Below are 288358 nucleotides of genomic sequence, written 5' to 3' on the forward strand. Positions count from 1 at the left end.
CAAGGCAAAGCGAAGTTTACTCCTGCTATGGCTGTGAACAGGTTCCAGTGTGCCAAGACTCTCCAGAATTGGTCATCTGATGAATGGAAACAGGCAAGTCCATGACAATTACTGTAATTCCTAAATTATCATTCATTATTCCATTATAACCCAATCTAAGTGATGTAACTGTACAGCACAGTAAATGTATGAAATTCTTCTTTTAAACCTTACAGCTTATTGCATTTAATGCTAGGCTTATTTGTTTTATTTATTTCAGGTTTGCTTTAGTGACGAATTGGTATTTCCTGTCGAAGAAGAGACAAGTCAATATGTCAGAAGATAAGGAGAAGCATTCCATCCAGATTGAGTGAGGCATCCAACTTCAGTGATGGTCTGGAATGTGTTTTCTTGGTATGGCCGTGGACGATTATATATTGTAGAAGGAACTATCAGACGTGAACAGTATAGTATTAAGAACTCATTTGGTAGCTCAGGTGCAGGAGTAGTTTGGCCAAAGTGAATTTATTTTTATGCAAGATGGGCCTCCTTACCACAAAGCCTAGAAACAGTCCAGACATGAATCCCATAGAATATCCTTAGCCGATAGCAAAGAAAAGTCCAAAGAAAAATAACGACAAAAATTGGCTTGATTGAGAAGCTCGGTCAGATGTGGTGTCATGATGACGATTTAAAGAGTCAGTGTAAAATACTGTTTGAGGGTATGCCCAGTCTAATCAAGTCGCTCATGAAAGCTAAGGGGGTGCATACCAAGTACTAATGTCATCAACTTAAAAATTGGTAACATCTCATGTGTTCAATTCTCAAATTTTTTATGTTTAATAATTTGGCCATATCTTTATAGTCACCCATTTAGCCATTGTTTTATCTATCCCAAACACACTAATATTTTGTCAGTAGTTTCCCGAGATCTACCCTAAGAAAATCCTTAGATATGTCAATCGTGATACATTTGACTTCCTGAATCTAATATATCTGCTATATCCTGCTGGAATCCACAAGATGAGCTTCAGTGGAATAATATTTCCTAAACCTGAACTACCTTCTATCGAGCCAGTTGGTAATTTCTTAAATGTGTATAACATAATCAGAAAGAATGCATTCCAAGTGCTTGCATGCAACACAAGTCATGACGACTAGTGTGTAATTACTGGCTTTAAGTTTAGCACATTTTCTCTATACACAGAGTGCTACTACACTAAGTATTCATTCATCTGGTATAGCTGTTTCATACATAGTCTAATCAATATCTCAAAGAACTGACTTTCGTATATGCCCAGAAAATTTACCCATCCCAGCAGCATTTCTAGTTTAAAATTTTTGTATATTACCTTCAATGTTCCTTATAGTGGATATTGTAAAGTAATTTCAAAGGATTAGGTGAAATTGTCAACTGCGTCAGGTACTGCAAAAGGACATGATCATACCATTGGTGACATATCCTATGCATCACGAGTGATGGCTGCAATGCCCATTGACTAATGAAGTATACACATTCCCATGTTGTGTAATTGCTACTTCATACCTTTCTTAATCTGTCAACATTCAACACCGTACACAGCAACAAGCCGTAGTAACACAGCTGAAAGTAATTCCAGTATCAAGGAAGACAATGTACACTGCCGGCTGGTGCTCTCAGTGCTTTTCAATTAGCATTCTGGCAGTGAAAATTGCATGAGTTGTTCCAACACCCTTAATGAAGATGCACTGGTTAGCAGTAATGTCGGCGATTTCACCCAGTCAATAATGAAGGCTACTCTAAAAGATCTTCTCATGTACAATTGGGTGCAATTTGGATGGTAATTTGCACATTCTGCTGAATCGTCATTTTGCTCAAAAATAGGCACAAGGATGTTTACAGCCCAATGACTGGGAACAGAGCCAGAGTCAACTCTGGCACTGAATAAGCTTGTCAGCCAGTTCTTTAAACTGCCTCATCTTCCAGAAGTTTGCTGGATGGTCATCCGGTCCTGGCGCTTTTTGGTCCTTCATACTCCTAATGGCACTCTCCACTTCCTTTGATGTGATGCATAAGATGGGACTTACCATCAGGAATAGGGTGATGTGGTAATTCAATGCAGGAAATATCTACAAATGTTGTTGCCAATGATTGAGGATTTCTTGTTTGTCCTCTAATCACTGGTCATCTTAGTCTCTAATGCAGACAGTGTGCTCAATACTTGTGTCAATTTTCGTCAGATGGAAAACAGTTCTCTTCTTCTTCCCTTGAACTCAGTGGTGTACAGAGTTTATCAGGACTACACCGACAAAAATTCAAGGATGCTCTTCGTATTATGTTAAGAATAATGGTTAATCAGACTGGCGGGAAAAATTATATTTTTGAGAAAATGAGGTTAAATTGTTACTTCCTGGTGCACGATTGAAATTGAAGAGCTGCTGCCGCTTTTCAGGGAAGACAGGGTTAGGGAGGTGTTGTGGAGTGTATGAGCAGACAGAGATAATGCTTCCTCATACAACTTCGAAAGGATTCTCTCTAACAGGCAATATCCACAGTCCATTTATCTAATAGCCGTAACTGCACACACAGTTAAAGAACACACTGTATTTAAGACACACATGTTAGTCAAGGAAAGCACCAGATTGTTTCTCCTCTCGTCTGTTTGTCGCAGTAATATTCTATATTAATTAACATGCTCGAAGATTGTGTATTCCTTCCCTCATAATATTGTAAACTCAGTGAAATACTGAATGAAGGAATCAACACGCCGAGTGATTTGATTACAGTGTATGTTCAATAAGGCCCCCTCCTACTTTGGTGTATAGTTCACTATGGCGTAGTAGTGAGTGACTATGGACTATGTGGCGAACGGTTTGGAAAGCGGCCTGTATTCTTGTTACAAGATGTCTTCTCTTTCTATAGGGTTACATAGTAGTCAATTCGTGTAGAACAAACTGTACAGTGCCTACCGGAGTGTGGAAGCGACTATGCGAAAAGAACGAGAAACTTGTGCATTCGCATCGAGAATTACCTATTTCTCCAAATTTCACTTCCCCTCCCTTCTCTTTTCTGACGCACAGTGGCTGACTCTCTGACATAGCAAATAGAGCAAGTTCATCAATCTGAACTGCATGACCGGAAGTAACAAGGTCACTTTAATTTCCTCAAAAGGAAACATTACCCCGAGGATCTGACTGCACCATCATTCTCAACATTCCACGAAGAGCATCCCTGATTTCTCTGTCAGTATATTTCTGATACACCTTGTACACAGGTCATTACAGTGAGTGCATCTCGATTGAGATTTATATACAGTATGCCTTCGTCTTATCCTACAACTCTTCTTGGACTGCAATCATCCATAGGAACGTTAGATATTCAATACAATAGGAACTAGGTTATATCGTACCCAAGTTTACTGTGATGGTTGCAGTGAAAGATCTGTAGAATGTGTCTACATGTTGTCAAATGCAGTAAGATCAACAAGAGGAAAATTTATGTTGTTGCTAGGGTCTCCTTCTAGTCTTTAAGCTTCCAACACTTGATATTCTCGGGGGCATAGAGGTCCTTAAATCCGCTATGCCTACCTTATGCAGAGGTGGGATACAGTCAGATGATATGGCATTCACATCCTTTCTTCGTCGTAGATCACGGTGCTGAACAACGATCAGGTCAATTTGCTTGCTGCAGTCACCACAAGTGAAACCTCAAGTATGAGTTCCATCATCATATCAGATACCGAAGGTATTACCAACATGGCAGCTATAAAAATTCTTAGTGACCATCATGCGCATTAAGGTCATCACAGAGAAGTGGAAACTCATCTTCAGGATACGCTGCAACATGACCTCGTAGTTCCTGCCAATGCTCTTCCTTATCCAGGTCATCACAGCCTGATTGTGACATAGAAAACACGAGTTCGAGAGGATGCACTGTCGAGTGTAATTTACATAAGGCTGTCGGAATAGCGCTGAACCACAGCAACTCAATCTTGCACGTTTGCGCACACAAGGAAATCAACACCATTCCTGCTGGATGTAACCTAGCAGATGAGTTCACAGACATCTTTGATGTCATGAGCTTTCTGGCCTTTCCAAAGCGAGCAACTTGAAATCTAATTACATAGCTACACTTCAATTCTAAACCGGACTTACATTATCCAAACTACAACAAGTTAACAGGAACAATAGAATGAAAAGATTAAGTAATAATAAAGCAAGAATGATATTTACTAATAAATTAACTATTCAACAATAATTCTAAGCCACATTTAGATGTATCCTAACTACAGAAGTTTAACTGAAGCAACAAATATTCCTAAAGTATGAATCTATGGAACTTATGAGAATGTTAATATTCATTGACTATGTACATAAAATTTAGTTTCCTTGATTTATCAATGAGACAAAAAGGCGAAAAGTTTGAAAGTAATTATCAGTCAAAGAACAGTGGCCAGATATAATCATAAATTTAAGCCTTATTAATGAAAGTTAATTGAACATAACCTACGGCATATTGTTTATTTGATGGTTTCTACCATTTCTCTTTCAAACCGACACAGATAGGTCATATGGCGATGATGAGCTAAAAATGGCTAGGAATGAGAAGGAAGCAATTGTGGCCTTAATTAAGGTACATTCGCACCATTTGCTTTCTGTGAAAATGTGAAACATGCACTTCCGAGTTATTGACAGTGGGTTCGAGCCCAGCATCTTATAAATGCAGGCCTAGAGCTAGATGGCCAGTTATTCAGTACAAGGAAGCAATTGCTTGAATTCCTTCTCTTCCAATAATTATTGTGAGAGTATGTTAATATGTAATTTCAAACAATACGTTAAAAAGTAAGTTTTTATTTTAGAAATTCAGCTTTCACAGTTCCCCAGATTTACATGCACATTTGGACATAAGTTTTCATATACATGTCCAAAATTTTATGATACATGGGGTTATTTTGGAAAAGTAAACAGTAAAGTCGAATCCCAAAATTCTATGCAGAGCATGCTTTCTTCCCTGTGAAGTCAAGATGGGCTGCCTACGTATGCTCTTCGGATCTAGGTGGCCCTTACTTCTTCGCAGCTTCTCTGTATGCCCTTCACCAAGAATCCCTTTCAGAGACTTATCAAGCTTATCGGCATTGTAATTACGATAGACAATGCTTCGAAATTTATGCTTATATTCTTGCAACACATTCCGAAGTAACCCCATGAAAGAACCTTACACAGAAGAACAGCCAAAGACATGATTCTTGAGGTGATCAAGCTAATGCAATTCGAACCTAACAGCACTTCAGTTAGAGTAAAACAATTCACTTGAACTAACATTTCTTGACAATGTGAACATTTGGTAGCACACGATACAACTAGCAAAGTCTCTCACTGAGGGACAAAGAAAAAGAGACAACAATCAAGAAAAAGGTTTATCACAATAGTTCTATGAACTTTGACAGTCCTACATCAACACAGATCTATCCATATTAAGAAACAAAGTACACATTTATGTGAAGATAAACCGACGTCCAGAATTATCGCATGGAATATTTGGAAGAGAAGTGTACGAAGATACCAGTAAATTGCAGGGTATATGCTCTAAACGGGAATCATGGATCAAAGGTATCTGGGCATAGAGAAATACTCACGGGTCAATTTATCTCCAAAAGTGAGGAGACAGGGTTGGATCAAACACATTTCAATGACACATGGGTGAAATATCAATTAAGAAATAGTAAATGTTATGATTATCATTATTTTACTGTAAAACCAATTATAGTATAAACATTAACAGCTAAAAGATAGCTGGGCATCTCAGAGAAGTTAACTGTTAACAATATAGAATGACGATGCATAAGCACTGTACAAGTCTATAGATAGTTCCACCTTAAAGTTCTCACAACACTTTATAGTGCAAATGCAGTTTTCACACCACACACAGGATTTCTACAAACCAATTTTACTAATTCAACAAGGCATCAATATATCAAAATAATACACTTTTAAGACTTCTGTATAATTTATACAGCAGTATACACTGTGGAAAGAAATCCTTCATCTACAACACACTGTACCCGAAAATGGCATAATTGGAGTTAAAACTGAGACTGCCGCAAAAGCTTAATTTAATTCGGTCAGTGGGTCATTTATAACAGCTCTGGTGAAGGCCAGAATCTGATTACCTTGGAGAAATTCGCCTTTAAGCTCATAGCTGCATGGTTGTGTTGCGACCCATCCCTATTTTCTTATTGGTCAGGAGGTTAGCATGCGACAGATATGAACAGTTAACATTTCCAAGGCTAACACCACCCGGCAAGTTTTCAGAATTCCTCACAAGACCAGTTTTGAACCATGATACTTTAAGATGACGTGAAGAAATGTACGATTGGTTTCCAACTAATCACACCTTCTAGACAGACGGCTGATAAAGGCAGTGTGTAATCCACGCTCAACTTATTCAGATTTTGCTCTACTGCTTTCATACTGCTCTACTTTAGAGCACAACTTCACTTCGCTATCCCACTACAATTCTTCAAGATATTCTATGCCAAACGCCGTTTATTAGCCGTGATGCCTTACAAAGGGAACACATTATTTTGTCTTCTGCACGACATAACCACTACAATATTAATTCCAGAACACGTGTGGTGCGCAAATCATCTGAACCCACAAGTTACGTGTCGACTGACATTTAAATAGGCTACGGTATCGTAATCTATAATCTTCATTTCCGTATTGACGAATTACACAATTAAAAATAGGAAAGAATTTCCACCAATCAATTTTTATTATTGCTTATATTAAGCTACAGGACCGGTTTCCACCCCATATACAAGGTCATCTTCAGCTGAACCATGAATACATATTTATATAATGAAGCTTTGATTAAATTGCATTGTCAAAGGAATGTTATATGATGATGTGCATTTAGTCATATACAAATGGGGCATGTCTTATCGTGAATTGGCATATATGTCAGTATGTACATTATTGCAACTGTATGTCTAAAATATTATGTTGAGGTCCTAAAATTAGTGTATAAAACATATCTTCACTTAAACTAACTTATATATATATATATATATATATATATATGTACAGGATAAAATACAATATATAAAAAACATTTCGTGTACATGAACATTCATATCTTGCTTGTTGATCAGTTCATAAACTCTCGTATTTAAGTCCCATTTACATTTGTACACTCAGCTGCTGTTCTTGGAGTTTAAAAGATATGGTTGTAAAATTGCATGAGTAAAAGATTAGTCTTCATGTGAGATAAAACACTTCCCAATTTAAAAAAAGAAGAAAATGTTGCCAGATGTATGGATAAAATTCGGCTAAAATATGTTCAGCCCTGCTATGTATGTTGCCTTATGTTAGTTTTTTTTTTTGCTAGTTTTTTACGTCGCACCGACACAGATAGGTCTTACGGCGACGATGGGACAGGGAAGGGCTAGGAGTGGGAAGGAAGCGGCCGTGGCCTTAATTAAGGTACAGCCCCAGCATTTGCCTGGTGTGAAAATGGGAAACCACGGAAAACCATTTTCAGGGCTGCCGACAGTGGGGTTCGAACCTACTATCTCCCGAATACTGGATACTGGCCGCAATTAAGCGACTGCAGCTATTGAGCTCGGTGCCTTATGTTAGAATCAAATCTTGTTGTCCTGTGGCGTCCGTAAAATTGGGTTCAAAGTAATGGCTCCTTTCCCATTTGTAGCTGTGCAATAGTGTTATGTTTATCTGTGGAAGATAAGATTGAGCTATGAGAGATATTATGTTGGAGGAATGTCTAAAGGTTATGTGTGTGAATTTGTATATGTACTTACTATTGTTGGTGTAGCAGAGTTGCGTTTGACGTGCGAGCTTGCAATAATGTACATACTGACATATATGCCAATTCACCATAAGACATGCCCCATTTGTATATGACTAAATGCACGTCATCATATAACATTCTTTTGACAATGCAATTTAATCAAAGCTTCATTATATAAATATGTATTCATGGTTCAGCTGAAGATGACCTTGTATATCGGGTCGAAACCGGTCCCGTAGCTTAATATAAGCAATAATAAAAAAACAAGTATTGATTGGTGGAAATTCTTTCCTATTTTTAATTGTGTAATTCGTCAATACGGAAATGAAGATTACGATACCGTAGCCAACCAGGCAAAACGGAACGCATACAGATTGCGAAACTTAAAGATCAAACTAACGAATGCGATTAAAAGCATTGATTTTCTGAAGGAATGTCTAAAGAATGACTTAACACCTAAATTCTTGAGAAGATACAACAATAAACACAGGCACACATTACAAACTCATAATACGCAAAAAAGAACAAACAAAATCTGGCTAAAAGAAGAAATAAAGTTTTTATACCGTAAAAAACCACATCTCAACAACGAACTATACAGAATACATTTAAAGGTATCTAACGAGTTACCACACAGCTATTGGGATGATTTTCAGCAGATCACGGCAGAAAAAATAAGGAACTTAGCCATCAACAAACAGAATACACTAAATAAGAAATTAGAAGCACTTAAACAACCATCCAAACCAAACCCAAAACTCTGAACACGAACTCTCCAACTTTTCCTAACGAAATCACTGAACACAAATTCCACCCACCCGTAAAAAATCTCACAAATACGACTTTCAACGAAATGGAAACTGTTATCTTGAGCAAGGGACCCAAGCACAATTGGGGTAACACATCAACCTTCCAGAACATTACAACCACTATCACCGAAATAGAAAACGCCGTACAGAAAATCCCACACAAGCTACGAGATGAAGTCAGATATGATATTAAAAAAAGGCTCCCACAATATATCGACAAAATTCACAGTAACTCCCAAAACAATAACTCTACTAATAAAGAACACATCAATAAACTCAAAGATACAATAAAACAGAATAATCTACTGATAACGAAAGCCGACAAAGGCAATACCACAGTTATTATCGACAAAGACCAATACATATTAAAAACCAAAGAATGTTTTCAAGATAACACTTTCCTTATCAAACGCAAAGACCCTACTAATAACATACAAAGGAACCTCAAAATCTTATTAAAAAATACACACTTTCTTTTAACAGAAGTAGAATCCTCTAAACTTATAGTAATGAATCCCCAAATACACGCTGTTAAAGCTTATCCTAAGATACATAAAGAACATATTCCAAGGAGAGCTATTATTAACTACAGAGCAAGCCCAACCTATAAACTCTCGCAATTTATTCAAAGATTTCTCAAAAAGCACTACGTATTCTTAGCTAAAAAAACAGTACGGAACTCAATAGATTTTTGTAATAAAACAAAAGGATTAAAGATTTAACCATATCATAATCTCGCATCATTTGACATAGTAAACATGTACCCGAACATTCCCACAAAACAAACAATAGAAATAATTGAATCTAACCTAAAAAGCCACAGCAATCTAAGCACTTTAGAAATAGAAGAGTTAATTAAATTACTTAATTTTGCCATTAGTAACAACTACTTTAAATTTCATGATACTATCTATCAGCAACAGGGTTTACCGATGGGATCTCCTGCTTCTGGTATAATTGCCGAAATTTACATAGACTATTTAGAGCACACATACATCAACAAAATAGACAATATTTTTTTTGGTGCAGATTTGTTGATGACATTTTTGTTATCATCGATAATAGGTCCACAAATGAAATTGATATATTAGATAAACTCAACACAATAGATTCCCATATAAAATTTACCATGGAAACCGAAAACAATCGCAATCTGAACTACCTGGACATAACTACAACTAGACATGATGACCACCTTTCTTACAGAATATACAGAAAACCCACGCAAACCTCAAATACAATTAAAATGGATTCCGTTCACCCCAATACACACAAAAGAGCAGCCTACTATAGCATGATACACAGAGCATTCAATATACCGTTAACAAAAGAAGATCTAAACAAAGAATTACAACGAATTCATGACATAGCTAAGAACAATGGATACAAGAAAGAAATGGTTAACAAAATCATTCACAAAATAAAATCCCAACCCAAAACCAAACTAACAAAAGTAGACAAATCCAAGAAAGATTACGCACTATTCACCTTCAATGATGCAAACATATACCCCATAACCAACATTTAAAAAAAAAAACCTAAGAATAGCTTTCAGAACTACATACAATTGTACCAACATCATACACAACGTCAGAACAATCAATAGCAACAACAAATACAACCACTCAGGGGTATAATGTATCAAATGTAATAATTGCGAGACAAGCTATGTCGGACGCACCGGTAGAAACTTCCTAACCCGATATAACAAACACATAAATGCGGTAAAACACAATCATTTTTCCTCAATAGGACAACATGTCGCAGACTATAAACACAGTTTTTTTTTTTTTTGCTATGGGCTTTACGTCGCACCGACACAGATAGGTCTTATGGCGACGATAGAAAAACACAGTTTTACAAACATCGATAACGATATGCAAATCCTAAACGTCAACCCCAAAGGCCCCATGCTCAACATAACAGAGGAATTTTACATTACTCTAGATCAGTACACCAATCCAAATTACAACATAAATGAAACCACAGAAAAAACTAACATCATCTTCAATACAGTTATCCCCGCTCTAAAAAACTCGTACCTTAAGTTAATTGACAAACAGAACGCGACACATAACAGAAAAACATCAAACAACACACCCAGCTCCACCCCTACCCCCACAACAACAACTCTCCCTAACCCGCCTCCTTCCCTTCCCCTCACAACAGCTAGTATGAGCCCAAGAAGAACACGAAGTAGTACACTACAAGCTCACACGTCAAACGCAACTCGGCTACACCAACAATAGTAAACACATATTCAAATTCACACACATAACCTTTAGACATTCCTCCAACATAATATCTCTCATAGCTCAATCTTATCTTCCATAGATAAACATAACACCATTGCACAGCTACAAATGGGAAAGGAGCCACTACTTTGAACCCAATTTTACGGACGCCACAGGACAACAAGATTTAATTCTAACATAAGGCAACATACATAGCAGGGTGAACATATTTTAGCCGAATTTTATCCATACATCTGGCAACCTTTACTTCTTTTTTTAAATTGGAAAGTTTTTTATCCCACATGAAGACTAATCTTTTACTGATGCAATTTTACAATCATATCTTTTAAACTCCAAGAACAGCAGCTGAGTGTACAAATGTAAATGGGACTTAAATACGAGAGTTGATGAACTGATCAACAAGCAAGATATGAATGTTCATGTACATGAAATGTTTTTTATATATTGTATTTTATCCTGTACATATATATATATATATATAAGTTAGTTTAAGTGAAGATATGTTTTATACACTAATTTTAGGACCTCAACATAATATTTTAGACATACAGTTGCAATAATGTACATACTGACATATATGCCAATTCTCGATAAGACATGCCCCATTTGTATATGACTAAATGCACATCATCATATAACATTCCTTTGACAATGCAATTTAATCAAAGCTTCATTATATAAATATGTATTCATGGTTCAGCTGAAGATGACCTTGTATATGGGGTCGAAACCGGTCCTGTAGCTTAATATAAGCAATAATAAAAAAACAAGTATTGATTGGTGGAAATTCTTTCCTATTTTTAGTTGTGTAATTCGTCAATACGGAAATGAAAATTACAGATTACGATACCGTAGCCAACCAGCAAAACGGAACGCATACTGATTTCGAAACTTAAAGATCAAACTAACGAATGCGATTAAAAGCATTGATTTTCTGAAGGAATGTCTAAAGAATGACTTAACACCTAAATTCTTGAGAAGATACAACAATAAACACAGGCACACCATACAAACTCGTAATACGCAAAAAAAGAACAAACAAAATCTGGCTAAAAGAAGAAATAAAGTTTTTATACCGTAAAAAACAACATCTCAACAACGAACTATACAGAATACATTTAAAGGTATCTAACGAGTTACCACACAGCTATTGGGATGATTTTCAGCAGATCACGGCAGAAAAAATAAGGAACTTAGCCATCAACAAACAGAATACACTAAATAAGAAATTAGAAGCACTTAAACAACCATCCAAACCAAACCCAAAAACCAAAACTCCGAACACGAACTCTCCAACTTTTCCTAACGAAATCACTGAACACAAATTCCACCCACCCGTAAAAAATCTCACAAATACGACTTTCAACGAAATGGAAACTGTTATCTTGAGCAAGGGACCCAAGCACAATTGGGGTAAAACATCAACCTTCCAGAACATTACAACCACTATCACCGAAATAGAAAACGCCATACAGAAAATCCCACACGAGCTACGAGATGAAGTCAGATATGATATTAAAAAAAGGCTCCCACAATATGTTGACAAAATTCACAGTAACTCCCAAAACAATAACTCTACTAATAAAGAACACATCAATAAACTCAAAGATACAATAAAACAGAATAATCTACTGATAACGAAAACCGACAAAGGCAATACCACAGTTATTATCGACAAAGACCAATACATATTAAAAACCAAAGAATGTTTTCAAGATAACACTTTCCTTATCAAACGCAAAGACCCTACTAATAACATACAAAGGAACCTCAAAATCTTATTAAAAAATTCACACTTTCTTTTAACAGAAGTAGAATCCTCTAAACTTATAGTAATGAATCCTCAAATACCCACTGCTAATGCTTATCCTAAGATATATAAAGAACATATTCCAATGAGACCTATTATTAACTACAGAGCAAGCCCAACCTATAAACTCTCGCAATTTATTCAAAGATTTCTCAAAAAGCACTACGAATTCTTAGCTAAAAAAAAAACAGTACGGAACTCAATAGATTTTTGTAATAATACAAAAGGATTAAAGATTGAACCATATCATAACCTCGCATCATTGGACATAGTAAACATGTACCCGAACATTCCCACAAAACAAACAATAGAAATAATTGAATCTAACCTAAAAAGCCACAGCAATCTAAGCACTTTAGAAATAGAAGTGTTCATTAAATTACTTAATTTTGCCATTAGTAACAACTACTTTAAATTTCATGATACTATCTATCAGAAACAGGGTTTACCGATGGGATCTCCCGCTTCTGGTATAATCGCTGAAATTTACATAGACTATTTAGAGCACACATACATCAACAAAATAGACAATATATTTTTTTGGTGCAGATTTGTTGATGACATTTTTGTCATCATCGATAATAGGCCCACAAATGAAATTGATATATTAGATAAACTCAACACAATAGATTGCCATATAAAATTTACCATGGAAACCGAAAACAATCGCAATCTGAACTACCTGGACATAACGACAACTAGACATGATGACCACCTTTCTTGCAGAATATACAGAAAACCCACGCAAACCTCAAATACAATTAAAATGGATTCCGTTCACCCCAGTACACACAAAAGAGCAGCCTACTATAGCATGATACACAAAGCATTCAATATACCGTTAACAAAAGAAAATCTAAACAAAGAATTACAACTAATTCATGACATAGCTAAGAACAATGGATACAAGAAAGAAATGGTTAACAAAATCATTCACAAAATAAAATCCCAACCCAAAACCAAACTAACAAAAGTAGACAAATCCAAGAAAGATTACGCACTATTCACCTTCAATGATGCACACATATACCCCATAACCAACATTTTTAAAAAACATAACCTAAGAATAGCTTTCAGAACTACACACAAGACTACCAACATCATACAGAACATCAGAACAATCAATAGCAACAACAAATACAACCACTCAGGGGTACACCGTATCAAATGTAATAATTGCGAAACAAGCTATGTCGGACGCACCGGTAGAAACTTCCTAACCCGATATAACGAACACACAAATGCGGTAAAACACAATCATTTTTCCTCAATAGGACAACATGTCGCAGACTATAAACACAGTTTTACAAACATCGATAACGATATGCAAATCCTAAACATAAACCCCAAAGGCCCCCTGCTAAACATAACAGAGGAATTTTACATTACTCTAGATCAGTACACCAATCCAAATTACAACATAAATGAAATCACAGAAAAAACTAACATCATCTTCAATACAGTTATCCCCGCTCTAAAAAACTCTTACCTTAAGTTAATTGACAAACAGAACGCGACACGTAACAGAAAAACATCAAACAACACACCCAGCTCCACCCCTACCCCCACAACAACAACTCTCCCTACCCCCCTCCTTCCCTTCCCCTCACATCAGCTAGTATGAGCCCAAGAAGAACACGAAGTAGTACACTACAAGCTCGCACGTCAAACGCAACTCGGCTACACCAACAATAGTAAGTACATATACAAATTCACACACATAACCTTTAGACATTCCTCCAACATAATATCTCTCATAGCTCAATCTTATCTTCCACAGATAAACATAACACCATTGCACAGCTACAAATGGGAAAGGAGCCATTACTTTGAACCCAATTTTACGGACGCCACAGGACAACAAGATTTGATTCTAACATAAGGCAACATACATAGCAGGGCTGAACATATTTTAGCCGAATTTTATCCATACATCTGGCAACCTTTTCTTCTTTTTTAAATTGGAAAGTGTTTTATCCCAAATGAAGACTAATCGTTTACTCATGCAATTTTACAACCATATCTTTTAAACTCCAAGAACAGCAGCTGAGTGTACAAATGTAAATGGGACTTAAATACGAGACTTGATGAACTGATCAACAAGCAAGATATGAATGTTCATGTACACGAAATGTTTTTTATATATTGTATTTTATACTGTACATATATATATATAAGTTAGTTTAAGTGAAGATATGTTTTATACACTAATTTTAGGACCTCAACATAATATTTTAGACATACAGTTGCAATAATGTACATACTGACATATGCCAATTCACGATAAGACATGCCCCATTTGTATATGACTAAATGCACATCATCATATAACATTCCTTTGACAATGCAATTTAATCAAAGCTTCATTATATAAATATGTATTCACGGTTCAGCTGAAGATGACCTTGTATATGGGGTCGAAACCGGTCCTGTAGCTTAATACAAGCAATAATAAAAAAAAACAAGTATTGATTGTTGGAAATTCTTTCCTATTTTTAATTATTTAAATAGGCATCGTTGGAACACATATTAATGTGCCATTTTAGTTTCAGTATGTGTCAGTATGTGTGTATGTCTTTGAATGTGTGTGTGAGGAAGCCTACTGTTACAAGAAGCCTGCAAGACAAGGAGAAAGGGGAATAATCATGCTGCTTGTAAGAGGAATCTCTACTTTCATCATGGTGCACCTTGCAAAGGATATTCCTTCCAGAACGTGCCACTAAAAGGGAAATCCCACCATACCCTAAAGGGTGCTAAAGGGACTAATCGTGAGACGTTGCCAGCCAGGACTTAATCAACTTCCATCATAAAAGGTTAAGAACCTTTTTTAAATATTAATTTCCTTTTCAGAAGGACTTCATTCTTGAAATAATATTTTCTATTATTTTGTGTTGTTACAGATTCTTATCACTTCTCATCTACTTATTGGTGTTGGTGAACTTTGTGAATGATTGAAATACACTCATGTCCATAAAATCCAGAGCACCTTGAAAGACTAGGAATAGGAAGTTCATATTCACAGGATATGTGCATTAGTATGTTCTGAAGAAAGAATTAGCATTTGAAACATGTCGATCCTCAGGTTCAAGGTCAAATATCAATATCCCTGCGCACAACCACGGACTGGTAAATTGTGCTTGCGGCTCTCGTTGTCGCTATAAACCAAAGGTAATGGATCAGTGTGACTTGAGCAGAGGTGCATGATGCCTCGCAGACGTATGCAAGAAAAGTACTGTCAAATTAGTCACTTTGAATGAAGGCGAATTATGGGCATGAGAGAACGTGATACATCTATCTGGGAAATTGCAGCTCGTGTGAGAAGACGTGTGTCAGCAGTGCAGCGGATGTGTACAGAATGTTCATAGAAGGTCAAAGATAACTACGAGGTGGGTCCGGTCACACCAAACAGACCAACCCCGAGATGATCGACACCTCATCCGGATGGCACTGCAGCACAGATTGGCATCCTCCTCGGCTATGGCGCAACAGTGGTACAGTGTAACACATCGTACACTATCAGGAGTGAAAATCCATCCCCGCTGATTACGATCTGGGTTACCAACGCGTCGTCCAGTTCTCCGCCTACCTTTGAATAATGTGCATAAACATGCTAGACTGTAATGATGCATGGAACGACGTCACTGGGAACAGGAATGGCAGCAGACAGTTTTTTTCAGATGAATCCAGGTTCTGTTCGTTTATAAATGATGGCCGCATTCTCGTTCGCTGCAGACAGGGGGGAGGCATCACACTGACTGCATTCACACAAGACATACAGAGCCAACTCAAGGCTTTATGGTGTGGGGTGCTATAGGGTACAAACATGAAACACAGCTGGTGCATGTCCAGGTCACTGTTAAAAGTTTGACATACGTGAACGATATCCTGCGACCCGTAGCCATACCCTTTCTGCACGACACCCCAGATGGCATATTTCAACATGACAATGCGCGACCACATGTTGCTGCACGAACACGTGCCTTCTTGTTGTCACAGGATGTCAGGCTGTTGCCCTGGCCCACCTGATCATCGGACTTGTCGCTAATCAAAAATGTGTGGGATATGGTGAAAGGGCGGGTGCGGCGCTGCCAACCACCAAAGATGAACTGTAGGACCAGGTGATGGCTATACCCCAGGATGCCATTTGCGCCTTGTACGCGTTGATGCCCTCACACTTGGAACAAGTTATCAGTGCCCCTCGAGGACAAAGTGCTTACTAAGCAACAGGGCACATGCCATACCTGGGTGACTGAAATGCTAATCCTTTCTGCAGAAGATACTAATGAACATGTCATGTGAATATGAATTTCCTATCTCTAGTCTTTAAAGGTGTTCTGTTTTATGAACATGAGTGCACTTCTATCAGTTGAAATGTGTTGATAATTTAAGTCTTCAATTATTTGAATGCCACTAACAGTGTAGTGCACTAACAATCAAGTGTTAAAAATTACAGACCAATTTGTTTAACTTAGAACCTAAAAGACTAACTGGGATGGATACGGTGCATTCCTTTGTGAATTTTTTATATAATGACACCTCATCTTGCATCATTTCATCAATGAAGTATCAACTGTCACCCAAATGTTATTCATGTACATTAGGAACTAAACTTATGATATAAAAGTAAGTTATGTTAAAAGTAATGAACGTGGATTTAATGACTGAGTGTTAATAATAGGCTTTAATGCCACAGGATGCTCTATTTAAGAAGGCAGATAGTGCTCAATGGAAATAGTCTAGCCTTGTTAAGTGACAGAATGGGATGATAGCTCATATTTATGAACACTGAGGAAGTAGCAACGAATATTGCATTATGGAGAGTATATTACTGAGCACATGAGGCGACCAGCTTAGTTTAAGGTAATAATCACCCTCATGTTTAAATTTGTTCCCACATGCCGCTGTCTAATATATGGTCACTTAATGACATGTTGCCAGTGCCAATAGATCCCGATTATATTAGAGATCTATGGAAGAAGGCTAAGAGTAACTTTAAAGCTTCCCATGAAAAAGCTAGAGAGGAATATGATCGTGGACGGAGGCCTACCAATTTAAAAGTTGGAGAACAGGTTATGGTAAAAAAAATTGTGCCTGTGGGCAAGCTTGCTCCCAGACTTCGTGGGCCATGTATTGTTTTGGATTTCTTAACCCGCTGTCACCTTATTGGTCAGCAACCCAGCCAATGGGAGGATATTTAGGGTTCACCTTTCTCAGGTGAAACCAGTAAAAAATTCCTTATTTTAGTACATAGGCCACTAAATCTTGGCAGAAAGCAAAGGTTATATTCCTTACAGTAATGATCTTAAATCATAAAATTAATTAGGTAATTTATTTTGAAATATGGAGGCCTTCTGCCCCGATCGTAAGAAATTCATATCATGTATTGTAATTAGATTTATACAACCTTCCCCTCCAATAAGGGTTTCTGTTTGTCCATGGCCTAGTGGCCATAACCTAGCCCGTCTCCAAACCCCGGTAAACAGACACACACTCATCCGCTATGCCGCCCACCTCATAAAAACCTGCAAAATAATAAAGACCCTCAATCTCCAGCAAACAATCTCTGTCATAGAACAAATTACTGCTTCAGTGCCCTCTAAGCCAATGGCAGCCATGTTGCAACATCTGGCGAGCGATGCCGGTGTAGGGTAAGGGCCCACTCCACCCTGATCCAGTCTCCTTCTGAACAGTACGCCGAAGCTCCATCCTTTCCGGCAAGGACTGAGGTGCGATAACTCAACCGCCTACCCATCTTGGAGCAGCATTACTATATCTTGTCTGTGGTGGGCACCACCACGGCTAACCCTCTCAAGGTAGTGGGAGAGGCATGTCTGAGGGTACATGGGGGGTCCCGGGGGATACCACCCGGGTATAGGCAGTGTCAGTCACTATTGCAATTCAAACTTGAACTAGGCATCACGGACTTTGAAAACTTCAGGAAGACTTCAAGACTGGTTTTCAAATTTTTTTTTCTAAATTGAACATTCAGCAAGAAGTTTTCCATCCATGAAATTCCAACATTTTTTTTTTTTTTTGCAAATTTCTACAGTGTCACCCAGGGAAAGACTACTGGGGGAGGGCGTCTGTACTGGGAGGTACACCTCAACCCTATGCATTTAAATGAAGTGCCTTGAAGAATGCTATCTATCACATAAAAATTGAAACATCTAGTGCAGGAAGTTGGCATGTTGGTCAACAGATGTTACTACTAAAGTGTTAGAGTAATGTGTTATTTTTAGATTTCCTAGACTGACTGGATTTCACTTGGTTTTTTTGTGTATCACAGTTGGCAAAAGCTATTTCAAGAAGTTTGGACTTCTCCCCATAGATGTCTCTATTAAAAAACTGATGTTATGAACTCTGGTGTAAAGGGGAACAACAAGAAATTTAAAGAAATGTTGTGTTTATAGGTTTTCTGAACTGAACGGATTTCCTTTGTTTTTGATACTTCCAGGTTTTCAACACTTCTTACTCATCCCGCCAGCTTTGGACTCTGGCCAATAAAATTTTTGTGTATTTATTTTTCTACCAATCATAGGCTTCTTTTAACTTTTCGATTGTCCAATAAAAATGAGGGGGTGTGTCTGGTCTTAGCCCAGAGCCATCGCGAACCTTCCTCTCGGGAATAAAAGCTGACGCTTTTTTGAGTTAACTTGTCTTACTGATCGTCATGCTATTGAGTGTGTGTGCTAAGAGAGGGGAATGGGGCCTCATCCATCGGCAGGCAGAACATCAGATAAGGTAATGGCCACCAATTTTCTCTCTCAGTAGTTATCTCCGCAAGCTGACTCGAGCAGAAGGTTCCAATCTCTAACTATGTAACAGTCCATTTCCTAAAATGTAAACTTCTCTTTCTTCCCATGTAAAAGTTCGAGTAAATCAAGTGTACTTATCTGAAATTTGGGAATAGAGAGTGTGATACTCTCTCGTGTTCCCTATCAACTTGTTTTGAGGTGACTATGTTTTTGAAACAATATTCTATCTGTAGCCATGTAACTTAAATGTCCTCCATCTAGTCACCTCAGTAGTGTGGGACAAGCCTCTGCATCGTCGGGCCACTAGCCCAAGTAGGGTTTTAATCTTTGATTTCAGGGAGCGCATGTTTCTGCCTCCATAATTTTGATTTTTGGGCCAGTAATTGAAAATATTATTTTTCACAAAGGCCCGGCAGAAAGGGTACTCGATACCCCTGTGTAAACTTAAAAATCAATTGATAAGGTCTTGTTAAATGTAGGTTGTGCCTAGAGAGGCAATGGTTTGCTGAAGTCCAATAATACTAGAATTGTCAGTTTTTGCTCATCAATCGTCAGTCACGCTTAGTAAGGTAGTACATGTATTACGATTTCGACGAAAACATGACTGGTGTGGGTCTAGTATGTCGTGGTCATTGAGATAGTTTGCAATTTGATTATATACAATGTGTTTGAGTCCCCTGGCTATTATAGACAGTATATTAATAGGTTTGTAATCACTGTTTAGTCTAGAATATTTTGTTTTTGGGAAGGGCTGTACCAGGGCCATTTTCCAGACATTTGGAAATACAATGTTTTGAAAGGAGAGTTGTATATGAATGTCAATACTGGAATAATAGCATTGATAATTTTCTTTAGCGTTATAATGTATATATTTTCCACCCTTATGGATTTGGTTTTAATTCGCAAGAATGCCGCTTTCACTTGCCTACGGGTGGCGTGTTGTAAATTGCCTGCAACAGATTTTCTTTTGCTTCTTCGTTTAATTGAATATGAGATGCGAAGCGATTATTCAATTCATCAAGAGAAATCTCCAAATCGTCTACCTTGTCCAGTTTATTTAGTCCATAAGGTAACGGGACTTATGTCAGGTTTTATAAGGTCATGGGCATACCGTAGTCGAGCGTTTTTTACTGTCAGAGTCATTTTATTATGTATTCGTTTGCAATAGATAAAGTTTTCCTCTCTCGGGTAAAGTTTGTATTTCCTATGAGCTGCATCCTGCTTAGCCATCATTGCTCTAATATCATCATTTAGCTACGGGGAGAGTCTTCTACAGATGCATGATGTTCGTAGAGGGGCGTGTTTGTCAAAAAATTGTAGTATCATGTTATTGAAAGTGGTGACCATGTCGCCAATGATGGTTTCATGAGTTGACTTCTGCCACGGGATCGAAAATGGGTCTTCCAATAATTTTTCATTGTCAATACGGCTATAGTCTCTGTAAGTTACGTACTTAGATTTATGTATGGGACATTGCAGTGCAAAACACATAAAAATAATGTCATGGGCTGACAGTCCAGGAGGAGATGTCTAGCCGTAATGTAATACTCTGTCAGGGTTGTTCGTTACTATTAGGTCCAGTAGTGTGTGTGAAGTTTTAGTGTGGTGAGTGGGAGAAAGCGGGAGGATCCATCAGTTAATCCAACACAGAAAGGAGCCACACTCATACACGTCTCAAGTGTTCTAAGTTGAATGCTGATACCTCAGAACAATTCATGTGAAATACACAAAAGGTGCCTGTAGCCCCAACATACCAATTCCATAAAACTAGCAAAGACTATTCTGGCCCAATTCTAATAAAACATCGTGTGAAATCGAACAAGACCAGAATGCCTAGCTACCAAGGCTGTCTACATAGACATGATACCTGATCTCAACACAACAACATTTCTCTACGCACTTTATCAACTTATTTCTCATAGAGGTCAACCCTTGAACATTTACAGCAATAACTGCACAAACTTCTTCAGAGCAGCTATAAAAATCAAGGCCTTATGGCAAAACAACCCCCAGAAAACCAACTTTTCATACAACTGCAGGCATGGAAATGACATGACATTTCATCCCTTCTACAGCACCACACTTTGGTGGAATCTGGGAAGCAGCTATCAAGAGTCTGATATAATACCTCAGATGAGTGACGGATTCTTATCGCTTCACCAACAAAGAATGAACCATTCTTACAACACATCATCCTCTCACGAAAGCTAAATGATAACCCTTTTGACACTTCTTAAGTAACTACATCCCATTTCCTTATAGGAGAGCCAATTACTACACACTCTGACTATGATTATACTTCCTCTCTCATTACAACCTTGTCCACAAGGCTATATTTTCAGTAGCTAACCCAGAACTCGTGGAAGAGGTGGTGACACGAATATCTCAATAAATGGGCAATGAAATACCCCATAGCAACATAGTCATACTGAAAGAAGGTGGCATGTATACTATGAAGTGGACGATGACAGTGATCAAATATGTATCCTGGTAATGACAAATTCATTCATGTAACGCATGTTCAGGTGAGTAACAGTGAACTTACAAGACCTATTCACAAACACTATCCCTTACGAAGTATGGAAGAGAAAGGCAAGATAACTCTTGAATGGCTTATTTCTTCCATTGCATGTATAAGTAATATTATATGTCACAATGGACAAGTAACACCACAAACCACATTAGGAAGTATAAGAATATATTTTACTTGCCACGAGATGGCTACAATGTGTGTTGTATATAAGCGAATGCTCACAGTAAACAAGCATATTACCTGCAACTTGCATCACAAATTACTGTATTATCTAGATATCAATAAGTAATATAATCAATAAGATAACAAAGGCGAATCATTAGGAAGCAACTAATAAAATATCCTGTAACAGTAACAAGATGACGAATGTAATAGCTACTTTGTGTTCAAAACTATTTACAAATTCAAAAGTAAAAGTAGGAATGATACCAGCTCCCAAGTGATATAAAGTACAGGTCTTTGGAATAATCCTAACAGCTGCACAATTCATAATGCAAAATTGTGGAACAACTTGAAGGAAAAGTAAAAATTAGGTAAGTCAACAGTCAATCTCATAAAAAAATATAGTTTCTGTAGGACTATCAATCATGTACACTGATATGAAGGATCAAACCCTGGTATCTCTTGAGCAATTTTCTAACCATTTCCATTACCTGACGATGGATTATGAAATTATGTACATTACCTCTAGAGAGTTTTCCTGCGATGACCCTGGCTCCGTTAACTCTGATTTAACTTCTTCTTTCACAGCTATCACTTCTGATACATGTTCAAAATTTTCCTGTGGAAAATAAGATATATTAGGTATGCTCATAACACACATATACAAATACAGTCACAAACAAATGAGCATGTTAATTCATTAATTTCCATTATTACAGTTACTTTCAGAATTTCACTAATGTTTAAGGAAGATTTCTACCAGTAGAGGATTGTTATAACCAAAGGCTGTACTGAGAATGGTGTTACTATTCTTGCTCAATCCTTATGTCAGAGAAAGAATGAGACTGAGAACAAAACACAAAATGCGAAACATTTTCTAGCCATATCAGAAGATATACTGCCAGGGATGGAATTGGGGCCATCTCACACAGAATTTGGAAGGAAGCAGCCATAGGCATGAGCACTAAATTGTATGAACTGTTTTCATATGAACAATCATATCAATCAAATCTTAAAAGATATTTGAACCAATTAGAAGTGTTACAACTGTTTAAAATAATTATTTTGTTCTCAGCATAGAGTTTGTTTACAGACAGATTAAAATAACTTAAAATAATGGAATCAAATTCTCTACTCTGGTTTTGCTCAGATCACAGGGGCTACATAAAGCATTAAGAGAGTTCTGTTTCAAACAGCATATTTCAATGCTTCCAAGTGTAAAATAAAAAACACAAACATGAAAGAAGCAGGCTTATCAGAGTCATATAGCAGCAAAAGATGTGATGTAGCCCAAATTCAAAGCAACTAGCAATGAAATATTTTACTGCTGCAAGCATGTTATGTAGCGTTCTGTGAAGAACTGTGGGGATGAGGACACCGTCCGTGGAGAGTCAGCAGTGTTGGAGTGTACATCTGCAGTTTCAGAAGATCTTTTAAGATCTATTACGATACATTTCAATTTCTCACTTGGATTCATAAAACATTGTCAGCACTAAAAGAGTGGGGAGGGAGGGTGGACTGTGATCAAAAGCTTATGTTCTTATATAAGTTAACTTACTAATAAAAGTAAATTAAAGTAACAAGTTATAGGATATACCAACTTAAACCATTCAATACAGAACAGTAGCTGAACTACGAAATGGATGAAAAGGATGCACAAAAAGGACAGGGAAATTATGACAAAGAGGAAAGAAAAAAATCTATTTAATGTGCCCTAAGTCCTAAGGGTGTCAGAGCCCACTAAGAAGGAGCATATTAAAGAAATTATTCTCAGTAATCATGCATTCTAGAGCCCTTGCACATGGTTCTCTATATAACATACAATCTGACCTGAATTTGAGGAATAAAATGAGCTTATCACTATTCTGCCTTTCTAAATGAATTCAATGTCTGAGCAAAATACTTATTTTGAGAGAACATAATTTCAGTTTTTGAGCTATTTTATCCCTTGTATGCCATAGGCAAATCTGCTCTCTCCTTAACACACATATCTTTTAGCACATTGTGGATGTGAGGGAAACACAGAATAATCACACTTGTGCTGACATTTTGTTTAGAAGACTGGTGTATCCAGTCTAAAAAACACTAACAAAAGATTTGTGATTTAACTTCTTCTCTACTAATTATGGTAGGAGTATCAATATTTAACATGTGGTGCTAATGGTGGTGCAGTAGTGTTGGAGGATATTAGTTTAAAAAAAGTACAATGGGCCAACAGTCCTCTATTATAATCAGAGGGGAAACTAGAAGAGGTGCAACCCCTAAACGAAAGTCATTTTGATACTGAAAATAAAAATTCTACCACAACCATAAGTTCCTAAGAGTTGGCAGCTTCGTGTAGCGCTTTGTGGTGTATTCCCAGACAAAGAAACAAAACAGATTTGCACTATGCATAGATGCTCATTCAGCAATTGGTGACTCCTAGTGTTAATACTGAGGAAGCACATAGAAAATTATGCCACTGGCAAACTTATTCAGCTATTAAGGGTTAATTTCTGACCTGTATGAAGTTATCTGGAATGAGACTTACAAGTGATGCAATTGTCGTTCCTTCAAGCCAGGCTGGTTCCTCTTTGATCTTTACTTCCAGGTCCATTTCAAACTGCAACTGAGTAGTTAGAAGTTACTGGGATCGTTGATTTCTTCCAATGACCTTACACTGTATCATAACCCAGAAAAATATATTACCTTATTGATGTCATTGCTACTTATGTTGTTTGTCAACAGACTAAGCAACAATCTTGTAAATTTACATGACCATCAATATTATGATCATACCAAAAAACACAAAATTTTACATGACATTGATATTGTGACCATACCTATAGGACCTCAAGTTTTCTATGACTGATACTTTGATCAAAGCTAAGAAATTCCAGTTTTACATGACTTATAAAACAGTGATCACTTCCATAGTAAATATAAGTTAACATGTGTGTCAATATCAACATCATAGTCAAAGGACTCCTAGTTTAACATGACACCTTATATCTTATTAATAGCTACATAACATACAGTTTTATATGGAACTGAAACAGCAACAAGATGACCTTTCCTGTTAAAAATCCAACGTACGTCGCTTGTGATTGAAATGCACAAAACTTCTTGAAAAATCAGTGACAATGCCGTCTGCATATCACTCTGAACACCTGGGTCCATATCTTTGACACTTTCTACCATTTTTATACTTTACAATTAGCTTCAAAGCTAACTGAACAAGTTCACAGTTCTTTGAGATTTTCTCTATCAAAATTTTCCTACCCAGGATCAAATACTCACAAACCATTCTCCTCTCATCAAGCTGATTCACTATCTCTTCATTTGAGACACATTCTATCAATCTGATCTTCAGGGACTTCTGATAACACGGCCTTTAAAAGGCTTCAACTCTGTTTTTCCCGGCACCAGTTTTTGTCTATGATTTACTTCCACACGGTGTCTTACTCCATACTCAGTGTAAACATAATTTTTAAAATTTTCAATCTCTTGAACGTAAAGAACATGATTGAGAACAGATAGGAATTTAGGCTGGATTCAGTGATGATATATATTGATATTGAGAAGGCATATGTTCGTGTTCCATGGTAAGTGGTCTCGGATGCATTGATAAAGAAGAAGGCAGGGAGAGGTGAAGAACCAATTAAAAAAGCCATGAATGAAAAGTGAGTAAGTAGTATGAATACTATGATAGAACTAAAAAAATGGTTCAAAGTAGAAGCAGGACTTCAAAGAGGATGCGTTTTATCTCCTCCAATCTTCATTACAGTCATATACAAAAGTATACAACAAGAAATGGGAACCAAGGAGGCAAAGGCCTTACTCTTTGCAGATGACACAGTAATATGTGGAGAAGATTAAACGGAAGCACAAGAACAGGATACTGTATGGAATCAGGAGATAGAGAAATATGGAATGAAAATAAGTGTGGAAAAGTGTTGATAGTAGTGGTGACGAGGGGTAATAGAAAAGGAAGTGGGAATATTGAAGTAAATGGAAGACCATTAGAAGTTGTGGAAAGCTTCAAGTATTTGGAGAGAATAATTGCAGAAGTTGGGAAAATAAATTAAGAACTTGGAAAGAGAATTGAACAAGCCAATGAAATATACTAATGTGCGAGATGTAAAGTCGGTAAATGGGACATCCCAATGGAATGCTAGGAAATTTTGCAACCAATATACTACACACCAATTTTGACATATGCATCAGGCACATGGACAACAACAAGAAAACATGATGAAAGCAGAATGCAAGAGGCCAAAAAAAAAATTTCTCACAACAAAAATTGATAGGGAGGGCATGAATGGATCAAGTATGAAACATAGAAATCAGGGAGAGAATTGGATTCCCTACACTGAAAGGCTAGATAGAGACCTGTAAGCTGAAGTGGAATGGACACATGATAAGAATGGAAGAGAATAGAGTTCCAAAGTAAGTATTTACAGTGAAAATCATAGGAGAAAGACACTGGGGATTGCCCAGAAAGGGGTGAATGGATATAGTAAAGAGAGCACAGAGAAGGGTGGAGTAAAAGTAGAAAAAAATATTTGAGGAAGGAAGGGTGGAGAGAGAAAAACTGAGGTTTTTGATTCACATTTCAACCCAGAAGACTGGAAATGGAAAATGAAGAAAATTATGTTGAAATGAAGACAAAAATTTATACAATACTGCTATCAGCTCATTTCATCGAACAATGCCACCGACCTTTACTTAAGTGTCATTTCTTTATTTTTCTGTGCATGTCATGTCTAATGTCACAACCGAGTGGTATTTACTAGAGCGCCACTTGAAGGGAGTTCCATGACAAACAATTGGTTTAAATGTTAAGCAGTTTTTATTGTTTCGCAGGTGGTACAAAAATTGTCTATTTTGAATACCTTGAGTAGTGCCTCAGAGAATTCATTTCACCCAATAACAGTGTTCGTAAGCCACTTTGTGATATTTTACTGTAAATGTAAACACTAACAATTAATATTACAATTTCTCGTACAGGTAATACAAGCTTCGTTCCTGTGGCTAATTGTGTCGATTCTTACACATTGCCAGGGAACAGATTTCTATGTAAACACATATCTACTCAGGAAACTATGCTCAATTGTATTTTGTATATTTCAATGTAGGGGCAATACTGTGTGCCATGTTTAATTGTTCTGGCCATCACAGGTTATTCTATTAATATGTTATTGGTTTTACTTTCAAGCATACACCTTTTAGAGTTCCCACAGCCAAAATTTATTCCTGAAGATTGTTTTTCCATTTCTGCTAGCAGTTTAATGGTGCACTAACAACTCCAAGGGAAAGGAATAAGGTTAGGTACACAGCAGCACTAATTAAGGTTAATAAATGATAAAATGGGGAAACCACGGAAACGTTTTTCAGGGCTGCAGATCCTAGGATTCGACCCCATGCAAAAACACTGCCACTCACTCCTGAAAATCTTTTACACACCAATAAATCAGAGATACAGCCTAATGTTACCTAAATCATCACAAATAAATACCAGAATTAGCTGCTGTGGGGCATTGATGTGATACAGAAGAATCTCCATAACAACACTGATAGAAAAAGATACAGATATCCTAAATGGAAACCTCTCAAGAATTTGATCCCTACAACCGTATGTTGCATCATACAGTGTAAGGAACAACTCAACATTCACAGCGTCACTATAAAATTGCACACAGAGGTAAATAATACAGCAAAACAATAATTAAAATTACACACTGCATGTTGCAATTTCTTTCTGAAACTACCATCCGCTTTTCTTCATCTGCGTTGCTCTTCAGAAAAAAATCCTCATTCCACTAAAGTTAGATATACGATATATTGGTACTACATACAACTTGCAGGCACTTGTATCGCAAAGGCTGGGAGTTTTCTAAAAAGCAAGCTAGTTATATGAGTATTTATTTTTAATGCTTAATTAAATAGAAAATTTAAGATAATTAATAACATTAAATATTAAAAATATGTAAAATGCTGAATCTGGGAAATATTAGTATTAACTTCTAATATTCTCAGTTGAGATCTATACATTTAGCAAAAGTAAATTATTGAACTTGAACATTACCGACAATATGTTAGAGGTTGTGGACGCAGTGTAAAATGATCACAATTCCTCAATGAAGGATATCCGTAACTCATTTAACGGAATAAGCTGTGGAATTGGCCATTACGTGCCTTATATAACAACATATCAGCTACTTCGACACAAAACCGGATATTTGAATGTTGTTTAATCACTTAAAATTACCTCTTGAAGAACAAATTTGATTTGTAATAGTCAGTAGAATTTAGGAAAGGCTGTATTACTATAGTATGCGCACATTTTAGTGATAGATTTTTGTACTCGTTGGGGGAATAAAAAGGGAGCACTGTCGGTTTCAGTAATACTGCCAACGGAATGGAAATGAAATCTGAATTGAATCGATAATATGATCGATCGATATGAATTTTCTAAACCTTTATTATCTTAAGCACACAATTGTGTCACACACACACAACATATAATACTATATAACATTTCCCGATGCGAAACGTGTTCTTAGCATGAATTCTATAGTTTGGCTTTGCTGTGTAAACAACAACAGTGCGAGTACTTAAAGTGTACGCCAGGTGTCGCACAGCGATGGTAAGCGATTCTTAGTTTGTGTTTCAAAGGTTGCCAATACGAATCTCGAAGATAACCGAGGTCGACCGATTCAGCACTAGGGTGTTAAGTGCGCAGATAGTAGTGACAACTACCAAAGCCTACTATACTGAGGCCCGGTTTCATCAACACATGTTAAATATATACTAACAAGTAGTTAGTTAATACGGAGTTAGAAATTTAACATCTTGTTAGGTTTCTTGCGTTTCATCAAACTTTTCTTGTGAAATGTTAACTAATCGACTGTTAACTCTCCCAATATTGCGAACTGGTGCGAATCAAGGAGGCAGTGGTACGAACATGCTGTTTTACAGCGCGCTCCGATGCGCTTTTGTTTGAGCACAGTTGTAAAATATGGCGCGTGAAGTGAAACGGAATCGTAGTTCTAATTTTTCCTCCTTCGAAAAAGAGTTGTTAATTGAATTAGTTAGTAAATATATGTAAGTTATTGAGTGCAAGCGCACAGATGGCTTGACGATAAAAGAAAAGGACGAGGCGCGGAAAAAGTCCGCGAGGGTTTCAATGGGGTAAACAGATACTTTTTTTAGCGGGTATCCGCTGTCACCTAACAAAATCACTTCGTTAATTGTCCCACTTCAAACTGTGTTCCGATATGGGAGTTATTAAATATTGTATTGTTTGTGCAGAACAAGACCACCTAGCAAGTATATCCCTGATTTGGAGGTTAGGCTCACTAATCACCTGAACATGAACATTAACAGAGAAATATCCCTTTCGATTACGATATATTCCGGCCCAATTGCCTCCAGGTGATTGGATTCTTACATATGTGCAATCTATTGCACGTAGAACAAACACCAGGAAAACGGCTTATTTCATAGAAGTCGCAGATAATTTGCTGACGCTCTTCTACTGAAGGAAAGTTATATACCTCCTTCTCATGGATGCTATTGCTGCAGACACTCGACAAACAACTCTATTAACAGTGGCTTTAGAAATTCCAGCATTGTCTCCGGCCATTATGTGAAAATAACCAGTAGCAAAAACTCGTATTATTATCAGTACCTGCAACATTGGAGAAAGAGGTAAGTTTCTCTTCGTAGGATATTCTAACCTCACTTGAATTTCGTCAATAACCTTAGCAACGACTGTTTTCGATAACCTGTATCTATGAAGAAATTTCGGATCCGTCAAATTTTCAAAGTCATTACGTCGCTGAACTCTTCTTCGATCAGGATTGTTTTGTAAAAGATCTAAATAGAGCAATTCCGCCTCGAAAGCGAGATTCACAGCAGCCATTTTGGAACAGGTTGCTAAATGCTAATGTTAGCCATTTAACATTGGAAATGGCTGATGTTAACTTTAATACGCAGTTTAACATTTGTTAATGTTAACATTTGTTGATGAAACGCAAATTTTCTTAAATCGTATGTTAAAATGATTTAACACCTTGTTAAGTACTAACATGTGTTGATGAAACCGGGCCTCTCAGTGGTGTATGTAGCAAAATAATAATAATTTAATATGATATTGATATCTTATTGCACTGTGTACTTAGTAACTTTGTTCGACTTCATTCCACTGCTGATAAGTTCGCATAATATGTGTGATGTTGAAGATGGATCCAAGAAAACTGTTGGCAATACTGGCTGCAACAGCGTGTTCACTGTTCAGTATTCATAATGGCTGCCAGCTGTGAGCAAGGCGTGTGTGATGCTGTAGCGCTTGAGTCCCCTGTGAAATACTTTAAAGCTAACAAAAGTGGAGAAAAATAAAGTAGAAAATCTAAACCAAATTGTTTTAAACGTTTACAGTAGCCTACGAGATTAGAATCCACTGTGGACTGTGGAAGACGTGAAGAAGACCGCGCAGCTGATCGGCGTTTTTTTGTACAGTGTTTACGCCGCTCGCTTGGAATTTAAACTCCACGGAAAATCCAAGTCTCCAGCGAAAGATCGACGTGTCAGCTCAGCACTCGCCGTAAATAAAACAGGAAGGGCCTTAACACGGAATGGGAATAGGATCCTTGGCGAATTCGACGATGATGATGATAATAATAATAATAATAATAATAATATGTACTTCATATTCGTAACCACCCTTTACCTGCAGAAATGTTGTCATGCGAGGAACATGAGTTCGTTTTTACCTTCCGAATGACGAGACTACAATATTTACAACATTCCTGGAAGCATTGTATTCTGCAATCCCACTAAAGGGTGGGTTTTTCAGTTTTTTTAACTGTGAGAAATTGACACTGACAGTCGTTGCACGAGAGCGGAATCGTATACTTATGTTGTAAGTCCCCATGTGCCTCACACAAATTTCGTTATGAAATAAAAATAAACCTTGCTTCTCTTGCCTCGGTATTCGTCAGTAATCTGTAGATTTTACATGGTCAATAAAGGAATAAATAGGTATGCGACGTAATCAAAGGACAGCTATGTGAAAGGAAGTGATTTCGGTTGATGCTTCACTATTTCAGAATGAAGTACTGTACTTGTCAGATGGACGCACGGCGTTAATGATAACCTGGCCTAGGCGGAGATGGAGAACGGGACGAGACGGGAAGAGGGAACAGGGGACGTGCTCACATGCGGAAGGATACTTTTCCCAAGCTCTTGACTTGAATTTCAGCATAGATACTAGAAGGCCTGGACAGAAAGCCAATTTCTTGCATTAAAAGCGGGGTAATAGTTTTTCTCTTTCCCACCGCTAGGTTCGGGTTTATGTTCTATTGTTGACGCGAATTCTATGATTACGTATGTTACTGCAACATGTTTTATGAGAAGAAATAACATATTAAACTTCGTTTTATAAGGGCCTTATCTAACATGAAACATGAAGAGTTTTGTACTTTTTAATTTATTTGTTCTCACGATTTGCAATATATGGATGGTTGTTGAGATGCACTTAACATTTGTTTAGTTATGTGCTTCCAAATTACCGTCAAGGTGGTGGTGGTGGTTATTGTTTTAAGAGGAAGTACAACTAGGCAACCATCCTCTATATAACACTAATCAGCGAGAGAAATTGATGAGTGAATATCGATACTTCAATGTTTTCAGACCAAGTAGACTGTGTTTTAATGTGTATATTGTTTAAAAATTATGTGTTTGTGACTGGGCGACACAAAAAGAGTCCATACATTTCCAGAAGAAGAAGAGAGAGAAACTGGAAGGGACCAGACACTTCGAAAAATGAAAGTAAAGGCCAACGGAAGACAAGAGCCACAAAGGGCGTGAAAATGAAAGACTCCCTAACCCTCGGAAACCTAATAGCGTCGGGGTCGGCAAAGAACCAGAGTTGACCAAGGAAGGTCGGATAGGATACATGAAAGTTAGGAGCCTGGCACAAGTAAGTGGAAGAAATTCCAGGACTCACCTAAGTGCCACGTGGTCGCCAACCCACGCTCCAAATTTCAGAGCCCCTGGGTCCAATTGCCGTCAAGTTTCTCTTTCCATTCTGTAGGTTAAGGTGGTTTATTGTTGCGTGCCTAACTGCACATCTGACACAGCAAAAAAATATACACAAATATAAATTTTCACCTTTTTCCTAAAGATCCGAGTTTAGGGGACAAATGGAGGCTTGCTGTTTCTCGACAGGGCAGCAGAAAAGGATTTTCTTGGGCTCCTAATGATAACTCCAGAATGTGTAGCTTGCACTTTGTCGAATTAGATTACAGTGTAAGTACAGTGAGGTGAATTCTGCTCCCCGACAAAGTGCCGACGCAAATTCGTCTTCTTCTTAAAAATATTAATAGTTACAACGCGGGCGTTAGGATATCTCGGAAAATGTAACCTTGTCCGAAAGCTGAAATTCCGTACCGCTCTAAAGTTTAAAGAGACGTTTCAGTGCCGCGACTGCGATCAAGCACACATCACATACCGTACGTTATACTTACAACATTTTTCAGGTCTGTTCTTGATACTAATGCAAAGAAAGTGACTAAAGACTGTGATTTATTAAACAAATTCAACAGAAAGCCTCTGAGCAGAAAAGTGTTGAAATTAGGGAAAAATCGTGTGAGTACTTCTATTTAGGCCTATTTCCCTATTCTTTATTCTTGTATGATAATCAAGTGATAAATGAAAGAAATATATGAAGTGTAGTGTGTTCTAAGTTGTTTTATATATTTATATCTGATTCACACCGGGCATAATGATATTAAAATGTATTATTTCAAGTTATTGTATGAATCTTCAATATAAGGATATAGACAGAAAATCAGAACATAAACGCGATCCAAGCGGCAATTGCCTGAACTAATTTGTTCGCCCAGAAATGTGTCGGCTTGTCCAGGCCTTCTATTATAGCGTAGGCAACGCAACTACACAGCATGCGACACTTCTTCTTCTACTTGAAATGTGAATGGGCTTGTTATATCACCCAGTTCCAATACTTGTAATAAATCACACTGTAACACTCATGTATACCAAAATACACAATTGTGGGGAGAGTTGTAGTTGAACTTATCCCTAATGTCTACAATTGTAGTATGCGATTCTTACTGAAAAGGGCACTGGCAGCATTGGGTGCAATGTCCCGCTAGGTCTGGCTCAAAAAGGATATATAAGAGAGAAGGAACCTCTCCGGGTGAAAGAAAGAATACGGAAGCAGATCCGTAAGTCTTAACGTATGTGGACAGCCATGGAAGGAGGGATCAACTGACTGAACTTTACGATCCAATTCTTCGTACGCTAACGGGAAAAAAAGTAAGGTTTCTTATACATATATACATGCATTATCATTATAGTCCGTTATGCCTTTCAGCGTTCAGTCTGCAAGCCTCCGTGAATTTACCAAAACGGCACGTCGAACAATCCTCTATTTGCAACTATTGCGGTGGCCTCTTTTAGCTCTACACCTCTTATCTTTAAATCGTTAGAAACTGAATCAAACCATTGTCATCTTGGTCTCCCTCTACTTGTCTTACCCTCCATAATAGAGACTAATATTCTCCTCTAGGCAACCTATCCTCCTCCATTCGTCGCACATGTCCCCACCACCGAAGACAGTTTGCGAGTACAGCTTCATCCATCGAGTTCATTCATAACTTAGCCGTCATCTGCTTGTTCCGAGTACTCTCCTGCCATTGTTCCCACCTGTTTGTAAAAGCAATAATTCTCGCTACTTTCATGTCCGTTACTTCTAACTTATGAATAATATATCCTGAGTCCACCCAGCTTTCGTTCCCACAAAGCAAAGATGGTCTGGAAACACACCGATGTAAATACAGTATCGTGTTGTAGCTGACTTCCTCCTTACAGAACATTGTTGATCGCAACTGCCAGCTCACTGCATTTGCTTTACTACACCTTGATTCAATATCACTTACTATATTACCATCCTGGGGGAACACACAACAAAAATACTTAAAATTATCTACCTACCTGTTCCATGTTTGTATCACCAATCTGACATTCAACTCTGTTGACTTTCATACCTACCGACATCAATTTAGTCTTGGAGAGGCTAATTGTCATTCCATACTCATTAAACCTATTTTCAAGTTCCAAGATACTAGACTGCAGGCTTTCGGCACATTCTGCCATTAAGACGAAGTCGTCAGCAGGGGCCAGACTGCTTACTGAATTTCCACCCGCCTGTATAACTCCTTGCCCATGTATACCTACCCTTCAGCAGATAATCTACGTAAACTACGAAGAACACATGTGAAAGATTACAGCCTTGTCTAACCCCTGTAAGTATCCTGAACCAAGAATTCGTTCTACCATCAATTCTCACTGGAGCCCAATTGTCATCACGAATGCGTTTGATTGATTTTAATAGTCTACCCTTAATTTCATCCCCCTCCCCCTCTTCACAGTATGGTGAACATCTTATCCCTCGGTACCCTGTCATATGCTTTCTCTAGATCTACGAAACAAAAACACAGCTGTCTATTCACATCGTAACATTTTACATTTACATGGTGCGTACTGAAAATTGGATCTTGACATCATCTCCGTGCTCTGTAACCACACTGGTTTTCATGCAACTTCCTCTCAACTACTGATTGCACCCTCCCTTCCGACGTGACGGTGAATAATTTGCTTGGTATAGTAAACATACAGGGAACGGATGTATATGTACTAATAATTATTGAAATATATATATGTATATATGTATATATATGTATATATATATGTGGTAGTTATTTTTATTGACATATGGAATTATATATGGACTCAAAATTACACACATAAAATTAATTTCTATTTAATATCAAAGTTCAAAAAAGCTAAACAAAGTAGATCTACATGCAACATTATGTTACACTTCTCATTTTAATATATTTGAAGAACACACAATCTCTTATTCTCTGTTACCGAAAACAATGGATTACAAAATGTTCTTTTAAGTGCTGGAAAGTGAATCTTCTCCTATTATCTCTAAGGACAGATTTATATTGACTGAAACTACGTTCAACATCGGAAGAGGTAACGGGGGCATAATTCAACTTCACGATATATGTTGGGGTTAAATCCAATGTTAATCCTACACTTAAATCTCCACACAGCATTGCAGCAGTCTTTGTCATTTCTTCATATCTAGGATTCTTTGAAAGTACAGTGGCCGCCTTCATGTTTGCTACATCTGTAACTTTACCTGCACCACAATTTAGTTGTTCCACAGTTTTATTCACAATTTCACAACTTTCAGAAAGAGAGATATGCGAGTTTTGGTGCCTTTTGCAGTGTTTTTGTGACGCATGAAAAATTATGCTGAATGTAACGTGAGTCATTTATCACAAATGTGTCGCAGACAACTGTTCTCGCGGCTTCAATTATTGAGGCTGCATATTCAGAGTCCATGGCAAGCAGAACATTTTTAATACAGTCTATATATTCAACATAATATTCAACCGCTTGCAGCCACGTAACCCACCTACTTAGAATCGGCTTTGGCGGCAATGGAATCTCTAGGTATATTACTTTCAAAAGATGAACTCTTCTGTGGGCTTTGAGAAAAACTTTTTTCACTGAGGAAATCAATAAATCCACTTTGGGGTGCCTTTTACCACTTCTGCCACACGATGCAAGGCATGTGCTACATATGCTAAATGAGTCATCTTAGGATATACGGTAACAACAGATAATGCGTCTTCGTCTTTTATCATGTAAGGTGCGGCATCGCTAACAAAAAGTAACACTTTATTATACTTAACGCCCTGTGGCCAGAAGATACCCATAGCCTCATTGAACAGTTTTGCTATGGTTTTGTTATCGCACTCTTCTAGAACATCACAGTGTAAGAGAATACGTTTATAATAATCTTCGCATAACAAACCAATGTTACGTTGCCAATTAGCCTGCCTTCTTTGTCTGTTGTCTCATCAATGGAAACCCAAATTGGACCGTCTTTAATCTCTTGCCTTGTCTTCCCAACAGTTTCATCGTATATGGCTAGTACGTTTTGCTGATCGTTCACTCATCCGGGATGGATCGTTTAGTATATTTCTCGAGGAATTCCCTGAAGCACTGATTATAAGAGATGTACGTCAGCGGATATGAGAGCATGGCAGAGATCGGTGTTGAACTCGAACGTTACACTGGAAGTTGCTGTGTCAGAAACAACTGTCTCTGCTTGGAATCTCCTTGTTTGGTAGCCTGGTCTTAACTGGTTGAAACATGCAGTTGCACAAGGAACCTCTGAGTAGATGTCAGTATACAAAGACACAAATTACAAAATAATATCTTACTGTCAGTTGATAAACCATCTTCTTTATATTCTGATACGTAACTTTTCAATTTTAAACTTGCTGACTGAGCTACTTTAGGCATATTGTAACAACGTTAATGTCTTCAATGAATATCAATATACAACTCCACACACTGAACGTACAAGAACACTATGATCCGTCTCACTGCTAATTCAAACTGTGAATGACTGGTAGTGAACTAGATGGAGTTATGAAGCAATCAACGGGAATGTCCGAATTACGAACTAATCCGGAAACCACTAACACATCGTCGATGAATGAGATTTCCCTAGCTACGAAATTATGGCACAGACACAGTCGATGTTATATAATGCAGCTTATCAGTGCTGTAAGTGTGATATAGATAGTTACGGTACCGGTACTGACCGGCTGATATCCACCACTTCCCGGCTCAACCTCTCTCTTTCTTCGCACCACTTATCAGATTATTTTATCAGCCCAGACGTGGACAGGCGTGATAATGACCTGCACACCAGTTAAAATATTAATATTCGAATATAGATTTTTAAATTATTTCTCCATTATTGATAGGACTGCTAATTTAATATTGTGCCATGTCACTGTGTATAATGAAGTTTATCCGGAGCAAAAATGTACGAACATGGGGTTAAAACCATATACAGGCCGACGAAGAAAATCCAGGAACTGCTTATGTCTGCCAAAGACAAGCGCCATCCTCTCTCTACAGCAGTTGTCTACAAGATCCCGTGCAGCTGCGGCCAGGTATACATAGGGACTACCAAACGCAGCATCGCCACACGACTGAAGGAGCATAACAGACATAGCCGGCTGGGACAGACAGATAGATCATCAGTCGCTGAACACTCGCTGCTAGCAGGCCATGACAAACAGTACAACAACACCGAAGTACTGTCAACTACTGTGTCTTATCACGACCGGCTACAGAGGGAAGCCACTGAAATCCTAAAGCATACCAACAGCTTCAACCGTAAGGAGGAATCTGAACGGGTAAACAAAGCCTGGTTTCCAGTCTTGAAAGCTCTAACCCTGAAGGACACGATAGCCGCGGCAGACCAGAAGAAAGCAACGGGTGATCGGCTGCCTGTCTCCGCCTAGGAAGGTCAGTGTACATCCGGCTCCTTAACGCTTCAACCATTGGCCGAAGAACAGCCAATCAGCGACCGCCCGTCACCATAGCGGCCAATAGGCGAGCAGCGTACCGTATCCTGCACTATATAAGTAGGTGGAATTACACTTCATTCCACTGAGAGCTTCACTGCTATCGAAGTCAGTCGGAACTCTTGATAATGCCGAACGGAGTCTTCGGTGAAACGTCGGGACTTTCACTCGCTCCTGGACCACGGCCTACAAGCCCGGAAAACGCTGACATGAGATTATGTAATGTTGAAAAAAGGTTGTAAGCGTGATCCTGATTATATCTTTTAAAAAATGTAAATACCTTGCGTGAGACAGGCTAATATAGCATGTTTGTAAAAAGCGATGTTTCCCGTACTGCTAAGAGCTTGTATCAGCTTTAGCTTGATTGACTAAACAATTTCCAATGTTGTACTACAGAGGGCAGCACCCTCAGTTGTGAACACGGAGGGACAATATTTTCGGCGAGTCTGTAACTTTACCTCTTTGACTCGAATGTTTGTTGTTATGAGAGAGGAATATAAAATGGACTCCACGCAGATCGGAGTGGCTTTCCTGAGCTACAGATGGGTATTTAGTCGATTTAAACTCAGCCTATACTGCCATCCTTCCTTTTAATTTGACGGCTGATATTGCAGGTATGGTAATCCTTGTATTTATATTGGTCCTATGATTATCTCGTGGTTTTCTTGTGCTTTTAACCATAGCTGATTGATATGCGTCTTTCTGCTCTGCGGCGTGAATGGACCGCGTGTTTGTTGCTTTTATTGTGATCGTGAGATGTGGACAACGGGGGGTCTGATCAATTCTATTTATGCGCACTGCATTCTAATGTATTTTTCCATCAGATGAATGTATGCCCTGCGTGTCGACGCGGAGATCCATTCGTTTCGTACGGAGTGCGTATGCTGGTGGACTTATGCGTGACCAATGGGTCCCTATTATCCTGCTGATGAAATATTTGCGTCGTGCACGTTACTCTGACATATGAGACCCTTGTTTGTGACCATGAGAGTCATACTACATGAGTTTGTGGCCAACGTATTGAATGGAGCTACTGCACGCATTGTTGGCCGATATCGGCAATGTCTGAATGTTTGTGTGTGTTCGTGACTGTGGGGAGTAAAATGATTACGCATCGGTCAGTTTAATTTTTCCTTTTGATCTTGTTTCCGTACCTTGTGTTTGTTTTTCTGTACGGTGTTAATTATTTTGCCTTGGTCTCTGCACCGGAGTAGAGGAGCAGTGGGGTTCCCACAGCCACGGCGGGTCTGCCTTCGCAATGGCATCTGCATTGCTCCACTACTAGAGGTCATTGACCAGAGGTTATAGACCCCTAGTATAGTAAGTGTGCAATGTCGATTTGCGGATTTTGGATAACAGAGCGAGTCTAACCTCACAGTCGCTATCCTGAGGGGCCTAACTTTACTTTAACGGCTAGTTGCCCTTCCCGATACCTAAGAGAGCGAGCCTGACCTCACATCTGCCATCTAGAAGTTTTACGACAAGTTTCCCTTCCCGACGCAATTGCAAAAGATGGTGGCTATACACAGCTTCTTATGAGACGGTTTAGGGGTGCTTGCGCAATATGGCGGCTATACATAGGCTCTTACAAGACGGCTTAGGGGCCGCTTGCGCAAGATGGCGGCTATAGGAAGACGGCCTACGGGCGCTCGCGAAAGATGGAGGCTATAAGTAGGCTATTATGAGACGCCCTAGGGGCGCTTGCGAAAGATGGCGGCTATACATAGCCCCTTAAAGGACGGCCTAGGGGCGCTTGCGCAAGATGGTGGCTATAAACAGCATCTTATGAGACGGCCTAGGGGCGCTTGTGCAAGATGGCGGCTACACATAGACTGCTTAGGAGCGCTTGCGCAAGATGGCGGCTATACGCAAGCTCTTATGGAGAAAGCTAACTGAGGGGCCTACTGAGAAAGGTGGCGGCTATACACAGGCTCTTATGAGATGATCTAGGGGCGCTTGTGCAAGATGGCAAGTATACACAGGATCTTAAGGAGAATGATGCCGCCATGGGCGATTGCGCAATATGACGGCTATACACGGGCTGTTATGGAGAATGATGACGGCTATGGACGATCGCACAAGATAACGGCTATACATGGGCTCTTATAGAGAAAGGTACCGACCATGGGTGATTGCGAAAGATGGCGCTTATACATAGGCTCGGCTATACATGGGTTCTTATTAGAACGCCTAGTGCTATAAGAAATAGATTTGTTACATTTAAGCCTCTTAGCAGTCGAATAAATTATCGGATAAACATGTAAATTGAAATTTCAGTTCGGAAATATACTATATGAATCTGTTGGCATGGTTTATAAGCATGTAGCTCATGCGGAAAAGTGAAATTAAACAGAACGCCTAGTGCCATAAGAAATACATTGGTTACATTTAAGCCCCTAGCAGTCGAACAAATTATCGGATAAACATGTAACTTGAAATTTTGGTTCGGAAATACACCATTTGAATCTGTCGGCATTGGTTATAAGCATGTAGCTCATGCGAAAAGTGAAATTGAACAGAACGCCTTGTGCCATAAGAATTGCATTGGTTACATTTAAGCCTCTAGCAGTCGAACAAATTGTCGTATAAACATGTGACTTGGAATTTTGGTTCGGAAATATACAATTTGAATCTGTTGGCATGGGCTATAAGCACGTAGCTCTTGCGGAACGTAAAATAAACAATTCACGTAGCGCTATAAGAAATACATTGTAAATATTTAAGCCCCTGCAGTCGAACAAATTATAAATTATAAATTACGAATCTGGACATTAACTAAAGTGAATATCATACAATAGTCAGTGTATCCTACGCACAGATTTTACTTCGAGACTTGTAATAATTATTATTGTTTATACAAATGACGCCGTTGCAACTACGGTTGGATATGAACACTTCCGCTTCAATATCTCCGTGCCACCAACTGCGACTCTGCCAGGACCATTACATCAGCATGCAGATGAGGACGGTAATAATGGACCTACTTTCCACATGATTCACGACCAAGGATATGGAGGAATAACCGAGGATGTACACTGGGGAACCCCGGATTGCTACACAAGTTCATAAGTACCCCTTTAACTCATACGAGTCTTATGTAGCAGTACTTTCTTAATCTGTGTAATCTTAAGAATTAAGAAAGTTGAGCGCAGGAGCGATGATAGACACAGCCAATATTCAAAATCCCAGCTGAGGGAGTTTCAGTTCCAGAGCACACAATAATGTTGTCAACCTGCTGTCGTGCGCGGTTTCGCTCGGTTTAGTGATCAAGTCCCTGCCGTGTAAAATAGCAAGTGTCTTGTCAAATGATCTTGTACAGACTTCAACATTATATGTCACAGGGTCATATTTAAGTACTTAACAGCGAGAGGAAGGTGAAACAGCCAGAGGCAATGAACTACGAAAACACAGGTTAAACCTACTATTCATATATTAATGTGTATGATGAGTCAAAGTTAGTAAAATGAGCTGTAGGGAGCTGTCTGATAAAACACGTCTGATCGTATTATTGTAAATGGGACAACAACTGGCGTTTTCTATACAGATAATGTACAGCGAAAACATAGAATAAAGCTCCCGTATATACATCAATGTTCATTATACCTACGGAAGGAATTTATGAATTTCACTGAAGTTTCTTTGACTGGAATAATATTTGATATTACATTAAGAGGGTCAAGAGCAAGGCTCATACCAGACTTTGTTTTCTATTTCTCGGCATTGTTAGTAGCTAAAGCAACACTTTGGTGCTATTCAAATTCATTATCGCAGTAAGGTTACGGAAATACGGATCCAGTAGCCATGTGACAATCCCGGTAGACTAGCGCAGACTATGCTTTTTAATATACTTATGGCGCAAACTGTTATGCTGATAAGAGTATGGAAATTCATCAATCAATCAATCAATCAATCAATCAATCAATCAATCAATCAATCAATCAATCAATCAATCAATCAATCAATCAATCAATCAATCAATCAATCAATCAATCAATCAATCAATCAATCAATCAATCAATCAATCAATCAATCAATCAGTCAGTCAATCAATCAATCACTGCTGATCTGCATTTAGGGCAGTCGCCGAGGTGGCCTTTACTTCAATGATTTCAAAGAAAATGGAAATTTATTGAACACCTCCCTTAGTAAGTTATTCCAATCCCTATCGCTTCTTCATATAAACGAACAATTTGTCCCCTTGTATTGCAACTTTATCTTCATACTAGCTAATGTAATCGAGTTTCGCTACGGGATTCTCAGAAAGACTGAGTGTGTGGTTTCTAGAAATGAAGTCAACATACGTCATTACACAAACGGCAGTAGGAATGTAGCGATTAAAAGAACTGTTACCACATAAATACTCGATCAAATGGAAAACTGCACATTTTCTCACTTTTAACCACCAGTACTACGCTGCCGATCTAACAGGCCAAATTTCCAGGGCTGGACTGACTAGGCTTCAGACAGCGTGAACACTTCTCTGCCATTATTCCGTTAAATATGCACACTTCTCATTCCAAGCAGTGCCTCAGAGTAGGGATTGAATAGCTCGAATGCTATGATGAGCCAGTGTGTTACGTACCAGTAGTATCGGAAAAATTTATGAAACAGAGGAATGGCATGCTAAAAAATGTTATCTAACTCCCCAGCTACTTCCCGCCAATATTTAGGCAGACTGTTACACTGGTATGGCTGGGCGAGTTGGCCGTGTGGATAGGGGCGCTCAGCTTTTCAGCCAAAGCCACTTTCCTATCCCATCGTCATCATAGCACCTATTTGTGTCGGTGCGAAGTAATGTAAATTTAAAAAAATACTCGGTACGCAACAGCAATCCTATCTGTCGGAGGTGAGTGGCAACAGATGACAAAGCACATCACATCAAACAATGGTCAATGTAATGTTTTTGACGATCAATTTTATGAGTTATCTATACTGTAGGCTTTCATATTGAGTTTTCTTTCGACTCTGTGGTATTACGGTGGCTTATAAAATTACTTATAGCATAGACTGTAGTTCCTTATATTCCGACTTTTATACCGATTTCCATCAAATCCTTTTTCATCCCATTTTCTCGTAACTCGGCGCTGATAAGGAAATAGTAACAAAAATCCAAATTCATGAATATCTCTTATCATAGCCGGTATGGCAACAATGTATAAGAAATAAATGATCGGAAACATAATACTGAATAACATTAGTTATGTAGTATTTATCGATACGGCCATGAATAACATAGTTACTTGGGAATTAAATTTCACGCCTACCCCTAAACTACCATTTCATTGAGCGTGAATAAAATTGTTTATGGCCTAGATTGTAGCGACTTATTCTCCAACTTTGCATACCGATTATCATTGAGATAGGACCACTAATAACAAATATTTGAGAATTAAATTTTACGCCTTCCCCTAAATTGCCATTTCGGTCAGCGCGAATAAAATTATTTATGGCCTAAATTGTAGCGACTTATTCTCCGACTTTGCATACCGATCTTCATTAAATTCTCTTCAGGCGTTTTCTCGTGATGCGTGTATATACAGACAGACAGACAGACAGACAGACAGACAGACAGACAGACAGACGGACAGACATTATGGAAAAGTAAAATGTGCATTTCGTTATTACTGTGGGCACGACTGATACAGAAATACCATCCTTTTTAAATTCTGAGCAATGTACAGACAAAACCCTTATTTTATATGTATAGATTGTAATGTATCCTACGTTTTAAAACACCACTAAAAGTTACTCATCTACAATGTCGTTCCACGCCATCTCTCCACTGACAGTTTGGAACATACCGCTTAGTCGATCAGCTCGTCTCCTTTCCCGCAAGTCTTGACAGCGCAAACTTTGCACATTTTTGAAACGCTACTCTTTTGTCGGAAATCACCCAGAACATATCGAGCTGCTTTTCCTTGGATTTCTTCCTGTTCTCGAATCAAATAATCCTGGTGAGAGTCCCATACACTGGAATCATACTCTATTTGGGGTCTTTCCAGAGATACGCCCTCTCCTTTACATCCTTACTACGAACAATACACACCCTCAAAACTTTGTGCAGAGATCAGATCAGATTTATGTGATGCCCCAATGAGGATCTTTCCTTATATTAACACCTACGTACTCAACCACACCTTACTATCCATTATATACGAAGGTTGGAACTTCGATAGTGGCAACTATTCATTTACAACAGGTACAAAAGTGTTACATGTTAGCAACCTTACTGCCCTTCAATGTGGTCACCAGCGTTGTGTATAACCCGCTGCCAGCGATGTGGAAATCGTAGTATAGCTTTAGCAGAGCCTGTTCTGTTGATGGTGCGAATGGAGCGGTCTACTGCCTGTCGAATCTCTGCAACAGTTCTGAAGCGAATTATCACGAATCGTCTGGTTTCGATCACTGTCCAGTAACGCGGGAAGAGCGTAGGACGACCTGCCCGATGAATGTCCGCCACAGTTTGCCGACCAACCCTGAGGCTTTTACACAACGTGCTACTGTTTTGTAAGGCAATGCAAATTCTCCGCAAGCCTCTTGAGACCTCGATGACACTGTCGTGCTGTACGACCTCTGGCACGTTCATTCAATCTTGATCCAACTCCGTTGTTCCTGTTTGAAAAACATAGGGACAACGTTACGTTGGACCGCTGGCTCACACGTGACTGTGTTTCTCTCGCTTGTGCGCACGCAGGTGATGTGAGAAGAGCGAGTCCATTCGCTCTGAGGTAAGGTAGGTATGTAAACAACGTGTGCTATCAGCAACAATATTAGATTCCGTTACATAGAGTCTCCACAACAGTGTTGCCACTATTTAAATTCCAACTCTCGTATTTTCCTTCTTCGACATGTATCGCGCCTTGTATCGGCTCAATATGGCTGATCATCCAAAGAGTAGGTGTGCATTATCGAACAACTCGTCTCTATGTAGACAGATGGCGACTCTCGCTCTCAGATTCTTTTTTATTTATGCCTAGTCTTGTCCATTGCTTGTTCTTGTTCAGTTTTTAAAAGGAAATGGCAACTGAGATTTCTGACATGGCTTTTCTATCCTATAAAGGAGACTTTATCTGATTTAAATATGGTATTGTGAAACTTTCTGTTCTTTCGAGAGATTTCTTGTTCTTATTAACAATCAGGTAATTATTTTCTTTTACTTATTATTTTACTATTTCTGGTCCTCTCAAGACTTGCCATGGTTGTCTTTACGTGTTTCCTGGAGTTACGTATTTGTTCTAATTTTATTTTATTGCAGACTTGTTTCTCATTGATGTTATTTTCTCTTATGCCTGCCAATTATTACGTTCTGTTCGGAAACCAAGGGTAGTGTAGACCCATTTATGTTTGATTCGTGTTTATGTACACATGTGTGAAGACCAATTTTGTGTACGCAAGAGCATTCTATATTTTGCTTGATTCGACACCCTTCGGTGTTTTCCTGCTCGTCCACTCTGTACTATCCATGTCCACTCTTGCGTGTGTGGTATGGATGTGTACTGATAACGAGGGTTTTGACTGCGTGATAGGTTGTTATACTGGTGTGGTGCACGTTTCCCCCATTTGGCCTGGTTCTGTGTTTGTCTTACCAGACCGGATTCACGAACAAATTGATTGTTTTAATTATACTTGCGAACTATTACGACATGCATTACCGGCTTGTCTCTCCGCCCTACGTTTCTGCGTGTTGGTCTCTATGTGTGTTCGTGTGAATGAGTTTGATAAGTGGATCTATATTGGTTTATTTTTTGGGTCAGATTTCCAGTCTCCTTTGTAATTTCATTCTTGTATCTGGCTTCCTCAGCCATTCCCTCGTTTTATTTTTGGCTCTGTCATCTTTTTACTTCATTTGTGTATATTGAAGGTAAATATAGAATTTTCATACTTGTTATGTTTTCTCCATGTATGTATTCCTTGCCTCGCCCACCTGCCCTCACCTTACTTCTTACTTGATAATGTTTTCTTTGAGCCTGAAGGATAATGTATTTTTCTTTGGGAATTGTTGTCGCCATAAAAAAAGGGAAAGGGAGAGAGCCTGACGTGGCTCAACAATACATATTCCGATGTACCTGTATGTTATACGTAAGTAGCGTACCCCATTGTATTATTTTCTTCATTAAGGGGGTAAGGCAATTTTTATTATGTGTTTCCTTTTAATTTGAATAAACTCCCTTTTATTTAAGATTATCACTGTCAGAATATATGTGTATCGATTTTAGTGTTGTTTCCTATACTTGGTCTATTGATATCGGGAGCGAAGTTCAACTACTGACAGTTTCGATCACGATCTACTTTTATCGTCCCTCTGCGTCACTTTGCTCCATCTATTTATGTGGGGGTGGGGGGAAATTGAGTGATTACTTGCAATGATTCCCAAAAAAGCTTTCACCCCTTCAACGCAGAAATTAAAAATGAGAGGACTCCCTATTTGTGAAACACACAACCTGAATTTTAACCACGTTCATCAACATACCACTGCGTCCTTTCCATCTCACAAAATTATCGAAGTCATTTAGCAGTTGCTCAAAATCTTGTAACTTATTTATTACTGTATACAGAATAAAATCATCTGCAAAAAGCCTCACCTTGGATTCCATTTCTTTACTCATAAATGATTTATATATATAGGAAAACATAAAGGTCCAATAATACTGCCTTGAGAGATTCCCATCTTAATTATTACAGGGTGAGATAAAGCTTCGCCTACTCTAATTCTCTGAGATCTCTTTTCTAGAAATATAGCGACCCAATCAGTCACTACCTTGTGTAGTCCTATTGCACTCATTTTTGCAAGTAGTTTCCCATGATTCACCCCCAAATGCCTTGGACAGGTCAATCGCGATACAATCCACTTTTCCTCCTGGATCCAAGATATCTGTTAGACCTTGCTGGAATCCTACAAGTTGAGCTTCAGTGGAATAACCTTTCCTAAACCCCAACTGCCTTATATCGAACCAGTCATTAATTTCGCAAACACATCTAATATAATCAGAAAGAATGCTTTCCCAAAGCTTACATGCAATGTATGTCAAACTGACTGGCCTGTAATTTTCAGCTTTATGTCTATCACTCTTTTCTTTATACTCAGGACCTACTATAGCAACTCTCCATTCATTTGGTATAGCTCCTGCATACAAACAATAATCAAATAAGTACTTCAGATATGGTACAATATCCCAACCAACTGTCTTTAGTATATCAATTCTAGCCGCTTTTCTAGTTTTGAAATTTTGTATCTTATTGTAAATGTCATGGTTATCATATGTAAATTTTAATACTTCATTAGCATTAGTCACCGCTTCTAACTGGACATTATCCCTGTAACCAACAATCTTTACATACTGCTGAGTGAAAACTTCTGCCTTTTTAAGATCTTTGCATACACACTCCCCTTGCACATTAATGAATCCTGGAATATGCTTCTTGGTACCTCTTTCTGCCTTAAAGTACCTATACATACTCTTCCATTCATACATACATACATTACATACATTATCATTATAGACTGTTATGCCTTTCAGCGTCCAGTCTGCAAACCTTTGCGAATTAACTAAACGTCGCCAGAATCCTCGATATGTAAATAGTGTTGTGGCCTCATTTAGTTCTATAACTCTTATCTTTCAATCGTTAGAAACTGAATCTAACAATCGTAGTTTTGGTCTACCTCTACTTCTCTTACCCTCCATAACAGAATCCATTATTCTCCTAGATAACGTATCCTCCTCTATTCGCCTCACATGACCCCACCACCAAAGCCGGTTTAGGCGTACAGCTTCATCCATCGAGTTCACTCCTAAATTAGCCTTGTATCTCCTAATTCCGTGTACCCTCCTGCCATTGTTCCCACCTGTTTGTACCAGCAATCATTCTTGCTACTTTCATGTCTGTTACTTATAACTTATGAATAAGATGTCCTGAGTCCACCCAGCTTTCGCTCCCGTAAAACAAAGTTGGTCTGAATACAAACTGATGAAAAGATAGTTTCGTTTGGGAGCTGACTTCCTTCTTACAGAATACAGTTGATCGCAACTGCGAGCTCACTGCATTAGCTTTACTACACCTTGATTCAATCTCCCTTACTATATTACCATCCTGGGAGAACACACACCCTAAATACTTGAAATTATCCAGCTGTTCTATCTTTGTATCACTAATCTGACATTCAATTCTGTTGAATTTCTTACATACTGACATCAATTTAGACTTCGAGAGGCTAATTTTCATACCATACTCATTGCACCTATTTTCAAGTACCAAGATATTAGACTGCAGGCTTTCGGCACAATCTGCCATTAAGACCAAGTCGTCAGCATAGGCCAGACTGCTTACTACATTTCCACCTAACTGAATCCCTCCTTGCCATTTTATACCTTTCAGCAGATGATTCATGTAAACTACGAACAGCAAAGGTGAAAGATTACAGCCTTGTCTAACCCCTGTAAGTACCCTGAACCAAGAACTCATTCTACCATCAATTCTCACTGAAGCCCAATTGTCAACATAAATGCCTCTGATTGATTTTAATAATCTACCTTTAATTCCGTAGTCCCAGATTATAGCGAACATCTTTTCCCTCGGTACCCTGTCATATGCTTTCTCTAGATCTACGAAACACAAATGTCTATTCCTCTCGTAACATTTTTCAATTACCTGGCGCATACTGAAAATCTGATACTGACAGCCTATCTGTGGTCTGAAACCACGCTGGTTTTCATCCAACTTCCTCTCAATGACTGAACGCACCCTCCTTTCTAAGATGCCAGTGAATACTTTGCCTGGTATACTAATCAAAGAGATACCTTGGTAGTTGTTACAATCCTTCCTGTTCCCTTGCTTATAGATAGGTACAATTACGGCTTTTGTCCAACCAGAAGGTACCTTACCAATACTCCATGCTAATCTTACTACGGTACTCTATGAATCCATTTCATCACTGACTTCCCACTATACTTCACCATTTCAGGTCTAATTTCATCTATTCCTGCTGCTTTATGACAATGAAGTTTATTTACCATCCTTTCCACTTCCCCAAGCGTAATTTCACCATCATTTTCCTCCTCCCCATGAGCTTGGCTGTTCGCAACACCACCAGGATGATTAACTTTTACATTGAGAAGGTGTTCAAAATATTCCCTCCACCTCTTCAGTGATTCCCTGGGATCTATTATGAGTTCACCTGAATTACTCAAAACACTGTTCATTTCCTTTTTCCCTCCCTTCTTATGAATCTTTATTACTGTCCAGAAAGGTTTCTCTGCTGCTTGACCTAGCCTTTCCAGGTTATTACCAAAATCTTCCCACGACTTCTTTTCGGATTAAACAACTATTTGTTTCGCTCTGTTTCTTTCATCTACGTACAAAGCCCTGTCTGCCTTGGCCCTTTCTTGGAGCCATTTCTGATAAGCCTTCTTTATACGTTTACAAGCTGCTCTCACTTCATCATTCCACCCAGATGTTCGCCTTTTCCCATCTTTACACACAGTTGTTCCTAGGCATTCCCTTGCTGTTTCTACCACAGCATCCATGTATGCCACCCATTCACTTTCTATATCCTGAACCTGCTTACTTTCCACTGTTCGAAACTTCTCACTAATCAATATCCATGTACTTCTGTCTAATTTCCTCGTCCTGGAGATTTTCTACCCGTATTCGTTTGCAGCCAGATTTCACTTTCTCTACCCTAGGCCTAGAGATGCTTAGTTAACTACAGATAAGATAGTAGCTGTGTCATCGAAATATCCGCGGAAAACTCGTACATTCCTAACAGATTTCCTGAATTCGAAGTCGGTTAAGATATAGTCTATTATGGATCTGGTACCTCTAGCCTCCCATGTGTAGCAGTGAATAGCCTTATGCTTGAAGAATGTATTCGTAACTGCTAAACCCATACTAGCACAGAAGTCCAGCAAACGCTTCCCATTCCCATTAGCTTCCATATCTTCCCCACATTTACCAATCACCCTTTCGTATCCTTCAGTTCTATTCCCAACTCTCGCATTGAAATCGCCCATTAGCACTATTCTATCCTTGCTGTTGACCCCGACCACGATGTCACTCAATGCTTCATAAAACTTGTCAACTTCATCCTCATCTGCACCCTCACATGGTGAATACACGGACACAATTCTTGTCCTAATTCCTCCAACTGACAAATCTACCCACATCATTCGCTCATTTACGTGCCTAACAGAAACTATGTTGCGTGCAATGGTATTCCTGATAAAGAGCCCTACCCCAGACTCTGCCCTTCCCTTTCTAACACCCGTCAAGTACAATTTATAATCTCCTATCTCTTCCTCGTTATCTCCCCTTACCCGAACATCACTTACTCCTAGCACATCCAGATGCATCCTCTTTGCTGACTCAGCCAATTCTACTTTCTTTCTTCCATAAGCTCCATTAATATTGATAGCTCCCCAACGAATTCCATTTCTTTCGCCAAGTTGTTTCCAAGGAGTCGCTCGCCTGTCAAATAGGAGTGGGATTCCGTTACTCCCATAGGACCGAGGCTTGCTTAAAATGATCTGAGCTCGGTAAATTCATGAAGCAGGATGCTACCCTACTTACACATAGTCCAAGTGAGGATCTCTCCTCTAACGGGTTATGGACCACCGGCGAATTGTATAGTCCTAGCCGGCTGAGCACAAGGAGGGCCATGACTCAAAATATGTCTGAGAACCCATTCCCGTTCCATAGCAACTGGTATCCTGACTCTCAGGACCACTTACTAGGCCACTCAGCCGTTGCCCATGGTTCACGAACTAGGACATGACTACAGTAACCCACACCATGAACCAGTCCATTTTTCACAAAAACTTGTATGACCGCCAATTATGCTTGCAATGATGTTATCCTTAGACGGCTTCTTTGCTATATTCAATTTCCTAGTAAATTCCCTCTATTTCTCCTTACTTCCACAGCCATTTCTAACTCTATTTCTTTCCAGTCTGCACCATCTTATTAGTCTCTTTACTTCTCTTTTGTAATATAGTGGGTCTTTACCATTCCTTAGCACCTTTAAAAGTAAAAACCTATTTTCACATTCCTCAACTACTGCCTCAAACCCATCACAGAGTCTGTTTACAATTTTTTTACCGTTTTCCACTGATCTTAGTTACTTTTAAAAAACTTCCTGATGCCTTTCTTACCAGCCATATGGTACTGCCTAGTAGTCCTACTTTCAAGACCTTCCTTTCTATCACATTTATTTACAACTATGACAAAAAAAAGCATCCTGATCACTAATACCAACAATTTCTTCGCTTTCTCTATAGAACTCATCTGGTTTTACCAGCACCACGTCCAGAATATTCTTCCCTCCAGTTGGTTCCGTCACTTTCCGAATAAGCTGTCCTTCCCATATTAACTTATTTGCCACTTGTTGGTCATGCTTCCTGTCGTTCGCATTACCTTCCGAATTGACACTTGGCAAATCGAGATTTCCCGCTACAATTACATTCCTTTCCATATCGTATCCCACACAGCTAATTTTCTTATAAGATAATTCTGAATCAGCGTCAGCGCTTCCCTTACCATGTGGATCCGGTAACCACAAGTATCTCCGTAGATAAAATCTGTAATCTAGTTAGAAATCGGCCGTGTAAATAGCGGAAGCCCTTTATTGCTATTGGCGATCAAAATGCTGATAAGATTATGAAACGAGAATCAAGAAACAGTAAGGATCTTCATAGATTAAGGCTAGCTATGAGTTTAAACAGAACCTATCCTTGGCCACGTGTCTCCTTAGAACACGAGGCCTGTATTCTAGAACACTTGAGCTGACGTTGCCATGATTCGGCCGCTCATTTCTTCATCAGATTCCTACAGCTGGGTCGTATCGTGCCGATATCTGAGAAAGGGTTGGTTTAGGCCCATAAAACGTGCTTTACCGTGGTTTGTTCTTCCTCGCGTCATGAGGCTTAAAATGGTCGTTACCTCGTCCTTGCACGACAAATTCTATATTTCGTCCCTCAATTAGCCTTTGCTAATTTGCCGAAATCTAGATAATGGAAAGGGCTGTCCAAATTTCATGTAGACGGTGTTACCCGCAGTATCATAAAATATAAGTATACAAAATTTGGTTCAGATTAGTGCAACAATAGAGATTTGTATAAAGAAGAGGCAGACAGATATTCTACATTGTAATCAGAGTGATAGGTGAAGTAGTGCACACATTGTGAATAGTATTTCCATTCCTTGACCCAGAAACAAAGGTTTCGGAGGAATGAAAATCCATTTCACCAGGTCTGTCAACACTCACCTCAGTCAAAACCCCGCATAAGATCACTTCTTATTTTTAAACTAAAACATTGAGGAGCAACCATCTTATAAAGATTTCAACGTCATAGGGCGAAGAGTATTACAGAAATGAACATTTTGTCGTCAGGCTTCACCCCCTGGTCAGAACTCTTGAGAGGTGGATTTCTTTAAGACCAGATTTTATATAAAATCTAAGAAAGATTACGAGCACCAATCATGAGAAATTTTTATTTCGTAAGTCAAACTGTTTCATTCTAGTGTGTGTAGTTGGTTTCACTAGATTTTTCTGGTTATTTCCGACTAAGCTGGCAACCGCTCAGTCCACATTTCTTGTTTGAATACCATATTTGCGTCTTTTGGCCTCTGTCAATATATAGTTTTAGATAATGCTAAGGCATTCACATACAACTTATTCCGTAAATTCAGCTTTGATCTGTCTATATCACATGTAACTACGCTAACTACTTCGGCTTATTATTCTCAACCACCTTTGGCTGAACGGGTCAATCGTAATCTTAGATCTGCTCTAATCGCATTTCATCATGAAGATCATTCCACGTGGGATACGTCCCTGCATTGGTTCGCCTTTGCTTTAAATTCAGCGGTTCATGAGTCGCATAAGTTTACTCCAGCTTCTCTTATGTTTAAATTTGTTCCTAACACGCCGCTCTCTAACCTTTGGTCACTTAATGATATATTGCCAGACACAATAAATCCCGATAATATTAGACATTTATGGAAGAAGGCTAAAGCCAATCTTAAAGTTTCCCCATGAAAAGGTTAGGGAAAGATATGATCGTGGACGGAGGCCCACCAATTTAAAAGTCGGAGATCAAGTCATGGTTAGGAATTTTGTTCCCGCGGGCAAGCTTGCCCCCAGATTCCATGGGCCGTGCGTTATTTTACATTTTTTGACACCAGTTACATTATTGGTCAGTAATCCAGCCACAGAGAGGATCCTTAGGGTTCACGTCTCTCAGGTGAAACCTGTGCAATTTAATGGCCATCTACTTTAGCCATTTAAATTTGGCAGAAATCGAAGGTTATGTTTCTTTTTATTTTTTATAAGAGTAGATTTAAGACCTTCTGCCCTGTTGGGTTTATTTACTGATATGTACGATCTTATGCTCTGAATTTTCCTGTGGTCAATTCCCTGGTGGCCATTACCACGCCCCCGTCTCCTGCATCTCCGCACTTTCAACACACACTCACCTCATACGCCGCCCACCCCTCTGCCTCACCGATAAAAGTCGTACTCTCCAATCTCAAGCAACAACACTTTTCTGTCGCCTAGATCTTACTGTTTTAGTACCCTCTCAGCCGTTAGCTGCCGTGCTGCAACATCTAGCGAGAGATACAAGAGTGGAGAACGAGCCCACTCCTTCTGAACGGCACGCCGGAGTCCATCTCCCGGCAAAAGCTGAAGTGTGGTGACACTACCGCCAACTCTACTGGGGACTGCACATATACATCTAATCTGCGGCGATCATCACCATGACTACCCCTCTCATAGTAGCGGGAGAGGTGTATCTGAGGGTACTCGGGGGGGGGGGGGGGGGCGGACGACCTCACCTGAGTATCGGCAGCGGCGGCAGGTCTTGCCGTCAAACCTATCGGCATGAATCTAACTTCCACGACCACAAGGACACTTCAAATCTGGATTTACTATTTTTTCTACAAACCTACTTTCGGAAAAGACTTAGACTTTTCTTTAACTGGAAATGTTTTCTCAAATTCTTCTGTGTCACCCCAAGGAAGGACATTTGGGGGGGGGGGGAGATCTGTACCGGGAGGTACACCTCAACTCCGCTCATTCAAAATAAGCGCCTTAATAAACTCCTCTATCGATCAAAAGGTGAAACTGTTAGTACATGAACTTAGAACTTTGTACGGAAGATGTCACTACTGAAATATTAAGTAATAATAATAATAATAATCGTATGGCCTCAGCTACCGTGTACAGACATTTCAATTTGACGCCATCTGGCTGTCTGCTCGTCAGTTTCGACGTTCCGTTTTACTCTAGGCCCCCACTAGATGGCAGATCGAGTAAACCGAAACTCTCTTGGGCGTCTACGGCTGAGATTTAATGAATTTTGTCGGGTAAACACCAAATGTGTCACCACAGATCTTTTACATGCCGACATCGCACGACATGGAGTGTCGAATGGACTTTTTTCCGCCCTTCAAAAATCCGACTACCTCTGCCGGGTTTGAACCCGCTATCTTGGGATCCGGAGGCCGACACTCTACCGCCGATCCACAGAGGCAGCAAATATTAAGTAATTGTGTATTATGAAGTTTCCTAAACTGATTGAATTTCTTCTTCGTTTTGCTATACATCAAGAAGTTTGGACATTTTTCCACAGATGTCACTACAAAAAAATCTGATCATGCACTCTGTACTTTTAGATTTTCATTACTGAATCTATGTTCATTTATTTTTGGGTTGGCAACCCTTCATTTTCCTTCCGCCAGTTTTGAGTCCGGCTAACCATGAATTTTTGTAATTAATTTTCTACCAATCCCGCATTTCTTGTTCGCTTTGTATCTGGATTAGTCCAGAATCCTCTCGAACCTTACCTGAGGGTATATAAACTGCGGCTTTTCTGGTTTCCTTGTCAATTGATCGCCGTCTTTCTAAGTGTGTTAAGGCAGGAGGCGGGTCGCCTCTTTCTTCGGCCGGCAGAACATCTACACGGTAATTGCCACGTAAATTCTATCTTTCTTGCTGTCTCCGCAAATGTATCCGAGGGGAAGGTCCGACTCTTTAACTATGTAACAAACATTTCTAAAATGTAAATCTTCTTTCGGCTAATGTAAAATTTCATGTTTTTAACTGTAAATCGGGGAAAGAGAGTGAATTACCCTCTCGAGCTCCCCTTCATCTTGGTTTGAGGTGACTACGTTTTCGTAACTTTTTTCTTCCTGTAATGTATTAAAGTGATTTCCATGCGAGCCACCTTGGTAGCTTGGGTCTAGCCCCTGTTTCATCGGCCGAGAGCCCTGCAGTTTTTAATATTTCATTATCTGGGAGTGCAGTGTTCGCCTCCATTCAGTTTGTGTTCGGGCCAGTTATTTAACCTGTTCTTTCCGCAAAGAACCGGTAGGTTGGGTACTAGATACCCTGTGTAAAACTATTTCCATTTGCAATTCGTGCCTGGCGAGGCCGGAGATTGTAATATTTTGATGTAATGTTGCCTTGAGCGGGCTGCAAGAAACCGAGAGCATGTAAGCTCTTTTCAGAGTTTTGTAATAGTGAAGGGTGCCTCTGGAAGGCTGGATATTGTAATTTTGGGAGCAAGTGCTCTTGAATTAGGGGATTTCTGCGTTTGACAGAGTTATTCCTCATTTTGAATTGTAAATCTTGTAATTTGAGCTCGTAGCTCAGAAACTGTAAATCGGGGGCTTGAAACCCAAACTTGTTAAATTACCGATTCTTGGGGTGTTCCATCCTTCTTTGGCATTGTACCTGATATTTCATTGTTCTTTCAACTGATGGAAATTTGTTACGCTTGATTTTTATATTGAAAGAAATATAACCTTTGTTAACATTTTAATTCAATTCTTGATATTGTAGTTAGACCCATTCATGCGTGCACCTTCTTTCACCTCTCTGCGTTCCACGTATACCCCGGAACACAGAGAATTGGCATTGTTGTCATCAGGCCGCACCCCATCACGCACCTCATCAAAACCACTCAGGGGTGTGTTGTTGCAAGACCATTCATCTGAGATATATAGGAGCAACCATCGTGTGAAGTGTCAAACTCTTATGTCAAACAGTTTGAGAGGAATGAATATTTTGGTCGTCAAACTCCTCCACCTAGTCAAAACTACTTACGGTTGTATTGTTTTAAGGATAGTTCTTTCATAAATCTAAGTTACACAGCAGAACCATAACATGAAATGTCTATCTCGTATGCCAAATTGTTTAAGAGAATTTGATATTTACGTCGTCAGGCCTAACCCCAGTCAAACACCATTAAACCGGGAGTGGTAGCGTGGTGTCTTCTGTGACCTGGCAGAAGTGTATTTTGTTTAATTGCGCTTATTTTTAAACCTAGTGGCCTTGGCTGCCACATACCTCTCCCCACATTCGTTGCATTTTTTCCGGATGTCTGTGGCATTGTGGTGGAGGGTGAGGGAGTAATATCAAGCGGTGCAATAAAGTGTCTCCTTGAACCCAACACCACCGTTTCTGTTCGTCTTTCTCAACGGTTGTGACCATAGCAGGGATGGATTGCGTTACAAAATGGACACAAACTCCGCCCCTAAAATCTAATGTACTCGAACCCACAACGTTGTCACTCATTTAGCGGGAGTGAGAGTAACAGCAAGAAGTGAAGAAACCTGAAGAAGTTTGGAGCATTCTTTTTACGAATGATATGTTGCAACTAACTTTAAAGTGTACGAACTCGCAAACGAATTACTTATCATTGTCAGTAAGAGAATAGTAATCCATCCCCACGACCCAGGGCTATCCATAACGTAGTCAGAAGAACGTAAGCCTGTCAGCTGAATTCAGCAAGATAAGATGTTTAATAAGGATTATTTATGAGCATGTCAAGATTCATATGCTGCGAAGCTAATTAGTACTGAATATATATATTTATTTTCGATAAAATGTCATGCTATTGAGTTAATAACCATAATACATCAATATGTGATACATTGAAATTAGTAATTTTGTTATTAGAGCAAGTTCAATCATAATGGTGAGAAAGTACCTCCACGCCACCTCGCACGTTTCATCAATCTGTCCAAGGTTAAACCCCAAGACATAGAGGACCAATTCCAAGCTCTTATGCTCTGGAGGATTAAAGATGCCGTTTTCTTTTCTCTCTGTGTGGATTCTCCTCTCTATATTTTTCTTCGTATTAAATGAAGTAAATAAAGAAAAACGTGTGTTTTCGTCCACGGAAATTAGGGAACGAATTACGAAGACGCACCAACACGAGAAATCTCTCTCTTGTTTGCTTTAAGATTTAGCGAAGAAAGTGAAAGAGTCTGCAACATTTGTATTAAACGGGCTCCACATCACTTTCACACACGAGACTCCAAGAACGCTAAGACTCCAAATTACCTATATGAATTACTTCGGGGATTTATCCATCGTGCATTTACCAGTTTTGGATAGATTTGATGTAGTATAGTTAATGCTAGGTTCTTTTATTAGCGAGTGTATGTGGCCAGTATCACTGGATGAGAACAGTAGCCATGCACAGTGAGAGCCCCTGGAATCTAAGAACGTGCCACTATTGCTATAGCAACAAGAACTCCCCCTGCAGCCTCGAACTACACTCACGTTCATGAGAAACACAACACCTTGAGAGACTAGATAGGTAGTTCATACTAACAGGACATGTTCACTAGTATGTTCTGCAGAAACGATTAACATTTCAGTTACCTAAGTTCAGCAGGTGTCCTGAGTCCTCCATGGGCACTGATAACTTGTTCCATACGTGATGGCATCGACACATATAAAGCGTGAATGACGTCCTGGTGTATAGCCATCCACAATCATTCACCTAGTTCCACAGTACATCTTTCGTGGTTCGCATTGCGAAACAACGCCGCACTATCTTTTCACCATATCAGACACATTTTCGATTGGCGAAAAGTCCGGTGATCGGGCGGGCCAGGGCAACAGTCTGACATCACGTAGGTCAAACTGGTCACAGTGCCCTGGACACGCACCAACTGTGATTTGTGGTTGAACCCAATAGCACCCCACACTATAAGGCCTTGAGTTGGCACAAACAAAACAGAATCTGGATTCGACTGAAAACACTATCTGCTGCCATTCATGTCTCCAGTGACGTCGTTCCATGCACCGTTGCAATCTAGCATGTTTATGCACATTAGGCAAAGGTAGGCGGAGAAGTGGTCGACGCGCCGGTAACCCAGGCCGTAATAGACGTCGACGGACTGTCACTCCTCATAGTGTACACTGTTCCACTGTTGTGCTAGAGTCGAGGAAGACGCAGATCTGTCCTGCAATGGCTTTCAGTTGAGATGTCGATCTTCGCGGGGTGTAGTCAGAAAGAAAGAAAGAAAGAAAGAAAGAAAGAAAGAAAGAAAGAAAGAAAGAAAGAAAAATCATTGTACTCTTATGTCATGAATTAAACACTGAAGGTCTCGCCTGCACTTCAGAATGATACAGTGCCTACGTTTCACATTAAAGTACCTATATTTCCCAATGTTGCCCATGAAATGTTTACTTTCAGTATTTTCTCTACCTGTTAATTATGTATGATGATAATTTATGTAGATATCTTTATTGTGATAGGGACTGATATTTTACAAATTGTTTTAAAAGTTATTCTTATCTGTTTTTCAGGTTTATTAAACTTTGTCCTTCTAGCAGATCAACAATTTGTCTAGGAAATAGTTGATCCACTGAAGTTAATAATAAAATGAAGTGATAATGGTAAGTATTGTCATGTCGCACCATGGATTTGTACACAATTCCAACTGTTAATGGGACTGTCACTAATCGACCGCAGAAACTGCACTCAACAATAATCTCGGCCAGTTCGGTCATTTTCCTTTTCACCCCAAGTTGGCGGGTGCTGGAACTGGAGTTAACTGTGTATTCTACACTATTATCAATTATTTTTACATGCTACCTTCTCCCCTACTGTCCCTAAGATTGTTACTGATATATTCTTCCTCCTCCCGCTAAGCATGCTTTGACAGATGGTAATATGAGTCCCAGGTTTCGCTGAAATAGGACCTGCGATTTACGTGGAGATGTGTAACAACCTCCTCCCTCACACATGAATCATTTATATTAAGACGTCAATATATGAAGAGGAACCAACACTAATAACAGAAGACTCACCATGTGCTGCCATATACAAGAGAGAAGTTAATAACGTAATTTGTCGCAAGATAGTGGGGCTTCCAGAGTTGTATGTACCAACAGTACTCTTGAATTTCAGCTTTTCTTTTTCCTCTGTCAGTAATATCACAAACATTCAAATAGATTCCCAGCGGGAAAGGGGAATAGGCTACAACAGATAATGTAGCCTCTTTGGTCTAAAAATGACCTTGTACCTAATTACAACATTTGTAACAATCATTTCAGATGAAGAACACACAAACACAGATTCCTACCGAAATAGACCAGAACAGATATATCTACACTTTTTATTTCTGATGTCCTCTTTTTTTCTTTCCAAGTTCCATAAAGGCATGAGAATTGCTTTCAAGCCCCTCTATAGAGGACATATCTACGATAAAGTGTTCACTGCTGCACGTGTCTCAGCATTTTAAGGCACCACTTCACTGTGCTCTTGTTCTTCTGCTTCTTCCACTGGCAGGCAAGTGTCGGGACGATTCTTGAAGAATCCTACTATCAAGAAACAATTTGAGATCGTAGTTAGCTTCACAGCCTTCTAGGACATTGCAATGAAGTTAAGTGCACCGAAGATTGAAACTCTAAATTACGATGGAACATTTCCAGCGTCTATAAGGAATGAAATAAGCTGTACCAACTTCTCCCAATAGAATGACTTAAAGTGGTGTATAATACCGACATCCATAGCGTGCAGCATGCATGTGCAGTTATCAGGCAGAAATTCTAACAGCACATTCCTGAAATTAACATCCACAGGATCTGCAGGATAACAGTCGATGAAAAGAAGGATTTTCCTATTTTTCACACCCATTTTTGAATCGAGAGCAGCTAACTGCTGTCAAAAAAGATGTGTGGTCGTCAAGCTTTAGGGTTGGCATCATAGGCAGGTGCCAATGATCGCACATTCTTGAAGCAGGGGGCTTTTTATATTTATCCATCACAAAGGAGTGGAGCATCTCAGAGCCACCAGCATGGGCTTACATCAATGTGAGCCCAATTTACTCAGTTTCCCACCACGGCATTTATCACATTTAAATGCGAAAGGCATGCTGAGCAACACAATGGAAAACAGCCCAGCTTCATCTAGGTTTAAAATGTTCCTGCAGTCTTCCATTGATTCCCTCTTCCACAGATTCATCACTGATTGCGTTTCATTCTCAATTATATGCTCTGAAATTTTTAATGCCAAGAATATTTGCTACTTTATGTGCAATTTACGAACAGCGTCTATCTCACATTCATACGATGTACACTGGTTGCATGGTTATGGTGTCTGTTGTTTTGTCCCACACCCATGTGAAGAACACATTGAAAAATAACTTTTGGGTACGCAACCCGCTCAACAGAAATGTCCTACCTTTAGTATAAATTTGTTAAGTAGGTAACCCTTTCATCATAGTTGTTAGGCGACTTGCGTAGTTTCCCGACGTTTAAAAAAGGCTAGTTCTGCCCATGTGTTGTTGTAACATGTGTGCTGTCTGGTTCGGTCATCATGCCGTGGTTACATAGGTCAGTTGTGACACCATTGAACTTCGATTTTTCCCCATCTCGAGCAGCCTGACGTAGTGTAAATGGCGGGACATAAAAGGTCGCAAGACGATTTTAATACATTGCGAGCGCAGAGAAACTGAGGGGACCTCCAAAAATGTTTTAAATGACGTTGAAACATAAAATGCTGGAATGAAAAAGCGGGGCAATACTGTAATTACTTAAACGTTCACAAAAGGCTTTAGGAGCCAGCTGCTTTATACTGAGCTGGAGAAGGTGAAAGGAGAAGGAAGATGAGCCTTGTAAGTCAGAATGGACGGGGACAGTGGACAAGTCACGTAGAGAAACTTCACACTCAATATAAGCCGTGATGTGAAATAAATTCGGAATCCAGTCCTAGCATTATCAGTGAAGAGATTATGAGAGCAATAATACTCTATGTTCCGAGGTATCTGTGGAACAGCAGAGGTGAAAGAAGGTGCGGGAGTGAACGAGTCTCAAACTACGAAATTAAAGTTAAGGTAAAATTTAACAAGGTTATATTTTCTTTTCAAAATCAAGAATAAGAAATGACAAATTGGCAGGTACAGAGTAGCAAGGCAACAAAAGTACAATTACAGTATTTACAGGATTTGGGCTTCGAGCCCCGAACTCACAATTCTTGAGCAATTAGCCCAACCTTACCCCAAAAACAAGATACAACAGAGGGGCAGAAAACCCCAATCATGCCCCGGAGCACTGGCTCCCAATTACACAGTAAAGCCTCCTAGAGGCACGCAGAAACAAATTTCAAAAGAGCGAACCGCTCTCAAAGTTTAAGCCAATCAAAGGCCACACCAAACTCCACCTTCAAGTTGTCCTCTAAGGACATACGCACAGGGGTAAAATACCCAACCTACTGAGGCCTATTAAGTAAGGAAACATGAAAATTACATGGCCTCTAAAATACCAACTTGAGAGGAGGCGTTCTTGCACTCCTAATACATTTTGTTTAAAACCTACTTGGCACTAGGCCGTTAATGCAAGGGCTAATCCCATACTAAAGAGGTGACTTTTAGAAGGAAACGATTTACATTACGTTAAGGAAGAAACGGTTGAGAAAATAAGTTCACCTCAATGCAATATGAGTGGGAGCTCGAGAGGGTTAAGCACTCTCTATCCCAATATGTAGTTAAAACAGAAAGAATTGACACCGAGTGTCTTTACATTTTTAAAGGAAAGTTACATGGAAAAGGCTTCGGACCTGCCCCGAGAGTTAAACTGCTGAGCTAGCAAGAAAAGAAGTTATTAAAAGGCCATTACCTTGTGGATGAACTGCTGCCCGAAGAAAGAGGCGCTTCCCGCCCCCTGCTACGTACTTTACACACTGAAAGATGTTACTGAAGTGGCGCAGAGACCCTAAAATCAGCAGTTTATATACTCTCGCGGAAAGTTCGAGGCGTTTCAGGAATGAGAACACCCTCCCACAAGAATTTTATTGGTTAACCAAGAAAACCCCTACACAAAATGAAGAAGAAACACATTATTGGCGGAAAATTAATTCGAGAAATTCGGGATTGGCTAAATTCAAAACAAGGGGAAAGAAAGGGTTAATATTGCCAACTTAAACAATGACTGCAAGAAATTTAACAATGAACAAACTTATGAATTCAAATTTTCTCAAAAAACATAGTTCTTTCACTTCGCACTAGGGTGCACAATTGTAGTTCTCCAGTAGTGTCCTCTAGAAGAGAATGTTCACACTTCTTACTACAGGCAAAACAAAAATACGTCGAAAACGACCCAGTTCAGAAACTTCAAAATTTCTAAGTAGTGACATCTTCTGAGAAACTTGAAGATTAACACAGTGGATAAAGTTCAGACTTCCTCCAGCAGAGGAGTTTCCACTGGCGCAAAGTTTGAATTAGCGACGTGGAGGTGTACCACCCGGTACACTCTATAAGAAAGGAATAGACACCAGGATAAGATGGAGACCTCGTGGGAACAAATGTTCCACACAGAGTTTAGCTTTAGGAATGTTCTTCGCACAAGAGAAGAAATTACTTATGTACTGGTTTTCCGTCAAAGATTCTGAAATGTCCATTGTGATATGTTTGTTTCTCAGATTATGAGGAAGCCTTTGACATATGCAACATTCTAAGGTTATACGTATCCTCAACGAAACTGGAATTGATATTGATATACGTACCTTTTAAAAACTTACACTCGAATCGAACATTTGCTATATGATTTCGTGGAGTTAACAATCGGCAAAAATTGGCATCCAGTCTGGTAACCAAGGAGGGTGCGTTTCGTCTCCAGTACTCTTGAATTTATATTGAGGCAGGCCTTGCTAGATGTGCGCCAGGGAATACTTATTAATGGCGAGCATCACAATATCAGGTACGCAGATGATAGTTCTACTTGCCGATTCCTTGGACGCTTTATAACAACTGATGGTTAAAGTCAAAACATATAGCTTTTAGTAAACAAAAGTTTTTTTGGTGCAATTTCTAAACGATGCCGAAATTTCATAAAGTGAAATATTTAAATACCTAAGAAGCTATATTAATTGAGATTGGGACCAGTCAGTCGAAATTAAAAACTGAATAGAATGGAACGTCTTTGTAACAATCAGTTAAATACTGAACAGTAACTATTTGAACATCCGCACTAAGCTTTGATTGGTGAGATACTACACTTTCATTATCTTTCTATATGATGTAGAAATGAGGACAGCGACTGCAGCCACTGCAAGCTACAATAATAAGAAGCCTTTCAGATGTGGGTCTACGAATATCCCGTACAGATCATGTCACACATTATGAACTATAACGGACAGTCAGGAAGGATATAAAAATTACCATGACTGGTAAGAAAAGAAAACAATATCCGATACACAAAGAGAAATCCTGAGATCTTAGGTTTACTTCAGATTTTACATAGAGGAAAGGTATTTCAGTAGTGGGAGAGAAAGACCTCGAATGAACTCACAAAATTTCTTTTGAGATTTGGCTAAATACTGCAATGACAAACCTTTTCCAAACTGCATTTTTAGTAAAGTGTTACGATCATTACTAATTGTTCAGAATAGGATGAACCTGGGATCAGGAATAAGGCTTCAGCAATCCCAGAAGAAACATTGTACAGGCATCATTAGAGGACGCAAAGAATGAAGAAAACCAGACCATGATGATATTTGTTGTTTAAAATGGATCCCAAAAATGTACAGGGATCATTAGAGGATGCAAGGGAATAAAGAGAACCAGATTATAATATTTGTTGTTTATAAGTGGCCTAACAGCTAGATCACTGACGCCAATGTTAGGAGGTGCAATGATATGAACTGAAATGACAAATAAAACTTCAAAATGTATCCACTGACTAGAATCTAAAATAAATGACGAAAAAATGAACATGAATCCAAAACAATCAGTGGATCAAATTCACAGGGCCTTACTTTCTGAGATGATGTCTGTTGTCCAGAGGGTTCCAGATCCAGGCCACTGGCCGCTCATAACTTGTAATGCAGAACCGTGGTGTTCCTCCTATAGTGGTATCAATCACGGGCAACTTAGACCCATCATGATCCTCTCATGGTAGTACTAATCATGGGCAATGCACAATCCCGTGGTGTTCCTCACATAGTGGTACTACTTCCAGGCAACCTAGACCAATGGCATTTCTTACATAGTGCATACGTGCCAACTCCCCCGATTTAAGAGGAAAACTCCCTACGTTTGGTCCTTCCTCCCTCTCCCTTGATCCCAGAGACTTACTGCCCAATTTTGAGAACAGATTTAGTATCCCTGTAGTTTTTGAAAATCCCAGGATTTTCCTCGTTCTTTACGTATCTGGAGAGAAGTGATGTTCAGTGGGCACTGGCAAGACAGATGCGTGCCGAGTGCAACGTCAGGAGTCGCGTCGTTTCGACAGGAAATCAATATAACGCCAAACGCTTACTTAACACACTATTTCATTTAACACATCTACACAAGGCTCCTTTTCAACAATGAATGATAACAGTGCACGTTCCGCATTATTAATAAGTTTACGCGATGAGTCGCTTTCGGTTGAATAGAACGGAGACAGGTAACGTGAGGAGTCGCGTGCGAACGAATCGAGCGGATGGCCAGGTCGTCACTCAATGAATGAGTGGAGAGGGATAACCGTGGTGTGACAGAAGTTTGGACGAGTCCATTGAGGAGAAGGAAGTATAATAAACAGTGTTCGTGGAAGGATTGATCAAAATAAACAGAAATGGTTGATACGACAGGACGCGACCCCTCACGGGTTAAATATGACAGAATCTCTAACGTAATGCCTTTTATTTTATCATTTCCATATAGCAATGCCGACTCTGAGAGTAAATTACCATACATACGAGGACGAAAGCTCAATTCAGATCAAAGCTTCCAAAAAAAAATTCTAGAAAAGTTAAACCTTAAAACCCATTCAACAAGCCAGTGCTTTGAGCATAAATCTAGTTCAGAATTTTATGAAGACGTCAAAGGCAGTTACAGTGAAGAGGCATGTGTTCTAAAGCTCAAATTCATACAGTATTTCAGTATTTATAAAATAAACAATATATTTCAGTATTTACAAGTAAATTAATAGGAGAAATTACTTAATTGAGTAGTATAATGTGTGAAATATTCTTCATCAAAGTGTCGTAACATGTCTGGATATGCCGCAAAAACAAAGTCTCCTGATTTTTTACTTTTGAAAGTTGGCACGTCTGCATAGTGGTATTAATAACGGGCAATGCACAATCCCGTAGTGTTCCTCACATAGTGGTACTAATCACAGGCAACCTAGACCCCTGGTGTTCAGCACATAGTGGTACTAATCAGAGGCAACCATGTGCCATGGAATTCCTTATACAATCACCGGCAATACGAACCCATGGTGTTCATCACATAGTGGTACTAATCACAGGCAACCTAGATCAATGGTGTTCCTCAAATAGTGGTACAATTCACAGGCAACCTAGACCCATGATGTTCCTCACATAGTGGTACAATTCACAGGCAAACTAGATCCGTGGTGTTTCTCACAGAGTGGTGCTAATCACAGGCAACATTGACAAATGGTGTTCCTTACATAGTGGTGCTAATGACAGGCAACCTAGACCCATGGTGTTCCTCACATAGTAGTACAATTCACAGGCAACCTAGACCCATGGTGTTCCTCACATAGTAGTACAATTCACAGGCAACCTAGACCCATGGTGTTCCTCACACAGTGAACTACTTTATTTATTTATTAATACATCCATAACAGGGTATATCCCCAATTACAATGGATGGTACAAAACACATTCAATATATAAATGTTACCTATATGTACAAAATAATATATAAAAATTAAAAAGCCATGATTTCCATGACTAAATTAAGAATAATTTAAACACATTTTCAATAAAACATACAAACACATAAAATATTCAAGTTTAAGAAGATAAAACAAATTAGCAGAGAAAAAAGAAAAATATTCATAAGAATAGCAAATGCACAAACACATATACATTGTCAAAATAATAGTGGCATTACATACGTCATATTTCAGTGCTGAATTAATTTCCTCCAATAAATTATTCACTATAATATAAATAATGTTTTGATATTTTTGAAAATAAAGGAAGTGATAAAGCAAAATTTATTTGTCTCCTGTCTGAAGATCTTCTGTTACATACTTCAAACATTTTTACAACAGGTGAATTTTTATGATGTGAGGTGCTTGAGAAGGGGCAGTAAAATATTTGTCTCAAACTAAGAGTTACCCTCCTGATATTGAAGTTGATTCTTTTAAGAAACTCTTGGTTATCTAATATTCCATTAACTGTCTTGGAAAGAAATATCTCTTGAGATAATATTCTACGTGTACTGAGCTGCATTAAACCAAATTATTTTTTAAAATATAAATGTCGCAAAACTTATTTTTTTAAATTTCGTTAATTGTACACATGTACTGAGGAGCCCACACTCCACATGCATATTCAAGTTTACTTCTAACAAGATGACTGAATAAGATTTTTAAAGTATATTCATCCCTAAGTTCCTGATTATTTCTAACGAGGAACTGTAATTGTTTAAATCCATCATTTGTAATTTTGTGAATATGGCTGTTAAATGAAAGTTTTGAATCAAGCATAACACCCAGATCATTTACTAAATTACACCTCTGCAAGATCTCACAATTTATACTGTAGTTATTCACAGTCACATTCTTATTACGATAAAATGTGATCCCCAAACACTTTTTAATATTTAAAAAGCCTTTTTGCAACACACCATTTGTAACAGTTGTTCAGATCGGCTTGCAATTCCATAGCATCATCATACCCGGTAAATTGCTTATAAATCTTTAGGTCGTCAGCAAAGAGTAAGCATTTTGAATATTTTATTACTTTCGGTAAGTCATGTATAAATAATAAAAAGAACAATGGACCAAGGTTTGAGCCCCTGAAGGACTCCAGAATTAAGTTTGAACTGGAATGAAGTATTTTGTGCGTAAGATACAGACTGTTTTCTGTCTAATAGATATGAAGAAATTAAATTCAGAATCTCAGAAGATAAACCAAATAATGGTAATTTACTCAAAGTATATCATGACCAATTTTGTCAAAAGCGTTTGCAAAATCAGTATAAACTGCATTGATAGGAAGCCCTTCATTCATTGAATCAGAAATATCCTGTATAAAGTTCATAATATTAGTCGTAGTAGAACGCTTGGGATAAAACCCATGCTGAAATTCTGATACGTATGGTTTGATATGATTAAATATTCTAACAGAGTATTTCTTCCAAGAGCTTCGCTAGAGCACATATTATTGAGATAGCTCTGTAGTTCTCAATTTTCTAACTATCACCAGATTTAAGAATTGGAGTTATTTTATTTATTTTCCAAATCTCAGGAAATATTTGCGTCTTCAAGAATTAAATTATATATGGCCCATAGTGGAACCATTAGCACTTCTGCACATCCTTTAATAATTTAAGAAGGTGTGTGATCAATTCCCGCCGATTTAGATGCCTTAAGTTTTGTCACTGCATCTTTGTACTCATCTGCGCGTGGACATATCTGCAAACTGTGAGCATTAATCATTGATACTGACTCAGAAGCTATATATAAAGAAGGCTGGGGTGCATAAACAGTTTGAAAATAACATGCAAACGCGTTGGCTATTCCTTGCGCAGTTACCAAATCGTTTCCACCCTATGTCATACACTGTTTGAACAAACTATTATTTCGCTTACATTTTATGAAACCCCAAATCGTTTTCGGATCATTTTTATATTATTCTGCGACTGTAATATATACAATTTATACGCCCTTGCAATAAGTGTCTTAGACTGTTTTCTTAATTGTTTGTATATGTGAGCACTGTATTAAGAATGCTTCATGTGCTTCCTGTGAATCTCCTTTAATTTCAACATTTTAATTATATCTAATGTAAACCAACAAGGGTACATTCTTTTCTTATTCACTGATTTTCAGAAACTTATTTTGTGTAAAGTTTATTAAGGACTTCATAAAAATAGCTTACTGCATTATTAGGGTCTTCACTCAATAGTAACTGATTCCAGTCATATTTTTGTAACAATACATACAATTCATAAAAATCGGCCTTCTGGAAATTATAGTTGTTGACAGGTAATATTTTGACTCGCTCAATGTTAGCAACCAGTTCAAAATATAAAGCAGGATGATTAGAATCCTCAGGCACAAGGGGGTAATCTCTTCTGAATACATTGATATTTCCTACATAGTTGGGCAGAACTAAATCAAGTGTTTTACCACTAGCATTTTTTACGTTATTTAATGAATTCAGATTGAATAAAGCAATAAAATTAGCCAGAGGGAGGTATTTTGGTCTACAATTAAGTAAATTACAGTTACTATCATTGATGAAAGGTAAGTTAAAATCACCCGTTATAATAACATTATAATGTTGTATGAATTCGATGTTTTCAAGTACAGCAAAAAATTATTATAAGTTTCTAAATCAGAGTTCGGTGGAAAGTAAACAGTTACCACGAGATATACCTTTTCACCTAAAATAAATTTAACACAGACACATTCGATGTTCTCTACATCAAGTTCTCAAGAACAGATTTAAAAGTATTGGCAACAGTTATCAAAACACCACGGCCCTTCTTATGGACACGATTCCGCCGAAAAACATTATATCTTGAACCAAATATTTCTCCATTATATACGTCCTTCTTCAACTATGACTCTGTCACCATGATCACGTCATAATTACTAGCAAGGACACTTGTGTATACGTCACTTATTTTGGAGTTCAACCCTCTAACATTCTGATGGTAAAATGATAACAATTTATCCCTTACAGCCATGTATATCATGCCAAATTCTTAACATCATCAATCGTTCTAAGAGTCTATACAGAAGTGTCACTTGATTTCTTCCTAAGTTCAATATTTCCTGCATTATTCGCCCACAAATATGCAAAATCTGTCTCCCTTTTTACCTTTCTCGCTTCACTGAAAATAATCCATCTGTTTATAGTGAGATTTTGGTTGACATAGATAGGCCCCCCAGAGGTAAGTCCAATGTCAGCACAGCTCAAGTTACGTTTAATCTGACGCCTCTGGAGAAACATATCCATGTCAAACCTTTAGCAAATTTCACGATAAATCCTGCGTGAGGTTGACTTACTGGCTTTTTTAACCTATGACATGTGTCAATCATATTATCAGTCACAGTAACATCTTATGCCCGACCTACATTTTTCACTAAGGAGATCACATCTTCATTTGGCGTTTCAGGAATCCCATGTATTTCCAGTGTATTACGCCTTCCATATTGGTCCAGATCATCTATTTGTTGCGGTAAGTTTCTGATCTTGTTCTTTAATGCACAGTTCTCTGATTTAAGGCTCTCAATAACTTTCTTACATGATTTCAGTTCTTCTCCATGACTCATAACTAAAATAAAGTTTTCCTCCAGTTTCTCATGAACCGAGTTCAGTGATTTACCGAGCTCTACCTCAAGATTCTTACACGATTCCTTAACTTCTTTGCTAATTGAAAACAGAAGTCGATATATCTCGCTTACAGTCGATATATTTTCTACAACATTACTGCCCTCCTGATCACTCACATTACTACAGGGAGTTTTCTCACAATTACTGCATAACCACATCTCATCATTGGATCGCAAGTTTTTCCCGTACTCTTCCGCAAAATTTACACATGCACTACGAAATAGATTACTGCATAACTTGCACTGAATTTTTCCATTTACATCCTGACGTGCGACAGCTTTTGAACAATTTCCGCACACACACATTTTACAACAGGAAATACTTGTGCTCTGTACAGATGTTGGCAGTACTCGTTGCAAACGATTCAATACAATACAATTTTACTCCTTGGAAACATTGAGCATTGAAGCTGGTAGTAGTTTGTAACAATCGATACTTCACTTGACGCCACGGAAATGTCAACACTCTATGTTGGTAACAACTTTGTAAACACTGTTATATAGATTGCACTGAATCTCCCTACAGTTTAAAAATTGATTTACAGCACTTGCTACAATTGAAATGTTTTTACGTCAGATTAAACACGAGTACTTACAGTTTGAAATAATTGCATTCTTTTCAGCCAAACATCATATATCCACTATAAAATCTTGAAAGCCTAGAGCACAAGTCACTGCCTGGCTACATCGCAATTACCAACACAAATCACCGGCAAACAAGGCCCATGGTGGTCCACAAAGAGTAGTATGAATCACAGTCAACCAATACGCATGGAATTCCTTATACAATCACGGGCAATGCAGACCCATGGTGTTACTCATATAGTAGTGCAAATCACAGGCAACCTAGACCCGTGGTATTCCTCACATAGTGGTGCTAATCACAAAAAACCTAGACCCATGGTGTTCCTCATATAGTAGTACTAATCACAGGCAACCTAGATCATGATGTTCCTCACATAGAGGTACAAAACACAAGAAACCTAGACCCATGGTGTTCCTCATATAGTAGTACTAATCAAATGCAACCTAGACCCATGGTGTTCCTCATATAGGAGTACTAATCAAATGCAACCTAGACCATTTTGTTCCTCATATAGTATTACCAATCAAATGCAACCTAGACCATTTTGTTCCTCATATAGTATTACCAATCAAATGCAACCTAGACCATTTTGTTCCTCATATAGTATTACCAATCAAATGCAACCTAGACCATGTTGTTCCTCATATAGTAGTACTAATCAAATGCAACCTAGACCCATGGTGTTCCTCATATAGTATTACTAATCAAATGCAACCTAGACCCATGGTGTTCCTCATATAGTATTACTAATCAAATGCAACCTAGACCCATGGTGTTCCTCATATAGTATTACCAATCAAATGCAACCTAGACCATCTTGTTCCTCATATAGTATTACTAATCAAATGCAACCTAGACCCATGGTGTTCCTCATATAGTATTACTAATCACATGCAACCTAGACCCAATTTGTTCCTCATATAGTATTACTAATCACATGCAACCTAGACCCAATTTGTTCCTCATATAGTAGTACTAATCACATGCAACCTAGACCCATGGTGTTCCTCATATAGTATTACTAATCAAATGCAACCTAGATCCCTTGGTGTTCCTCATATAGTATTACAAATCACATGCAACCTAGACCCAATTTGATCCTCATATAGTATTACTAATCACATGCAACCTAGACCATGTTGTTCCTCATATAGTAGTACTAATCAAATGCAACCTAGACCCATGGTGTTCCTCATATAGTATTACTAATCACATGCAACCTAGACCCAATTTGTTCCTCATATAGTATTACTAATCACATGCAACCTAGACCCAATTTGTTCCTCATATAGTAGTACTAATCACATGCAACCTAGACCCATGGTGTTCCTCATATAGTATTACTAATCAAATGCAACCTAGACCCATGGTGTTCCTCATATAGTATTACAAATCACATGCAACCTAGACCCAATTTGATCCTCATATAGTATTACTAATCACATGCAACCTAGACCCAATTTGTTCCTCATATAGTATTACTAATCAAATGCAACCTAGACCCATGGTGTTCCTCATATAGTATTACTAATCACATGCAACCTAGACCCAATTTGTTCCTCATATAGTAGTACTAATCAAATGCAACCTAGACCCATGGTGTTACTCATATAGTAGTACTAATCAAATGCAACCTAGACCATGTTGTTCCTCATATAGTAGTACTAATCACATGCAACCTAGACCCATGGTGTTCCTCATATAGTAGTACTAATCAAATGCAACCTAGACCCATGGTGTTCCTCATATAGTATTACTAATCACATGCAACCTAGACCCAATTTGTTCCTCATATAGTAGTACTAATCAAATGCAACCTAGACCCATGGTGTTCCTCATATAGTAGTACTAATCAAATGCAACCTAGACCCATGTTGTTCCTCATATAGTATTACAAATCACATGCAACCTAGACCCAATTTGATCCTCATATAGTATTACTAATCACATGCAACCTAGACCATGTTGTTCCTCATATAGTAGTACTAATCAAATGCAACCTAGACCATGTTGTTCTTCATATAGTAGTACTAATCAAATGCAACCTAGACCCATGGTGTTCCTCATATAGTATTACTAATCACATGCAACCTAGACCCATGGTGTTCCTCATATAGTAGTACTAATCAAATGCAACCTAGACCCATGGTGTTCCTCATATAGTAGTACTAATCAAATGCAACCTAGACCCATGGTGTTCCTCATATAGTAGTACTAATCAAATGCAACCTAGACCCATGGTGTTCCTCATATAGTAGTACTAATCAAATGCAACCTAGACCCATGGTGTTACTCATATAGTAGTACTAATCAAATGCAACCTAGACCATGTTGTTCCTCATATAGTAGTACTAATCACATGCAACCTAGATCCATGGTGTTCCTCATATAGTATTACTAATCAAATGCAACCTAGACCCATGGTGTTCCTCATATAGTATTACTAATCACATGCAAACTAGACCCAATTTGATCCTCATATTGAACCCTTGAACTTACCATTCCATCGTTGGTCGGCCACGGCTGCTACAGTAGAACAATTTAGAACTCTTAAATCATAGGTCGTTGCGGGAATAAATTCGGTCACGATCTTAACCAAACGATGGGGTTCAGAAGAAAGCCTAACTACTTGAAATGAGGAGCAAAAATGTGCTTACTAACTTTTATTAAACTGAAATAGCACGATAACATAATTAATTTAATAGGCATTCTTGCGGGAAAAAAATATAAATTATTGGTTTTGAATGTTCCAAACACAGTCACATTACATAACGCCAATTTGTTTCTTACAAAGCCGAAGAGATTCTTCGGAGAAGCTAATATGTTAGTGGACAGCGAAACTGAAAAACTACCGGGCGAGTTGGCCGTGCGCGTAGAGGCGCGCGGCTGTGAGCTTGCATCCGGGAGATAGTAGGTTCGAATCCCACTATCGGCAGCCCTGAAAATGGTTTTCCGTGGTTTCCCATTTTCACACCAGGCAAATGTACCTTAATTAAGGCCACGGCCGCTTCCTTCCAACTCCTAAGCCTTTCCTATCCCATCGTCGCCATAAGACCTATCTGTGTCGGTGCGACGTAAAGCCCCTAGCAAAAAAAAAACTGAAAAACTAAAAAAGGAAAGACCTGAAAACCGGGCACCTATTATTCCAAACGAGAACTGAGAGTTAATCCACACGATCCGTGGAAAATCTGACTTTCAACAAGTAGAACGCCTGATTTTCTCTCAATTAAGGTTATCCAACAGTCAAATACCCTTCACGGATACGGAACATCCGCCGAATGGACCCTTAATCGAACCAAACTGACTATCAGTTGCTTTGGATAGGTTGCGAAATATTATGGGAAAGCATGGTGTTCACTACAAGTTAACAGCATCATTCACAATTGAAATAAAATTCCACCATGTATTTGTCATTCATGACACCCTTAAGTGATAAGATAATCCCGATGCTAACTGTGCATCACCCCAAACAGCTGTTCGGAAGGAACCAACAACAACAGGATCCGGGAGGATCTTACGTTAGATCGTTCTAAAGGAACAAAACTGCGAAATGCAGGAAACAATTACTAATCATGCATTTAGAAGAAATGCCAAACACTGAAGTTAATCAAAAAGTGAAAAGTCACTTGAAAATATTATTATTGAACCGATTTTCAGGTTAGAAATGGGTTTATTATGCTTAATAAATTTACCAGTCCACGCTACAATTTACTACAATTTTAAGGAATTCTTTCCTTTGAAAACAATGCTACCAGTACAGATCTCTCTATTTACTGTCTGTCCCAACACACTACTTATAAAGTGATTACTTACTTACGTTAACTATGAATAAGAATGAAAATATGACAAGATAAAAATAAAATAAAATACTGGCTGACGAATCGAAACCGCATTCGCAACTCAAGTCTCACACTAATACACTGAGTGTCAATATGCACACTATCAAACGAGAACGGACGTCAATACGAGAAAACAATAAAGTCCGTAAAAATAAATTAACATCTCGAAGTCATTAACGCTTAACACGCACGAAGAATTACAGTAAAAATATTTCATCTATATCGAGCCGATATCCAACACTTGGACAGCCCTCATTTGTCAACAGCAGTCCCGTTATTTCAAGGAGAGCTTCGCACAGACCCTCTACAATAAATCATATCGTACTGTAACTGCTACCTTCCACCAGGTCGCTTCAAGAAACAAAACAAAAGAAGAACATCTAAGCTGAGACTTGAGTGTGTACAGCTACCATCTCAGACCTATCGTCGGGCTCACTTGAAATCTGTACACCCTAACCCTAATCATTATGTACATGATGCCTTCCAAATTCTATCGTCGGGCGTGACCTAGGACGTCTCATCATCAGTGACTCCAGGAATAACACGTGACGTCCTAAATCTATCGTCGGGCGTCAAGGTGGGTCGTACTACGTCTCCCTTAACATATCAGGCGAACAGCAATTTCGAACAAACTCTGATATTCAACACTAAATTTGGTCAGACAAATACCACACGACGGAACCAACGTCTCTATTATCAAAGGAATGCAAGTCGAAATACAGTAAATATCTACCTCTCGAAAAATACAGTAAGTGTCTACCTCATTATAATATGTGAATTCAAAAATAAATAGACGTGACGAACGATTCTCCACCTCGAACACAATCTCAGCCTGTGCACTGAAGTGTTAGGAAAGCAAACGAAAATTCCCAACACACGTTTACCCTTTTAGTGGATGCCTTCAAAATAATAATCATCACCACCGCATTCGAAATTCTCAAATCGCCTATCATCAATTCCAACCATCTTATCAATGACCTCTCCAGTGAACAAATTCAATATAACCCAACCGTGTGTCCAAAGTGCTCTTCGATCCTGGAGATCGCACATTTTCTTAACAAAAGTCACTGGATGTTACTACCCAGACTTAACATTTACTAGAGTCGTTTTCACTTGGAATCGTTCTATAAATTTACAAGGCTTCACACCCTAGTCGTCTCAAATTCGGATTGATTGCGGAAAACAATACAGCCTGTCTTAACACAGCCTGTTCCCTAAATACTTCCTCTACAAAATACAGCTTATCTCAACACACTTTCTCATCGCTTTATTCCAGCGGTACCACTTCTCTCTCATCTCCACGTACATATAAATCCATCGCTCTCAATCCCTTTTCCTTCACGACCCTTTTTCATACTTCGATCCCCTGGTGAAAACGACAACCATTATTAAACACATCTCTTACTTTACTATTATTACAACTTTCGAACCTCGAGAGTCCAAGAGCACACATCGACCTTTCGCAACACTGGTATCCACGATGTCTCAAAATTTTCTTCCCATTAATAACTGTGACTCTAACAAAATTTATTGACATTATCTAAATATGCTTACGATCCTTGTAAATATAACTGGTTAAATGCAATTTAACAGAGAAGAATTTCCTTATCCCGCGGTAAACATTATTATTATTATTATTATTATTATTATTATTATTATTATTATTATTATTATTATTATTATTATTATTATCGACCAACATTTCTGAATGCAACTGACACCTGAAATTACGATATTCGCCACGACAAATTTACACTTATAACGTTCACAAATCCGCACTTTGAATGATATCTCATCTCAACACAAAATTTTAAGCGTCGCATTTTACCGTTCTTGACATGAATTTTACACACTGAAATTTTCACACGCTGACCAAAATTTACAACGCCTCTCGCCTGATAATTACGAATATCAACCCGACAAGCATCGGGAAACGTTGGTTAGGACAGACAGTAACTAACTAACTACAACATAATATAAATTAGACAGACCTGCACAATGGTGACATTCTCAGCATTCTGGTTACATCCTCACCAGCACCTCGTACTTAGCCACTCATTTTCACAGATAACATTTTCATTTTCAAAATATCACTCATCCAAACACTACCCTTCACACACACGAGATTAAAATTACCATATAAATAATGCACTTTCTCTGTAACTTGCACCACGAACTTCCCTCGTCCTGCAGTCGACTACAACTGTCTGATGCGTTTCCCAGAGTGGTTTCTCTCTCCATTGTTTCAATAAGAACAGGTGTTCAACCGATAAAGGGAGCAGAACTCCTCTGCGTAGCTTCCCCCAAACCCTCTTCACTTACAAGAGTACATGAAATGATAAAATATAAAATCTGCTGTGTATATTTCAACCAGCCTACACCTTCCTATTTCGTCTGCAAACGTTCAGAACTTCTCCAATCACTTTCTCTCTTTAACCAATTATATGGACCTTAGCCACGAACATGTATTTAATTATTGTCGGTCAATCTGGCGCGAATTTCCCAAGATGACGGGCACAAGCTCCCGCGGCTAAAAGTTCCAGATCGACACTGCAAAATCTACGGTGGGGGGTTTCTTTTATAATTTCCGGAAGGACGCTATCCCCTCTATGAGGCTTGGTTGTGTAATCTGCCAATTTTGCTTCTAATAAACCGATTTTAATAAGACTTGTCCCAGAACTCCGGACAGACTTGCACTTATGTTCGATGTTAATTTTATAATTTTTCTACACTCACAACAGGAGAAATAAATTGTTTATGCCCGTGCGTTTCGCGCGTTTTCTTCTGCCCATGACCTTGGCACGTGTAGCTGGTTCGCTGATCTCACGCTAACATGCACTTGGGCTTAACTGCATTTAAAGTTTTCCCTGGTGTCACTAACTTCACAGAGGGTGTATGAATAATTTTGCTTAGTTATTTCTTCATTTACTATATTATCAAAATCCCTCGTTGTGCAGAATTCCACGACTTTAAAGAATTGTCGGGCACTCGAGTCCCACCGAGGTGTCCCGGCAATTCACGAGCTCGCCGTGAGGAAGAACCTTACCACGCGACATCGGGGCTCGTAGGAGCGCAAAAATGGCTGCCCTCAAACATACAGTAGTTTCTGAATACCAAATAAATATTTGAGAAAAATGAAAAATTTTCTCACCGTAGAATTATGGGTTCAATATAGTATTACTAATCACATGCAACCTAGACCCAATTTGTTCCTCATATAGTATTACTAATCACATGCAAACTAGACCCAATTTGATCCTCATATAGTATTACTAATCACATGCAACCTATACCACGTATTTCCTCGCAGGGTGGTACTAATCGTAAGTAACGCCAAACCATGTTGTTCCTCGCAGGGTGGTACTAATCGTAAGTAACATCAACACATGGTGTTGCTCTCAGGGTGGTACTAATCGTAAGTAACGTCAACCCATGGTGTTCCTCGCAGGGTGGTACTAATCGTAAGTAACGCCAAACCATGGTGTTCCTCGCAGGGTAGTACTAATCGTAAGTAACGCCAAACCATGTTGTTCCTCGCAGGGTGGTACTAATCGTAAGTAACATCAACACATGGTGTTGCTCTCAGGGTGGTACTAATCGTAAGTAACGTCAACCCATGGTGTTCCTCGCAGGGTGGTACTAATCGTAAGTAACGCCAAACCATGGTGTTCCTCGCAGGGTGGTACTAATCGTAAGTAACGCCAAACCATGTTGTTCCTCGCAGGGTGGTACTAATCGTAAGTAACGTCAACCAATGGTGTTCCTCGCAGGGTGGTACTAATCGTAAGTAACGCCAAACCATGGTGTTCCTCGCAGGGTGGTACTAATCGTAAGTAACGCCAAACCATGTTGTTCCTCGCAGGGTGGTACTAATCGTAAGTAACATCAACACATGGTGTTCCTCACAGGGTGGTACTAATCGTAAGTAACGCCAAACCATGGTGTTCCTCGCAGGGTGGTACTAATCGTAAGTAACGCCAAACCATGTTGTTCCTCGCAGGGTGGTACTAATCGTAAGTAACGTCAACCAATGGTGTTCCTCGCAGGGTGGTACTAATCGTAAGTAACGCCAAACCATGGTGTTCCTCGCAGGGTGGTACTAATCGTAAGTAACGCCAAACCATGTTGTTCCTCGCAGGGTGGTACTAATCGTAAGTAACGTCAACCCATGGTGTTCCTCGCAGGGTGGTACTAATCGTAAGTAACGCCAAACCATGGTGTTCCTCGCAGGGTGGTACTAATCGTAAGTAACGCCAAACCATGTTGTTCCTCGCAGGGTGGTACTAATCGTAAGTAACATCAACACATGGTGTTGCTCTCAGGGTGGTACTAATCGTAAGTAACGTCAACCCATGGTGTTCCTCGCAGGGTGGTACTAATCGTAAGTAACGCCAAACCATGGTGTTCCTCGCAGGGTGGTACTAATCGTAAGTAACGCCAAACCATGTTGTTCCTCGCAGGGTGGTACTAATCGTAAGTAACGCCAAACCATGTTGTTCCTCGCAGGGTGGTACTAATCGTAAGTAACGTCAACCCATGGTGTTCCTCGCAGGGTGGTACTAATCGTAAGTACCGTCAACCCACGGTGTTCCTCGCAGGGTGGTACTAATCGTAAGTAACGCCAAACCATGGTGTTCCTCGCAGGGTGGTACTAATCGTAAGTAACGTCAACCCATTGTGTTCCTCACAGGGTGGTACTAATTGTAAGTAACGTCAACCCATGGTGTTCCTCGCAGGGTGGTACTAATCGTAAGTAACGTCAACCCATTGTGTTCCTCACAGGGTGGTACTAATCGTAAGTAACGTCAACCCATGGTGTTCCCCACAGGGTGGTACTAATCGTAAGTAACGTCAACCCATGGTGTTCCTCGCAGGGTAGTACTAATCGTAAGTAACGTCAACCCATGTTGTTCCTCACAGGGTGGTACTAATCGTAAGTAACGCCAACCCATGGTGTTCCTCGCAGGGTGGTACTAATCGTAAGTAACGTCAACCCATGGTGTTCCCCACAGGGTGGTACTAATCGTAAGTAACGTCAACCCATGGTGTTCCTCGCAGGGTGGTACTAATCGTAAGTAATGTCAACCCATGTTGTTCCTCACAGGGTGGTACTAATCGTAAGTAACGTCAACCCATGGTGTTCCCCACAGGGTGGTACTAATCGTAAGTAACATCAACCCTTGGTGTTCCTCTCAGAGTGGTACTAATCGTAAGTAACATCAACCCTTGGTGTTCCTCGCAGGGTGGTACTAATCGTAAGTAACGTCAACCCATGCTGTTCCTCTCAGAGTGGTACTAATCGTAAGTAACGTCAACCCATGGTGTTCCTCGCAGGGTGGTACTGATCGTAAGTAACGCCAACCCATGCTGTTCCTCGTAGGGTGGTACTAATCGTAAGTAACGCCAACCCATGTTGTTCCTCGCAGGGTGGTACTAATCGTAAGTAACGCCAACCCATGTTGTTCCTCTCAGGGTGGTACTAATCGTAAGTAACGTCAACCCATGGTGTTCCTCACAAGGTGGTACTAATCGTAAGTAACGTCAACCCATTGTGTTCCTCGCAGGGTGGCACTAATCGTAAGTAACGTCAACCCATGGTGTTCTTCGCAGGGTGGTACTAATCGTAAGTAACGTCAACCCATGGTGTTCCTCGCAGGGTGGTACTAATCGTAAGTAACGTCAACCCATGGTGTTCCTCGCAGGGTGGTACTAATCGTAAGTAACGTCAACCCATGGTGTTCCTCGCAGGGTGGTACTAATCGTAAGTAACGCCAACCCATGGTGTTCCTCGCAGGGTGGTACTAATCGTAAGTAACGCCAACCCATGTTGTTCCTCGCAGGGTGGTACTAATCGTAAGTAACGTCAACCCATGGTGTTCTTCGCAGGGTGGTACTAATCGTAAGTAACGTCAACCCATGGTGTTCCTCGCAGGGTGGTACTAATCGTAAGTAACGCCAACCCATGGTGTTCCTCGCACGGTGGTACTAATCGTAAGTAACGCCAACCCATGTTGTTCCTCGCAGGGTGGTACTAATCGTAAGTAACGTCAACCCATGGTGTTCCTCACAGGGTGGTACTAATCGTAACGTCAACCCATAGTGTTCCTCGCAGGGTGGTACTAATCGTAAGTAACGTCAACCCATGGTGTTCCTCACAAGGTGGTACTAATCGTAAGTAACGTTAACCCATTGTGTTCCTCTCAGGGTGGTACTAATCGTAAGTAACGCCAAACCATGTTGTTCCTCGCAGGGTGGTACTAATCGTAAGTAACATCAACACATGGTGTTGCTCTCAGGGTGGTACTAATCGTAAGTAGCGTCAACCCATGTTGTTCCTCGCAGGGTGGTACTAAGCGTATGTAACGCTAACCCATGGTGTTCCTCACATAATGGTACTAAGTGGTCCCATGGTTCTAAAGCCATCATCACTTGGTCGCTCCTTTTAGTCGTCTCTTATGACAGGCAGGGGATACGGTAAGTATTTTTTGTCTGCATCTTCCACCCACAGAGGATCAGAAAAGGAGACATTTCTGATTAGGCTGGTGGCAAGCAATATGATAAAAGGTCCATATAGAATATTAAGGCATTGACAGTTAACAAATACAATAGATATAACAAATTCTGAAGCTTTTCTTTGAATGCTCTTACCCCTCGAATTAAAGTTCTCTGTGTTGTCTACTACTCGTATTTGAACGCACTGACATACTTATTTTAATTAACTGATCATGCGCATTTATACCATTTCTTCATCCATAAGATACGGTTTTACGCTACTAAGATTTATACATTTAATCCACAACATGCTGAATTTTAGTCACACCCTTCTTTGATGTGATGAAATGCAGCACCCAGAAGAACCATTTGTGTGTGTTGCAATGGTGTGAAACACCCTAAAACACTCCGGAAAATATAAACCCATAGAATACTTTCAGAGTCCTATCTCATTACACTTTTCTTGCTTGTCTTGCTTTCAACATAATCAGGGCATGGTTTACGGCTATAAGCCTTGTAAAATTTTCCCAGTGTACTCATACAGGGCCAGTTAGAATTTTTCTGTGATTAATTGATCGGCAATAATGTTTCTTTCAGTAGCTGCTTCATCCCATAAAGGGTTTGAATCACATGTTGAGAAATGTGTAGACGGGAGGGATCTGGAGGGAGGGTCCTGTTTATGAAGGGTTTTATTCCAGAATTTCATATAAAATCATATTCGGATGGTTTATAATCTGCTTTATTCCATTCCCAGCTATCTTCCTTTTTTTTTGTAGGCAGGATGGATTTCAGTATCATCGTCACTTTCAAATGCGCCATCACTCACGTGAAATATTTTGTTATGCTGCTATAATTTTCACTGCTAGTAAATAACATTGATTTATTTCCAAAAACTACATCACTGATCAATTCACTCTGACTATCCCATAATATATGATCAATTTTATTCCTTGTAATACAATGTTTACTACGGCCGGCCATTTCTACCTGTTCAAGAGAGAGAGAGAGAGAGAGAGGGCAGATGCTCAACTTACAGACAGTATACTGCATGTCACGCCATCTGTGGACACAACGCTTGAACTAGTTTCAGAAAGCGCCTGCCAGGCGTCTGTGTATGAATGGTCACTGCAGGCGCGGCCGCCTGGTAGGCAGCAAAGTATGCCAATGAGTTAAATACGAATTTCTATCTTATTTGACCTGCATTCATCTTTCACGACTTGGGAGATAGCACTTGCTTTTAAATGATATAGTTAAGCTGTACACGTGTACAGAAAGCTGTAGTGGAGCAAATAAAAGCAATATGTGCAATTATAGAATATGATTTTACACTAGCAAATGTACCCGTGCATCGCTACGGTATTCTACAATGTATACGGATATCGAAGTAAATTGCTGTACATGAAGTGAATAAGAATTTTTTAATTGCATGTCTCTTGGCGTTATCCCAGAAAAAACATAGGGAAGTCCGCACATGTTGTTTCCAATGTAAAGTGCGAGTTGCAGGGTTGTGATGATAAAGACAGGTCCACTTGTCTGCCGCAAATCACTATGCGTAACGTCAGTCACATTTTGATGGGTAAATTTGTTTATAATTGGGAGTACCTATACCTAATGATGAAGAGAATCAGGTAAAAGAGGTTTTCTTTAATGCACGCTCCCTTGCGTTCAGCTAGTCAAATCAAGAAGGTAATTATACATTACAACGGTACACAGGCGCTGGAGAAGGACCCCATTATTATTGCTAGTTAAAGTCGATGTGGGGAGTACTGATTAGAACAGCAGACGCCCTCCTGCTGACAGTCACTATTGATTTGTAAAGTATTAATTACAATGTAAGACACACCTCCTTCTAGATCGCTATAAATCGACTTAATAAATGTACATCGACATACGGAAGTATATGCATGTTAACCTTCATCTACAGAATGACTGCTGCTAAACGGTGCATTCATATTGAAAAACGGATTGCATGAAAAGATGCCACTGGCCTCATTTAGCGATCTAAATGGCTGGCCCTATGATATTTCCTCGTATCTCATCTATTTAAAGGCAAGATTATTTTAGAAACTTTGAATAGGGTGAAATTTGTGTAAGGTTTTCACACAGTAAATTACTTTTTAGATACTTATGCGACAGCTTCCAACATAGAATTTGGCTGGGTGGGCCAATATTCGTGTAGAATTTGATGATCCCATATTTCCTATAAGTGAATCAAACTATCAATTATACGTGTACAAAGTGCAAAATTTAGGTAAATCCAGAGATAGAGCCAAATTTAACATAAGGGATAGAGGTACAAAAAAAAGTCATAGAATCAAAGTTGTAGATCACTCCAAATTGAACAGATATTGTGCCATCCGTTTTGTGATACGACTTACCGTTCAGCCACCAAATACCTCGAAAGGAAGGTCTGCACCGTCATTGAAATTGCCTCCAAATTTCGATATTTTCCGGGAGTAAAAAATAAAATGTTTGAACATCTCGTAAATTTTCCGTCGGTTACATGCTAAAAGCTATAATTTTGAAAATTTTCAATTTTCTAACTCGTCTGGGAGATTGTGCTGCCATCTTTATATGGGGGAGGGGGTTAAAAATTAGGACTTTCAGGAAACTTTTAAGCCCATGAAACCTATAGATTATCGTTCTGGATAAATATCACCGACTGTGTTCTTATACACATTTGAAACTCCCAGCGTGTCCCTCTCAGATAATTTTGAGAATTTTAGATTTGTCTAGGGATCCTGAAGTCATCAGGTTGTCTGGTACCAAGTTTTAAGTTTCTAGGGTGCCTAGAATGGTCTCATTAATTCACGTCTGTTTTCATTTTTATGCCCTCATATATATATATATATTACAGTATATATAGATCGCGCCAAACTGACTTCTATTTATTAATATGATTATATTTCACCCGCTTCCGTAGTGGTTCTAGGGGACGTCTTACTCACACAGTATGTTTTCCAGGTAGTAAGTCATACTTGAAAGTCATAAAGGAACATACACACGACTATTACCTTGGGCATTCTTGACAATTTATTTTTTCACCCTTTCTCACCCTCTATGCCAAAGGGGGCTGAAGTTGGACTTTAAAAATCCGGAATGTTACTATTCACTTCAGCGACCCGGAAAACTATGGATTAGGCAGTATATTCGATTATTATTATGTCTCAATCCCCCCTACCCCCTAAAAGGGGTTAAACTTTGGGTTTTAAATAATCGGGAGTGTTACTATTCATCTCAGCGACCCCTAAAACTATGGATTTGACACTACATTCGATGATTTGTGTATTCAGCCCCCTCGCCCCTCGCCCCACGCCCCTAATGTTTTCTGGGGTGTATCACCCCCGCGTGGTTTGTCTCCTGATACTAAAATTCCGGAGTGTCACTATTCACCTCAGCGACCCCGAAGACTACGTATTCGACAGTATTTTCTATTATATCTATATATCACTCCCCCATCACCCCCTCCCCAATGAAGAGGGCTGAACTTGCACATTAAAATATTTCGGAGTGTTGCTATTCATTTCAGCGAGCCCGAAAAGTATTGATTCGACACCACTTTCGATGATATTTATATCTCACGCCCTCGCCCCGTCCCCTGCCCCTAAGCGTTCCTGGGGTGTCCTACCCCCACGTGGTTTGTCTCCTGATACTAAAAATCTGAAGTGTAGAATTCACCTCGGCGACCCCGAAAACTATGTATTCGACACTATTTTCGATTAACTTTATATATCACTCCCCCCTTGCCCCCCACCCCAAAGGGGGATTAACTTAGACTTATAAAATATCGGGAGTCTCACTATTCATCTCAGTGACCCCGACAACAATGGATTCGACACTCTTTTCGATTATTTCTATATATCACTCTCCCATCGCCCCCTAGCACGAAGGGGGCTGAACTTGGACTTAAAAAAATTCCGGAGTGTGACTATTCACCTCAGCGACCACGAAAAGTATGGATTCAACACTACTTTTGATGGTTTTTGTATCTCAGCCCCCTTGCCCCGCCTGCCCCTAAGGTTTCTTGGGATGTAATACCCCACGTGGTTTGTCTCCTGATACAAAAAATCCGAACTGTACAATTCACCTCGACGACCCCGAAAACTGTGGATTCGACACTATTTTCGATTATTTTTATATATTATCCCCCATCGCCCCCCACCCCAAAGGGGGCTGAATTTGGACTTTTAAAAATCCGGAGTGTCACTATTCATCTCAGCGACCACGAAAAGTATGGATTCGACACTATTTTCGTTTAATTTTATATATCACTCTCCCATCGCCCCCCACCCCAAAGGGGGCTGAATTTGGACTTTTAAAAATCCGGAGTGTCACTATTAATCTCAGCGACCACGAAAAGTATGGATTCGACACTATTTTCGTTAATTTATAGATCTGACACCCCTTCCCCCGCCCCTAAGGTTTCCTGAGCTGTCTTACCCCCAGTGTTTTGTCTCATGATACTAAAAATCCGGAGTGTACAATTCACCTCGACGACCCCGTAAACTATGTATTCGACACTATTTTCGTTTAATTTTATATATCACTCCCCCCTCGCCCCCACCCCAATGAGGGCTGAACTTGAACTTTAAAAAATCCGGAGTGTCACTATTCATCTCAGCGACTCCGAAAAGTGAGGATTCGACACCATTTTCGTTAATTTGTATATCTGACCCCCTCCGCCCCTAAGGGTTCCTGTGCTGTCTTACCCCCACGTGGTTTATCTCCTGATACTAAAAATCCGAAGTGTACAATTCACCTCGGCGACCCCGAAAACTATGTACTCGACACTATTTTCGTGTAATTTTATGTATCACTCCCCCTCCCCCCACCCTAAGGTTTCCTGGGCTGTCTTACCCCCACGTGGTTTGTCTCCTGATACTAAAAATCCTGAGCGTACAATTCACCTCGACGACCCCGAAAACTATGGATTCAACACTATTTTCGATTATATTTTACCTGCCCCCCCCCCCAACCACCCCACCCTAAGGGGGCTAGAGGTGGCTTACCGCCACAGTGCTCATCTCCAGATAGCAGATAATAAGTGTTCAAAATTTGATTGAAATTGCCCAGTGGTTTAGGAGGAGATGTGTCATTTACACACATACATACATCCATTTTTATGTATAGTAAGACTGACTTGAGGATGGATTATTTACTGTGCGTTAGTGACTTGTGAATCCATTTATTGAGTCTTATTTTCGAGAATACATGTTGCTGAACGTAATTTCTTCAAGTGGAGCACGTGTTAATTGATAGACGTGGAGTTGAGTAATAATAATGTCGTGACTCATAAACCATGAAGGTGAATGCTTATATTTGACCTGTTCTATATGCGTTTCTGTAGTCGACAATTTCTTCAGACATCAACCGCCGATGTTATCATGAACAACGTTGTTAATTTCATCTTTTTTAATTAAGTGATTATCCAGACTTCATCACATTCCTGAGGGACGTAAAGTATTTTTTCTTTGCCCGGTACCGTCATCGAGAAATTTCAAATATTAGGATTAAAAATCAAAGATTAATATTCAAAGGCTAGAATTCGTTGCAAATAGTGTAAATAATTCTCGTGTGCCTTAGTGTGAATGCTGTGTGTGTGACTGATATTATTTCAGTGCTTTGTGATATTTTCTTTGACCATGATTTTGACCTGACCACGTGTTCGTTACGTTGAGACCTGATTGTCAGCGTCGTTGTTTGTGTTGGCATATTTTTTTGAAATTTAAACCTTTAGTGAATTGTATTTGGTATTTAAGTATAGAAAGGTTCAGAGTATCACATGGTAATGTATAAGGAAGGATCATTTCCGTGGACTCGGTTCACCAGTTAATTTTGTAAAGCCTACAACGTTAAAATTTTCCTTAGAAGTGTCAAGTATTAAAGATTGACTTCACGTTTGTCAGACGATATATTAGAGGAAGATTAAGAGGAATAATTATTGTACATGCACAATGGTGCAAAACTTAAGTCCAATGGAGTAATTTTTTAGTAATATTTTGATAAGATTTTGGTTTAATTAATTTTCAGTTTAATTGACATAACGCTTAATTCAGCACACATTAAAGAAGGAAGTATTTACTTGAGATAAATGTTGAAATGAATAAATCTGGTAATTTAACGTTCAAGATAAATAGGAATCACACAATTTTCACTTTTTTAACTTATAAAGAATAATATCATTATTGAGAGGAGGTCCTCCCACAAAAAGTGTGTATATTTCCAGAATAATGTCGACCGAGAATAATGGAGATTATGTGCAGTTAAAAGGAACTAGCGGGGAAGAAAATTAATTTTCTCATCAAGATTGTTAATTAAATTTGTTATTGTGAAATGTGTTAGTTTATAATAAATGTCGGAACCTGATGTTTTATATTTTTGTGTTATTGTCGCTATTCCTTGTCTCTTACCCTGCCTTCGAAAATAAGTAAATCCAGACAACGAACGGTCCACCCTCGGGAATCTCGTTCTCCGGCTGAGCTATGCCCGGTAAGAAGGGGGCAATACTAATCTCTGGGACCCGCACCATCCCGTGGTGTTCCTCGCATAGTTGGTACTAATGAGTGGTAAAAGCAAGACCCGCGGTGTTCCTCGCAACACAAACCCATGGTGTTCCTCACATCGTTGTACATATCTCAGGGACCCGATCTATCTCGTGGTGTTCTACACATAGTGGGTACTATTCACTGGTAAAACTCAGATCGTGATGTTCCTCGGAATGCAAACCAATGGTAATCCTCGTATAGTGGTACTAATCAGAGAGACCCGTAATATCCCGTGGTGTTCCTCGCATACCGATACTAATGACAGGTAAAACCCAATTCCGTGGTGCTCCTCGGAAGTAAACCCATGGTGTTCACCACATAGTGGTACAAATCACAGGACCCCGTACTATCCCGTGGTGTTCCAAACAGAGTTGTACAAATCTGTAGGACCTGTTCTATCCCGTTTTGTTCCTCGAAAGCAAGACCATGGTGTTTCGCACACAGTTGCACAAATCACAGGGTCCCGTACGATACCGTGATGTTCCTCGGAACGCAGACCCATGACGTCCACAAACAGTTGCTGAAACACCCGAGCGAGGTTAGCCTGTTTTTATCTCCCTGAGGTCTTCCAAACGAATCGGGGCAAAGGGTTAGCCTCCGTCAGAGTGGTGGGTACTGTAAACCCATAGTTATCCTCCAACAGAAACATGGTATTATTCAGCATGTGGCACTAATCACAAGGATAATAGAAGTAAACACGTGTAATATGGTTCAAAATTCAGCATCCCTTGGTCTCGTCCCCCACCCACAGAGGTTTGTGTGATTGGTCCTCGAGAGCTATTTTATTTCCCTCAAGTAGGCCGGCAAATCAGTTAGGACCCACCTACCCGCTACCTGGAACGCAGCACGTGGGAGTGACACCTCTCCCCCTGCTACGACAGCGTAGTAGGTTCGTGATTAATCTGCTGTAATCTGATGTCGTCTATCGCTCCTGGCTTACCGCTCTTACAACTGTCAATGGTTGCCATACAGAAGAGCTGCATAAGATGACTAGACTCTAATTCTTCCGAATGTAACATTTTTAAGTCCGACGGCGAGGTTCACCATTTCCACGAGCTGGCGTGCGATCTGTTTAGCTGTTACATTTGCATGACCCTCTCTAGCTGTTTGGTCATAACTCAGAGGCTTATGAAACCTCCAGGCTTGCTGGCTAGTTATCCTTCGATCAGTCTCCTCAATCACTGCTGTATTAGATACTGCCTTTAAGAACTCATCCCCAGATTAGACTGTATTGGAGCTCAAAAGACCGTTGTCCAGGATATCACGATAAATTTTCCTAGTTTCTGTATATATTGTGCAGCCTCAAGGAATTGAGGTACGAGAACAATGCTTCACGATATTTACATAATCATCATATGAATCAGGAAAGGCTCTACTGTATATTCAGAATGTTCTCTTCCAGTAAAATGGTATATTTCCCACAATCAGCCTTCTTAAAATGGTACCTTATTCGAAGAGGATCTCAGATTGTAACGAATTAAAGGTAAGACGTATAGAACTAAGACGAGGTCACAAAACAAGATGCAAATAGAGTATTGTGGGGGTTTATTATATTCACACAGCGTCGCAGACTGAACGCTGAAAGGCATAACAGTATGCAATGAAAATGTATATATGAAAAGGAACTGTGTGCAGTCAGACTGCAGAATATATCTGGCATATAAAAGGAAAATGAGGGATTGCTTGCCCCACTGATTTCGCTGATAACTGAGATGTGTGTTTGCTTACGCAGGTACTGTAAGTTAATATATGGATTATATCCACGCCATCTCCTTTTCGCACTGTTGAATGATGCTAGAAGTATGTTATCATCCTGTAGAATTAGTTCACACGTATCTGCCCGTTCTATCTCAGCCTCTCCACTTTTGTCGGTACCTGGGTAGCCCCATGTTGTATTATGAATGTTGAAATCACCATCCACAAAATTCACATAATGATGCTGGAAGGCTCCACAAACGTAAATACAGTACCTGGTGGGTTATTAATTGAGCTCTACTGCGAGAGTTTCAATGTCATCACGCTGGAGGTTGTTCAACCACTAAACGCATGCCCTTGATATTTGGATAGCGAAGATTCTAGTTTCGGTGAGTTTCCTGAATGCATATTATTAGCGTGTAGAGAAAATTGCGAGGGTATATATTTTGTGGGTTTTTTCAGATTCTTAGAATTAAGTCTATAATAGAAATAAAATAATCAAAATGTAAAATATTATTGTGCAAATTTACACAACCAGTAACTCCACACATACAGAGATCGACGATGAGCAGAAAATGGGAGCTGATAAGTGTTAAAAACTCAGTGTATTCCAGTAACTTCTACAGCGTAGTCCGGTGTATTTTGCTATGTGCAGGGCTGATTTGACTTTGTTTTATTTTAGGGTAAGTTTATCACAGTTTCAACTGATGATTTTTGTGCTGAGAAGACACGATGCGAAATTTACGACGCTTGCGTGTGTTAAAAGTGTCACTTTGTTATAACAGAAATGTGGTTATATTTTTCCTCAGGATGGGACTTTAAATTTATTGCATTTCTCATCGAATTTATTCAGACGTAATGAGGAACATGTTTGCAGTAGAGCAGTGAAATTTAGAGGAATTTTATGTACGTTAATTTGCGAGATTTCATGTCCACATACATCAGTTGTGTATGCAAACTGGAAAGTTTTGGTCAACGTGTAATTTGTAAATGTCAATAATTATAATAATTATTATTCATTTTTTGGCATATGGCTACATAACTATAAACAATGATTATTAAAATAATTATCTCATACTAATAACAATAATTATTCATTCCATCATGCTAGTAAATTGAAGACAGGGGAGAGTTCGATTTTAATCTATATCAGCAGTATAACTAAGGTATTTAGCACTAGAGGTTGCCTCGAGATATTTTCTGGTAAGCTAGTTAATCACAAAATTCACATCAAATGTTTGGCCTTCACAGATGGTCTAGTTATTCTATCCAACAATAGCAATGAATGAATTCGTCCCCAGAAAAACTTCAAACAAATCCAAATTTCATATAAGAAAACCCGATACATGTAAGTTTCTAATCGATACTTACACAAACAAAACATGGTAACTAAGTTTGGCAAAATTCCTCAGATAAATAATTTCAAATACTTAGGGAAATCATCGAACGATCTGCATTAAATCATGAGGCAAACGGAGAGAGATTACTAAATTAAAAATAGGCCAAAGAATCACATGGATAAGGTACAACAAAAAATCAATATCCCGGAACACTAAATTAAAATATTACATCACCGTAATTAAGCCTGAAGCCTTACACGCATCATACACCTTAACCACTGGAGAAAGATCACTATCTAAAATGATCGAAAAACAAGAAAGAGATGTCCTCAGGGAAATCTTTTGCCCAGTATGCATAGGAGTGTGGATGAATAAGAGGTCTCCGGAATTTTACCAACAGAGAAAATATCAGATACAAATGGAAAAAGGCGATTGAAATTTGATGGCCATATTCAAAGAACGGATGACGAAAGACTCACTAAAAATATATTTGTACCAGTCGTACCGGCATTTACTGGTACAAGTAAACAAGAACAACAGATAGCAAGAAACCTGGAAAAAACTTAAAAGGTAGCTGCAAAATACTTACCCAGGTTCAGAAAACAGGCCCGAAAACAGAGGTGACGAGATCGAGAACCAAAGAAATACACGGTAGTAAATAGTGGAAAACATGAAAGAGAAAAACTGTTGTTTTCTTAAAGGAGATAAATAGCTTAATTACTGCGACCAAAGTTACATTCGGTAATTAAAGAAAACCAATGAGTAAAGATTAAAAGGTGCACCTGATAAAAATCTGGAAATTCATTAATTAGCTAAGTGATAAATTGGTTAACCAAAACTCTCAAATTAATTAACATTTGATAAATTGATTGACCAAATTGAACTAGGTTCAAAGAGTACCTTGAAACGAGGGACGCCCTCTAAACTAAGAAAATTAATTAAAACCTAACAAAACCAAATCAATTACAATAATTATTTGCGTTAATGTCCCTTGACCAATTCTACTGCCCGAAAGAGGGCTACAGTGATTACCTAAACTTCACAAGAGTTTACTTGTATATCAGTAATTCAAACCAAAATCTTTCTTCAGGAATTTTGGTACCAATGTGTTAGTAGGTCAAAAAGAGACCGCCAGATTCTCTGCAGAAGCGGGACCCAATAGCCGCAACGAGGAATTAAATAACATACACCAAATGCTTTTTCCAAAACCGGAGGGGCACACAAAATTAAAATACACGAAACAGATCATCAAATGGCCCTGAAATTACACCACGCGTTGTAAAGTAAGAAACGATAACACAAAGGATAACAAGGTGCCCAGCCAAAATCACAATACGGGCATAAATTATCAGAGCAACAGCACGAGGTTAAACAGTGCGATCACACATAAAATCAAATCTCCGTGAAGGGCAGGGCAGCTCAAAGCAGAAGGGAAAGTTCACGGTTTCAAATTATAATTCAATTAAAGGGATAAATTAGGAGCCAAAACACCCAACATAATGGCACACACGTCACAAATTAGAATAATACATCCTTTCACCATCAAACAATTCATTCATATCCCCAAACCAATCAATAGTTCCTGATGGCAACGGTTGTCACAGAAGCAAGGAAAGAGACACAGGAAAGATGGCACAAAACAGAACTAGATCCCGACCCGCGGAGAAAATCTCACGGTCTCAAACCTATAAAAATTTTAATTACATAACTAATTTAACCTTCACGAAACATCTCAAACATAGTTTGCATCGGCAAAATCATTTGTAACTTTAGTCCAAAAGTATTACTCCCACTTGAAACTGTTTTATTCTTTGTAGTCATTAAACCCGAGGTTTTTTTTTTGCTATTCGTTTTACGTCGCACCGACACAGATATGTCTTATGGCGACGATGGGATGGGAAAGGCCTAGGAAGTGGAAGGAAGCGGCCGTGGCCTTAATTAAGGTACAGCCCCGGCATTTGCCTGGTGTAAAAATTGGAAACCACGGAAAACCATCTTCAGGGCTGCCGACAGTGGGGCTCGAACCCACGATCTCCCGATTACTGGATACTGGCCGCACTTAAGCGACTGCAGCTATCGAGCTCGGTAAAACCAAGGTTTTGGTTTATTAAAATTTCTACGTTCATTCGAAACGAAGGTCCTTTGGAAATGGTGATAGTAAAGCAGAAAATTTTTCACTTCAAAAATGAAGGTTATGAGACTAACGCGTGGCGTAAGTTTGGAAAGCATGTTACTTACATTTCATTAGCACACTATTTAAGCAGAAAAAAATAACGGACGTCACCTCAGAAAAGGATAATAATGAAAAAACAAAAGAAAATTAAAAGACTTCAGGGCCTTAGCCCATATTTGTAGCACATCATCCGGGCATATCTAAATAGAAAGATGCCCAAACGGAGTGTCCACGCACGAGGCTTGTAGCCATCTTGGAACTCGACAATGCACTGAGGCTACGCTACAAGGCGAGCCTGTTGCAGAAGCCAGTAGAACAGCGAGCGGACCTAAGATCAGCCTCGCTCTCAGGCTGGCCTGAGACGGACCAATAGACAACAGGAAAATTGTGACTTACATGAAGTTAAAACAGTTGAAGTACTCCGCGGACGGACGGAATACAGACATTAGTCGCACTGTACAAACAGAGTTGGAATAGGTTCCCAAAAGATACAAATTTCAAGGGGGAGTCACCAAAGGCTAAAATCGTGTCCCACCGGGGACATATTTAACAATACCTCTTCATTAAAAGTCATGAATAACTGGAGAATCGAAATTGTGAAAGACCAAGAAATCAGCATACAAGATGAAAATATATGGGAGACGCCTAGCTTTAGAACGTTGGTGAACAAACATCATTTTGCTAAAAACCCAAGATGAGAACACCACTGCACGGACGGATGAAAAGCACAGCGTGGGAAGAAGAGAACCTGGGAAGAGAAGAAAGCACACTCATCTGCAAAATTAATACAATTTAACTACTTAGTTGGTCACATTATGAAATGACAATAATAAGTAATGGAATGGATAATATTTACTATCCATATGTATGGATTGTTTTGTAAAAGGTCAGTCTGCGATAAATTTGACAGGAGGTGATAGCAGGGGGTTCGGCCTAATGAGGATTGAGGTCGATTTTTAAGTCTGTCATATGCGTCCGGAGTATTGCATTTCCAAGTGAAGTGAGAGACTTCGAAACTGTCTATAACTCTCGGTGGTAGATATGATCTAATTTTCCACGTAGTTATGACATGTGACTCAGTTAGTGAGAGATGTTCCTGGTAGATGTACGTATGTTGGGTATCCAGCCCGAAGGCTGGTTGGATCCTCAATAGGTTCACCATTAGCTGTCATAGATGGCCTAGGTGTCACTGAAGAGGCATACTAGGGAAATGAGGAGTGAGGTAGTTTCCCATTGCTTTCCTCACCTGGTAGATATTCCAGAGTTAATAGTGTAGATAATGCCGAGGTTTCTTTGTTAAAAGGCCTGAGGGAAAATCGTGAGGAGAGAATGTTTTGAAATATGGTATGTTCCATGGTTTGAACAATGAACAGGATCTCATATTAAGAGGGATGCTTTGTTCATCTATTAACTCCATTAATACCAGCGAAACACACATCATATTCCACACATCCCAACAGATTTGAGTTCATTCGTGATGGCAGTAGTGTTGACCGAGAAATTGTCTGATAATACACGGATTTTGACGTAGATTTGAGCTGTAGTAAATGGCCGTCCGTGGCGAGATTTGTTTGCTCACTTGTAAGTCAGGGGAGAGCGGCAGCTATAAACCTATTTGACGAAATAACAGGTGCTCACATTTATTTGAGGCGGACCGTGTTTGGAAATAGAAGAGCGTGTTAAAACAATATTGATGCTAAAATAAATAAGGAGTTACTTGAATTTCAATTCTATTGCATAGGCAAATGACAGAGTGGATTTTCAGTAACAGTTCCAAACATTTGAATTTGTATTACACTTTCGATATTTCCATAACACAGTCATAGCTCATATTCCGACTGGGCATTTTAATAATTATTTAAGTGTAAGAAGAATGTCCTTAGATATTTAGGTTTTCCATTTCTTGATGTTTGTAGTGCAGCTAGGTATTAAGGATTTTCGATGGGATGTCCTCCAGTGGAAATGTAAGATGGTGGTTGAGGTTTATGGAAGGGATTCCTGGGATTGCTGGGCCATACTATGATCATGAAATGATGTTGCCAGCCAACTGCTCCTAGATGATGTGTGAGAATCCCCGTTTAACACAAAGTCAGTAACACATGGTTATTTCATAAGATGTAATAGCACACATCCATTAGTCCATGGGATACCCATGATTCATGGCCATGCTGCTCATAAAAGAGTTGTCATATTTTGCACGTTTATATTTTAGCAGTGGATGTAGTTGTAGTGACAAATAATATTTAACGGTTACCCACGTGTCGAGCTTATTTTGGTGATTCGCTGAACGTCATAACAAAATCACAGCATGGGTAAAATTTTGGTAGTATAGGATTTCCTTTAACAGGTTTTCATGGATTTATTTCATCACTGACTGCAATCTGTTGTTTTGGTTTGTGAAGTAACTTCATACATTTAACATACACAATACTGTTTTATCTTGTGTAATAATACACCTGTCACTGGCACTTGAGGTCCTCTTGTTTCGGCGAGTTGCTTAGGTCATCAGGCATGTTCAATTAACTTAAGTCCAATGAGGGGTCACTTTGGTCATCAGGAACGTTTCCTTAACCTTGAACATTAATGTTATTGGATGACCGTGATAGCTCAGTACTGTGAATTGGAGGTTACACAGATTCATTTAAGGGTCCAGGTAACTTGTTCTATACCGACGGTCTGTTAGTGGACAGCCTAAATTAAAAGAGGTCTGGAGATCACTTCCTGATATATAGATGATCGAGAATCATAATGCACTCTTGCTTATGGAGCCAAGCAAATTGAATCTCATACTGTTTTCTAATTAACCACAAAGTCGTTTCCTATAAATATCCCTTGAGGCTTTCTTTTGTGGTGGTAATTAATTCCATCCCGATATTGTCCAAACGCAGCATTATATTAAGGCCACCGACCAGAGTTTATGGCCATATTTGTGAAGAAACCCACCATTATATTACACTGTTTTTGATTGTATTCACACAGTCAGATTATGTAAGCCTTTAATTTAAGTAAGTAAGCCTTCCTTCATACCCCATAGTCACGTATAGAAGTGACGAAGAGCCATTAACACCCCCTAAAACAAAACAGTTAACACTTCCTGCCAAAAACCTGGAAGAGGCAAATATTAATTTGACATGACAAAAAGGGTTCAGTACTCAGTGTGTCTCTTCAACACTTGCAACGTTGAGAAATAAGAGATTTACCGTGACTTATTTGTGGTTTCATTAGAGAAAAGCAAGTGGCCAATTCTCTGACACTAGATAAACAAAAATTGAGGAACTTTTGCACGAGTATACAGCAGCTGTCGACATACGAGTCCTTACTTACAGACGCCTCCTCGAGAACTAGGTGATCTTCATGAACAGGTACGGGCACTGAAGTTTAACTTTCAATTTGCATTCAGAACAGGTTGACAGACACAATATTATCGTACAAGAGCCGCGGGAGCAGGTACAGTTTTGAGCTACTGGCCTACCCATAATTAAAGGGACACACTTGTGACATGTAGGAAGGGGAGCACAGGTGTGCTCAGTCTTCAGCAAACACTTCTTCAATTGTGTACCTTATTATGACTTGATGCGGCACTTAGTTATCCTCTAGAATTGTTAATACGAACGTTTCAATATTTTTTCATCAGTTTCTAGTCTTACCACATCTCCTTGTCGTATGATTCTTCTGTGTTAATCCGGATTACTTCATATCCCCACATCTGGGCAGCTCCTCAATGAGTGTTACTGACCATACTGCTACTGATGTCCGAAAGCAGAATAAGTGTCGTCAACGGCTGAAAACAAGCGGGCGTCATATATCTGTGACTGATGAGGAGAAAGTCAGAAGATTTCCTCTGCTTCTTTTTCTTTCCTGATTGCTTTACGTCGCACCGACACACACCCTTGCTTCCATCGCACACGGACCTTGGATTATGTTACTTGAAAATTGTATCTCAGAAGAAATGGCACAAAGGGATGGACTGCTCTCCAGTGTACATGATGAGGTGTGCCGAGAAGGAGCCGATCTGAATTAAAAACTTATTACTTCTCTGCTGTGTGCGATGGCAAATGCCTGGTTACATCTCCCAGATTGGAGAACGCCCTGTGGAACTCCTGAACTCTCGTGCAGTAGTTAGTGGAATGTAAAGCAAAATAACGTTATTTAGCTCTTGCGGCCTTATCCCGGCGTGACGTGACCCTCGTGCGCCTTCTCGGCCGTGTGCACCGAGAGCGTTGTGTCCGTGCGAGCGATATGTCATAAACACGGAGCAGTGCGGCATCTCTCTCGCTTGTGGTTCACATGTGCTCGATTATGTTTACATGATTCTGAGAACATTTTACGGCCTTACTGAGAAAAACGTGTGCCTTACCAACTGTATACCCTCGAATGGGAACTGTTACATAGATTTTCTGACTGAAAATTTTGCGACAGACATTTCACCAGTATTGGTTCTCCTGTGTATGTATTTCGAGAAGGCAATTCTCTCAGAGATATGCATAATACAAATACTGGAAAAGTGTGGCTTCGCACCCGTGTGAATCCCCATCTGACGTGTAAGGTGTCCTTTACGGCTGGAGGATTTGCTACAGACGTTGCATTAGTATAGCTTCTCACCGGTGTGAGTAGGCATGTGATTCGAGAGTGTCCTTTTATCTGTGAACACCTTAGCACAAGTTTTGCAAATAAACTCGCGTGTGTGCATGTGCATATGACGTGTTAAAGTGTCTTTCTGGATGAAGGATTTGTCACAGACCTTACACCCGTATGGCTTCTCTCATGTGTAAGTCCGCATTTGCTTCGGGAGTGAACATTGATGAGGGAAGAGCTTACCACAAATATTACAACAGTATCACTTCACGCCTGTGTGAATCGGCATGTGTTTCGAGAGATTATTTATATAGTCGGAAAACTTAACACAGATGCATCAGAATGGCTTCTCGCCTGTGTGAGTACGCATGTGGACTGTGAAATGGCTTCTCAGACTGTAGTATTTACCACAGACATTGCAGCAGTGTTGCTTCTGGGTTCTGTGAGTCCACGTATGTTTTGAGAGTGTACTTTTATCCAAGAAGAGCTTGCCACAAGAATTGCAACACAATGGCTTCTCGTGTAAATGAGAGCGCACGTGAAGTGTTAGATGGGATGCCTGGCGGAAGGATTTGCCACAAACCGTGCAAGAGTATGGCTTCTCTCCTGTATGATTCCGCATGTGTATCGTGAATGAACCCTTAAAGGTGAAGGGCTTACTACAAATATTGCACCAGTAAGGCTTTTCGCCTGTGTGAGTCCGCATGTGGCCAGTTAGATTGCCTTTCTTGACGAATTTTTTACCACAGATATTGCATTCGCTTCCTATCATACTTGTATGTAACCGCATGTGCTCTTCGAGCTGGTTCCGATTAGTAAAGCATTTATGACAAAATTCGCAAACAAGGCGCAGGTGGATCCTCAAGTGTTTCGACAAGCTACTTCCGCTGCTGAAGACCTTTCCACAGTAATCGCAGTTGAAGGGACGATCATCTTTGTGTCTCTTCAGATGTCGCAAAAGGCCCAACTTCCCAGCCAGAAATTTTCCGCACACATTGCACTTAAAACAAGGTGCTCCGCCATCCGGTGGTAGATGATCTGCGTTCCTCACCTCGGTCCTCGATCTACAGTGACAAATAAAACCTTGTTAATAATAGTTCAACAGGCAAGTCCTCTACAACTCTCAGACAAAGAAATTGCTCCTAAGCATTCCACTCGCTGACATCCCATTCAGAGACCTCGTTACTAATGAACATCACATTCGTGAGGGTAAACATCATCTGAGGCCAAGTTCAGTGGTCTAAAATTTCAAAACCAATCACTTTTTACGAGGATGTGACGCGTCTTTTCTCCCGAACCAAAATATGTCTCGCAAGAAACTTCTGACGGTTTAGGAATGCACGAGCTCATAGACAACCTTCTAAATAAAGGTACCTTGTTGGATATTACTGAAGGTTGTTACATCCGATAAGATATATAGTTCAATTCAGGCTTCAATTTGAATGAAATTTCAGAAAAATCTTAAACACACTTTGATTTCCTGATCGCATTCTTTAGAAAAAATAAATTTCTCAATAGCAGATTAGCATTTCCAAATATGCACAATAACTTTTTCAAGCCACTCACATTCTCTGCAATAACCTCGCTAAATTCCCCGTCTTTCCATCCCTCTACACCTCTCGCGCTGCCCCTCCCTACTCCCCCGCCCATCCTCTACCACAGGGCACAGTGCATCTGCGACGCTGTGCATCATAACATTCACTTTCTTCTCTAACGCACACCACAGCACACGGCACTAGAAGTGAGTCGTACACTGTTCCGTTACTTCACGTAAAACACGTTCAAGCAAACCTGCCATCTTTTGAAAAGGGCTATCAGTAAAACTCACGCGCGACAAAAAATCTAACGATTTTCGACGTACCCCGGCTTGACGAAAATAATGATACTGCTGGGCTACTAAATATAATAATTCATGCTTTAAACAGTATACTTCAATGCAATCATATCTACTTACATCATAGGCCAATGATTTGTGGACGAAAATAACATTAAGAAGAAATCCATGTTTAACAGCAGCAGACGTGGTGAGTATTAGTTTGGAGCAAACATAAGAGGACTTCCTTGATAAATTAAGCACAGTTGCGATAACTGAAAAAGGCTTTACACAGTAAAACGCGTTTAATGTAACACGGGCAAGAAATAATATCAAACACACTGCAAGTCACACGGTAGTTCGACTTGAAAGTCACAATAATACCAATAAAAATGGTCCGTTATTGGACATTATATCATATCATTTCAAAGTCACAGTTGCGGCCTTTTTAGCTTCCTGAAAAAGACTTGAGAAAATGTTTTGTCATAACAGGGACCAGGACTCCTGGTGTTCAAAACAGAAATAGACTCCAGAGGTTCATTGGGCATCGATGATCTGAACTCTGTTATATTTTTCTTCACAAGGCTGATATCAGGTTCACATTCTGCATTGCTATGGGGTATGGTGAGAATATACATCATACATCATTACTCTAGAAATTCGGTTATACTTAAGAAGTCCTTCGGCTCCACGAATTCTTGATATTTGTGCCCAACTGGAATTGCTTGCAGCATCGTGATTTGCAACCAAAGTATCATCAACCTGAACTCATTCACCACCTCATGTGTAGTTTCATTCTCTTCTTTCATAACATGATAGGAAACCTTTCCAAGAAAAAAACAAATGGAAGAAAACTGTGTATCTTAAATTTTGTCTAACCTAGCATCCTTTAACACATCATCTTTGAGTGGAAACTTGTTGATGTAGTCACAGGCAGAGCAAAGGTAGTTTCTCACTGATGAAAAGAAAAGAGTTTTATCTGTATCCTGGAGATCATTCACAATGTTGGAAGTCTGAATGCCAATAACTAACTGAACGTCACTTAAATCGTTGCGAACACCATGTGCAATATTACTATCACACCCACATACCGTGCAAAAGGCAAATTTTACTCCCTTTCTTCATTTAGTATGCATTTAAAATGAACATAATATGATTCTTTAAATGTCTGCAAGTACTATTTCTTGCTGGATTTATTCATGATAATCTACAATCGGAATATAGAGTATGAAAATGTCCGAGAACAAACTGAAACATCACATAAAATTATAACAAACACTCAAGGCAGTCAAACACTTCTTTAAAACACGTCAAAGCACACAAAGTCTTGAACAATTAAATGAACACGACAACAACCTCGTGAACAAGGATATGCACATGGTAAAAAACGCACACGCACACACACACACACACGTGGAACTAATGTAATTATTATTATTATTATTATTATTATTATTATTATTATTATTATTATTATTATTATTATTATTATTATTATTTATAACTTAATGGGCTTCGCTAACAGCGGTATACAGGAAACTGAGAAGTTATAACACAAAAACTCAAACACTTCAAAAAAATCATAATCTTAAAAGGCCAAAACATTCTTGATTTTAGTATGCATGGAAAATCAACAGAATATGATTCTTTAAATGTCTGGAAGTACTGTTCGTAAACAAACAACAACACTCGCGTTGTCAAAGAATATAGGTTAAATCACAACAAGCGAACGGAACGGAACAAAGAATTTGCGGAGCAGAGCCTGTCGACACCTAATATTCACACGGAAGAACTGTTATCCCAGATTTAAATTCAATTCCAATAGCCACACAAACATCACAGAGTTAAAAATACCAATCATATCAAAGAATGAGTTATCGACTATCGTGGCCTTGCCTTCAACCAAGACCGAGCGTGCTTCGAATCACGCAAACAATCGATTGTACGGAAGTGGAGCGATTATCGAATGTTGTTTCAAATTTTTGTCCGCGAATTCGTAAAATGACACTGTTCATCCGTAAAACAGTAAAATGCTGCTATTTCCGTAAATTTTACGGATAAACCGTAAAAGTTGGCAGGTATGGCTCAAGTCTAAATAGTAAATTCCCCTTTTTTCTTTTCTTCTGGTCTTATATTGAACTACGAATTCCTTATAGGACATTGGCACATAATATGGCATCCATCTCACATAGAAAACTTTAACAAACTTCAAATTACCAACTACAGCACAATTCCCAAGTTTGGAAAATGAACAAAACGTCTTATACTGCAGTTTTCAGCCAGAAAGATTCAACGGATTTTTCATGTAACATAGACACACATCATACTCCTAAAATATGTGATATAAGTTCTTTCCTTATCTTAAACTATAGGCAACACAAAGTTGTACACGGAATCTCATGATCTTACTATACATGCAGAAAACTAGTATTAAAGTGTAAAATTTTGTCATAAGAACCAGTGTCATGTTTTCAACCCAAAATTGATGAATCTCATAAGTGGAAAAAACCTATTGAGCATTTTGTTACGCAAATTCAAAATGATTTCAATATGGAAAATATCTTACAACGTAACATGCTGTTATAGAATGAATGTTAACATTTTTAACTCAGTGCTGTCAATTTTTTTCTAATTCATTACCACTCATTTTTACTCTTAGTCTATCTCAATCATTTTAAACATAGAGTTAAATTGTTATAGTGCATTGCCCTCTATGTTTATTTATATATGTGTCTACGCCTGTTTTTCAATTTTTGGCTCTAAGATGACGCAGAAATTGGCGTTGAAACTAGTCCAACAACTAATTAAACGGTTGTACTTTAATAAAAAAAATTTTGCCAGGGGCTTTACGTCGCACCGACACAGATAGGTCTTATGGCGACGATGGGATAGGAAAGGCCTAGGAGTTGGAAGGAAGCGGCCGTGGCCTTAATTAAGGTACAGCCCCAGCATTTGTTTGGTGTGAAAATGGGAAACCATGGAAAAATATTTTAGGGCTGCAGACAGTGGGGTTCGAACGTACTATCTCCCGAATACTGGATACTGGCCGCACTTAAGCGACTGTAGTTATCGAGCTCGGTACATTATGAAGTCGACAAAGAATATGGGTTTGGTAGTAGTGTTTTATTACAATGTTCTGAAACCCTGAATTTGAACCGAAATGCAAGCCATCATTTCCTTGAATATTCTTACAAATGTTCCTTTAACACTACAGCTAGAAGGAGAATGAAAATCATGGCCTGAGCCAAAATTTGAGATTACAGAACATTGAATTTCATCATAGTGGATACTGCTGCTACATAAAAGAAGGAATGAGATCCCTTCTACTTCAAAAGGCCATGGACAAAGTGAATATTTATAGTGGAATAACATCATTGGGTAGCATCCAAGTCTATGCCTGTTTCCCCACCGCAGAGTGATTCTACATATTCTAGGAAAGAAGAGCGAGAAATACGAATTTCTTGGTTAAAGGTGAGATCAAGAACATGGAAAAAGCCTATCATGAAGGCCAAAATACATTGTAACACGAAGTAGCACTTCCCATTTCAGCTACATGCACTGAATTCACATGGACCAGTCGAATGCATGACTTCCTAACAAGCAAAGTAGTGGAAGGCTCGACCACGTGTTATTACTCTACTCTTAGGGGAAATTAAGCGGACAAATAATGAAAGGGGGACACTGATTCCAGATACGACAGGCTAAACCTTTTGATCATCACACAAAGTATTGATGTTGACACCACTAGACAACAGGGGGCCGAAAATACGACACTGGACTGTATGCCATACATTTTGTGGCCAAAGGTGTAAAATTCTGTAGCCAATCTTCCTTATGTGATTATGTGATTTTTGACACAAGTGATTTATGAGGTTCACAATTAGTTTTTCAGTAAAATTATATGATATTTTGCTCCTATATTCTCCACCAACCAGCTACATTGCTGTAACACGTGGCACGTCCCAGGCGATGGATACGGCTCCCCCACTGGCATGTGGGCAGACTTGAGTGAAATATAATAGCTCTCGCGAACCAAACACGCACCAAGTCTATAATGGCAATTTTGGTGGAGAGTGACACATTCCTTTCTGGAAGTTAATGCAGAAAGGAACGTAGTGTTTCTTCTCTAGAGGATCGGCTGCAAAAGGCGTCTGTTTCCCATGTACGGAGCACCGTAAATACCTGGTGTCACTAGCTCACAAATGCTTCAAGACAAGCCGGCCGTAAAATAATACCATCACATGATTACAGAAATATGTCCCATGTAATCGGTACCAAGGTTAGGGCCTCCTCTGGAAGGGACGCACGTTGGAAGCGCCCAGCCAGCATGAAAAGTAAGCAAGGGTTACTGTCACACGGGCTGTGGCAACTAAGCAAGCGAGTACCCCCATTCTGTATCGCATCACTGAACAATGTCTGGATGAAGTAGCAAATTGGCGACAGCACTTGTTAGAACGCATTTAGGCATCTGTGAGTTGCAGGAAAATGAAGGAGTGGAGACAAGTCATGCGAAATGGGGTGCAGTTACTATCTGATGAACAATAGAAGCCGAAGAACAACTAATGGTGTTGGCATTATTATAGAATCAAGGTTTGACGGTTCTGTCTCTGACGTGCAGAAGTGTGACCATCGCTTGATGTAACTCGTCTATATTGGGGAGAGAAGAAAATGATAATTTTTCAGTGGAATGCTCCAAAACTGGTCTCGGCACAGAAACCAAAGATGCCTTCTGGGCACTGCCTGACAAGAAGACTGCTATCTTATCGTTGCTGCTGATATAAATGGACATATCGGATGGATGGAAGAAGAACCCACAGTCTATGGCGGACATAGATATGCGCAGAAGAACGATGGCCAACAAATTCCTAATTAAGCAGAAACTATCATTGCGAAGACACAGTTCAAAAAGAGTGATATTCACCTAGTCACGTACTACAGTGGCTCCCATCCAACTCACACTGACTAAATCCTCGTCAGTGTTCTCCCCAGAAATTCTTGTCAGCCAGGTGGCAGGAATAAGTAGCCGGGTGGGGGAATACTACCTCAAAAATGAGTGTTAAAATTTCAATAAATAAATTGTGTATTCCCCTCTGGTTGATACAGGTGGGGCACATGCTTGGATTAACAATAACATCAGAGAGGTAAACATAAACTGAAAAATCGATTTCACTGTTATCACCAACGAGACAAAATAAGATATATCTTTTTCTACCATTAAAAATTTGAAATTTACTTTTAGCATGACATTTTATATGTTGATTCTTCTTTGAGGCCCAGTTGTCTGCAGCTCTTACATAATTGAATTCTGTTGAGTCTGGTCCCTCTAGTGAAATCAGCATCAAATTTTTGAGTGTGCTCTGCTTCATACGATTCCTCAAGGAGGTTTTAACTCTCTTCAAAGCCGAAAATCCCCTTTCACATTCAGCTGTGCTCACAGGTATGGACAGTCCAATAGCAGCTAATCTTGCTAAATTTGGAAAAGATTCCTCAAGCTCGCATATTGTTGCAAACTCCATCATTATTTGTATAGGTCTTAATCCAATGTAGGACTCTCCTTGGAACATTTTTGATGCAACAGACTATTCCAGTTTAGCGCTATTGTTATTTACTACTGGAGGGCTTCCCATTTTAGAGTAGAAATCAATAAGCAACTCAGAAGCTTCATGCTGATCTTGACTTTTTGCATCAAACACTTTTGAAAAGCAGGAAATGATGGGAATATCTGGAAATCTGTGCTCAAGATGTTGGATAACAGTATTTATGTACTTGTAATAAATTGCTGTCTTGAAGGTCACAACATCGACATCTGAATAAGTGATGTGGAAGTCTGACCATTCACCAGAAGATGGTGACTGAGACTATGAAAATGATTTCCTGGAGTGTCTTTCAATTGTAAGACGCTGAGTTTTGTGGCTTCTAAGATTGGCTCACTTTCTGTCAAGCCAATATCTTGCGTTTGCCAAGCTCTAGACAATGTGCACAGAAGAGGTAAGATATCTGAAAGCATCATAATTGCAGCCAAGAAGTATGTCTTCATGTACTTGCTTAAGCCTTCAGCTGTAATATCATTCCTTTCATGGCCTCTCTTTCAAGTGCAGCAACAACAATCACCATAGATCTCCTTAGAGACTGTACAGCAGAGTCATGAGACAACCATCTAGTATCACTAGCCAATTTTAGTTTAATTTTTTTTGCTAGGGGCTTTACGTCGCACCGACACAGATAGGTCTTATGGCGACGATGGGATACGAAAGGCCTAGGAGTTGGAAGGAAGCGGCCGTAGCCTTAATTAAGGTACAGCCCCAGTATTTGCCTGGTGTGAAAATGGGAAGCCACGGAAAACAATCTTCAGGGCTGCCGATTGTGGGATTCGAACCTACTATCTCCCGGATGCAAGCTCACAGCCGCGCGCCTCTAGGCGCACGGCCAACTCGCCCGGTTTAGTTTAATTAGAGGGCTGTCCATGATAATCTGGATTTCAGTTAAACGAGCCATCCTGACTGAGGAATTTTAAAAAAAAGAAAAAAGTTGCCTTAAAATGTCCTTAAACTTCACTAAATAAGGCACTTCAGCTGCTGCCTGGGCACTAGCAAGTGCCAATCTGTGGTTAATGCAGTGACAGTTTACCATGAGTCCATTTGATTCCTCTGTTAGCAGTGTTGCTACTCCCATTTGTTTACAAATCATGACAGCTGCCGCATCAGATCCTAGACCTACCAAATTACAAGTTTTGTTCATGGTCCACTAAACTCTCCTTTCGAAGTCTTGCACACGGTATAGTCACCCAAGTAACTTCCTCCTTTGTCGGTTTCTTCAATGAACATTTTATACATGTGGAACAAAACATACCATTTTCTTTCACAACTAACCATGCAAAATTGCTTAAACCAGTCATTGCTGATGCCCGATAAGCGGTGTTTAGAAGAATGTTTCACTTGTGGTTTTTCATTTTGAATACTTTCCACTTCACCAGATGAGCCGGCCTCAGCAATGTCCTTTTTGGAATTCTCTCCTGGTGTTGAATAATTACTTTTACTAGGTTCTTTCTTTAAAAAATTTAGAAGAGTAGATGTGTGACGAGATTTCCTGCTCATTTTGAGAACACAGATTTTGGCGTCAAAAACACGAAGAATTTAGGTAATTCCCGACAAGAGATTGAAAATAATACGAATATTCGTGATGAATTCGAAAGTAAAGCACAAATGGAAAACACTGACAACAATAGTTCAAATGTAATTAAATGGGAACTATAATTCAACTGAAGTCCATTGTTAGCAGTAGAAAATGTTAAAGAAACCAAAAGTACACCAAACAAACAGATTTGCTTCGAAAACAACTAAGTTGGTGACACTGAACACTAACACATACTCTATCGATTCGTACGTTTCATATTCGATTGTAGATCAATATTTTCCGTTAAAATGACTGCCATAGCAAATGCGCAATCTATATACATATAAATGAATGTTTGTATGTTTGTAAATGACACATCTCCTCCTAAACCACTGGAGCAATTTCAATCAAATTTTGAACACATATTATTTGCTATCTGAAGGTAAGCACCGTGGGGGTAAGCCACTACTAGCCCCCATAGGGGTGGGGGGTTAGGGGTTCAGGTAAAACATAATCGAAAATAGTGTCGAATCCATAGTTTTGGGGGTCGCTAGGTGAATACTGACACTCTCGATTTTTTAAAGGCAAATTTCTGTTCCCATTTGGGTGGGGGGCGAGGGGGGACTGATGATGGATGTATGTGTGTAAATGGCACATCTCCTCCTAAACACTGGAGCAATTTAAATCAAATTTTGAAACATTCTTTGCTATCTGGAGACGAGCACTGTGGGGGTAAGCCACCACTAGACCCTTAGGGGTGGGGGTTACGGGGGTCAGGTACAAATAATCGAAAATAGTATCGAATCCATAGTTTTTGGGGTCGCTGAGGTGAATAGTGACACTCCCGATTTTTTAAAAGTCAAATTCCTGCTCCCATTTGGGTGGAGACGAGGGGGGACTGATATATAAAATTAAACGAAAATAGTGTCGAATACATAGTTTTCGGGGCCGTCGAGATGAATTGTACACTCCGGATTTTTAGTATCAGGGGACACACCACGTGGGGGTAAGACAGCCCAGGAAAACTTAGGGGCGGGGGTGCAAGGGGGTTAGATATACAAATTAACGAAAATAGTGTCGAATCCATACTTTTCAGGGTCGTTGAGATGAATAGTGTCGAATCCATAGTTTTGGGGGTCGCTGAGGTGAATAGTGGCACTCCCGATTTTTTAAGTCAAATTACCGAGCTCAATAGCTGCAGTCGCTTAAGTGCGGCCAGTATCCAGTATTCGGGAGATAGTAGGTTCGAACCCCACTGTCGGCAGCCCTGAAAATGGTTTTCCGTGGTTTCCCATATTCACACCAGGCAAATGCTGGGGCTATACCTTAATTAAGGCCACGGCCACTTCCCTCCCACTCTTAGCCCTTTCCTGTCCTATCGTCGCCATAAGACCTATCTGTGTCGGTGCGACGTAAAGCAACTAGCAAAAAAAAAAAGGCAAATTTCTGCCCCCATTTGGGTGGGAGGCGAGGAGGGACTGATGATGGATGTATATGTGTAAATGACACATCTCCTCCCAAACCACTGGAGCAATTTCAATCAAATTTTTAAACGTATTCTTTGCTATCTGGAGACGAGCACTGTGGGGGTGAACCACCTCTAGCCCCCTTAGGGGTGAAGGTTAGGGGGATCAGGTAAAAAATAATAGAAAATAGTGTCGAATCCATAGCTTTTGGGGTCGCTGAGGTGAATAGCGACACACTCGATTTTTTAAAAGTCAAATATCTGCTCCCATTTGGGTGAGGGCGAGGGGGGCTGACATATAAAATTAAACAAAATAGTGTCGAATACATAGTTTTCGATTTCGGCGAGGTAAATTATACACTTCGAAATTTTAATATCAGGAGACAAACCACGTGGGGGTAGGACACCGCAGGAACCCTTAGGGGAGGGGGGAGGGGCTGAGATATAAAAATCATCGAAAGTAGTGTCGAATCTATACTTTTCGGGGTCGCTGTGATGAATAATGGCACTTCGGAATTTTTTAAAGTTCAGCCCCCTTCCTGGTGGGTGGCAATTGGAGAGTGATATATAAAAATAAACAAAAATAATGTTGAATAGCCAGAGTTGTCGGGGTCGCTGAGATGAATGGTGAGACCCCGAATATTTTACAAGTCCAAGTTCATCCTCCTTTCTGGTGGGGGGTGAGGGGGATTTAGATTTAAAAATAAACGAAAATAGGGTCGAAGCCATAGTTTTCGGGGTCGCTGAGATGAATAGTAACACTCCCGATTTTTAAAACAAAAGTTTAACCCCCTTTAGAAGGGAGGAGGAGCTAGATATAATAATAATCGAATATACTGCCTAATCCATAGTTTTCCGGGTCGCTGAGATGAATAGTAACATTCCGGATTTTTAAAGTACAGCATCAGCCCTCTTTAGCATACAGGTTGAGAAAGGGTAAACAAACAAATTGTCAAAAATCCCCCCTTTGGCATAGAGGGTGAGAAAGGGTGAAGAAATAAATAGTCAAGAATGCCCAAGGTAACTGACGTGTGTATGTTCCAGTATGACTTTCAAGTATGACTTACTACTTGGAAAACGTACTGTGGGAATAAGACGCCCCTAGACCCACTTCGGAAGCGGGTGAAATATATAATCCTTATATCGTGATATTGGAAGAACAGTCAAGTGAACATACTAGTCTCGTTTCTTTTCTATTTATTATTATGAAATAATCTAAAAATCTAAGATATAACACTTATGACACAATGATATTAAATAAAGATATAAAACATAGCACAGTCCAAAGAATGATCTCGAGTAGTGTCTATCAATTCCCAACATTCTCCCCACCCTGGTCAACCTCTAGGGGGATGACCAGCTGAATTGGTCGGGCTATTTTATGTCCCTGTGGGGTTCGAAGAATAACAGTCCTTATTTTCTGGTCCCTTCCTTCTAGTAACCTCCCTATTCTTGCCCTTTTCCACAACTGGCGTGGTCGTCCATCTTCTTGAATCAACGCCAGATCTCCGGGTCGAAACTCAATCGATCTCCCAGACACACCTCGAGTTTCATGAAAGCTCTTGAGTTCTAAGAGGTACTCCATGGTCCATCGTCTCCAAAAGTCGTCTGAAAGTTTTTGTCTCAGTCTGAATTATCTTGTCAAGGCAAGTCTCGTAGTCGGTTCTGGTCCTGTTGGCACGGTCATGAGTCCATCACCAACAAGAAAGTGTGCCGGCGTCAGGGGTTTAGCGTCAACTCCACGGGAGATCGGTCTTGAATTTACCGCAGCTTCAATATTGACTAGAGTGGTGTTAAGCTGTTCTTCTGTAAGTCTTGATAGTCCCAGCACCTTTCTTAGGCATCGCTTAACTGAGCCTACCATTCTCTCCCACCATCCTCCACCAAGCTGCCCGTGGGGCGATGAACTTCCAAGTTATACCGTCTTTGGCGAGGAATCGATGGGTCTCCGAAGATGACAGTGCCTTCCAGAGTTCCGACAGTTCTGCATTGGTGGCCTGAAATGTTTTTGCGTTGTCTGTATATATGGTATGTGGCAGTCCACGCCTACCAGCAAACCTTTGAAGGGCCATAAGGAATGTGTCAGTGGTCATGCTGGAGCATAACTCTAAATGCACCGCACGTGTAACAGCACAAGTGAATAGCGCTATGTAAGCCTTTTCCATCGTCAAGCCTATTTTGATATAGAGGGGACCGGCGAAGTCTATCCCGGTAATTGCAAAGGGAATCGACGGTCTCACCCTATCCGCAGGTAGTGGAGCTTCGATTTGCTGCCCTCTAGGGTTCTTCATGATTCTGCATGGGAGGGAGGCATGCAAGACCCTCTTAACAGTTTGACGAGCTCTAAGGATCCAGAACTCTTCTCGGAGCTCCGACAGTATTACCCGAACTCTAAAATGATGTAGTCTGATGTGTGTTTGCCGAATGAGTAGATACGTGAATGTATGAGAGCCGTCTAGAAGTATTGGGTGCCGTCGCTCCTTAGCGAGGTCCGCACAGTGCAATCGACCCCCGAGGCGGAGGAGTCCGCCTTCAATGAAGGGGTTGAAGGGTCCTATTTTGGATTCTGTAGGAATTGGTCGACCGTCCTGGAGTGCTTGAAGTTCTAGTGCTAAACATTCTCGTTGAACAGATCCTATCCAGTATCTACGTGCCTTTGCGAGCTCGACCGCTGTTAGTTCTGCTATAAGCTTCTCTCGATTGCGAGTGGTGTGTGTAACGCGAAGAATCCAACCAGTAATACGCATCAGTTTCCAGTAGGAACTGAACTTCGAACTGTCTATAACGCAGGAATATGTGGTCGTCGTCATTACATGTTTTATGTTTCTCTTCTTCTCCTCGGGAAGTTGCTCGCTTGGGGTTTGAGCACCAGATGGCCAACATTCCTCACGATGTGCAAGCCATGTGGGTCCATTCCACCACTTGCGCTCATTCCGTATCTGGTCACCACGAAGTCTTCGTGTAAGATGATCAGCCGGGTTCTCATGTCCAGGGCAATGCCTCCACTGACTTGGAGTTGAGTACGATTGAATCTCCGTTACTCTGTTGCAGACGAAGGTTTTCCATCTGTTTGGGTCACTGTGTATCCAACCCAAGGTGACAGTAGAATCCGTCCATAGTATTGCCTGAGTGATATCGTGGCATGTAGCTGCACAGAAATAGGACAGTAATCGTGCTCCCACTAGCGCTGCTAGTAGTTCGAGCCTTGGCAAGGTTACCTTCTTGATCGGGGTGAGCCTGTTCTTGCTGCAGGCCAGATGGACGAGTACGTTGCTTCCCTCGTTCGTGCGAATGTACAAAACCGCCCCATATGCCCTTTCTGAAGCATCACTAAATACGTGGATCTGAACCTTGCCCGCCGTTGAAGTAGCTAGCCACCGCGGAATTTGTACCCGTGAAAGAGAGGATAAGGAGGATGCCCAAGTGTTACATGATGCTCCGATATCAAGAGGTAGCAATTCGTCCCAGTCAATTCCCCTGTTCCACGTATCCTGGAATAACAGCTTACTGAGGAGGGATACGGGGAATAACAGTCCGAGTGGATCATAGAATCTAGCCGTAATCTGTAATAACTTCCTCTTGGTGACTGGTCCTTCAGGTAAAGCCTTGGTGATCTCCTCTGGGTTAATGTAAAGGTTATCCGTTTCTGTATTCCAGTAAATGCCTAGTACCAGCATCTCTACGTTGACCTCTTGACCTTCTGCTCTCCAGATGGCCTTTAGCGAGTCTGAATTAGTGGCCCATTTTGCTAGGTGGAAGTTCATCAATTTCATCAGTGCAGTAAGTTCGTAATACAGGGCAATCACACCATTGTCATTCTCTGCGCCGGATACAAAGTCGTCCATAAAGATATTGTCATCTATGAGGGGTGCTGCAATAGCAAATGTCGTCTTGTATCTGTCGGCGAGTTCCCTCAGTGTTGCTGAAAGCAAGAAAGGACTGCAAGTCAGGCCGAATGGGAGCCTAGTGAAGCGATAGGTCATTATCTCGTCCGTCGTGTGGTAACTTCCGTTACTGTCCTGGGTGACCCTGTACCACAAGAATCTGGTCAAGTCCCTGCCATCCTCGTGCAAGATCAGCTGAAGAAATGCCTGTGTAATATCAGTAATGATGGCCATGGGATGTAGCCTGAATCGTAGTAGAATAGCCAGTATCTCCGGTAACAGATTTGGACCTGCCTCTAAAGCATCGTTGAGAGACGGTGAGTTGGTTTCGTGAGAAGATGCGTCGAAAACTATTCTTCATTTTGTTTTTCCCAGTTTCTCCTTCTTTACAGCTTGGTGCGGGAGATAAAACGTGGTGTTCTTTGGATCTCCAGTAGGTGTTACTTCTATTTGTCCTTTCATGATATGATCCAGCATTTGGTTGCAGTACACCTCCTTTAGAGTGCTATTGTTTTGAAGTCTTTTGATCAAGATATCAAATCGAAGTTCCGCGTTTATCTTGTTACTTGAAGGAAGAACATCCTGCTTTCTTGGTAGGCAGACCACTCTCCGGCGACCTTCCACGCGATAGGTTGCCTTGAATTCTTGAAGAATGGCAGAGTCTTTCTCAGTTAGGTCTCGATTTTGATTTGCAACTATTCCCATTGCCTCTAGATCCCAGAATTTTCTTAGTTCATCATCCGAAGGTGAGATAGCTTGTCGAATGAAGTTCACAACAGTAGAATTCACACAAGTCCCTGATCGGCTTCAATTTAAGATCCATCCAAAAATTGTTGGAATCAGAACGATCGATTCAGATATTCGAATCGGTGAACCGTCCTTCACTATTTTCCAATATTGGTCACTGCCAATTAAGATCTCCACGGGCAGGTTTTCTTTCGAATCAGACCTAGGGTCTGCTAACTGCAATTTGCGTACGTGCGCCCAAGTTTTGATGCCTTGTGGAGCTGCTGGTTGAGGTGAGAGTGAGTGTGCACTTTCGTAAGCTTTCATGGAAACCGTAAAGTTGGTGTAAACTCCTTTCATACTGAGCCTGACAACTCTGCGCTGACATGACGGGTTAGTCTGGGACTCAAATGTGCAAACAGTCAGTTCTCTTTTGTCGGTGGTTAGTAGCTGTAGGTCGTCTATCAGTGATCTTGATATAAATGTTGCCTGACTTCCACTGTCTAGTATACATCGAGTAAGTCGGCTTATCCCTGTAGGTCAGGTGGTTCTTACTTGAGCTGCCTGAAAGAATGTGAAACCTGGTGTGGTGATATCTATTTTTCCTACAGAAGCTGTGTTGGCCTGATCTACTGAGGTCTTGTGACTCCTTCCGTTATCGCAAAGGGATTTATGGTGCGATTTCTTGCAGTTAGCACACTGTGCCTTTCCTTTCTTTCGACAATTGAACGCCGAATGCCCTCGATTGAGGCACAGGAAGCACCGGTTAGCTCTCTTCAGCCTCTCCTTTCGCTCCGTAACGTTTGTGATTTTCTTACAGTCCTAAGCCCAGTGACCTCTTGATTCACAAAAGACGCAAAATGCTTCCGGCCCCTTAACCTCTTTCCCTGCTAAGCCTTTAGGATCGGCATGGACGTGTAGAGCTTCCGCCGTACGGGGTAGCTTGATGATATGGAGGTTTCACCACGAATCTTTTGTGTAGTAAGCGCTCCATCAACTTCCTCACCGAGAAACTCCATTAGTTTGAGGATGTTACCCTCCGAAAGGTCTTTTCGCTTCGCGTGAATGATCCAGCGACGGCATATATCGTCTGGAAATGCTCGGAGGATCTTCGGTGCAAGTACTCGGCCACAGGCGTTCACATCTTCCCCGAGAGCGCGCAGAGCTTGAATGCGGCGATTGCAGTCAATAAACGTAGAATTAAGTGCGTTCGGTGTGGCAAACTGGATGGGCTTAATACATTCTATGTAGTCCAAGTGGGCCTTGTCGCCGTAGCGAGCTTCAAGAATTTTCTTAGTCTCTTCATAAGTCTCGGCCGTCACTGCGATGCCCTCAATCAAATGCTTCGGTTCCCCCTCTAAATAACCCCTCAGAAATATATGTTTATTAATAGTAGAGAGTGACGTGTCCTTATCGATTGACTGTTCGAACTGCTCCCAGAAACGTGCCCATGTTTCTATATTACCTGAGAAGGGTTCTTGTCTTATTTGGGGGAGTCTTAACGTGGTTGAGGGAACAGCTGAGGCAAGTGTTGGTACCGTCTGTGTGTTCGTGAGTCTAAGGTTCGACATCGCGCTTTCAAGTTTTTTCTCCATCCCATGTGAAATGCGAATGATAGCCCGCTTGGCGTTCTCTATATATTCCTCACATGTACTTATGTCATCAGCGTACGCGGTGTCATCCAGGAGGTCGTGAACCTCATCGTCCAGGGCTCTTAATTTATCCAAAGTCTCTTGTAACCTATCTTTACAGAACTCGTAATCCTCGGAAGAGGTAGACTCAGTAAACTCTTGTGCTTTCTCCACGAGACGTGTGATGTTTGCCCTTTCCCTAGCACGTCTTCTTTTCAATTGGTGTAGTCGTGTGTTCGCGTTACCGCCTTCCATACTGGACCTCTAGACGTGAATTTGCTATAGTAAAATAGTGTATTTGATAGGGACTTCGTAATAGCGTGGGAAATATTTCGTTACTTGATCTATTATTAATCGTACTCCGATGTATTGCGACGTAGTTCAAGGAAAGTCAGTAGATGGCAGCACTGGTCACTTAGTCGTGCGTGACGTCTTCTCCAAGTGACGTAAATAAACAATATGGCTACCCTTCCAGCTTAACCAATAAACTATGCGTTTGCACTACAAATACTACTTATACCCCCTTTTTATCGTACTATGCTTTATGCGGTATTTGGAAGTTCCTGAAGTATTTCAGATATTAACAGGAACAAAATTACACATCTGAGAAATGTTACTGTACGTTGATGGCGTGGCGTGATAGGTTTTATTTCGACGGCAGCAATTTTCCCGTAGTCTCCTTACGGAACGTGTAGTAAACCAATGATTACCTATTTAGTCTCTAGTATATTGCCCACTCGCGCTGGAGTGTAGTTCTTCCCGTGTTTCCGGCACCAAAATTATATCGTGATATTGGAAGAACAGTCAAGTAAACATACTAGTCTCGTTTCTTTTCTATATATTGTTGTTATCAAAAAATCTAAAAATCTAAGATATAACACTTATGACACAATGATATTAAATAAAGATATAAAACATAGCACAGTCCAAAGAATGATCTCGAGTAGTGTCTATCAATTCCCAACACCATATTAATAAATATAAGTCAGTTTGGCTCGATCTATATATACTGTACTATACATATATAAATTAAGGCATAAGAATGAAAACAGACGTGAATTAATGAGACCACTATAGGTATCCTAGAAACTTAAAACTTGGTACCAGACAACCTGATGACTTCAGGATCCCTAGAAAAATCTAAAATTCTCAAAATTCTCTGAGAGGAACACGTTGGGAGTTTCAAATCTGCATAAGAACACAGTCGGTGATATTTATCCTGAACGATAATCTATAGGTTTCATGGGCTTAAAAGTTTCCTGAAAGTCCTAATTTGTAATCCCTCCCCCATATCAAGATGGCAAGACAATCTTCCAAACGAGTTAGAAAATAGTAATTTGGCAAAATTATAGCTTTTTGCCTGTAACCGATGGAAAATTTACGAGATGTTTAAAAAAATTTATTTTTACCCCCCCCCAAAATATCGAAATATGGAGGCAATTTTAATGACGGTGCAGACCTTCCTTTCGAGAAATTTGGTGGCTAAACGGTAAGTCGTTTCACAAAACGGATGGCACAATCTCTGTTCAATTTGGAGTGATCTACAATTTTGGTCCTATGACTTTTTGTCGTATCTCCATCCCTTATGTTAAATTTGGCTCCATTTCTGGATTTACCTAAATTTTGCACTTTGTACACGTATAATTGATGGATTGAGTCACTTATAGGAAAGATGGGCTCATCAAATTCTACACGAATATTGGCCCACCCAGCCAAATTCTATGTTTGAAGCTGTCGCATAAGTATGTGAAAAGTAATTCACTGTGTGAAAACCTTACACAAATTTCACCCTATTCAACGTTTCTAAAATAATCTTGCCTTTAAATAGATGAGATACGAGGTAATATCATAGGGCCAGCCATTTAGATAGTAAATTAGGCCAGAATCGTCTTTTTATACAATCCGTTTTTCAATATGAATGCACCGTTTAGCAACAGTTATTCTGTAAATGAAGGTGAACATGCATATACTTCCATATGTCGATCTACATTTATTAATTTAAGTCGATTTGTAGCGATCTAGAAAGGGCTGTGTCTTACATTGTAATTAATACTTTACAAATCAATAGTGACTCTCAGCAGGAGGGCGTCTGCTGTTGTAATCAGTACTCCCCACAACGACTTTAACTAGCAATAGGAAGGGGGTAGTTCTCCAACGCCTGTGTACCATTGTAATGCATAATGCCCTTCTTGATTTGACATGCAGAAGGCAAGGGAGCGTGCATTTAAAAAATACCTCTTTTACCTGATTCTCTTTATCATTAGGTATAAACAAATTTACCCATCAAAATGTGACTGACGTTACGCATAGTGAATTGCGGCAGACAAGTGGACCTGTCATTATCATCACAACTCTGCAACTCGCACTTCACATTGGAAACAACGTCTGAGGACCTCCCTATACTTTTTTCGGATAACGCCAAGAGACATGCAATTAAAATTTTTTATTCACTTCACGTACAGCAATTTACTTCGATATCCGTATACATTGTAGAATACCGTAGCGAAGCACGGGTACATTTGCTAGTACCAAATATTGTATTGAAGTATGTGGTAAAATGTTGTGATAAGCTAGCGATGGAGTGGAGTCGAGAAAGTCTGTCTCGAGTTGAGATCTATGCCTGGAAATGGACACTGCGACGAAATCGAGTCCATGGGAACACGCATCGGTATCTCTGACCGTCGTAAAATTACTTGTAACAACGAAACTAGCGGGGATGAAATCGTGATGTAACGAAGGAAGTGTATTTAAAATAACACTTAATGACTCCAAGACAATATGGTCCAATATATGCGAAGTACAAACATTTCAAATCAGGAATAAAATAATGAACAAAACCTCAAACTAGGTTAAATCTTAACTTACGATAATCTCAAATATTAGTGCGGTATTCGCATTACCACTTCATGAAATTAAGTATGGAAGGACCGAATGTCAGTAATTTCTGTGTAGCTGCTAGTGATATTGTTGCCCGGCCGAGCGGCTCAGACTGTTGTGGAGCTGGCCTTCTGACCCCAACTTGGCAGGTTCGATCCTGGCTCAGTCCGGTATTACTTGAATGTGCTCAAATATGTCAGCCTTGGTAGACTTACTGGCACCTAAAAGAACTCCTACAGCACACAATTCCGGCACATAGGCGTCTCCGAAAACAGTCCAAAGTAGTTACTGGTACGTAAAGACAACAATATTATCAGTATAACACTGTTGACTGGGAGGTGACTGGGAGGATGCCGGTACCAAGCATCACATTGGGATGCATGACTTTAATAATGCTGCTGAAACATAATCCTCTCCAATCAATTTATAAATGTATTTCTATATTGAGAGGATGTAGGTAGAATGTTGTGTTTTAGAACACTACTAATATATCACAATCACCATCTTGTTCTTATAATGGTCTCTAACGATCCGGGCCAATATTATATGATGTATTTCTTCCATTTGTATTGCATGGAATTTGTTAAAATCGTTATTAATTCAAGTATAGACAGAGATTTTTGAACTTGTGGTGTTCTACCGTTCGTTCATAATCGTGTATCATCGTGCTTGGCCACTCCGTCGCTGTGGAGTGCCGTGCGAGTTTGTGACGTCGTGCGGAATCGAGACGAGTGCTCGCAAGCGATTCTACGCTGATCCAAGAGCCGCTCACGCACAACGATATGTTATAGTGAAGCAAAACACTTAAACTCCAATGTAATTGTGCTGACAACAATGAATTTTTATCATTTAAATAAACAGTTTCACAGTATTTATATTTTAATTCGAAACAACCAATGACTCAACTATGTGTTCAAATAATGTAACTAGCACACATCTAGGTTATGTTAGCTGGGCGGTCTGTAAAAACAGCCGGGCGGTGCGCCCATTAAAAAGGTCCTGGGGAGAACACTGCTCGTGAGATGAAGGAATCTCGAAGACGTCCTAGAGACAACAGATGTTCCTTACGAAACCGCTGCGTGAACATCGACCTGTCACCTGTAAGCTGCAGATAAAGTCACCAAAAGTCCAATACTTCGCAGGAAATGGATTACATGGGATCAAATGGTGGCGCCTGAAGGAGGCCAACGTTGTTGCAAAAGTTACAGTGCCACAAATCACCATAGTTCAAGCGAGCCCGAGTAAAGTGAAACATGCCGCATGCTCTATTCTTGGAACAACTAAGTCAGGGCAATGACAACGAAGGATTAACTACGACAAGTGGCTTCGGAATGACAATGTTAATTATGCAGTACGGTTGAAGAAGCAGCTGTACGACGAGTTTGTTGCTCGTTGGAATGCCTACAAAGCAGCCACTAGCAAAGTGAAGATAGTCATTACTGTAACAAAAGCAAACCGGTAAGCAGGTCTATATGTGAAACTTGAAACACGCGGAAACTAGCGAAACATTTAACAGCCGGTGAAATCGAGGCATCGCAATACGGACGAAGTCCAACGTTTCTATGGCATCAACGAAGAAACAGACGATTTGCTACTCGACAGGCGGGGCACTACTTGGGAAAAATTTCAATCATTTAATTTCCATATCTACCAATCCCAATCACCTCTGCTGTTGAAGGTCCAATGTAGGAAACTGACACCACCGAAGTCCATGCAATGCTGAAGGAACTGAAACCAGGGAAAGCCATCTGTCCTAATTATCTTCCGGCAGAGTTTTGTTTCTCAGTGGGGGAATGCAAGAGCAATCTTTTCAACCATATTACCAAAGAAGGTCAAAAACCAACAGATTGGCGATGGAGTTCCCATTCAAAAATAAGGACAGCCCTGCCGATTATCCTCATTACCGCCCGATCATACTTCTGAGCCACGCAATGGCGGATTTCACATCAATCTTCAACAAAAGGATTAGCAATTTAGCCAAACATACCACAAGCCAAGCTGGGTTCGTGTAAAATTATGGCACAACAGGAGCAATCCATGCTGCAGGGCTGTAACTTGAGAAACATTGTGAAAAGAATAAGAGAATTCGTCATGACTTTCTCGATCCTGAGAAAGCCTTCCATCGGGTACCTCATAACCTAATCAGTCGGCAGTACAAGAACTTGGCATTGTAGAGCACCATGTTGAGAGAGTATAATTGCTATACGAAGAACCAAGGAGTTATATTCAAGCTGCCGCAGGAGCGTGTACTGAATTCCACGGAACTGTAGAAGTCCACTCTATTACATCAGACCTGCACAATCAATCAATCAATCAATCAATCAATCAATCAATCAATACTGATCTGCATTTAGGGCAGTCGCCCAGGTGGCAGATTCCCTTCTGTTGCTTTCCTAGCCTTTTCCTAAAGGATTTCAAAGAAATTGGAAATTTATTGAATGTCTCCCTTGGTAAGTTATTCCAATCCCTAACTCCCCAACTAACCAACAAATTGTTAGTATATTATAACATACCACTTAGTCGAACAGCTCTTCTTCTTTCTCCCAGTTCTTCCCAACCCAAACTTTGGAACATTTTTGTAATGCTACTCTTTTGTCGGAAATCACTCAGAACAAATCAAGCTGCTTTTCTTTGGATTTTATCCAGTTCTTGAATCAGGTAATCCTGGTGAGGGTCCCATACAATGGAACCATATTCCAGTTGGGGGTCTTACCAGAGACTTATACGCCCTCTTCTCTACATCCTTACTACAACCCCTAAACACCCTCATAACCATGTGCAGAGATCTGTACCCTTTATTTACAATCCCATTTATGTGATTACCCCAATGAAGATCTTTCCTTATATTAACACCTAGATACTTACAATGATCCCCAAAAGGAACTTTCACCCCATCAATGCAGTAATTAAAACTGAGGGGATTTTTCCTATTTGTGAAACTCACAACCTGACTTTTAACCCCGCTTATCAACATACCATTGCCTGCTGTCCATCTCACAACATTTTCAAGGTTACGTTGCAGTTGCTCACAATCTTGTACCTTATTTATCACTCTATAGAGAATAACATCACCCCCAAAAAGCCTTACCTCCGATTCCACTCCTTTACTCATATCATTTATATATATATAAGAAAACATAAAGGTCCGATAATACTGCCTTGAGGAATTCCCCTCTTAATTATTACAGGGTCAGAAAAAGCTTCACCTACTCTAATTCCCTGAGATCTATTTTCTAGAAATATAGAACCCATTCAGTCACTCTTTTGTCTAGTCCAATTTCACTCACTTTTGCCAGTAGTCTCCCATGATCTACCCTATCAAATGCTTTAGACAGGTCAATCGTGATACAGTCCATTTGACCTCCTGAATCCAAGATATCTGCTATATCTTGCTGGAATCCTACAAGTTGAGCTTCAGTGGAATAACCATTCCTAAAACCGAACTGCCTTCTATCGAACCAGTTATTAATTTCACAAACATGTCTAATATAATCAGAAAGTATGCCTTCCCAAAGCTTACATACAATGCATGTCAAACTTACTGGCCTGTAATTTTCAGCTTTATGTCTATCACCCTTTCCTTTATACACAGGGGCTACAATAGCAACTCTCCATTCTGCTGGTATAGCTCCTCCGACCAAACAATAATCAAATAAGTACTTCAGATATGGTACTATATTCCAACCCATTGTCTTTAGTAGGTCCCCAGAAATCTTATCAATTCCAGCTGCTTTTCTAGTTTTCAACTTTCGTATCTTATTGTAAATGTCATCATTATCATATGTAAATTTTATTACTTCTTTGGCCTTAGTCTCCTCCTCTATCTCGACATTTTCCTTGTAACCAACAATCTTTACATACCGCTGACTGAATACTTCTGCCTTTTGATGAACCTCACATACACACTCCCCTTAATCATTAATTATTCCTGGAATGTCCTTCTTGGAACCTGTTTCTGCCTTTAAAACTACCTATACATACCCTTCCATTTTTCACTAAAAATTGTATGACTGCCAAATATGCTTGCCATCATGTTATCCTTAGCAGCCGTCTTGCTAGTTTCAATTCTCTAGTAATTTCCATAAATTTCTCCTTACTTCCACAGCCATTTCTAAAACTATTTCTCTCCAGTCTGCACATCCTTCTTCGTCTCTTTATTTCTCTATTATAATAAGGTGGGTCTTTACCATTCCTTACCACCCTAAAAGGTACAAACCTGTTTTGGCATTCCTCAACTATTTCTTTAAACCCATCCCAGAGTCTGTTTACATTATTATTTACCATTTTCTACCGATCATAGTTACTTTTTAGAAACTGCCTCATGCCTGATTTATCAGCCATATGGTACTGCCTAATAGTCCTACTTTTAAGACCTTCCTTTCTATCACATTTATTTTTATCTACCACAAAAACAGCTTCATGATCACTAATACCATCTATTACTTCAGTGTCCCTATAGAGCTCATCTGGTTTTATCAGCACCACATCCAAGATATTTTTCCCTCTGGTTGGTTCCATCACTTGCTGAGTCAGCTGTCCTTCCCATATTAACTTACTTGCCATTTGTTGGTCATGCTTCCTGTCGTTCGCATTTCCTTCCTAATTGACATCTGGCAAATTCACATCTCCTGCTACAATCACATTTCTCTCCATGTCATTTCGCACATAGCTGACTATCCTATCAAATAATTCCAAATCCACGTCATTGCTACCCTTTCCCGATCTGTACACTCCAAATACATCAAGTTGCCGATTATCTTTAGAAATGAGCCTTACACCTACAATTTCATGTGTCTCATCTTTAACTTTTTCGTAGCTTACAAATTCTTCTTTCACCAGAATGAACACTCCCCCTCCCACCATTCCTATCCTATCTCTATGATACACACTCCAGTGCCGTGAGAAAATTTCTGCATCCATTATATCATTTCTCAGCCGTGATTCAACTCCTATTACAATATCTGGTAAATATATATCTATTAAATTACTTAATTCTATTCCTTTCTTTACAATACTTCTACAGTTCAACACTGATAATTTTATGTCATCCCTACTTGATTTCCAGTTCCCTGTTCCCTTATCACCACTCGCTAGGCCACCCTGTTTCCCTGAATATACCTCCCTATTACCCTTCCAAACAAATTTCCTAACTTATACGTACCACTGCGGTTTAAGTGAAGGCCATCTGAGCGCAGATCCCTATCTCCTCACAGTCCAATGCCATGGATACTTCTCTTGAAAACGATGCCATTCAGGCTGAAAAAAATACGCTCGATCTCCAGCATCAAACAGAAGACTGGAACAATTGACTAGCACAATATATACTGCGCCTCAACAAAAAGAAGAGAGAATGCATGACAATATATCTCCGATGCACGATATCACCCGTTACCTAGCCGGACTGCTTCAGCCACACACAGGAAACACTGAACCCTACGTGAAGGACTCCCGACATTTCATCCAACTCCTTAAGGACCAATCAATTGAAAGTACGGACTTATTGGTAAGTTTTGACGTCACTTTTCACCAAGGTGCAGCTAACGGAAGTATTTCCACTACTAGACCAGAAACTTCCAGAAGACCTGTCAGCACTAGCTAAGGAATGCCTGAACGCCACTTATTTCTATTTCAACGGGGAGTTCTACGAACAGACAGAAGGGGCCGCGATGGGGTCGCCACTCTCTCCAGCAATAGCAAACATGTACATGGAACACTTCAAACAGAAAGCCTTAGTCACATCTATCCTGAAACCGAAATGTTTTCTCCGTTTTGTGGACGGCACATTCGTAATCTGGCCTCACGGGAGCAATAACCTACAGCTATTTCTCAACCATCTCAACTCTATTCACGCAAATATTCAGTTCACCATGGAAACTGAAGTAGACAGAAAACTAGCGTTCCTGGATGTCCTAGTAAAGCGTAACTCCAATGGGACTCTGAGTCATGCAGTATACAGGAAAACCACACACGTAGACAGGTACCTACACGCCTCGTCTCATCATCACCCATCACAAAAGCAGGCTGTCCTAACATCACTGGTACAAGGCCATAGCGATATCAGACGCAGAGCACCTCGAGGAAGAGAAAGAACACCTCACGAGAACCCTCAAGAAAAACGGCTACTCCCTCAACAACATCCGACGAGTCTTTAAAAAATCAGAAGAGAACAAAGAAAAGGTAGCCGTAGGAGAAAACAACGGGAAAGGAGAACTGACCCGCCCGAAAACAGCAATACTGATATACATTAAAAATACTACAGACAGGATAGGCAAGATACTGGACAAATACGGCATAAAAACCATCTATAAACCTCACCGGAAGCTAGCCCGTTATCTACCACCAGTAAAAGACAAAATATAATTACAGGTTCCTGGAGTATCACATTGAATGTAGCTGCGGAGCTTGTTATGTTGGGGAAACAAAACGTCTGATCTACACCCGCCTAAAAGAACATATCCGTCACACCAAGAACCAAAACACAGATATTTCAGCGGTAGCCAAGCATTCCTGCTGCTTGATGATGATGCTTATTATTTAAATGGGCCTAACATCGAGGTCATCAGCCCCTATGCCAAGCATTCCTAGGACACAAGGCACAGAATATCATCTGATAAGGCCAAGATCCTAGCAGCTCTCCCTTGGAATCTGGAAAGGAAAATCCGGAGGCTATCGAAATCAAGAAACATCCGAACAACATAAATTTAGAAGGAGGATATAGAATCAGTAATTCTTGGATGCCTACCATTCATAGTTTAAGACATACAGACCACAACATAAACCACGGGCTGAAACCCCATTACATAACAGAGCGGGCAAGCCCCCACTACCTGGATCTGATACATACCTTCCAGAACGCTCACGAGACAGCCAGGGCATACGTCAGCCAGAAAGACTAGAATATAAATGGCCAAGGTCAGGGCCACTCTAGTAGTGTAAATTGCTGCCTGGGAGACTGATTGCCTCGGATCGAGTAGGGGTATTTCAGTTGCCTTGACAAAGAATACCGCAATGTATTCGAAATGTCGGCAAACAGTACGTGATGTACAGAAAACTGCAACACGGTTCAACCTGCAAATTAAACTAAATAATTCTTCACACCGTGGAGGCTTCATCTCTAAGATACAGGGAGGATATTCTCAAAGTTAATAGGCAGTTCGACAACCTTCGAAAGAAAATGAGTAACTAGCTGGCTCGACTCGCGTTTCTGAAATGCTGCAGGGACAACAGCATTCTACAAGCATGTGTGAGACTGAAATATCATACCAAGAACCGACGGACAGACCGTATGCTTCACGAAAGCAGCATAAAACTCCTCAGGGAACGGATCAGTGACACCAGACAGACTCTGGACCACCTCAACAATAAATTATTTCATCTCCACCTGCAACTTGCCAGCACTTTGTCTCTCAATGACTGGACCACGTTAGACAGTATTAGCAACACACAATCCCAGTGTACACTGGAACTAGCCACTGCCAAACAAAACAAGAAATTCAACCTCCTCCTACTGAAACAGAAATCGAAACCACCTCCTCCACTGCAGAAGAATGTAATAGTTAACCTCACAGACAAGCCACTCAGTGAACCTAATACCTCGGTCTTGGAAAAAGGACTCAACTATGCAGTAGCTCCGAATAATATACCGATGGAAGAAATAATTAGCAAAGTTGAAATTGCAATCCGACATCTTCCTACCAAATCTGCAGAGGAGATCAGACAGGGTATATCATGTCTACTGAGAACCGCAAAGCTGCCGTCATGCAATTTGATCAAAGAAGAAATTCATGCCCTAAAAGAACTATGTCAAAATACGGATACAATCATCCTACCCGCAGATAAAGGCAACGCTATGGTGATAATGACATGCACCGACTACACTCGGAAAAAAGAACAATTACTCACCGATTCTACGCACAGAAAAATAAGAAACCCTACCAACCGCATTAAGAACAAACTCCACATACTAGTAAAAAATTCCAGTATCCCAGCCGAAATACAGAAGAAGCTGTTATCGTCGGACCTGATACCTTCTAAATTGTATGCCCTTCCTAAAATCCATAAAGAAGGCATACCTCTGCGAACTATCGTGAGCGCTATAGGATCTCTGATGCACGATATCGCCTGTTACCTAGCTGGACTGCTTTAGCCACATACAGGACACACTGAAACCTATGTGAAGGACTCCCAACATTTATCCAGCTCCTTAAGGACCAACCAATTTAAAGTACGGACTTATTAGTAAGTTTCGACGTCACGTCATTTTTCACCAAGGTGCCACTAACAGAAGTACTTCCCCTACTAGACCAGAAACTTCCAGAAGACCTGTCAACACTAGCTAAAGAATGTCTAAATGCCACTTATTGCTGTATCAATGGGGAGTTCTATGAACAGACAGAAAGGCCGTGATGGGGTCGCCCCTCTCTCCAATAATAGGAAACATGTATATGGAACACTTCGAACAGAAAGCCTTAGCCACACCTACCCTGAAATCGAAATATTTTCTCTGTTTTGTGGATGACACATTTGTAAACTAGCCTCACGGGAGCAATAACCTACAGCTATTTCTCGACCATCTCAACTCTATTCACGCAAATATTCAGTTCACCATGGAAATCGAAGTAAGTGGAAAACTACAATTCCTGGATGTCCTAGTGAAGCCCAACTCCAATGGGACTCCGAATCATGCAGTATTCAGAAAACCACACACACAGACAGGTACCTACATGCCTCAACTCATTATCACCCATCAGTAAAGCAGACTGTCCTAACATCACCGGTAAATAGGACCATAGCGATATCAGACGCAGAGCACCACGAGGAAGAGAAAGAACACCTCACGAGAACCCTCAAGAAAAACGGCTACTCACACAATAGCATACGATGAGTCTTAAAAAAACATCATATCCGTCACACGAAGAACCAAAACACAGATATTTCAGCGGAAGCCAAGCATTCCTAGGAAACAAGGCACGGAATATCATTTGATAAGACCAAGATCCTAGCAGCTACCCCTTGGAATCTGGAGTGGAAAATCCGCGAGGCAATCGAAATCAACAAACATCCGAACAACATAAATTTAGAAGAAGGATATAAAATCAGTAATACTTGGATGCCTATCATTCTTAGTTTAAGACATACAGACCACAACATAAACACACGGGCGGAAACTCCATTACATTACAGCGCGGGCAAGCCCCCAATACCTGGCTCTGACACATACCTTCCAGAACGCTCACGAGATAGTCAGGGCTTACGTCAGCCAGAAAGACTAGGATATAAAAGGCCAAGGTCAGGGCCACTGTAGTAGTGTAAATTGCTGCCTGGGAGACTGATTACCTCGGATCGAGTAGGGGTATTTCATTCACCTTGACAAAGAATACTGCAATGTACTCGAAAAGTCGGCAAACTGTACGTGATGTACACTTAGGGGCCGATGACCTTCGATGTTAGGCCCCTTAAAACAACAAGCAACATCATCATCATCATCACGCGATGTACAGAAAACTACAACATGGTTCAACCTGGGAATTAAACTAAATAATTCTTCACACTGTGGAAGCTTCACCTCTAAGATATAACCATGAAGAGGCACAACCTATTCCGTACTGTATAGGATTTGTAGTGTACGTACTTTGTTTCTTCTTTGATGTATGGCAACAGCTGATCATCAGCATGTTCTTCTATGAATATTTCCTCCTTAATATCTTCGGACGGCTATAAATAAAAAAGAACAAAAGTAGAATAAAGAAGTAAGGGAATAAAAATATATATGCCTAAACAAGAAACAGCTGAGGAAATAAATTTCATAGTGGCACAAGAAGAGTACAAATAACATATCTCCCATTTTTAAAATACAAAAAGGGAAAGGGACAATCAAATCAAAATCATTTTAAATACAAAAGAGCTGCCTACCTTGGTGGCAAATGGTACACACAAAAAATATACATTTTTATCAAGCACTAAATCTTAAATGGACAGAGAAGAAGACAGTTTCCTAAAACACAGTATTATACAATTTACACTAATTATTTTCTACAAAACACACAGCTCATCCTTAAAAGAATTGCATTATTTACAAAATTCTGCTCATAGTATCTTCTGTATTTTACAAACAATCAACTTGTATACATGTGGAATTAATTCAAATAATACTATAATACTATAATACTATGGGTATGTGTGATGGCGCCAACTGCTGCTGTTGTGTGAAACGCCTCTCCAGTAAATCTCGTTAATTAGCAAGATTAACAGCCAACAAGTGCCATTTGTGACTTTCTCAGTGTAACTGTGTAACTAAACTGTCATTGACCTGAAGCATCTTTCAGTATGTCCGCTAAAGAAGCTATTCGTCGTGTAGCGTCTATTGAAGATGTTATGAAGGACTTCCAAGGCCGCTTGGAACATGTCATAAGCTGCACCTGCCGCGCGGATGAGCTGCAGCGGCTAAAGGCTGAGTTCTCTCAGTTCCAAGAAAAGGTGTCTAGTGAGCTGAAAGACATAACAAAAAAACTGGAATTTACTGAAGAGCACCTCGAACAACAGGCCGAACTGCTTGATGAAGCTGAACAGTACAGCCGGCGGAACTGCTTAGTGCTGCATGGTATTCCAGAGGAGCCGGCAGAGAACGTTTACGATAAAGTTATCAACACGATGAAGGGCAAGTTAAATGTAGATATAACTATGTCTGATATAGATCGTTGCCATCGTTTAGGGGTGCTAAAATGAACCACAGCTCAGGTTGTTGCTTCGGGCAAGCGCCCTATAATTATAAAATTCGTACGTTATCATGACCGGGACAGAGTATGGAGGGCCAAGCAGCTGTTAAAAGGAACTGGCCTTCTACTGACTGAATCCCTGACAGGTATCAGAAAAACTATTCTAAACAGGGCACGTGATCATTTCGGACTCCGACGGGTGTGGACACAGGACGGCCGCATTGTTGTTTTGAAAGACAATGGACAGAAAATGTTTGTTAGCAGCATGGCACAATTAATAAGCCTTATGTGAGCAACGAGATTGACTAGGAAAAACAATGAGTGATATAATAGTGTATAATGTTTGTGTATTTGAATGTGGTTGTGTGTGCGAGTGATTGTGTAAATATTTCTGGAGGTGCTTATGAAACAACTAGGGTGAATAGTTTGAATTTTTCTGTTGACAATGGCTAACGTAAATGAGTCAATTATTTATACCGAACAGCATGTCCGTGATGTAATTGACCCTATCCCTCTTCATTGTCGTCCGCCTTCACCCTTAACTCCCGTATGCAGTTATCAGACTGTGCCACATAAGAGGCTTCTGATAAGTTCACCTGCATACACCCCAGCATCAGTGGGTAGGGTCTGACACATCCCACTCTGACGAGTCTAGTGTCAGACCTAAGACGAAATGCTGGTTAATAGAGCAAACGCCTGAAAAGCCAACATCTAATTTTTGATCCAAGTACTAAAGTCATAGACTTAAATATTGGTAACATCTTATGTGTTAAATTCTCGATTTCTTAATGTTTACTTTAATAATTTAGCCACGTCCTTATAGCCACCCATTTAGTCACTATTTTATCTAGCCCAACTGCATTAATTTTTGTCAATAGTCTTCCAAGGTCTACCCTATTGAAAGCCTTAGATATGTCAATCGTGATACATTTGACCTCCTGAATCTAATATACCTGCTATATCTTGCTGGAAAATACAGGGTGAGCTTCAGTGGAATGATGTTTCCTAAACCTGAACTACTTTCTATCAAACCAGTTGTTAATTTCGTAAATGTGTACAATCAGACAGAATGCATTCCGAGAACTTGCATGCAACACCAGTCAAGATGACTAGTTTGTAATTACTGGCTTATAAGTTGATCACATTTTCTTTATAAACAGGATGCAACCACACTAATTCTTCATTCATCCAGTATAGCTGCTTCATACACACACAAATCAATTAAGAACTACAGATTTGGTTCTATATCAAAACGAACTGACTTTCGTATACTCCCAGAAATTTTACCAACCCAGGAGAATTTCTAGATTTAAATTTTTGTATCTTATTTTCAATGTCTGTTTTATATTGTAGATCCATGTGAACATAAGATGTTCATTTTAAGGACACTTCCTCTAAAGCATTACTTTGTCAATTTTATATATTTTTCATCTAAACAGTGTTATGTGGCTGCAGATGTTGATAATATACGAAACATGTACCACTTTTGACCATTAAAAATTGCCTTAAGCAATCATTGTATCGACTAGGTGGAAAATAAATAAATACTTAATTGTGAATCTATTGAAGTGCGATACGGACCATGAAGGTGATTTTATGTAATATCATATGCCTCACGAGTGACGGGTGTGATGCCCACTTGCTGGTGAACGGCGTCTTTTTCACATGATACAGGACTGCAATCCCCATGGACGAGCGGAGTATACATATTCCCATGTTGTATAATTGCTACTCCATACCCTTCTCAGTCAATATTCAAGACGTACACAGAAACAAGATGTAGTACCATGCAGTATATTCTGGACTTCAGATGTAGTAACACCATTCAGTCACAGAGTGTGACTTCCCTTCATCTCATCCATGCTGTCCGACTCGTTGGCTGAATAGTCAGCATACTGGCCTTCGGTCCAGAGGGTCCCGAGTTCGATTCCTGGTCGGGTCGGGGATTTTAACCTTAATTGGTTAATTCCAATGGCCCGGGGGCTGGGTGTTTGTGCTGTCCCCAACATCCCTGCAACTCACACACCACACATAACACTATCCTCCACCACAATAACACGCAGTTACCTACACATGGCAGATGCCGCCCACCCTCATCGAAGAGTCAGCCTTACAAGGGCTGCACTCGGCTAGAAATAGCCACACGAAATTAATTATTACATCTCATCCATGCCGCCTTAATCATAATTCGCACATCAACAACTACCATAATATCAGTCTGTAGGTAAGAACAGATACCTGAATCAATTTGGATGGAGCCATTAGATGGTTTGGATGACTCCAGGTATTCACTCGTATTTTTGTTCATTCAGACATGGTATTGTAAGAAACAGGTATACCGATCTTCACCTTGATGCTGCAGTTCCATTCTGGGTCTATCAGCAAGTGCAATATCATCTTCATATAAGGGAGTCTTAGAAACACTCCTTTGTAGGTGCCATGTGGTGGTGTCCATGCTGCGGACAAAGGGCAATGGGGTCAGAGTGGTACATTGGTGTGCACACCAACTTCCAGTGAGAAGCTCTCTGAGACATTGGCAAAGCAACATACACAACCTCTGGTGTTCGTGTATAGCATCTTGATCCAAATTATAAGCATTTCTGGTACACCAGATCACATGGTTTGGAACCCGGTCAAAAGTCATTCCGAGATCAAGGAAGGCAATGTACACTGACTGATGATGCTCTCAGTGCTTTTCAATTAGCATTCTGGCAGTGAAAATTGGATGAGTTATTCCAGCACCCTTAATGAAGATGCACTGTTTAGCTATAATGCCGACAATTTCACCCAATCAATGATGAAGGATACTCCCAAAGGTCTCCTCATGTACAATTGGGGGCAAATTTGACGGTAATTTGCACATCTGCTGGATTGTCATTTTGCTTAAAAATAGTCACAAGGATGTTTGTAGCCCAATGACTGGGAACAGAGCCAGAGTCAACTCTGGCACTGAACAGGCTTGTCAGCCTGTTGATAATGTGTTCTTTAAATTGCTACAACTTCCAGAGGTTTGCTGGAAGGTCATCTAGTCCTGGCACTTTTTGGTTCTTAATACTCCTAATGGCACTGTCGACTTCCTTTGATGGGATGCATAAGATGGGACTCACCATCTGGAATAGGGTGATGGAATTTTTTTGCCAGTGGCTTTACGTCGCACCGATACAGATAGGTCTTATGGCGACGATGGGATAGGAAAGGCCTAGGATCGGGAACAAAGTGGCCATGGCCTTAATTGCCTGGTGTGAAGATGAGAAACCACGGAAAACCATCTTCAGGGCTGCCGACTGTGGGGTTCGAACCCACTATCTTCCGGATGCGAGCTCACAGCTGCGCACTCCAAACTGCATGGCCAACTCGCCCGGTATGATGGAATTCAATGCAGGAAATATCTACAAATGTTGTAGCCAATGTTTGAGGATTTCTTGTTTGTCCTGCAATTACTGGTCATATTTGCCTCTAATGCACACAGAGTGCTTAATACTTGTGTCAATTTTGGTCAGCTGGAAAAGTGTTCTTTTTTATTCCTTTGAGTTCAGTGGTGTGCAGTGTTTATCAGAACTATACTGACAAAAAGTCAAGGATGCTCTTCGTGTATGTTAAGAACAATGGTTCAATCAGGCTGACAGGGAAAATTATTCTTTTTGAGAAAATTGGGTTAAAGTGTTCCTTCCGGGTGCGCAATTCAAACTGACGAGCTGCTACCGTGTTTCAGGGAAGATAAGGGTAGACAGTTGTTGTGGAGTGCATGATGCAGACAACACCATGAAATATAACAGATTCTCTGCAATACGACAACACATACAAGACTCTAAACATAATTTCATCAAAATTGAACAGGACATGGAAATACTTAAAATTATTAAGACAACTGAAAATTATTTCATTCACCTTGACAAATACTTCAACACGAATTTCAATTTAAACACATTTCTGAATAACACAATATTCTATTAGACTTCCTCACTTTCATTTTAAAATATGCTAAATTTCTTAACTCGAATTTGATTTTCCGTGCCTTACACAGTTCCTAGCCACGTTTTCTATCTCGAACAACCCATCCACGTGACCAACCTTATTTCTCTATCACATCCTTTCCTTTCTTCTTTCTTCATTCCACTTCCCGCTCTATTAATCACCTCCCATCTAATTCAACCTCACCTGCTTTAGTCATTATTTATATTCCGATCCACACCTATTTATCTTCTATTAACATCTTTGTTTTCCTTTCTCTTTCCCGCATTGAACTGCGTATTATAATATCACTTACAGTTCAGATCATTACAACATTTAAATTTAAACCTTACGCCACCTCAAGAACTACCCAAGCTCTTAACTTCAAAGAAATCAGACGCTGTATAAATGTGTCTCTCAACTGTTCTAATACTGCGCTTTTTCTTCTTTTGACAATTGTTTCTTATGTCAACAGTTCTCCTTCTCCAAATTTCAAGAATCTGACATACAAGATTTTATAAACATTAATATATATTTTTATCGTCAAATACAATGACTTAGCAAATGTCATGGGATAGTCACCTAATAGCGTGTGGGGCCTCGTCTGGCCCCGCGAACTGCAGTGAGATACCGTGAAATTGAGTCGACAAGTCCCTGGTAGTCCTCTGGACGCAGTTGGCACCAAATCGTTTGCAGAGCAGTCGCCAATGTTGGTCTGTTCGTGGGTGGAGAATCCATGGCACGGAGCCTGCATTCCAGGACATCCCAGATATGCTCGATAGGGTTCATATCGGGGCTCCTGGGTGGCCATGGCAGTCGTTGGACCTCCGCTGCATGTTCCTGGAACCATTCCCGGGCAACGTGGGAGCGATGTGGCGGCGCGTTATCATCTTGAAATACCGCAGAACCATTTGGGCGCTGGAAGGCCAAAAATGGCTGGAGATAGTCTCCCAGCAGCTCAACATACCACGTACCATTCAAAGTCCCTTCCAGAACAATTAGGGGGCCCATTCCATACCGGGAAAATAAACTCCAGACCATAACACCAGCGCCCTGGACCACATATTCGAGTCAAGCGGGATCCATCGCTTCATGTGGTCTGCGCCATACACGGTGCCTCCCATCGGCATGGTGCATTTGAAATCATGATTCGTCCGGCAATATCACGTTATGCCATTGTTCCAGTCTCTATCCGTGGTGACAAGCGACAAATGTGCGTCGTTGTGCCCGATGATGTTGGGTTAACAGTGGCACCCGAGTGCGGCGCCGGCTCCCTTACCCCATAGGACCCATGCTCCTACGGATCCTCCAATGGGATATGTGTCCAGAACAGCCTGTTTTGAATTGAGCCATGATTTGTTGTTCGGTTGTCTGTCTGTCAGTACTGACAATCTGTCTCAGATGTTGCCGGTCACGGTTATCGAGGGTGGCTGGACGGACGGTCATTCGTCAGTTGTGGATAGTGATACACGCATTCAACCATTCACGATACACCCTGGACATGGTTGATCGTGTGAAGCCGAATTCCCGCACCACTTCCGAAATCGCACTTCCAATCTGTCGGGCACCGACCGCCATATACCGTTCGAATGGTGTCAGCTCACAACGACGTTCCATGTTACACCTGTCACATGCACAGTCACTGCTCACAAGGTCTTCTATACAACTGCCGCTGGCACAGGGGGCGTGTGGTGCGCAGACAACGCACCTGCGCATCAGTGCTCCGCTATCCTATGACATTCGCTCAGTCAGTGTATATTAAACAGTATTGTACGATTTCACGTCTAGCAGCGTTTGCAGGCTTGCTCCTTGAACCATTTATATTGTCATCAAATTTCACAATCATCCAGAGGCACAGTGCCGGTTAACACATACGTTTTTGGGCTCTCCAAGAACTTGCGTCTGGCTTCATTTGTGTGATTGATCCTCGAATTCTTCAGGTTTTTGGGAACATTCAACACACGGTGCTAATTCCTAACGTGTTATAGTGCTTCATGATCCACAACAATGAAACTATTGTTTTCCTGTGCATTGCTTTTTTATATTTTAAGTGATTGGCTGATAATGACCCAGAACAATGGTCGAAACCAATGCCGCTTGTAATCAACTAGAATTTTAACATTACATTTCTAATTCAAATTGTATTTAAAAGGATGAACCGTTATATATCTCACTTCAATTAATTGTGTTCCCACTACAATTATATAAGATATTCTACGCCAAGCGATGTTTATTAGCCGTGACATCTTACAAAGGTAACACTTTATTTCGTCTTCTGCAAAACATAACCACTAGAATATTCATTCCAGAACACATGAGGTATGCATAAATAATCTGAACGAGCAAGTTAAGTGTCAACTGACATTTAAATAGGCATGGTTGGAGCACATATTTATGTGCCGTTTTAGTTTCGGTGTGTGTGTGACGTGTGTGCATGTGTATGTATGTGAGGAAGCCCACTGTTACAAGAAGCCTGCAAGACAAAGAACAAGGGGAATTATCATGCTGCTTGCAAGAGAAATCTCTACTTTCATCATGGTTTACCTTGCAACAGATATGCCTTCCGGAATGTGCTACTAAAATGGGAGATTCCAACACAAGCTAAAGGGTGCTAAAGGGACAAATAGTGAGACACTGCCAGCCAGGACTGAATCAAATTCCATCATAAAAATGTAAGTGCCCTTTTTAAATATTAATTTCCCTTCAGGAAGACTTACTTCTCGATATAATATTTTCTATTACTTTGTGTTCTTACAGAGCCTTATCACTTCTGATCTAGGGCCGATGACCTTCGATATTAGACCCCTTAAAATAACAAGAAAGCAGCTTCTGATCTATTTATTGGTGTTAGTAAATTTTGTGAATGATTGAAATACACTCATGTCCATAAAATTTAGGACACCTTGAAAGACTAGGGATAGGAAGTTCACATTCACAGGAAATGTGCATTAGTATGTTCTGAAGAAAAGGTTAGCATTTGAACCATGTCGACCCTCAGGTTGAAAGTCCACATCGGTATCTCTGCGCACCACCACCGACAGTTAAATTGTTCCTGCGGCTATTGTATTGCTATAGATCGAAGGTAATGGATCAGTGTGACTTGAGACGACGTGCAGGATGCCTCGCAGACGTATGCAAGAAAAGTACTGTCAAATGAGTGAGTTTCAAAGAGGGCGTATTATTGGCATGAATGTGATGGATCTATCAGAGAAATTGCTGATTGTGTGCGAAGAAGTGTGTCGGCAGTGCAATGCGTGTGTAAAGAACGTTCAAAGAAGGCCGTAGAACACAACGAGATGGGTCTGGTCACACCACCCAGACCACCCCACGCCGCCACCACACCCCAAGAAGATCGCCACCTCATTAGAATGGCATTGCAGCATATATCTACGTCCTCCTCGGCTCTGGCGCAATAGTGGAACAGTGCAACATATCGTATAATATCAGGAGTGACAGTCCATCACTGTTTATTACGATCTGCTTGCCGCCGCGTTGTCCACTTCTCCGCCTACCCTTGACTAATGTGCGTGAACATGCTGGACTTTTCTTTTGCTATTGGCTTTATGTCGCACCGACACAGATATGTCTTATGGCGACGATGGGACAGGAAAAGGCTAGGAGTGGGAAGGAAGCGGCCGTGGCCTTAATTAAGGTACAGCCCCATCATTTGCCTGGTATGAAAATGGGAAACCACGGAAAACCATCTTCAGGGCTGCCAACAGTGGGGTTTGAACCTACTATCTCCCGAATACTGGATACCAGCCGCACTTAAGCGACTGCAGCTATCGAGCTAGGTAACATACTAGACTGCACTGGTGTAAGGAACGACGTCACTGGGGACAGGAATGGCAGCAGATAGTGTTTTCGGACGAATCCAGGTTCTGTTTGAAAATGATGGCCACATTTTGGTTCGCTGCAAACAGGAGGGCGGCATCACAATGACTACATTCGCACAAGACATACAGCGCCCAATCAAGGCCTTATGGTGTGGGGTGTTATTGGGTACAACCACAAATCCAAGTTGGAGCGTGTCCAGGTAACTGTTACCAGTTTGACGTACGTGAATGACATCCTGCGACCCGTAGCCATACCCCTTCTATACGACACCGCAGACGCCATATTTCAACATAACAATGCGTGTGGGTATGTTTTCCTTGTGTAATTTAGGTAAGGATATGGCCATGGGAATAATAGGGTTCATGTGGATTAGTCTTTGCTGCTCTTGTTCATTGAATAAGAAAACTGAATTCTTTATTAGTGTTTTTAAATTTCGTTATTTCTGGTTGTAGGTTCCTTGTTGACTATTGAAAATGTCGCAACTGCAAGAAAGTTTTCAGTTTTTGTAATATATTTGTTCCTGTCTAATAAAATTGTGGTCCCTCCTTTGTCCGCTTAACTTCCTATGATGTTATTGTAATTAGCTTTGGTTTTTAATCCTTGAATTAGATTTGTATGGTTGGAATCAGAAGTTTTATTTAACACCTTAGTCACTGTCTGTAATTTTGTTTTTATTTTTAACCTGGTATCGTTTTGTAAATCTAAGGGGAGTTTCAAATTATTCAACTCAACCTCCGCTATAGTAGTGTTGATCACATCCCTTTCTTTTCGTGTACTGGGCCAATTATGCTGTATTCCTTTGCTTAACAGGTAAATTTCTTTTTCTGAGAAGTTTGTTTTTGTCATATTATGACCATGGCTGTTGAGTTGTTAAAAGGTGGAATTCTTTTTATTTTTTCGACATTCTTGTTGAGTAACTGTAGCTGAGTTTCCTTTAAGTACCATAAGAAAGTTTATTATCTAAAGTCGTTTGTTTCCTGCTTACGGTGTCATTTATCTTGTAATCTACATGTAGCTGAAAGGAACTCCATTCTACTGGGGATATGGGTTGAGATACTGCTAAGTGTATCTTGTTTAAATGTAAACTTAATTGTAACTTCTTTTGAAAGAATGTTTTGATTTCGTCCTTAAGCCAGATTACATTGGTTCTATTTTGGGTTTTAGTTAAATTGGGAGCAGGTAAGCCTTTCCTCTGAACATGTCTCAAAATGTAGGGACCAAATTTAGTCGTAGACATTCTTTTAAATAAGCTGCCTTGATTTATTTTACAGACCTTTACCTTTAGTTTGAGGTATTTGTTTAACTTATAGGGAGCCTGGTTGGCTGTGACATTACATGTTGCATATCTCATGACTGGTCCGTGTTAAAATGTCACTAATTTAACAATGTTACAAAAGTTTATTGAGATCCACATATTCAATACATGTAGGGTTCGTAAAATTAAGATTTACATCTTGTCATACTAATTTAATGGGACATGTTTCGCCCATTGCATGGGCATCATCAGCCATGATCTCATGCCTAAAGAATAAAAATGAGGATCCTGAATACTCAAGTCAAAGTGTTACATAGAGAAACAAGTGTGTTATAAAAATGAGGAAACTTGATGAAAGTTCACAAACCACAATTTACACAATAAAACATGTTTTAAAAATATGAGTGAGAATAATGGTTAATGTTGGTGCAGCCTCAAATTAATATCTTAAAAACACTTTTCAAAATAGCCAATCTGTCCATATTAATATGAATGATAAGAATGCCTATAGCTAAAAATATGGTTTAAGGCAACTCAATTTGAAGTCATAGAATGGTTACTATGAACCTTAAGTAGTTAAATCATTGAAAGATGACACTGAATATTCATGCAGAAGCTTGTAGTGTTATCATAGAGTGTACAGCTGTGTGACTGATGGAGTTATTTTTGTTATTAAACCTGTATTTGTAAGGTGAGTCCACAGCTAAAAAAATCAAGGCCTTCCTGCAAACAACCCTCAGAAAACCAACTCTTCACACAACTGCAGGCATGGGACTAGGGTAACCAACTGAAAATTTCCAAAAGCAGGACATTGCTAAGCAAAAAGCACGACATTTAAGAAAAATGCCTGACAATTTCAATCAATAAAAAAATTGTAGATATATTACATACAACTTGTTACAAAAGGAAATACCTTACTTAATGAACAGTCCTTGCTGCAGTTTATATCCTTGAAGCTGTATTTTTCAACAGAACCTACTTTTGAAAGAAGACACGAGTTATTTTCTTGAAGTACATATTTATAAAATTCTTCACATGATACATCTTTGAAATTGAACTTCACAAGTAACATTCCTTTCACTGATTCTACCAACAAACGGTTCCTTTCCTTTGTCCATTGGGCATTTATGAATGAAAACACACGTTCAGTGAAAGCATTGCTGCCTCGTATGGCAAAGAAAAACTGGCAAGTATTCAAAAGTTCAGAAAATACCTCAATGTTCTGGCACTTATTAAAAAAAAGCACACCAATGTTGGTCTAGTGTTGTATCTTTATCCAAAGTTGAAGTTTTAGATTAAGCCCTTACGTTGCAGAACTGGCCGAATAATTTTGAATCATCTATTTCTACACCTTTTGACTGTGAGTACTGAATACATAGTACAATATCATCAAAGCTGAGGTCTTTAATGTTTTGAAGTTTCAACCATTTGAAACACTTGAATTCCTCTATAGGATGCATCCATTTATCCAGGTTTCATACAAACAAGATACATTCTCCATAAACACTTTGCATTCTTTATCCAAACCATCTTCTGAAAATGTATTTAACATTTGTCTAACTTTAAGGGGAATGAACTGACCTTCAAGTATGCCTTTCAATGGAGATTGGACAGATTCTAATAGTTCAAGCACTTCTACGACTGAATTATGTTCTTTCTCAAGTGACAAAATTTTATAGTGCAAAAATTTGCATGGTTGAAGAATGAATCAAAATATAGAGCTCTCAAAAGTCATTTTCAAGGAAGTTTCTAATTGATGAAGGCACTGACTTCCTACCCTGAGAAAGAAAGTAGGATTTCAGAGCTGGGAACAATTGCAGGATTCTTTCAACTGCTGGATACAATATTAACCACCTAGTCATAGAATGATTTACAAGCTGTGGATAATTTACATCAACAAATTCAAAAAAGTCTTTCAGTTGCTGAGTGTGCAACACATATACATGAAAGAAGTTGAAAATTTTCATCACCACAGACTCAATATCAACAGGAAGAGCATCTGCTCCATGTTGCAAACAGTTATGTAGAATGTGAGGAGGACATCCAACACCTACTATGTTTTCATTCAAGCCTTTTTTGAGAGCAGAGAATACATTCTTCCCTTCCCTGCATGCATGGCCTCCAAAATTGACATTGGCATTATCTCCAGAAAATTCAATGTATCTAGATGTAATTATACACTTTTTGAGATTGTCTGACATATAGGAGGAAATACATTCAGAACTTTCATATGGACATGCTTGTAAATCAAGAACTTTTATATGAATGCCATTATTTTTGCAATGAAAGAATTGGATGACAATTGGAAACAACTTTAGTGCACCATGATTGCTTGCATCTGTTCCTAGGCCAAAAAATGGAACTTTATCGTTAAGAGTTTCAATTATAATATCTGTTGAGTGAGGAGCAATAACATTATTTATTATGGCTTCTGTTCTAGTTCTTGCACAGGTCAGTTTCTGTGCTACTTCAGAACCTAAGAACATACTCTTATTCAATTTAGCTGTGCAGTCCATTGATTTGTACGACTGGTGATGGAAAACTGTATGAAATGACATTGTAGCTTCTGCGGCATGAACTTTTTTATCATCTGGTGAATATTTGGGAGCGACAAATGATGACACTGAACATGATATTGACCTAGTTCTCACCGTCTTTTTGTGTTTTTCACTGTTAATGTGTCCTTCCAAGTCACCATCACCTTTGCATCCGACATTAACATTACTATCACACACTGCACATTTCGCTTCATTTTCATTGCGTCCGTGAGTAAAGCAAGGATACTTATGTTTTAGTTTATCCGAAATCATACACTGTCTTTTTTTAGATTCACTCCTTTCAGGTTGCAGAGATGACATACCAGTACATAATAGGATGCAATGAGATTAATATTTCACTCTACTCACTGCATACTCGCACTATAATTTACAACGACAACCAGATAACCAAACATGATAGCTGCAAATCATATGGCAAGCACATGTAAACTGTACCTCTCGACACTTCCAGTTTCTCTCAACATAAACGTGGAAATGAAGCGCGTTGATTGGTTGATCAATGCCTGGACTTCGAGTTCAATATATCAAATATTAATATTACATATTTCCACCCTCGGAAGTAGCGCCCTGAGCACATGGAGTTGATATACGATACAATAACATGCTGACTTCAGTCTAAAACGTAAGTGAGCATTCTTGTAATGAAAAAAAGGACAATGTCGATAAATTAGAAATGCCGGCCGGACATAACCAAAATGACTGAAAAGTTTGCCGGATGGTTGGTAACACTACGTGGGACTGACATGGCATTTCACCAGTCCTGCAGCACCACACTTCGGTGGAATCTGGGGAGCAGCTGTCAAGAGTCTGATATCACCTCAAAAGAGTGATGGTTTCTTATCGCTTCACCAACAAAGAATGGACAACACATACATCCTCTCACCAAATATTTTACAGACATGCTTTACTTGTGTACATCGTCGTTTGTGAACTTACAACAAGTTTCCGCACTGTTATAGCACACGTTTCCCTATGTAACACTTTGACTAGAGTAATGAGGATCCTGATTTTTATCCTTTAGGCATGAGATCACGGCTGATGATGCCCATGAAATGGGCGAATCCTGTCCCATTAAATTAGTATGACAAGATGAAATCCTAATTTTAAGAACCCAACGTGTATTGAATAGGTGTATCTCAATAAAGTTTTCTAACAACACACAGAGTGAAATTAAAGTCCACTGTTTGTATTGGAGTTGAACCCTGTAGACAAATGTTAGATTAATGTTGTGTAGGAAACTATCAACTCACATTAAGACTATAAATCCAATCATAGATCAAAAAGGCAATCTTCTTGTTGGCAGAAGACTGCACAATACTCCAACACTAGTGGAGTGGAAAGATTGGAAATTCTGTATCCATATCATCCCACAAGTATAATTATGATGGCGGTACATTTCCGACTACTTCATCCTGGCACTCAACTCTCTGAGAGAGAAGTTCAGGATCTCATCAGCAACAGGGAAGGAAAGAAGCCACACCCATGCACGTCTCAAGTATTCTAAGTTGAATGCACATAGCTCAGAACAATTGATGCGAAATACACACAGGGTGCATGTAATCCCTACATACCCATTCATTAAAACTAGCAAAGACTATGCTCAATACTCATAAAAAATGGTGTGAGATTGAACAAGACAAGACTGCCTAGCTACCAAGGTTGTCTACATAGATATGATACCTGATCTCACCACAACATTTCTCTCCATACTTTACAGCGATAACTCCATGAACTTCTACGGAGCAGCTAAGGAAATCAAGGCCTTTCTGCAAAACCACCCTCAGAAAACCACTCTTCACACAACTACAGGCATGGGACTGACATGGCATTTCATCCTTCCTGCAACACCCCACTTTGGCAGAATCTGAGAAGCAGCTGTCAAGAGTCTGATATATCACCTCAGAGGAGTGATGGATTCTTATCGCTTCAACAACAAAGAATGGACCACTCTTACGACACATACTCACATCCTCTCACCAAAGCTAAATGATGACCCCTTTGACACTTCTTACATAACTACAACCCATTTCATTATAGGAGAGCCAATTACTACACTCTCTGATCATGATTATACTTCCTCTCCCATCAAAACCTTGCCCACATGGCTATATATTCAGCAGGCAACCCACAACTCCTGGAAGAGATGGTCAAATGAATTTCTCAATAAATGGACAATGAAATACCCCATAGTAACATAGTCATACTGAAAGAAGACGACACACATGCTATGAAGTGGACGATGGCAGTGATCAAATATGTACCCTGGTAGTGACAAAATCATTCATGTAACGAATGTTCAGGTGAGTAACGGTGAACTTACAAGGCCTATTCACAAACACTATCACTTACGAAGTATGAAAAAGAAAGGCAAGTTAACTCTTGAATGGCTTGTTTATTCATTTCATGTTTAAGTAACATTATAAGTCACAATGGACTAGTAACACCACAGACCACATTACGAAGAATAAGAATGTTTTTCATTTGCCATGATATGGTTACAGTGTGAGTAGTATGTAAGTGAATCCTCACAGTAAGCAACTTGTATCTACAAATAATTGTATTATCTAGAAGACAATCTATATATATAAAATAAGTTATATTAGTAAATTGCTCAGAATTTGAAAAGAATAGCATTTCTGTATTGGTCATGTCCACAGTAACAAGGAAATGCACTTTTTACTTTTCCGTAATTTCTGTCTGTCTGTCTGTCTGTCTGTATGTACACGCATCACGAGAAAACCTGTGAAGAGAATTTAATGAAAATCGGTATGTAAAGTCGGGGGATGAGCCACTAAAATCTATGCTATAAATTATTTTATTCATGCTGAGTGAACTGGTAGTTTAGGGGAAGGCCTAAAATTTAATTATCAAATATTTGTATTATTAGTGGTCCTATCGATAAATGATACAAAAGTTATATAGAATTAAATTTCTGATCATTTATGCTGAGCCACGAGAAAATGGGTTAAAAGAAATTAATGAAAAATTGGTATATAGTGTCGGGGAATAAGAAGTTACAGTCTAAGCTAAAAACAATTTTATTCAACCAGGATGAAATTGTAGTTTAAAAGAAGGTGCCTAAGATTTAATTTTTAAATACCAATGTTATTGATCCTATAGAAATGTACCACATGACAAAAGTTATAGAGAACTCAACTTCCGATCATTTATGTTTTATTCAGTTTTACCGTACTGACTATGATAAGAGTGGTATTTCAGAGTTGGAAGGAAACTAAATCTGAAGGCCTACAATATTGAAAGCGCATAACATTGATCAAGAATAACAATACATTGACCATTGTTTGTTGTGCGTACCGACTATAACAGCCTGACTGAATATTGCCGCGAAATATCAGGGAAGTTAGAAAACCTTCTTAATTAGCATGCCATTCCTCTGGTTCATAAATTTTCTGATACTGCTGGTACGTAACATACTGGTTCATCATAGAATTCCAGCTATCCGATCCCTACTCTGACGCGCTGTTTTGAATGAGCAGTGTGCACATGTAAGGCAGAGGCTGACTTAGTAGTAGCTAGAATTAGAATTTAGGCCTGTTCCAAATTATAGCACCACAATTCACTACATAACTGAAAATTTAACTCTGAAAAGAGCCGTATCTTCAGAAAAACTTCTTCCTCTTCACTTTTATTGAATTCTCCTCTGATTTGGAGAAAAATTTGCTTCCAAGTCAATATAGATTTTTCCACCGCCAGTGTAATGAATTGAGATTTTCTGACTCATCGGGCACTCCTAGGAAACAAGTTAGTAAAAGACCATAGTTTTTGCCCTGAGACTCTCCACTATTCGACACCCTCGCCGAATAAATACAAAGAGTGTTCACGGACCACACCTCTCTGCGGTTTGGTCATTTGAGCTCCAGAACTTTGGACTGTTAGATTAGCAGTGTAGAACTGTTTGTTAAAAGTGAGAAAATGTGTGGTATCTCATTTGATCGAGTGTTTCATATGAAAGCATTGCTTTTAATTGCGCCATTACTACTGACGTCATTGTAATGGCCTATGTTCATTTCAGTTGGGGAAACCATGAAGACAGTTTTTCTGATGATGTAAAAAGGCAGGTGGAGAGTGCCTACCATTATAACAAAAACTCCCCAACCTGATTGTAACTGATGGTAGGCAAGTGGGCCTACCATTACAATGAATATTACGTAACCCAGTCTTCATACGAGAAAAGATGTTTGGTAACTTCCCAGTCATGTTTCTATGGTAACGTTAAGAGCTATGCAATTTAATACAATCTTGCTCACAACGTGTACACTACCTATTCTAGAATTCTGTATACAATGTAGAATTCCGTGGCAAAGCATGGGTAAAACAGCTAGTAATTAATATAATCAATAAGATTACAAAGGTGTTTAATTTGGAAGCAACTATTAAAATATCCTGTAACAGTAACAAAAGAATGTATCTTATAGCTACTTTGTGATAGAAAACATTAATGAAGTAAAAGTATTAGTAGAAATGCTACCAGCTCCCAAATGGTATAGTTAGAGGACTTTGGAGCAATCCTAACTGCTGTGCAATTCATAACACAAGATCGTGGAACAACTTGACGGAAAAGGGAAAATTAGGTAAGTAAACAGTCAATCTCATAAAAAAAGTATGTTTACCGTAGGACTATCAATCGTGTGCACTGACATGAAGGGTCAAACACTGATATCTGTTGAGCCATTTTCAAACTATTTTCATTATCAGACAATGGCTTATCAAATTATGTACATTACCTCAAGAGAGTTTTCCTGCATTGACCCTGGATCTGTCAACTCTGATTTAACTTCTTCTTTCAGAGCTATCACTTCTGGCACATGTTCAATATTCTCCTGTGGAAAATAAGATATATTTTAGGTATGCTCATAACACACATCTACAAATATAGCCACCAAAATGAGCCTGTTAATTCATTAATTGCCAGTATTACAGTTACTTTCAGAATTTCACTAATGTTTAAGGAAGATTTCTACCAGCAGAGGATTGTAGTAACAAAAGGCTGTATTGAGAATGGTGTTACTATTCTTGCTCACTCCTGATGTCAGAGAAAGAATTAGACTGAGAACAAAATATAAAATGAGAAACATTTTCTAGCCATTTCAGAAGATATCCTACCAGGGATGGGATTGGGGCTATCTTGCAAAGAATTTGGAAGGAAGCAGCCATAGACATAAACACTAAATTGAATGAACTCTTTTGATATGCACAATCATATCAATCAAATCTTAAAGGTTGTTTGAACCACTTACAGGTGTTACAACTGTTCTAAATCATTTTTGTTCTCAGCATACATTTTGTCTCCAGGCAGATTAAAATACCTCGAATTATTGGAATCACATTCTCTACTCTGGTTTTGCCGAGCTCACAGGGGCTACATCAAGCATTACGACAGTTCTGTTTCAAACAGCATATATCATTGCTGCCAAGTGTAAAATAAAAAATAAACATAACAGAAGCAGGCTTATCACAGTCATATACCAGCAAAAGATGTGATGTAACCAAAACTGAAAGCAAATACAAATGAAATATTTTACTACTAAAATGATGTTATGCAGTGTTCTGTGGAGGACTATGGGGATGAGAACACTGTCAGTGGGGTCAGCAGCATTGTAGTGTACATCTGCAGTATCAGAAGCTCTTTCATGATATACTACAAGACATTTAAATTTATCATTTGGATTCATAAAACCTTATCGGCACTAAAGGGGGGCGGGGAGGGACTGTGAACAAAAGCTTATGTTTTAATATAAGTTAACTTGCTAATAAAAGTGAATTAAAATATGAAATTCTAGAATATACAAACTTACCCCATTCAATACCGAAGGAAGAGTACAGTAGCAGAACTAAGGAATGGATGAAAAGGATGCATAAAATGGAAAGGGAAATAATGAAAAAGAGGAAAGGAAGCTTTTTTAATGTGCCTTAAGTCCTCAAAGTGACAGAGCCCACTAAGAAGGGGCATATTAACTTTTTTCACTGCGCTATTTTTAAACAGAACAATTACAGAAGAATGCAACTCTTTTTTGTATTTTCCAAATGAACTGAAATTTTTTTTTTTTTAAGATTAGTGACTTTCAACACCACCGCACTATTTCTAACTCAACTTTGGCAAATTAGCAGTAACATTTGACCTTGAAACACACATTACTGTGATACATCTCGAAACATGGAACTGGACACATTGCAGGCTGTCTTGCACAGTCCCTTTCCTTTCTTTGAACAGTTAGCTGATAATATGGAACAAACACACAATTAGGTTCGAGACTCTTGTCCTGCTGCTTTCCAAGAGAGTGCCTCTCCGTCAGGAGCGCTTGAGGTATGTGATCAAAAGGTCTTCCTCGTTTCGCCGGCGGACTGCGCTGATACTCTTGTAGAAGTCCCATCATGACAGATTTTCTCGAGCAGTAATTGCCCTTTTTTTGAGGCTTATTGTACCATTATTCTTCCATTTATTAGTGCAGTTTCAATGAGAAAATACCACAAGACCTGATACCACTTGAGTTTTTTGTGTACAAATGCATAGTTTTCAGTAGATCAAATTTATCAACACCATACATTTCATAGCCGTAATTTACAACTAACTTGGTTTTTTCAACAGTTACGTAGCCACTTTCACCTTTTTATGACCTCTTCTGATCTTCACAATCTCAGATGTGTGAATGGTCGATAACATGTTTTACCGGCCAGTATCTTGCCATGCGCACGCTAGCATTTCTATGGATGGAAGGTGCGAGAACTTAGATTTTTTCCCTTTCTTCATTTTTAGGGTTTTCATATCTCGAGGTAGTCCTTTGCAATTAGATCTCACTGTCCCGCAGTACCTATGTTCTTCTCAGAAAGCTGGGTGGAAACCGCTGGGCTTGAAAAAAAATTGTCTTCACACACACAAATCTGCCAGTATACTCAAAACCCTCTGTCAGGCTTCTTATCACTTTCTCTCCCAATGATTTCCCACGCACTGACATTTCACTGTCCTTTCCTACATAAGTCTGAAACTTGCAAAGCTAACTACTTCTACTGTCGCTTAGTGACCACAAATTTACACCCCATTTTGTTGATGGGTTTGAAGTAAGGTATTGCTTACACAACAGCCTTCCTGTACATTTACCATAGAATTACCAACTGATAAGCATTTTCCAGGTGAAGCATGCTCCAGGTACAAATTTTCTACAATAGAAATGACAGGTCTTATTTGAATAATAGATTATAACCTGGTGACCCCTTAGCAATGTGGTTTTCATTGTTACTGAAATGTATGATGAAGCTTCGTTATATCACTTGGTGTAGCAGTAAGCCATTATTGTTTGGAAAAGTAAGTCTCTAATGCTGATTTACGGCACAATCCCATCCCAATATCAATAGCCAGCATTGCCTGAATATCTTCTATTTTGCATTCAGTCCATCGACTAAACCTCGAACACGGAGGAAAATAAAATGTTTCATCTAAACACTACTCAGCATGTTTATATGATTCCATTACTGTGTGCTCAAACACTGAACGTGACATAAATTGAAGAACTACTTTGCATGGGTCATCAAAATGCAAAACTTCGCTTTTCACTGTTATATCAAAATTAGCCCCATCACATAATTTCATTTTTATAATTCATATGTCATCTCTAATATCCTACCAGACCGATACAAAATTAAGATCTACCTCCTTGGCACTTTCTTTCCAACAACCACTTGCACATCATCACTTGTTTCACTGCCCACATTTACTGAACAGGTGGAATAGTAATCGGCCACTAAACGATTTAAGATTTCTTCACTGTCATTACTAATGTAGTTCTACCCGCTCACAGCTGCTGAGTGAAGCCCGCAACCGGCCAGACAGCTGACAGGAATGTTGACGGGTGGGCAGGTGAAAGATAAGAAATAAACATAGGTCCAGTATTGGCGGCAATGTTTTCAAACAATGCTTAGTACATAGTCAATACATGACTATAGATGTTTGTATTCTGAAATGCACCTTTATTAAAGAAGTACACGGAAACTATAGCCGGAAAGTACAAAGTCGACAAAAGTCGATTACCACAGCAAATTCTATTGTGAAGTAAGTCGACAAAAGTCGACTTCTGCAGCGAAAGAGTTAAAGAGAATTTTCTCAGAATCATTCATTCTAGAGCCCTTACATATGGTTCTCTATAAAACAGAGTCTGAGCTGTATTTGAGGAATAAAATGAGCTAATCACTATTCTGCCTTTCTAAATGAATTCAGTGTGTAAGCAAAGTACTTATTTTGAGAGAACGTACATCCAGATTTTGAGCTACTTTATCTCTCGCATCCCATAAGCAAATCTGTTCTTTCCTTAACACACATATCTTCCAGCACATTGTGGATGTGATGGTAAAACAGAGTAATCACACCTGTGTTAATATTTTGTTTAGCAGACTGGTGTATCCAGTCTCAAAGACAGTGATGATAGACTTGTGATTTAACTTCTTCTACACTAATTATGATAGGAGTAATATTTTTTAACATGTGGTGCTAATTGTAGTTCAATAGTGTTGGAAGATATTAAATTTTTTTTATAGTACAATGGGCCAACCATCCTCTATTATAATCATAGGGGAAAAATAGAAGATGTGTAACCCCTAAACCAAAGTAGAAACGATACTGACAACAAAAAGTACAGAATAATCTAACCCCAACCGTAACACACTCCCTAACAGTTTCCGATATTGGCATACATTTCCTTAACATAATTTTCATATATGTACAAGACCTCCTCTGCGAACCATGTGACCTTGATTTATGAATTTCTTGATTTATGAATTTCATTTTCCGTATTGACATTTACAAATCTTCATAAAAGGAAAGAAAAATTCCACCTAATCAATACATTTATTTTCTTGTAAAGTATTACAATCTAGGACCGGTTTCAACCCTTCATAGGTCATCCTCAGCTATATCAGAATCACATTTGCATTTCTATCTTATACCTCTGAAAGACCTTCATGATATATTGTTTCACAATTTTCAGTGAAAACTTATCTTAAAAACAAATTTCTAAGCGTTGTGTTAAAATTAAAAATTAAAATTACAAAACTTTGTCTATTATATACATGCCCTTGGGCTGACAGAATGCATCCTTGGGTTGATTAAGCATCTATCTTTGGTATTGTTGCTTATTCTGTTGAATCGAATCCCTTTTATACTTATGTACAATCGTGAATAGACTATCAGTAAAATTTGATAAATAAAGCTTGCGTGATAATTATAATAAAATATCATGTTACATCTTTATACCTTATTACTGGAGTGATATTATTTTAGGCAAAATATAAATGCGTGTTAACCTCTATACAATATTTTTACATAAACACACTAATATATTTTAAAGTCTATTCATTGTACTTTAAAGTCTAAAATACTTATTGCTTTGGATCTTGCGCTGTTATGTGGTAAAATATTATAACAATTTGTCTTATATAACATCAGACATTGATAATATTTAAATATGCCGTGTATGGTTGGCTTTTAAATCTAATGATTAAATGTCAGTTCCTTCTTGCATAAAATTACAAGTTTCATATTATGTTGATTATGTATTGTATAAAACATAAATGTCTATTAAATTGAATGCTTATCATTTACTACAGAAGTTTTAAAAACACTTGAATGTCTAGTAATATAGTCAGTGTGTTTAGTGACACTGAAACGTGTTGGCCTTGATTCTTGCGTTATATTTCCATAATTTGCCTTTTTATATGTCGAATGTTAGTCTTTATAGGTTCCATTTGTAAATAACAGCACTTTCCTATAATTGTGAAATGGATCAATATAAGCTTGATACGTGTTAAATTATGGAATATATGTGTGATTCAGTTCTGGAGTTTACTCCCATCAAATGCCGTAAGATTGTGGTGGTTCCTTTCCCTTTTTTAAGGCTGGTAAAGTCTGTAAGCCAAAATGAATGAAGTGAGTTAGATTTCAATAGAAGTGTAATATTGTGTGAATTTGTAAAGCCTGAATTAATTTACTTACTGCTGGATGTTTGAAATGCAAGTTTCTTGGCCGTTTGACGAGTAATGTACCTCGTACTGATGGTTCTAGTCTTGTCTGTTGTGAGAGGGGCGGAGGGATAAGTAGGGGAGGTTGTTACGTGTGTATGGGCGGAGTCACTGAGGTTCGCTGTCTGCACCGTAGCTTGTGTATGACGTCGTCTGTTGACTATTTTGACGTAGTCGTTTTTTAAGATAAGAACGATTTTATTGAACAAAATATTAGTTTTTTCAGATAACTCATTTATGTTATAATTAGGATTTGCATACTGACCTAGTGTTATATATAATTCTTCACTTATATTAAGCAAAGGACCTTTAGGTTCTACATTTAATATTTTTAAATCGTTATTTATGTCCGTAAAATTGTGCTTATATTCATGCATATGTTGCCCTGTTGCCGAGAAATGATTATGCCTAATTGTGTTTACGTGCTCATTATATCTAGTCGTGAAATTCCTGCCCGTACGCCCCACATAACTTGTTAAACTGTTGTTACATTCCATTCGGTAGACTCCTGATTGAAGATATTTGTTACTACTATTTACTGATTTGCTATTATATATGACGTGCCTATTATTTTGTGTAGTCTTAAATGCTATTTTAATGTTATGCTTCCTCAGAACATTGGTTAGTGAATATACGCCCGTATTATTGAAAGTGAAAGTTGCGTAATTTTTCTGGGTTGATCTGTTTTCGTCAGAGTGGTGTTGGGTCGTGATTTGAACTTACGAATGATGGAATTAACCATTTCTTTTCTATAACCATTTTTTTGAGCTATTTCGTGAATTAGTTGTAGTTCATCTTTGAGATCTGCTTTTCACATCGGTATATTAAACGCTCTATAAATCATACTTTGATATGCTGCTTTTTTATGTGGATTAGGGTGATTAGAATCTATCTTTATGGTGTTTATTGTATGTGTAGGTTTCCGGTAAATTTTGAAGGTGAGATGTTTTTCGTGTCTAGTAACCGTTAGATCTAGGTAATTTAGTTGTCCGTTACTCTCAGATTCCTTGGTGAATTGTATACATGTATCTATGGCATTTATTTTATCCAATATTGCATTTTCGTTGGTTGTTCTGTTGTCGATGATGACGAATACATCATCCACAAATCTGCACCAGAAAGATATTCCTTCAATTTTACTAAATGCAGTATGTTCTAAGTAGTCTAAGTATATATCTGCTATTATCCCGGAGGCGGGTGATCCCATAGGTAGACCTGTTTGTTGGTAAATTGTATCGTGAAATTTAAAGAAATTGTTATTGACTGCAAATTTGAGTAATATCATAAATTCCTCAATTTCCAATGTGCTTAATTTACTATATGTTTTGAGATTAGTTCTGATTATGTTTAAGGTTTTGTCAGTGGGGATATTTGCATACATGTTTGTTACATCATAGGAGGCTATGGAATGATATTTATCTAACTTAAAGTTCTTTGTTTTGTTGCAAAAATCTATGGAATTTCGTATGCTGTTATTAGCTTGAAAGGAATAGTGATTTCTTTAGAAATTTCTGAATAAATTTAGGGAGATTATATGTGGGACTAGATCTATAATTTACTATGGTTCTCATAGGGGTATTTTCTTTGTGAATTTTGGGAAGAGCTTTAGCATTCGGTAACTGGGGATTCATTATTATTAAGCTATTTGCTTCTGCTTCGGTGAGTAAAAGACGTGTGTTCTTAAGCAAGTTTTTTAGATTTATTTGTACTGTAATTGTGGGGTCTTTACGTATTGTGCGGAATGTGTTATTATTGAAACATTCTTTTGTTTTTTGAATGTACATATCTTTGTTCATAATTACCGTTGTGTTCCCTTTGTCGGCTTTTGTTATCAGGAGATTATCATGTTTGACCTTTTCTTTTAGGCTATTAACGTGTGTTTTGTCCATTTTATTGCTATTAGATATGTTTTCTTGTATTCTGTTGATGTACTGCGGGAGTTTTTTTACAATATCGTGTCTAACTTCCTCACGTATTTCATGCGGAATTCTCTGTATGGCTAATTCTGTTTCTGCTATTGCGGTAGTAACGTTCTGTAGTATTGAGGCGTTATTCCAGTTATGTTTTGGTCCTTTGCTTAAAACTTCATACTCTGCTTTACTGAATATTGTATCCGTGAGATTTTTTAATGGTGGGTAAAATTGATGCATTCTATCTCCTGTGGACTGAGCTAAGTTATTATTTTCTGTAAGGTGAGTCACCTGTTTTTCTTTCTGAGTTCGTTTCAAGGTTTCTAATTTCTTGTCTAGGGTGTTCTGTTTTTTTATGGCTAGATGTTCAATTTTCTCATTCGTAACATGTTGGAAGTGATCCCAATAGCTAGGTGGTAGCTCTTGGGATACTTTCAAATGTAAAGGGTATAGTATATTATTCAAGTGTTGTTTTTTACGATAAAAAAATTTTATTTCAGTTTTTATCCAGATTTTATTGGTTTTCTTTAAAGTGTCACGTGTCTGTCTTGTGTTTCTATGTTTGTTGTTATATTTAGTTAAAAACTTTGGAATTAGGTCATGAGCGAGGCATTCTTTCAAAAATGCGATGTTCTTAATTGTATTCATTAATTTAATTCTGATATTCCTATATTTATATGCTTGACTCTTTGCCTGGTTGGCGTTAACATCTTGATTTATGAATTTCATTTTCCGTATTGACATTTACCAATCTTCATACAAGGAAAGAAAAATTCCACCTAATCAATACATTTATTTTCTTGTAAAGTATTACAATCTAGGACCGGTTTCGACCCTTCATAGGTCATCCTCAGCTATATCAGAATCACATTTGCATTTCTATCTTATACCTCTGAAAGACCGTCATGATATATTGTTTCATAATTTTCAGTGAAAACTTACCTTAAAAACTTACAAATTTCTAAGCGTTGTGTTAAAATTAAAAATTAAAATTACAAAACTTTGTCTATTACATACATGCCCTTGGGCTGACAGAATGCATCCTTGGGTTGATTAAGCATCTATCTTAGGTATTGTTGCTTATTCTGTTGAATCGAATCCCTTTTATACTTATGTACAATCGTGAATAGACTATCAGTAAAATTTGATAAATAAAGCAATAAGTATTTTAGACTTTAAAGTACAATGAATAGACTTTAAAATATATTAGTGTGTTTATGTAAAAATATTTTATAGAGGTTAACACGCATTTATATTTTGCCTAAAATAATATCACTCCAGCAATAAGGTATAAAGATGTAACATGATATTTTATTATAATTATCACGCAAGCTTTATTTATCGAATTTTACTGATAGTCTATTCACGATTGTACATAAGTATAAAAGGGATTCGATTCAACAGAATAAGCAACAATACCTAAGATAGATGCTTAATCAACCCAAGGATGCATTCTGTCAGCCCAAGGGCATGTATATAATAGACAAAGTTTTGTAATTTTAATTTTTAATTTTAACACAACGCTTAGAAATTTGTTTTTAAGATAAGTTTTCACTGAAAATTATGAAACAATATATCATGAAGGTCTTTCAGAGGTATAAGTTAGAAATGCAAATGTGATTCTGATATGGCTGAGGATGACCTATGAAGGGTCGAAACCGGTCCTAGATTGTAATACTTTACAAGAAAATAAATGTATTGATTAGGTGGAATTTTCTTTCCTTTTATGAAGAACCATGTGACCTTGCCGCGGTGGGGAGGCTTGCGTGTCCCAATGATGCAGATAGTTGAGCCGCAGGTGCAACCATATCGGATGGGTATCTGTTGAGAGACCAGACTGACGAATGGTTCATCGAAAGGGGGGTAGCAGCCTTTCGGTAGTTGCAAGGGCGGCAGTCTAGATGATTGACTGATACGGCCTTGTAATAATACTCAACATGGGTTAGCTGTGTTGATACTGCTACACAGCTGAAAGCAATGGGAAACTACAGCCGTAACTAACTCCCGAGGACATGCAGCTCTCTCTGTATGAATGATGTACTGATGATGGCTTCCTCCCGGGTAACATATTCCAGAGGTAAACTACTCCCCCATTCGGATCTCCGGGTAGGGACTACACGAGAGGGGGCGATCATCAGGATGATGGATACTGACATTCTGCGAGTCAGAACGTGGAATGTTAGAAGTTTGAAACATTGTGGTAGGTTAGAGAATCTGAAAAGGGAGATGGATAGGCTAAAGTTAGTTGTAGTTGGTATAAGTGAAGTACGTTGGCAGGAAGAACAAGATTTTTGGTCAGGCGACTACCAAATTATCAACACAAAATCAAACAGGGGAAATGCAGGAGCTGGTTTAATAATGAATAAGAAAATAGGGCAGCGGGTAAGCTACTATGACAGCATAGTGAAAGAATTATTGTCGTCAAGATAGACACCAAACCAATGCCCTCCACAATAGTGCAGGTCTATATGCCTACTAGTTCAGCGGATGATGAAGAAATCGAAAGAATATATGAGGAGATAGAAGATTTAATACAATATGTAAAAGGTGACAAGAATCTAATTGTGATGGGAGACTGGAATGCAGTGGTAGGCCAAGGAGGAGAAGGTAGTACAGTAGGAGAATTTGGAAAGGGACAAAGGAACGAAAGAGGGAGTCGGCCGGTTGAATTCCACACTGATCATAATTTAGCCCTTGCCAATACTTGGTTCAAACACCACAAACAACGGTGTATACGTGGACGAGACCTGGAGACACTGGAAGGTATCAAATAGACTTCATTATGATTGGGCAGAGATTCAGAAACCAGGTGTTGGACTGCAAAACTTTCCCAGGAGCAGACATGGACTCTGACCACAACTTGTTGGTCATGAAATGCCATCTGAAGTTGAAGAAATTGAAGAAAGGAAAAAAATGCAAAAGGATGGGATCTAGACAAGAAGAAAGAAAAGAGTGTGAGGGATTGTTTCAAGGAACATGTTGCACAAGGACTAAATGAAAAGGCTGAAGGAAACACTATAGAGGAAGACTGGAGAGTCATAAAAAATGAAGTCAGTAGGGCTGCTGAAGAAATGTTAGGAAGGAAGAAAAGATCAACTAAGAATCAGTGGATAACTCAGGAGATACTAGACCTGATTGATGAATGACGAAAATACAAGAATGCTAGAAATAACGAGGGCAGAAAAGAATACAGGCGATTAAAGAATGAAGTGGATAGAAAGTGCAAGGTAGCTAAGGAAGAATGGCTGAAGGAGAAGTGCAAGGATGTTAAAGGCTGTATGGTCTTGGGAAAGGTAGATGCTGCATACAGGAAAATCAAGGAAACCTTTGGAGAAAGGAAATCTAGATGTATGAATATTAAGAGCTCAGATGGAAAGCCACTTCTAGGGAAAGAAGACAAAGCAGAAAGATGGCAGGAGCATATCCAACAGTTGTATGAAGGTAAAGATGTAGATCATTTGGTTCTGGAACATGAAGAGGCTGTTGATGCTGATGAAATGGGAGACCCAATTTTGAGTCAGAGTTTGACAGAGCTATGAGTGACCTCAATAGGAACAAGGCACCTGGAATTGATGACATTCCCTCTGAATTACTGACTGCCTTAGGAGAAACCAGCATGGCAAGGTTATTTCATTTAGTTTGCAAGATATATGAGACAGGAGAAGTCCCATCTGATTCAGAAGAATGTTGTTATACCTATTCCCAAGAAAGCCGGTGCTGACAGGTGTGAAAACTACCGCACCATTAGTTCAGTATCTCATGACTGCAAAATGTTAACACGTATTATTTACAGAAGAATGGAAAAACAAGTTGAAGCTGAGTTGGGAGAAGATCAATGTGGCTTCAGAAGAAATGCAGGAACATGTGAAGCAATCCTGACTTTACGTCTGATCTTAGAGGATCGAATCAAGGACAAGCCCACGTACATGGCATTCGTAGATCTAGAAAAGGCATTCGATAATGTTGAGTGGACCAAGCTATTTATGATTCTGAAGATGATAGGGATCAGATACTGAGAACGATGAATTATCTACAATCTGTATAAAAATCAGTCTGCAGTGAAAGAATCGAGGGCTTTGAAAAAGAAGCAGCAATCCAGAAAGGAGTGAGGCAAGGCTGCAGTTTGTCCCCTCTCCTTTTCAATGTTTACATAGAATAGGCAGTAAAGGAAATCAAAGAGAAATTTGGAAAGGGAATCACAGTCCAAGGAGAGGAAATCAAAACCTTGAGATTTGCCGATGATATTATTATTCTATCTGAGACTGCAGAAGATCTCGAGAAGTTGCTGAATGGTATGGATGAAGTCTTGGGTAGGGAGTACAAGATGAAAATAAATAAGTCCAAAAGAAAAGTAATGGAGTGCAGTCGAACGAAGGCAGGTGATGCAGGAAATATTAGATTAGGAAATGAAGTCTTAAAGGAAGTAGATGAATATTGTTACTTGGGTAGTAAAATAACTAACGATGGCAGAAGTAAGGAGGACATAAAATGCAGACTAGCACAAGCAAGGAAGAGTTTTCTTAAGAAAAGAAATTTGCTTACTTCAAACATTGATATCGGAATTAGAAAGATGTTTTTGAAAACTTTCGTGTGGAGCGTGGCATTGTATGGAAGTGAAACATGGACGATAACTAGCTCAGAAAGAAAGAGAATAGAAGCTTTTGAAATGTGGTGTTACAGAAGAATGCGGAAGGTGAGATGGATAGATCGAATCACGAATGAAGAGATACTGAATCGAATTGGTGAGAGGAGATCTATTTGGCTAAATTTGACGAGAAGAAGAGATAGAATGATAGGACACATCTTAAGACACCCAGGATTTGTTCAGTTGTTTTTTTTAAGGAAGTGTAGGTGGTAAGAACGGTAGGGGTAGATCAAGGTATGAATATGACAAGCAGATTAGAACAGACGTAGGATGCAATAGTTACGTAGAAATGAAAAGGTTAGCACAGGAAAGGGTGGCATGGAGGGCTGCATCAAACCAGTCTATGGACTGATGACTCAAACAACAACACATGTACAAGTTTGACACAGAAGTGTTATAAGATATTAAACCTAGAGTTCTTGATCAGGAATGTGCTCATATGCCAGGTTCAAGTCTGACACAGGATCTAACAAGAAATAACAAATGTAGAGATCTTGAACAGCAGTGCACTCGCATCATGGATATGTTCAGACACCACTCTCTTCTGTAGTGCCACTAACTCAGAACTCGGGAAGTACACATTTATTCTGAAGATGACACTCATTAATTGCAGAATTTTAGCTTGAAGCAACTATTGGGCAATATCTCATCTGTAAATCAGCAGTACACAATGTTTTCATTAGATTATTACTGTCAAGTCACAGTTCTTCCCTGAACATCCCTCTTCCAACATTCAAGGGTTTCAAAGACACTGAGGTGACAGAATGATGTGCAAGAAGAATTCACTTTCATGCCAGTAAAACTACAGACATGTGCTGGGATAATTCGGCTTCCTCAAATACCTCTAGGCCGAACCCGAATCACACTCGCCGACATGAATTTAGCATTTGTTTACCCTCTGAGCTATCAGAAGAAGAGCCACTGAACTAAAAGCCACACACTCAGAAGACTGCAATGGACTGTGATTAGAGTAGCAACAGACAGAGCAAGGAAAGAAGAGGAAAATATCTTTCATCTTCTCCACAATTTTCCACTGCATCTCCGCCTTCATCAGGGTGATTTCCTTAGACGAGTTATACTCATAGTAAGCTTCCAAGGCAGAATTTTACTACGTGCCCACCCGACATTAGTGTCATTGTAAAGAAGTTCAAATGTTTTCCATGAGAGCCAGGGACCTACTGGCCATAACCTAATTCGATCTAGCTCCTAACATTTGCCATCACTTCAACAATAACTGGCACTGCAATAGGCTGAAATGATCGGAAATTACGTCAATCCATCAAAGATTCCATTACCGAACCAAACCATGCAGACTAAATACATAACAACACACCCTCCAGAAATCCATTTCAATAGCCAACAGAGGTAATCAATTAATAACAGACAGTCAGTCAATGGGTACTTAGCACATGAAATGCCTTGAAGCCTCAATCTTGAGACAATGCTAATCACTAGCTGGACCTAAACAAGGCCCCTTGTCCGGCCCTGCAGTGTAGGGGGCAACGGGACCGCCTGTCATCTGGCGGCCCCTGGTTTGATTCCTGGCCGGGTCAGGGGTTTTTAATTGTCAATGATCAATATTCCTGGCTTGGGGCTGGGTGTTTGTGTCATCCTTAATGTTCCTTTCCTCACATTCAACACCTTACACTTCCACCATTTCCAAATACACGCAGGTTCACAACATAAATGTGCAAAGTAGGGGCAAAAGATCTTCTTAGGTCGACGCCCCAAATAAATAGCATTTTAAAAGAAATAACACCAGGGCTCCTTCAATATCAAGCCCTCAAGATTGATTCAACTTTCTGCCACTATCAACCATAGAATGCACTGCCGTCTCCCTAGTACATGCTAGAGGCCAACTGCCCACTCGGCAGCCCTTTTACCTTGTCGCACGAACAATGTTTTTGTCACTAGTTTGACCCATAGATGTACATCCTGCCAAACTTATTCAGCTACTATGAGTTAAGTTCTGATCTTTATAAAGTTATATGGAATGAGACTTACAAGTGATACATTTGTTGTTTCTTCAAGCCAGGCTGGTTCCTTTTTTACCTTAACTTCCAGGTCCATTTCACACAGCAACTGAAGTAGTTAGAAGGTACTGGGGTTGTTGATTATTTCCAATGACCTTACACTGAAACACAGGCCAGAAAAACATATTACCTTATTGCTGTCAATGCTACTTAGGTTATTTGTCAACAAACTAAGCAACAAGCTTGTAATTTTACATGACTGTCAATACTATGATCATACCGAAAAGACCCGAAATTTTACATGACTGTTGATAACATTACCATACCTATAGGTCCTCAAATTTTCTATGACTGATACTATGATCATAGCTAAGGACCTCCAGTTTTATATGACTTTTAATACAGTGATCACTTCCATAGGATATCTAATTTAGCATATCTGTCAATATCGAGATCATAGTCAAAGGATCTCTAGTTTTACATGACCCTTATATCATACTCATAGCTATATAACACACACCTTTATATGGAACTGAAAACAAAGCAAGATGACTTTTCTTTTTAGAAATCCAATGTACATTAATTGTGATCGACATGCACAAAGTTTCTTGAAAAATTCAGAGACTATTCCATTTGCATATCACTCTGATCACCAGGTCCATATCTTGGAATCCTCCTACTATGTTTATCCTCTGCACTCGCTTCAAAGCTAACTGAACAAGTTCACAGTACCTTGAGATTTGTTCTATCAAATTCTACCTTCCTAGGATCAAATTCACACAAACTGTTCTCTTCTCATCAAGCTGATTCACTATCTCTTTATTTCAGAAATGTTCTACCTATCTGATCTTCAACAACTTACAATGACACGGCATATCAAAGGCTTCAACTCTGTTTTACTCGGCACCAGTTATTTTACATGTTTCACTTCCATACCGTGCTGTACTCCACACTCAGTGCAAACATAATTTTTTAAGTTTTTCAATCTGTTGAATCTAAAAAACACACTGCAGAAGAAATATGAGTTTCGGCAAGATTTAGTGATAACATTTATAGATATTAAGGAGGCATATGACCATGTAGCTCTGCAAGTGGTCTTGGATGCAGTGATAAAAAGATAACAGGGAGAGGAAAGGATGCAATTATAAAGCCAAAAAGGAAAAGTGAATAAGTAGTGTGAAGACTACGATGAGACAAACAAACTGGTTCAGAGTAGAAGCAGGACTCAACAAGGATGTGTATTATCCCCTCTACTTTTCATTACAGTCATGGATGAAATCCACAAGAGTATACAACAAAAAATGGGAACCAAGCAGGCAAATGCCTTACTCTTTGTAGATGACATTGTAATATGGAGATAAGATGAAATGGAAGTACAAGAACATGTTACTGAATGGAATCACAAGATAGAGGAATATGGAATGAAAATAAGTGTGGAGAAGTGTACGATAGTAGTGGTGACGAAAGATAATAGAGAAGGAAGTGGGAATGTTGAAGTAAATGGAAGACCATTAGAAGTTGTGGAAAGCTTCAAGTATTTGGGGAGAGTATTTCAGAAGATGAAAACATAAATCAAGAAATTGGAAAGAGAACTGAACAAGCCAATCCTTTTTTACCACTGTGTGAGATGTATAGTCAAGAACTGGGATGTCCCTCAGGAATGCAAGAATATTCTGCACCAGGTGTATTACACAACAATTTTGACATATGCAACAGGCACATGGACAACCTAAACAAAACAACTCTCCAGATTTCAAAACCTTCTACCATGTTTCGCAGCCTACAGTGTAAAAAAATACCGAACATTCACAGCGTCACATTTAAATCGCACACAGAAGTAAACAACACATCAACATAATAATTAAAATTATACACTATATCTTGTCATTTCTTTCTGAAACTACCATCCGCATTTCTTCATCTGAGTAGCTCTTCAGAAAAAATCCACGTTTCACTATATGATAAATATTGCTACAACACACGAGGGTAAGAATTGCCGGCAATTGTAACGCAAAGGCTACGAGTTTTCAACGGGGTATATAAGTATACATTTTCTATGCTTAAGTAAAAATGAATTTAAGAAAATTAAAAATATTAAGTATAAAACATATGTAGGCTAGAATGCTGAAACTGAGAAAGATTAGTATTAGCTTATTACGGTTCTGAATTGAAATCTATAAGCTTTTCAGAAGTAAATTATTGAAACTTGAACATACCGACAATATGTTAGAGGTTTTGGACACGGCGCAAAATGATAAAAATCACAATTCCTCAATGAAGAAATTCTGTAACACAAGTAACGGGATGAGCTGTACAACCACATACCTCCTTCTTCGAAACAAAACCGGATATTTTAACGTAGTTTAATCACTTAAGACATACGCTTGAAGAACAAATTTTATTTCTATCATTTAGTAGAACAGGCTGAATTTAGAAAAGGTTTTTGTTACTACTGACAACACCGAAGAATATGCCACTAATTGAAAGAGCACAGGGTGTAATGTCATGCTATGTCTGGCCGAAAGAGGATCTATAATAGAGAAGGAACCTCTCCGGGTATAAACATACGGCAGTTCACAAATTCGACATGAGTTTCTTCAAGGGAGAAATATATCATCTTTTGTTACCCTCGTATTCGCACTTTCTGAAAGCACTGTAAAATGCTTCCGTTTCAAAAATGATCTCTTAAACTGGAAGTTTTGGTTTTGCACTTGAACTAATTTTTACACACTAAACATTTAGCTGAAATTTCGGAAGTTTTCAAAATGCTCCCAAACCAAAGATCTATTCCTTCTATTCATTTTAGAATTAAGAAAAGCATGCACAATAGAACATTTTTGGCGCAAGCGATACTTAGCACACAAGTCCCGATGGCGACAGCGAGAGAAAAAACCGCCAGACTTTTTTTGGTATGGTTGACAATATTGTGAAATTAAGAAAATATTTACTGCAGGCCGTCTAGTTCATAATCATTACCAAATGTTAACATCGCTCCTTACACATACTTTTATTGATTTTATTTCGCAAAATTTGCGCAAGCTTTCAAGTTTGTTAACTTGTGCGATGAGTGGGTTTGGGGGAATAAACAGGAACATATTCTTAGCTTTATTAGTTTTTGATTACATCATAATTAGCCAAGGACAATGGAGAATATTGTACTATCAGCTCTGACTTTACTCCATGGTGAAAGAGGAGACCCATTTCAGCGCCGACAAGTGTAACCGACTGGAATTTGCGATACGAATGAAAAACCAATGCAAATGGAAACAATTCCCTGTAACGAAAGTTGACGACTATCGAATAATACGGTAGTTTTCATTCCAGAGTCCCTTCACCACGTAGGTCTACCATTGAGGTTCAAGTACAGGCCATCTAAGCGCACCCATTAGGATAGGGCCTATCCAAATTTCACATCAAATTCCCCGCATACCATACCCATTCCACAGTCTCATTTAAATCCCTAATCATTCTACATTCATTATCCCTCCTACATGGTATCCAACCGATAACTACCTTTGTTCATTAAACTTCTTCCATTCTGCAGTAACTAGATCCCAGAAATCTCCCGCTTGCCCTACGTTACTATTACCACTTTCATATCCCCCTTCCGCATTTTTATTTTCCTCAACATCTGTTTTAAACCCCACTCTAGTTCCCTTTCCTCCACGTACCTGACCAGATCCTCAACCCCATCATCTTTAGATGCCCTCCTCTCCCGGTCACTTTCTCCTTCCTCTCCTTCCTCCTATTCGCTACTCTGTGTTTCTTCTTCTTGCCCCACCGCTCCACTGCAACACTTCCCGCCGCTGAATTTCCTCAAATACAGTAGAGATGATACGCGACACTGAGCGAGATATCGAGGGACAGCTACTGGAGCTCACTCTAGCGGATAGACCTGAACAGTACTGATTCTCTCATAAGAGCACGTGTATTTTTGTATGAAGTTTTTGGTGTTATTTATGCGTTTTCAGTGAGTTGACATAAATAAATAGTAGTGTGTGTCATTCCTTGATATCTCCTCTCAACATGAGGGGAAAGGTATGTGCTGTGTTTGGCTGCAGTAATTATGAAGTCGTTCTTCAGGTTCCCTCGTGACAAGAACATGTAAGTAATATTGTGTTTGCATATATATTCTTCCAGTGACAGAGATTTTTATAGTACTTCATAATCTTCTGACATGCTCGACCCATATTTTAACTGGCATTAAATGCAATACGCATATTTTATTGTATAGTGCAGCAGTTAACTTTCAATACCGATGTGTTGTTGTAGGTGTGATCTGTTGGTTTTGAAATGTCACAGAAGCGATTTGGATAAGGTGTACAAGAAAAAAGGGACGTTACGCTTATATAAGAATTATAACATCTGTTCAGACCATTTCCAGGCCAGCGACTTTAGAAATCCTCGACAATACAGCCAAGGGTATGTTACATGTTTGCTCTAATTGTACGTAAATATTCCTTGAAGCATCTCTATCGTCAACATTTTCATACTTTTCTTTCTTTATCCCTCTTCTCAGATTAAAGCCGGGATTTTATAGATTATCTTTCTGTTAGTAGGCTTCATGTTAGGAGGAAAATTGTCCAGCTGTTAAATGTTAAAACGCCGGACTAAGTGGCTCAGACGGTTAAGGCGCTGGCCTTTTGACCCCAACTTGGCAGGTTCGATCCTGGCTCAGTCCGGTGGTATTTGAAGGTGCTCAAATACACTGACTGACAGTGACAATGCAACACCAAGGAGGAGTGGTTCGAAAGGGATGAAAGTTGGGGAAAAAACAGAGACGGCACGGATGAATAATTGATGTTTATTTCAAACCGATATGCAGGTTACACAATGCGCACGGCATCGACTCAGTAGGATGTAGGACCACGCGAGCGGCGATGCACGCAGAAACACGTCGAGGTACAGAGTCAATAAGAGTGCGGATGGTGTCCTGAGGGATGGTTCTCCATTCCCTGTCAACCATTTGCCACAGTTGGTCGTCCGTACGAGGCTGGGGCAGAGTTTGCAAACGGCGTCCAATGAGATCCTACACGTGTTCGATTGGTGAGAGATCCGGAGAGTACGCTGGCCACGGAAGCATCTGTACACCTCGTAGAGCCTGTTGGGAGATGCGAGCAGTATGTGGGCGGGCATTATCGAGGCTGAAACAGAGCATTGGGCAGCCCCTGAAGGTACGGGAGTGCCACCGGCCGCAGCACATGCTGCACGTAGCGGTGGGCATTTAATGTGCCTTGAATACGCACTAGAGGTGACGTGGAATCATACGCAATAGCGCCCCAAACCTTGATGCCGCGTTGTCTAGCGGTAGGGCGCTCCACCGTTACTGCCGGATTTGACCTTTCTCCACGCCGACGCCACACTCTTCTGCGGTGACTATCACTGACAGAACAGAAGCGTGACTCATCGAAGAACACGACGTTCCGCCATTTCCTCATCCAAGTCGCTCTAGCCCGGCACCATGCCAGGCGTGCACGTCTATGCTGTGGAGTCAATGGTAGTCTTCTGAGCGGACGCCGGGAGTGCAGGCCTCCTTCAACCAATCGACGGGAAATTGTTCTGGTCGATATTGGAACAGCCAGGGTGTCTTGCACATGCTGAAGAATGGCGGTTGATGTGGCGTGCGGGGCTGCCACCGCTTGGCGACGGATGCGCCGATCCTCGCGTGCTGACGTCACTCGGGCTGCGCCTGGACCCCTCGCACGTGCCACATGTCCCTGCGCCAACCATCTTCGCCACAGGCGCTGCACCGTGGACACATCCCTATGGGTATCGGCTGCGATTTGACGAAGCGACCAACCTGCCCTTCTCAGCCCGATCACCATACCCCCCGTAAAGTCGTCTGTCTGCTGGAAATGCCTCCGTTGACGGCGGCCTGGCATTCTTAGCTATACACGTGTCCTGTGGCACACGACAACACGTTCTACAATGCCTGTCGGCTGAGAAATCACGGTACGAAGTGGGCCATTCGCCAACGCCGTGTCCCATTTATCGTTCGCAACGTGCGCAGCACAGCGGCGCATTTCACATCATGAGCATACCTCAGTGACGTCAGTCTACCCTGCAATTGGCATAAAGTTCTGACCACTCCTTCTTGGTGTTGCATTTGCTCTGTCAGTCAGTGTACGTCAGCCTCGTGTCGGTAGGTTTATTGGCACGTAAAAGAACTCCTGCGGGACTAAATTCAGGCACCTCGGCATCTCCGAAAACCGTAAAAGAGTAGTTAGTGGGACGTAAAACAAAAAACATTATTATTATTATTATTATTATTATCATTATTAAATGTTAATTCATTGCATCATATTTGTAAGGAATGTGCCGATATTTTTATTGACAAGTGTCTTAATGTGATGATACAATGTTTTTAAATGAGAAAAAAGACAAATCCAACTGTAAGAGTTCAGGCAGGAATGATAAAGCTAAAAAAGTAAAAAGTAATGCATAAATGAAAGATCAAGCCATTTCACACCAGTCCATTTCACTTCTGGTTTATATGTCTAATTTCAGTCTTTGAATAATAATCTACCGAGCTCGATAGCTGTAGTCGCTTAAGTGCGGCCAGTATCCAGTATTCGGGAGATAGTAGGTTCGAACCCCACTGTCGGCAGCCCTGAAGATGGTTTTCCGTGGTTTCCCATTTTCACACCAGGCAAGTGCTGGGGCTGTACTTTAATTAAGGCCACGGCCGCTTCCTGTCCACTCCTAGCCCTGTCCTGTTCCATCGTCGCCATAAGACCTATCTGTGTCGGTGCGACGTAAAAAGCAACTAGCAAAGAAAATGAATAATAACCTTTTAAATAATTCTTCATTCATTTATCCAGAATTGCTTTAGCAACTTCGAAGTTAATATCTCAATAACACTTTCTTTCTAGACGTAATTTATTTATCCATTTCCGTATATACATTTCCATTGATATTTGAATTTAGCGCGATTTGTTCAGGTCAAGTCACTAGGAGCGCCACCGTCGAATTGTCTCCCATTTTAGCAAGGCGAAATCCGTAAGTGTCGCGTATTATCTCTACTGTATTTGTTTTCCTGTATGGACACGAACCAACCTCACCTGCGCCAACTCCCTAAGGATAACCCTTAGCCGTCGTTGTCCTTGACCTTAAGACATTAGCCCACCTGTCTTCCCTACCTGCTCTCTGAGGATCAGAAGAGCCACCCAACACTGAGTGACCGTTACAGGCATATTGACTGCCAGGAAGCAAGAAGTGGCAGAAGAAGAAGAAGAAGGTACTATAGAGTAAGTGATTGAGATTTGAACATTATCGACAATATGTAATTTCTTCAGCATAACCTGACTATATTTGAGGTCGCTGGTGCCACTAAGGCGGGGGGTGGGTCAAGTTCAGGGCCGGATGTAGCATGACTTTTGAGATGAAAACATCAACCCAATATGGACGGGGATTCGATCTTCTGCTTTCCAGGTAGGAAGCCAACACCTAAGCCACTGATTTATTCACATTTCCAGTACGGGTAATAACATACATACATACATACATACATACATACATACATACATTATCATCATACACTGTTATGCCTTTCAGCGTTCAGTCTGCAAGCCTCTGAGAATTTACTAAACGTCGCCACAATCCTCGATTTGCAACTAGTGTTGTGGCCTCATTTAGTTCTATACCTCTTATCTTTAAATCGTTAGAAACCGAGTCTAACCATCGTCGTCTTGGTCTCCCTCTATTTCTCTTACCCTCCATAACAGAGTCCATTATTCTCCCAGGTAACCTATCCTCCTCCATTCGCCCCACATGACCCCACCACCGAAGCCGGTTTATGCGTACAGCTTCATCCACCGAGATCATTCCTAAATTAGCCTTTATATCTTCATTCCGAGTACCCTCCTGCTATTGTTCCCACATGTTTGTACCAACAATCATTCTTGCTACGTTCATGTCTGTTACTTCTAACTTATGAATAAGATATCCTGAGTCCACCCAGCTTTCGCTCCCGTAAAGCAAAGTTGGTCTGAAAACAGACCGATGTAAAGAGAGTTTCGTCTGGGAGCTGACTTCCTTCTTACAGAATACTGTTGATCACAACTGCGAGCTCACTCCATTAGCTTTACTACACCTTAATTCAATCTCACTTACTATATTACCATCCTGGGAGAACACACAACCTAAATACACTGACTGACAGTGACAATGCAACACCAAGGAGGAGTGGTTCGAAAGGGATGAATGTTGGGAAAAAAACAGAGACGGCACGGACAAATAATTGATGTTTATTTCAAACCGATATGCAGGTTACACAATGCGCACGGCATCGACTCAGTAGGATGTAGGACCACCGCGAGCGGCGATGCACGCAGAAACACGTCGAGGTACAGAGTCAATAAGAGTGCGAATGGTGTCCTGAGGGATGGTTCCCCATTCTCTGTCAACCATTTGCCACAGTTGGTCGTACGTACGAGGCTGGGGCAGAGTTTACAAACGGCGTCCAATGAGATCCCACACGTGTTCGATTGGTGAGAGATCCGGAGAGTACGCTGGCCACGGAAGCATCTGTACACCTCGTAGAGCCTGTTGGGAGATGCGAGCAGTGTGTGGGCGGGCATTATCCTGCTGAAACAGAGCATTGGGCAGCCCCTGAAGGTACGGGAGTGCCACCGGCCGCAGCACATGCTGCACGTAGCGGTGGGCATTTAATGTGCCTTGAATACGCACTAGAGGTGACGTGGAATCATACGCAATAGCGCCCCAAACCATGATGCCGCGTTGTCTAGCGGTAGGGCGCTCCACAGTTACTGCCGGATTTGACCTTTCTCCACGCCGACGCCACACTCGTCTGCGGTGACTATCACTGACAGAACAGAAGCGTGACTCATCGGAGAACACGACGTTCCGCCATTCCCTCATCCAAGTCGCTCTAGCCCGGCACCATGCCAGGCGTGCACGTCTATGCTGTGGAGTCAATGGTAGTCTTCTGAGCGGACGCCGGGAGTGCAGGCCTCCTTCAACCAATCGACGGGAAATTGTTCTGGTCGATATTGGAACAGCCAGGGTGTCTTGCACATGCTGAAGAATGGCGGTTGACGTGGCGTGCGGGGCTGCCACCGCTTGGCGGCGGATACGCCGATCCTCGCGTGCTGACGTCACTCGGGCTGCACCTGGACCCCTCGCACGTGCCACATGTCCCTGCGCCAACCATCTTCGCCACAGGCGCTGCACCGTGGACACATCCCTATGGGTATCGGCTGCGATTTGACGAAGCGACCAACCTGCCCTTCTCAGCCCGATCACCATACCCCTCGTAAAGTCGTCTGTCTGCTGGAAATGCCTCCGTTGACGGCGGCTTGGCATTCTTAGCTATACACGTGTCCTGTGGCACACGACAACACGTTCTACAATGACTGTCGGCTGATAAATCACGGTACGAAGTGAGCCATTCGCCAACGCCATGTCCCATTTATCGTTCGCTACGTGCGCAGCACAGCGGCGCATTTCACATCATGAGCATACCTCAGTGACGTCAGTCTACCCTGTAATTGGCATAAAGTTCTGACCACTCCTTCTTGGTGTTGCATTTGCTCTGTCAGTCAGTGTACTTGAAATTATCGACCTGTTCCAGCTTATTATCACCAATCTATCATTCAATTCTGTTGAATTTCTTACCAACTGACATCAATTTAGTCTTCGAGAGGCTAATTTTCATACCATACTCATTGCACCTATTTTCAAGTTCCAAGATATTAGACTGCAGGCTTTCGGCACAGTCTGCCATTAAGACCAAGTCGCCAGCATAGGACAAATTGCTTACTACATTTCCACCTAACTGAATCCCACCCTGCCATTTTATACCTTTCAGCAGATGATCATGTAAACTATGAACAGCAAAGGTGAAAGATTACAGCCTTGTCTAACTCCTGTAAGTACCCTGAACCAAGAACTCATCAATTCTCACTGAAGCCCAATTGTCAACATAAATGCCTTTGATTGATTTTAATAATCTACCTTTAATTCCATAGTCCCCCAGTATGGCGAACATCTTTTCCCTCGGTACCCTGTCATATGTTTTCTCTAGATGTACGAAACATAAACACAACTGCCTATTCCTCTCGTAGCATTTTTCAGTTACCTGGCGCATACTGAAAATCTGATCCTGACAGCCTCTCTGTGGTCTGAAACCACATTGGTTTTCATCCAACTTCCTCTCAACGACTGATCGCACCCTCCCTTCCAAGATGCCAGTGAATACTTTGCCTGGTATACTAATCAATGAGATACCTCGATAGTTATTGGAATCTTTCCTGTACGGGTAATAATAATAATAATAATAATAATAATAATAATAATAATAATAATAATAATAATAATAATAATAATAATAATAATAATCTGTAAGATTTAATTTCTAATATACGAATAATTAGATCGCAAAGTTCAGTCATTTGATCCCTTCTTCCATGGCTGTCCACATACGTTACTACTTATGGACCCGCTGTCGTATTACACAACCCAGAATTTTCAAACTTTTGTTTTTTGCGGCAAGAGGTGTGATAGGTGATCTTAACTAATTTTGGTTCGCTGAACACGAATCTGTTGTCCGTTTCTACGTATCACGTCATGTTTTCTCGCAATAGGCATATCAAAATAAGAGATAGACCAGAATATTGCATATAAAAAGTACTGACAAATGTTGATAATTATGGAAATATTTATTCTTTTTTGTATTATATATATATATATATATATATATATATATATATATATATATATTATATATATATTAAAATAGTTGAATATTGTATAGAATTATTATAAACAATGAATAATTGTTTAGTATAAAATTAGAATTAAATATTTAGCATTTTTGTAATATAATACTGATTTATATAAAAACACATAAACAAACAACTCTGAGGCAATGAAAGCAATTTATTTTGACAATTAAACGTGATTTACATGCAAACAATGTCACTCTTATTCAGAATCTTTATTATTTCATAAATGTGAACAAAATAAACTTTAACAGTCCCAGATGTCCCCTTGGAATGAACACTTGGCTGCCCAGCGTCTGACTGCATCAAGTTTTGTTACGGTGTAACGCAATTTGCCCTACCCTGTAAACTTATTTTGAACTGGCAATATCGCCGTAGAAAATCTTAATCTTTCTATATGTCTAAGCGGATGATTTCCCTCGTACTACTACGTGCTTTGGTGATACTCATCGAACTTATTTATGATTCTTATTGTGGACTGATGGCAACGTCTTTGGATTATCGCATTTCTGAATTGTACGGACTGTTTCTTTTCTCTTCTAATAAGTGCTGCAATCTTCCGCCAGACACCCACAATGAGTTTCCCCTCCCTAACCGCTCTTCTACCTATCAGAGCGCGGCTACTTCCTGATGCAGTAAACCTCGCCATTTTGACCCCGGTCAGTACGCTTTGGGAAGTCATGGCATGCGGATGTGTTAATTGGATTGTTAAGATGTTGGCGTCATGTTGGAGTATAGACCCCGGCTAAGGGTCTTGAGATGTGGGTTTTAAACCCAAATTACTTTGTTTCCTGCATCGTCCTATTATGATACCTTTCAACTAATTCTGACCGAGGAAACCAAACTGATCAGCTAGCATCTGTAAGTATGTGAGGAACTAGCTCAACATGCCTGAGCGTCAGCTTCACCCAAGTAAGTGGCTTCATCATTTGGCAAGTTATATCCAGTGATTATGAAACTGCAAGGAAATTCGTGTGATTTGTGTCTTGAAAATTAACTCTTTCAAGGTGGAATTTCGTGAAAATAATTATTTTGGAAATTACTAAGCGAACGGACGTGGTGGTTAATTCTAATAATATATCAAAATTATTGGCATGTAAAGACTACGAAAATAAGGAAATCCTTTTTAAATTAACTATCATTTTCACCCGTTAATGAACTTCATTGATCATGTAAATTCAAAATGTGTCGGGCACTTAGTGCCCTTTATACTGCGTGAGGTTCCGCAGAAGCATATAATTCTGGTTTCCTTGGTTTTAAAAAAAAAAACCTTGCTTCTATTTTCCTGGTATTTTAAACTTTTGTGTTTCCTGATTTTATTTTGTTTCTTGCCTTTGTTGTGCCTTGTACCATGATTGGTTTGCGGGCGTATGTTTTCGTTGCTATGGTAACGTTTGGCTTTTGGGGGCAGGACGGTGATTGTTGCCTATGGGTTTTGCGTGTTAATTGTGGAGCCTGAGTTTACTTAAGTATTTTCGATTTTTGTGGAAGATTTCTTGGTTCCTCACTTGATCTCTTACGGTTTTCTTCCTTTTCCCCTGTTTAACTGTGTGTGTTTTCCGTTCGCTAATCTTTTAACCCCTCGTAGTTTATTAATTGGGCTAGAGTTCCATGCTCCTGCGAAGCCTCCTCTTATTAAGAAAGTTCAATGAAACTCGTTAATAGAGTGGCTTTCCCTAGGTTTAATGCGTTAGTTTTAATTTAATTTTAGTAGTCTAACAAACGGGGCCCGTTTAAACCTTCTGTGAACAATTTAAGTTTTAATTCGAATCATTTTCTGTTATTATAGTAATGTTATCAAGGTGTACTGTTTCTGGTAATGATTTAGTGTCTTTAATTAGTACAACCTTCTGTTTTTAAGTTAATGATTTGCATCAGTATCATTTTCTGAAAAGGACTACGTTTTTCAGTTTCATCCGTGTATTTTCTATTATTCACTAATTGTTTTGAACTACTTAAAATACTTTTATTCCCTCAGATAGGACGATGTTCTTTTGGTTTCATGTTAAGTTTTCATTCTTTAATTAAAAGTTTATTTCATTGAAACCAGTGTCTCCTTTTATTATCTGTGTGGTTCAGCGCCGAGACAAGGAATTTTTATCCATTTCCTCTGGGAGTTTTATTTGGCCCTTGCTGGGTAAGTAACTGTTGGATGTAATTTTCCTATCCTTGTGACTGATTTCCTTGATTTGTTTAATAAACATTGTTTATTTAACACCGGTTTATAGGTAGTACCGACCGGTGCATGTTTGCTAACCGTTAGTGTAGTGTCTTACTGCGCTGGTGGCTTAGTAAAGTGGTAGCAGAAAGCTCTGGTTGTCTTTTTTCTCTTGAGGGCGCTGCTAACCATTGTCCTCCTTTCCCCTTTTTTTTTCCCCTGGTTAATTGTACTTGTGATGGCGTTGAAGCGCTGGATTATGAAGGATGACTGAGTATGGTAATTATATGCATAATTGTGAAAAGAAATGCATTCATCTTGTTTAAAGGTATTACCTTTTGTTTCATGTGATTATCTTCATGGAGTTCTGTGTCTTTCGCCTTTGTGGTGTTTTGGTGTGTTTCGGGTCATGTGTACAGTTGGTAGCTCTCCTCTACCAACTGTTTGGTTCCGGTGTAGCTGCTTCCTCGTTTCCTGCTTCTCAGGTGACCTGTATCTTTTCCTCTCTTGTTTCTTCATAAATTGGTGAGTACGGGATTATTGATTTAATTTGGAATTTGGTGTATTATTGTAAACCTTGAAACTGTTGCTAGTATTTATATTTGGACACAAATCGATTGAGCTTGGGCTTTGAGCATGCTACGGTTTGCAGTGTGCTCTCCGTGATTCGTGTGACATATCTGTTTTGATATTTTAAAAACAACGTGTGTGTTCTCTATACTACTTCGGTGTGCATTAATTGTAATTTCTACTTGGTAAGCTCGTGTGATTTTATTCTCCGTGTGAAGTGCAGTTGGTTTTTGGTTTAAAGTATGATGTGATAGTTCGTGATCTGGGAACGCTTTATTATATTATTTGTCCTAGCATTGTGTTTTGATTCCCAGATTTAGTGTGGGGATTATAATTAGTGTTGTTCCCTGGCCTGTGTATTTGTCAAGGTGTGTACCTACATTTTATATGAGAAACTACTGTTTCTTAGTGTGTTCTGCTGTACTAGTACTGGCGTGTGAACGGAAATTTTACTTAACCTAAATTTAGGCCTAAGCATCGTATGTTATTCTTTTGTGCCACTAGTATTGTACCATCATATATCGGAAATTATCTTCTCCTAGCATCGTTATTACCTGGTGCCACGTATTTTAATTGTTTCTGGTGTAGTGTGATTTCCCTGGCGGTCGTGTTTTCGGTGCCCTTTGTGCATATTGTGTATAAAATCGACCTTGGGCTTGCTTGTAAGGTTTTCATGCTAGCTCTGATTTTTCTAAATTAAGTGAAACCTAACCGGTGGTGAATTATTTATGCTGGTTTTGGATTTAATACGCTCTATTGTGTATCAGTAACCTTGGCCTGGCAACCTTATTTAACCATTATTGTTTTACGTTTTCATGCAGTGTCTTGTGGGCAGTTACGTCATTTACTGGTGTGATAGCTTGGCAAGCCTGTAATGCCTGTATTAACCTGTGTAGCATTTGTTTTGATTATTTATGGCCTGTTGATGTGATGGCTCTGCTTTTGTTGCGTGTTTGCTGATCTGTGCTAGCTGTGAGGTTGGGGTTTGCAAAATTGCATGAATGAAGTATTTCATTTTTACCCTGTCTCACGGTTGGTATGAATTGGCGAACTGCTGGGCAGAGGTTTGAGTCATTCACCCACCTCGTCCTTAATATTATGTGTTATGGGGAAAGCATTGGTTACGGTTGAATACGGTTAACTTGTGAACCTTTTACCTGCGATGTATGTGATAATGTGCTGTTGGAAACTACCTTTGGCCTAATTGATATCGTTCTTATGCTCGCCTTGCTTCCTTTGAAAATTTATTGTGATCTACGGTTGAAAATTGTTTAACTAACCTTCTATTTGCTGTGAGCTGCCATGTATTAGTAACTTTGACTTATAATTATTTCTGAATTGTTCAAAATTGGTACCTTTCTGGGCTACTTGAGGTTCGGTCATATTTTCTTGTGATGATATCTTGTCTGAGTATTGAAAATATATCTCATGTATAATTTATTCTGGTGATCTGGGGACTCTTGTTGGTGATGTGTTCTTGTGCCTCCTGGGCGGTTGCTGGCTTATACTGATTGTGGGACTGGTGTTCGCCTATGGCGTGAATATGTACTATTCTTACCCTGTCTCGCTGTTGGTGTGGGCTGGTGAGTTGGTCGGGGGTCACTCGAGTTATTTCACCAAGGATTCTGTTTGTGTGGGGTTATTGTGTAGGCGTTCGTTGTTGTTGAATTCTGTCAGGCCGTAACTGTGTGGATGCCTTGTTGACCCTGTGTCTGGACCTATTAAGGTCTTTACTAGTTCATCTGTCCTGGTTATTGGTTGCTGGTAGTCTTCAATTTCTAACGGATACTGTGCTCTCCTATTAATTTAACCTGTTCCCTTGTTGTAGTGTGGTCACTTGGTGTGTGGCTTTCCTCAAGTTTCTGGCTCATACATTTTGGTCTTGCTTTAGTTAACTTATGATTTCTGAAAAAGGTTGTCCTGTTAACCTCCTTGCGGTTAGGTCTGGTTCATGTGTGGATATTCTTAGGTGGCTAGTGGTTTCTTGTATGGTTTGTGGTACTCTGTCATGGTCATTGTGTTAATAGAATTCCTATGTCGTGAAAATTTATAACCTATTTGTATTTAATTGCATTCCATTTTGAGTTGTGGATTCCATCGGCCTCCCTACCATTTCTACTGTGTTGGATTGCTGTTGAGCTAATGTGATCTGTAGCCTGAGGATGGAAAAGCCTCTTAACCTAATAGGATTGGGTGCAGATCGGTGTTGGGTGATGATATTGGTACCAAGTATTTGTTGTTTGGGGTTTATATTTCGGGGTGGGCATGATAGTTTCGCAGCATGTCGTTGAGGGTTGTAAGTGCCCTTTTTCCCTATTGGGTCTGGCGCATGCATGTTGGAGCTAGTCATGGTTATTTTATGGTTTCTGTGTTGTGTTGTTGGCTAATTATGACATGTCAGGTATGGACTGGTTGTTGGTCTTATTATTGTACCTTGTGTCTTCGTAGATTTGGAAATATCCTTCGGTGTGGGTCTACTGCTCTGATGGAATAACTTTAACTTGTGTCATGTAACTTGTTGGTTTGGTGTGTCCTGGTTTCTTCGCTTTTGGTCTCAGTGCATTGCCTATTGATCTGACGTTATCTTGTGTTCTTTTGGTACTTCTTGTTAAAGCTCAGTTAATGTTCACCTGTCACTCTTTGACATCTTTCTCTTCAGTGGATCTAATTTGTCTTTTGACAAGGTTGTTTGGTCATCTTGCCGTTCTATGGGATTATTAATCTGGTATGGGACGGATCGTTAGTTCCTGGGCGGTACCGAAGTCGCCCAACTGTTAGATTATGGGGTCTACGTGTTGAGTTCCTTTATTCTTCATTATCATTGAGCATTTGCTAACGTCCTGCCATCTTTTCTGCCATGTATATTTTATGTTACCTTGTTTCCTGGTTGTATGGAAGGGTACCTGCTTAGCGGTAATGCGGCAGTATGAATCTGCGGATGTCATATATTATTAGTCCGGCTAGCTCCGAGGTCTTGTAAAAGACAACCGGTAGATTAGGTTGCGTAGGTCATTGCTCTAATTTCCTGATGGTCACTTGGTTTGAGGTGGATTTCATCGCCTTTTCTTACTTAATCAGGTGTCCTGCGTGAAAGCATGTTGTTGTGAATTCTATGAAGTTTGAGGTTTTGTGACTTCGGATTTATTTTCCCTACTGAATTTCTTTCATCCATTTTCTATTCCGTTATTCCTATGGTGTTATCGAAGCAACCATTATGTGTTTAATATAATCCATCCCAAAATTTATCTTGGCTTGGTATTGTTGTCGCTTGTTCGGTTGTTGATGACAAACTTTTGCGCACCTCACCATCTTATTGAATCAGAAGTCTCCTTCCGTACTGCCAACGTTATCTTGTCTCGAAGACTTTTCCTCTAACCCTAGGATATTTTCGTTTTCCTAAACTTGCCGTAGGTGTGTGATATTGTTGAGTTGAAGTTCTGTTTCCTCTCAGTTCTCTTGTTCAATCAGGTAATGTGTTGTGATTGGGAATGTTGAACCAGTAATGGTTGCAAATTTTACTTGATGTCTGTGATAATGTCTTGAGAAATTTTAAAATGCACTAATTGCTCACCGAGCGGTAGTATTGAGGTGGTTTTGGTTCTAATAATTTGAAATTAAATGTGCTTCGGAAGGTCAGCATGGGAGATGGTTCTGGTAAGCAAATTTTATCTCTTGATATACGGCGGGTTATATTATCTTCACTGTTACGTGGTTGGTCTTGAGGTGGTTTGGTAAGTACATGCGATGTATGCCTTAACTTAGTGTATTACCTAGTTAAGTGTTCTGTAAGGTACTGTTATTTAACTTGAGGTTGTGGATTTTTAATATATTGTGGTGATGTTAACGGGTAATGGACTTCCGTTATGTGGAGAATCTGAACCTGATTATTACATTGCTCATTGAAATTGGTGTCAAAGTTTCTATTTTCTAAAACTTGGACGTGTGCACGTATTTTAAGTGTCGTTCATTCTGTATTGGGTGGTATTTGTCGAATTGCTCATGTTCGTGCGGTTTACTCATGTACTGCTCCGTCGGCAAACCTATGCTCTTATGTGGTATGCTCTGGCCCTGACTCAGTTGATTGTAGTTGAGATTTTAAATTTAATTGACAGTTGGATCTTAGTATCCGTCGGAACGTAGTCACCAATTTAGCCCATCTTTCCTCTGTTTTCCTTCTTTGCTCTTTTGCGGTTATGGTAAATTTTAATTATGTTAATGAAACAAGAGGCTGCATTTCTTGATAATCTAGAGAATATTTATTTCCTAACCTGTAATAAAGTACTTAATCTTAATATTCTTTAAACGGGTGAATTGTAATATGTAACAGGCTTTACTAGAAGCGCGCTGCCTAAAGAGTGTAAATTCAGCTAAACCTAGCTGTTTTAAACGTTAGGTAAATGGAACCCTGTTTGAGGGAAGCGTGATCTCTTTACTAAACTCTTGCCACCACAAACTTGAACTGAAGTGAGGATTGTGATATTAATATGACTCAAGGTCGGTGTGTTATTGTTATGCATACAAGAAGTCGTCATTTGTGGTCTCTATCTAATGTGGACTTGATTTGAAATTTAGCTTACTTCTTGACCACTAAACTGAACTGGAAGCTATATCAGTGAATACTCTAGGCTTCGGGGGGAGAGGGCTGTTACGGTGTAACGCAATTTGCCCTACCCTGTAAACTTATTTTGAACTGGCAATATCGCCGTAGAAAATCTTAATCTTTCTATATGTCTAAGCGGATGATTTCCCTCGTACTACTACGTGCTTTGGTGATACTCATCGAACTTATTTATGATTCTTATTGTGGACTGATGGCAACGTCTTTGGATTATCGCATTTCTGAATTGTACGGACTGTTTCTTTTCTCTTCTAATAAGTGCTGCAATCTTCCGCCAGACACCCACAATGAGTTTCCCCTCCCTAACCGCTCTTCTACCTATCAGAGCGCGGCTACTTCCTGATGCAGTAAACCTCGCCATTTTGACCCCGGTCAGTACGCTTTGGGAAGTCATGGCATGCGGATGTGTTAATTGGATTGTTAAGATGTTGGCGTCATGTTGGAGTATAGACCCCGGCTAAGGGTCTTGAGATGTGGGTTTTAAACCCAAATTACTTTGTTTCCTGCATCGTCCTATTATGATACCTTTCAACTAATTCTGACCGAGGAAACCAAACTGATCAGCTAGCATCTGTAAGTATGTGAGGAACTAGCTCAACATGCCTGAGCGTCAGCTTCACCCAAGTAAGTGGCTTCATCATTTGGCAAGTTATATCCAGTGATTATGAAACTGCAAGGAAATTCGTGTGATTTGTGTCTTGAAAATTAACTCTTTCAAGGTGGAATTTCGTGAAAATAATTATTTTGGAAATTACTAAGCGAACGGACGTGGTGGTTAATTCTAATAATATATCAAAATTATTGGCATGTAAAGACTACGAAAATAAGGAAATCCTTTTTAAATTAACTATCATTTTCACCCGTTAATGAACTTCATTGATCATGTAAATTCAAAATGTGTCGGGCACTTAGTGCCCTTTATACTGCGTGAGGTTCCGCAGAAGCATATAATTCTGGTTTCCTTGGTTTTAAAAAAAAAACCTTGCTTCTATTTTCCTGGTATTTTAAACTTTTGTGTTTCCTGATTTTATTTTGTTTCTTGCCTTTGTTGTGCCTTGTACCATGATTGGTTTGCGGGCGTATGTTTTCGTTGCTATGGTAACGTTTGGCTTTTGGGGGCAGGACGGTGATTGTTGCCTATGGGTTTTGCGTGTTAATTGTGGAGCCTGAGTTTACTTAAGTATTTTCAATTTTTGTGGAAGATTTCTTGGTTCCTCACTTGATCTCTTACGGTTTTCTTCCTTTTCCCCTGTTTAACTGTGTGTGTTTTCCGTTCGCTAATCTTTTAACCCCTCGTAGTTTATTAATTGGGCTAGAGTTCCATGCTCCTGCGAAGCCTCCTCTTATTAAGAAAGTTCAATGAAACTCGTTAATAGAGTGGCTTTCCCTAGGTTTAATGCGTTAGTTTTAATTTAATTTTAGTAGTCTAACAAACGGGGCCCGTTTAAACCTTCTGTGAACAATTTAAGTTTTAATTCGAATCATTTTCTGTTATTATAGTAATGTTATCAAGGTGTACTGTTTCTGGTAATGATTTAGTGTCTTTAATTAGTACAACCTTCTGTTTTTAAGTTAATGATTTGCATCAGTATCATTTTCTGAAAAGGACTACGTTTTTCAGTTTCATCCGTGTATTTTCTATTATTCACTAATTGTTTTGAACTACTTAAAATACTTTTATTCCCTCAGATAGGACGATGTTCTTTTGGTTTCATGTTAAGTTTTCATTCTTTAATTAAAAGTTTATTTCATTGAAACCAGTGTCTCCTTTTATTATCTGTGTGGTTCAGCGCCGAGACAAGGAATTTTTATCCATTTCCTCTGGGAGTTTTATTTGGCCCTTGCTGGGTAAGTAACTGTTGGATGTAATTTTCCTATCCTTGTGACTGATTTCCTTGATTTGTTTAATAAACATTGTTTATTTAACACCGGTTTATAGGTAGTACCGACCGGTGCATGTTTGCTAACCGTTAGTGTAGTGTCTTACTGCGCTGGTGGCTTAGTTTGTCTTAGCTTTTCAAACACAAATAGTAGTCGGCCATCATTAGTTCATCCCACCTCCCCTGGTATCTTCTTTCTCAGTCACAAGCGAGACATCGGGAAGTGCGGACGTGTGAATGAGCTGAGGTGCGCAATATGGGAATAACACTACAGCAATACAGGCTGAGAATTGGAAGATGGCATGGTGCAAGGCAGTGTTGGAAGGAAGGTGGAGTTGAGAGAGGAAGAGAAATTAGTGGTTATAAAGGACTGTTGGAGATTATGTTGTGTGCGACGGTTATTGCGACGCTGCTGGTGGTAGGAGGTATAGAAAAGAATCCGGGTCCAAACCAGGGACCGTTCGGCTGGGAGGAGCTTGAAGAGATCAAGAGAGTGGTGAAGGAAGCAAGCAAAGGAGAAGAAATTAAGGAAATGATGCAGGAACACCAGGCAACCCAAATGAAGGAGATGAAGGACTTAAAAAGTTTTATAAAAGAAGAAATTGGAGGTGTAAATGACAAGTTACCGGAGATAGAAGATGAGGTAGGGAACTTGAAAAAGAAGGTGGTGGTACTGGAAGAGGAATTAACAGCAATGAAGAGAGAAGTGAGGTTAGCGAGGAACGAATCGGCAAGAAAAAATGTGTTTGTGTATGGTGTACCTGAGGAAGGAACAGAATCAAAAGTGGAATTAGTATTGAAAGTGGTGGACATAGTTTTGAACAAAATGAAGATAAACTTTTCTGAAGTTGATATAGATGATATATATAGAGTGGGAAGGAACAAGGGACATAGGCCGGTGAAGTTAAGATTAATATCAACCCTCATGGCTGATATACTTCTGAGGAATGCTGGAAATTTGAAAGGGTCGAACATTTATTTGAAGGCTGAGATAGAGAAAGAAGATAGGATGCGGTTGGATGTCTATAAGCGGCATATGTGGCGTGCTAGAGCGGAGGGATTGCGAGCCAAGATAGTGGGGAGGTGTCTGGTTACTTCAGGCAGAAATTGGTCGCGATCGTGGACACAGGAGGAATTGCTGAGGATGGAAAAATGTGAGGAGGAAATGAGTTGCAGAAATCGAGAGCAGGGCGACATCAGTACGGAGAAGGAAGAGAGAAGAGGGGACTGCGGTGTCAGCGGGCAGGTAGCCAAGACAGCAGAGTCCTTGGTGAGTCAGAACAGCCCAGGAAGGAGTGAATCAATAAGTAGGACACTAGACCGAAGTGAAGTGGATACAGGTAGTGAAGAGGTGACGGGAAGGGAAAGGAGTCAGGGTAGTGACTTAACCTCCCCAAATAGGAATAATACAGAAATAAACATGGAGAGAAAGCAGGCGTTAAATAAGGCGAGATCCTTTTTAAAAGATCTATGGGGTGGGAAAAAAGGCTCTGGCACGGAAAAGGGGAAGGATGGGGGTGAGAAGAAAGAGAGGGATGGGGTGGAGCCAAAAGCAAGAATCACGAGAAGTAAGGGGGGAAGTGGTGAAATGCAGAAGTATAGGGAGGGAGGGGGAGGAAATAAATAACTAGATATGGTGATAGGGATGCTGAATATTGAGGGGTTGATGGGGAAGTTAGGGAATAAGGAAATTGTGGATTTAGTGAAAGATTTTGAGATTATTGCTCTAGTAGAGACGTGGTTAGGGAAGGGGGTTAAAATTACATGGGACGGTTATAGAGTAGTTAACGTGTTAAAAAAAATAGGGAAGAGGGGCCGAAATCCAGGGGGCATAGTAGTTTTAATAAGAAATGAGATAGCTGAATGGGTGGAGACGTTACAGACTAGGGTAGAAGGGGTAGTGTGGTTGAGAGTAAAAATGGGGAAGGGGGCAGCGGAAGCAATTTGTCTGGCACTGCTTTATAACCATCCGAGCGATTCAGTGTATGCAAATAAACATTTTTTGACGAACTGATTGAAGAAATAAACACAATTAAAGGAATGTATGTAGAAGATGGGATGATTTTATTGGGGGATTGGAATGCGAGAGTGAGCAATAGAGTACCGGTATACGGGAAAGAAGTAAAAGTAGACGAGATACTGCAAAGGAAGAGTAAGGATAATGTTGTAAATAGTTATGGAGAAAGGTTATTAGAGTTATGTGCTCTAGAACATTTATTTATTTTAAATGGGTGGATGAAGGGGGATAGTGTGGGTGATTTGACGTATATTACAACAAATGGAGGGAGTGTGGTGGACATAGGAATAAGCTCAGAGATAGCGTTAAGGAGAATAATAAGTTTTGAGGTGTTAGAATTTGGGTTGACAGAACATATGCCTATCAAAATAAAATTGAGAACTTTGGTTGCTGATGAGAAGGGAAAGATGGAGGAAAGTAAGGAGAGGTATAGGAATGGAGGATGGAAGTGTGTATGGGATGATAATACTAAAGAGAAATTAAGACGGCATTTGAAAGAGGAGGGAGATATATTAAGGGTAGGAATTGAAAGGGCGGTAGAAGGGAATGATATGGATAACGTGTTAAAATTAATTGAACTCCCTGTATGGAGGGTGGGGAAGAAAGTGAGGAGAAGGGTAGAGGGAAAAAAGAATAAAATGAATGGATGGTTTGATGAAGACTGTAGGAGAAAACGTGAGGTTGTAATGAGAGCCCTAGCGGAGTTTAGGAAGGAGGGTATGCAAGAAAAAAGGAAGGAATATTGTAAATTGAGAAGGGAATATAAGGAGGTATTGAATGAGAAGAAAAGAGGATGGAAGGAGGCGGAAGCTGAAAAAATAAATATATATTGTAGAGAGAAGAAATTTGAGAGGATTTGGGAGTCAATAAACAAGATCAGAAGAACGAAACCGGAGGGGAAGGGGGATAAAATAGGAGAAAACGAGTGGGTTAGGCATTTTAAAAGGCTTTTAGAAGGGGAGAGGAAATTGGGTACAGAAATAGACAAGTCACAAATTGGAAGGGAACTGGAAGTAGGCATTACAATATTGGATGGGGAGATAACAAGGCAGGAGGTAATTACAGTATTAAAGAATGCTAGACCCAAGGCTGCAGGAGGTGTGAATGGTATTTCCAATAGTGTATGGAAAGAGGTAGGGGCAAATGAACCGATGTTGAGAGGGATTGTGAAATTCTTTAATAGGTTGCTGGAAACGGGGAAATTTCCTAGAGAATGGAGGATGGGGGTATTATGCCCTATTTATAAAAATAAAGGAGCTAGTAGTGATCCAAACAACTACAGAGGAATTACACTCCTAGACTCGCTGTCAAAGTTGTACACAGGGGTTTTGGCGAATAGGATAACAAATTGGGCGGAACAGTATGGTAGGATATCTGAGTTCCAAAATGGATTTAGGAAAGGATGTATTACAGTTGATAATGTTTGGATTCTGGACACTTTGATTACAAAGTATGTGAGGATAGCAGGGCGTAAATTATTTATAGCAGCGATTGACGTAGAAAAAGCCTTTGATACGGTCAGTAGGGAGGCGCTATTTTTGAGATTAGGAGAGGTTGGAATGTCGAACAAAATGAGGGTGGCAATTGAAACTATTTATGAGGAAGTGTTTGTGATGATTAAATTGCAGGATGGAAGGTTGAGTAAGTGTTTTGAATCGAAAAGCGGGGTGAGACAGGGATGTAAGCTATCCCCGATATTATTTATATTATTTATAAATAATATTTTAGAGGGTCATGGTGGAGACGCATGGCATTGCCCTTGGGTAGGGAAAATGGAGGTTCCGGGGTTGCTATTCGCGGATGACCTATTGATTTTGGCTTTGACGGCAAATGGGTTGCAAAAAGGGTTGGACAAGGTAGTTGAATATACTAGGAAATGGTCTCTCAGAGTAAATGTAAGAAAGACTCAGATATTGGTGTGTAGGAAAAGGGGTGGGAGAAAGAATAAGGAAGTTTGGAGGCTGGAGCAGGAAGAAATTAAACCAGGGGGGAAAATTGAGTACCTAGGTGTAATAATTAGAAAGAATGCTTCTTGGAAAAATCAGTGTAAGAAGGCAAAACTTAAAGGAAGAGGAGCGCTTGTGGTAGTAGGGGTATTAGAAAAGAAATTTCCAGACGTTAAATACAAAATTCAGAAAACGGTGTTTAAATCACTGGTAATGGGCAAAATGCTATTTGGGGTTGAAGTATGGGGAATGGAGGAAGACAGGAGTGAACTAAACCAGGTGGTGGCGAAATTTAGCAAGATCATGATGGACCTACCGAACTGTACAGCCAATGCCGGGGCCAGATTAGTCTGTAAAGAATCGATAGAGGTTGAAATAGCTAAGAGGGTGTTCAAGTACTGGATTAGATTGGAGGAAGGGAAGGGTGGGGCGTTAGTACAAGAAACGTTTAATTTTCAGAAAGGTATGACGAATGAAGGTTACTGGGTGAATAAGTGCAAAAAATGGTTACAAAAGATTGGATTGGGGGTATTTGGAGAGGTCTGGGGGATGGTAGGAATAAATGGGTATGGGAAAGGATAAAGGGAAGATTACTATATATTGAAAGACAGAGATTAATAGGGGAATGTAGAGAGAGAGTCTCTTTATCAGTATTAAATAAATTGGTGGAAGTAATAAACCCGAAAACGGAGTTTGAGGGTAGAAGGGATAAGAGAGGTTTGTATTGGTGGTTATTGGGTGTTCCGAGGAATAGGGGATGGGTAGGTAGTGAGAATAGGGATAGATGTGTGTTATGTGGAGAGAAGTGGGAGGACCTGCATATTTTTAATCAATGCCGACCTTTGGCGGAGATAAAGATCAAACTACTAAGTAAGAAGGAGCTGCATATGGTAGGGGAAAGCTATAAGATAACATCTTGGTTATGTAGAGAGTGGGAGAAAGGAACGAATATAACGAAATTCTTAAATGTGGCCAGAGCTATATTTATAAAGAAATTGAGGGAGTAACAGGGGTTGGCCAGATAATGTGGTTCGTGCTGAGGGAGAAAGGGGGACGGCTCAGAGGAATGGATATCCGCCCTGAGCAAATGCGGGAAGGGTATCATGGTAACCATGATATCAGAAGAGGGGGCTGTAGTGTTAGGGGAAAGGGGGAGAGCACCTTGCCCTGTGGAAAGGTGATCCGCCTGGGGCAAAGGGAAAGCCGGAGAAAATTAGGTAAGCGTTGTTGAGAAAAGGGGAGGTTGAGTAGGTTTGAGGGTAGTGTAAAGCTTAAATGGAAGTAAAAAAAAAAAAAAAAGGCGAGTTGACTGAGTGAACTATTGGACTTGGAATGGAGTACTGTCTGTTGGTGTGTAAATGAGTGAAAAAAAATGGATTGTTTGTGAGGAGGAAGTATAAAGAAGGTATATGTGATAGAATTGAGATAGATTAAGTGGGAATGTAGTGAAGGAGAAAATGTTGGCAGTATGGAAATTATGAAAGTAGGTAAAAAAAATGGTGTAGATGCCTTGATGAAGGGTGTAAAATTGAGGGATTCTTGATGTTTATGTATTAAGTTTAATGTGTAATAGTAATTTAGATAGATTAAGGGGGACAGTAGTTAAGGAGAAAATGTTGGAAGTATAAAATTTAAGTCTAACAGTTTGAGGCAAGTGTGGTGTTGTAGATTGTGAAGACTGAGTGAACTGATGGACTTGGAATGGAAACTGTCTGTCTGTGTGTAAGTGAAAAAAAAATTGTTGATGTTTAAGTCTTAAGTCCAAGAAGGTGAGATGTAGTGGGCGGGAATAGTGCGAGAGAGGAGAAGGTGGCGTATCAAGGGAAGAGGGAGGGGTTGGGGCTTGACCCAACCCAAAGAAGCTAGGCTTTAGCATGTCTGCACGGCAATAAAAGAAAAAGATGAGGGAAGAAGAGGGAAGGTAGTGAGCTGACAATGAACAGAGAAGGTGTGACGTATATAGCGGAAGTGTGTGACAAGCCATGTGATGGGTCTGGTTTCCGCCAAGCTGGCTTGTCACACATGGTAGGTAAGGAATACATTGTCAGCAGGTGTAGGTGAGAAATAAGATCAGTTCTCACGTGGCGAGGCTGGTCCCTGCGATCAACGGGTTGGTGGGCATGTATTCCATACCAGGGCTGACGCAGAGACCAGTCTACTATATTTTTTTTCTAGGTGGTTGGTAGGAATAGGGGAATAGGGAAATAGGGTAATTTTTAGTGCGGTGCTTCCTGCACGTTTGCCGGCTATCCGCGTGCGTGTGGGAGGACACTGAGTAGATTTAGAGGTAAATAATTTGGCTAAGTAGTTTTAGGAGAGATGTAGTGCCTAGTGTTTGTTTATTCTTTTTGTTTTTGGGTTTCGCTCTGTCTGTCTTTATTACCTGTAAAGCCGATGGTGTAATCTAGGGTGGGTAATAAAGATATGTATGTATGTATGTATGGTATCTTCTTTCTGCCTCCTTGATGTCCTTGTGGAACTTCTCTTCCATCTCTTCACTAACAGCCCCAAGATTTTCCGGAAAGTGATCGAGATGAAAATGAAGGATGTGCAGTATCAGCCTCATTCTACACCCCCAACTCCTTCATATGATCCAACATTGTTTTCACTATTGTTTCGTATTATTCATCCTTTATATTTCATAGGAACTTCGTTATGAGGTCTCTTATTGGATTCCATGCAGCAAGCTCCACGGCATTCATCGTCTGTTCAAAATTTCTGACTTTCAGAAGCTTTGTAATTTGTGGTCCATTAAAAATGTCTCCCTTGACTTTTGCATCGGATAAATGTGGAAATTTGCTTGCAATGTACTTGAAACAGGGGCTACTTTTGTCCAGGGCCTTACGGAACGCTTCATGATTCCCAGTTTGATGTGTAGCGGTGGCAAAATATTTTTTTGTGGGTCAACTAAGGCAGCATTTGTAACATTTTTCACACCAGATATCAAAACTTGTCTCTTTGGCCAGGAAGGTGTAGACCAGTGTTTGTCCCTAGCTTTGCTTCCCATTCACATAAATAACAAGGGAATTTAGTGTAGCCTGCTTGTTGTCCTAATAGAATGCCACACACTTTCAAGTCACTACACACATCCCGCCGGTGCTCATGATATTTTGCATTGTGATATAATTTTCCTTTAATGGAACGGATTGTGTCACAGGAATCGAAGCTAGAATGTTTCGGTCATGAAGTAGTACAGCCTTTAAGCTCGTCTAAGAGGAATCCACGAACAATCTCCATTCTTCAGGATTGTAACCCCTCCCTAACTGTTCTATCAGTTCTGGATAGTCACAGCTGTAGGTCAGATCATCTTCCTTCTTGAAATAATTCCTGAACTCCTTATCTCTATGTCTATACCAAGGAAAGGTAGTTCCAGGTCCAAGAAGGTTTCTTCTTTCAATCGTGACCCTGGCAGTTCACTTCTTTCCTTCGTGAGACTAAGGTCTCGTATCATATCACTCACTTCCGACTGCATCTGCGGCAGGTGAAAAATCCATATCAACTTGCTGTTTATCAGAATTTGAGGAACCGTCAGAGTCTGGTAAACTGTAAGGAGGAGAAGGTATTGGAATTTCCGGTCCACGAGGAACAGGTCTCATCTCCGACTTTAAATTCGGATACATAATACTGTCCTTGTTTCTCTTATTAAATCCCGCTACCTTAAACAAGCAAAAGTAACAGTCCGTGGTATGGTCCTGGGGCTCGGCCGAACCATTCCAATCCCAAATGGAAGGGCCTTACGTTTCCCAATGCTCCACTGTCGTAGGTTTCAAGGTAAGTTTTACTAATCACGTGAGGAGCCCACGACTTGTCCAAGTCTCCTATTTTACCTTACATTATGTATAATAAAAATGTTTCACAGATGCAGTTATTGGCCTACTCTGTCCCTTCATAACATAATACCCACTGGCTTATTCACACATCATCTTCTAATTCCTGACACACTTGCCATTTTCGCAACACAACACAGTATAAGAAGGTCAGATATCCACCACCCTCACGACGCAACTGACTGGCTTCACCGCATTGCCGCTACCACGAGCTAGAAATACACTCTGTTATCTGACTAATTCAATGGAGGCGACATAGTCGGTGGAGGAGGTTTGGACTGACAAACGTACGCAACATTAACAAAGCAAACCACTGCCACTCTAACAACAGCCGATTCGCTGTTATCACAAAGCAGCACTGTGCCGCAATGACATATTTTCAGACAGTAAATGGCAAATAACACGAAAACTAGATGTGATACAATAGAACCAATGACATTTCTGAAATTCATCATCATTATCTAAGGGCTTTGCCTTGTCGCTGCAACCATTGATCTCTTCTCTCTGCGATCCTTTTCATCCCATCATCTCAACTACCTCTTCAATGATCTTCTTCCGTGGTTTCCCTCTGCCTTTCTTTCCCATCGCCTTGCCTTCGAACAAGTTCTTTATGAAGTCATTATGCCGGAGAATATGACCAAAAACTGACGCTTTTCTTTTTTTATCGTTGTTATTAAATGACTCTGGGTGTTTATTTCTCTAAGCACTGCTTCATTAGTTTTCTTCCCATTCCAGCTAGTTCTTGTCATCTTCCTCTATAGCCACATTTCCACTGCCTCTAGTCGTTTTACGTCCTCTTTCAAGAGAATCCATCCTTCACAACAATATTGCAGCACACTCCAAATTAATGTTTTGATAAACAATTTCTTTTGTTCATTATCTAAGGATTTATTAATTAAGAACTGCTTCTTCTCTTCAGAGGCTTTCTTACACAGGGAAATTCTTCTTTTTATTTCCACAGTGCATCTGTTGTCATCGGTAATAACTGAGCCTAAGTAGCGGAACTTGTGCACCTGTTTTATTAAAATATTTCCAATTCTGAGATGTGCCTCTGGCTTCATTTTAGATTTGCCTACAACCATAACATTAGTTTTACTTACATTAATGTTAAGTTGGAAATCTTTTAAGATAGATGTTAATTTGTTGAGCATGATCTGCATGTTCTTCTCATTGTCAGCCAGAAGTGCAATATAGTCGGCAAATCTAATACAGTGTACAGTTGTTCCATTTATTTTAATGTCAGGTGTTTTTGATTTTAAAATGTTCATGGCCTCTTCAATGTACAGATTAAATAGAAATGGCGATAAGGAACACCCCTGTCTTACTCTTTTCCTGGTCCTCACCTTGCATACTTTTTCTTTACTTTCGATGTTTATTCTTTGATTGATGTAGAGGTCTAGTACGGTATTGCTTTTCTGTCTTTCCAGTCCAAATGAATATCCTTCACAATTTTGAACAGTCTTTTCCACTGAACATTGTCAAAAGCTTTTTCAAGGTCTACAAAAGCTATGAATGTATTTCTGCTATGTAGTTAAAATCACGTATCAGATACTTTACCGCAAAAATCATGCTCGGTAGTGTAATGATGATACTTCTGACAATCAACAGCCATCGACATCTCTATCCATTCTTCCAGTTTCATCCAGTTCCGTGTATCTGAACATCACGTCTCCCTCTGCGTCAACTTCTCCATGTGTGGCCCCTACTTATAACGCAGGTAAACGATCTTAACAGCTCACCCTAGGAAACATATACCAATTTGGCCAGCTTCCTCAAGGAAAAGGAAGGGAACTTGATAAATTAATTCCTGAAATGGTTGCGGAAGACCTACAGCCTCTCTTGCTCATCGAGAATAGAGGATTTACAAATCTCATAAAGGAGCTAGAACCAAGGTATTCATTGCCTAGCCGTCGACTACTCACCGACACTATATTACCAGGACTTAAACAGACAACGAAGGCAGCACTACAAAGGAACCTATATTCAACATCTCATGTAGCTATTAAAACAGATATATGGTCTTATGTAATGTAACCTCATTCATTACGGTAAGTGCACATCTTTTTCAACAGGGAATTTGCCATAAAATCTAATGTCCTTAATGCCCTTCAGTTGCATTCAAACAACACTGCAGCTTGCCTGTCAGACGCCCTAATAAGAACACTAGAAGAATGGCACATCAAGGAAAAGTTTGTAGCTGTTATAACTCATGGTGGAGCCAACATAAAAGCTGCTGCGCGGACCGTTTCTCTCAGTCACCTCCCTTGCTTTGCCCACATGCTCAACTTAGTTGTGTAGAGCAGTTAAGTAATGTCAATAATGTCAATCCTCCTTATCTGAGAACTTAGGTGACAGCGTTGTTTCAACCTTCAAGTTGCGCAGTAACACAACTAAATACCGTTCAATATAAATTGAAGAAGGGCGCAGTGGCAACCGTGACATCACTACCACTTACTGCTGGCAGTGATGAAACCACTAGATCTTCTGACAACTGAATTATCTGCCGAGTTGTATGCAACAATCCCGACGACAATTCCTCTCAGATCACACTCCGAAACAATACCGTCCTTTCTAAGATATAACCTTATCAAAGAAATAGACAAAAGATTTAGACAGGTGGAGAAAATAGTCATTCCTGCATCAGCTACAATTCTGGACCAACGATTCAAGAAACAATGGTTTGGGAGAGATGAAAATGCAGAAAATGCTCAAAAACTCCTTACTTTTCAGCTTGCAGAACTGTACCAATGACAGACTACTGAAAAGGAAGTTCCTCTCCCTTCTACCAGTACCAGATCACCTACATCCACTAGTGACAATATTTGGGGGGTTATAGAGGAGAATGTGGCTCATTACAAGTGTGCAGAAAACACTACAAGTAATGCAAATATCAATTTAAGGTAACATCTCGAGCAGCCTTTCATAAAATTGAGAGAGAACACAGCCGAATTTTGGAGGAAGCAAAAATCTAGTGCGGTGCTCTTGTACAGTCTTTCTCAAAATTATCTTTGTGTTCCTGCAACATAATTTCCTGCAGATAGAATGTTTTCTAAAGTGGGGCTCATCATGAGTGAAAGAAGGAACCCCGAATGAAACCAAAAAATGTTGATATGTTAATTTTCTTGAAGACAAATAATATTAACAGAGTGTAAAATTGTACCACACCTGGTCTATGCACCAAAATACCATTTATCAAAATTGTTTAATGTTCGGTATGAAAAATGTGCTCATATAGTTTTCCAATTGTTTGTGACAAAGTGCTGAGTGGGTGGATATATGTCTAAGTTTCAATATAGGCCTACATATTTCTTGTACTCTTTTCTGTTTATGGTGTGGCAGTTCACTTATGCTGATTACCTAATTAAATAAAACTTACAAATAAACTTAACCGATATTAACAGGATATAAAATAGTACCTCAGCAGTCCTATGTGTTATTTTTAATTTCGTGTGGCTATTTCTAGCCGGGTGCAGCCCTTGTAAGGTAGAACCCCCGCCGAGGGTGGGCGTCATCTCTCGTGTAGGTAACTGCGTGTTATTGTGGTGGAGGATAGTGTTAAGTGTGGTGTGTGAGTAGTCCTATGTGGTAAAACAATGCCATTTAAAAAATTGTTTAATGTATGAAGAGATGGCTAGTAGCCTATCTTTTCTCAATTGTGTGTACATTTCTAATTTAAGCATCTTGTAAAAAGGAATGATTTCAGCTAGTTATATCCTGTATTGAATAGGTTTACATTGCAATATCTTCGAAATATTAATCCATTTTATTGTTGTGCGTAAGTAACACGTAACTGGAAGACTTGGTATAGGTGAATGTTGTGAGACCAAATTCTTTGCAATGATTTAAGAAGAACCTAGGCAAACAACAGATAGGGAATCTGTCAACTGGCTGACTGTCCTAAATGCAGATCAGCAGTGATTGATTGATTGATTGAATGTTGTGAGACGTACAGTAGGCAATAGTATGATAAACAGTGTTAAAAGTCAGGTTGTGAGTATCACTAATTTGTGATATATGAAGCCGTCTATTTTCAGTTTCGACTCAGCTAATTTATAACTGTTAGTCTCTTTGTTTAAGTGCCTCCGTGACTCAGGCGGCAGCGCAGAAGCCTCTTATCGCTGGGTTCCGCGGTTCAAATCCGCTAAATCAATGTGAAATTTTTGATGAACAAAGCGGAGGCGGGACAGGTTTTTCTCCGGGTACTCCGTTTTTCCCTGTCATCTTACAATCCAGCAACACTCTCCAATCATTTCTTCTGTCAGTCATTAATCATTGTCCCAGAGGAGTGCGACAGGCTTCGGCAGCCGGCACAATTCCTGTCCTCGCCGCTAGATGGGGCTTCATTCATTCCATTCCTGACCCCGTCAAACAACTGGAAACATGTTTAGGATTTTCATTTCAGTCTCTCTTTTGCTGGTGTAATACTATTACCATATGTTTCCTCTTTCAGATAGTTTATAAGTTACTTTCAGCAAACTGAAAAGTCTAACAGTTGTAATGTTTCACTAATAGCAAAGTCCTCTCAGTCTTAATTATTGCTTTGATGGGGTGAAAGTTCTTTATGGGGATCACTGTAAGTACCTAGCTGAACTTCATTGGAGTATTCACACAAACAGGATGTTAAATGAAGGGTACAGATCTCAGCACATGGTTATGAGGGTATTTAGGGTTTGTAATAACGAGTAAAAGTAAAGGGCATATAAATCTCTGGAAAGATCCCAAATAGAGTATGATTCCAGTGAATGGGACCTTCACCAGAATTATTTGATTATCCAAAGAAAAGCAGCTCGATTTGTTCTTGGTCATTCCCGACGAAAGAGTAGTGTTACAAAAATGTTGCAAAGTTTGGGCTTGGAAGACTTGGGAGAAAGGAGACAAGCTTCTCGACTAAGCGGTATTATCCGAGCTGTCAATGGAAAGATGGCGTGGAGTGACATAAGTAGACTATTAGGTTTAAGTGGTGTTTTTTAAACTAGGAAAGTTCACAAAGTTACAATTCAAAATGACAAATTGGGGCAAATATTAGTTTATAGGAAGGGGAGTTAGGTATTGGAATAATTTACGAAGGGAGATCATCAATAAATTACCAAATCCTTTGCAATGATTAAGAATAACCTTGGTAATCAACATATAGGGAACCTGCCACCTGGGTGACTGCCCTAAGTGCAGATCAGTGGTGATTGATTGATTGATTAATTGATTGATTGATTGTGGCGAGTGGATGTATATATGCCAGTTTTAATATAAACCTACATATTTATTGTCTTTTTCTCTTTATGAGATGACATTTATTCACTTATACTGATTATCGAACTATTACTGTACATCATTATTTTAAATTGTAACTTGAGTTGGCTCAGTTCTTTTAAATGAGGAGCTATGAGACTGAAAGTTGTATAATGCCCAATGAACTTGTGTTCTTGTACCCTTGATCTCTAGGTTATATTGGATGCAGGCTATAACAGATTTCAAAGTTAAAGATTATTAGTATGCATTATTTTAAGTAGTATTTTTATATATGAGGCGTTCACAAGCCAAGCCGACTAACTCCAAAATTTTGACAAGTGCAAGTAATAACATGATTGGGTAGCATCACTGAATATTTTTCAGTGTACAAAACACCTAACTCCACAGTTAAATGTTTCGCCGCCAGAATGCGCTATCTGCTCTGGCAACGAAACATTTTGCCAGTGGTTTCAGTGGCCAAAGTGATTAACTCCACAGCTTTTCTTTTTTTGAAAAAAGAGCAAAAACTTGTAGCCACATCTATTCTCCAAGGGATTGGTATAATGCCATTCTTGGCTGCAGGAAAAGAAATAAATATATCCTCACAGAAATGAACCATGAAAACTTGTATTCAACGGAAAACTTAGAAAAGCGTATCACCAACAGGAAACAAAGTGTCGAAGGTGAGCCATTTAACTGGCTGACAATAAGATGCATAAGGATTGAGAAGGCTGAACCATTCACTATCAAATTTAAATCTACTTTCTTCACAGAAATGCCTTTTTGAAAAATTAATATCCAGAAGAAAAATGGAAACGGACGTCTTTTAGAAAGCCTAGCTAATGTTCCACAAGATCTTCTTCATAGCACATCCAGACTGATCTCCATGTAGTGGACCTCTTGATGTTTATACCTCCTTTTCATCACCACTTCTATAAAAACTTGAAGACTGCAAGAGATGAACTTGTCAGTGATGGTGACTGCATCACGTATGCATAATAGAGGCAACAAATAACGTATTTGTATTTTAAACACTGTTATGTGTATTTTAAGTACTACTTAATGACCTTACAATAATACTAGTGCATTGTTCATGCAAAAGGATTTTGTTTGTGCATATTTCTTTAATACAATGTCTAGTATACAAACCACTCAGAATACTGTGTCAAATCTTACAGTTGGCAATGTGACTAACTCCATGGAAAGTGCCTTCTTTAGAGGGGACAGAGACATTTAAATGTTTTTATATAATTATAAAGTGCTGAATATACAACCTTAATTGTAAGAATATGAATGAGTGTATTCTAAATATGCTGAAAAAAAGTTGAGTTTTTACAGATCAATAACTTCAACTGTTTGTACTGAACATTTATTTGATGGAGTTAGTCGGCTTGGCTTCTGAACGCCTCATATCGTCTTGCCATCTATTTTTCATTACTTTACTTGTTTATTTCTAATGTAAATGTGTTGTAATAATGAACGATTTCTGCCCTTGTTTTGTTTCTAATGTGAAGGAATGATTTCTGCTAGTTATATCCTGTATAGAATAGGTTTATATTGCTGTACTTTTGAAATATTACCCCATTTTATTAATGTGCATAAATAACATGTGACTGGAGCACTTGTCACTGAATGAATTTGACATTTATTCTGCAGCAGTTGACCACTCTATTATGTAGTTCCTCCTACTCTCTTACGAACAACGACTCAGTGAATGGTCAGATGCAACCATTGACGGCTCGCTATAAATGCTTGTTTGGCTGCAATTATGTATAATAATTATACACCGATGTATGAAATCTCCACTGCATGAAATCTACCAGAAATTAATGTCTAACTATAAAATTATAACTGTTATAAAGAAAGATTAAATTATGTCTCGGTAATCAGGAGATAAGTGCTTAAAGAACACGGTAGAAATATGCAGATATTTATTTTTGAATTATTATATAAATAGGATTCTCGAAGTTTCTTTCTTTCACTGTGCTAATTCTTAACCTCTTATGACTCAAATTCATCACAAGAAAAGGCTGTACACTGTTCTGTACAGAATGGTGTGGTTTGGATAAGAAATTATCAATACAGAAGATTACAAGTCCCATATGTGTCACAAATAATGTGTGTTCCAGTTGTGGATTAAAATGAATATCTTAGATAAAATTAACTTGCTTGAAGAATAGTACCTGCTATTAGTAGGCATCTTATTCCCATCAATACATCGTTAGTTAAGTTGGGTCATTTATTATAAATAAATAGATATCTGACTCAAATTTGTGTAATGATCAATGAAATGTTATCATCGTGCACTTTATGAATAGATGATCATGCTATGATTTGTACAAATACTTTCTGAGTACCTCTAACGATTGAACATTAATCTCAACTGAATGGGATGGTTGTTAATTTAATATATGCAGTAATATTTGAACTTAGGAAGATATGTTGCCTTTTCATTTAGTTTAGTTTTTTGTATTCACATTACATTAATATGGGATGTCATAACAACAAAGTGCAATCCTAGCCTAGGTCTGAAATGACCAACATTTGTTATTTCGCGAACAGACGATCTTACATTCATTAACGTGTGGCAAGGGACACAAAAATGCCTTGTATTTAAAATGGAACATAATGACCAAAATTACTTTATTTGAGACTTATAGTATAGAACAACGTATTTCAGTTTCCAATCACTTCACTCGAACATCATGTGACGTTGTGTCTCTGTATTTCCGCTTATATCACGACCAACAAAACAAACATGCCATACAAATCGGTAGTAGAATACAACAATGCACATGTCAACATTCGATCTTTATAGTTACTAGTAAATGACTTATTACTAGCATTACATAAAATAAACTCAGTCAACCACAGGCTTCCACACTGAACTAGTCGCTGTCAGACAGGCGAGAACGGCCCTCTACTGCACATTCCACATTACGTTATCACGTTCAAATTTTCCACCTAACTTCTTAACAAGAAATGTCAACACTACACCAATAAGACGGCTTTAACATCTGCTCACTGGATTTCTTATACGTCGTTATTATCCTATTGGAATGAACATTGTGCAATTCATTATCAAGCCTTCACGACATAACAGAATATTATATATTAACACATCACACAAAAAGGAAGAATTTTAACGCAAAGTTTTTACTGAATCATCGCATGTGGACAATTTTAATTTTAATGTCAACGGTATTCTTAAGTGCTGTGCTCAAAACAGTTCTGAATTCTTTACCATTTTAAATGACATATTCGGTTATCCGAATTATTTTAATGTGTTACTTTGTCCTTGTCCTTGTAGCTTTTTCTCAAAAGTTTTTATGGCTGATGATGTCTACAAGGTAGACGAAACATGTCCCGATATAATTAAAAATCATGTAAATATTTAGTTAATAAAAAATCTTGGTATTGTAAAGGTGGAACATTTGACCTAACCTTCAACGTTATTACTAGCACTCGAGAACAGTGGTACAAAACATGTGTTACTACTTTCTAACCAATTTCAAACCGAATGAAAACTATCGAATATTTGAATTCTATAGTTACGCTTCACAATTCACACTTCACCGATAGTTTAAATCGTTCGATAATCCCATCACTAGACCTAGTATAAGTTAGAGGGGTTTGTTCAGAAGAGTTATAGGGACGTGCATTTAGGGAAGCACGGTGGACTATGGAGCGTTGATCAGAGGCGGATCTAGGATTCCCTGAACGGGCGGGGAACCTTTTCTTTAAATATATACGACAACATAAACAAATGTTATATTGTGCAGTAAGGCGAGAAAGGAGAACCGCACCAACAGTTATATATCCGTACATATTCATGAATATTAAAATGTTACGACAGTTATAAGACTATCAACATTCCACTAAGAATTTAATGTTAAATATTTTCATAGATAAATAAAACGAAGGAAAACGACGTTACAGAGGCGAAGCTTACATTACTGAGGTGGCTAGACGGAGAAAAATATTTAAGTTACAGAAATTACCAGATCGAAAAGGTTACAAAATCATAGTCTTCTCAAAGTGAAATTGAGACGGAATACGAGAGGGTAACTCACTTTCTATTCCGTGATTTCGGTTCAGTTCTTTAGACATGTTTGAAATTTACATTTAGAGTTTGAAATCTACATTTTAGGAAATAAAGTTACATTACTAGAGATTTGAAGCCTTCCCCTCAAAGTAGCCTTCAAAGACTATCACCAAGGTTCCTGTATCCAGAGGGATCCTTTTTCCATCTAAAAAATAACTCCAATAATACCAGCGAAAGGCATAGCATATTCCGCAGATCCCATTAGACTTGAGTTCATTCGTGATGGCAATAATGTTGACCTATAAATTGTCTGATAATACAAGGATTTGTACGTATAATTGTGCTCTAGTAAAGGGCGGTCCATGGCGAGATTTGTTCGCTCACTTGTAAACCAGTAGTGAGCGGCAGGTACAAACTTGTTTGATGAGATAACAGGTGTCATACTTATATGAGGGGGGCCCTGTTCGGAAATAGAGGGCCGTGTTACAACATTATTGATGTTAAAATAAATGGGGAGTTATTATTTCAATTCCATTGCATAGGAAAATTCTCAGTAAGAGTTCCAAACATTTGACTTTGTATTCCAGTTTGGTGTTTCCATAATACAGTCATAGTTCATGTTCCCAATGAGCATTTAAGTAAATAACTGGGTGTCAGAAGGATCACCTTAGAAATTTAGGATTTCCACTTCTTGATATGTTCGTAGTGCAGCTAGGTGTTAAGGATGGTCGACAGCGTGTCCTCCAGTAGAATGTAGGATGGTGGTTAAAGTGCATGGAAGGGATTTTTGGAATTGCCGGGCCATGCTAGGACCGTGAAAGGATGTAGCTAGCCAACTGCCCCTCGATGAGAGGTGCGTATTCTAGTTTGACAATAAGAGTCAGTACCACATGGTATTCCATAACATGTAGAAGCATTCTGAAATTATTCCATGGGATACCCGTGATTTATGGCCATGTTGTTCATAGAGGAGTTGTAATGTGTAGTAGTATAGGATTTCCTTTCACTGCTTTTCATGGATTTAATCCAATCACCGAATTCAACCTGTTGTTTTTGTTCGTGATAAAACTTCATACATTTAATATTAATAATAGTATTTTATGGTGTGTAATATTACATCATTCATTCACTGGCACTTGAAGTCCTCTTATTTTGGAGGCCACTTTGATCAACAGGCACACTGAATTAACTTCAGTGAAGGGTCACTTTGGTCATAAGCCACGTTCAATGAAATAAATGAGGGGTCACTTTGGTCATCAGGCACATTTCCTTAACCTTAAGCATTAATTTTTTGGACGACCATGATAGTTCAGTGATGTGAATTGGAGGCTACTCAGACTCAATTGAGGGTCCAGGTAACTCGTCCTATGCTGATGGTCATTTAATGGACAGCCAAAACTAGAAAAAGGTCTGGAGGTCACTTCCTGATATTTAGGCGATCGGGAAATCGGAAGCATAAAGCGCAGTTGTTTCTGCAGCTGAGCAGACTGAGTTTCATGTAGTTGTTTTCTAGGTATCCACAAAGTGGTTTTCTGTAAACAGACCTTCAGGCTTTCTTTCGTAGTGGATATTAATTTCATCCTGAAATCGTCCAGCCGCAGTGTTATATTAATGTCACTGTCCGCAGACAACTGTTTAAGGCCGTATTTGTAAACACACCTACCATGATATGTCATTGTTTTTGATTAAATGAACGTAGATTATGCAAGCTTTTAACTTAAGTAAGTAGGCCTTCCTTGATACCCGATAGTCATGTCTGGAAGTGACCAAGAGCCATTAACACCCCCTGAGACATAAGAGTTAACAATTCATGCTGAAGACCTGAAATAGGCAAATATCAGTTTGGCATGAAAAAAGTGTTCAGTACTCACTATGAACCTTCAACACTTGCACGTTAAGATATAAGAGACATTAAGTGACTCATTTGAGGTTTGATTAGAGAAAAGCGAATGGCCAATTCTCTGCCACCTTTCGAACGAAAATGGAGAAACATTAGCACGAGTATACTGTAGTTGTCAACATACGAGTCCTTACTTACGGACGCCACCTCGAAAACTATGTAATCTGCATGAATAGTTACGGGCAATGAAGTTGAACTTTCAATTTGCATTCAGAACAGGTTGACAGACATAATATTATCGTACAAGAGCCAAGGGAGCAGGTACAGTTTTAAGCTACTTCTCTACTCATGGTTAATGGAACACAGGTGTGCTCCGCCTTCTTCAACAATTTCTTCAACTGCATACCCTATTATGACTTGATTCAGCACTGATTTATTCCCTTGAATTCTTTATTCATACGTTTTAATTTTTTATCCTGCGCTTCTAATCCGTTAACACTTAACCTTGTCATTTGATTCTTCAGTGTTCTTCCGGATTACTTCTTATCCTCGCATCTGGGTGGCTCCTCTGTGAGTGTTACTGAACACACTTCTACTGAAGTGCGAAAACAGAAAAGGGTCGTCCATGGCTGACAACAAGCGGGTGTCACAACTCTGTGATTGCTGAAGATATAACTCATGAATACCCTTTCTTCATTTCGCAAACGGTCCTGGCATTATGTCACCTGAAAATTGTATCTCAGAGAAAATGGCACAAATGGATGGACCGCCTGGAAGATGTACATCATGAGGTGTGCGGGATAGGTACCGTTCTGACTGAAGAACTTATTTCTTCCTGCTGTGCGCGATCGCATGTGCCTGCCTAAATCGCCGGAATTGGGGAAGGTTTTCGGAACTCCGAACACTCGTGCAGCAGTTAGTGCGACGTAAAGAAAAATAAAATGATTTAGTCCCGTGCCGCTTCATCCCGGCGTGACGTGACGCTCGTGCGCCGTTTCGCCCGTGAGTACCGACAGCGTGGTGCTTCGTTCGAACGATTTGCCACAAAACACGGAGCAGTGCACCATCTGTCCAGTGAGAGATTCACATATGCACGGTTAAGTTATATGATACTTTGAACATTTTATCGCATTACTGAGCATCTGTTAGCCTAGACATCTGTGTGCATTAAGATGTGAATTGTTGGGTAGACTCTCTGGCTCCTCGTCTGTATTCGTCTGGTAGTATCTGGAGAGTACAATTATCCCGGAGAAACCCTACTGTAGAAGTGTAGCCTCACGCCCGTGTGAATCCGCATGTCACCTGTTAGGTTGCTCTCCTGGATGAACGATATGCCACAGATATTGCTTCGTTCGGCTTGTCGCCTGTGTGAGCCCACATATGTGATGCTAGGGCGCATTCCTGCATGATGAATTTGTCACAGACATTGCATCAGTACGCTTGTCGCCCGTGTGATTCCGCACGTGTCGTGCTTGGCTGGATTTGCTGCTGAATGACATTCCACAGACATTGCACAAAAAGGGCCTCTCACCTGTGTGAGAGCGCATGTGACATACTAGATTGCCCTTCTGGATGAAAGATTTGTTACAGACATTGCAACAATATGGTTTGTCGCCCGTGTGAATCCGTACATGGTTCGTTAGGAGAAATTTACTGTTGAATGATTTGCCACAGAGATTGCAGGAATATAGATAATCCCCTGTATGGGTCCGCTTGTGAAGTGCTAAGTTTACACTCTGACTGAAGGACTTGCCACAGACATTGCAGCAATATGGCTTCTCACCTGTGTGTGTCCGCAAGTGAAGTGTTAAGTTTACAGACTGGCTGAAAGATTTGCCGCAAACGTTGCAGTAGTGCGGCTTATCACCCGTGTGAATCCGCACGTGACGTGCTAAGTCGGATTTTCTGCCGGACGACTTACCACAGATATTGCACAAGTACGGCTTTGCGCCAGTGTGTGTAGGCATATGATCCGTTAGGTGGTTTTTCTGGCTGAAGGATTTACCACAGACATTACAATTGTATGGCATCTCTCCCGAGTGAGTTCGCAAGTGAACAACAAGGTTGGCTTTATTGCTTAAGTATTTCCCACAGATATTGCAGCAGTGAGACATCCAGCCAGTATTGGATCGAATGTGGTTCGTTAAATACCGCGTATTCCTGAACTTTTTATGACGTACTGAGCACTCCTTTGATGACCTACATCTATGCAACCGCATATGCTCATTCAGCAAGTTCCTTTTTGTAAAGCATTTTTGACAAAATTCGCACAGTAACAGCGAATGGATCCTGAGGTGTTCCAACAAGTTGCTTCTGCTGCCGAAGAGCTTTCCACACTGATGGCACTTGAAGGGAAAATCTTCACTGTGTCTCTTCAGATGTCGCAAGAGGCTCAACTTCCCAGCCAGGGCTTTACTGCATATATGGCACCTAAAACAAGGTGCTTCGCCATCCGGAGGATGATGATCTGCGTTGCTCACGTCGGGTTTCGAACTACAGTGACAAATTAAAACCATGTGACCAATAGTTCAACAGCCAACTACACTACAACTCTCACAAAAAATAATTGCTACTGAACGTTCCACTCATTAATATCCCATTCAGAGTGTTCGTTACTCACGAACGTCACATTTCGGAGCATAAACATCATCTGAGGTCAAGTTCAGAGTGTAATTTTAAATTTCAAAAGCTCTCACTTGCTACGAGGATACACGATCACGGCGAATCACGATATCAAGCGCAAGAAACTTCTTACGATTTAGGAATGTGTGAGCTCATAGACAACCTCATTTAAAGATTGCATGAGAAGTGGTCCGGGCTATGTCTTGTAATACGAATATATCTGTCCCACTCCATAAAGGACGGCATATGCTTTGGAGTTTTGGTCTTGTTGAGCCACTCTGCGCTTTGTAGCAGGCAAGTAATAATATTTGTAAAAGGCCATGTTGTTGAAGTTGTTTGAGAGAATCAGTGTTGTAGATATTAATCAAGTTGAGAACATTGTTTGCCGAGAATCAGCAGGATCTGTTGAACCATGGCTAATCTTTTATAAATGTTATTTACTGTCACACAAACATACATATTGTATTTTTACATTGTAGTCATATCAGTGTAGCATTCTATTATGCCACAGTGTGCTTATTTCTAATTACATGGCTTTATGTGCAATGAAACAGAGCGGACCTATACATAGGATGGTAGTTTTTACAAGGAAGTTCATACTTACTAACATGTATTACATCAGTCTATGTCTTCATTGCTGTTTTAAGAGGCCCATATCCAACACACAAACCACTAATCCTGATGAATTACTGGATGAACTGGAAAATAACAAGCAGATGACGGCTCTTTCCCTAACACTGACGCTTTTTCTTCTCTTCCAGACACTGCTGTCATAGACATTACGAAGGCAACAAAGAATATGGCTCTGGTGGTAGTGTTTTATTACAATGTTCTGATATCCTGAATTTGAACCCAATTGCAGGCTGTCATGTCCTTGAATATTCTAATAATGTTCCTTTAATGCTACAGATAGAAGGAGGATGAAAATCAAGGCTTGAGCCAAAAGTTGAGATGAAACGAAATTCAAAATCATCGTAGTGAATATTGCTGGTATGTAACAGAAGGAATCAGATTCCTTTTATTTCAAAAGATCATGGACAAAGTGATTATTTTTAGTGGAACGATTACATCGTTGGAAAACATCCAAGCCTGTGCCTGTCTTCCCACCGCAGAGTGGTTCTACATATTCTAGGAAAGAGCGAGAAATACAAATTTCGTGGCTGAAGGTGAGATCAGGCACACGGGAAAATCGATCATGCAGGTCAAAATACATTGTAACACGAAGTGACACTTCCCAATTCATGCTGTATGCACTGAATTTACATGGCCCAGACGAATGCAAGACTTCCTCACAAGCAAACTAGTCTATAACTCGACCTCGTGTTGTTACTGCACACTTAGGTGGAAATAAGTGGAAAATATAAGGGGGACATTGATTCCAGATATGACAGGCTAGTCTTCTTGATCATCACACAACATATTGAAGTTGACACTACTAGACAACAGGGGGCAGAAAATACGACACTGGATTGTACGCCATACGTTTTGTGGCATTTCACGCCAAGAAAAATGTGCAAATATGTGGCCTTTCTAGTTTACGTGATTATATGATTTTTTGTCACAAATGATTTATCAGGTTAAAAATTAGTATTTCAGTAAAACGGTATTTTTTGCCCTGATAAATATTCTGCGCGAACCAGCTACATTGCTGAAACATGTGGTACATCCCAAGTGACGGATTCGGGTTCCCCACTGGCCTACTAGCAGACTTGAGCGAAATACAATAGCTCTTGCGGACCAAACACGCACAAAGTCCTTCATGGCAACTTTGGCGGAGATCGAGACTTTCGGTACGAAGCAGTTGGCAGAAGAGGTACTCTACCTTTCTGGAAGATAATGCACAAAGGAGCGTAGTGTTTCTTCTCTGGAGGAGCGGCTGCGTAAGGCGTCTGTTCCCCATGTCCGGAGCGGCCTAATTACCTGCTGTCATGAGCCATAAACGCTTGAAGACAAGCCGACCGCAAAATAATACCGCCACATGGTTACAGAAATATGTCTCATATAATCGGAAGCACGGTTAGGGCGTCCTATGGAAGGGACGCGCGTTGACATGACCCAGTCAGCATGAAAAGTATGCAAGGGTTACCGTCACACGGGCTATGTCGGTCAAGCAAGCGAGTACTCCCATTCTGTATCGCGTCACTGAACTATGTCTTTTGATACTGAACAGGAAGTGAAACCTATTTATGAACGGCTCACTGCTCCTGACATGCTTGCTAAGTGTCTGCATGGCAAGACACAAAATAATAATTATTCGTTCAACGCCACTTGGCTGCGGTGTCCGAAAAACTCCTATCTTGGTCTCACCACATTAGAACTATCAGTAATATCACTTTAATTGTGGAAGAGGAACAGAGCTTCAGGTAATGAAAAGAATGAACACAATTCCTGGAAAGTACATGGCAGACTCAGTGAAATGTTCAGACCAACTTCATATTTCAACATATGCCAGAAAGTCTACTGCAGAAGGGAAGACAATAAGTAGGTACCTCAGAGGCCGGAAAATGATGATGAAGGAAGACCATACAGCTTCCAAGGAAGGACCTGTGTATGTCCCAAAAGGTTTCTGATGTGATCAAAAGAGAATGTGAGTGAAAACATACTAAGTAAACTTTAAATGCGATTTACTCATTAACCCCTTAACTATCAGTAATGTCACTTTAATTGTGGAAGAGGAATAGAGCTTCAGGTAATGAAAAGAATGAACACAATTCCTGGAAAGTACATGGCAGACTCAGTGAAATGTTCAGACCAACTTCATATTTCAACATATACCAGAAAGTCTACTGCAGAAGGGAAGACAATAAGTAGGTACCTCAGAGGCCGGAAAATGATGATGAAGGAAGACCATACAGCTTCCAAGGAAGGACCTGTGTATGTCCCAAAAGGTTTCTGATGTGATCAAAAGAGAATGTGAGTGAAAACATACTAAGTAAACTTTAAATGCGATTTACTCATTAACCCCTTAAGCGGGGAGTTCAGTAGACACTAGCTCACTATCAGGTGGGGAGCGATTTCCCTGATAGAAGAAAATATTTAATTACTTGATTAAAAACAATCTTAGACTAAAATTAACTACTGAAGGGCCAAAAGAGAAATATTTACTTGAATATAATGTATTTAATTCTTGAAAAATTATATTATTTTAATTTTTCAATACTTTGTGCAAAAACGTACTAAGTGCTTTCACACTGTGATATCGAGATTGCTTCTTCCTAACAGCAAAGCTATGGTTTTTGTTTATACAGTAACTTTCACCTGAATATTTTAGGCAGTTTACTATCAATCTCTGTCTGGAAATAAATGTTTCTATATATGTAAACTATGGATTTACAAAGTTTACATATACGGTACTTAAAAGATGTGTAATGGAATAAATTATAATACTTACGAAATTTTCTGTTATGTTGGTTAAGGCTTTCGAGGGATCAAGTTTATATAGCCTCCCTACAATTACTAAGTCACATAAATGGACTATATTACACTACAATACAGGTAATATTTACAGTATTTACAGTCTTCACAGTGTTATCTCTTTTACAGCTGTTCATAATGATACACACGGAAGCGGGTCATGTTATATAACCTGTCTCGCCTTCGCATAATGTATATAATTCCATTCCGAAACGCGATTGTTTTTTTTTTTGTTATGTAAACTTTCCACCCTAGCCAGCCTTTCCAAAGCAAGAGGTTCTCATCAATTGACATTTTGCCACCAGGGGTATACGCTTTCGAAAATTTTGCTAACAGGTGTTCAAATACTGGATTTATGTCGTATGTTTTTGGAGAAAGTTGTGCATTATTCACCTCATTGTCAGAGATATGTATAATGCTGTGGAGGAAATAATAATAATAATAATAATAATAATAATAATAATAATAATAATGTTACTGTCTTCACGTTCCACTAACTACTTTTACGGTTTTCGGAGACACTGAGGTGGCGGAATCCAGTCCCGCAGGAGTTCTTTTGCATGCCAGTAAATCGACTTACAAGAGGCCGACGTATTTGAGCACCTTCAAATACCACCGGTCTGAGCCAGAATCGAACCTGCCAAGTTGGGGTCAGGAGGCCGGCCAGGCCACTCAAACTGGCGAGAAAAAATTCTTCTGTGTCATCAGCTCATATAAAACAGGCGTAGTGAACAAGCGACTGCGAGAAATAGTGTCCTCATTTAGGTTTCTGTACGATCCCCTGCGGCAACAGTATGGCCATAAGAAGCTTTATTTCGTCCTGATTTGTTCGGACATGGTCTTGATCTCGATTCCTTCTTTTCGTCTTACTAAACTGGGTTTTATATGCGATTTTCTGCTCGGCATCTTTTGTCTGTTCAGCTATGTACTGGCATATCTCGTCATAAAAAATAATCGAAATATTTCGCTGAGTTTTAATTCCCCTAAAACACTATCTTTACATGACGGTGGAAATTTGGATCAAAGCGGGAATTTCTTTGTCCATTTTCAGTATAAGTTGATGAAGAACTTGCAATGGTTGGATTGTAATCAGTATTATTGTCACAACTGTCACTGTCATGATCGCTACTTGAACTGGAATCGAACATGTGTTGTTTCTTTTGCGACTGCTGAACATTCGCATCAGCTAAGCCCAAACCCTGTATATTCGAGCCTGCAGTACTTATTCCAGGTAATTTCCTGTCACTTACGAATTCCCCTCCGGCATAACTTACTTCACTAACCCATTTATGCCCAGCGGGTCGTTTGCGACACACCCGAAAGAAAAAATTCTGCCGAGCGTATTTTTTGTTGTTTCGCGTTGATAGCGCATTCAGTGTGTGTAGTAAGATTGCCCGCACTGCCGTGTCCTGGTTGGAGCAGGTTTCCCGCCACAATGCAGATGCTGCGCGGCGGCTAGTTGAGTCGTGGTGGAACCTGCATCGCGCTCTCGCCGTTATTTGTAAGTAGAGTGGTTAAAAGTTTTAAAATGTAGTGTTCAGTGTGTTGATGTTGTTCGGGGATATCTGACGCATCTTTAGATGCCTTTACTATTTCAATATGTCAATTCGTTCTTACAATACACCATGAATAACATAGTGTGGGTCGCAAACGACCTGCTGGGCACAAACCACAGAACAATAGTACTTTAGCGCATATTTGCATTTAGATGGTTACAACACAAGGAATTGGCGGAAAATGTTCTAAATTAGTGTTTTTGAAACAATATCAACTATTCGGAGCACATTTAAGTCGTCCATTCATTAACTAATTAGCAAATTACAGTTTTTAAATATTTATTTAGTCTTTTTCAGGCGAAAAATTTAACTACTGCTGAAATTCTGTCAGAGCTTGAGCTATTCACTGCCAGCAATATTCTTGGAACATTAATGAATGTTTTTTATCACTCCACCGGATGATACGCCTATTCGGGCGACGAAGATGATTGCTGCAATCCAGACAAAATGAGTGGGTCACAACCAGGGACTGAAGCACAAGACTATTTATCAAGGTGCAAAAGCTAACGAAAAACGCTCTAAAGATGTTGAATTAGGCGAAAGCCTTGTTTTGAAATTCTGCGATGTTTTATCTAAGTTTTATCCCAGTGTATGCTTCTCTTTTTACTGCGATAAATTTTTTACTTGCTCAAAGTTGTTGTCGGAGTTAAAAAAGAGGAATGTGATGCACTGGCACGGTTCGGGCTAACTGGATGGAATGGCTGCCCATTGCCAGACAGGAAGACGATGAATAAAAAAGGAAGGGGATACTTTGAAAGTGCAGTTGACAAAGAAGACCAAATAGTGGTTGTAACATGGAAAGACAACAACGTTGTGAACATCCTGTCAAACGAGCATGGCGTAGAACCTGTTGAAGAAGCTGGGCGGTACTCATTCGCACAGAAAAAACCTGTGAAGATACCTCAGCCACATTTTGTTTCTAAGTAAAACAAGAACATGGGAGGATTAGAACAAACGGACAACAATGTATCTATTTTCCGCATCAGCCTAAGAGGCAAAATATGGTATATGCCAAATCTGCTCTGGCTTCTAGACGTTGTGATGAGCAACGCTTGGATTTTGTCGAAATCTCACGGCATGAAGCTTGACACCTTGGCGTTCCGACGATTCATTATGACCAGCTTGTTAGAGAAGTCTGGAACTCCTCCTCGCAATGTTAACACGAGTGCACCAGTGACTGAAGCCATGCAGGAAAGCCATGGTAGTCATCTTCTGGTGGACAATCAGCCCCGGCGACGCTGTCGCGTGTGCAAAAGTAAAACTGTCCGAGCATGCCAAAGATGTGCTGTTGCCTTACACCATTATTGTTTTGGAGAATTCCACAAGAAGTAAAGTGCACTGTGTAAATGAGAACGTGTTTTTAACTTCGTAGCTTTAGTAATTTTGACTGACTCAGTTTTTTTTTACGCAAGTCAAAATGTTTTATAATAATGATCCCAAAGCCTGTTGTGCCATTTCAGTACTGAGTATTCAAGGGAATGTGTAAGACTGACTAGGAAACTCGACTGATAGTCTGTTTTATATTCTTAATGTTAAATGTTAATGTTAAATTTTGATACTCTTTACATTTTTAGGAGAGATTTCTTCTTATGGCATTGAGTGAAGAGCGACTTTTTATTAGCATTTTCTATGTGCTTTATAATACTTGCCTTTGTAGTAGATATGTCATTTTCATTTTTCACTAATAATGAGTCATAAAATACACCAGTTGTTCTTCTTTTATCATTAAAAATATACCATGTTGAACCCATACATGGAAATAGCCACAGCCCATGTTGGAGATATGCCCCTGGGGTCCATGCCCAGTGGGTTGTTTACGACCCATGCTATAATTTTTAAACAACAACAACAAATATTTTAAAAACAATTTTCGGGGTATTTTTGGACATAAATAAACTGATTCCAGTAGTCAAAACCATAAAATTCGAAAAAAAATCTTGGGCATAAATGGGCTAATATCACAGTTCTCTCCACTAAATTCCAACATTTCGTTTATCATGGCCCGTAAATCATCTTCCTCTAACAGTGGGGGCCGGTAATTCGTTATAGATATTTTAGCGGGAAAAAATGAAAGAAAAAGGATCGAATAGAACCCTGGTCTCAGCAGTTTGGACGGAAATCATAAAATATTACGGATGCGTACGATAATAAAATGTTGTGTAACTCGCGATAAACACACACTCCAGTCGTGATGGAAGAGGATATTAAATCAGGTCACAGTTTTAAAATGTCATCAGAAAGGTCTTTTCAGTGTCATAATCTCTAGAAATCCCTTCAACAGCAATATTATTACATCCAAGGGACGATTAGGCGATGAGCTAAAGCTTCAGCGCGGAGCTATTATGCCTTAGGTCGTTCTTGCCCGGACGTCAGTTGCGTTCTTTATGTTGCAACTCATGGATGACACATTGGTATTGGGAGAATATAGTTGAAAAAATTCACATCGGAGGGCAAACTCATCCGAAATACGCTGCTGAAAAGAAAATAAACCTCTGCAGGCAGGCAACTGAGAAAAAAATATAATTTGAATCGGCGGATATATCCGCGTTCTCCACCGAGCAAGCGACTTGTAGCCGCGGATCTCGCCGCATCGCCCACGCAACGGGTTAATTTGTTTCTTGACATTTGAAGTCATCCAAAGTGCTTTAACTTTGAAATGGTATCTGCTTGATTTTTATTTCAAATTAAAGCTAATACATGTATCTATGTTCCGCAGCACTGAGAAAACGATATTAATAAAAATGTAATTTTAACAACATTTTAAAAACTTTGTTTAACAAATTTTCAAGAAACGTAAATTGTAATATAATTTTAAAATCCTTGCTTGTGACTAATTAAATAAAAGTGGTAGGGAACATTCCCCATGTAAGTTAGATTGTTTTTGTTCTAGTTTCATGGATTTTGGTTTTAAAATGTGAGATAGAATACTTTAAGTACCACAGTATAAATAGCAACAACTATTTTTTATAAACAATTAACATAAAATTTGTGTATAATGAACCTCAAAATTTCTTAGTTTGACCATGATAAAACAACAAAAAAATTTAACATTGCTGGAGATTACTCTTTAAAAAAATTATTCCTAATGTATATGGCCACATTAAGTATGCAGTATGGTTGAAGATTTTTTTTTTTGCTAGGGGCTTTACGTCGCACCGACACAGATAGGTCTTATGGCGACGATGGGATAGGAAAGGCCTAGGAGTTGGAAGGAAGCGGCCGTGGCCTTAATTAAGGTACAGCCCCAGCATTTGCCTGGTGTGAAAATGGGAAACCACGGAAAACCATTTTCAGGGCTGCCGATAGTGGGATTCGAACCTACTATCTCCCGGATGCAAGCTCAGATGGTTGAAGAAACGGCTGTACCACGAGTTTCTTAAACGCTGGAAAGCCTACAAGGCAGCCAGTAGTAAAGTGGATGAGGTCATTGGTCTAACAAAAGCAAACTGGTAAGCAGGTCTATATGTGAAACGAGCGGAATATTTAACGGCTAATCAAATCGAGGAATCACAAAATGGAAGAAGTCCAACGTTTTTACGGCATCAATGAGGAAACAGATGGTTTGCTACTCGACTGGTGGTAAGCGCGAGTACACTGGCGGAACTACTTAGACAAAATGTCAATCTTGGAATTTCCGCACCTACCAATCCCAATCACCTCCGCTGTAGAAGCTCTATTGTAGGAAATGTACGTCACCGAAGTTAAGGCTATACTGAAGGAAATGAAACCAGGGAAAGCCATCTGTCTCGATTATCTTCCGGCAGAGCTTGTCTCTCGAAACGGGGTGTGCAGCAGTGTGGCTAAAGCAAGATTTTTAACCAGATCATCAAAGAAGGTCAAAAACCAACAGATTGGCGACAGAGTAACCATTCGAAAATAACGAAAGCCCTGTAAATTTTTCTAATTACCACCCAATCGCACTTCTGAGCCACACAATGACATATTTCGAGCAAATCTTCGACAACAGGATTAACGATTTAGCCAAACATTCAACAAGCCAACCTGGATTTGTGTAAAATTGTGGCACAACAGGAGCAACTCACGCAGCAGGGCTGTTACTTGATATACACTGTGAAAAGGATAAGAGGCTTCATCACGACTTTCTGCACCCTGAGAAATCCTTCCATCGGGTACTTCATAACCTGATCAGTCAACACTACAAGAACATGCCATTCCAGAACACCTTGTTGAGAGGGTGTAATTGCTCTACGAAGAAACAAGGTGTTATGTTTGACACGGAGGTGTCGTATTGATTCACCTTCTCCCGTACCATTTTAGGTGTGGGCTAATCGCCATTTAAATTCGTGTCCTATAATCCTAATTTTCTACAAACCATCTTTCTTTACCTTCCCTCACTATGTTTGGTTTATTTAATTCATATACTCTCCGAGCTTAGCGCTCAATGTGTTGGTTTAACCTTATGGAAAGAAAAGTTCCTTGTATATGCTGCCCTCTCTACGGAGAGTTCATACTGCAATGCTCCGCCCACTAACCAATGAGGGCTTTCTGTGTTGGGACCACTTCATTACCCATCAAGTCGGGCGTGAGACGCCATTAAGGTGTTGTTACTTGAAGGAGATGGATCGTCAGTGTGTCTTGTGTCCCATGCGGGAGCGGATTTCGGACTGTGTAATGGATAACGGATAAAGGATATTAGTGAGAGGCCTCTTTCTCTCGCCCTCAGTATGATTGTAGTGTTCAACATCTTCCTCATGGGAGCGTCCCCAGACAGTATGAATTATTTATTTATCTTAAATATGATATCACATCTATGTGAGTATTAACATGGCGCTATGGCATCATCTCTACTTTAGCAGAATTCCTTCTGGGCCTTAGTGAACAGGAACTTCTTTCGGCATCCATCTATTTTGAAACCCTATTTGTATAGTGTGGCATTTTGGCCTCCTAGGAGCATACCGTCTTCATATCTCGGCTACAAATATTTATTATTGTAATTCAAGAAAAAATCACGTTCGTTGTATAATTCATTTGTATATAGAGAGGTATCCAAGCTAATGATCATGCACTTAAACTTGTGTTACATTTATCTGGGCTGAAGCTGAATTACTTAATGGTTGAAAAGATAGCGTACTATTTTATTAATGGTTGCTACCAAATCACCCCACTATGTAAAGTTTTAAGCCATTTGAGTTCTAACAAAGAGGATGGAAATTTCATTTAATTCTCTCTGTCTTCTTTTTTTTCCTGGTTCATTCTTTGATTCTTACTTGTAATATTGTGCTTCGCTCCTTCGTAGTTATGGCCATTGTGACTGTTGAAACATTGCAATGGCTTTGTTCGTGGTGTGTGCGCGTTGCCATGACAATATGCGACTGTTGTGGTTGATTTTTATTAATGTCGTGAATTCCCTTCTTGGAGACTGTCAACCTAGTGTGAAAATTTTATTTAATTGTATGATTTCCCCTTGCTCTTATGGAATTTTGAGCATGTTATTGAGCAATTAATTTCTAAAATTGGATTCTTATTCATCCTGCATGAGATTGCTCCTTAGTTTGTGTTCCTTACTTTGAGTGGCAGTCATTCGTGATAATTATAACGTGGAGTGTCGGTAGCCGTTCCTGTTGGAGAGAACTCCGTGAATAAGGAAGTAAAATTTTAAATGGAAAAGTAATAAACAAATTAATTATTTAATTTACGCTGTTTCTCTGGCATGTTGAAGCTTCTAAAAATATTAGCTTTAGTTATGACTAGTTCATTTTCTTTTTCTTATTGCGTTCGTCAACCACGATTTGTAATCTTAACTTTCCGTTTGGTGTTTTAACTTAATTTACTATTTGTTTCTCATTTAATTTTTTCTGTTTCGACGTTTTCCCTGTTACGATTTTCAATTTAATCTTATTTTAGGGAAATAAAAATGTTGTTCTTTTAAGTTAACATTTTCATACCAGGTACTGTTGTTGTAATTTATCTACGGGTTTTATTGAGACACCTTTCCATCAGTTCAGGTAAGTTTCTCTCTTTGTTTATTTTGGTGGTGTCTGATTTTGCTTCCTGTTTTCCTTTGCGAACTAGCTCATTTGCTGTAACAGCTAGTTTGTTTTCTATTTTTTTTACTACCGTTATCGTAGATGTGTTCCTTACTTTGAGTGGCAGTCATTCGTGATAATTATAACGTGGAGTGTCGGTAGCCGTTCCTGTTGGAGAGAACTCCGTGAATAAGGAAGTAAAATTTTAAATGGAAAAGTAATAAACAAAATAATTATTTAATTTACCCTGTTTCTCTGGCATGTTCAATCTGTCGCATGAGCGTCTAATGAATATCACATAACTGTAGGAGTCCACCAAGGCCCTGCCTTATCACCACTGCTGTTCATTCTTGTGACAGACTCCATTACATCAGACTTGACAGTCCTATACCATGGACACTTCTCTATGCAAATGATGTCATTCTGGCTGCAGAGAATAAGCTTGATGTCCAGCGTCAAACAGAAGACAGGAACAATTGACTAGCGCAATATGTCCCGCGCCTCAACAAAAAGAAGACAGAATACATGACATTACATCGTCGAGAAGTTGGAAACATGCATGTTGACGGTGAAGATATAGCATGAGCACAGAAATGTAAGTACCTTAGCTCCACAATCCCCGATAATGGCCGACTTACTGATGAAGTCAACTTATGGATATACAAAGCTTGAATGAAGAGGAGAATGACAACGGAAGCCCTTGCGACCGTCAGATGAAGAACCATCTGGAATCTAAGATCTACCAAACTATTATCCATCCTGTTGTTTACTATGACAACGAATGCTGGCCAGTAAAAGAGGTAGAACGCCAACAAAGGATCATGGATACGAAGATGCTTAGGTGGAAGCATGGCACAACAAGACTGCACAACATTTCAAATGATGTTACAGTTTTAGAAAACGTTTTGGCATTGCACCATCAGCGTATACACAGCATGTCCGTTTAAAGAGGTGCAAGAGACGGACAAGACAGCATAGAACAGATAAAGTGCACAACGACCTGAAAGCTGTGAGACTACATACAGACATGGTCCAAGAGCAAAACTAACTGGAGACAATGAATCACAACACCGGACCCTGCCACCAGGCAGGTATACACCAAAGAAGAAAAATAAGAAGAAGCAGACTGATGAATATTCTGTTATAAAAATGGGATACAATGGATATTTTACATATCCTAACATTCAACTCAGTATATTCAAATTCTCTCCCCTAAAGCCTATATCACCGAGCTCAATAGCTGCAGTCACCTAAGTGCGGCCAGTATCCAATATTCGGAAGATAGTGGGTTCGAACCCCACTGTCGGCAGCCCTGAGGATGGTTTTCCATGGTTTCCCATTTTCATGCCAAGCAAATGCTGGGGCTGTACCTTAATTAGGGCCATGGCTGCTTCCTTTTGATGGGAATTTGGGTGCAAGGATTCGATTTTATAGTTAATGGAGTAAATGAAAAGTAAGTGGAAAATAAAAAAGCCACTTATTGCAGTTTAGTATACAGGGCATTAAAAATCCCTCTTTCACCGAATAATCTAAAAAATGAATTAGATTTCATAAAAGAAACAGCCAAATTCAATGGGTTCAATCCAGATGTGATCAACAAAATCACTAATAAAGTTAGACTAAAATTAACTACAAACCTTCCACCAATTAAAGCCAACAAACAAAAATTCGCAAAGTTCACATTTACCAACCCAAAAATCCATCAAATTACCAAACCTTTAAAAAAAAACACGACGTAAAAATCGCTTACACAATGCAAAAAACAAATCAAAATTTATTTTTTAATAATAACTCAGTCAATTCAACTAATAACAAATATTCAAACTCAGGTATATATAGACTCAGATGCTCAATATGTAATTTTTATTATGTCGGTCAAACTGGCTGCTGTTTCTCAACTAGATATGCAGAACATTATAATGCCCAAAAACGTAATTTCTCTGCAATGAGTAACCACATGAGGGAAACAGGTCACAAATTTACAACAACAGATCAGGACCTACAAATCTTAAAAACAATTGAAAAATGTAAACTCATGACGGAATATGAAAACTTATACATCTTCCTAGATCAACAATTCTACATAGACAAAAACTTAAATGACGTAATAGATAACAAAAGTCCTCTTTATGAACAGATTCCAATTCTATTTAAAAACCCATTCCTTCTGAATAGCAATTTTTATAAAATATTTAACACCAAATCAGTAAACACTCCCACCAATCCAACACACACACCACCCCCTGCCCCTTCTCCCGCTGCCGACAACTCCTCCTTGCGCGCAGCGAATAGGCCCTTAGCCACGCCTTCTCAACCTCAATCCCCTCCACAAAGACTTCACAAATACAATACGCGAAGTAAACGCTCGGCGATTGCCAGTTGCTCTAAAGCCATCAACATAAGTTAACATCTCAGCGGTCAAAGGGCTAAGTATTAACACTTTCCATTTAACTTCCACTATTCAGCCCCTTTATTCCAAATATGATATTTCATTAAATTCAAATAATTTCGTAATTACAGAATTCCATCACACACTTGGCTACCCACCGACTGCCAACAACATTCCCTTTTGACTAGTATGCTCACCTCAACTTGTTCAACAATAAAAGCTACACATATCACAACTTTAAAGAAGATGGCCTAATGACGTCTACACAAACTTCAATATAGCCTACTGCACCAGCATTTCAACTAATATCCTCATCTTAAAAAGAACCAGACCATATGTAAATTCTTCAAAATTTATAAGCATATAAATAGAAACTTCAAGTACAACTACCACCACCAATGCTCAACTCTCTTCAAGTTTTCAATAACATGCCCTTTTACAATCAAATGGAATGTGCTTTCTGATTTTTATCTTTAATATAATACTAGCTGTAGTACCCGGCGTTGCCCGGATAGTTTTTGAATGTTTACCTTTAATATTTGTATTACCAGTTAGTTGAGTGTGAAGTGAATGCTTATAGAATTCTTTTTGAGATGTTGATTTTACGACTTATCATGAGTTTTATAGTTATTTAGATGTATCTGATTTCAAGTTTTAGATAATGTAATTTTCGAGTAGACACTAATCTCGGTCATTTTATACTATTTACTTTTAAGCCCTTCTCAGCTCCTGCCTCGATGGAGGCTGAACGTGGACTTAAACGCTATCCACAGCGTCACAGTTCGTATCAGAGACACATAAACAATGGATTTCGACATTAATATTGGTTATTTTCCTTATTTTTGCAAGTCAGGCCCTCTCATTCTCCAACACCAGCGGGGGCTAAGTGTATCTGACCCCCACAGTAATGTTTTCTATATAGTAAGTCATGTGTATACCAAGTTTGATTGAGAGATATGCTAAAACATACACACATCCTTAAACTCTGTCCCTTTGGACGTTTTCAATTTTTTGCCAGTTCTCATCCGCCTGCCGAGTAGGACTGAGCTTTATCTTAAACGGCATCCAGAGTGTTACAGTTCATCTCAGCGACCCCGAAAACTATGGATTAGACACAAATTTCGGTCATTTTCGGTTAATATTTACATTTCGCCCCTACTTTAGAGGCTAGGAGCCTCTTACCCCTAGCGTATATTTCTCCAGACAGTAGGTCCAGTATACACACATGCGTCCATTCTCTCGGTCATTTACTAAATTTTGTTTTTCACTTTTTCTCACCGCTATGCGAAAGGAGGCAGAAATTTGACTTCTAAAAAAATTGGAGCGTTACTATTCATCTCAGCGACCACGAAAAGAATGGATTCGACACTATTTTCGATTATTTCTACATCTCATCCCGTCGTAGGTGTGCTAGGGTTGTCATACCTCCACGCACTTTGTCTCCTGATAATAAGTCATAAGTGGCCAAGTTTGTTTGAAATTGTTCCCGTAGTCCCGAAACGTATGGATTCAACACTAATATCGGTCATTTTCAGTCTTAATTACATTTCGTACCCTTATCTAAGGCTTCAAGGGGTGTCATTCCCCCTTAGTATTTTTTCAGGTAGTAGGTAATATTTGTATTAAGTTCTGCTGACAGTTATACTGGAATGTACAAAACAAATCCTTAACCTTGGTCATTTGGATATTTTCTGTTCTTGACTCCTTCTCACCCGCCTGGCAATTGGGGATCAACTTGGACTTAAACGACAACCGGAGTGTCACTCCCCATTTAAGCGACACCTAAAACAATGGATGTGACATTATTTTCGATTATTTTATATCTAACTCCCTTCCTAACCACTCACCACAAAAGGGGCCTTAATTTGGACTTTAAATGTCCAGAGTGCCACTATTCACCTCAGCGACCCTAAAAACTGTGGATTCGACACTAATTACGATTATTTTTATATATCACTCCCCCTTGCCCCCCACCCTAAATGGGGCTGAACTTGATATTAAAAATTTCCCGGGATGTCACTGTTCATCTAAGCGACCCCGAAAAGTATGGATTCGACACTATTTTCGTTTATTTTTAAATATGACCCCCCTGGTTCCTGGGATGTCTTATCCCCACGTGGTTTGTCTCTTGATACTAAAAATCCGGAGTTTCGCTATTCACTTTGGCGACCTCGAAAACTACGTATTCGACACAATTTTCGATTACATGTATATATCACTTCCCACTCGCCCCCACGCCAAAGGGTCTGAACTTGGACTTTAAAAAACTTGGAGTGTCACTATTCATCTCAGCAACCGCAAAAAGTATGTATTCGACACTACTTTGATGATTTTCATATCTCAAGCCCCCCGCCCCCCACCCCTAATGGTTCCTGGGGTGTCTTATTCCCACGTGGTTTGTCTCCCGATATTAAAATTCCGGAGTGTTACTATTCACCTCGGCAACCCCGAAAACTGTATATTTGACACTAAATACAATTATTTTTATATCTCACCCCCTTGCTCCCCACCCCAAAGGGGAATGAACATGGACTTAAAATAATCCCGGGGTGTCGCTATTCATCTAACCGACCCCATAAGTATGCATTCGACACTACTTTCGATGATTATTATATCTCACCCCATCGCCCCCCGCCCCTACGGGTTCCTGGGGTGCCCTAACCCAAGTGGTTTGTCTCCTGATAGTAAAAATCCGGAGTGTCAGTATTCATCTTAGCGACCCCGAAGAGTACTCGACATTCTTTTCGATTATTTTTATACATCACTCACCCCTTGTACCCCAGCCTAAAGGGGGTTGAACTTGAAAGTTAAAAATTCCCGGGATGTCACTATTCACCTAAGCGACCACGAAAAGTATGGACTCGACACTATTTTCGATTATGTGTATATATCACTCTCCCCTCGCCCCCACCACAAAGGGGGCTGAACTTGGACTTTTAAAAAATTCGGAGTGTAACTATTCATCTCAGCGACCCCGAAAAGTATGGATTCGACACTATTTTCGTTTATTTTTATATATGACCCCCTCGCCCCTCACCCCTAAGGGTTCCTTACCCCCACGTGGTTTGTCTCCTGATACCAAAAATTCGGAGTGTCGCTATTCACTTTGGCGACCCCGAAAACTATGTATTTGACACTATTTTCGATTATTTGTATATATCACTCCCCCCTCGCCCCCACCCTAAAAGGGGGCTGAACTTGGACTTTTAAAAAAATCGGAGTGTCAATATTCATCTCAGCGACCCCGAAAAGTGTGGATTCGACACTATTTTCGTTTATTTTTATTTATGACACCCCCCGCCCCTAAGGGTTCCTGGCGTGTCTTACCCCCACGTGGTTTGTCACCTGATACTGAAAATCCGGATTGTCGCTATTCACTTTGGCGAACCCGAAAACTATGTTTTCGACTTTATTTTCGATTATTTGTATATATCACTCCCCCTCGCCACCACCCTAAAAGGGGGGCTGAACTTGGACTTTTAAAAAATCGGAGTGTCACTATTCATCTCAGCGACCCCGAAAAGTGTGGATTCGACACTATTTTCGTTTATTTTTATTTATGACCCCCTCGCCCCCCGCCCCTAAGGGTTCCGGGCGTGTCTTACCCCCACGTGGTTTGTCTCCTGATACTGAAAATCCGGATTGTCGCTATTCACTTTGGCGAACCCGAAAACTATGTATTCGACATTATTTTCGATTATTTGTATATATCACTCCCCGCTCGCCCCCACCTCAAAGGGGGCAAGGGGGCTGAACTTGGACTTCAAAAAAAATTGGAGTGTCACTATTCATCTCAGTGACCCCGAAAAATATGGATTCGACACTATTTTCATTTACTTTTATATATGACCCCTCTCGCCCCCCGCCGCTAAGGGTTCCTGGGGTGTCTTAACCCCAAGTGATTTGTCTGCTGATGCTAAAAATCCGGAGTGTCGCTATTCACTTTGGCGACCCCGAAAACTATGTATTTGACACTATTTTAGATTATTTGTATATATCACTCCCCCCTCGCCCCCACCCCAAAGGGGGCTGAACTTGGACTTTAATAAAAAAATTGGAGTGTCACTATTCATCTCTGTGACCCCGAAAAGTATGGATTCGACACTATTTTCATTTATTTTTATATATTACCCCCCTCGCCCCCCGCCCTAGGGGTGTTTGGGATGTCTTACCCCCACGCGGTTTGTCTCCTGATACCAAGTCATAAGTGTATCAAATTTGGTTGAAATCGCTCCAATGGTTTGGGAGGAGATGTGGTACAAACCCACCCACCCACATACATACAATGACTTTTATGTACATATAGATTTTTTAATATCAGTGTTGTAATCTTCAAATGAATTCCACCCTTTTAAACTCCAATATTAACACAATATTGTTAAGTAATAGTATACCACACTTTATTTTGTATTAGTTATCTAATGTTCTCCAATCCGTCTTACAAGATATAGTTTTTAACAGTACTCATAAGTCATTCCCAATCAGGTACGTGATCTATTCATAAGTAAAATATGGCTGATGATGCCTACAATGGATAGGCGAAACATGTACCATGAAATGTATTAATTTTAAGCTAATATTTGATAAGGACAAAGTCGTAACTTTGAAGATTGTATTGTATTGAACAGGTAGGAGAACAATATACACATTCTAGTGTTATTTAATATAATTACTATGAAGTGTTTGCAAATTGAAATACTGTCATTTGTTTCGCAAAAATATGGTTTTTGGCAAGTAAAAACACAGAGATACTTGAAATAAATATTTTCTATGCAAGAACCAGGTGGCTCCATAAAAAATTTATTGCTACAAAAGACAAGAAAATTGAAAATGTAGCTACTGTACAGACTGAATGTATCAAGGAGGTCATAACTAAGGTACTGACAGAAATAATTAATTATACCATCATTCATAATTATTTTATACACTTTTCTTATATCCTGAAAAATTAGCAAAAATATAAAACTTAACAATATTGAGTTTCTAGATTTAGTTTACAATCTACAAACATGACTTTTTCTGTGTGTCACCGTTGGTGCGAATGTACAAAATTACTTAGAATATCTGGAGGTAATAGTTGCAGACCACATTGCAGATGATAAGAATGTGATGAACAAATGATGCAGTGACCGTGACATTTCCACAATGACTAGCTATTTTGTTTATCCTCTTATCTTCACATTCCCCTGTTCCCATATTTCTATACATGACTTGACTTGTCACCCCTTTGTCCATTTTTCATTGTTGCTTAAATATCTAGCTTTACCAGAGTTTTTTTGTAGATATTTATTCAATGAAACTACATGACAGAACATTAAATATGATCTTAATGTTCCTGAATATTATAGATAATTTTAACCAATAGAATTATTTTGATATTCATATTTAAATGTAACCTTGTAAAGAAAGGATTAAACTGATGACAAAACTTTTTGGAGATATACCAACCACCACAGAACACAACTGTGAATAGGTAAAATATATTCCTTACTGTGTAGAATTTGTAGTGTACATACTTTGTTTCTCCTTTGATGTATTGCAACAGCTGATCATCTGTATGTTCTTCTATCAATATCTCCTCCTTAATATCTTCGAACGGCTATAAGTAAGAAATAAGAGGAGTAGAATAAAGAAGGGAATAAAAATATATAAGCCTAAACAAGAAACAGCTGAGAAAATAAATTTCATAGTTGCACAAGAAGAGTATAATTAATCTCCCATTTTAAAAATATAAGAATGGAAAGGTACAATCAAATCAAAATCACTCTAAATGCAAAAGAGGTGTCTACCTTGGTGCAAATGGTACAAACAAATATATTATTATGAAGCACTAAATGTTAAATGAACAGAGAAGAAGACAATTTCCTAAAATGCAGTATTATACAACTTACACTAATTTTCTTTATTAAACACACAGCTCACCCTTATTAAATTTACATTATATTCACAAAATTCTACTCATAATATCTTTTGTATTTAGAAACATAATCAAATCATATAAAACATGTGCAATTACTTCAAACAATACTATACAACTGCTATTAGATTAAAATTTACATTGCATTTATTTTTATTTTTTTACCCTTTTTGGAACCCAACTTGCATAATGACCTGCTGCGTCCTAACCCGAGTCCCTTTTGCCACTGCTTTTCAGACAACTGATAAGAAAGATAAGAACTGAAAAAGAAAACACTGTAGGATAGCATTAGACAAGGTAGCAAGAGAGAAGGAGGAACATTTGTAAACATGAAATTTTAAAATTGACTACATATTTGTGAATATTCAGCAGAGTTTATGTACACATTTGTGTGGGGATGGAGACACATCTGTGTATGTGTACATGTACAATTTAGGGGAAAAAAAAATCTTAATAAATACCATCTCCAAATCATTACACAAAACCATTTCTTGTTTCTCTTTCTCTTTCTGTTGATCCCTATCTCCATAATGTCTAGCTAATTTCCTTATCCTCTTACATTCACATTCCCCTGTTCCCATCTTTCTACACATGAATTGTCACCTGTTTGTTCATTTCCGTGTTCCTATATACTTTCTTTCCCAAAACACTTCACTACATTACCAAATAATCCCACATTATTCCCATCATTATCCCAAAAAGTGGACAATGCCTTAAATAATTACCATAGAAATATCCCTCTCCTTACATCGTATTAAGAGCAAAAACATAAATCTATCAATCAATCAATCAATGGAATTTAGGGCTGTTGGTTGTTTATGCAGAAAAAGATTGTGGAAATGTATGAAACTACTCCCTTGGTAAATTTTCCAATCGCCAAATCATCTTATAAGTGAACATTTGCCAAAATTTGTCCCCTTGGATTCCAACTTATCTTCATGTTGTGACCTTTCCTACATATAAAGAATATGACATAAATGTATTCATCAACTAGTGTCATTCCAAGCCATCTCTCCAATGACATCTCAGAACATACTGCTTAATTGAACAGCTTGTGTCCTTACTCCAAGTCTTCCCAGCTGAAACTTTGCAATATCTTTGTAACACAACTCTTTTGTCAGAAATCACCTACAAGAAATAGAGCTGTTTCTGTGGATTATTTCCTGTTCTCTAATCAAGTAATACTGATGACAGTCTCATACTCTCATTGTGGCCTTTGTGGACATTTATATCTCCTCTCCTTTATAACCCCTAAATACCCTCATAATTATGTGTTCTGTAAATTTTATTTTCAGTCCTGGTTATGTGATTACCACAATGAAGATCAACCCTTATTATGAAAACCTAGCAACTTACAGAGGAACTTTTACGCCATCAACACAATAATTAAACCAGAGAGGTTTAATTCACTATTTGTGAAACATGCAACCTTACTTTCCACCCTCAAGGACATTGAAACTCTTGCGCATGTTCTGGGATCTTGTCCTCATGGTGAACTTTTAAGGAATACGCGTCATCATAACATCCGCTCGATAATTGCGACAACGCTAAAAGACCATGGTTTCCAGGTATTTGAAGAGGTTCATGGCTTAGTGGACAACGGAAGCCACAGAAGGATTGACATCATTGCTTTCAAGAATAAGAAGAGTGGTTACATCATCGACCTCACAATTCGCTTTGAGAGCCATAAGTCGCAGCTCTGAGATGTTAACCTCAAGAAGAGGAATATTTACTTACCAACAATTCCTTACTACAGGGAGAAATACCAGATAGAGGAAATCGACATAGTAGGTCTGATGACTGGAGCTAGGGGAACGATTCCCACTTTTGCCGCTGATTTCTGGAAACAGATGTCTCTGCCATTTATAACGTTACAGGAGATTGCCATCATAGCCTTAAGGGGCTCACTGATAATTCTAAGAAATCACTGTTACAATTAGGTTACCTTCAACATTTCTCAAGTACAGTATATCTATTTCTCTTCTAAAATTAAATGTAAAAGTATACTTTGTCGCAAGGCAGCCTCTGCATGAGAGGAAGTATTCCATAATATAAGAAAGGTCTCATAATATTGCCCTGTGGCACCCAATCACATACTTGTTACAGCATCAAATATAACTTCACCTACTCTAATGCTCTGAGTCCTATTTTCTAGAAATACACCAGATATGGGCTAATTATTAGGGTAAAAGGTATATTTCTACCTTTATGTAAATTATCGGCCTTTACAGCCTAATCCTTGAACATGTTTGGTGGTAAAGTTACCCCTTGGGATATCCCTGTCCTCAGTAATGTCTTTTTTTCATATAGTGGCTACAGTAAGAACCACAATGTAATTACATTATTCAGATGGTTTTGTGTCATTTTTGTTAGTGCTCATGTTCTGTTGTTTATCATCTACATATGCATATTGTTGCTATATGGAAGTAAATAATGTGACTTATCATTAAGATTGTGCACTCTGTAAATTACATGCATTATTGATACTATTCACAAGTTCAGTTGACAATTCTTAAGAGTGGTTCTAGAAAACTGACAAATTTTGAGGTGATGGGGAGATGAAAGGACCTTTCGCCAAAAAAGCTAGGCATTATCAGAAAGCTATTTGTTGATAAACATTATTTGCAGCAAGAAATAGCTTCTGGATTGCAAATATCACAGCAATCTGTTAGTAGAATTAAAAATGTGAAGACAAGTAGAAGACAAAATGTCAATATGTTGGAAACTGTGTGGAAAAGAAGAAACTAACCCCGAGGAGTAAGCGAAAACTGATTCAATTGTCAGTAAACAATCGCAAGGTTACTAGTTCAGATTTACGCAATAAATTTGCAGAGTATGGGTCATTCATATCAGCCAGGACTGTGAGACGAGAGCTGTTTAATGCTGGAATAAAAGCAAGATGATCTTTAAAAAAAGCAAAGATTACTCCTGCTATGGCTGCAAAGAGGTTCCAGTGGGCGAAGAATCTCCAGAATTGGTGATCTAATGACTGGAAAAAGGCAAGTCCATGACAATAACTGTAATTCCTAAATCATCACTCATTATTCCATTTTTAACCCAAACTAACTGATGTAAACCTATAGTTCAGTACAAGTGTGAAATTTTTCTTTGAAACTGTACAGCTTACTGCATTTAATGTAAGGCTTATTTGTTTCTTTTATTTCAGGTTTGTTTTAGTGACCAATTGATATTTACTGTTGAAGAAGAGACAAGTCAATATGTCAGAAGAAAAGAAGGAGAAGTATTCCATTCAGATTGTGTAAAGCAGAGTGTGAAACATCGAACTTCAGTGATGGTCTGGAGTGTGTTTTATTGGTAGGGCTGTAGATGATTATATATTGTTGAAGGAACTATGAGACATGAACAGTATAGCATTAGAAACCCGTTGCTACCTCAGGTGCAAGAGTGGTTTGGCCAAAGTGAATTTATTTTTTAGAAAGATGGTGCTCCTTGCCACAAAGCAAAAAAGTAATGGACTTTTTAAAGGGAAACAATGCAAAATTGCTTGATTGGCCTGGAGACAGTACAGACATGAACCTCATAGAAAAACATTGGGCAACAGCAAAGAAGAAATCCAAAAAAGAAATATAACAACAAAAATTGGCTTGATTGAGAAGCTCATTCAGATCTGGTTTCATGATGACGATTTAAAGAGTCAGCATAAAATACTCATTGAGGGTCTGCCCAGTCAAATCAAGTGACTCATTAAAGCTCAGGGGATATATACCAAGTATTAAAGTCATAAATTAAAAATTGGTAACATTCCATGTGTTCAATTCTCAATTTGTTAATGTTTACTCTAATAATGTGGCCACAGCATTATGACCAACCATTGAGCCACTATTTTATCTAGCCCAATTGCACTAATTTTTGTCAGTAGTCTACAAAGATCTACCCTATCAAAAGCCTTAGATATGTCAATCGTGATACATTTGACCTCATGAATCTACTATATCTGCTATATCTTGCTGGAATCTACAATGTGAGCTTCAGTGGAATAATGTTTCCTAAACCTGAACTACCTTCTATCGAACCAGTTGGTAAATTTGTAAATGTGTAAATGATAAGATAACAGTCTTCCTTACGTAACACATTCGACTTTCACTCCTTCAGCCAGTTAAATAGACTATAGGCAGCTGAACAGCCATTTAAGAGATCTGTTGTCTTATCACAACATATGATACTGACATCTGTAACAGTGTACCAGCTTTGCGTTTTCTTATCATCTTCAAGGAGGCACATTTCTGTTTTATTATAAAGACTGAGCTGTTTACTGCCCTACCCCAACAAGTTTTTCAATGCTCCGGAAAGTATATTCATGTGAACTTATGACATGCAGCTTGATACTGCAATTTTAGCCAAGGACATTCTAATATTTTGTATGTTTAGACTGACACCTATAATGATATCCTCTTTTTATGGCTTGTAAGAGCAATCAGGATCCTGATTTTTCACCATACAGGTTTGAATTTGAGGCTGATGATGCCCTTAATATGGGCGAAACATGTCCCTTAACATTTTATAATAATATTTAATTTCTAAAAAGATCTCTTTGTATTGAATAGGTGGATATATAAATAAACACTTGTAACATACTTTGTATTTACGTACATTTCAATACGGACCTAACATGAGAATTATAACATGTAATGAATTTCTTCCCTATATAATTTCTTTGTTGGGTTACGCATGCATGAATGACAGGTACAGTAAGCTACTGCCAACTATTGACGACAATTTGAAGCCATATATAGGTATAATCAGTCTGAAATCAGGCTTTGTTGGCATTCTTTGTAGACCATGCGAGTTTGTTCTGGCACTACAAAGGCAACCAGTTCACACGACAAAAATCAAGAGGATTCTTCACCAAACTTCCTTCCTTCAATTATTTCTACATTTCAAGCTACGGCCAACAACAAGCAAGAACGTTCCCATTTGACTATCAGTACAAGAGAAAATAATCACTTTAACTAGCAGAGACTTACACAGCAACACTCATTTGTGAACCTCTCATTACTTCTTCAACAAAAATAAGAAGACTGTGGACTCGCTTCATTAATGCCGAGTATAACGTTTCCAACAACTCTATCACACACACAGCATCATACGACATGTTAACACTACAAGGTTTCAACAAGAATGTTTCAATGTCATCTTAAATAATTAAGCTACTTAAGGTTCATTTTAACCTTTTCTACAACTTGAAACTGAGTTGCCTTTAACTAGATTCCACTCTCACTTTGATACTGTAACCCAAGATCTCAACTTTAGACATAGACTTTCTAATCATTTATGGAAATATGGACTAGTTGACTATTGTTATAAAATATTTAAAATCATCAGTGTAAAAGCACACCAACATTATTTGTTTATCTTGCAAACGTTTTTAAACAAGTTTTAATTGTGTAAATTGACATTTAAGAACTTGTAACAATTTTGCATATTTTTAAAATACTCACATTTCTCTGTGTAACATTTCGAATAAAGCAATCACAATTCTGATCTTTATCTTTTAAGCATGAGAGTACGGCTGATGATGCCCATATAATGGGTAAAACATGTCTTGTCAAATTAGTAAAACAAGATGTAAATCTTAATTTTAAGAACCCAACTGTATTAAATAGGTTGATCTTAATAAACTTCTGTAATATTTTTAAACCAATGTACATTTCAATACAGACCAATAATGACATTTACAACATGTAATGTCCAACCTGACAAAGAATATGGATGTATGCATGTATGCTCAAGCATAGCTCTCAAAGCAAACTTGGTACACATACGACTTACTCTACCTACTCTCTGGGAAGGAGATGACATGCCTGTCGAGAAGTACTGTACTACATAACAAACAGGGAAAACAATTTCTGATCATTTATGTCTTACACAGTTTTACCGTACCGACTATGATAATATAATTCATGAATTTAGACTTCTGTTGCTTAGTCCATATCGATACCGAGCATTGCTAACATGGAAATATGGTGCAGTCGTGTCCAATTGCAATGGTTTTCGGCATGATTGTTTTAAGGTGCAAAAACCGCATGGTCATCGGTCCTTATTGACAAGGAAAACTATGAAGATGATTTTAAAAAATAAGAATCGTAAAGGAATGATCTCTTGAAGAATAAGAGAGAGTGATGACTGAAGAAAATTGAATGAAAATCGGTATGTTAAGATGGGGATTGAGGCACTACAATCCAGGCTATGAAAATCCACAGCCTGTTTCCAGTCAATCTTCTGGGTCAGGAATGGATTGAATGAAGGCCCCATCTAGGAGCAAGGATGGGAATTGTGCCAGCTGCAGAAGAATCCAGGTTATAAATAATGTTATTCCAGCTAAGGGAAATGGTACCTTAGGGGAAGGCCTAATGTTTGAACTATATAAATAAAATCGTAATTACTGTGTCTCTGTACGTTGCCTATTTTGGAGAAATTTTCACTCACTTTTCCATATTACGTGTAATAATGACCATATACACTTTTTTAGCTTTGGTGTCTGTTTGTCTGAGTACTTATAACTTGAAAACTACTGAATATATTTTTACCAAACTTCATATTCAGAATCCACCTGTCCTTTGGTAGGCATTGGGGCCAATATTGTTTCTAAATCTCTGAACTAAATGGTGTTATACAAAACTGAAACTGTGATTTTTCACTCCTTCAAAATATAGACAACCAAACTGGCTTATCAAATTATGTACATTACCTCAAGAGAGTCTTCCTGGGTTGACCCTGGCTCTGTTAACTCTGATTTAACTTCTTCTTTCAGAGCTATCACTTCTGATACAAGTTCAATATTTTCCTGTGGAAAATAAGATATGTTAGGTATGCTCATAACACACATCTACAAATATAGTCACCAACAAATAAGCAAGTTAATTCATTAATTGCCAGTATTACAGTTATTTCCAAAATTTCACTAATGTTTAAGGAAGATTTCTACCAGCAGAGGATTGTTATAACCAAAAGCTGTACTGAGAATGGTGTCAATATTCTTGCCCACTCCTTATGTCAGAGAAAGGATGAGACCAAGAACCAAATTTCAAATGACAAACACTTTCTAGCCATATCAGAAGATATCCTACCAGGGATGGAATTGGGGCCAACTTGCACAGAATTTGGAAGGAAGCAGCCATAGAATGACTAATTACTCAACACAGTCATTTAAATACAGCCAGGTCACTGTCCCCACAAAACAACTCTCTGTAAACAAATAGATATTGATTTCCTGAGAAAATTCCTAGCAGGTAACATTCACATAAACCCTTTCAACCACTATCATTCCACTCAAAGAGATCGAGGTGTGTCCCTTTTCCCTCGATTTGCAAGAACAGCATCATATCAAAGTGGCTTCTTTAATCGTTCTGTTTGGCTGTGGAATGAACTCCCACCACAGATAAAAGAACTGCCTGCAGAAAAATTTTGTAAAGAGGCAAAAAGGAGATATATATATAATGAAGCCTTCTGTACATAAAATAATTTTTCTACTGTGTGAACGTTCAGTATGAGTGGGAGGACAGATGAAAGTTTATGGGATCCCGAGTGAGTGAGACTGTATGTGGGTATGAGTGAGGCAGCCTAGCTAAAGTATATGTGAGGATTCTAGAGAGAGAGAATGTCGAATTACTTGAATGTTGAACAGGTCTTCTGAGTATTATGTAAATATGCCTATGTAAATATGGTAAGTATATAAGCACACTACTGTGTGTAGAATGTAGATGTATATTTCTGAATATTGTAATCTTAAGTGGTGATGGAGGCACTTTCGTGTATGTGGGGCTATGCCCTTTCTACATTCACCATCCCTAAATTGTACCTATAATTAGGGTAAAATAATAATAATAATAATAATAATAATAATAATAATAATAATAATAATAATAATAATAGACATAAACACTAAATTGTATGAACTGTTTTCACATGTACAATCATATCAATCAAATCTTAAAAGTTGTTTGAAGCAATTACAAGGGTTTCAACTGTTCTAATCATTTTCTGTTCTCAGCATAAAGTTTGTTTACAGACAGACTAAAATACCTTGAATTATTGGAATCACATTCTCAACTCTGGTTTTGCCGAGCTCACAGGAGCTACAGAAACCATTAAGACAGTTCTGTTTCAAACAGCAAATTTCAAAGCTTCCAAGTGTAAAATAAACAAAATTAACATGAAAGAAGCAGGCTTATCACAGTCATATAGGTACCAGCGAAAGATGTGATGTAGCTCAAACTCAAAGCAACTAAAAATGAAATGTTTTACTAATACAAGGATGTTATGTAGTGTTCTGTGAAGAACTGTGGGGGATGAGAACACTGTCAGTGGAGAGTCAGCAGTGTTGGAGTGTACAACTGAAGTTTCAGAAGCTCTTTTATGATCTACTACGAGACCTTAAACCCCTTCAGACATACAGTGAATAATTATGCACATCAGTTTTAAAGCTTCTTAAAAGGAAACATATTATTCTTACTAATGTTCAGAAGTTTTGTTCACAAATCTGGACATCAGCTGAGACTCATAACAACAGTGGTGCTTCTTGTGTGGAAAACATGGGATTAAGTCAAACTGAAGAGAGCATGGCTGACTGCTACTCTACTGACCAAGGTGTCTGTCTGTTAGGTCATCAGCCCAGAGGCTGGTTGGATCCTCAAATAGCACTACCAAAGGTTATGCGGTTATAAGGAAACCCCAAAAAAACCAATGGCAGCACCAAAATGAGGCGTACTAGGCAAGATGAGAAGTGAGGTAGTTTGCCATTGCTTTCCTCTCTGGGTCAGAAAGTACTATTGCAGGACGACTGACCCTATGAGCAGCACCTTTCATAACACTCAGATGCACTAGTCATGCTCAATGTCATTAGTCAGCACTACCCATACCCCAGCAACTTCCATATTGTCACAGACATGGATGTTGACTGGGACTTCGGTGGAAGCTACACTTTAATCTGGCCTGTGCCAAAGGTAAGCTCACATATTTTTGCTTTTATATAATATAATCCGACTGCAATTCTGAAATATCTGTAATGAATGTTACAGAAGAGAGTTATTGAGATAGTTGTACATTATAATATACTTCATTTGAGCCATGTGATACTCCAGTTTCTTGTCTTGAAAATGATGTGCATTATAATGACCACCCAGGCTGGAAGGTTGTATTGTTTAGGTAAATTGTTTACTTGTAATAATGGTGTATTGCTAGCCTAATTTGACTTCCTTTATATTATTGTGTAGTGAAATCATCATATTTCCTACCATTTTGCTATCTTTTAATTCCTAATTAATCCCTTAATTGTTTTAGAGATACTAACTACCTTTATTCAGCAGACACTGCCTTTGAAATCAGTATGAATTTTGTAAAAGTGTAATTAGAAGTGTTTTACAGAGGGGTTTTTTTCAGAGGTGTTCAGTGCAGATGATGTAGACAAAATATTACAGCTCCTAGAATCTGGAAACCTATCGGATTTGGATCTCAGTGATGAAGATGATAATGTGGAAACTCATGTACAGGCCAATAAATCACTTATTCATGAAGGAGGTGATAGAGTTCTGCCTGAATATATAGTGCAAGAAAATGGTGCAGTAAATAACTGTTTAGGGATTTTGCTAGTGACAATGTGGATAGTGCAAGTAATGCTAATTTAGAGATGACTAAAAAGCAAAATATAAAATGGAAAAGGCGTTCATTCAACAAACTTCACAATCCTTGGCCCAAGTGTGAACATGAAACTGATTTAGTGCACATGAATCCTATCTTGACAGTATTTTTGAACAAATGGCAAATTTTACATGCATTCATGCCCTACAGAATAATGCATTGAATTTTAACCCTACAGATATGCTCGAAATTCAGACTCTAATTGGCCTCCATATTGCAACAGGCACTTTGAAGCTTCCAAGGGTTAGACTGTTTTGGGATCAATTTGTTGGAGTGAATTTGTTCTTAGATTCTAGGTATGGAGACAGGTTTTTCAAAATATGCATAAACCTACACATTGTCAACAATCTTGACAGACCTGAATCATGTCAAGATAAAATGTTGAAAGTCAGACCTTTGCAAAATTCTGTTAGGGAATGATGTCTTCCGTTAAGTTTGGAAGAAAACCCTTGTATTCACAAACATATAGTACCCTTTCGAGGCAATTTGTCATTTAAGCAGTACGTTAAAGGAAAGCCCACTCCATGGGGAGTAAAGATGTTTGTATTGTGTAGGAAATAAGGTCAGGTCTATGACTTGCTGGTGTATCAAGGCTCAACAACTGAGCTTGATCAGGATACCCTCAAGAATTTGGATTGGGAGCTTCTGTTGTTCTACATCTAGCAAAACGAATAGATGGAAAATGTCAAACTATTTTATGACGATTTCTTCTCATCATACAATCTTCTTCAGCTATTAAAAAGCAGCTAGATATGTGCTGGAGGTACTGTAAGGCTCAGCAGGTTTACTAGCCCTCCTCTCCTAGGTGATAAGGACTTGAAGAAAAAGGGGCAAGGAAGTGTTGATGAAGTTGTTAGTGCTCATGGTGATGCAGTAGTGGTTAAATTGATGGACAATTGGTCAGTAGCACTTGCTTCCAATTTTGTTGGGTCTGGTGAGTTAGACCTATATTGAAAGATGGGACAGAGTACTGAAAACCTATGTAAAAGTTTCACGACCAGAGATTGTGAGACTGTACAATCACGCAATGGGTGGTGTCGATCTACTGGATCAGCTGATTGATTGCTCTGTATCATAATTATATTCTCTCCAGGAAGTGGATTTTGAGGCTTCTTTTCCACATTATCGACTTTGCTATTGTTTGCAGTTGGTTGGAATATAAGCGCGACAGTGCTGCAGTTGGAGTACCAGTGAAAAACGTTCTTGATGTTCTGCATTTTAGAATGCTTATTGCAGAAACACTTGTAAAGGCAGGAAAACCCCAATCAAAGAAACGGGGAAGACCAAGTTGTGGAGAAAATCAACCTGAAAGCAATCCCAAGTGCTGGAAAGAGGAATAGCATCCTATTCCAGAAGTTCAACAAGAACTTGTTGACCACATGCCAAATTTAGATTGAAACAAGGAAGATAAATGGTGCAAAAATCAACTTTGCAATCAGAAAACACACTTCTATTGCGACAAACATATGGTTCACTTATATATTAAGAAGGACAGAAATTGTTTTGTTGACTTCCATCGTCCTGGCAGAATTACAGTGACACAGTAAAGTGACTTGTTAGTTTCGAAAGACTGCTGTGATGTATAACAGGATTGTATTCTTTTATTACACATAATATATTTCTAGTGTTTCATTGTTTCTAATGTGCTGTATATAAGCTACTGTAACCTATAAACAAACATTTCACAACTAACAGATCAGTTCGTATTATTGATCAAAGAGCAGCAGTTCACCATGAATTTGCAACGTTTGGGTGGAATTGTGTACAATTATGCACCTCAAAATTCAGCAATTTCAAAATTGCACCCAGAGAAATTAGGTAAATCATGTTACATAGTTGAGTATAATGAACAAAAAATTGTATTAAAATATTTTTTTCCATTGCACAAAATAATTCAGGTTTGAAGGTGTTAAATTTCCCACCTGGAATCATAAAACCTTGTCAGCACTAAAGAGGGAGGGGAGGGTCTGTGATCAAAAGCATATCTTTATAATTAAAATTCTAAGGATTCTGTGTCTGTACATTGACTATTTTGGCAAAATTTCCTTACAGTTATCCGTTCCAGGTGTAATAATGACCATCTGCATTCTTTTTTGCTTTTGGGTCTGTCTGTCTGTTTGTCCATAACTTGAAAACTACTGGCTATATTTCTACCGAAATTCATATTTAGAATCCACCTGTCCTTAGGCAGGTTTTAAGCCCAATATTGTTTCTAAATCCCTGAACTGACTAGGGGTTTATACAAAACCGATAACATGATTTTACACTCGCACAGAATATACACAACCACACATAACGAAAATCTACCTGCCTTAATGGAAATCCATTTCTTAACCTTCTTTCTCATGTGTTTCATTTCAATATGAGGATTAATAAGGGAGATATCATTAACGGACCGTTTTTCGGTACAAGTCCCACCAGACTTAACTCAAGAACAGGTGTGTATAAAACATATTTCTTATAACTTGAAAACTACTGTAGATATTGCAACTAAACTTCATATTTAGCTTCCACCTCTCAAAATTAAGTTTTTAGATCCATACCATGTCAAGTTCCTGGAATGGACTAGGGGTTTATAGGGAAACAAAATAGTGATTTTACTTTCCCACATTATATACAAGACCAATCTCACTGGAAATCAACCAACCTTGATGGAAATCCATTTCTCAAATTTTTTCTCATGTACATTTTCTTCGGTAGGAGGTATAATAATGGAGATATCATGTTTTAGAGCTTAAGTCCAGCAGACATAACCCAAAATGTGTTTTACACATTAGGAGTTTCCTTATCTATATAAATAACTTCATAACGACCGTGTGTCTGTACATTGACCTTTCTGGCTAAATTTTCATACAGCTATCTGTTTCAGAAGGAATAATGACAATCTGCATATGTGTTAGCTATAGTTTCCTGATAGTCTTCATTTTAACCCCACCAATCTCAACTGAGGCACAATCTGCCAGATGAGCTAGAAAATTGAAATTTGGCAAAGTTATATGTCTTAACCGGTAATCAACGGAAAACTTCCAAGATCTTTATATACTTCATTTTTTACTGCTGAAAAATATTGAAATATTGATGCAATTTTAATGACGGTGCAGACCTTAGTTTCAAGGTGTATCGCAGCTAAATCGTAAGTCGTATCACAGAGCGGATGGCACAATCTGAGTTCATTTTGGAGTGATCTACATCTTTGGTATTATGATGTTTCGTCATATCTCTATTCCTCATATGTTACATTTGTCTCTTTTTCTCGATTTTACCTACATTTTGCTCTTTGTACACATACAATTCGTAGTGCGAATCACTTACAGGAAAGGTAGAATTATCTAATTCTACATGAGCCTGAGCCATATGTGAGTCAAATTCTATGTATGCATCTATCATATTAGTACCCAAAAGTAATGCACTGTGAGAAAACCTTACCCAAATTTCATCCTATTTAATGTTTCTAACTCAATTTAACCCTTAAATAGATGAGACAGGAGAAAATATCTTAAGACCAGCCATTTACACCGCTAAATGAGGCATCTTACAGTACAATCCATTTGCCGATATGATGTATTGTTTAGCAGTAATTAATCTGTAAATGAAGGTTTGCAATATTGTAAACATGTACATACTTTGTATGCCGATCTATATATATTCACTGAAGTCTGTTTTAAGTGATTTTTTTTTTTTTAAAGTTGCTTTACGTCGCACCAACACAGATATGTCTTATGGTGATGATGGGACAGGAAAGGGCTAGGAGTGCGAAAGAAGCAGCCATGGCCTTAATTAAGGTACAGCCCCAGCATTTGCCTGGTGTGGAAATGGGAAACCACGGAAAAACATCTTCAGGGCTGCCGACAGTGGGGTTCGAACCCACTATCTCCCAAATACTGGATACTGGCCATACTTAAGCGACTGAAGCTATCGAGCTCGGTTTTAAGTGATGTAGAAAGGGTGTTTTCCATTATAATTAATACTTTTCATCGATAGTGACTCTGAGCAGGACAGCCTCTGCTATTGTAATCATTACTCTCCACATCGACTTTGACTGGCAGTGGGCATGGGATCGTTAACCAACTCCTTTGTAACTAGCATTATTAAGATGGGACTATCATTGTAATGAATAATTCCCTTCTCGATTTGACTTGACAGAAATCAAGGGAGCATGCAATTTTGTTCAAAACTCCCCTAAACGATTGTGTTTGGGAGTACACAGTGTGCCTGCCATTATAAACAAATGTACCCATTTAAAATGTGACTGCATTAAGCATTGTGTTCTTGCTATTATAATGGAAAGTCACCAACTCGGTGTGACTGTCAAAAGGGCCTGTCATTGTAATGATTATAGCACAACTCAATTTCGACTGGCAGTATGGAAGGTGCTTCCTATTATAATAAAATCTCAATTGCAATCTGACTGGAAGTAGGAAAGGGCACCTGGCATTGTAACGAAAACTCCCTAAATCGACTGTGACTGCACAGTAGGTAATGGGGCCTCCCATTATAATGAAAACATCCCTGCTTGATTGTGAATCACAGTAGGCAAGTGAGACTGCCAGTATCATCACAACTCCGCAACTCACACTTTATGTTGGAAACAACGTATGGGAACCTCCCCGTGCTGTTTCTGGATAATGCTAAGTGGTATGTAAATTTAAACATCCCATTCACTGCATGTACAGTAATTTACTTTGATATCTGTATACAATGTAGAATACCTTGGTGAATCAGGGGTACATTTGCTAGTGTTCTACTATAAGTTAACTTACTAATAAAAGTGAATTAACCCGTAGAGAGCCAGACAACGATATATCGTTGTTTCGTATATACACGTAAAGTGCCAACCACGATATATCGTTGTTTGGATAGCGCGCAATTCTATACGAGTTTGTACAACTTGGGCCGCCAGATTGAAACATTTTATGTGTCCAGTCCATAGAGAATTGTCATTAGATTTATTCACGTCGCTAGACAGTGCGTAAATTCATTCGTTATCATGCATTGAATTTCTAAAATCCATGCTCATCTACGACGTATGATCTCCATGCTGCGTGAGTAAAATGGCGACTAGCGGGAGAAGTTATTTTGTTAATGATGATGAACTGGCAGTATATCTTAATAATGTTTAGTAAAGAAGGGGATGATGAAGACTCAGATAAGGAATTCACTCCTCCAACAAGTGAGGAAGGGGAAAGTGAAAGTGTTTTTTGGAGTGATAACGGCGAGTTTTCTGTAAACACTCAACCATGTGCTCAATGTCCGACATATTGAAAGTGGTAATGACCATCTGAGTGACAGTACTGATGATGACAGCTGTAACAATACCCAAAAGCAAAAATTTCATGTTTTCCATGAAATTCAATTAGGTCAAGATGCAAAATACCAACCCTCACGTGATTATTATGATACTCCTGGCCCAAGACACGCCCCTTTGTCAGACGCAAACCTATAGCGTATTTTAATTTTATTTTTCACGGCTCAGTTATGGAACCTCATAACTACAGAGACAAACAGGTATGAGAAATCATGTCTTGTCACCACATGCCAGAGCACAGCAATGGCGCCCGGTTACATTGATTGAAATGAAGGCTTTCATTGCTGTTTTGTTGGAAATGGGTATAGCTAGAAGGCCAAACTTATTTTCTTATTGGGTAAAATACTCGCGTTATATTCCATGGTTTGGAAATATGTTCTCAAGAAACAGATTCCAATTGATCTTGAGATTCTTTCATCTTGTGAACAATTATAATCTATCACCATCTGGTCACCCTGACTACAACCCATGTGCCAGGTTTGATCCCATTGCTGGCCATGCCAATTGGGAACATGCATCATTTTCAAAAATATTTTTTTTGAAAAGTACACCAATGAAATAGTACGTAAACGTATTACATTGTGGTATGTTGCCTTGTTTTCTACCATTAAAAAAATATTTAATAGTGCCTTTCCGCAAGGCGAGTGAAACGGCCTCTGACGTAAGCGGCGCGCTGTGACGTCACGATCCAGTACCGCATGGAGCTCTACCAGCCGTTGTGCATCAGCTGTTGCTAAAAGCCGATTGTTTATTATTCATGATCGCGAATCACTTCAAAATGACAGAAGAAAGGTTCAAAACAGCACAATCAGACAATCTATCTTGAAAAATAGTGCCTTTTGTGGCCGCAGAAATTCGCGGATAACAAGCAAGTTTGTAAGTGGCGTCTTTTATATACGTGCAATGTACTGTAACCCATAGTATTAGGATAATAACGAACCTGGATAGGTATTACATCACTTTCAACATTTCCTTCTAGACTGATTCCCCTATTAAAGAATAACATTACATTTTCGGGCTTTCAGCATTAGTAAAGTAAGAAATCGGATTTCAGCACTAACATAAACATATAGGTTGTATTATAGTACTAGTCCGCTTCTGTGGTGTAGTGGTTAATGTGTGCCACTCCCGGAGGCCCGGTTTCGATTCCTGGCTCTGCCATGAAAGTTGAAAACAAATAGTACGAGGGCTGGAACGGGGTCTATTCAGCCTCGGGAGGTCAACTGAGTAGAAGGGTTTCGAATCCCACCTCAGCCATCCTCGAAGTGGTTTTTCATATTTTCCTACTTCTCCTCCAGGCACCTAAGGCCACGGCCGTTTCCTTCCCTCTTCCTTGTCTATCCCTTCCGATCCTCCCATCCTCCAACAAGGCCCCTGTTGAGCATAACAGGTGAGGCCGCCTGGGCGAGGTAATGGCCCTCCTCACCAGTTTCATCACCATACTCAAAGTCTCACATTCCAGGACACTGCCCTTGAAGTTGTAGAGGTGAAATCCCTCGCTGAGTCCGAGAGAAAACCAACCCTGAAGGATAAACTGATTAAGAAAGAAGGAAAGAAAGAAAGATCATAGTACTATAGGGCTATAATCTATCATTCCCCAAAAAATATATATTTATGGTTGGGACAACTGGCCTACCGTCTTCCAGGGCCCATGAAAGAGAATTAAATATCTTTGTGGAGGGAAAAAGTTAAACATGATAAAGATAAATATGACTTCATCTAGTTTTCACAAGTCGGGCTGAGTGGTTCAGACTGTTGAGGTGCTGGCCTTCTGACCCCAACTTGGCAGGTTCGATCCTGGTTCAGTCCGGTGGTAGTTGAAGGTGCTCAAATACGTCAGCCTCGTGTCGGTAGATTTACTGGCACGTAAAATAACTCCTGTAGGACTAAATTCCTGCACATCGGCGTCTCTGAAAATCGTAGAAGTAGTTAGCGGGGCGTGAAGCCAATAACATTAATTACATTTGGCTTTTAACAAGCTGAGCATATCAGGAAAGAAAAGTGTCCTGGTGACATTTTAGTCGCTCAATGCAGGAATGTCTTTGGGTGCTGTGACTTTTACTTTTTGTTTTTTTTGCGTCACACCGTCACATATAGATCTTATGGCGACGATGGGACAGGAAAGGCCTAGGAATGGGAACAAAGCGGCCGTGACCTTAGGTACAGCCTCAGCATTTGCCTGGTGAAAATGGGAAACCAAGGAAAACCATCTTCAGGGCTGCCGGCAGTGGGGTTCAAAATCCACTATCTCCCGGATGCGAGCTCACAGCTGCACGCTCCTAACCGCACGGCCAACTCGCGCGGTATTTTTACCCTTCGGTTTATGACTTGGCTTGTATAACCTAAAACTTAGGCTAAGTTGGATAATATTTTAAACACCTACATTACTATTTTCACCTGTGTGCAATTATGTTATTTATTTCATTAATATTATGATAATTATTATAATTGAGCATTGTTAACTTATAAGGCCCCAACAGACAAGCATTGGTTTTGTGTAGAGTTATACATTTGTTAAATTCACGTTGTTTCCTTTCATGATGTACACCCCTATTCTTTGTTACATTATAGAGTATTTAGATATAGCCTAAATTTCTTTACCAATTAAGCTCTTCAATAAAGACATACACAACTGTCCCATGCCAAGATATATTGGTAGAATTAGAGCTGTCAAATGGTTCATAACCCCTTTGATTTATTATCTTGATATGGATCACCCAAAACATAGGTTAGGTTTGGAGAATACTTTAATAATCAGCATTATTTAATGCACTGTTTGTTACTTTCATATTCCAAGATGTAATTGAAGCATTTAAATAAAGCATCATACATTAAAATTTAAAGTTTTACCACTAGAACAGCTGACATAGAAAAGTGGTTTGAAAATTCAAACAAATTCATCTTACGTTAAAATCTTCAAAAAAATAAACTGTAGACTTTTCCGATAAATCACCAGCATTTCTCCAGCTCGCCAAAATCCATTTCTCCCTAGTTTTAGCGTCTTTGGAACGTTTATAAACAATTTGTTTATGGTATGCGATGTGCTATTGCACATCGGAACTCTACACCATTTATAAGTTTTCTGCCTCACTGTCTGCGCAGGATTCATTTTAAGTCTAAAATATACCATTCAGATTATTATCCAATGTATAGACCTCGAAATTAACCATACTAGACACTAACGTAAAGTAGAAATACGCGAAGTGTATCCTGCTTCTCACAGCACACTATGTGTTATTTTGTCTGCTAATTCAGCCAACCTGTACGATGACGTCAGGCCAATGAGATCGCGTACTTGCGTGACGTGACATTTTCGTAGATTTTTATCATGTTTGGAGTTATTATTTGTACATTCTGATCACATTTTTGAATTCTGCATGCAATTTTGAATCAGATTAGCATATTTTTAATTAAAACTCCGGATCATGCATGTTCCCTATTGTATATTACGATACAACTGTGCATAACTCTTAAAATACTCAAGATAAAAATGTGACACTTTACATGTTTATTCATCTAAAATAGGACATTGCAAAGAAGTCATCAATATATATCGTTGAGTTAATTTTTTTCTAATTTGATTTTGATTTTTAAATTTTGGTAATTAAAAATTGTTTGGAAAATATTTTTTTTCAAAATACCCAAGGGCATTTTAGTGTTTTAATTTAGTTCAGCAGTAAGAGTGTATTCTTGTTAACATTCAATAAAAATTTCGAGTCACAGTTATAACATTTGTGAACTATTTAGTCCAAAGAGTGAGAACCTGCAAAATTCTCTAAATCTGTCTGGCACTCTTGGCATACTGCGAGCACCCGGCCTGGCACTAAGAGGGTTAAAGTATAAAGTTCTAGAATATACAGAATTAACCCATTCAATACTGAAGAAACAGAACAGTAGCCGAATTAAGGAATAGGTGAAAAGGATGAACAAAAAGAAGAGGGGAATAATGACAAGGAGGAAAGAAAAAACTTTGTTTAATGTGCCTAAGTCCTCAAAGTGTCAGAACCCACTAACAAGGGGCATATTAAAGAAAATTTTCTCAGATATCATGCATTCTAGAGCCTGACCTGTATTTGAGGAATAATATGAGCTAATCACTATTCCGCCATTCTAAATGAATTCAATGTCTGAGCAAAATATACATTTTGAAAGAACGTACATTCAGATTTTGAGCTATTTTATCTCTTGAATGCCATACGCAAATCTGCTCTTTCCCTAACACATATACCTTCCAGCACATTGTGGATGTGAGATAACTCAGAGTAATCACACCTGGGTTGATATTTTGTTTAGCAAACTGGTGTATCCAGTCACCAAAACATCGATGAAAGATTTGTAATGTAACTTCTTCTACACTAATTATGGTAGGAGTATTAATTTTTAACATGGGATGCTAATGGCGGTGCAGTAGTGTTGGAAGATATTGGTTTTAAAAAAGAACAATGGGCCATCCATCCTCTATTAAAATCAGAGGGGAAAAATAAAAGAGGTGCAAACCCTAAACCAAAGTAATTTTAATACTCACATTAAGAAGTAAGACTAAACCAACCCCAACCTAAACACACTTGCTAAGAATTAAAATTCAGGAAACTCAATCGTCAAAAATTACCAGGTTTCGCCCAGAGTGCAGCATGGGCTCATCAGTTGGATACGCCACCTTTTCCAAGACACTGGCCAGCTAGCATGCCGGTAGCGACACCACTGCAAGCCATACATGTGATAAGCACAATTCAGTGCCGACGTACTAGGGGAGAATTGCATCTCCACTTGCTATATTGCCCTCTCAGGCTAGCATGAACAAAATATGGCTTCCGATTGAGATAACTAAAATTAAAATTCAGGAAACTCAATCGTCAAAAATTACCAGTGTTTCACCCAGAGTGCGGCATGGGGTCATAAGTTGGATACCGCACCTTTTCCAAGACAGTGGCCGGCCAGCACGCCGGTAGCGACACCACTGCAAGCCATACATGTGATAAGCACAATGCAGTGCCGGGCTAGCATGACCAAATGAGTTTCCTGAATTTTAATTTTAGCTATCTCAATCAGAAGCCATATTTTGGTCATGCTAGCCCTGGAGGGCAATATAGCAAGTGGAGATGCAATTCTCCCCTAGTACGTCGGCACTGCATTGTGCTTATTACATGTATGGCTTGCAGTGGTGTCGCTACCAGCGTGCTAGCCAGCCAGTGTCTTAAAAAAGGTGCGGTATCCAACTGATGAGCCCATGCCGCACTCTGGGCGAAACACTGGTAAATTTTTACGATTGAGTTTCCTGAATTTTAATTTTAGCTATCTCAATCGGAAGCTATGTTTTGGTCATGCTAGCCCGGGAGGGCAATATAGCAAGTGGAGATGCAATTATCCCCTAGTACGTGGGCACTGCATTGTGCTTATCACATGTATGGCTTGCAGTGGTGTCGCTACTGGCGTGATAGCTAGCCAGTGTCTTGGAAAAGGTGCGGTATCCAACTGATGAGCCCATGCCGCACTCTGAGCGAAACACTGGTAATTTTTTATGATTGAGTTTCCTGAATTTTAATTTTAGCTATCTCAATCGGATGCCACATTTTGGTTACACTTGCTAAGAGTTTCCTATATTGGCACACATTTCTTTAACATAATTTACATATCTCTACAAGTTTGATGCAGTAGCATTATAAGAAATATTAAACCTAGAATTCTTGATCAGGAGTGCACTCATGTGCCAGGATCAAATCTGACACAGAACATAACAAGGAATATCAAAGGTGGAGATCTTTCACAGCAGCAGTAAAGTCACGTCTTGGATATGTTCAGTAGTGTTCTGTACTGCAAGTAACTCAGAACTCAAGAAGCACACATTTTTTCTGAGAATAGTGTTCATTAATTGCTTTAGCTTTAAGCAACTATTGGGCAATATCTGAACAGTAAATTAGCAGTTCACAGTTCTTGCAATAGATTATTACTGTCAAGTCACAGTTATTCATTGAGCATCTCTCTTCAAACTGTCAAGATTTTCAAAGACCCTGAGGTACCAGAATGATGTGCAGGGATGCACTTTCATACCAGCAAAATAACAGACATATTCTGGGATAATTCAGCTTCTTCAAATACCTCTAGAACAAACCCGAATCCCACTCGCCGACATGAAGTTAGCATGTCAACTACTTACCCTCTGAGCTATCAGATGAAGAGCCACTGAACTAAAAGCCACACAGCCATAAGATTGCAACAGACTGTGATTCGAGCAGCAACAGACAAAGCAAGGAAAGGTGACGAAAATACCTTACATCGTCTCCAAAATTTTTCACTGCATCTTCGCCATCATCAGGGTGTTTTCTTTTGACAAGTTATACTCACCGTAAATTTCCAAGTCAGAATTTTACTACGTGCTCACCCAAGATTAGTGTCATTGTAAAGAAGTTTAAATCATGCAAATCTGACCTGGAATTCCTTTTGGAGGAAAAATATGTTCTCCATGAGAGCCGGAGACCTTCTGGTCATAACCTAATTCAATCTAGCACCCAACATTTTCCATCACTTCAGCAACTACTAGCAATGCCATTGGCTGATATGATAGGAAATTATGTCAATCCCACAAAGATTCCATTACCAAACCATGCAGAATAAATACATAACTCACCCTCCAGAAATCCATTTAAAATATCAAAAGAGGTAATCAATTAATAACAGACAGTCAGTCTGAAGCCCTGAAGCCTCAATCTTGAGACACTGCCAATCACAACTTTGTCACTAGCTGGACTTAACTAAGGCTCCTTCAATATCAAGCCACAACACTGAATTATCTTTATGCCACTATCAAACATAGAATGTACTGCCGTCTCCCTAATAAGTGCTAGAGGCCAACTATCCACTAGTTTGACCCATAGATATACATCAATACTGCGGTTTGTAGTTCCTAAGAGTTGGCAGCTTTGTGTAGCGCGCTGTGGCATATTCCCAGAAAAAGAAACTATGCCTAGATGCTCATGCAGCAAATGGTGACTGCTGGTGTTAACATTGAGGAAGTACATAGTAAATTACGCCCCTGTCAAACTTATTGAGCTACTAAGGGTTATATTCTGACCTCTACAAAGTTATCTGTAATGAGACTTACAAGTGATTCATTTGTTGTTCCTTCAAGCCAGGATGGTTCCTTTTTGATCTCCACATCCATGTCCATTTCACACTGCAACTGAAGAAGTTTGAAGTTTCTGGGACAGTTGATTACTTCCAATGACCTTACACTGAAACATAAGCCAGAAAGATATATTACCTTATTGCTCTCATTGCTACTTACGTTATTTGTCAGGAGACTAAGCAACAAGCTTATAATTTTACATGATCTTCAATACTATGATGAAAGCTAAGGACCTCTCGTTTTACATGACTTCTAAAACAGTGATCATTTCCATAGAACATATAATTTAACATATATGCCAGTATCAAAGTCAAAGAACCCCTAGCTTTACATGACACATTATATCATATTCATAACTATATTGTAACAGTAAATGTGGTACTTCGGTAGAGATGAGACGCAGGGCGTGTACCATTCGTTGAAGTGCATACAGAGGGAGAGGGTTTGTTTAAAATAAATCTTAAATTTTTTTTTTCAGAGTTTATTAAGAAATTGAAAGTAATGTCACCTCTGTACAGCGTATACAGTCGAAAATGTTCCTCGTCCTACGGCTGGCGATGTCCTTGGATTCCGGCAGCTCCATTTTCCATATCAGCGAACTACCACTCGTCCCCCGATGGAAGTTCTAGAAAATCCATTCGATGTCTTGAAGATCCATGCGACGTTAATGAATGGCGTTGAGGTAGTCCTTGTGAATGGTGAACATGAATGAACATCGTTAAGCCCTGGGGCGAGTTAATGTAAAGGCTGCTTCTGCACAGATGAGAGGAACGTTTATAAATAATTTTAACAAAGTTCAAACACAAATGTATCTTTTATCACACGGTGAAATGTCACTCAATTTTGTCCCGTGTTAAGTGAACGAATGTAAATCATAAGATAAAAGTCCACTCGAAACTTATCGTCGAGTTTAACAGAGTCACTTAAAGGTTGTGGCACTTGGTACAACGCAAAGTAATGTCGCATGACTTAGTTCTTTGAAGCACTGTTCAATATAATTTAATTATCCGGGAGATAGTAGGTTCGAATCCCACTATCGGCAGCCCTGAAAATGGTTTTCCGTGGTTTCCCATTTTCACACCAGGCAAATGCTGGGGCTGTACCTTAATTAAGGCCACGGCCGCTTCCTTCCAACTCCTAGGCCTTCCCTGTCCTATCGTCGCCATAAGACCTATCTGTGTCGGTGCGACGTAAAGCAACTAGCAAAAAAAAAATATATATATAATTTAATTGAAAATAAAGATGTTCCACTCGTGAATTAGAACTCATTCACGTATTGAAAATAACATGAAATCAAAAGATGAAATTAATCGAGTACTGACAGTCCTTGGTTCGACTGTTCGTAAACTGAATGTTCGCAGAATTGAAATGTGCTGCTTATTAGAATTGAAATGCACAGTTCATGACCTAAAATATTGACACAGTTCATAGAATGGTAAATTAAATTTGGATTCAAACACGGTCTTATAACTCGAAGTATTTAATACTCGGCAGGGAGCAATCAGTTCTAAGTCCTGTCCATAAAACTTCAATTTCGAGCACTCGAAAACGTTTGCGAGTCTTAGACACTCGTATAGAGTAACAGTCAATAGATAATGTCCAGACGATACACAATTCACCTCACGTCCTATCGGAGTAAAAAGTTGTCACAGTATAAAGAAATCTGCATAAGTCCATATTCAACATGATTAAGTTAAAGTCCACGGACTTGAAACTTAATAGCGGCTTCACGCTCGATCACGGTGCCCGCGAACCGACTGTGCGAACACTACAGTCTAGTGTGCACATAGATACTCCGGCCACACACTGGCATCACACTCTGGCAACATGCTGTAACACACTCTAACATGCTGGAACACACCCTGGTCTGCTGAGCGAAGCAGTACGTATTTATATCTGATCCGGGCCTCCACCCCTTGTTCCAGAACTTTATAGTCCCAAGTCAGATTCACGTAAAATTCGGTAGAAACATAGCTAAGGGATCAAGTTACATGGTGATGTTGTTCAATTTGTTCAATTATTATCGTGGGAAAAGTTATTACCCGTCGAAACTCGAAGAACATTCTACATCAATCTGGGCTCTGTAGTGCGGCGAGGCATGCTGTGACGTCACCCGCTCACTACGTCACGCGCGCACAGTTGTTGCTCGCCGTCCAGTCAGTCCTTCGTAAGTTTTAAAATTTCTATGACGGGGACTTAGTTTGTACCGCCGTTACCGGTACATCTCCCCCTCCTCCCGGGGAAAAGAAAATTCGATAGGATTTTCTTTTAATGATATTCTCTCCTGAAATATTTCTTTAGGTTGGCTGCATTGTAAATGCCCTCGATGCTTCCATCCAGCTTATTAATTTTGTATGTCCCGTTTTCTTATCAATGGCCAGGGGGTTTAGATACAGAGTCACACATTTAGAAATGATACCATTATTTTCCATTTCCTTTATCACAGTCCTGGCTTCCTCTCGGTACTTCTCAGGAACTGGATAGGGCCGTTTTTTATAAGGAGAGGTGTCCTTAGCATTCAATTGATATTCAAAATCTCTAATAACACCGGGTTTGTCATCAATAACCTCAGGGAATTTCTCAAATATTTGTCGAGTTGCTTCTGCCACGCGGGAATCGAACTCTGGGCTTTCAGCCACACTGGTGAGAAATATGAAGTGATCACGACCTTCGTCGAACACATCCTCAATAGTGGGCACTTCCTGGCCCTCGACGGGTCCCTCTTGACCGGGTCCACCCTCTTCACAATCTATTTCATCGGCAGGCAAAGCATCGCTCATCTTGCCTCCGGCTTCTACGGATGGGGTACCCAGACCTTGGCACTTCAAATTATTACAGTCTACCAGCTGCAACTCTACAGAGTCGATGTTAAAAAATCGTATGACGTTGGCAGGATAATCAATGATTCCCCCATACTTGGCTACGAAATCCGACCCTAGGATGACGTTGATTTTCATCGGCGAAATGACTAGGAATATATGCTCGAACTGGACACCTTCAATGTCAAATGTAACAAAAGCTTGAAATTTACATTTGATATGCCTGTCCGGTACTATCCCTTTAATTTTGATCTGTGGGGGTATCAATAACATGTCTTCTCCCCCCTTCAACATTTCAATTAACCTCTCAGAAATTAATGAAGCCTGAGCTCCAGAATCGATTAAGGCAGTTACGTAAAGGGTATCCAAAGTAATATTAATAACTGGAAGACTTCGTTGGACCCTTGGTGTTGTAGGAGTGGGATCTTCATACAAGAGATCTGAGTCATCCAAGTACCAGTAATTAAAATTAGTGACACAAATTATTTCCCCTCTACTCCGGTTTTCAGGCAATCTTATTATTGTGTTGTCGAAGTTTTTTTTAATTGCGCCTGTCGATTCGGGGGTTGTCGCAGGCGTCGTGTTTTGTCCTCGGGCATGCTCTTGGTATTCTAAAGAGGTAGCGCCAGGTAATCCTTCATCCCGGTTTCGATTCTGGATATATTCGCGAGTTTCTCTCCATCTTCTTTCGATCTCGGCTCTCGGCGAATCTCCATCTCGAGTAAGCGACTCGATAGGTTTCTTCCATGTTTGATTACGTCTATAAGGCGTACTTTGCCCGTATGGACGTCTCCTAAATCGCCGGAAATGAGATAATGAATCTCTCCGTGGTTCTACTTCCTCACGGGGTTCGGGATTCGATCTCGGCGGGTTGTTAACTTCGACATGGTTGGTTGCTACTTCTTTCGCCTTAGTAACCCTGGGTGGATTTTGTGTATGGGCAGTGTCAAGTTTCCTTAATAAATCATCAAGTTGTTCTAGGTCTTGAACATTGGCTGCCACAAGAATTTCTCGTACATGCGCCGGAAATTGTAGAGTTACTACCTGTATTAACTCCTGTTCTGGCAAAGGAGGATCAAAGAATTGCATCTTCTTTAATTGAGAAATGAGAAAGTCGGAATATCGTGAAGAATTAATCGCTGTGTTGTATCTCCTGGAGTACAACTGTAGCTTAATCAAATGTTGAATTTCTGAATTCCAAAACCCCTTCAACAAGGCTTCCTTGAACTCATCATAGGTTTTAATGTTAAATTTAAATGCTGTATACCAATTTAGTGCTTTCCCTTCCAATAATCTAGAAGCTATCCTCAATTGGTGATCGGATCGTACTTTATTCTCTTGAAAGTACTCTCCAATGTTGAGAAGGAATTCTTTCGCTGTGTATTCTTCCTTTCCGGAAAATTTTGCAGGTTTATCGTCTGATAATTTTAAGACTGTGGAAATGCTAGAAGTATCTCCGCTAGACCCTTGACACTGGTGTGTAGACACCTCCTTCTCCACCTGAGAGATTCTATTATCAATCGTCTCTATTTTTCCTTGCAATTCGACCTTGATAGTCTTAACTTGTCCACGGATGGAGTTTTCCACGCTCTGGACTTCCTTTTCGAGGTCTTGCTTCACTTCATTTACATCGCGGCCTATGCGAATGATTTGAGTATGTGCGCTATCTAATTGGTTTTTACATGCTTATCTGTTTCCTCCTGCTTTGTTTTAAGTAAATTAACCTCATTACTTATTTTCTGAAAGTTAGTCTTAAAAGATTCATGGATGTTATCTTGAATAGAGGCTATTTTTGCTTGTGCCTGTGATAACTGTCCATGAGATTCTTTAAATTCTGCCTTTAAGCTTTCAACTTCCTTAATCAATTGATGTGAGGTGGGAAATGAAGCTTTTAAGTCTTCAACTATTTGTAGTTTAAGGTCCTGTTTTACTGCTTCTAAGTCACGGGTGAGGCGTTCGTTTATTTCCGTAAACTTAGAATTAATCTTCGCATTGGTTTCTGAGAATCGTTTTTCAAACTCAGAACCAGCTTAAGTAAGCCTATTTTCCAAATTAGCATTAACTTCGGTAAACTTGGTATTAATTATTTTAGTTACTTGTGTGATACGACTTTCTAAGTCGGCTGTAGTTGCAACCTTAGATTCGTTAATGCGAGCTTCTAAAGTAGTACCTAATTGAGCAGTTATGGCATTGGCCTCATCAATACGAGTGTTAATCTCAGTAATACGAGATTCTAAAGTAGTACCTAATTGAGCAGTTGCAGCATTCGCCTCGTAAATACGAGCTTGTAAATCAGCACCTACTTGAGCATGCGATTTGGCGATACGTTCATTTAAGCTAATCTTAAGAGCTTCAATAGCAGCTAAAATATTTTCCATTTTGATGGTAATGTATTTAAACCAAGCAACAAGAAAATCATAAATCACTTCAAAAGAATTCAGATATCACCATTATTGTCCAATGGTTAAAAGTTCATGCTCAAAGTCATTCAAACATTCTCAAAAAGAAAAATCTCTAAGACATTTAACACACAAAAATTATTCCATATCATTGATAACACTTCTTACAATAGAGAGGTTAAATCTTGTTAGAAAGTTCACTGGAATGTCAATAGCTATTCCACACAAAGCACTGGGAATGTATCTGAATTAAATTACTAAGTCACACGATTTTAGTGCGATTTTGTCTATCACTGCACTTCTTAATTTATTACTAGTACTTCAAAATTGAGCCTAGAATGGTTAAATGTCAATTTAATGTCTACTGCACTCGTAATTAAGTTCTGATATTGCTGAAGCGCTAATTTCTAATTTTACTGCACTCCAAATCGGCCCCACGTTGGGCGCCAATTTCTCCCCCTCTCCTCTGTAACAGTAAATGTGGTACTTCGGTAGAGATGAGACGCAGGGCGTGTACCATTCGTTGAAGTGCATACAGAGGGAGAGGGTTTGTTTAAAATAAATCTTAAATTTTTTTTCAGAGTTTATTAAGAAATTGAAAGTAATGTCACCTCTGTACAGCGTATACAGTCGAAAATGTTCCTCGTCCTACGGCTGGCGATGTCCTTGGATTCCGGCAGCTCCATTTTCCATATCAGCGAACCACCACTCGTCCCCCGATGGAAGTTCTAGAAAATCCATTCGATGTCTTGAAGATCCATGCGACGTTAATGAATGGCGTTGAGGTAGTCCTTGCGAATGGTGAACATGAATGAACATCGTTAAGCCCTGGGGCGAGTTAATGTAAAGGCTGCTTCTGCACAGATGAGAGGAACGTTTATAAATAATTTTAACAAAGTTCAAACACAAATGTATCTTTTATCACACGGTGAAATGTCACTCAATTTTGTCCCGTGTTAAGTGAACGAATGTAAATCATAAGATAAAAGTCCACTCGAAACTTATCGTCGAGTTTAACAGAGTCACTTAAAGGTTGTGGCACTTGGTACAACGCAAAGTAATGTCGCATGACTTAGTTCTTTGAAGCACTGTTCAATATAATTTAATTGAAAATAAAGATGTTCCACTCGTGAATTAGAACTCATTCACGTATTGAAAATAACATGAAATCAAAAGATGAAATTAATCGAGTACTGACAGTCCTTGGTTCGACTGTTCGTAAACTGAATGTTCGCAGAATTGAAATGTGCTGCTTATTAGAATTGAAATGCACAGTTCATGACCTAAAATATTGACACAGTTCATAGAATGGTAAATTAAATTTGGATTCAAACACGGTCTTATAACTCGAAGTATTTAATACTCGGCAGGGAGCAATCAGTTCTAAGTCCTGTCCATAAAACTTCAATTTCGAGCACTCGAAAACGTTTGCGAGTCTTAGACACTCGTATAGAGTAACAGTCAATAGATAATGTCCAGACGATACACAATTCACCTCACGTCCTATCGGAGTAAAAAGTTGTCACAGTATAAAGAAATCTGTATAAGTCCATATTCAACATGATTAAGTTAAAGTCCACGGACTTGAAACTTAATAGCGGCTTCACGCTCGATCACGGTGCCCGCGAACCGACTGTGCGAACACTACAGTTTAGTGTGCACATAGATACTCCGGCCACACACTGGCATCACACTCTGGCAACATGCTGTAACACACTCTAACATGCTGGAACACACACTGGTCTGCTGAGCGAAGCAGTACGTATTTATATCTGATCCGGGCCTCCACCCCTTGTTCCAGAACTTTATCGTCCCAAGTCAGATTCACGTAAAATTCGGCAGGAACATAGCTAAGGGATCAAATTACATGGTGATGTTGTTCAATTTGTTCAATTATTATCGTGGGAAAAGTTATTACCCGTCGAAACTCGAAGAACATTCTACATCAATCTAGGCTCTGTAGTGCGGCGAGGCATGCTGCGACGTCACCCGCTCACTACGTCACGCGCGCACAGTTGTTGCTCGCCGTCCAGTCAGTCCTTCGTAAGCGGCCCGGAGCATAACACGTAAGTTTTAAAATTTCTATGACGGGGACTTAGTTTGTAACGCCGTTACCGGTACAATATGACATACAGTTTTATACGGAACTGAAACTACAGCAAGATGACCTTTCTTGTTGAAAATCCATTGTACATTGATTGTGATCAAAATGCACAAAACTCTTTGAAAATTCAGTGACTATCCCATTTGCATATCACTCTCATCACCCGGGTCCATGTCTTGAAATCTTCCTACTATTTTTATCCTCTGTACCGCACTTCAAAACTAACTGAACAAGTTCACAGTGCCTTCAGATTTGTTCTATCAAAATTTTCCTTCTTATGATCAAATTTTCTCAAACCCTTCTCCTCTCATCAAGCTGATTCACTACCTCTTTATTTCAGACATTCTGTCCATCTGATCTTCAACAACTTCTGATAACACAGCATTTCAAAGGCTTGAACTCTGTCTTTCTCGGCACCAGTTATCTATGTTTCACGTACATACAGGGTCGTACTCCATAATCAGTGTAAACATAATTTTTAAATTTTTCAATCTGCTGAACCTAATGAACATGATAGGGAACAGATGGGAATTTAGGCAGAATTTAGTGATGACATTTATTGATACTGAGAAGGCATATGTCAGTGTACCATTGAAAGTGGTTTCGGATGCATTAATAAAAAATAGGCAGGGAGAGGAAATGGGGCTCTTATAAAGGCCATAAACAAAAAGTGAGTAAGTAGTATGAATATTAAGACAGGACAAACAAACAGGTTCAAAGTCGATATGGGACTTCAAAAAGGATGTGTTTTATCCCCTCCAATCCTCATTACACTTATGGATGAAATCCACAAGAGTATACAACAAAGAATGGGAACCAAGGAGGCAGAGGCCTCACTCTTTGCAGATGACACAGTGATATGGGGAGAAGATGAAAAGGAAGTACAAGAACAAGATACTCTATGGAATCAGGAGATACAGGAATATGGAATGAAAATAACTGTGGAAAGGTGTATGATAGTAGTGGTGATAAGAGGTGATAGAGTAAGAAATGGGAATATTGAAGGAAATGTAAGACCATTAGATGTTGTGGAAAGCTTAAAGTATTCAGGGAGAATAATTGCAGAAAGGTGGGGAAATAAATTAAGAAATTTGAAAGAGAATTGAACAAGCCAATGGGTTTCACCAATGTGTGAGATGTATAGTTTGTAACGGGGATGTTCCAATTGAATGCAAAAAAAATTTGCACCCAATGTATTACACACAAATTTTGACACATGCAGCAGGCACATAGACAACACCAAAACATGATGAAAGCAAATCCAAGAAGCCGAGATGAAATTCCTTAAAGGAATAATAGGGAAGGCATGAAGGGATAAAATCAGAAACAAAGAAATCAGGGATAGAACTGGATTCCCTGAATTGGAAGGCAAGATAGAGACCAGTAAGCTGAAATGGTATGGACATAAGATGAGAATGGAAGTGGAAGAAGACATCAGGGAATGCCCAGGAATTGGTGAATGGGTACAGTAAAGAAGAGTACAGAGAAGAGAAGAGTAAAAGTAGAAAAAATATTCGATGAAGGAAAGGGTTTGGTGGAGAGAGAAAAAACTGAGGAGGTTCTTGATTCACATTTTGACCCAAAAGCCTGGAAATGAAAGATGAAGAAGACTCTGTTGAAATGAAGACCAAAATTTATACAATACTGCTATCGCCTCATCTCATCAAACAATGCCAGCAACCTTTACTTAAGTACCCTTTCTTTATTTTCCTGTGCATGTCATGTCTAATGACGCAACAGAGTTCCGTGACAAACAAATGGTTTAAATGTTTTGTATTTTTATTGTTCCCCAGGTGGTACAGAACTTGTCTATGTTGAATACCTTGAGTAGTGCATCATGGAATTCATTCTGTCAAATAGCAGTGTTCGTTAGTCACTTTGTGATATTTTACTTTAAAAGTAAACATACTGCACTAACAATGAATACTACAATTTCTCCTACAGGTAATACAAGCTTTGTTCCTGTGGCCAATTGAGTCTATTCTTATGCATTACCAGGGAACAGATGTAAACATATATCTATTCAGGAAACTATGATCGATTGTATTTTGTATATTTCACCATAGGGGATAACACTGAAGTGTGCCGTGTTTACTTGTTCTGGCCATCACAGGTTATTCTATTAATATATTATTGGTTTTACTTTCAAGTAACTACCGTTTACAGTTTCCACAGCCAGAATTTATTTCTGAAGATTGTTCTTTCATTCCTGCTAGTAGTTTAATGATGCACCAACAAGTCCAAGGGAAAGGGATAGGATTACATATGCAGTAGCATGAATTAAGGTTAATTAGTGATAAAGTGGGGAAACCACGAAAACGATTTTCAGGGTTGCTGATCCTGGGATTCGAACCCATGGAAACTCACCACCACTCGCCCCTGAAGATCTTTTACACACCAGTAAATCAAGATATATCTTATGAAAAGAAGCATCCTACCGTTACCTAAATCTTCACGAGTAAATAAAGGATATACCTGCTGTAGGGTAATGATGTGATACAGAAGAAACTCCATAACAACTCTGTTAGCTATGACAAGAATTGTACCATACATACGATTATTTTACGTATATCCTAAACGGAAACTTCTCAAAATTTCAAACCCTACAAGGCCCTACCATACGTCGCAGCCTATAGTGTAAAGAACAACTCAACATTCATTGAGTCACTATTAAATTGTTCACAGAGGTAAATAACACAGCAACACAACAATTAAAATTAAAAACTACATATTCTAATTTTTTTCTGAAGCTACCATCCGCATTTATTCACCGGCGTAGCTGTTAAGAAAAACATCCTCATTCCACTAAATTTAGATATACGATATATATTACTACACAAGCGTCTCGGTATAACACTGTGATAATACAACCTGGCCAATCAGAATGCATTCTTGAAAAGTATGGCGGCTGATGGCCTCAGGTTTTTCCGAAAGTGCTGCCATCTGGTATGATTCGTAGTAAATATGACAATTGATTAGCAATTGTTTCTGCGTAAGTGGAGGGAAAAATTGTTGTTTGAATTGTGCTTACATGTGGTCAATATGTTTGTGTGAATAATTTTTAATATTTGTTTGAACTGCGTCAACACATGGTCAGTAAGTTCCTTTGGATCATTTCTAGTGTGGTCAATACGTTCATTTGGATAATTTCTGCTATCTACACGATACAAAATTATATTTAGGAATCATGAACACTTGAGAAATCTGCGATATGTCTTTTACCACGAGATATCTGGTAAAGAGACATAAATTATAAATACAAAAGTTGTCATCTGAATTACTAAAGCGTGGGCGGTCCAATGGAACTGGATTTACTTACAAATTTTGTAGCTGGGACACATTCAGCGAACGAGAGTTACGGGGACATATAAGCGTCATACATTGTCAGAAGATGCAAAACTCACATAGACCGTCCTGGTAAGTGCTGATGATTTCCATATTACGAGTTGAAACGGTTAGAGGTAATAGACTGATATGTTCTTACTTAAAAGCCTGTCTTTTTCATTTCAGTGGTGAATTGTCCGTATATCACTGTGAACCACCAAGAGTTGAGTCAGCATGTGTTGCATGACCACAGTTAATTAATTCTTGAAGGATGTCGTATCACAGAAATGTCTTTCGGTAACATGAAAGGTAGGAAGAATGTTCAACCATTGTATCATAATAGTTATGCAACAGATGTTCATATTCATATTTTTGTTCACTGTACCTAGTTAGGCAATCCATATGAAGATAGTTGAATGCATAAATGTTCTTTAAATATTCATTAAAGTTTATTAAGGGTATTCCATGAAATATCACAACCTACTACAAGCTCTTCACAAAATGTTATGACATTTTCCTCACATGTTCATTAAATACCAATATTCTTTTAATCAGTATAATTTTCTGTTCCTATTAATAGCTAAGGGGCTGCCTGGCCGAGGCGGTTAAGAAGTGCTCGGTTCGCCCAGAAGGACGTGGGTTTGAATCCCCGTCAGGAAGTCGAAAAATTTAAGAAACAATATTTCCACTTCCAGAGGTGAATATGGCCCCGAGGTTCACTCAGCCTGGGGAGCAATGGCGGCCAGGCATAGAGCTAACCACTCTACGCCATTACGTGCCGAGGTTACGAATGGTGGAAGCTTTTACCTTCCATCCCTCCAAGGGCCTTCGTGGCCTGTACGGAGATGACTTTGCTTTGCTATTAATAGCAACATTAGGCGTAATGATGCTCGAAATGTACTCAACACCAGAATATTTTCAGTATTTATTTGAAATAAATTATTTGCATGAGAAGAAGATTCCCTTAGGGTGAACTTTCAGATTTCATTAATGTGTCGTCTAAAATTGTTATACTGGTACTAACTACATTTTATCATTCTTTGAAATCTCAAGAAGAGTGCCTATGTTTCTTGCTAAATTCATTAAAGTATTATTTTAAGAAATTCTGTTAAGTTCTAGCATTTACAGCATTATATCCATGGAAAGAATGTGCACAAAATTCCCAACATATTAGTCCATGATGTAACCCTACATTTTAAATTATATGTCTGTTTTGAATATAGGATGATTACTTTCCCCTATGAAATATAATTGTTGCAAGGCTGAAGTGGCCAGAGTGAATTCTGATTTCCATTTTTAGAATTAGCATAGGGATCAGTGTGTTGATGTCACACCAGTGCTGTATTCACCGATTGATCTAGCGTAAACCTGCATGTTATGCAATATTTTATACTTATTTTCATTCTCAGATAAAATAATTATTTTAACTTTCAGGAATAATTTAGAGATGGGAATGTTTGCATAGAAAGATTGAATACCTATAGTACGCGAACCTTTTATTGAGCCCTGAACTCCATAGTGCTGAATGGGAACTAGGGCTCAAGAAAAGGTTCACGCACTATACTTTCTTTAGTCTTGTCTATAATCTGTCCTTATTTGCTCCGTTCCACAGTTCATGACAAACTGGATGTTTAGGCTAAATCTTCTACAATCTACTTTGTCCACAAATATAGTTCATGTGGGAGTTAAATATCTGTTTTATCAACTTTTAGATTCAAAGAAATCATTGACAGCTTCACCAATGCCATTAAATGATCTTTGTCTTTCTGAAGTGGCAAGAAAAGTGCTCATTTCTTTGCCAAAATCTTCCAGGTATTTACATAAAATTATGAACTAATATTTGTTATATCCTCATGTAATTCATCAACTTTCTCTGAAAAAATATGTACGTTAATATCTTTTGAGGTAACTGCTAAGGAAATATATTTTGTCATTCAGTAAGCCTACTTGAAACTCTGCAAAAGGAAATTAAATAATGAATGGTTTATTCCTGATGTAAAGAATTGCATTTTGAAGAATAGAAGTATAGTTTTCCAAAAAGTAATTTATAACCACTACTTACTTCCAAATAGCTCTTTTCCAAAGAAATAAACCTCTTGTTGGATCAAGTTACACAAGTCTTGGTGAGTGATTAATTGAGTCAATAGTATTGTAAAGTACTGTAGCCTCTGCTTATATATTAATGAATCAAGCACTTGAAGAGTGATTTCCAGCCTCCATGGCTCAGACGGCAGCACGCCAGCCTCTCACCACTGGGTTCCATATTTCAAGTCCCAGTCACTCCATGGGAGATTTGTGCTGGACATAAAGGAGGCAGGAGAGGTTTTTCTCCAGGTACTCCGGTTTTCCCTGTCATCTTTTATTCCAGCAACACTCTCCAGTATCATTTCATCTGTCAGTTATTAATCATTGCCCCAGAGGAGTGCGACAGGCTTTGGCAGCTGGCACAGTTCCTATCCTCACCACTAGATGGGGCTTCATGTGATCCATTCCTGACCGGTTGAATGACTGGAAAGAGGCTGTGGATATTCATACTCGGGAGTAATTTCCAGTAATATTTTTCTGAGTAATTCAGAGCTCAAGTTGGTATGTTCGATCCTAGCCCAGTCCAGTGGTACTTGAATTTAATGGTTCTTTTTGAGTATCCAACTTAACAGACAGACCAAAGTCGGAGGTATTTACCAAAATTATCTGAAGCTCACTTAAAATTCTCAAGTTCAAACTTTATTTATAGAAGTATGCAAGGAAATCACATTTTTATGTTGAGATCGTCATTTTTAAACAATAACAATAAACATTAGATCAGCCTGCCTGGTGGCCATGATCGTTAAGGCATTGAAGTCTAAACGGTCTAACATGGAGGTTAGCCAGTTCGAGTCCCATTGGTCGAAAAAAAGGTCATTATCAGAATGTAGGCCGACAGTGTAAGGGAGGTGGTGGTATACAATTTATAACCACTAAATTGCGTGCCAAAAGTCTGGACTGAATTCCAAACATCTCCGTAGTGCTCATATGGAGTTACGGCATATGACGCTGTTGATGGTGATTCGTCCATCAGATGGCGACGTTAAGTGTTGAGCAGACCCCCTGGTGCTATTCGACAGGAGTAGGCTACGTGCCGGCACTGGGTTTCACCCTCTCCTTTCCTATTATCGTATGTTACATCTTTCATTTCATCTCAATAACTCCTCTGATGAGGTTGATGTCAGGAAGTAATCCAGTCGTAAACACCCGTCACGAAAGATTCATCTCACCTCACCTCACACCCAACCCCATAGAGAAACGGGACAAGGGTTGGACAAACAACAATAAACATTAGATCACCAAAACAGTACTTTACAAACAATGTTTTTTTAAATTTTTGTTTGTCCAAACCTTGTCCCATTTTATCTACGGGGTCGGGAATGCTTTGAGATGAATCAGTCATGGCAGGTTTTTATGACCGGATGCCCTTCCTGGCGTCAGCCTCATCAGAGGAGTTAATAAGATGAAATGAATGATGCGATATATGACAGTAGGAAGGGAGAGGGTGAAACCAGGTGCCGGCACATAGCCTACTCCTGTCGAATAGCACCAAGGGGTCTGCTCAAGGCTTAACGTCCCCATAAAACAGACGAATCAACAGCGTCATATAGCCTCATTCCATATGAGCACTGTGGAGAGGTTTGAAATTTAATCCAAGCTTTCCCTACCCTGGTGGCTAAAATGTTTTCGATCAACGGGACTCGAACCAGCTAACCACAGTGTCAGACTGTGTAGACTTCATTGCCTTAACAATTATTGCCACCAGGCGCGCACGAGTACTCTACAAACAAGTTTTAAAAAAAGTAAATGTCTAATTTGTTGTCGTAGTTTGTGAGTTTTTATGGAATGACTTTTATCATAACACAAGTTGAGCTGTGCAATGAGTTTATTATTATCTTAATGTAAATAACTAGTAATTCAGTTTTTCTATTCTTTTTAATGTTTGGAAATCAAAGGAAGATCCAGATATATTCTAACTCGTCCACCAAGACATAAGAGGACATCGACAACTGTATTTACTTATTTCTGTCATCGCAGTGGATTGGTCAAAAGAAGAGGAAAGGGAATACAGCGTATGAAAATTCAGGGTTAATGTAAAATAAATAAATCAAGTGTGTGTGTTATTTACAATAATGTACATTTTGGATATCGCAAAAATAGTTGGGCATACCCTGCTGTCAAAAGAAGAGAGGGAGTAGACTGCTGGCCGGTTGGCTCAGAATGTTTCCTTTGACACTGTTCTGAAAAATATCAGAGACAATTTAGATACTAAGCAGACTATCAGGCTACACCTTCTGCAAAGACATGACCTGAGTAATATTGTTCATGATTTCAGATTAGGTAGCGATAAACAGAGTCAGAAAGAAGTGTGTGCATTTTGATACATAGGTTAAAAGACAAGGTAATGAGTATGTCCGGTTTGATAAATTACAAGGGATTTCCAACCCACAATATGGATTGACAGAGAATGATTTTGTATTAATAATCATGACTGATGTGCAGAAAGAAATGCTTGTGGAGTTTGGGAAAAAAAAAATTTTTATGGACAGTACTCATGAGACAAATGCTTATGACTTCTCACAACATTATTGATGTTAGGTGAATACAATAAGAGATTCTCTGTTGCATTCTGTTACTCTAATCGAACAGACTGCAATGTATGAAATGTGTTTTTAATGGTGTCAAAAATCAATATCTGCAGTTGATTTTTCTTTGCAGATATTGATAACTGATAATTAGGCTTCATTCTCTAATGCATGGGTGGAAGTCATGGGATTTAGTCAGGTGTTTTTATTTCAAGAAAATTATTTAAAAGTCAGTATTACGTAGAAGTGGTAGTACCACCCCTCCAGTCAGGGGATACTGTGGGTGTTATTCTATTGTGGAATACAAGTCTCCATTCATCTTCCCTTCCCTACAAACTGTCATATGAGTGCCCATGTGCCCCTTTAAATAAACTTCTATGCATGTGACATGTGGATAGGGCTTGTTGAAAGAACATTTCCTCTAAAATTCATGGTAGCCAGGACTTCAAAGCAACTGTGTACAAACACCTAAGGATATTGTTGCAGTGTGAAGATGTAGTTGAATTCCACAATGAGCTCAACAACTTCCTAGATGCTTCTGAAAATAGTTTGGTGTGTACTTCAAAAAAGAATATGCTAGTAGGTGTGATCAGTGGGCCTATTGTTACTGATTAGGAATGCACCTATACCAAAATGCCTTTAGAAGCCTTCCACAGGTCTCCAAGTCAGTAGGATGGATAAAAACATAAATACTGTGGTGTCGGTGGTAAAACACAAAGTGTTTGATAGGTTGGTAAAAGTAAATAAAGAAAAAAGCAAAGCTGTGCAACATATAAGGCAGAGACACAGTCTAGAAATGTATATTGATATGACAGTGGAAAGTTCCACTTCATGTAAGGTTAAAAGCAGGAGGACAGATGACTTTTATAGCGTCAGGAAAGAATGTGTAACAGGTCATTCTGCTGCCCATTGATTTGCTCTGAATATAACATATGTATTCATGAGTATCCATCTACATGCTGTGACTATTCTTTGCATTCTACAATATGCAAACATATTCATTTTAGGAGAGCCCATTGTACTCATCTGTCCTGGAGTTCCTGAGTTCTTTAACTGTTTTGAAAATTTTCCCTAGGTGCAACTTCATGCTACGTATATTTTATTTCACTTCTTTATGGTAGTTTCAATCTATCTTCATTCTCCTTGAGTAAGTCAAGATTATTTTCCAGTTTAGACATGTTCTTTTACATTATTTTCAAATGGATCATTCAGTATGTTTGGCACAATGGCTACAGGCTCCTTTGCTACCTTCCTTCCAGTTTCATTATTTCAGTACAAGCTGCCATGCATTTATTTTTGGAATGTACAAATTTGTCATTGGCATTTATTTTTCATTTTTAATGTGTCTTCTACATAATTATTTAATAGCAGTGTACTTTTCTTTGCCTTCCAGAATACCCTGCTTAGCTTTTATATAAAACAGTACCAATCCGTTCTTAATGGCTGCAAGATGAGGAGTGTTTCGTTTTGACATGTTTTCTCATGTACTATTGTATTACTGTTTTAATAAATGAATGTACATAAAAATAATGAGTTGATATTTATTGAAAATAATTCCTACATATTACTGTAAAATGAAGTTGGTGTTTCAATGCTGATGGTAATGATCCAGCAATCATTAAGTGGGGAATTCCTCAAGGCAGTAATATTGTACCTGAAATAATATGAGTAAAGAACTGTGATCCGAGGTGAGGCTTTTTTGCGGATGATGTCATACTGTATAGAGTAATAAATAAGTTGCAAGATTGTGAGCAACTGCAAAAATACTTTGACAATGTTGTGAGATGGACAGCAGGCAATGATATGATGATAAATGGTGTTAAAAGTCAGGTTGAGAGTTTCACTAATAGGAAAAGTCCACTCAGTTTTCATTACTGTATTGATAGGGTAAAAGCTCCTCATGGGGATCATTGTAAGTACCTGCTTGTTAATATAAGGAAAGATCTTCATTGGGCTAACCACATAAATGTGATTGTAAATAAAGGGTACTGATTTCTGCACATGGTTGTGAGGGTATTTAGGGGTTGCAGTAAGGATATAAAGGAGAGGGCATATAAGTCTCTGGTAATACCCCCAATTAAGAGTAAGTTTCTAGTGTATGGGACCTTCACCAGGATTACTCAACTCGAGAACTGCAAGAAATCCAAAGAAGAGCAGCTCAATTTCTTCTGGGTGTTTTCTGACAGAACAGAAGCGTTACCAAAAATGTTGCGGAATTTGGGCTGGGAAACCTTGGGTGTCAGGAGACTGAGTGGTACATTCTGAGCTGTCAGTGGAGAGATGTTGTGGAATGATATTGGTAATCGAATAAGTTTGACATCAAAATATGAAGATAAAGTTGGAATTCAAGAGGAAAAACTGCGACAAATATTCTTTTATTAGAAGAGGAGTTAGTGATTGGAATAATTTACCATAGGAGATGTTTAACAAATTTTAAAATTCTTTGTAATTCTTGAAGAGAAGATGAGTAAACAACAGATAGGCTATCTGCCACATGGGCAACTGCCATAAATGCAGAGCAGTGGTGACTGATGCGAATGACAGAAAACACGACCGACAAATGGTGAATAAGTTAATCTGGGAAGGACAGCTGAATCAGAAAGTGGTTGGACAAACAATATGGATGGAAAAATATTCTAGACATGGTGCTAATAAAACCAGATGAGAACTATAGAAAAATTGAAGTGATCATGAAGATCTTTGCTGTTGTATTTGAAATAAATATGAGAGAAAAGAATGCTGTAAGATTATTTGGCAATATCATAAGGTTGATAGGGGAGTTCAAAAAAATTAATTATGATTAGTTAAAAATGGTGAATGAAAATATAAACAGACTATGGGATGGGTTTTAATGAAATTGTTGGGGAGTTTGAAAACAGGTATGGTGTTTTTATAAAGTGGTAAGGAATGTTAAAGATCCATTGTATTATAACAGAGGTCCAGGTTGGAAATAAATAGGAATAGATGAGGAAGTAAGGAGAGACTGAAAGAACTTACTAGGAAATTTAATTTAGCAAGAAAGTAAGCTAAGGATAACATGGCAAGCATAATTGAGAGCCATATGAATTTTAGGGAGTAATGGACTGGTATGTATAGGTACTTTAAGGTAGACACAAGTTCCAGGATGGACATTCCAGGTAACATTAATAAACTAGGAGAGTGTATATGTGAGGACTTCCAGAAAGCATAAGAATTCAGTTAGCAATCTGCAAAGATACTTGGATGTAAGATTAATTTCCAGGTTGAGGAGGTGACTAACACAGGCAAAATAATGGAATTACCTATGATACTGGCAATAAAGACATTTACAAAAAAGATATAAAAAAAAGGTAAAAGCTAAGCAAGCAGCTGGCTTTTTTTAAGAATTCAGGGTAATCAGTTGGAATATCTGAAATATTTATCTGTTTACTGTTTGTAAGAAGGAGCTCCAGCCTCAATGTAGGAAAGGGTGATTAACATAAAGCAGATAATTACAGGTCAGTCAGCTTAAATGTGTGTTGCATATAAGCTCTGGTTTGATTTAAGGCTGTTCACGTTTAGGAAAATTTATTCCAGTGAGGCTCAACTTGTACGATTCCAACATGATATAGCAGATAATTTAGATACAAGACAAATGGACAGTATCGATGCTAGGTGGATGTGGTGGTGATTACTGTTTTAGAAGGAACTAGGCAACCATCCTCTATTAACACTAATCAGAGTGAAGTGATCCAACACTTTGAAAAAAGAAGGTAGCGGCCAAAGGAGGGTGAGGGCCATGAAGACTGGTAAAATGAAAGTCTCGCTAGACCTCAAAAAGAGGGTCAGAGAAGAACATTTTTTTTTTTTTGCTAGTTGCTTTACGTCGCACCAACACATATATGTCTTATGGCAACAAGAAGAACAACAAATGACCAAGGGAGATAAGATAGGATAAATGAAAGTGAAGAACCTGGTGTGCAAGTAAAGGGAAGCAATGCCAAGACTCAGCCAAAGTCCCCATGGTTGCCAACCTGTGCTTGCAAGTTGAGAGTTCCTGGACTCCTTTCAGTTGCCTCTTATGGCAGGCAGGGGGTACCGGGTGTATTCTACTGCCCCCACCCACAGGAGGTATCGATTCAAGGATTTTGTCATGGTAGATAATTAGAGACTTGACGAAAATGATGCCTAATGGACAAAAGAGTGCTTGAATGGGTGGCTAAATTTCTAAAAAGAACTCATAGACTTAAAGTAGCTGAAACCCTTATCTGATCCTGAAATAGTTATCTGGAATGATACATAAGGTTTTTTTGCTGGTGATGTCATATTGCATATATTAAATAAGTTGCAGGTTTGTAAACGACTACAAAAAGAGATCGACAATGTTGTGAGATGGACAGGAGACAAGGGTATGATGGTAAATGGGATGAAAAGTGGTTGTAATTTTCACAAAGAGGAAAAATTCTCTCATATTTAATTACTCTGTTGATCAGGTGATGGTACATCATTCATTAATGAGGGAGGGGAGTACATAAAGGTTACACATATCTTCATATGGTTTTGAGGGTATTTAGGAGTTGTAGTAAGGAGGTAAATCAAAGGGTAAGACCCCAAATCAGAGGATGGTTTCAGTGTGTGAGACTCCCACCAGGATTACTTTATACAAGAACTGGAGAAGATCCGAAAGAAAGCAGCATAATTTCTTCTGGTGGAAACACCACCCCTGCCTCCCATGGAAATTTTAAAAAATAAACAGAAAGTGACAAAAAACAAGAGAAAGTCGACTCAGTGGGTTAGCTTTTTAGAACATTCACAGAGACAAAATTGTAAAACTGACAGATCTCTTGAATGTGTCTTGTAAGAAGTCTTGAAAGTTGGATTTTAGATTGCAAACTGAATATACCATTCACTGTAAAACTGCTGAGTTTGATCGTATTGTACCTATTTCTGTTTTTAATGTAAGATTCTATAGTGTACTGCTATCTGAATATTAACATAGGTAATTCATTTGTGTTAATGCCCGACTTGTTGGCTGACGGCGAGTGTACTGGCCTTTGGTTCAGACGGTCCTAGGTTCGATTCCCGGCCGGGTTGGGTATTTTAACCTTCATTGGTTAAATCCATTGGCCCGGGGGCTGGGTGTTTGTCTTGTCCCCAACATCGTTGCAACTCACACACCACACTACACATAACACTATCCTCCACCACAATAACACGCAGTTACATGGCAGATGCCACCCACCCTCCTCGGAGGGTCTGCCTTACACACAAAATTATTATTTGTATCAATGCCTTTATGATTACACTCAAGCATGCATGCGCTGCACACACAAAAACACATTCATTATGTTCTATCATAATTTTGTAATGGTAAGCCCCTTCCCCATAAGTTGATCCACAACTGGAGTGTAAATGACATTAGTAGACAAATAAGCTTGGAGTGGAGCTTTTAAAGGAAGGATAGACCACAACATGAGGATAAAGTTGGAATTCAAGAGGACAAATTAGGGCAAATATTTATTTATAAGAAGAAGGGTTAGGGATTGGATCAGTTTATCGTGGGAAATGTCTGACAGATTTCCAAGTTGTTTGAAATCATTGAAGAAAAGACTTAGGTAAAACGATAGAGAATCTGCCAACTGGGCTACAGATCTAAATGCAGATCAATGATCACAAGCTTAACAGAATCCATTATTCAATTATATTATAACACGTAAAAAAAATCCCCGAATCCTCATTATTTGTGCTAACCAAGCTTGAAAAGTCTAAAAACTCGTACAAAACTACAGGTTATGCATTTCTAAATGTGAATAATGAAAGCACTGACATGAATTCGTCGAAGTATAGACAGTCCTAAATGTAGTTCAATGATGATTGATTACATAGAATCCTTCATAATTCATCAGTTATATTATAATGTATACAGAACACCCCTAATTCTCGTTTTTTCTGATAACATAGCTTGAAATGTCGAACCCCTAATGCAAAACTAACGGTTACGTAATTTTAAACATGGACAAATAAGAGTACACTCGGATTTCTGTGTAACAACCTGAAATCATTCCATAATTAACATGGGCTGTACTGTACAAATACTGTGAGCAGTAAAACGCAAAGAGAATCAATCGTATCCTTTCGTATTCGAGTTTTAATTATTACTTGGATAAATTCAATTCTTCTGTTTTAGGTTATCAGACAAACATATATAGTGGCACAAATAGGCTGGATTCCATCACTGATGCCCTCATCAGCTGATCAACGTAAACAAACTACTATAGTCGCCATCACCAAAGCAAGGGAATTATGGGATATAAGTGGCCACAGACACGGCGAGGCGAGAATGCGTTGTGATTGGCCAGGTCGTATTATCGCAGTGTTATACCGAGACGCTTGTTATTATAGTACTGCTACCCACAAGTTGCCGGCACTTGCAACGCAAAGGCTAGGAATTTTTCAAGAAGAAAATAAAGCTATATGCATATATATCTTTTATGCTTAATAAAAAATAAAATTTCTGAAAATTAAAAACATTAAATATTAAAAATATGTAGATGCTGAAACTGAGAAAGATTAGTATTTACCTCTTACTGTCCTCAATTGAGATCTATAAGCTTCACAAAAGGAAATTATTGAAATTGAACAATACCGACAATATTTGGAAGTTGTGGACACGGTGTAAAATGACTGAAATCATAATTCCTCAATGAAGGAAATCCGTAACACAATTAAGGGAATAAACTGTACAACTGGCTAATACGCGTCTTATATAACAACATACTTGACACTTCGAAACAAAATCGGATAATTAAAAGTAGTTTAATCACTTAAAACAAACTCTTGAAGAAGATCAAATTTGATTTGTATTAGTCAGTAGAACAGGCTGAATTTACGAAAGGATGTACTACCAGTGTACTACACTTATTGAAAACACTGCGTAGGCTGTCCGGTATGCCTGGCTCAAAAAGGATATAGGCCCTATAAGAGAGAACGAAACTCTCCGGGTATAAACAGGAAGGAAAACACAAATTCGACGCCAGTTGCTTCACGGGAAGGAAGAATACGACAGCAGGTCCGTAAGTCGTAACGTATGTGGACAGGCATGGAAGGAGCGATCAACTGACTGAACTTTACGATCCAATTCTACGTTTACTAACGGACATAAAATTGTACATGCATTATCGTTATCGTCCGTTATGCCTTTCAGCGTTCAGTCTGCAAGCGTGTGTGAATTTACTACACGTCGCCACAATCATCAATTTGCAACTAGTGTCGTGGCCTCGTTTAGTTCAATCACTACTGATCTGCATTTAGGGCAGTCGCCCAAGTGGTAGATTCCCCATCTGTTGTTTTCCTACGATTTTCTTAAATGATCGCAAAGAAATTGAAAATTTGTTGAACATCTCCTTTGGCAAGTTACTCCAATTTCTAAATTCCCTTCCTATAAACGAATATTTGCCCCATTTTGGCCTCTTGAATTCCAACTTTATCATCATATTGTGATCTTTCCTACACTTTTAAAGACACCACTCAAACTTATTCATCTACTGATGCCATTCCATGCCATCTCTCCACTGACAGCCCAGAACATACCACATAGTTGAGCAGCGCGTCTTCTTTCTCCCAAGTCTTCCCAGCCTAAACCATGCAACATTTTTGTAACACTACTCTTTTGTTGGAAATAACGCAGAACAAATTTAGCTGCTTTTCTTTTAACTTTTTCTGGTTCTTGAATCAAGTAATCCTGATGAAGAGACCATACACTGGAGCCATACTTTAGTTGGGGTCTTACCAGAGACTTATGTGCCCTCTCCTATACATCCTTACTACAACTCCTAAATACCCTCATAACCATGTGCAGAGATCTGTACCCTTTATTTACAATCATATTTATGTGATTACCCCAATGAATATATTTCTTTATAATAAGACCTAGACAATGATCCTCAAAGGGAACTTTTACCCCATCAACACAATAATTAAAACTTAGAGGAATTTCCCTATTTTTTAAACTCACAAATGACTTTTTACCCTATTTATCATCATACCATTGCCTACTCTCCATCACACAACATAATTGAGGTCATTTTGCAGTTGCTCACAATCTTGTAACTTATTTATTACTCTGTACAGAATAACATCACCTGCAAAAGCCCTATCTCTTATTCCACTTCTTCATACATATCATTGATATATATAAGGAAATATAAAGGTCAATCAATCACTACTGATCTGCATTTAGGGCAGTTGCCTAGGTGGCAGATTCCCTACTGTTGTTTTCCTAGCCTTTTCTTAAATGATTGCAAAGAAATTGGAAATTTATTGAACATCTCCCTTGGTAAGTTATTCCAAGCCCTAACTCTCCTTCTTATAAACGAATATTTGCCCAAATTTGTCCTCTTGAATTCCAACTTTATCTTCATATTGTGATCTTTCCTACTTTTAAAGACACCATCCATACTTATTCGTCGAATGATGTCCTCCCACGTCATCTCTCCACTGACAGCTCGGAACATACCACTTAGTCGAGCAGCTCATCTCCTTTCTCCCAAGTCTTCCCAGCCCAAACTTTGCAACATTTTTGTAACGCTACTCTTTTGTCGAAAATTGCTCAGAATAAATCGAGCTGCTTTTCTTTGGATTTTTTCCAGTTCCTCAATCAAGTAATCCTGATAAGGGCCCCATACACTGGAACCATACTCTGGTTGGGGTCTCACCAGAGACAAATAAGCTCTCTCCTTTACATCCTTACTACAGCCCCTAAATACTCTCATAACCATGTGCAGAGATCTGTACCCCTTATTTACAATCATATTTATGTGATTACCCCAATGAAGATCTTTCCTTATAACAATACCTAGGTATTTACAATGATCCCCAAAGGGAACTTTCACCCCATCGACAGAGTAATTAAAACTCAGAGGACTTTTCCTATTTGTGAAACTCACAACCTGACTTTTATCCCCGTTTATCATCATACCATCGCCTACCGTCCATCTCACAACATTATCGAGGTCACGTTGCAGTTGCTCACAATCTTGTAACTTATTTATTACTCTGTACAGAATAACTTCATCTGTGAAAAGCCTTATCTCTGATTCCACTTCTTTACATGGATATATATAAAAAAACAGAAAGGTCCAATAATACTGCATTGAGGAATTCCCCTCTTAATTTTTACAGGGACAAATAAAGCTTCAGCTACCCTAATTCTCTGAGTTCTATTTTCTAGAAACAGAGCCACCGATTCAGTCACTCGTTTGTCAAGTCCAATTGCACTCATTTTTGCCAGTAGTCTCCCATGATCTACCCTATCAAATGCCTTAGACAGGTCAATCGCAATACTCTCCAATTGATCACCTGAATCCAGGATATCTGCTATATCTTGCTGGAATCCTACACGTTGAGCTTCAGTGGAATAACCTTTCCTAAAAACAAACTGCCTTCTATCAAACAAGTTATTAATTTTGCAAACTTGTCTTTATATACAGGGGCTACTGTAGCAACTCTCCATTCATTTGGTAAAGTTCCTTCATGCAAACAACAATCAAACAAGTACTTCAGATATGGTACTATATCCCAACCCATTGTCTTTAGGATATCCCCTGAAACCTTATCCATTCCAGTTGCTTTTCTAGTTTTCAAATTTTGTATCTTACTGTAAATGTCATTGCTGTCATAGGTAAATTTTCATACTTCTTTAGTAATAGTCACCTCCTCTATTTGGACATTATCCTTGTAACCAACAATCTTTACATACTGCTGACTGAATACTTCTGCCTTTTGAAGATCCTCGCATATACACTCCTCTTGTTCATTAATGATTCCTGGAATATCCATCTTGGAACCTGTTTCTGCCTTAAAGTACCTCTACATACTCTTCCATTTTTCACTAAAATTAGTATGGCCACCAATTAAGCTTGCCATCATGTTATCCTTAGCTGACTTCTTTGCTAGATTCAATTTCCTAATAAGTTCCTTCAATTTCTCCTTACTTCCACAGCCATTTCTAACTCTATTTCTTTCCAACCTGCACCTCCTTTTTAGACTCTTTACTTCCCTGTTATAATATAGCAGATCCTTACCATTCCTTACCACCTTTAAAGGTACAAACCTATTTTCACATTCCTCAACAATTGCTTTAAACCCATCCCAGAGTCTGTTTACATTTTTATTAACCATTTTCCACTGATCATAGTCACTTATTAAAAACTCCATCATGCCTGTTTTATCAGCCATATGGTACTGCCTAACAGTCCTGATTTTAATCTCTTCCTATCTTTCACATTTATTTTTTAATTACCACAAAAACAGCTTCGTGATCACTAATACCATCTATTACTTCGGTTTCTCTATAGAGTTCATCTGGTTTTACCAGCACCACATCCAGATTATTCTTCCTGCTCGTTGGTTCCATCACTTTATGAATCAGGTGCCCTTCCCATATTAACTTATTTGCCATTTGTTGATCATGCTTCCTGTCATTCGCATTACCTTCCCAATTGACATTTGGTAAATTGAGATCACCCGCTATGATCACGATCCTTTCCTTATCGTTTCCCACATAGCTGATTATCTTATCAAATAATTCTGAATCAGCATCTGCGCTACCCTTTCCTGGTCTGTACACTCCAAAGTCATCAGGTTGCCTATTATCTTTGAAAATGAGCCTTACACCTAGAATTTCATGTGTCTCATCTTTAACATTTTTGTAGCTTACAAATTCTTCTTTCACCAGAATGAATACTCCCCCTCCTACCATTCCTATCCTATCCCTACAATACACCCTCCAGTTCCATGAGAAAATGTCTGCATCCATTATAACATTTCTCAGCCATGATTCAACTCCTATTACAATATCTGGTAAGTATATATATATATATTTAATTATTTAATTCTATTCCTTTCTTTACAATACTTCTACAGTTGAGCACTAACAATTTTATGTCATCCCTACTTGATTTCCAGTTCCCTGTTCACTTATTACCACTGCCAGTGCCACCCTGTTTCCCTGAATGTACCTCCCCATAACCTTTCTAAACAAATTTCCTAACTTATATGTACTACTGCAGTTTAAGTGAAGGCCATCTGAGCGCAGATCCCTATCTCATACCCGCCCATTAGGATCTAGAAATTTCACTCCCAGTTTCCTACATACTTACTCCATAGTCCCAAATCCCCTTCCAATCAGCATCCCTCCTACACAGCATTCCACTGATAACAATCTCCGCTTCCTTAAAATTCACTTGTGCTGCATTTACCAGATCCCACACAACCCCAACTATGTTGGTACTTATACCTGCTTGTCTTACGTTGCTAGTACCAACGTGAAACACTACCACCTTCAATTATAGAATCCCCCATGACCAGAGCCTCAATCCTACCCACCTCATTTGATCCCTTCCCCTCCTGGTCAGTCCTATCTTTCCTGACAGCTGCAGAAGCTACTTCCTCCCCCCTTTTCTCCATCCCATGACCCTGTCCCACCTGTCTTTTCCTATCCACTACTCCACATTTCCCTTTCCTACCTCTTCCCTTTCTACTACTTCCAAACTTCTTAGCAACAGTTCCCTGTTCCTCATCTTCTTTCAGTTGTTCTACCTGCAGTGACTCGTACCGATTTCTCACCAACACCTGTCCTGAATTTTGATCCAGTATGGAGCCCTTAGCCTGCAATCTCCTTCCCCTTAAAACATTAGACCACCTGTCTTCCACAATTCACCCCTTTCCTTCCAATCCCTCTTTTACACCTACTGTATCATGTGCATTGCTTGAGGGAGGCCTACTTTCCTTCCTGACCTCTGAGAGAATATCAATTATCTCCCTCAAACTCTCCAACTCCACCCTCATACTCCCTAATGCCTGGCCACACCAACAGTTCCTACACTTGCACTTCTTAGCCATTCATTACAGAATAATGAAAAGAGAAAAATAAGATAACTTATTCTGTGCAGAACAGATATGAAAGAAAGGAAATATTGTTTAATATTACACAACAATAATGTAATTAATATAGGCTACTACTACACTACAATATGACTTAGTTGTACTATCTTTTATTCCAACAACAACCTAACAGGTTGAAAATTGTTATTAATTAGTGGAAACATAGAATTATACACAAGGATTACACAATTCTAAACCGCAGTTAAGTCTACCATAATTACTACAACAGAATTCCAGTAAGAGAGTTACTACACATACCACAGATACTATACTATAATACACTACACAAATATTACACAGTAATAGAATATACACACTATTTTCAAAAAAGATACCATACTATAATACACTACAATAACGTTAAACTACGTTCGGACACATTCTAATTACAACAGGTTATTACTGAGCACAAACACAAAAGGAAATGAAATTAAAGTTTGAAATTCGCAAGACTACTCAAAATAATAGGATAAGCACTCTAATTTCTAATAAGTTACTGTAATACACTACAATAATTTTTAAAATATACCTCTCATCTTTGAATCATTAGAAACTGAATCACCGATGTAAGGATAGTTAACGTCCGGGAGCTGACTTCCTTCCTACAGAACACTGTTGATCTCTTCTTCTTCTCCTTGGTTAGTTGTTGGACATCGTCGTAAGATGCTACGTCCAGTCACTGGTTTGCGGGTTAATTAATGTCTGGGTGTGGTGCCAACGTTAGAAGAAATTAGTACACTACGAAAGAGTAGGGTTAGCTATGTAATGAAGCTAATTACAGCAGGTAATGATGAAACTTAGGAAAATACCAATTTTATTTAGGCTAAACTATCAGGGCATAACACAAAAACACTGGGACACAAGGTTCTAATTCTTCACGTCTGTGTGGTCTGTCACGACGTCTTACTACAAACAAACAAGACCGGACCACAAATAGGGATTGGGATGTGAAAGTCCATACCTAGAGGAAAGGAAAATGTTACAACTGGATGATACAGGTAACTAAAATTTTGAGTATTAAGTCTACAACGCGAAAAGTCGGTTGGAACACTAAACACGAAACATTTAACGGCAGTTGGTAACCCGCGTTAAGAAGCTTAGCTATGAATTCGCTACGTTGATATTCATATGTCTGACACATAAAAAAAGATGTGATTTACAGTACCGACTGCTCGTCCGCATGGACAAAAGTTACTTTCGATAAGATTAAGGCGATAGAGATGTGCAGGCGTACAGACATGATTTAGACAGAGCCGTATGATTGTAGTAATATGACGCCGAGTGTAGTTACCAAAAGCGAACCACGGTTTATTAGGAATGTCAGGCACAGGCGTGAATAAGTGCTTCCCTTTAAACTGGGAAGTTCGGCGCCATTCTGCACTCCACTGATCGTGGATGAAGTGACGACAGTGTTCCCATAAGTCTGTGTGTGGAACTGCGATATAGTAGTCTAATCCAGTACCCTGGGCTGCCTCTTTAGCTAGGATATCCGCTGTGACGTTACCGTGTATTCCAGAATGGCCCGGAATCCACGCGAATAATACATTAACATTACGGAGGGACAAGACATAACTTAATTTGTGTAAATTTTGAATGTACCAATTATTTGTATTTTCGGGATTGTCTAAAGCCATCAAAGTACTTAAGGAGTCAGTAAAAATTAGAGCTTTTAATATTCCGGAATATTTTATGTACAATAAAGCCTGGCGTATTGCGAATATTTCGGCCGTGAAAGAAGAAGTTAGGTGTGGGAGAGAGTAATTTTTGTTCACAGCCAGTTGGGGGAGTAAAATGCAGCACCTACACCAGTTGGGGATAGATTCTTTGAACCATCAGTGTAGAAAGTGATATATTGCTCGTGGTTATGCCTACTTAACGCAAATTGAAATAGACTGTTCGTGACAAGACTATTTGCTCGTAGTATTGGAGGACTATTTTCGAAGATAGTGTGAAGAATGTCGGGTTTAAATGTACTAGCTCGAAAAGGTATAGAGTATTTCGGGGGGTTTAAAGTTTTTACCATGCTAGTACGAAAGTGACCGAATTGGTTAAATGCCCATAATAGAGCCGGTTGATGTTCTTCATTAACATTCCGGTTTTGATAATATTCGTGTAACAGCTGTAGTTTCGGGAGGACTCGGTGGCGATATTTATTTGTTTAGAAGGTATTTGCTGGCGAGTAGTCGTCCTCGAAACTTTAATGGCGGTTCCAATGCTTCAGCTAAAAGTGAGTTCGTTGGGGAGGAAGACATAGCCCCCATGATTAAGCGGAGTATTTTAAACTGAAAGGTATCAAGTTTGCGTAGGTGGCTAGTAGATGCTATATCAAGAAAGTGACAGCCATATTCGAATACTGACCGGATGATATTTTTATATACCGTAAGAAGGACATATGGATCTGATCCCCAGGTGCGTTTAGTGAGAGATTTAATGATATGATATTTAGTTTCTAATTTGGAAAGAATATATTCGATATGTTCTTTCCAGAGAAATTTGAAATCAATTTTAGTTCCTAAATCTTTGATCGAAGTTTTGATACTAATTTCATGGGAGCCAAAGGTAATTGGCGTATGATCATAATTTCGTTTCCTCGTAAAAATCATTGCAGAGGATTTTTGATATTCTCTTTCTAAATTATGATGTAGAAGCCATCTATGGAGGATCGTTAGTGTACGTTCAATGGTAGTTCAATTGCCGATTCTTTAATGGAATAAATAACTATATCGTCAGCATATTGTAGGATTCTAGCCTGTTGAGAAATCACCCGCTCTAAGTCAAAGGTATATAACAGATATAAGATAGGGCTCAAAATGTCACCTTGTGGGAGGACTTTGGAAGTGTACCTAGAATCGAGACTCTGGCCATTGTTCTTTATAAAAATGTGACGATTAGTGAATAATTGCCGTATGATATTAATAAACGGAAGAGGAAATTGCCACTTATATAATTTGGCAAGAAGTACTCCGATGTCCACATTATCATATGCTCCTTTTATATCGAGAAATATAGCCGTCAAAACGTCACCTCGACTTCGAGCGAGTAATAAGTCTGTAAAAAATATATTAAGAGCGTCTGCCGTACTTCGGTCTTTCAAAAACCCAAACTGATACACTGGAAGTATATTATAATATTCTAAACACCATAGAAGACGGTGCAAGAGGATTCGTTGAAAAGTTTTACGAAGGCAGGAACCCAAAGCGATCCCTCTATAGCCGTTTGCGTCTTGAGGATGTTTACCGTTTTTAATAGTGGTATAATTTGAAAATCGTTTCAATCGACAGGAATTGCATGGATATCGAGTATGGCGTTAAATGTATTTAGCAGCGTTTGCTTAGCGTGGGACGGTAGATATTTCAACATTTTATAAGTTATAGAATCTCTGCCCGGACTAGTATCTTTTCGATGTTCGATTGCCATGTCTAGTTCATAGAGGGAGATATTCTGTAATAGACTAGAAAATTTTGCGGAGGCAGGTATTAAACTATATTCATAAGAAGGTTCCACGTAATCTCGTGTTAGTTGGTGGTAAAATTGGGCAATTCCGTTAGGGTGCGATTGAGAAACAAAATTTGTGTGAGCTTTACTTAAATGTTTGATGGCTGCCCATATATCTTTGATAGGAGTTTGTCGATTGATAGATGTGACAAATACCTTTCACGCTGTTCGTCGTTTTTCATTAAAAATAGTCTGTATAGAAGCGACTATTTTTTTGTTGGATATAATGATCATAGGTGCCATATGTTCTATCAGCTTTTAAGGAAGCTTGTCTTCGACGAACTAAAGAAGCACATTCGGAACCCCACCAACGAATAGAATTGCTCTGCATTTTAAAATGCTGCTTGTGTTCAATGGGGTGATAGGTATCTAAATAAGAATTAATAAAGGATAATAGTAGATCATAGTCAAGAATATGTGGATCTGGAATTGTAGAGCGTATTTTATCTGCGAGAAAAGTCGTGAATAGTGTAGAATCAAACGAGCGGAGATTACGGGATGCAGTAAAGTGAGAGACATTCCTGTGAACTTGTGGCCCTATATCTATTAGAATGGGGAAATGGTCGCTTTGATGGGTATCATAAATTACACTCCAATTTGTTTTGTGTGCCAAATCAACTGTGCAAATAGTGAGATCTAGTGCACTTTTATTAATGTTAGGAACTGTTAGACGAGTAGGAGAACCGTCGTTGAGGATAACCAGTTCCTGTTTTACGGGGATTTTTTCAATATTCCTCCCTTTGGGGCAGCTAGATATGCTCCCCCAAAGAGGATTGTGGGCATTAAAATCACTACCTATGAGAGTGTTTTTTGTGAGAATTGTGATAAAAAGTTGTCCCATTGGGCATAGTTACCTTTTATCCACGGCGGGCAGTATATTGAAACCACGTACCAATCTTGAATTTTTACTTCAAGGGCTTGAGTTCCCAGTATAATATAGTTTAATGGGGCTTCCTGAAAGTAGATGTCTTGTTTGAGTAAAATGCATGTACCTCCAGAGATGGGTGCATCATGCCGTAGGACCGTAAAACCTTTCATACGAAAATGAAAATGAGATTTCAACCAAGTTTCGCTCAATAATATTACCGCAGGATCAAGAGAATTTAACAAACTGACTAATTACTTTTTCTTATTTAGTATGCTACTACAATTCCATTGCAATAACCGCATGCTTTAGTTGGAAGTAGTGGAATGTCTGAATAAAAGAACCTCATCATGTAATGACTTTAACAGATGCCTCCATTGGACGCTTTGTCCCATGTGTTCCATTAAATCTTCAAATTTTTTAGAGACGTTTCGACATTTTTCATTAGAATTAACATTCGAATTACAATGTAAAGCCATGACAGAGGGAGATGCTGATATATGTGCGTGGGGATCCGAAGGTTGCCCTTGGTGACTTGACTTCCATGATGTAGAAGCAGGCTCGTTAGGAGTAGCAGGTATCAAACGCACTACTGGAGTGCCAGAATGTTCTGGAACCGTCTTCGGATTACTTATCAAATTCAGATATGATGCCCTGTCATAACCTGGTTTAACGGGTAGGCGGGGAGGGTTACTAACCACCATAGTAAATTTACGCTTTCGAGGGAGAGTTTCTTCTGATTGGGAAGGTCTGCTGGGTAAAGGAGGGAAATGTTGTGGCATCATAAGGGGGTTGGATATGGACTCTAATGGAGCAAAATAGTTTTTTACTTCTAAATATGATTTGTTTTCAACACTCATAATACGTTTGATTTCTTTCTGTTGTTTATGGATTTCACAACGTTCAGCCCCCGCAGGATGATTTTCTGCACAATTAGCGCATTTAACTAGTTGGTGAGTGCAATATTCGGTAGAGTGATTAAGGGAACATTTTCCACATCTCGGCTCCCTTGAACGACAATTAGTATAGGTATGTCCATACCGCTGACATCGTTTGCATAATTAAGGAGAGAATATAAAGGCCTGAATCTCTAAAATGACCTTAAAAACGGACACACTTTTCAGAAGTTGTTGACTTTCAAATACAACCTTCACAGTACCTGTAGGGATATATTCAGTTTTTCCCTCTTTGGATGATCGTCTATTTAGACGTTGTACTTTCACTACAGGATATGGCGATTCTAAATAGGTGAGAATGTGGGATTCGGAAATAGTAGTGTCTACTCCCCGTACTACCCCTACTCGATGAATATTCAAGGACGGAATAAAAGCTTTCAATTTCTTTTCCTTAAGAATGGGATGAGAAAGAAAGGCGCTTGCAGCCTTACTAGACATGAAAGTAATTTGGATCCTATTTCTTCCCTTTCTATGGATGGCCTTGACTTCACCAATTTGCCTCTGATAGAAAATCCGACCCAGAGTCATAGGGTGAATATGTCCTATTTTATTTTGAGATTCGGTCGATTCTACATATACAATGTAGGGGCCAAGATGAGTGTTAGAATATGTAGATACAGGAACATGCTGGCGCTGATCCATGTCACGTATTGTATCTTGAGAACTGTCTCGTTGGGTATCAGTATTACTAGCGTCCATGTGTAAGTCCACACTCATGGCATCATTGCCAATATCAGGAGGTCTTCCTAAAGGGCCACCGCCACTATCTACAGACATAGTACTCCGAAAGGTGATTATACTATACAAGCACCTATACAACTACAAGAGAAGAATTACTAGGATACAAACACAAAACACTCTACTTATCTACAGACGTGAAAAAGCCGCTGCACCAGTGACCGGAGAGAGACGTGTTCACTGCACAACAGCCGAACACCGAATGCACTGTTGATCTCAACTGCGAGCTCACTGCATTAGCTTTACTGTACCTTGATTCAATTTCACTTGTTATATTAGGCCTACCATCCTCGGAGAATACAAAACATAAATACTTGAAATTATCGACCTGTTCTAGCTTTGTATCACCAACATGACATTCAGTTCTGTTGAATTTCTTATCTACTAATATCAATTTATTCTTGGAGAGGCTAATTGTCATACCATACTCATTGCACCTATTTTGAAGTTCCAAGATATTAGACGGCAGGCTTTCGGCACAATGTGCCATTAAGACGAAATCGTCAGCAGAGGCCAGACTGCTTACTGCATTTCCACCTGCCTGAATCACTCCCTGCCAATTTATACCATTCAGCAGTTGATCCCCGTAAATTACGAAGAGCAAGGGTGAAAGATTACAGCCTTTGTCTAACTCCTGTAGGTATCCTGCACCAAGAACTCATTCTACCATCAATTCTCACTGCAGACCAATTGTCATCATAAATGCCTTTGATTGATTTTAATAATCTACCTTTTATTCTGTAGCCCACCAGCATGGTGAACATCTTTTCCCTCGGTACACTGCCATATGCTTTCACTAGATCGACGAACCTTAAACACAACTGTCTGTTAATCTTGTAACTTTTTACATTAACTGGCGCATACTGAAAGTCGGTTCCTGACAGCCCCTCTGTGGTCTGTAACCACACTGGTTTTCATCCAACTACCTCTCAAACACCAAATGTGCCCTCCCTTCCTAGATGCCAGTGAAAACTTTGCCTGGTGTAGAAATGAATGTGATGCCTCCATAGTTGTTGCATTTCTTCCTGTTCCCTTGCTTCTGTATATAGGTGCAATTTCTGCTTTTGTCCAGCCTGGAGGTACCTTACCAACACTCCATTCTAATTTTACTATTGTATGAAGCCATTTCGTCCCTGCCTTCCCACTATATTTTACCATTTCAGGTCAAATTTCATTTATTCCTGCTGCTTTATGACAATGGAGTTTATTTACCATCCTTTACACTTCCTCAAGCGTAATTTCACCAATATCATTTCCTTCCTGCCCATGAGTTTGGTTGTTCGTGCCACCACCAGGAAGATTTTCCTTTTATGTTGAGAAGATTTTCAAAATATTCCCTCCACCTGTCCAGTCATTCCCTGGGACCTATTATGAGTTCACCTGAATTACTTAAAACACTGTTCATTTCCTTTCTCCTTCCCTTCCTAAGATCCTTTATTATTGTCCAGAAAAGTTTCCCTGCTGCTTGACCTAGCCTTTCCAGGTTATTACCAAAATCTTCCCACGACTTCTTTTTGGATTCAGCAACTGTATGTTTCGCTCTGTTTCATACATCTATGTAAAATTCCCTGTCTGCATCGGCTCTTCTTTGGGATCATTTCTAATAAGCCTTCTTTATACGTTTATAAGCTGCTCTCACTTGATCATTCCACCAATATGTTCCCCTTTTCCCACCTTTGCACACAGTCGTTCCTAGGCATTCCCTTGCTGTTTCTACTTCAGCATCCCTGTGTGCTACCTATTCTCTTTCTATATACTGAACCTGCTTACTGTCCACTGTTCAAAACTTCACACTAATCATATCCATGTACTTCTGTATAATTTTCTCGTCCTGGAGATTTTCTACTCTTATTCGTATTGTGACCGTATCGTCATGTACATATTTGTTTAATAATTATGTGAGGCGGTGAAAACATTTCTTAAGCTCCCTTGTCCATATTACAGAAAGTTGCATTAGTTTGTACCTGTTTGCTCAATGTCTCTAACTTGGTAAACACGAGTCCGTCATAGCTGGAGGAATTCCCAGATAGAGAGCTACGAAAAATTACAAGAAGAAAACCAATACTAATAACTCCGCCCACTAAAAATGGCCGAAACACGGCAATGCCAACGTCCAAGCTTGATTTGTATGGTAAGATTTCGAGATATGCATAACAATTAGTAAGGGAAACCTCGGCATGTCATATGTTTTAATAATAGACCTCTGCCAAAATTTGAGTTGTTTATAATATGTTAACATGTGGAAAAATGCGCTACCAGCTGATTATATAACCACTAGTAGCGTACCCACGCCAACTAAGTATGCAGACTCCTCACGGGGAATCCCCGTAGAGGCATCATTTTGATAATAAATTTTAAATAAACTGCCGATCGATGCGTGTTCCGCACATAACAAGAGTACTTAAGAGTCTGAGTCACATATTTGAGCGCATTACCGATGTCATACAACATGTACAACCACTAATTTAAAAAATATGGTGGGGACTGACCGCCGTCTGTTGTGTGTGTAGGGGTAATGTTATAAAAGGGGCAGCCATGATGACACAATATCCACTTGACGCGAAAGATTGAAGGCGGACCCACGGTTCGCTGGTGTTCAGACGTTACCTGTATTTGCGAGTGATAATATACATTTTGCAAATACGCGGTGTGAGAAACCTTGTCCAAGTGATAGTATTGGAAGTATTTAAGTAACGTGACCGCGAGAACTGTGTTACAGTTTTGAAAAATTGTGTTCTTGAGTGACGCAAAATATTTCAACGTCGTTAGAGTTCTCACAGTGAAGAAGAGGACCCTGGGATTATGAACGTGTTCAGCAGGAATAGAAGTGGATTCGAGCCTGTGATCCACGTCAGAGTCATGAGAGGCTAAGCGACGATAACGGCCTTTTCCTGGGCCCGAACCATAAATTTCACATGATGATAAGTACAGAAAATATAAATTTTTATCTAAATAAATGCATGGTTATGTAATATGTAGATCACATAAATTAGGTTAGTAATGTAAATTGCATGTATTCCTGAATTAGAGGGAGAGAGAACTTGTGGGTGGTCTTCATTTTCTTTATATATTAATCTAGATGGGAGTTGAAATTCTATTATTTGGGCTAAAATTTCGGTCCTGAGAAATATAATTTTAGTGTAATGCATGTACGTAATTTAATAGAAAAGTATCAGTAAGTATGAGAGTGCTTCAGATTAGGTGGGAAATATGTAGATGTGTATTATTGATGATTTCAAAGCGTGATATGTATATTTTATTTTATGGAATATTCAAGCCTGTTTTGGTAATGCATGGTGACAGTGTCTTCAAAATGCCACTATCGGCATAATAATCATGAAGATAGGAAGGCACTCTTGTTTTAATGTAATTTTGCATGATAAGAATATGTAGATGGCTGTATTAATTATATGCGCAATTTGTGACAAGCCTGGACAACGAACAAACGCCCTCCCATTTTCGAAAAAATGTTTTCCTTTATGTCAAGTATTTGTTTTTCAGTAATATGAGAGTAATATTATGGATATGTTTAAATCCATATTTGATTTTTGTCGGAGTTCAAACTGTAGGAAAACATAGGCTGAGATATTCCATGTAGTCGGATGGATGTGAATCTGTACATTCTAAGTCCATGGATGTGGAATTGAAAAATGAATAGTGGCTTGATATTGAATTAAAGAATTGTACTAGAGCAGTGAATTAATAAGCCAGTGGAGCTTTGGAATATGATATGAGGATATCAGTTGTAATGATATTATTTAACATGATGTATTTTCAGGGAGACGATTGGACTCGCCTTGAGTTGTTGACAAGAAGTATTCTGCGGCCGGCCATCATTTGGTGTGGCTAGACGTTGTATGATTTATGATTTTAGAAAGGGTGCGTTAGCACTTCACTTGTGAGAAGGGTCACTGCCAATATTATTGTTCTAGCCTGTCCACTAAGACTGAATGCTGGGAGTTTCGCATAAACCCGATTGCATTTAAAGGATTCTTTTAACTCGGTCATGTTTATTTCTATAAAGAAATTAAATAACTGAAACGCCAGTATTATTATTGATTTGTTGACCTTATGAATAATTGAGTTAGGGAGTTTTTAGAGACCCGTTTGTGGATGGTATCCTGGTGATCATCGGTTCGCACTCCAAGGCAGACCATGGATTTTCTTTGTCGCACAATATTTCTTTTACGTTATACAGTCAGTTGCATGCGTATATTTGTTTATAGTTTGTTTAATAATATGTGTACATATTTTTTGAATATGCTCCTTGAGATGTGTTTTATTTTTTGTTTGGATTCCAAAACTGCTCCTGTCTCGTTATTTGTCATCGGATTCATTGTGATGTGGGTTCGATTTCTGGACCCGAGATCAGTCAAATTTTATTTTGATGATTATGATTTTATCCACTAGTGTTCGCTTATTCCTTCGTTTGCTTATTTATTTAGTAGTATAATTATTTAGTTTAGACGACTACTCCGAGTTGTCTCCAATTCTTCGCATAGATAATTGTTTCTTCTAATAGTGAAGGAGGATTGTAATTAGAACCGTCGCATTTATAAGGATATTTCTGTTCTTAAAAAGGATTTTGTACCGAGTATTTAATGTAATACTTATTGTCATGTCAAAAAGGGTATGGAACAAACAACTTCGACATTTAATCGATAAATATTAACAGAATATGAATTATTATAATTTATTAATGAAAGGAGTGACATCTCCAAATTTGTATTTAGTCCATCGGACATTGTATATGTCATTTTAATTATATTAGAATTATTCAGGGTTAATTTCAATTAATCGTGATTTTATCAAGGAATAATCATTTTTTAAAACTTTTCTTTGCTTGTCATTTTGCCGGAAAGACATTGCGTCCTAAGTTTCCCTCCGTTCATTTATGCCTTTATGTTAGTTAAGTGTTATATTATGATCTTTTGTCGCGAACGCACCATGGCCCTGGGAGGCTGTTGGTTTGATTCCTTGGAACTGAGGAGTGCAGTTGATCCTTGTACGGTCGAAGGAGCTTTTGCTCACTCATCACTTTGAAGTTTATTTATCTTCGTTTTTCTAGATGAGGTGGCATTTGACTCTAGACTAAAAAGGTCCCATGCCATCGAACGCCTTGGCGTATGGTGCTATATGGCGGTAGCCCGAAATTATGGGGACAATGATGCTGTCATGTGATTCTGTGGGGCAATGGTGTGGGTGGTAAGGTAGCATTTACAGCCCAACGTTTTTGGCATTTTCGACATTTTTGGGCATTTTCAATGTTAGATATTTTCGGCATTTTGGCATTTTCAGAATTTTCGGCGTTTTCGATAGGTAACTTCGAATGCGGACGTTTGCAAAAATGGGCACAAGGCATGGTAATGCCATATTTTGAAGCATAGGACTGGCCAATTATATGAAGGAACACTATGGTTGTTCATGTTATAGGATGCTGATAATTGGACCACTGTGTGAAGTGAGTGACAGATTGAAATTAATGTTATATTTGAGGCAAAATGAAAACATAGTCGCGGTTATAATCAAGGTGACGATAACCATGACAGTCATTCATAGTAATTGACGTACCCAAAATCAAGTAGGGATTTAATTAAATCCTGGGAAACAATAAAATGATTTACCCAAATCTGAGGAAAATGAATATCGATACCCTTCAGGTGGTCGTATTCATGGGTACTAGTCAGGAGGTACTGGTTGTATCAGGCCTCATTACTTATAGTGAATCATTTATTAAATTTGTGCTAGTCTTTCGCGGTAGGTAAGGTGACCTCAGGCCTTTAGAGTTTGTTGTGAAATGTCAGTAAGTTAGGATTCATTTACAGTAGGATACAAAAGTTTAAAACTAGAAAAGCAGCTGGAATTGATAAGGTTTTGCAGGATATACTAAAGACAGTTTGGGATATAGTACCATATCTGAAGAACTTTTTTGATTATTATTTGCATGAAGGAGCTATGGAGAGTTGCGATGGTAGCCCCTGTGTATAAAGTAAAGGTTGATAGACATAAAACTGAAAATTACAGGCCTGTCAGTTTGACATGCGTTGCATGTAAGCTTTGGGAAAGCAATATATCTCATTATATTAGACATATTTGCAAAATTAATAACTTGTTTGTCATTGCCCGAGTAATTCCTCACTGTCTGAAGATTTGTTCGGATCCTCTTCCGTATTGACATTTAATGGGACAGCATAGTCATTTTTTTCACTCGCAAACCCAGACAACAATTGATTAATTTTATTAGACATCTGAGAATTATTTTGAGCCAAGGAGTTTAGCATACTTGAGTGTTCATCACTGATTTTAAGAGACAATAGTTCTCCTACTCTAGTATAGAAATGAAAGAGTCTAGCCTGAACACGTTTAAGCTGGTTACGAGAGGGCTCACCTCCTTCAAAAAAACTCAAAACGTAAGCATGGTCAACAATGTTATTGATGATCGTGGATAAAGCGTCACCAACTTACTTCTGTCCATACACAGGAATACTAATAGGTAAATCCAAATAATCATTGAATATAGATACATCTGTTTAAATCGTGCCACCAAACCAAACCTTTCGTCCGCCTTCGTAGCGTAACGGTTAGTGTTATTAGCTGCCGTCTTATGGGGGCCCGGGTTCGATTCCCGGCACTGTCAGGAATTTAAAACTGACAGGAGGGCTGGTATGTGCTTGAAATGGTACACGCAGCTCACCTACAATGGCGGTGTGCCTGAAAAGAGCTGCACAACCTCAGGATGAGGACACGAGTTTAATACTACCGAACCTTTCTAATATTTAGTTCATAAACAAGTTCTTCTTTGCGCAAAAATCAATGAGCCATAACCTCTCTAGGACCAGCCATGCTGAATGAATTTGGCCAAAATTTGGAAAGATCAGAAAACCGAAAAATTTCTCTTCTTCAATTTCAAATTTTAAGTAATTCCGTCACAAGGGGCTTGGTCCAGGCCCATCAAACTACGCTCTGCTACCATTTGTTCGGGAAATATCGCGGTTCACAGAGGTGTACGAAGGTGCTGGGGTGAATGGGCGGACAAGGAAATGACCAGAGCATAATTTAATGCACTAAATTTTTAAAATTTATTCCTTCCTTCTTTTTTTCTTATTTAAAATTTGAATAAACAAGAACAATATAATCATGAGCTCGTTAGCTCCAACAACAACGACTGAAAGTCCAAAATCAGGTACAAAAGTAGAGAGAATTATCAGCATGATGATGTACAAGGAGTGAGTTTCATAGAAAAAAGTACACTATTTTATAAGAACAGGTTTGCTCCACTAAATTTCATAGCCTAGAAATCTGAGCTCCGAAACTGAATACAGTTCAGCTTCTCACAGGCATAAATTTCTTGTAGCGCACAAGGTTATACAATGAAAATATTCGAATAAGGTATTTACAGTCACTTCTGATCAACAGGTTTTATTTTCATTTCCGGAAACATGAAGAGGAGCAATGAGTGCCCATACGAAATTACGATAATGTAAAAGGGAAAAGTTTGATAATGATCGGCCAAAATCAAAATGCAGGAAGGCGAAAAAGTTGCACTCCTTCTAGAAAACCTTTCAAATCCTAAGTGGGCTTATGGTCCAAAGATATAGAGCCTAAGCCTATTCCACGCCACACAGTGGTCTAAACACCGATTCTAGCCGGCAATAAATCATATCATCTTTCTGGGTTCACAAAAGCCGACGAAAATTCATACTCGGAGGTTTTCGAGGTCGCTGATTACGAATCCGTTAACGGATTTTCGATTAGCGGAGTAGCGGGTCCACTACGCATCCGCTAACTCGCAAAACTTATGGTAGCCGGACAAAATGTTTTGTTCTGCGAATGGATTTATGATAAATGGCACGCTACGCTCCCGTTAACTCTTTAATGAAATTATGAACAGGGTTTAGAAAGAAAAATATATGGAATCCTTGACAAATGTCATTTTATTTTCATAAGAATCGGTCATCTAATCCATGATCCAAAACATATCAACGATTGTAAAATTTAGGCCAGTTTGGCGAGGATGGTGACCTGAAAAAGGAATAAGAATATATTACGTTATGTTTGAAATGTTTAGATTTTTAGCGCCATGTTACTTATTAGTAACACTATCTACGAGTTCACTATCTGTATTTGACATTTCAACGTCGTCTTCTTCTGCTCTGGGGGTCTCTTCTTCGGAAGTCAATTCATCGGAAGCTTCCTCTTCATCTGTGTCCTTATCGAACACGAACAGAGCATGTACTTCAGGCGGCAGTTCATTCCAGTGAATTTCGGCTATATCAGTTGTTGTGTCCTTTCTGGAGGTCTTCCGGGTTTGGTGCTCCCGGAAGAACCTGCAATCCTTGTTTCGGGATTCATGGCCTCCTCGGACAGCTTTCCGACTGGCAGAAGGGCGTATATGGTCACCTGAGCACCATGAATTAAGTGTTTGTGGACGGTCGGAGGGATAGGACACGTACAATTTTGCGGTGTCTAAAGCGTACGCGCTGGAAGCCTCATCGTTGACCTGATGACCACTGCACAAAACTTACAACCCACAGAAGGGTATAAATATCGTGAAGCGAAGGAACTAAGTCCAAACATAGTTGAATTGGGTTTTGTTGCTGTACCTGCAATATAACAGCTAATCTGATGATTAATACTTCGCTGACTCCGGTTGCTTCCACTGCCTTTTTCGGGTTGTGAAAGAACCTTCTTGATATGCTGCCGGTGTTCGAGGTCCCTTGAAAAACCCTGTCAACTTTCAGGCCCAGCTCTTTCCACAAAGGCTCGTGGATAATGGATTTTCGATCTTTGACATCTTGATTTAGTTCATCCGTGGTGTTCCGTAAATTACCTTTAAACAACAAATTTCAATGTAAAGAAATACAGTCAGATCCATGGTATTCTTTTAAAAGTTTACAGTTTAAATTACCTTTCTTCAATTCCAGTTTGTAAGCTATGTGGAGAATGCGTTCCAAAAACTTGATCCCTACGTGTAGATATTAAACTCCATACTTTAGGTCTTCCTCCCTAATACAGCAACTGGAATTTAATTGCAGATCATTCATTTGAGATGGTAAGTGTCCGCAGAAATAGCAGGTGGCACTCCCATTATTTGTCAGTGTTGAAATAAACTTTGTGTCTAACGTGGTCTACAATTTGCAAGAAGTGACAGTTGATTTTTGGTGGAAATCATTATTATACTGTATAATGTCGATTAAATCAATCAGTAACTCATGACTACCTATAACTTCGGTTTCCGCCTCTGAAAACGCCGTAAAGTCGGAGTACAGTGATGTCTAAAATATGGAGAAGTTAACTGATTGATACGGTATTTTTAGCGCGTGCAGAAGGACTTATCCTTGAGAATTTACTCAACAAATACCCTCCAAGAAGGGGTTCTTCAATATCCTGGTTGGTCCCAATAAGACATAAGTGTATAATTTTTTCTAAGTTTTTAAAATTGTCATGTTTGTGCTTTATTCCCCGCCACTTACGCACTCCAAGCAAGTTATATAGGGAGATATGAAGTACCTGGGGTGTCTAGAGTAAGTTCCCAAACTTATTTCAGCGATTTCTTGACTTCGATTTTATCGACTTTTGCCGGATAGAATCGGTGTTTAGACCACTGTGCACCAGAAGGACCGAGTGATAATCTCTAAATGCAAAAATAGTGTTAATAACGTTATAGGATAAGAAACTTTAGTCACACTATACCGAATTGAATGGGAGTAAACAGAGGGTAATCACTCTTGTCCCCTTACATTACATATTTCCCAGTAGGGAATAAAACAGAGTTCTTAGACTGACGAAAATTTTACATTTTAATCACCGGGTTTAGAAATGTACATGAAATAAATCTGCCGGAACTATCACATGCTAAAAAATTCTGCCATTACCTTTAGCTGCTGGGCCTTCCGAACGCCGATCTCCGACCTCTGCCACTTTAGTATGCGCAGCACACAAAAAACTGGAGCCATGACAATGATAATACGGCCTTAAAGCGCCCAGCATTTATAGTATCTCGAGGGGAAGTTCCAGAACTCTTTACAGATAGTATGGATGCTTGTACCCACCCCCAGTTTTAATTGGTTAGAGAAAATATTCAAAAATTTATAGTTGGTTGATAGATACAGGCGATTGAGGGGGACAGAAGTGGTGACAACCTTCACACAAAAACAAAACAATCTTTAAAACTAAGGTTTTCCACCTCTGAAAATTAACTTTCCATTAAGAATGAAATGTCCTTATCCCCCCAGAGGGGGCACTTAGGCTGATGGTAGAGGCATCTAATAGTTGAAAATCCAAGTGTCTTGCATAACATTATTTCAAGTTCAATTTCATAGATGGCCTTATAGAAGGCGCGCAGTTTAACTGGACGGAGAAGGTGAATCCCAGTACAATTATTACCCTTAATGTGTGTATGATTACCTCAGTGGCTTTGCTGATGGCTTCCCACCTGGAAAAGCTGAGGATCGAATCCCCCGTCGATACTGGGTTGGGATTTCATCTAAATTATAAGGCGCCATAGAGCCCTGAACCCCCGGCCTTAGTGGCCACAGCAGCCTTAGTTAAGTTAAGCTGAAGAAATTACTTATTGTCCGTAATGTTGAAGTCTGAATCATTTACTCAATAGGATACTTCTTCTTTTCTTCTTCTCCTTCTCTTCTTCTTCTTCAAGTTCTTGTTTCCTGCCCGTAACGGACACTTCTGTGTTGGCACTTCCGATCCTCAGAGAGCAGGTAGGCAGGCAAAACGGAAGAACAGACAAGTGGGCAAATGTCTTAAGCTCAAGGACAACGATGGCTAAGAGTTATCCTTAGGGATTGGCCCCACGAGATGTTGGCTTGAATGACTGCAGGAAGATCAGCAGAGGGAAGATGGTGATCAGGGAAGTGTTACAGAGGTTGGGCGGGGCACGAGGAAGCAGAAACGTAAAGTAGTGGATAGGAGGAAGGTGAGGCACGAAGAAGTGACAGGGAGAGGAGGGGATCTAAACATTGCGAGGTTGAGGCTCTGGTGAGGCTCGTGGAGGAAAGGGAACCAGAGTGGAGTATTAAGGCAGGTGTTGAGGAAAATAGAATTGCGGGAAGGGGATAAGAAGACGGTGGTAGATTTCAACGTAAGGCAAGCAGGAGCTTTGTGGGATCTGGTTGCTGCAGAGCGGAGAAATTTTGAGGAAGCGGAGATAGTTATCATTGGGATATTGTGCAGGAGGGATAATGAATGGAGTATGATTGCGGATATAAATGAGACTGCGGAATGGGTATGCGAAGAATGGAAGGTGACGGGGATTTGCGCTTAGATGGCCTTTCCTTGAACCACAATGTATACATTAATGGGGTTTGTTCAGGAGAGTTAAAGAGAGGCGCGTTTAGGGAAAGACGGTGGACTAGGGAGCGGTAATCAGAGGCGGATCCAGGATTCCATGAAGGGGAGTGGAACATTTTTGAAGTATGTACGACAGCGGAAAAAATGAGTTTACATTGTGAAGTAAAGGGAGAATGGAGAACCGCACTAACATTTACAATTCCATACATTTACAAGAAAATTAAATATTTAGGGTTATGAATGTTACAAGACTATCAATATTCCACAGAGAATTTACTGTTAAATATTTTCATAGATAAATAATACGAAGGAAAACGCTTCCAGCAATTAGTGAGTTCTTAATATATTTTATAATTAGATTACTGTAAACGAGGAGGGTGTTCTAAACATGCAAAGTCATTCAAGCAATCTCTAGCAACTACGTATTCCCATGTTTGAGTCATGTGTGCAGTTTATTATGAATTAATTACAATAATAATAATAATAACGATAATAATTCCAGGATTTTCCGTGATCCTGAGAGTGAAGCAAACGTGAAGGCTAAATGTCTGGAAAAATCAACAACCGAAGTCTAAATTTTGAAAAGTATGTTTACCGTTTTTTCTTTCCTTTACTGCGAGAAACCAACAAGAAGGGCAATGATAGAGAATTAACAAGAGATAACAAACGGACAAGTTTAGAAGCTTAGTTAATTCGCATCCAAGGGAGAAAGGAATTCCATTTCACACAAGACTTTCATTCGTTGGCATAAATAGTGAGACAATAGACTTTAAAAATAAAGTCCCCCATCAGAGTGAATATAGAAGCTTACTTTGTTCAAAAAGGAAGACGCGGAGGTTTCTACAACGAAGTAACCAAGTAAAGAATCGAACACTCAAATTCTAAGTTATATATCAGATGGGTCCCGTATCCTGAACCACAATTCAGAATTAATATTTTACAGTGTCGTAATGATCCTCCAATTCACATGAGGTTAATGATTTCACGTCAGAACACTTCTAGTTACATCTAGCAGAATTCTGCTCTTTAATGCTGGGGAGCCAGAAAATCAGCAGCCACACAGCCAAGAAAAGCCGAGAACCAAAATGAAATGGAGGCACTCCTAGTACAACGCCCGGTCACACTAAGAAAAAGAAAATACGAGTCCGCAAACAAGGGAAGAACATTTAGAATTTGAAAACTCAGTAACCAGACAATGAAGTGGATAAGGGAAACGAGGTTACGCACTCGTGCGTCCCTTGTAGGAGTTTTACATTAAGTCCGTAGAAATCTTAAGTTCCAACACATATGGGAGAAACCATACATTTAAATTTGAGACAACGCAGATCGACCTAACGTTTACATGCTAAAGGGGAAAGCTAGAATCTCCATTTTGCCATAAGTAGATAAAGTGCGCGTAGTTAGATTATTGTTCTGCTTTACCTTACGCCAATTTTACGCGTTGAGAACCCGAGGTGATCTCCTCAATTAACGTAGCACTCTGAAAGTTCCAGATGAAGATTGACACTTTGAGGTTCAAACCCACAGCTGTGTAAACGGGGCTAGAAAATGACGTAATTAAAGAGTCTGGTTAGTGGAACGTGACATCATAAGGCAGTTAGCAGGATGGTTGATAAACTCAACAACATCTTAGGGTGATCATGTTCATTACCGTTCAGTTCACTAGGTGGCACTTAGAAACAAGAGTGGCGACATCTTGTGAACATACACTAAACTTTGTTAACATGGCAGGGTTCAACCAGACTTCGTTAGATTAAACTTCTGACAGCTGATGAGCGGCAATTCAAACTCAGGAAAGTGTCGCACTACTGGCACAATAATAATATTAATAATAATAATTCAATACATTGGTCTTCATACATGACACCTGACTAACTTTATTAATTATTCTGCTCATCACTGACTAACCGCTTAGTGGCAATTGAAAAGTTATTTACTAGTGAACATAGCCCCTGTTTAATACTTGTTTCACTCCAATAATCTGAACATCATTTGAGATGGTTGAAATGTTAGCTATTTCAACTCGAATGCTAGGAGCCTTGTCCGTATTCCATCATCTGCAGATCCTTTCTCTTTTTCAAAAGCGATCATTCCTGCGCCACTTGACGAATCCTTAACTTCAAAATTTTGACATGTTTTATCTTGTGCTTCATGTTTTGTTTTTTCAAAATACTATTAAATTGAAATACTAAAAAAATATACGTTTGCTGCTGATCGCAAGGAATTTAGTAAACTTTATGTTTATATTTGTGAGATAAACCTACTTTTGAAACACATTAACTGTGAATGGTGTAAGTTGTTGTGGAGCACTGTACCCGTGCGGTCGCTAAGGTAATCATGCAGCTGTCGTTGCCTATTGCTGTCAACAGCCAGGACAGGTCAGGCAGTTAAAATTCAAGGGATGAATTCTCATCCCTAGCGAACTTTAGCGTCAGTCGTATATAAGGTAGTAATAAAACTGTTAGCATAGTGTTTCACATCAGTTGTAGGGTGTTGTGTCAGCAAGTACCCACGAGGTCACTGACAACCAACTAGTATGGGTAGGGGGTAATGACCTGAGGTCATTGACCCCCAGTTCAGAAGTAGGACTACGGTGGTTCGCGGATTTTGCGTACGAAAACATGCCTAACCTCACAGTCACCATTCTGGACGGGCCCTAACTTCACAGGGCCCAGCTTTCCGGCCAGATGCACTTATCCCCTCACAGTCGCCATCTTGGAGGCCCTAACCTCACAGGGCCCAGCTTTAAGGCCAGATGCCCTTCTCTCCTCATGGTCGCCATATTGGAGGGCCCTAACCTCGCAGGGCCCAGTTTTACGGTCAGATGCAATTCCCTCCTTACAGACGCCACCTTGGAGAGCCCTAACTTCACGGGGCCCAGTTATATGGCCAGATGCCCTTCTCTCCTCACAGTCGTCGTCTTGGACGGGATCTAACCTCACAGGGTCCAGTTTCACGACCAGATGCTCTTCCCTTCTCACAGTGGCCCCCCTAAAGGCTGCTAACTTCACAGGGCGCAGTTTTACGGCCAGATGCACTTCTCTCCTCACAGTCGTCGACTTGGAGGGCCCTAATCGGACAGAGCCCGGTTTTATGACCAGATACCCTTCTCTCCTCACAGTCGCCATCTTGGAAACCTCACGGGGCCCAGTTTTATGGCCAGATGCCCTTCCCTCCTCACAGTCGCCATCATGGAGGGGGCGTAACCTCACAGTGACAAGTCTTACGGCCAGATGCCCTTCCCTCCTCACAGTCGCCATCTTGGAGGGCACTAACATCACAGGGCCCAGTTTTACGGCCTGACGCCGTTCCATCATCACAGTCGCCATCCTGGAACGCCCTAACTTCACAGGGCCCAGTTTTACGGCCAGATGCCCTTCCCTCCTCACAGTCGTCAGCTTGGAGGAGTCTACTATCACAACGATATTTTGGTGAGTGGGGCCAGTTTTACGGTCAGATTCCCTTCCCTTCTCAGAGTCGCCATCTTGAAGAGGTCTAACCTCATAGGGCCAAGTTTTGCGGCCAGATGCCCTTCCCTCATCACAGTAGTCGTCTTGGAGGTGTCCAAATTCACAGGTCCCAGTTTTACGGTCATAGCCATTCCCTCCTCATTTGACATAGTTTTACGCCTAGATACCCTTCCCCTCACAATTGCCATTTTGCTTATAGAGCCCAGTTTTACGGTAAGATGCACCTCCCTCCTCATCTGGCCTAGTATTACGGCTAGATGACCTTCCCCCTCACATATGCAATTTTGCTTACAGGACCCATTTTTACGGCCAGATTCCCTTCCTACTTCAGGATTTGCGCACGAGAGCAAGCCTAACCTCACAGTCGCAATTTTGGAGGGACAGGGCCCAATTTTAGGGTCAGTGCCCTTCCCCTTCACAGACGCGATTTTTGAGGGCATATCCGGCCTGCTCATCTGTCGTAGTTTTACGGTTAGATGCCCTTCCCTCCTCACAGACGTCATTTTGCTTACAGGGCCCAGTTATACGGTTAGATGCCCTTCCCTCCTCACAGACGCCATTTTTCATACAGGGCCCAGTTATACGTTCCCCTGACGTCAGAGAGCGTTATCACCAAGCAAATGTTGCGGCTGTATCTTTCAGCCTTTTGTCATTTTCGATGTTCTATAAAAAGTTCCATAAAAGCCATCATTACATTTAGAAGGAATTAATGATCATGTTAATACTGCATTTAGCTTAAGTG

The 288358-nt window shown here is 39.3% G+C and overlaps 1 protein-coding gene across 1 annotated transcript; it reads right to left on the reverse strand.

The window, feature by feature from the left end:
- Positions 1-92117: 92117 nt before the first annotated feature.
- Positions 92118-224325, reverse strand: LOC137496916 (oocyte zinc finger protein XlCOF19-like). Its single transcript, XM_068230896.1, has 7 exons — positions 224253-224325; positions 217143-217225; positions 156821-156950; positions 142981-143076; positions 125551-125633; positions 97185-97474; positions 92118-92191 (listed from the first exon to the last, which is right to left on the reverse strand). Exons 3-7 carry the CDS (start codon positions 156884-156886, stop codon positions 92118-92120), a joined length of 609 nt encoding a protein of 202 aa, XP_068086997.1. The 5' UTR covers positions 156887-156950; positions 217143-217225; positions 224253-224325.
- Between the last annotated feature and the right edge of the window lie 64033 nt (positions 224326-288358).

Source organism: Anabrus simplex, chromosome X, assembly GCF_040414725.1.
Source record: "Anabrus simplex isolate iqAnaSimp1 chromosome X, ASM4041472v1, whole genome shotgun sequence".
NCBI classification, from domain to species: domain Eukaryota; kingdom Metazoa; phylum Arthropoda; class Insecta; order Orthoptera; family Tettigoniidae; genus Anabrus; species Anabrus simplex.

Excerpts from the sequence above, each read along its gene's own strand:
- LOC137496916 (XM_068230896.1), bottom strand. The coding sequence starts at position 156,886 with ATGGACCTGGAAGTTAAGGTAAAAAAGGAACCAGCCTGGCTTGAAGAA. Across the intron at positions 125,634-142,980 it reads TGCAGGAAAACTCTCTTGAG|CCGTCCGAAGATATTAAGGA; the intron begins GTAATGTACATA and ends TTTTATTTATAG. Across the intron at positions 97,475-125,550 it reads TACATCAAAGAAGAAACAAA|ATCGAGGACCGAGGTGAGGA; the intron begins GTACGTACACTA and ends TTGTCACTGTAG.